This window comes from Mobula hypostoma, chromosome 4 (genome assembly GCF_963921235.1).
Source record: "Mobula hypostoma chromosome 4, sMobHyp1.1, whole genome shotgun sequence".
NCBI lineage: Eukaryota > Metazoa > Chordata > Chondrichthyes > Myliobatiformes > Myliobatidae > Mobula > Mobula hypostoma.
In genome coordinates this window covers 144,904,538-145,192,895 of record NC_086100.1, presented here as the reverse complement: position 1 = coordinate 145,192,895, position 288,358 = coordinate 144,904,538, and positions in this window count along the sequence as shown.

Genomic DNA, 288,358 nt, shown 5'->3' with positions numbered 1-288,358 from the left:
TCTTTTAAGGCAGGCTACAACTGTGAAGCTGAAAGAAGATGAATTTTCATTCGAATGAGCAACATGTATTCTGGAGGGGGAACGCTGTGGGTCAAGCGGCAGTTGCGGGAGGAAGGAACTTGTCAAAGGTTTGACTCGAAATACACGATTAGAGTGAACATGTATCTTAAATTTGCTTGTAGACAGTATGAGTATGATGGCCCAAATTACAACTTCTTCTGCTGTATCAGTATATGGCATTTGCTGCCTCTGTTCCTGTGCTTATTCTCCTTGCAGATGTTTTGCCAGGAGCAATTGAATAATGGACATTTGCGTCAGTGCAAGTGCAGCATTTTAAACCATGCTGCATCAGGTCTGCTGCCAGGGTTGGAGTCATAGCATTAGTGTTCTGTCTGCCTCAAAACAGCACATCTATGTATTCTGCCAGCACATTCACAATGATGCTCAGTTTTGCTTTGTCAACCCCACAAATTAAAACCGAGCACCATTTCACAGACAAATATAATTTGACTGTCATTACTTCTTAATTTAAGGGAGGATAGTTGCCATTTTACATCTGTAGTAGGTGTCTTGGATATCTCTAGAGAAGCGACCTTATTGTCAGCTCAGACAAATGGAAAGAAAGACTACCAGTTAACCAAGAATATCACTTAGGAGAAATTGACTTCATTTGTAATTGGTGTATAACTTGATAGAGTTTTATGTACTGAATTTAGACTCATCAGTGAAAAGACTACAACCACTGAAGTTGGTATGCATGGTACGACATGGTCAGCCTGTAGTAAGATTATAATTGTAGCTGCAATCCTCAATTCCCTGGGTAGTTTGGTTAGCTTTGTTTGCCAGAGCTAATAGCACATTCACAAGCTGAAGGAGAGGTTGTCTGAGGTCATGCCTCCCTGCATCCTGAATGAGCTGAAACTGCCTGCCCATCAATATTATTTTCTTCGACTACTGAACTGGGTAGGGTTAGAGGTCTTCATCATTTTAAAATAATCTGAGCTCCTGTATCTGCCCAGGGTAGCAGAGAAAACGTACCAGCTCCTGATAAACTCCTTTTAAATTAATCATGGGAGGCCACTACTTATAAACCTTTCCTACATATTTCAACAAATGTTTTTTAATTGAAAGTGAGCAGCAGGATTGAGCACATAAAACCATAAGACCAGAAGATATTGGATCGGAATTAGGCTGGTCAGCCCATTGAGTTTGCACAGCCACTTAATCATGGCTGATCCATTTCATTCTCAATGCCATTCTTCTGCTTTCTCCTAGCTAACCCCGACATATCCTAATCTATCAAACTCCTCTTTGAATACATTGAATGATCCAGCCTCCACAGCTGCCTGTGGCAACAAATTCCACAGTTTTACACCCTCTGGATAAAGGATTTCCTCCTCATATCCATTCTAAATGGACATCCCTCTATTGAGGTTGTGGCCTCTGGTCTTAGATATCCCACTATAGGAAACATCTTCCCCACATCCACCCTATCTAGGCCTTCCAACAGTCGATAGGTTAAAATGAGATCCCTCCTCATTCTTCTAAATTCCAGTGAGTACAGGCCAAGAACCATCCAATGTTACTCATATCATTAGCCTTTCAATTCTGGAATCATTTTCATGAGCCTCCTTTGAACCCCTTCCAATGTCAGCACATCCTTTCTAAGATAAGGTGCTCAAAACTGCACACAGTACTCAAAGTAAGGCCTCACCAGTGTCTTATAAATCCTCAGCATGACATCCTTGTTTTTTGATATTCTTGTGTTTTCAAAATGAATGCTAACATTGCATCAGTTTTCCTCATCACTGACTCAACCTGCAAGTTAACCTTTAGGGAATCCTGCATGAGGACTCCCAAGTCCCTTTGCACGTCTGATTTTTGAATGTTCTCCCTATTAGAAAATAGCCTACATCTTCTACCAAATTGCATGACCATCCACTTCCCAATACTGTATTCCATCCTGCCCCTATTTTGCTCATTCTCCTAATCTGTCTAAGCCCTTCTGCAGTTTCCCTGTTTCCTCAAAATTACATACCCCTCCACCTATCTTTGTATCATCAGCAAACCTGGCCACAAAGCAATCAGTTTTGTCATCCAAATCAGTGACATACAATATAAAAAGAAGCAATTGCAATTACAATGCCTATGGAACACCACCAATCACCAGCAGCCAAATGGAAAAGCCTCATTTTTCCCACCCTTTGCATTCTTTCAATTAGCCAATTGAATTAGCTCTATTCATGCTTGAATCTGTCCTGTAACACACTGGGCTCTTATTTTTCAAGGCAGCCTCATGTGTAGCACCTCGTCAAGGGCCTTTTGAAAATCCAAGTACACAAAATTCACCAATTTTCCTTTGTCTATCCTGCATGTTATTTTCTCAAAGAATTCCAACAGATATGTCAGGCAAGATTTTCCCTTAAGGAAACAATGCAGACTTTGGCACATTTTATCAGGTGCATCCAAGTACAGCAAAACCACACCCTTAGCAATCAATTTCAGCATCTTCTCAACTGTTGAGGTTCTTCTGCCTTCCTACCTACTTGAAGAGTGGAGTAACATTTGCAATTTTCCAGCTAGGCCATAAGACCATAAAACAATAAAACATAGGAACAGAATTAGGCAATTTGTCCCATTGTGTCTGCTCCGCCATTCAATCATAGTTGATCCTTTTTTTTCTTCTCCTCAGCCTCATACTTGGCATTCTCCCCATAACCTTTGCTGCCATGGCGAATAAAGAACATAGCAATCTTCACCTTAAATACAGCCAACAAAGTTCTTCTGAACCATGTCTGAATCTAGTAATTCTTGAAAGATCATTACTAGTGCCTCCAGAATCTCTTCAGCTACATGTTAGACAAAATGGTAGCCTGAGGGAAATGTGTACTTTATCATGATAAGCCTGTCATTCTAGAAATGCATAATAGCTTAAGTGAAGCATACAAGTGAGATTACATCCATTTCCCTCTTACTAGTAAAACAATCTAGTGATTATAATACCTTAAGTTTCCAGGTAATTATGGAGAAGAATAGGTCTCATTCTCAGGTTGTGATTCTAAATTGGAGAAAGGTTAATTTTGATGGGATCAGGAAGGATCTGGCAAGTGTGGATTGTGACACTTCCTACCCTGTCTCCTGTAAGATTGTTAGTCCCTTATCTCAGTTCCTTCCTGTCCACCACATCTGCTCCCAGGATAAGGCTTTCCTTTCCAGGACATCACAGATGTCCATTTTCTTCAAAAAATGTTTTCTCTTCCTCCATTATTGATGAGCACTTCCTCCATTTCCCAGACATTGGTGTCCACCCTAACTTCCTGTCGCCTTAACAGAGATAGAGTGCTTCTTGTCCTCACCTACCACCCCATGAGCATCCACATTCAATACATCATTCTGTGCAACTTCAGACAAACATTTATCATACATTAACCCTTTCATCTCCAGAATAATTCTTGTGAATCTCCTTTGGACCCTCTCCAATGCCAGCATATCTCTTCTTAGATAAGGGGATCAAAACTAATCATGCCAACTGCAGTATGACCAATGCCTTATAAAGTACCAGTTTAACATCCATGCTTTTACATTTATTCCTTACAAACTGAATACTAAAATTTCACTTGCTTTCCTTATCACCGACTCAAACTGCAAAGTAACCATTAGAGAGTACTACACAACGACTCCCAAATCCTTTTGCACCTCTGACTTTTAGAAACTAGTCTATGCCTTTATTCCTTCCACCAAACTGCATTAAAATACACTTCCCTACATTTATTCCATCTACCGGTTCTTCGCTTATTCCTCCAATCTGTATGTCTTTCTGCAGTCTACCTGTTTCCTCAACACCACATGCCCACTACCTATCTTCATATCATCTGAAAACTCGGCCACAAAGCCATCAGTTCTGTCATTCAAGTCATTGACATATAACATGAACAAAAATGGTCCCAACAACAAACCTTGCAGAATACCATTAGCCATAAGCAGCCATCCAGAAAAGGCCACCTTTATTCTCATTCATTACCTCCTGCCAATCAACAAATGCTCTATACTGTAATACCACGAGCATTTAACAGGCTCAGCATCCACATATGCAGCACCTTGTCAAAGGCTTTCTGAAAATCCAGGAAAGCAACATACTCTGAGTCTCCTTGATCTATCATGTTTGTTATTTCCTCAAAGATTTCCCCTTAAGGAAATCATTCTCACTTTGGCCTATTTTGGTCATGTGCTTCTGTACCCCAAAACTTCGTTCCTAATAATGGACTCCAACATTTTCCCAATCACTGAGATCAAGCTAACTGGCTAACTGGCCCATAATTTCCTTTCTTCTGCCTACCTTCCTTCTTAAAGAGTGAAGTGACATTTGCAATATTCAAGTCCTCTGGAACCATTTCAGAAACTAGTGATTTTTGAAAGATTATTACTAATACATCTAGAATCCCTTCAGCTATCTCTTTCGATCTCTGGGCTGTAGTCCATCTGGACCTATCTACCTTCTGACCTTTCAGCATCCCAAGTACTTTTCCTTATTAATAAAATCTACACTCACTTCTGCCCCCCGATACTCTCAAATTTCTAGTATACTAGTGTCTTCCACAGTGAAAACTGAAGCAAAATACTTAATAAGTTAGTCTACCATTTCTTTGTCCACCATTATTACATCTGCAGTGCATTTTCCAGTCATCCAATTTCCACTCTCGTCTATTTTTTACTCTTTATACTGTGTGTGAAAAAAAACCTTAGACTATCCTCTTTTATATTATTGGCTAGCTTACCTTCATATTTCAGTTTTTCTCTTCTAATGATTTTTTTTTTAAGTAATCTTGTGTTTTTTTTAAAAGCTTCCCAATCCTCTAACTTTCCACTAATTTTTTCTGTATTATATGCCCTCTCTTGCTTTTAGGCTGTCTTTAACTTTCCTCATCTGTCACAGCTGAATACTTCTTTATTTTTGGGAAGTATCTATCCCGCATTTCTTGAATTACTCCCTAGAAACTCCAGCCATTGCTGGTCTGCATAATCCCTGATAGTGGCTCTTTCCAATCAACTTTGGCCAGCTCCTCTCTCATCTTTTTGTGATTCCCTTTACTTCGTTGTAATAGTCATACATCTGACTTTAGTTTTCCCTCTCAAACTGCAGTGTGAATTCTATCATATTATGATCACTGTCTCCTAAGCTCCCTAATCAGATCTGCTTCATTATACAATACTGAATCCAGAATTGGCTTTTCCCTAGTGAGCTCAATCACAGGCTGCTCTAAAAAGAAATCTCAAAGCCATTCTACAAATTCCCTCTTTTGGGTTCCAGCAACAACCTAATTTTCCCAATCTACTTGCATGTTAAAATCCCCAGTTAAACAATGCCCTTTTTACGTGACTTTTGTATTTTGCAGTTTCTTAATTCTATCCACAAGGATTCTATATCCTCCAATCCTAAGTCACCTCTTTCTAAGGATTTGATTTCATTTTTTATCAATAGATCCACTCCAGCCCTTCTGTCTACCTGCCTGTCCTTTCAATACAATATGTATCCTTGGATGTTAAGCTCCCGACTATGATCTTTTTTTTTGTCATGACTTCGTAATGCCCATAACATCATACCTGCCAATCTCTAACTACACTACAAGATTGTTTATCTTATTTTGTATACAGCAGGCATTCAAATATTACTCAAACAGTTGTGTTTCATAACCCTTTTGATTTTGCCCCAATGTTGCACTGTCTGAAATTTTGCCCCATCACCTGCCTGTCCTTCCTTACAGTCTCACCACACACTGTACCTACCTGCATAGCAATTGCCTCATCCTCAGCTATATCATGCCAGTTCCCATCCCCCCTTCCAAATTAATTTAAGCCCTCCCCAACAGCTTTAGCAGACTGGTTCCCTTCATGTTGTTAATAATGAACAATTTTATTATAAAGTACAGGAGGAGTTTGATCTGTTAGGGAAGTGAGCCAAGGAATGGCATCTTAGACAGTCAAACTAGTGTAGAACGTATCTTGTAATGGTCTTCAGTTCACTATCCATAACGCCCTAACTTCAGCAGATTTTAAGCCCTGTCTCCTGAATGTAATTATAAGCACACTGCACATAATCCACCATGAAGAGGTCAACAAAGAAACAGGTTTACCTACATTTGTGTGACATATCCACATGTTTAGCCAAACATTTGTTGACTTATTTAAGATAAATTAACCATTTGTTAAATTAATAAATATTTGGCTGGACGTGTTTCACATAAATAACTTTTTAAAAATTGGTATTTTCTCAGGCTCCTCTTCACTTCTCATAAAAAAAAGTAACTATTTAGCTGTGTCTGCTGTCAATGACTATTCTTAGATAATTGGAAAGAGTTGATTCATATGGGGAAACATAAAAAGTTGACAAAGGACGATTGGTTTAGTCTAATGTCTATTATGTGTTCTTATAATATCACGCAGTTAACAAGCCCAAAATAACACCTGACAATACAAGGTAAAATTGAACATAACTTCATTGTGTTAAAGAAGCATGACACAGTGGATTACTTAACCATTTTGCCATCAGGTTATTTCATCATCATGCTCTAGTGATTCAAATGTTTTCTTCTTGCTGAAATATCCTGAATTCAATGCATTTTCTCAATAACAGGTAATACCTTGCAAGTAAAGAACACATGTTTCTGTCCATCAAATTTCAGCATTAACCCAGTGGCAATATTCTGGTGCCTTTTTTGAAATTGAAATATACTACAAAGCTGCAGAATGGCCCAACAATATCCAATGATTTGTCCAGAGTGCATGGCAACAATATAGTGCAATTCTGATGGAGTTCTGTGCATTTGGTAACATTGCTTTTTCTGTATGTTTGATACATAAAACTAAGGCCCTTGGGTAGATTTAAAACAGGGACACTCCCTTTTTCCTTATTAGAGAGAGAGAGAGCCTGTGGCATGTTGAATTACCAGGTAAATGAGTAGTCTTTGGGATACTGCTAGCCTGTGTCTTTATTGATGCTTTGCTGCATGCTTGAGTGCTCGGTGGAGGGTGCTGATGCATTTTTTGCTGGCAAGGGTGGGGAGGGGAGGGTCGTTGCCTTGTTACTGCTTGTGCATAGGAGGGAGGAGCTGGGGGGGCGCTTTGGGGTTCTAACATTTAACTGTCATTCATTCTTTAGGATATGCCAACTGGTGGCGTAGTGGTATCAGCACTGGACTTTGGGGTCGAAGGTTCCAAGTTCGAATCCAGCCGGCTCCCGTGCACGCTTTCCATCCGTGCTGGGTTGAGCATTGAGCTAGCAACTCAACCTTGTGAAAAAGAAATTGCCTGCTACAGAAACATCAACAGCAAAAAGTTGAAAGCCTATGCTCTCTTGTGAGTTTAAAGGCAATTTCTCTCTTCTTTCTCATTCTTTAGGGCGCTCATCTGTTTTCTTGGATGTTTGTGAAGAAAAACAATTTCAGGATGTATATTGTATACATTCTTCTGACATTAAATGTACCTATTGAAACTTACTGAAAACCTCTGAAAAATAGGATTTTTTCTGGTCAACATTCAAGACTACACTGAAAACACCAGAAGAGATTAACCCAATCATTTATTTACTAGCTGCTTATGGGATTGTATGTTTTTTTCTGCAAAATATCCAACATAACTATAACTACATTTCAAAAGTACAGTATTTCATTGTGTGGTGGCATGATCTGAGGTAGTGAATGGTATCAAGAAATATTATTTTCAATACCAAAATGGTATGACACATATTCCAGTCATTGACACTTTGCTAACTGCCATAATAGCTATTATGATAATTATGTTTGGTCTTATTAAAGACAAACTTGGCATGTGTTTACGCTAGAACATTTTATTACTGAACTCCTGCTCAACACTGACTGCATGTGACCTGCTATCAGAATCAGAATCAGGTTTAATATCACAGCATATGTCATGAAATTTGTTGTTTTTGTGGTAGCAACATAATGTAATACATGATAATAAGAAAGAAAATAAGTAAATCAATTATAGTAAATACAGTGGGATGCAACAGTTTGGGCACCCCGGTCAAAATTTCTGTTACTGTGAATAGCTAAGCGAGTAAAAGATGACCTGATTTCCAAAAGGCATAAAGTTAACAATGACACATTTCTTTAATATTTTAAGCAAGATTACTTTTTTATTTCCATCTTTTACAATTTCAAAATAACAAAAAATGAAAAGGGCCTGAAGCAAAAGTTTGGGCATCCTGCATGGTCAGCACTTAGTAACACCCCCTTTGGCAAGTATCACAGTTTGTAAATGCTTTTTGTAGTCATCTAAGAGTCTTTCAATACCTGTTTGGGGGACTTTTGTCCATTCTTCCTTGCAAAAGGCTTCTAGTTCTGTGAGATTCTTGGACCGTCTTGCATGCACTGCTCTTTTGAGGTCTATCCACAGATTTTCAATGATGTTTAGGTCGGGGGACTGTGAGGGCCATGGCAAAACCTTCAGCTTGCGCCTCTTGAGGTAGTCCATTGTGGATTTTGAGGTGTGTTTAGGATCATTATCCTGTTGTAGAAGCCATCCCCTTTTCATCTTCAGCTTCTTTACAGATGGTGTGATGTTTGCTTCCAGAATTTGCTGGTATTCAATTGAATTAATTCTTCCCTCTAAGAGTGAAATGTTCCCCATGTCACTCGCTGCAACAAAAGCCCAAAGCATGATCGATCCACCCCCGTGCTTAACAGTTGGAGAAATTCTGCACACTTTTTTCTTCAAACATACCTTTGGTCATTGTGGCCAAAATTCAGCATTAGAACCCTCTCCAAATGTTAGGTGTTCTTTTCATGAAATTCTGCACCCCTTTTTCTCCAAACATAACTTCGCTCATTGCAGCCAAAAAGTTCTATTTTAACTTCATCAGTCCACAGGGCCTTTTTCCAAAATGCATCAGGCTTCTTTAGATGTTTCTTTGCAAACATCTGACGCTGAATCACACACCCCAAGATCCACAATGGACTACCTCAAGAGGCGCAAGCTGAAGGTTTTGTTACAATAATATGACTGTTCCCATGACAATCAAACCCATCCACTCCAACTTTGAAGCACTGCCTATCTGGTACAGGGTGTGATGTAAGTAGTTCTGTTTGCTGCTTTCTTCTGTAGGTAAGACATATTTTACATGAAGCAGTGGCCGGCCTGATGTCTTGGTTCATTCCTGGCCACTGCATCACTTCATGAGCTCTATATTTACATTTTACCTCACCAAGATGCCCTTCATGTATTTTCTGGAACACCTCCTTGCATAGTGACACTTCCTTGTCGAATGAATTGTTTCCCTTTGAAGGCCATATCTTTCACTGCTGACAGTCCAGTTCTGCAAGCCCAGTAATCCTGAATCCACATTGGACAGTCATTCTTAGCTGCTGGCCATCCTTTCCATGTTGTATCTATGAGTTCTTCCATTTTTTCATGTGTCTTTGCTGCTGTCCTAATCTTCTCTGTTCTATTAGGAAACACTGGACTGCAGGTGACAATCATGTCAACATAGATTTGGAGATCTGCATTAATCTCTTGGTCACTCTTTTCTTTCTTGTTGACTGCTCAAGACAGCGTATCAGCAATAAACATATATATTCTGCTGTGTAGGTCATCTTTACATCATATTTCTGCAGCGTTATCAACATGCGCTGTATCCAGATGGGACAGTCATTCAGGGGTTTGGACATAAATGAGACCAGTGGTTTTTGGCCTGTCTCTACTTCAAAAGCTCCTCCATAGATGTACTGATGGAACCTTTCAAAAGCTTATGAGCTGACAAAAAGCTCTTTCTCTATCTGTGCATAGTTGGTTTCCACACTTGTTAAAGCCTTTGATCCATAGGCCAGCAGTTGCCATGTGTTATCATGCTGCTGCAGTAGTACTGCTCCAAGGCTGTGCTGGGATGCCACAGCCGCGATTCTAGTACACCTTTCCGGATCGTAAAACTTCAGCATGGACCTTTCAGTTATGATTCTTTTCAGCGTCTGAAAGCACTCTTCTTGCTCTTGAGACCATTCATTTTGCTGCTCAAGGAGTGACTTAATTGATGCCCACACAGTTGACAGTTAGGTGATGAACTTAGCCAGGTAAGTCACCATCCTCAAGAAACATCTCACTTCCTCTTGTTTTGGGGCCGCACCATGTTATCAACAGCTGACAATTTTCTTAGGCTTCTCTCCCTCTTCAGATATGTCATCTTCTCTGAAGGTCAGTGTCTTAACATAAAACTCACATTTCTCTATTTAATTTTAAATTAATATTCTGTGTCACGTCAAGCACTTGTCTGAGTTGTGTATCATCTTCATCCTTGACTCCCAGACCATTATAGCTTCATCACCTGGTATGCTTTCAAAGATCATAAGACTATAAGACCCTAAGATATAGAAGCAAAATTATGCCATTTGGCCTATTGAGTCTGTCCCATCATTTCATCCTGGTTGATCCAATTTTCCTCTCAGCAAGTCTCCTGCCTTCTCCCTGTATCCTTTCATGCCGTGACCAATCAAGAACCTATCAACCTCTGCCTTAAATATACATAAAGACTTTCCTCCACAAAGGCCTGTTGCAAAGAATTCCACAGATTCACCACTCTCTGGCTAAAGAAATTCCTCCTCCTTTCCATTCTACAAGGACAACCCTCTATTAAGAGGTTGTGTTCTCTGGCCCTAGACTCTCCCACCATAGGAAACACCTTCTACACATCCAGTCTGTCAAGGACTTTCACCATTCAATAGGTTTCATTGAGGTCCCACCTCATTCTTCTGAATGAGCCACCAAACACTTCTCATATGACAAGCCATTCAATCTTGGAATAATTTTCATGAACCTCCTTTGAACACTCTCCAGTTTCAGCATATCCTTTCCAAGGAGCCCAGAACTATTGACAATACTCACGTAGGTTTTAACATAGATTTTGGGTGCAGTCACTGTCCCATAAGACAGCCAAAGAAAGTATTATCTTTCCTGTAGTGTGTAAAAATACACGATCTTGAATTCACCTCATCAAGCTTCATCTGCCAAAATCCCGAGATGGCACTAAGCTTGCTAAACCATTTGACACCTGCAAAGCGGGACATGATCTCTTCTCATGTTGGCAATTTAAAATGCTCTCTGTTGATGACTTTATTCAGATCTCTTAAGTCTAGACATATCCACAATGTTTCATTTTCCTTTTGCACAATGACCTGTGAGCTCACCCAATCTGTTGGTTCTTCAACTTTCTGTTTGACATTTATCCATTCCATCCATGCTGGTTCTTGTTTGAGTTTGCCTCTAAGTGCAAACGGAGCTGTCCTGCTTGTCTGGTCAACAGGATATACTGCTTCATCTATATGAATTTTGTATACACCAGGTAAACATCCGAGCCCCTCAGACATCTACATGTGCTTTGTGGTCATCTTTGGTCTTTTCACATGCACTCAGACCTAATATTGTTTGTACTCTTTTTTCTACAATCAGTAGCTGTGCCTTTAGGTGCTGTCCCTTGTGCCCGAAGGTCTCTATACAGCGCCTTTTTACTGGAATGTTCTCTCAGTGTAGCCTGTCACATTTAACTTCACTGGGTAAATCTTGCTCTTTGCTGTGAGAGTCTTGTAATCATCCATGGATAACAGATTCACCTGGGCTCTGGTGTCAAGCTTGAATTAAATTACTGTCTCATTCACAGTTACTGAAATAATCCATTCGGTTTTACCAGCTCCAGCAGTCTGTAGAGAATCCACAAAGACTTCCTCATCAGCCGTGTGCACCTTTCTTTTGGTAGCCCTAGCTTTCAGTACTTTGAAAAATGATTCTTCTTCCCACAATTATTGCAGGACTTTCCATAAGGAGGACACCTGTTTGCAGGGCTGGGAAACTGCACAGGTACAGGAGGACTTAGCTTATCCATAACGGGAACTTTTGGCCTCCCACCTGAATTTCTTAGTGAATCCAGTGACTGCTGAACGTCTGCAACAACGTGCTCTTTCGCCTCACTGGCCAAATTCTCTCCGTCGTAATTAGTGTCACCTTCTCAGTCGTGAATTTTCATTTACTTTCCGTGTTTAGAACTCACACCAGGTTCTGACACCAGTTATGTTTGATCTTAATAAAGACAAATTTGGTGTCTGTTTATGTTAAAACATTTTATTACTAAGTTCCTGCTCAACACTGAATAAGTGCAACTCACTAACCATCGTAATTTCTGATTCTCGGTGAACTGGTTACATTGTCCACTGGGAATTGAAATTCTTTATTATGCACAACATTGTGATGACTCAGATATTTGCATAGCGCCCTTAAGATTTGTTAATTACCTCGGTAGGTCTACATGAACAGCCCATTCATTTCTTTGACAGAGGCTTCACATTTTAAATAGTTGCGGATAAAAAAGTTCCTATCTATTCCTAATTCTGTCAACTTGACAGTGTTTTTTGAATCAGAGTTTTCTACTTACCAGCCTTACTTTATGTATTTATTAATTTTAGAGGAGAGATTTTCATAGACATCTGGTGCAGTGAATATTAAGATACAATAGAGATATGCATTGCAACCCATGTCATATTCATTATGGATAGGCAATCCTGTGATCTATTATAGATCTAGAAAAAAATCTAGGTGTCAACAGTGCTTTACAAAAGTGAAGTTTTAGCACAACAGAGGTTACTAATTCATTCAAAGTACATTTATTATCAAAGGATGTATAAATTATACATCTTAAGATCTGTTTGCCTAAAGCAGCTTCAAAGCAGGAAACCAAGAGATCCCAATTCAGAATAAGGAAAGACCACAACCACTGAGCTGAAAAGGACTAAAAGAGAACACAGATCATGCAAATAATAGAAGCAAACAATAACATCCCAAACCAATTTGAGTACTCAGATCTGCTCCCTGGAGCAGCCAGTGTATTAGGCCCAAGTCTCAATCTCAGTTCCTCATATTAGCACAGAAAAAATGTCACAATATTTGCAGAGAAGACAGCTGTTGGAGAGAGGAATCAACATCACAGGAGAGCAAGCTAAATCAGCTTCACCCTTACCTCCCATCGCATACTTGGGTTTTCCAGACTATTTGGGCCAGCTAATGCCTTGTTCTAGGATCCAGGCATTGGCATGGTGTTACCACTTGGCCACATAGACCAAAGCCATTCTAGATCTTAACAAATCAGCTCGGTGCTTAGAAGGATCCAACCTCGCACCCTGGTTAGGAGAAGGGCATCAAAACTCTTCCATATTGACTCCTCTCCAAATCATTTTCTCCAACTCCATTTGTGACTCTGTCTTGAACACATTGCAGTCTGGCTTTGCAATACACCAGTATGACTGATGATTCAACAATGAGTGTTAAAATTTGTCTTTCCGCATAGAACTTAGTCAAGGACACTTAAGAGAAAGGATGCAATGTGTATATGCATCTCTTTGTCTATTTCTTCTCCAAATGTGTATCGCTTGATTGATGGCAGCATAAGTAAAGAGCTACATTAAGCAAAGCCAGCAAGAAACTCTAATTTTGCAGATGAAAAACAGAGCCCAGTGATGAGGATATCTAAAAGCTGAGGTATGAGCATGAATACAATTTTCTTTTTCATTGTCAACATAGTAAGGACAGTCTTAATGTTTTCCTGTTTCCTGGCCTGAGCTTCAAGGTAGGTACTTGACCCAATTATATGAAAGATTAACTTGTCACTTAAAAACATGTACCACGCTTCTGGCAGAAAAATAGTATGGTTCAATAATGTTTAGAGAGAGTTTTAAGACTCAGTGGAGGAGAACCCTAGTGATTTTAAGCCATTTTAAAAACTTGCTTTCACTGATGTCATTTTGGTGATCCTGTACTCTTATTTAGCTCATCAATTAGGCCAGGAAATCATTTGCTCCAAAGATCCTGGAAGAATGAAAGATCATCTGTTAGGGATGTTGAGTACACTAGGGACTAAAGAGCTGAAATATTTTTTTGTAGGTCCACATGTACCTGTCTTATTCTTCTCGGGGCCCATAACATTAATACTTTTGGTCTTTTCTTTCATAGTGACTTTCAGTGGTCCATATATGAAAGTCTAGTTTGCTTGTTTGGGCTTGCAGACCAGATAGCAACAAAGTCAGTCCTAGAAATGCATTTTCTGGGCATTTCTTCTTCAAAGTGTCAAGCAAATTGAAAGATCCATCAAAGGGTCTCAACTTCCACATTAAAAGTGGTATAAAATTGTGAGGTGATCAGATTGCCCATGTGAAGTTGGATTAGATTAGATTATGAAGACACACAGTCCTCTTTTATTGTCATTTAGTAATGTATGCATTAAGAAATGATACAATATTTCCTCCGGTGTGATATCACAAGACACAGGACAGACCAAGACTGAAAAAACTGACAAAACCACATAATTATAACATATAGTTACAATAGTGCAACAATACCATAACTTGATGAAGAAGTCCATGAGCACAGTAAAAAGGTCAAAGTCTCTCAAATGTCCCACACCTCAGGCAGACAGGAGAAGGAAGAAAAACTCTCCCTGCCATGCCCGACCACAATCAGTCTCTGAGACATCCGTAAACTTCGAGCCTCCGAATCAGCTCTCCGACACCGAGTACTGAGCACCATCTCTGTCCGAACGATTCAACCTCAATCTCGGTCGCCAACAGCAGGCAAAGCCGGGGATTTTGAGGCCTTCCCTCCGGAAGATTCCCGACCGCGCAGTACCAACAGCAACGGATGAGCATTCAGAAATTTCACGTCCGTCTCCATCAAATCAGAATTGTCCACGGTCCCTATTTAATGGATACGATATCATTTTTCACGGGAGGGCTGCGCACACGTTCAAGTTCAAGTTTAATTGTCATTCAGACAGACAAATGAAACAGCATTCCTCTGGGGCCAAGTTGCAAAACAGAGTACCAACCATTGCACAGAAGGCAGAAAGCTCCTTACACAGAGGGTACCTACATAAACAGTGTGACAACTGATCCAGTGGTTCACTTCTGCTCTGAGAGGGCACAGATAAAATCAATCCTCACATTTTAATGTAATGAGAATTAAATTCTTTGCATCTGAATAAAACTGAAATACATGCATCAGATGCTCAGCTCAAACCTTAAATGAACATTTAACTGGGCTGTGGAATAGAGGTACTAAAACATTGTTAGTGTGTCATTACTGATTATAATTGAGCATATGATTTAAAAATGCAGAATTATTAAAGCAGTCACGGGGTTTTCCCAGTGGTGGACTTATATTCTAACTCCTCTTAGTTTAGATTGAACACCATCTGTGCTAAGACATACCACTAGTATTGCAAGCTAAGCCTCCATGTAAATAATATGTCCTTATTATCTCTATGCAGTGCATTATTAATTGTCAGGCTGTACTTTTGAAGAGAGAATAGTCACTCTTTCAGCCTTTCATCATATGCAGGAAAACTAAAACTAAAATCATATTTGATGTCTAACATTTGCTAATTCTAATGAACCATCATCAACTTAAAACATTAACTGTGTTTTTCGCCTCACCACAGATGGTGCTAAACTTGCTGGTATTTCTAATTTTTACCCCAAAATTCCAAGATGTGCAGTTTTTTTTTATATATAGTATGTATGGAACACCAATAAGAAAGTGGCCAAAGCTACGTTTGTGATTAGATGATAGGCAGGAAGCATAAATTATTGTTACATAAATATGCCAATTAACTTAATATGGAAGAGCAGTTCCCTGCATGAGTGTCCCCTTGTGGCATCATAAAAAAGGCAATGAATTTAAAAAATAATGTACATACTTTTCTATATTAAATACACTTGGTATTATACTTAAAAATGCTTTTAAAATTGTGTTTAGATTCAACATCTTTCTCTTTCAATATTTTTATTAGTTTCTGCATAGAAGAATACAGAGTACAAGAAGATAAATATTATTAGTCAAAAAATAAAATAGTACCAAATATATGGTTTTAAAAATACAGTTACAATCACAAAACCCTGTATTCATAAAAAATAAATTCAATCATAATATTGAAATATAATAATTTGTTATACAGAAAATAAATCTAAACCCACTACCAAAGTCAGAGCTGTTAGGAAAAGCAAAAAAAAGGGAAAAGAAAGCCTTAAGATATGTTATTAGCCACCATCTGTACTTATACAACAAATCAAAGGTTTTGAAAATAACTCAGAAATGATCCCCACAATATATAAAAGTCTTGGCTAGATTCAAAAACTGAACCAACGGATCTTCTCTAAATTTAAGCATGACATAACATCACATAACCATTGAGCGTGAGTAGGCGGAACAACATCCTTGCATTTAAGCAAGAGCGCCCTCCTAGCTATAAGAAAGATAAAAGCCAAAATATGCAAATCAAATGTCTCCAAAATAAGGTCTTTTCCTCCAACAATACCAAATAATGCGGTCAAAGGGTTAGGCTTAAAATTTACCTTGAAAGGTACCGAGAAAGTCTGGAATACTTCCTTCCAGCATCTTTCAAGGCTCAGACATGTCCAAAACATGTGTAGTGGCTCGCCCACTCAGCAAGCGAACCGGCTCCAGCAGTCGCGGGCGAGTCAACAGCCAGCGGCAACCGAGGGGGCTCTGAGTGCGGGGCAGACCTCTGCCCAGAAGTCAACATCACTTCCACCCCGCAAAGAGCAGGGGACGCTGGGAGCGGGCACTTAAATGCGCGCGGATTTTAAACAGGAAACAGTTCAACCAGACCCTGCTCGACTCAGTGTGTTGCTTTCATTCGTTGTGTATCAGCGCGATTACATTGGTGACCCGGACGGTCCAACAGCATTTGGACCCAGCATAAACGACTAGGCTCTGCAAAATGAAGTTTCCCTTAAACTGCCAACCTTCTGGACCACTCAACCCCAGCTCTGGTTCAAGCAAGCAGAGGCCCAGTTCCAGGTCAGGCCAATTGTCTCAGACGTCACCAGGTATTACTACGTGGTGGGCGCCCTCGACCAGGAGACAGCAGGCCACGTTATCGACTTTCTGCATCAGCCCCTGGCAATAGACTGGTACGAGGCACTCAAGGCCCTGTTAATCCACACACTTGGCCTCTCTCGCCACGAACGAGCTGTGCGGTTACTGAATATGGACGGCCTGGGTGACTGCGCGCCATCAGCCCTGATGAGCGACATGCTAGCAATGGCAGACGGCCAAAAGCCTTGCCTGCTTTTTGAACAGATCTTCTTGGAGCAAATGCCAGAAACGCCTCCTGCTAGCAGATAAAGACTTCAGAGACCCGCGCAGGGTGGCTGCCCGTGCGGACGTGCTTTGACGTGCCAAACAAATTGGCGGAACCATCATCGAAATTAGTGCTGTGGCACAGCTGGAAGTCCAGCCCTCCCACACCCCAGCAGCGGAGCACGTAACACCCACACCAAGGGACGGCACCACTTCTGAGCCTTGGTGTTATTATCATGAAAGGTGGGGTTCCGGGGCCCGCCACTGCCGACTGCCATGCTCGTTCCAGGGAAATGCCAGGGCCAGCCGTCGCTGATGGCTACTGCGGTTGGTCACCATGATAACCTCCTCTACGTTTGGGACAAGCACTCCGGGCGTAGATTCCTGGTGGACACGGGGTCGGAAATCAGTGTTCTACCCCCCTCAAGCCACTAAACCCGAACTAGAAGAACAGGACCGGAACTTACGGCAGCCAACAGCAGCACCATCCGCACCTACAGCACAAGAACCATCCCCTTGCAGTTCGGTTCCAGCCGCTTTACTTGGACGTTTACGCTGGCCGCAGTATCACAGCCATTGCTGGGTGCGGACTTCCTCCGCGCACACTGCCTGCTCGTGGATTTGAAGGGACGACAATTGGTCGATGAGAAGACGTTTCAGACTTTCTCCCTCAGTGAGGCCAGGTTACCGGCCCCGCACCTGGACTCCGTCACTTATTCCAACAACAAGTTCGCTAGAGTGTTATCGGAGTTCCCATCTCTCATCACGCCGCAGTTTTCCTCAACAGACCCCAAGCACGGCGTGATGCACCACATCCCCACACAGGGACCTCCCCTTCGTGCCCAGGCCCCCAGGTTACCGCCTGACAAGCTGTGCCTCGTGAAAGAGGAATTCAAGAAGATGGAGGAGATGGGGATTGTGTGGCGTTCCGACAGCCTGAGGGTCTTCCCCACTCCATATGGTGCCCAAGTCCGCGGGAAGGTGGAGACCGTGCGGCGACTATAGGGAGGCTGAATGATGCCACCACGTCTGATCGCTATCCGGTACCACACATCCAGGACTTTATGGTCAACCTGCATGGAGCATGCATCTTTTCGAAGATTGACCTGGTCCAAGGGTATCATCAGATCCCAGTCCACCCAGACGATGTGCCCAAGATGGCCCTCATTACCCCCTTTGGCCTGTTTGAGTTCTTCAGGATGCCGTTCGGTCTCAAAAACGCGGCACAGACATTCCAGTGCCTGATGGATGCAGTAGGGTGAGATCTGGACTTTCTGTTCATCTACCTGGATGACATACTTATCGCCAGCCGCTCCCACCAGGAACATCTAGCACATTTACGCCTGCTCTGCCGCCAGCTAAGCAACTGTGGCCTGGCTACCAACCCTGGCAAGTGCCAGTTCGGCCTATCCACTATTGACTTCTTGGGACACCGGATTGACAGCCATGGAGCTGTGCCCCTACTGGCTGCAGGAATTTGTTGGGATGGTTAACTTTTATCACCGTTTCTTGCCCTCAGCGGCCCGGATCATGGGGCCACTTTCGGCTTGATGTCCGGCTAGGTCAAAGAGGTCACCTGGACAGAGGAGGCGACGGCGTCTTTTGAACAAACCAAGAACATGCTAGCAAACACCACGCTCCTGGTCCACCCCCGGGTCGATGCCCCCACTGCCCTCACTGTGGATGCCTCCAATGCGGCAATTGGCGGCGTGCTCGAGCAGCTCATCGAAGGCCAGTGGAAGCTGCTCGCTTTTCTCAGCTGGCACCTATGACCCCCGGAGCTTTCGACAGGGAGCTGCTGGACCTGTACCTTGCCATCTGGCACTTCAGGTATTTTCTGGAAGGGAGGGAGTTCACGGTCTTCTCAGACCATAAGCCCCTCACTTTCGTGTTTGCCAAAGTGTGGGACCCATGGTTGGGCCATCAGCAATGCCACCTGTTGTACGTCTCAGAGTTTACCACCATGATCAAGCACATCTCCGGGAAGGACAACGTGGTAGCCGACCCTCTGTCACGTACCTCCATCCAATCAGTGCACTCTCTGTCTCCGGGGTGGGTTATGCAGTGTTAGCTGAGGCGCAACGACTGGGCAATGAGATGCCGGCGTACCGAACCGCAGTTTCAGGACTCCGCCTCGAAGACATACCCATTGGGCCCGAAGGTAATGAGCTCCTTTGTGATGTGTCCGCCGAGCAACCTCGGCCCATTGTCCCGACTGTTTGGAGGCACCGTGTTTTTGATGACTTGCACGGTTTAGCCCACCCTTCCATCCGGGCGACCATTCGGCTGATCGCAGACAGGCTTGTGTGGCACGGCCTACACAAGCAAGTCGGGCCCTGGGCCAGGACATGCACGCACTGTCAAACCTCCAAAATCCAGAGACACGTGAGGGCCCTGTGGTAAACCATATTTATATGTGACTGGGTTACCTGCCTGGACATGCCCCTCTGCTGACTGCCCCTGTGGCTCCTCCCACAGACCCCTAAATAAAGGCGATTGGGCCTTGGCTCCTCTCTCAGTCCAGGGGCAGACACTCAGCATGCTGGAGGTCACATTTCACTGCGGATAAAAGCCTTTCAGTATTTACTCTACTTCCAGTCTTTTGGAGTTATTGATGGTGCATCAGGCCCCACTGCAACCCCTCCAGCCGACACATAGGAAGTTTGAACAAGTCCAAGTGGACATTGTTGGCCCACTGCCAGTTTCAAGAGAAGCGAGATACCTGTTCACCATGGTGGGCAGGTTCACGAGGTGGCCGGAAGCTATCCCACTTACTGACACTGCCTTGGAGACGTGCCAGAGCCCTGATTACCACCTGGGTGGCACGGTTCGGACCCCCAGCCCACGTCACTTCAGACAGGGGTGTGCAGTTCACATCAGCTTTGTGGTCTGCACTGGCACAACTCCTCGGAACCCAGCTCCACTGAACAACTGCTTACCACCCACAGTCCAACGGCCTGATGGAACGTTTCCACAGGCACTTGAAGTCAGCTCTGATGGCACGCCTCCGCGGGCTAGACTGGGTTGATGAACTCCCCTGGATGCTGCTTGGCATCCGCAGGGCACCCAAGGAGGACCTGGCCGCATCATCGGCCAAACTTGTTTACGATGCTCCACTCACAGTTCCCGGTGAGTTTGTGTCAGCACCCTGTAGCCAGGAGGACACACCTACGGCAGCCCTAACTGAATTCCGGGAACAGCTCGGAACACTTGCCCCAGTCCGGACGTCCCATCATGGAAAAACACCCTCTTTCATGCCCAAGGACCTACAACAGAGCAAGTATGTTTTTGTTCGCCGAGGAATGCACAGACCACCCCTGCAGCGACCATACGAAGGATCCTACAAGGTGGTGCGCCATAATGGGATGACCTGCGTTCTCGACATCAGCGGTTGTGAAGAGACTTTTACCATTGACCGTCTCAAACCGGCGCATCTAGACCTTGAACGCCAGGTTGTGGTGCCACCCCCACGACGACGAGGCCGGCCACCTAAAAGAACTGACAGGTTGCAGGCTGTGGACTCTGCACTTCCTGCACCTCCTAGCACCGGTTCTGGGGAGGGAGGGGGTCAAGTGGCGGCTCGCCGACGCGGCAAGCGAACCGGCTCCAGCAGTTGCGGGCGAGTCAGAAGCCAGCAGCAACCAAGAGGGCTCTGAGTGTGGGGCAGACCTCAGTCCAGAAGCCAACGTTACTTCTGCCCCGCAAAGAGCGGGGGACGCTGGGAGCGGAGGCTTAAGCACGAGCAGATTTTAAACAGGAAACAGTTCAACCAGACCCTGTTCGACTCAGTGTGTTGCTTTCACTTGTTGCGTATCAGCGTGACTACACATGCGAATTAATGTAGCTTCTCCATTATTACATCTATCACAGAAAGGAGACATATCCAAATAAAAACGAGATAGCTTATCCTTAGACATGTGAGCCCTATGAATGATTTTAAATTGTAAGAGGGAATGACGGGCACATAACAATGAAGTGTTAACCAATTAAAAATATTCATTCCTAGTTTCCTCAGAGATTGAAGTCTATAAATCTTGTTCCCAAAGATTTTTAATTTTGTCTATAGAACATTTCTCATTTCTAGCAACATACCAGAAATATTGGATATTGAACCATTATAAAAAGGTTTCAAATTAAAAATTACATCTAATAAGTCCTTATCGGAACTTATAGGAAATGTATATAGCTGAGAACGCAGAAAGTCTCTAATTTGTAAATAATGAGAAAAGTGAGTTTTGGGTAAACTATATTTAGCTGACATTTGCTCAAACGATAGAAGACTTCCTCCACAAACAAATCCTGGAAGCATTTAATACCCAATCTATCCCATTCTTTAAAAACTGAATCAGTCATCGAAGGTTTAAAAAAAATAGTTAGAACAAATAGGACTAGACAAAGAAAATCTCAAAAGACCAAAGAATTTCTTAAATTGTACCCAGATCCTCAGAGTATGTTTCACTACTGAATTTGGTAGATTCAACGTTTTTAATCACAACTTTCTTCCCAATATTACAAACCATCCCAAGATTTGAATCACTTTGTCTTTTGTACACCTTTTGAATAGCAGTAATCGTGAATTCAGTGGGGCGACTATTTAGAATGAATGTTCTTTGACTATAAGAGCATGTTTTCTTGCTTGTGCTGGCCTGTTCATTTGTTGTCTTCTCTGATATTTTTGTATTTGGTTATAACAATTTTAAAGCTCAGCTGATATGCAGGAAGCATTGCTTTTGTGTTTAATTTACAAAGCAAAAATTGAGATGAGCTTGCTGTAGCTTTATTTTGATTTTTTATATAAAAGAATATACTTAAATGTTTGGCTTCTTCAGCTGATAAAATCTTGGGCCAATCTGTTCTACCAAACAGGCTAAGCCAAATTACATTATCCACTACACTGTTGTCCTGATTGTGTGCACAACCATGTGTGTTGCTTCCACAGCTGCCTGTAAAGGTATCTTTCTTGTTTAAAGAGAGACGTTAGAGCATTCAAGTTGCAAAAAGAAATGTGCCTCATTTGACAAATTCACTCAAAATGAATTTGAATGCCACTTTTAATTTAGTGGCACTAACAAAATCGTTACAGGGTTACAGTAAGCAAATTATAAATAATTATTCTTGCAGCCTCACTGCATAATCCATAAGTAACAGAATTATGCATTAGTTATGAGGTTGGGTCATTATGGAAATCATCTGTATCCTATGATTTACTAGCACACAGAATTTCTTTGTTATACTATAACTTACGCTTGTTTGCATCATAATACATTAAGAAATATACCGTATGCTTTCACTTACTTTTGCAATCCACAATCTGTGCTTACTGGTGACATCCTCTGATCCATCAGTCACTCACTACAAGCTGTTGCACATTTCATATCAGTTAATAGAGAAAAGAGAAAAAAAATCACTCACTGATGTGGTGAATCCTGCTCTTGCTGGACAGATGGGTAATTAAGAACTAAGCTCTATTTTATCATCTCCATCACCATAAAAAGAAACTGTCAGAAATTATGACTTATTTCTCTGCCACATTACATTTGGTTGTCAATTATCTATTCAGTTCTGGAGCAACACTTGACAATGATAACATGCTATGGAACCCAACATTATATCCCATGTACTTCAATTTGTTTTATATTTACATGGATCTCCTCAAACTGTTTTTTTTTTAGAAGTAAAACTATGAAGAAGGACCAAATCCTGTTTACAGAAAGAAGCATTTAAACATTGCAACTTGAATAGTAAATTGCTTTGGACAAAGATGGAAAAAAATGGCAAAATGGAACATGAAAACGTCGAAGTCCAGTGTCTGCAGACTCGAGTCTGTGTCTGCCTGAAACCGTAGGTTAGAGCTGGTGCTGTGGTTAAAGTACTGTGTATGTATGCGGGTGAGAGGGAAGAATGGGACTTATTTTTGCCTTTGTTCTGCTGAGCATTCTGGGCATGTTATGTTGGCACTATAACACAAATGACACATTTCACTGTATGTTTCAATGTGCACATGATAAATAAACTTCATCTTGAATCTTCTGTGTCATTCATTATGCTTTAATTTTTCATTTGCAGTTTTGTACTGGTAATTTCAGCTATTTTTTCTCATTTTAAACAATCATTTTCTGGGTTTATTGCATAGCTCAGTACGATAAACATCTTTTTCTATCCCTATCTGCCCTTGACAAGATGGTGTTGAGCCATCTACTCAAACTGCTGTAATCCTTCTTGTGATGTTGCAGCTTGAAAATAATGGAAAATTCTAGGAGGTAGATGCAGTAACACAAAATGTTGGTGATACTATATATTTTAAAGTTAAAATGATGTGCGACTTAGCAGGCAAATTGCAGTTCATTGTGTTTCCATATAACTGCTGCCCTTGTTCCTGTTGGTTTAGGTCATACTGTAGGAGTGGCCTGGGCAAGTAACTTCAGTGCAGTTTTAGACAGTTGATGTTGCTTCTATGGTGGAAGGAATAAATGTTTAGAGTGGTATTGTGTGTGGTAATCGAATGGACTGTTTTATCCTGGAGGGTGCTGATCTTCTATAGAGTTGTTGGAGCTGTGAGTACACAGGGAAAGACAGAGTATTCCATCATGCTCCTGATTTATGACTCGTACATAGTGGACAGACTTTTGAAAGTCAGGATATAATTGGATGATGCTGTCGGAAATGGAAATGAAATTTTATACCAAAGGAATTTACACCTTCTTTAGATCTATCTTTTTTAAGTTCACTAAATACCTTTGTCCTTCCTCCTTCACCTTCTTTCACCTATTTCTAAAATCAGAATTGTTATTCAACCCTATATTCCATCTTATTAGAGAATTTCCCATTTGTCCTTTTCTTCTCACTGCACTTCCTTCTCCTCTTAAAACATTTTGTTTATAAGCTCATTGTGTTGAAATGTTGACTTTCCAGCATTCTCTTCTTCTTTAGGTTTCTGCCTTTGACGTAGTTTTCCTTTAGTTTTTTTTTGCACAGCATACAATCATTGGAATTCATTGCTGGTATTGTAAACAATACCAATCTTATTTCTCTTACAGGAGTTCCCTTCTCACTTAAGCACACCAGCATGAGTATTCAGTAGCTGTATATTCAAAGCTACGTGGATTGTCACCCTGTCGTGGTGGAGAAGCTTGTGTGGTCCTGTGATCCCGAGAGCAATGCCGTCTGGAGCTATGCTCCTGGTAGGGTCACCCATGGTGGTAAGGTCGAGGATGAGGTCCCTGACAAAGAACAATCCAACCAAGACCTCAACGGTGGAACAGGCAGACAAAGTTACTTCGAACTCAATGGCTGTGAAGACGGATGAAGGCTGCAACAAATCCATCAGCTCCAATTGTTGTGGTTTCCATGCCATTGGAATCAGTTGTTTGATTTGTGAAGTATCGTGTGCTTCTTGGAGTGCAACATCAAGTACGTGTTAAACAAATACACGCACAGGCGTCTTCGCTCTGTGGGCCACTTCTTCAGAACGAAGACCATCATCCTCAACCTCGAGGGATAGCCACAACGATGATTCAAAGCTGCATTTAGTATTAATGAACTGAAGATAATGATCAAGCTAACCTAACATCCAGTCAATATATTTTCTTTGTAGAAGTATCCCTACAGTTATTTGTAGAATTAATTTATTGCAGTTTTTCATGATTTTTTATCAAATTGGTTTCTTTAAATTAGGTTTACTTGCTGTATAAAACTTTTAGCTATCTTTTGTCTTGTTCTCAACACATTGGTTAGTGCACTTAACACTGAAATGTGTGAGGTCATGCAATTTAATATGAGAAATTAAAAGACTGACTCATCTTAAGCAAGAAAGCTTTCAGTGAGTGAAGCTCAGTGGGATAGCGAGTTGGGTAGCTGACTTCTGTTAAGTGCCACTGCAAAAATACAGATCTATTTTATTGAGCATTCCTGCCTTCAATGACACTTAACAGAAAACTTCTGTTCAGTGAGTAACCATGATCTCAAGCTTTCAGTCATCTATCACTTTAAGTCATCATTTCATTCTGATTCTTATCTCTCATTCCTTCCCCTTATAATCTGCCAATGAAAGCTCATGAAAATTACTTCATCTTGGCATATTGCTGCCTTCCAGTCTCAATTTTGAATCTAACAATCCTACGTAATGATACTGATATTTTCATGTATATTTCTTCTACGTATTTCACTTCCTTCCCTATCCTTTCAATCGTCCTGGTAACCTATATATTCCTCCCTCTAATGTTCCAAAGATCAAAGTTTAAAGTAACTTTATCAAAGTACCTATACACAATAACTATTCCTGAACCTGAGGGTCCCAAGGCTTCTGTATATCCTTCCTGCTGGAAGTTGATAGGTAGACTTTGCAAAGGCTGAAGAGGATGGAATTTGATAAAAACTTCGTCTGGATAGTGTGTGTCATTGATGATGGTTGCTGTTTTCCCTGTGACAGCACTCCATGTAGATGTGGAGAGGGCTTTATCCATGATAGACTGGGCTATATCCACTAAATTTTGTAGGTTTTTCCATTCAAGGGCATTTGTGTTTCCATACCAGGCCATGAAGCAATAAGTTAATATACTCTCCACTGCATATCAATACAAGTTTGTCAAAATTTCATATGACATGTCAAATCTTTGCAAACTTCTAAGTAGGAGTTCTGCTGTGCTTTCTTTATAATGGCAGTTCCCTCCTTACCTCTTTCCCTTTATTCCATTGCCCATTGTTCTCTCATAATTTTCCATCCTCATCAGCCTTTGTAAATTTTATCTACCAGCGTCTTACGTCATTCCCATTCCGTTCCTTACCTGCCTATCATTCCCCAGTTACCTGGATCTACATATTGCTTGCCAATCTTCCCCCACATGTTATACTGGCAATCTTCCCTCTTTCTTTCCAGTCCTGATGAAGAGTCTTGAACCAAAATGTTGACTGTCTATTTCCCTCCATATATGCTGCCTCACTGTTGACTTTCTCTGGCATTTAGTGTGTTGCTCCATATTTCTAGCATCTGCAGTCACTCTTGTTTCTTTACTTGTCCCTTTAGCACCTTCTTTCACATTGGATTGTCATCATGCTGCACCATCTCATCTCAGGTTACATCCACTTTTCAGATCCTCCTCTGCTTAACTGATCCTCCTTCCATTCATTTTTTTCTTCAACTTGCTGCTTTCTGTGCATTATTATATTTTTGGCTTTTTCTGGTTTGAATAATAGGTCATACCTGAGAAGCACACTTTGCTTCTCTGTTCTCTGATGCTTCTTGAATTGCAGAGTATTTCTAACAGTTGTTGGCTTTCCATTCTGTTAAGTGAGCTTAGTAAATGGAAAGGAAGGCTTTTGTGACCTCAAGTAAAACCCAAAATAGTTCTAAGGCAATTGGTCATCACTTTTGAGAGGATTCCTGTTCTGATTTGAAAAACATACATGGAAAACAGAACAAGACTAAAAAGCACTAACTAAGCTGCTGAATATACCAACAATTCTAAATTATTGATTTTAGCTTCTATTTTGTATACAAACACCATATTTTGAGGATTGCGTTTCAAACTATTTTTCATTTAATTGCTCATGAAGTTTTAAAAATATTGGCTTTTCAGAGCAAAATGGATTGTCCTAAAATGGCTGTGGAATATACTGTATTTCTGCTTGTTATGATTTAATATCCACAGAATTAAATTGTTAATACCAAGATTCAATTTTCAGTTGTTATTTTATTGCATGCTACTCTTCTGCTGCTGAGCAGAATCCTTTATTAAAAAAATTAAATCTTTGCCAATAATATTTTGAAGGTAAATTGTTGTAATTATGTCAACAGATGAATACATTTTGGGAGTACGATGCAAAAATCTGTTCATAGGATGAGACACTTACCAACTATTCAACACAGGGAACTTTTAAGTGTTTTAATTTTCAAAGGAGACTCTTTTTTTTTAATCCCACCATGCTGAGTGATTTAGCGACTTTAAGCTGGTTAAATGTTTTATACAGTACCACTTAAGCTTAACTGATTTTATGGATCTGCAATAAGTATTTTAATTTAAGGGAAATAGCAAACATTCAATTCAAATGTCTTGAACATATAAATGACTCACCACAGATCATTCATAAAATGAAAAGTTAAATCAACTGGCAGAGTGGAATGAATGTCTAATGCAGAACCTACCTGAGTTTCATTTTAAAAGTGTAGGGTCCTCCTTCATTAATTTCGCTCAAGGGAGATGCTGGTTTTGTAAAGTCTCATGGAAAATGTTTTTTATTTATTTAATTTTTGACCTTGTTTGCCCCTTAACTGAGTGGCTTGGCCATCAAGTGGTGCTAAGATAAATTGTTTGAGTTTAGATCTACAATTAGACCAGAACTGGTAAAGATGAGAGATTTTTAAATAAAACAATCCAGCAGTTTCAGTTTTCACAACCGATGTAGGGTTTCAACACAAAATATTGCCAAAATCTTTCCTCTCACAGATGTTTCTTGACTCAGTGATTTCTTCCAGAAAATTCTTTGTTGCATTTAATTTCAGAAAGTGTGCTATGTGTTTTGATCAATCACATAAAATAAAATTCAATTATATGACACATAAATCCTGCACTATACATCACAGATTAATCCATACTGCTTTATGCATCTGCTCATCATGGAATTAAATAGACCCAAATTTTGTTTTAAATATTAGATGTAAAATAAGTAGAAAGAAAGCATGGAGATGAAGGTTGACATCCCCCACACAATAAAAAGCATGTTCATGACTGCCTTTAGGATGCTGAATACAGAATTTTTAAGGAACGTTCATCAATCTGAAATATTAACCTTGTTCCTCTCCACATATTTGCTGACTGACGTATTGAGTTTTTCTAGCATTTCCTGTTTTTACTTCAGATTAACACTATCAGTGTTTTTTGCTTATTTTGACTTCAATTCAGTAAGAAGGTACAGAGCAGTGGAATATAGTTTCTAATAGCAATCACATTGGAAACTCCTCTTTGTACGGAGGAAGATGTTGAAGTGAAGTTGCCAGAATATAACACTATATTATGTATGATAAACTACATTCACAATACTGCTCATGGTCCATTAATGTAGATTCATCCGTCTCAATAAGATAATGGAGTGATTGTACTATCGTGCTGTCATTTTTTTAGTACTCATTACTGAAAGTGTCGCAGCTTGTGAAGCAGACGCTATTAACGGACAGTACAACAGAAATAGAATTTGGTCTAATATAGTGCAATGGAAGGATATTGGAATGCAATAGAACAAGATTGATATATTTTTCTTTTGGTACAAAGCTCAAATGATTGCTGCTATCAGATGACTCATTATATCTGTGAATCTATCTATTGAAACTGGTTCATGTTAGTGAGTGCATCCTGCTTATGCATTCGTTACAACATTCTTCGAAAATTCGCAGGAAAGAGGATTGAAATATTTTTGAAATTGAGTTTTTAAACTTATCCTGTCAAAACATACAGGAACTCCCCACGTGAAGCCTCCCACATTGAGTACAGAATGGAAATTATGGTTGCTCTCTGTGAAGATGGCAAAAATGGCTCAGAGATACTGAGTCAAATCCAACTTGAACAAATGTAACATTCTGACAAAGTCATGGGAACTCCTGGTTTAGAACTAGTTGAAAAGGAGAAGGAGCAGCCCTGATAGCATTAAGAACTTTGAGTATCTTTGTGGGGAAGAAGTGGAAGTTGAGCAAAGAAGATGGAAAGAGCATACCACTTCCCACGTTGTTCAGCCACTGGCCTCATCAAGTATCTCCTGCCTGTTTCTTTGCTGCAAGTTCCAAACTTACCTCATCAGCCATTTCAAAGTCCACAGAGCAGGTGGAATGATGTCATCCTCAACCCCAAAAGACTTGTGAAGAAAGTCAACTCTCCAATGGATATCTACTGTTCATTGACATTGAAGTACTAATGTAGACTGGAATTGCATTTGGTAATTCTGCACCAAGCTTTAAAAAATTCTGAAGTGTATTGAAATATGTTAGAATGTTCTAGTGACTGCTGATGTAGTAATCCAAATTCTATTTCTTTCTCTTGAAGCAGAGAGCTATCAGTAGAATGTCATAATGTAAGAATATCATCAAATGGGTTGTATAGGATTAAAAAGCAAGACCTTTAGAAATTAAAAAGTCCACATGCAATTATAACAGATAATGTCAGAAATGTCTCTGAAATATTGACCTCCCTTTTCTTATTTGTGTTGTGTTTAGAATGAAATTGCATCATCTTTTGTCTGTGTGCTTGGTAGCCAATGATACAAGATTCTGCAGGTGACATCCTAGTCAATGCACGCAGCAATTAAACCTTAAATTCTTCGTGCTGGATGTCATCAGAAAGGAAAAGCAAAGTACTATTTCTCAGATAAGACAACGTCCTGCTTACGTACATCTTATGAACAACATACAGAGGTGAAAGGAACCAAATTTTCTTACTGATATGGTCACATTACTATTATTGCTGACTTAAGCCATTTGTACTAATGGTATTGGCTGTGCTATCTATACAACAAAACAGCCTGTTATGGCTTCTTTCACTAATGGCATTTTGTTAATGTCAGTTATATTGGAAAATCTGTATAATTTTACAAGAACTTAATTTTTAAAACTTTAGTTGCCTTTCAATTACTGTTCATTTCAGCTCTTCAATTGGAATTCCTACACCAGGAAGAGTGACAAATACATTTATCTTCAACAGAAAAAAACTGTTACATTATAATTTATCTTTAGCTTGATCATGTTTATACTTGTGTATCATTTCAGCTGTTATTTGCATTTATAAAAAGATTGCTGAAATACAGAAGCAACAAACATTGCAAAAGTTGCCAAAGGTTTGTAATGGGCGAGAGAACCGAGATTGTTGTGGAGGTATTGGAGACTGCAGGAAATGATGTAAACAGCAGGACAGAGACCTCAGAACTACTTTGCAAGAATGCAAGCCAAGCAAAAGTGAGATAATTAATGAAAAACAGAGGAGGAAAACAAAGGCAAACTGAAGTTAAGATGGGAATTTGAACAAAATCATTTGAAATTGCTTATTACATCAATCACCAGTTATAAAGAGTAAGTATAAACTAATATGAATTTCCAATAGGCTTGGGCTTAAAATATGAATCTGCCTTTTTTATCCCCCCCTTTTGATCAGTGTTTGTAGCATTAGCAGTGCTTATTGGAGGCCTTCAGTATATAATTTTCAATTGAACTAGGGGCAGAAATCTTCCAGGAATCTCACCAGCATATAAAAAAACAATATGACGGAACAAAAAATAATCATTGTGCATTACCATGAATGGCAAAACATGTGATCTGGTGATACTTCAGGACTTGCACTTTCCTACTGCCTCATAGAATCTTGGAGGTAATTGCTTTAGTGTAAAGTATGTTCTTGTACTTTACACCAAAGCGGAATTCCCTTCCAAAGGGAGGGAGGATTCATGTACAGAAGATCTTCTACTTATTTTGAAGTAAAAATGCTGTAAGAGGTTTGATGAACAGGAATGTAGGAAAGCACATTGAGTCAATAACAGGAGGTTTTTTTTTAACTTGGCTCAATACAAATAGTTATTTCCAAAGTTTTGTAAATAGCATAGGACTTTTCATTTTCAGGCTCTTAATTTGATTCATATGCTGAACTGTCAATTCCTGCACAGAATATGTGATGTTTTCCAATGACAGTAATCAATCATTCTATTCATTAAATTCTTTGCCACATAATGTAGTTGTTGCTAGTCTTTCCAAAAGCCCAGGATAAAGGTGGTGCCAGTGAATACCAGAAGATGGTGCAAGCAAACAATGCTACCAAAGGTGATGTTCTCAGGATGGATCATAAAGCAAGTCCTTTCACTTCTTTTACAGCTTCTTTTTTATTTTAGATGCAGTTCTACTGCTGCTTGAGTCTGTAATCCATATTTTGGTGGCGTGATCTTGGGCCAGTTGTGTGATCTGGTGCTTTGCTGTCTTGACAGAGATCCATGAGGCTGCAACCAAAGCGTGTGGCTTATTGGCGTGGCACGGGTCCATTATTGACTCCATCTCTCATATATTTCACTGATTAAAGTGCAAACGGAGATTGAAATCTTCGAGGCGGGTGCATAAGGCAGGTGAGTGCTCAGGCTGTCTATCAGCCTCTCACTCGCTGCTGCTGGAGAATGTGTCTGTGTATGATGGTCTCTCACTTGCTGCTCCTAAGGCAACTTGTGTTCGAGTTATCGCTCTGTCTCCATCAGAGGTGGGGTTGGAGCAAGGTTTAATTGACATGGATTGTAGATCTCGACTCTAATTCAGTTTTTATGATGTGTTGTCATTCTGGTTGCTGTTTTCTTATTACTACTGTTTGAGCCGGGCAGCCTGCAGATAATGAACACTGAGCAGAACTGTACTGAAATATGCCTTTTGTAATTTATATTCTGTGTTTTCAATCATGTATTCTTTGTCACTGTTTGCCTGATTTTTTTTTTTGTTGGAGGAGGGGTTATGATGTTTGATGTCTTCCTTTGAAGAGGTTGGTCCCGTAGTTCTTTGATTTGTGACTATCTATGGGGAAGACAAATTTCAGGGTTGCACACTGTATGCATACTTCGAATCTTGGACTCTTTGAAATGTAGTAGTCCAATTCAGGGATTTAATAATTGACAATAGACAATAAGTACTCATTCTATAAGGTCACTTTTCTATTTGAGCATAAAAAAATGTGATAAACTTATTACAACTAATATTTTAATACACCCTTAATCCCTACCCTTTTACAGTCCCAACAAAGGCATAGGAGAGGACGGGACCAAAACTGATTGGAAGGGTTCACTAGCAGGGGTGACAGCAGAGCAGTGATGGCTGTAGTTTCTGGGAGCAATTCAGAAGGTGCAGGATTGATACAGCCCAAAGAAGAAGAAGGATGACAGAATTGTGGCTGAAAAGGGAAGTCAAAGCCAACATAAAAACAACAGAGGACATATAATAGAGCAAAAATTAGTATGAGATTAGATGATAGAGAAAATGTTAAAAGCCAATAGAATACAACTAAAAATGCCATAAGGAGTAAAAAGATGAAATATGGAAAGCTAGCCAATAATAACAAAGAGGATACTGAATTTTTTTCAGTTATATAAAGAGTGAAAAGAAGTGAGTTGATCTCAGACTGCTGAAAAATGATGCTGGAAAGGTAGTAATGGGGAAAGTCACCTGAACCCGATGGACTACACGCAAGGGTTTAGAAAGACGTGTCTGAGGAGATCGCAGAGGCGTTATTAATTACCTTTCAAGAATCAGTATGTTATAGTTCTGGAGGACTGGAAAATTGCAAATGTTACTCCACTTTTCAAGAAGGAAGAGTAACAGAAAAAAAAGAAATGATAGATCATTTAGCCCGATCTCAATGATTGGAAAAATGTTTGAGTCAATTGTTAAGTATGAGTTTTTGAGGTATTTGGAGGCACATGATAAAATAGGTCAAAATCAGCATAGTTTCTTTAAGGCAAGATCTTGCTTGAAAAATTTGTTTGAATTCTTTGAGGAAATAACAAACAGGATAGGCAAAGCAGAATGGGTGGATATTGTGTACTTGGATCTTCACAAAACTTTTGATAAGGAGTCACACATGAGGCTGTTTAGCAAGATAAGATCCCATGGTATTACAAGAAAGATATTAGCATGGATAGAGGATTGGATGATTGGCAGGAGGCAAAGAGTGGGAATAAAGTGAGCATGTTCTGATTGGCTGCTAGTGACTAGTGGTATTCTGCAGGGGACTGTGTTGGGGCCACTTCTTTTTACGTTGTATGCCAATGATTTGGATGATGGAATTGACAGTTGTGTGGCCATGTTTGCAGATGATATGAGGACAGGTGGTAGGGCAGATAGTGTTGAGGAAACAGGGTGGCTGCAGAAGGACATACACAGATTAGGAGAATAGGCAAAGTAATGGCAGATGGAATACGGTGCCATGAAGTGTATGGTCATGCACTTTGGTAGAAGGAATAAAAGTTAAGAGCAATGTTTTCAACTTTCCAGACCTCCAGAACCATGCCAGAATCTAGTGATTATTGAAATATCGTTATGAATTCCTCCTCTTCAGCTACCTCTTTCAGAATCCTGGGGTTTAGACTATCCAGTCCAGATGATTTATCTATCTTGAGACTTTTTAGATTTCCAAGCACCTTCTCCCTAGTAATAGCAACTGCACTCACTTCTGCTTCCTGACATTCTTAAACATTTGGCATTCTGCTGGTGTGTTCCACAGTGAAGGCTGATGCAAAATATCTATTCAGTTCATTTACTTTTTCCTTGTTCCCCATTACTAACTCTTCAGCATCATTTTCCAGTGGTCCAATATTATCTCTCACCTCTCTTTTACTCTTCATGTATTGGAAAAAACTTTTTGTATCATCTTTGATATTAGCATATTTCATCTTGTGGCTTCTTCGTTGCCTTTTGTTGCTTTTTAAAAGCTTTCCAGTCCTCTAACTTCCCACTAGTTGCCACTCTATTATATACCCTCACCTTTGTTTATATGCTGGCTTTGACTTCCCTTGTAAGCCACAGATGCATCATCCTGCCTTTAGAATACTTCTCCTTTGGGATGTAGCTATCCTGCGCCTTTTGAATTGCTCCCAGAAACTGCCTTTGCTGTTCTGCTATCATCTCTGCTAGTGTCCCTTTCCAATCAGTTTTGGATAGCTCTTCTTTCATGCCTCTCTAATTGCATTTACTCCACTGTAATACTGATACATCTGACTTTAGCTTCTCCCTCTCAAATTGCTCAGTAAATTCTATCATATTACGTTTACTGTCTCCTAATGGTTCCTTTACCTTAAGCTTGCTAATCAAGTCTGGTTCATTGCAGAACATCCAATCTAGGATAGATGATTCCCTGAAGGACTTAACCACAAGCTGCTCTAAAAAGCTATCTCATAGGCATTGTTCAAATTCTCTCTCTTGTGATCCAAGATCTGCACCAATCTGATTTTCCATATTGAATATCCCCATGACTATCATAACATTGCCTTTTTGACGTGCATTTTCTATCTCCTACTGTAATTTTCTCCTTTTCTAATCTCACTCACAGACCTAGGTGCCCTACCATCCACTCTCTTGCTCCTGATTCAACTGGGCCACCAGAAAAACATACATCCACTGCAATGAAGTGTTTTAAGAAGTTGGTCATGAAGGATATCAAATCCTGCCTGAGTAGTGACCTGGATCCACTCCAATTTGCCTACCCTCACATCAGGTCAACAGCAGCTGCCATTTTATTGATCCTTCAGTCAAATCTTGAACATCTGCACAATGAAGGTGCATACATCAGAATGCTCTACATTGACTGTAGCTATCATCCCATCAGAAGTAATCAAGAAGCTGCAAGGCTGTGGACTCAAAACCTCCCTGCCTGACCGAATCCTTGAACTGCTCACTTGCAGACCCCAGTCAATACAGATTGGCATACCACCTTCTCCACAATCACCATCATTACAGGTACACTGCAAGGCTGTGTGCCCAACCCCTTGCTCTACGTGTGTTGCTGTTATGACTGTGGTTAATTACAGCTCCAATGCAGTCTTTAAGCTTGCTGATGACAGCATTGTAGTAGGCTGAATTAAAGATGGTGACAAATTGGTATATGGCAGGAAAATTGAAATCTGGTTGAATGGTGCCCCAACAACAACCTCTTACTCAACGTGAGTAAAGCCAAACAAATGATTATTGATTACAGAAAGAAGAAGCCAGAAGCCCATGAACCACCCACACTGGGGGACTGAAGGTAGAAAGTAACTTTAAATTCCTTGGCAAAATGATACCAGAGAATCTGTCCTATTACCAGTACATAAGTGCCATCACAAAGAAGGCATGACAGTGTGTCTACTTTCTTACAAATGTGCTAAAAAAAATGGCAAATGGAATTCAATGGAGACAAGCATGAGATGGTGCACTTTGAGTGGACAAACCAGGGTGGAACATACAGAGTGAATGGCAGGGCATTGTGGAATGAGGAAGAACAAATGAGTCTTGGAATACAGATCCGTATTTCCTTGAAAGTAGTGTCACAAGTAGGATAATAAAAGAGAGCATTTAGCAGATTGACCTTCATAAACCGCATTACTGACTATAGGAATTGAAATGTTATATTGAAGTTGCTTATGACATTGTTGAGGCCTAATCTGGAGTACTATGTGTAGTTCCAAACACCGACAGTACCCATAGAATTGAATGAATGTTGCATTTACTTTATTTCTTAAATCCTTCATGTACATGAGTAAAAATCTTTACGTTACATCTCTATCTAAATGTCCAATGTGCAATCATAGTAATTTATAATAATTTATAATAAATAGAACAGTCAATGTAATATAGAGTACACTCATGTCAGCATGAGTTCATCAGTCTGACGGCCTGGTGGAAGAAGCTGTTCCAGAGCCTGTTGGTCCTGGCTTTTATGCTGCGGTACCGCTTCCCGGATGGTAGCAGCTGGAATAGATTGTGGTTGGGATGGCTTGGGTTCCCAATGATCCTACGGGCCCTTTTTACACACCTGTCCTTGTCAATGTCCTGAAACATGGGAAGTTCACAAATACAGATGTGCTGGGCTGTCCACACCTCTCTCTTCAGAATCCTGCGATTAAGGGAGGTACATTTTCCATACCAGGTGGTGATGCAGCCAATCAGCATGCTCTCAATTGTGCCCCTGTAGAAAGTTATTAGGATCTGGGGGCCCATACAAAACTTCCTCAATCGTCTGAGGTGAAAGAGGAGCTTGTTGTGCCTTTTTCACAACACAGCAGATATGTACAGACCACATAAGATCCTCGGTGATGTGGATGCCAAGGAACTTAAGGCTGTTTACCTTCTCAACTCCAGATCCATTGATGTCAATAGGGGTTAGCCCGTCTCCATTCCTCCTGTAATCCATAACCAGCTCCTTTGTTTTTGTGACATTGAGGAAGAGGTTGTTTTCTTGACACAACTGTGTCAGAGAGATGACGTCTTCGCTGTAGGCCACCTCATTATTGTATGAGATAAGGCCAATCAATGTAATGTTGTCGGCAAATTTCATTAGCAGATGAGCTGTTGGTAGTGAAACAGTCATGGGTATACAGGGAGTTAAGGAGAGGACTCAGTCCGCAGCTCCGAGGAGCTCCTGTATTGAGAGTCAGAGGGTTGGAGGTGAGGGAGCCCACTCTCACAAAGTGCTGGCAATCTGACAGGAAGTCCAGCATCCATTTGCACAAGGCATATCGATAAGTTTGAACAAATACAGAGAAAATTTACTAAGATGGTTTTTTCCAGTGGCCCATTTGAGTGAGGATCAAGACAGGAGGAGACTCATAGATCCATGAGTGAGATTTAAAAAGGAGCATTCACATCATTTCAGTATTCATCCAACAGTCTAATGGAATGGGGGGGAGAGGGGGGGGGAGGGGGGAGAGGGGGGAGAGGGGGAGAGGGGGAGAGGGGGGAGAGGGGGGAGAGGGGGAGAGAGGGGGAGAGAGGGGGGAGAGGGGGGAGAGGGGGGAGGGGGGAGAGGGGGGGAGAGGGGGGAGAGAGAGACAGACGCAGTTGCAGTGTTTGTGGGTGTTCGGTGTTTTCTAGCCGCCCAATCAAACAAAGATTCATTAGCAAGGGCAAATAAAAATAAGACAGGGCCAAGCAGAGCTGCCATGGTTGCAGCGGTCTTTGCCTGATTGTACATAGTTAGAGTGGTGAGAAGAGACTGTTTTGTGATCTTTGTGTGAGATGAGGGAATTCTGGGGAACCTCCAACCTCCCGGATAACCACACCTCCACCAGATGCACTGAGATATTTTTCAGATATATAAAGAGTAAAAGCGATGTGAATGTAGATATCAGGCTGCTGCAAAATGATACTGGAGAGGTAGTAGTAGGGGACAAAGAAATGGTGGATGATTTGAATAGGTATTTTGCATCAGTCTTCACTATAGAAGTCACATGCTGTCTGCCAGTACTTCAAGAGTATCAGGGGACAGGAGAGAGTGCAGTTGAAATTACTAGGGAGAAGGTGCTTGGAAACTAATAGGTCTGAAGATAGATAACTTGCTTGGACCAGATGGAATACATTCTTGGGTTCTGAAAGAGATAGCTGAAGAGGAGGATTTAGTAATGGTCTTTCGAGAATTACTGCATTCTGACAAGGTTCTGGAAGACTGGAAAATTGCAAATGTCACTCTATGCTTCAAGAAAGGATGGAGTCAGAAGGAGGAAATTATAGGTCAGTTAGTGTGATGTCAGTGGTCTCGAAGATGTTAGTTGTCAATTGTTCAGGGTGAGTTTTTTGGGTACTTGGAAGCACATGATAAAATAGGCTAAAGTCAGCATGGTATCCTTAAGGGAAACTCTTGCCTGACATATCCGTTGGAATTCTTTGAAGAAATAGCAAGCAGGATAGACAAAGGAGAGGCAGTGCACGTCATATACTTGGATTTTCAGAAGGCATTTGATATAATGCCACACATGAAGCTGCTTAACAAGATAAAATGCTATGGTGTTACAGGAAAGATACTGGCAAGGATAGAGGATGGCTGACAGGCAGGAGGCAGCAAGCGGGACTAAATGGGGTCTTTTCTGGTTGGCTGCCAATGACTCGTGGTGTTCCTCAGGGGTCAGTATTAGGATTGCTACTTTTCACATTATTTGTCAATGATTTAGATATAGAATTGATGGCTTTGTGGCAAAGCTTGCTGATGATACAAAAATAGGTGGAGGGGTAGGTAGTGCTGAGGAAGCAATGCGATTACAGTAACATTTAGACAAATTGGAAGAATGGACAAATAAGTGGCAGATGGAATACAGTTCTGGGAAATGTACGATACTGCATTTTGGTAAAAGGAACAATAGTGCAGATTATTATCTAAATGGGGAAAAAATTCAAATATCAGAGGTGCAAAGGGACTTAGAATTCCTTGTGTAAGACTCCAAGAAGATTAAATTACAGGTTAAATCTGTGGTAAAGAAGGCAAGTGTAATATTAGTATTTATTTGAAGGGGAATGGAGTATAGTAACAAGGAGATAATGCTGAGGCTTGATAAGACAGTAGTCAAGTCGCACTTAGAGTGTTGGCAACAGTTTTGGGCCCAATAGCTCAGAAAGGTTTTTATTGGAGAGAGTCCAGAGGAATTTCACAAGGCTGATTCTGGGAATGAAAGGGTTAATGTATGAGGAGCATTTGGCAGCTTTGGGTCTGTACTCACAGGAATTTAGAAGATTGCGGGGGCATCTCATTGAAACCTACCAAACGTTGAAAGGACTATATAGGGTGGATATGGAGAGGATGTTTCCTATGGTAGGGACATCCAGAACTAGAGGACAGGGCCTCAAAATTGAGGAGTGAGCAGAGGTAAGGAGGAATTTTTTTTTTTTTTTTTTGAGTGTAGTAAATCTGTGGAATGCTCTGCCACAAACTGCAGTGGAAGCCAAGTCCCTGTGTAAATTTAATGTGGAAGTTGATCGTTTCCTGATCAGTCAGAGCGTCAAAGGATATGGTGAGAAGGCAGGTGTATGGGGTTGAGTGGGATCTGGGATCAGCCATGATGGAGTGGCGGAGCAGACTCAATGAGCTGAAGGCCTAATTCTGCTCCTATGTCTTACGGTCTTATGGTCTCAAAGCACAGACAAAGGGGAATCAGTAGACGTTGTATACATGGATTTTCAAAAGGCCTTTGGCATGGTGCCTCACATGAGGCTGTTTAGTGACGTATGAGCTGATCGTATCACTTGGATGATACCTGCTTACATAGATTGGCTGATTGGCAGGAGGCAAAGTGTAGAAATACAGGTAGCTTTTTCTGGTTAGCTGCTGGTGACTAGTGGTATTCTGTAGGAGTTGGTGTTGGGTCTGCTTCTTTTATGTTGTATCTTGATGATCTGGATGATGGAATTGATGGCTTTGTGGCCAAGTTTGTGGACAATATGAAGATAGGTCAAAGGGCAGGTAGCATTGAGGAAGCAGGGAGGACTTAGAGAGATTTGAGGAATTGGCAAAGAAGTTGCAGATGTAATACAGTGTTGGAAAGTGTGCGGTCATGCATTTTGTCAGAATACATGCATAGACTATTTTCTAAACAGGGAGAAAATTCAGATTTCCGAGGTGTAAAGGGACTTGGGAGTAAATGCAGGGAATCTCATTGAAATGCCAGATGAAGTAAATACATAAAGGATGTTCCCTATAATGGGGGAACCTAAAACCAGATGGCACAACCTCAGAATAGAGGGCTGTCCATTTAGAATGGACATGAGGATGAATTTTTTTCTTCCAGGGGATGGTTAATCTGTCGAATCATTGCCACCAGTGACTGTGGAGATCAGGACATTGGGTGTATTTAAAGTGGAGATTGATAAGTTTATGATTAGTCAGGGCATGGAAGATCACAGGAAGAAGGCGAGAGAATGGGCTTGAGTGGGAAATAGATCAGCCATGATTAAATGCTTGTGCAGACTTGATGGGCCAAATGGTCTACCTCTGTTCTTATGTCTGATGGTCTTATGTGGTTGGGATGTGAGGTCCTGATTTATAGGGAAAAGTTAAATTAGTTAGGGCTTTATTTCCTGAAATGTAAGTGAATGAGGGAAGATTTGAAAGAGGTATCAAAATTATGAGGTGTATAGATCTGGTGACTAGAACTAGAGGTTTTGGGTTAAGTGTGAAAAGTATGAACGATGCAGTATGATGGGACGTGGCAGACAATAATTCACTATAAACTAGACAGGCTGAATGGCCTGTTTGGTGCTGCAGTACTCTTTGACTCTCTAAGTTTGCATGGATTTAGCATGTGATCTACACATAAATGTCATCACAAGGAAGGCACTACAACATCTTTACTTTCTAGAAGTTTTCGTAGGTCCAGCATGTCACCTAAACTTTGACATTTAAATTGGGGTTACATTTTATGTGTGCTACTATAAATTCCATACATGCCCCCTAGCAGTGTTCCTTTTGATTGTTTTATGTATTTATTTATTTATTTTGAAAGCTTGAATTCTTAATATGAATTGCCACATTTCAACATACCAGTCCTTGGCACAGAAATGTGCATTTGCCAAGAGGACTTTGTCAACGTTCATCACAAGTAGTTGCTTAGTATGGCATTTTGAGCTCTAGAGGATATTCCAATGGACATATTGTGTGACAACCGCAGCTGGAGGATTTTCAAGGCACATAGTGTAAATAACTGTCCACAACAGAGTGCTGACAGATGTGCTAAAGGTACAGCTGCTCTGCAAGACATGACCACATTTTAACACCATTCTGCCATTGAACATCTGCAGAATGTTGGCCCAGGGAATAACTGTAAAAGAAAATTGATGTGATGCCGGAGAATTGCCTTCCTCTAATGTAAATTAGAGAAAAGAAATGAAATGGCTTGTGAAGAAAATGCTGACATATGAATGCAGTGCATTATACATTTGCAAATGTTAAGAATGAAGTAAGGTTTCTGAGGTAATAAAGCTTAATTTGGATACTCTGCAAACAATGCTAGAAGACAACTTATTGAAAATCTGAAGTTTCTTGGCTATCTTGACTGCACAAAATTGTAAACGACACCAGTGACAGGACCAAGCTACTCTTGACTAAGGATAAGAAATGTACCTTTGACTGCAGTGGAAGCAAACAAAGAGGTGATTGCCAGCACTAGATGATATTCTTGTATACATACAGCCTCTCTGATTAATATTCTGTTTGGATAAGTTGCATTCTTATCCAATGGCAGCAAAGTCTGATTTCAGTATAATGTTGGCATCTAAAAAAGCTTGAACTAAGCCATCAATTGCTGCATTGGAAATTATTCCTTTTTCAAAAGTAGGTATATAACAAGAATTTAATGTCATGCAACCATTTAATGGGATGATAGCACTTACATTTGGCAGCAAACAGTATAAAGATATATACACTGAAACTCCAATGATCGGGTACCCAAAGGACTGTTATAGTGCTGGAACAATAGATTACTAAACACTACTAGTATTAATATACCAATGTACTTTCATTTCACTTTTTACATGTTACATTGTATTACAATAACATTTTCAGTGAGTTCAGTGAGGTTGGAAGGTTTGGGAATTAGAACATATTATATTTTAGCTAGTAGATTTCAACTTGTAACAGTTTGTCAAAACAAGCTGAAAGGTACAAACACTCTTTACTCCATCTTTGGTTCCAATTTGTATCCACATTCCTGATTTCAGCCCACAGACCAGACACCAACCACACAGATGACTGAAACCTCTACTGACACTCTGGAGTAATGAGTGAGCCAAGTACTGAAACAATTTATGACCAATTGGATATTGGATTATGTAAGTTTTTACTTCATCATTTTGTGATCAAGTTGTAACAGATAATAAAGAAAGGATTAAGCAAAAACAAGTGTTAAAAGTTGTTTTGTATATTTTGAGTACTGACTTCTACAGTGACTTTTTCACTACACTCATACAGTTATTTTGCTTCCAATTAACTAGATCTTGTAAGCACTGGTTATATGTTTGTAAAGAAGAAATGGTCATTAACTACAAAGTAAATTGCAAATTTCATGGCTCAAAGTACAGTTGTTTCCAATGGTTAGGTGATAGCACACACACACGGCTCTGAACTGGAACTTAGGGTATTCAAGTTCAACTCCAGACCTCAACATTAAAATGCTCTGGTGCAGATGCCATCTTCCAGATGTGATGTCAATTCTGCACTGCTATACATTAAAAAAAATCACACTACTTTGATGATCCTGGGCAATATTTATCTGAGTCAATGTTTCTGAAGAAGATGATCTAGTCATTCCCAGGTGCAGTGTCACTTCTGCATTGCCTATATAGTTTGCAGTTCTTGTATCTGTTTTGGGAAAAATTAAGACTATAAGTACATCTGATAATATTAATGATGGCTTGGAGTTCAATGTCTGAAGGTATGCAAACACAAAAACAGATATCATCTATATGAAGCTTGAATAAGCTTGGTTCTAGAGAGTAGTCATTGTAGGTTGAGTAACTTTCCATTGGGTCTGAGATTAGATCCACTCCATTGGGAATTTTGTTGATGGTGAGATGCATCAATATGATAATAAGGATGAGAAACATGATAGGGCAATGATGCAGTCTTGCTGACCTTAGTCGTCACTGAGATTGGCTCTGTTGTAGATCCACTAGTTAATATGCTTGCATGGCATTGTGGAGAAAGGTTAAGATTCAAGATTCAACATTCATGTATATTTATATATTACCAAAGAATATATAAATCATATATGGTGAGATTTGTTTGCTTACAGGAAGCCACAAAGCTGGAAACCTAAAGGACCCAATTAAAAAAAACCATAAGAGAAAAGAGCAAATACACACACACACAACATGCAAACAATAGAAGAAAACAACAGCATTTGGAAGCAGATTGAGTCCTTAGATCCACTCCCCAGAGCAGCTGGAGTAGGCCGAAGCCTCGAGCTCAGTTCACCATATTAGCAGGTCAAAACACTGCAAAACTTAGAGGTGACAGCTACCCAACAGAGGGATGAACATCGTGAGAGAGTCAGAGAAATAAGCCTAACCCTCTCCTCCAGTCCTGCACTTGTGCTTTCCAGTCTATCTGTGCTGGCATTTAAATTGTTCAAAGACTGGGTATTACCTTGCAATAGGACCCAGACTGCAGTGCAGCGACTCACCTGGACCACACAGCCTGAAGACATTCTCGATCTCATCAAATAGACTTGGTGCTTGGAGCGATCCAACTACTTACCTCGGTTAGGTGGACGGGCATCAAAACTCTTCCGCATCGACTCCCCTCCAAGTTGTTCCTCCAACAACAACAGCGATATGAACTCCGTCTGCAACCGCCTTGAACACGTTATGTTTTGGCATTGCGATACACCAACATGGCTCATCCCTTCAAATCAGCTTCATCTCCGCTTGCTTCTTCATTGTTAGCAGTGATAGTTACCACAATTTACTTCAGAAAAGCTGTTATTAGTAATGGTTTTAGATGTATTTCTTGCCATCTGAACTACCAGTAAACGGTTGCACAACTTCAGTAGCACCATCTCAAACCAAAAGGTTAAGATAGAAACAAATACTTGTGAGCCCCTGAATTCAAGAAGGGTGCTTTACAGATCCTTCCAATTGACGAAGACAAAAGATTGAAGTCAATTGTACATTGACTGATGCTGTATATTTTTTGCGGTTGATGTAAACTGATGATCATTTTTACTGTATTTCTGGCTGGAAAGAATTCTTATTGTGATTTCGAGAACTGTCCTTTCCCACTGGGATGAGATGGTTGTAAAGGACCCTTGCAACTACCATTTTTGTTGTAGATTGCAAGCAGACACCCTATATAGTTTCAACAGGTGGATATTTTTCCTTTCTCAAAGATGTTCATGATTATAACTTTGTGGTTACCTGGTACAACCTCCTGTTCTTTAAAATGGGAGATTAGACAATCGATTTGTGACTGAAGGTCTTCAGCATTGAGCTTCAGAATTTCCTCTCAAAATACTGATGCAGCATTAGGGATTGCATTGTGAAACTCAAGGTTATGCATTGGGGACACATAGTGATTCCGCATAAGGACTATTTCACAGGCCAGCGATCTACTGGCCCACCTCTCAAAGAGTTGGCTCACTTGCCATCTCAGAACTCACAAAAAACAGAATGGAAGCAAGTCATCCTCAGTCCCAAGGCATTACCTCAAAAAGAAGATAAATGCAAGTCTTACTTTCTCTGGTTAGTTCTGCCATGTCTATGATTTTTGATGTTTTATATTCACATTAGTTTTGATCATCTACTATTGATCTACGATTTTCTGGTCACTTAAGAAAACACTAATGTTCTCAGGATGTGGAAAATGCCATGAAACCACATGCATATTATCAAGTACCCAGATAAGTGTGAGGTGGTTCATTTTGGTAGGTCAAATATGATGGTATTAGTGGCAAGACTCTTGGCAGTGTGGAACATCAGAGGGATCTTGGGATCCATGTCCATAGAACACTCAAAGCTGCTGTGCAGGTTGTCTGTGTGGTTAAGAAAGCATACGGTGCATTGGCCTTCATCAACCATGGGATTGATTTCAAGAGCCCAGAGGTAATATTACAGCTCTATAGGACATTGGTCAGACCCCACTTGGAGTAGTGTGCTCAGTTCTGGTCACCTCACTGCAGGAAGTATGTGGAAACTATAGAAAGGGTGCAGAGGAGATTTACAAGGATGTTGCCTGGATTGGGGAGCATACCTTACGAGAATAGGTTGAGGAAACTTGGCCTTTTCTCCTTGGAGCGACGAAGGATGAGAGGTGACCTGATAGAGGTGTACAAGATGATGAGAGGCATTGATCATGTGGATAGTCAGAGGCTTTTTACCAGGGCTGAAATGACTAACATAAGAGGGCACAGTTTGAAGGTGCTTAGAAGTAGGTACAGAGGGGATGTTAGGGGTAAGTTTTTGTTACACAGAGAGTGGCGAGTGCGTGGAATGGGCTGCCGGCGACTGTGATGCAGGCGGATACAATAGGGTCTTTTAAGAGGCTCCTGGATAGACAATAGGGTCTTTTAAGAGGCTCATGGAGCTTTGTAAAATAAAGGCCTATGGGTAAATCTAGGAAATTTCTGAAGTAAGTACATGTTCAGCACAGCATTGTGGACCGAAAAGCTTTTATTGTGCTGTAGGTTGCTATGTTTCTAAGTATTACTGGAACCTCATAACCATGTTTCAGATCATTAAATAGCGGTAAAGGAACAATGATCTGATTATAAGCTTATAGGTGAATATTTCCACCATTTTTCACAGTCATATCTATCACAGGGATTAAAACCAGCACTGTGACTGCTGAATATTTGCAGCAATTTTTATTTTTATTGAAAATCAGGCTGTTTCATTCATGTTGTGTTTTCCCTTAGAAGCTCATATCAAAACACCTGTCACAATGGGGAGTTGATAGCGGGCCCAAATACAAGACACAGACACTGAAGTACTAGGAACAGGACAAGGATGCAGGACCTGGGCTAGGACATGGACAAGAAACAGGGAAACCGGACAAGGAACTATGAACCCGGGCTTGAACCCCAAGCCAGAGACTGGACCCAGAACCTTGGTCTTGTCTCGGGCTTGGGCCCCAGAACCAGGCAAGGACATGACATGACTGCTGGACTGGAGGCTGGGGTCTTGAGGCTTGGAGTCTTGAGGTTTGAGTCTAGGGTACTTTGAGGCTTGAGTATGGACTCTGAGCCAGAGACTGGGCAAGGACCCAGAACCTGGCACTTGACTCAGGCTTGGACTCCAGAACTAGGCGAGGACAAGACGAGGCTACAGGACTAGACATGGCTTGGGTGAGCAACTCCTGGGTAGGGCGAGGCACATGGACAGGACTCGGATAGGGCTGGACTAGCAACGGTCTGGACGAGGGCCTTCAGGAGCACGCAACCTTGGACTAGAAGAGATGGGAGCATGACGTCTTGGACTAGAAGAGGTGGGAGCACGGAACACAGAGGCAGGACCCCTCCTTGGGAACAGGACATAGGGCCAGGACTCATACACAGAACGCTGAACATAAAGAGACGGATCCCAACACATGGTGGCAGCAAATGGCCAGACCCATCTAGTGAAGGTGTGGACACAGAGACAGTTCCCAAAACTAGGTAGCGGCAAACGGCTGGACCTACCTAGCGAAGGCAAGGACACAGAGACAGTTCTCAACACTTGGTAGCGGAAAACGGCCGGACCTACCTAGTGAAGGCGTGGACACAGACAGACAATTGCACACAACAAAAGACAATTCCTAATCTTGACCTAACAAGGCTCCGGTTTTACTGCGGCAGTAAAACTTCAGTCAAACAGGCGGGGTATCCAGGCTAGGTGAGCAGGCAGAGGGTCAGGCGAGGTATCCAGGCAAAGGGTCAGGCGAGGGGAGAAAGACAAGGAGGAGAACAGAACAGTCCAGCAGGGAATCTCTGGTTTGCAAAGGTATTTATGTCTCAGCCCCAAAATGAGAATCATGTGCCTACAACAGAAACTAAGGAAAACTAGAAACCCTGGAAAAAGGAACTATGGACTGGATCATGAACTGGAATACGGACTTCACGGACCGGACCATGACAACACCTCTTTTATTTAAGATTGCCTTCTGTGTAGTTGAGTGTGCCTTTGCAATCCTTGTCTTCAGCAGTCTCTTAGGTTAAAGAGTTGCTTACTTCCACCAGTTTGTCCACTTCTGAGGCAGCTGATGAGGTCAATGTGTGAACCTTAGCTTCTCTCACAGGGAGGAGGGTCAATGCTTAGATGTACTTATTGATCGACATGGATGGGTTGGGCTACAAGTCCTGTTTCTATACTGCATTAATCTATGAATCTCTGAATATTGTGGATATTCAAACCCCTCACATTTTTGACAGCACCTCAAGTACAATGGCTCCTGCAGTACCAAGAAAGATACATAGATTGCACAGGAGATGATAACAAGGTTTGGACGGAGGCATGCATGATCTGATTCACTGAGCCCAGATTCACACCTTGCCATTTTAAAATTGCTATCTCAGGGCTGTTAGCATTTGCCGCAGATAGGAGTACCACTGAGAAAATTCAATTAGTTAATCTAATAGAGTCTCCAATTGTGTAAATACTGAAAGGTCACCTACTGCAGTTAGTATATTAAAACATTTAAGCAGCACTAATGAAATATATTATGCTTACTCAAGAAAAAAAAGTTAGCCTAACATTTACCAAATGTAGGCATTGTGCTACATTGCAGAGATAGCATTTAAACTGTACTTTGTCTTCTTTATTTAAGGCATTGCTGGCATTTTAGCCTGCTTGAGTTCCTTTGAGTCTTCAGCAACATTTTCAACAAATTCTTACTAAGAACGTAGGCAAAATAAAGCATTCAATCCATGTTAGTTGAATAGTTATTAGAAAGGAGATTGGTTGCCCAATGCAGACTGAAAACTCTGTTTGGGTAGCAGGAACTGAGTGAAATATAGAGTTTTAATTTATTATGATTTTCATAAGGAATAAAAAAGCTTCTTCAATGAAAAAAAAGAGACTGTTTGTAACCTTTAATGCAGTAATCACTCAGAAATTGCGGGGGTAGAGAGTTGTCTAATACAATTTACCTTCAAATATTTCTCTCGAACATTACAGTGGAAAGTTTCTATTCCATGCTCAGCCATTTATCTCAAGTGATATCTGCATTGTTCCCTGAATGCCAATCAGGAAAATGTTTCAGTGCAATTAACATCTTAGACCTCTTGGCAAGGAGCAGAGATAATGAATCTGAATTATGATGCCATGCTCATCTTTTAAGATGATTTATTCTTGCAGAAGACACCTTTAAGATAAACTAACAGGAATCAAGAAATCAATGTAACATAAAATAAAAGTAAGGAATGATTGTGTTCATGTTTATGGATATTCATTTCTTAGCTTTGTTGTTGCCCAAGAATGACTTGTATATGGAAAGTGTACCAAAAGCTAACGGTGCTGCTAATTTTGCTGAAATATGGCACTTTTCTGATTTTTTAGTGAAATACCACTTAATACAATATCATTATTAATCCTATGTTTCCTTAGCTGGTTAAGTAAGAATTCAGATTTTTGAATTGTGATTTCTGGTAAAAATAATCCATTCAAACTCAAATAGAACGAAGGAACATAAGAAGAAATTACTTGCATTTATACAGCATTGTTCACACTTTCAGAACAGACCATTTTATTCTACAGCCAAATAGCTAGTATTGAAATATAATTGATTATAGGTAGAGATCTTAATAGAAAACAAGGATAATACAATTTTCAAGAAAAAGCAATGATTTAAAACCAAATAATCTATTTGCTGATGTTGGAGGAGGGATACATAAGATTGCAGAGATTTTCCCTGCTTTTCTTTGAAAATCTGTTGTCAAATCTTTTCTGTTTCCAATAATGGATGATCTCAATTAAGCATCTCAGCTTATAGTGTGTTCAAAACTGCAGCACTCACACAAAATGAGAAAGATACCGATGTGTCAAGGTTGACGGCCTAGATTGACTTAATGATCCTAAATTAAGTAGGTTAATGTGATGTAACTGTGGACACTGAGTAATTCAGTTCTTGAAAATAAAACTGAAGTACTCTGTGAAGGTCTCTGTCATTTTAAAGAATCACTGCTTAATACCTGAACTATAGTAGATGATTATAGTGTTCTAGCAAGAAGAGGTGCCACTTCACAGCTTCAGCAACCCAGGTTCAATCATGCCTTCTGGAGGTGTTGACATGGAGGTTACATGCTTTCCCTCTGATAGATGTATAATCTCAGTTCAGTGCAGAGATGAGGAAACCTCATGGAGCAGCAAGCTGAATACTGACCCGACACCCCGACCTTTCCAATCTGGCTCTGTGCTTAAACTGGGGCAATCACTAGCTCGTTCCTTGCTCTCGAGCCCAGACCTTGCTGCTTCAATATGATCATGGCTGATCTATGTTGTTTTCAATTTTCTTTCTGTGCCAGTTTACTATGACAGGCAATTCGTCAGTCTTTTGGAGTTTATCCATCTCCATTCTAAACAAAATAATTTGCCCTCCACCACCCCTCAGGAAAGAAAATTCTAGAGATTCACTGGTCTTAGAGAAGATTTTTGTCAGACTTGTCTGAAGAAATTCCTATGCACCTCATTTTTAGCTATGTATCCTTCTTTGTGATTCTCACACTAGTGAAAACATCTCAATGTCTGCTCTGTCGATCCCCTTATGATCTTTCATATCTGAATAATGTCACCTTCTATTCTAAACTTACAGCAATACCGAACAAAACTGCCTAGTCTCTCTTCAAAGAGCAGCCTTTTCATCCCAGGAATAAGCTTGGTGAATGAATCACCTTTGGATTACCTCCAATGCTACGATATCCTTTGTTAGGGTAAAGGGACTAAAACTGTGAACATGTAGTCATCTTATTCTTAAACTCTAACTTTATTGCAATAAAGGTGAAAACACCAATAGCCAACTTAACTACTTGCTAAACCCTCCTGTTAATTTCTGTTGTTCATGCAGTAGTCTTTCTCCATTTGAATAATAATCACTCCTTGATTCCTCTTACTGAAATGCAAAGCCTCACACTTCCCCAAATTAAACTCTATTTGCAGGTTTTCATTCAATCCTTCAAATTAATGGGTATATCCCATTGCTGAATCACAATGTCCTCATCTGAACATTCCTTTGCCCCTGTTTTTATATCATTGGAAAATTTGGAAACCTTACATTTTGTTTCCTGTTAGTGGATCTTAGGTTGGAGATAGAAATGAGAAGTGCTGGGTTGGGGGAACTATCAGTTTAGAGACTGTGGAAGGCAGATCAACTGATGTAATGAGATCTATGACACTGAGGGAGATAGGCTGGTGTTTGTCAGTAGGGTCATTGTCAAGGGTTTTTAAGAGAAGGTGTGCAAGAGCTGTCATCTGTCTTTTGTGAGTTATAGGTCAGTCTGCCTGACCACAATGGCACCACTCTTGTCTGTGTGTTTGATGACCAGGTTGCAGCTGGAGAACAATGGAGGGCTGAGCATTTGGAAGGGGTGAGGTTGGAGCAAGTCAGTGGAGCGAAGAAGAGAAAGCAGTTGATGTCACAGCAGTAAATGGAGAAGAAAATTTCAAGGGGGGTAAAAGTCCTGAAGGGAATGTCCAAGAGGAAGGGGAGGGTTGGAGATATGTGAAGAGACCATTAGAAAGATGGAGAGGACTTCTTGCTAAGTAAATAGGTGTAATCAGGTGACCGTTGAATATCTATTTTTATTGTCAAAGTATATTCACCTTGGTAATGCCCAAATACAAAATTCTCTGCAGATGCTGGGGTCAAAGCAACACGCAAAACATGCTGGAGGAACTCAGCAGGTCGGGCAGCATCCATGGAAATGAACAGTCGATGTTTCAGGCCGAGACCCTTCATCAGAACCCTTCTGTCCTGACGAAGGGTCTCGGCCTGAAATGTCAACTGTACCTCTTCCTAGAGATGCTGCCTGGCCTGCTGCGTTCACCAGCAACTTTGATGTGTGTTGCTTTTATAAAACCATGATCACAATGTTTGATTGTATTTAACTTTACCAAATAGTTACTTATTTCTCTTTGACTTTTAACTCTACCATCTTCTAAGATGTTAAACTGGGTTATATTTCCCTCCCTAGGGTTTTCTCCTTTGTTTGAACAAGGGGATATTGTTTTCCATTTTCTGGAATTTATTATGTTTAAATTCCTGGAATTTTATAAGTTTTGAAAATTTTCAACCAATGAGTCCACTTCTTTGTTTCCCCCTCGAATTTGTAAGATGTACATGTCAGTAGATTAATTGGCTATAATAAATTGTCCCTGATGTGCAGGTGAGTGGTAGAATCTAGGCAGACAAGGCGAATCTGGGAAAAGTAAATTGGTATCTGTATAGACGGATGTTCAAAGCACTCTCAGCGAGTTGAAGTGCCAGATTTATGTGAGTCTATGAATCTATTCCACAAGAGATTCTGCATTTGCTGGAAATTCAGAACAATGAACAAAACAATGGAGGAACTCAACAGGTCAGGCAGCATCTATGGAGAGTGTTGATAAAGTATCTTGTCTTGAAACACCAGCTGTTTATTCCCCTCTGTAGATGTTGCCTGATCCACTGCGTTCCTCCAGTATTTCGTTTCTTGCTATGAATCTATTGATTTCATCCCTAAACACAGTGAATGAAACATTGTGTTGCCTACAGCAAGCTTGCTGACCTCCTGTACTTTATCCAGAAACTTCAGCTCACATTTGAAGAATACTTTTCCTGACACAAACCGGGACTAGTTTTCTTTAACAAAATTGTTGGTAGGACTTTTTTGTACTATATTAAGCAAGAATTGTGGCTCCAAGAGCTGAATGAATGGCATTTGTGTTAATTAAGTGTGGCAACTTAGCTGCTTTAGATTTGTGTAAAAGCACATTATCTTTTAGAACATATGTACAAGATTGGCAGAAACACCAGAGGATATCTCTACGAATGCATTTACAACATTGTTACATAAAATTACCAGAGGAATTCTTACCAAGCATTGTTAATGATTTTTCAGTAATTAGTCTACGTTATTCTGTATCTACAGATGAAAATGAGCTGAAGAATTACCTGGGGGTGGGACTCTCATACAACATAACAACAACAACATCAAAGAGGTTTTTAGGAACAAGTTTTGTGAAATGTTGTCTGGTATGTTTGAACATTCACCACACTCTTTTATCCTACCTGGAAGATGTCACAAACACACAAGACACCACAGATGTGCAGAACACTTCTGCTTCTTTATTCTATTCAAATCAGTGAGGTTTTAAATTGTAAAAGTGCGTATCCCTTTGTCCTTATAGTCATTAATAACTGTAGGACAGGAATCTTCCACTGGCTACAGAAATTGACCTTCAAATTATAGTTGGTTGTACTAATGTTCTACCTTTGGATTTTAATGTAAAATGGAAGACTAAAATTCCTTACATCAAGTTCAAAGTAAATTTATTTTCAAAGTACATGCTATATGTCACCATATACTACCCTGAAATTAATTTTCTTGCAGGCATTCACAGCAAATACAAAGAAGCACAATAGAATCAGCCTGTACACAACAGATGGCAATCAATGTGCAAAAGTAACAAACTATGCAAATACAAAAAGACAGATAAAAAACAACATAGTAATAACTAATTAGGTAATAAATACCAAGCTCATGAGTTGCAGGGTCCTTGAAAACATGTCCATAGGCTGTGGAATCAGTTCAGTGTTGGGTGAGAGAAATTGAGTAAAGTTATCCCCTCTGGTGATTGAGAGGAAATAACTGTGCCTGAACTTGTCAATGTGGGACCTGAAACTCCTGTACCTCCGTCCTGATGGCAGCAGTGAGAAGAGAGCATAGGTTGGATGGTGGGCATCCTTTACGATTGATGCTGCTTTCCTGCAACAGTGCTCCTTGTAGATATACTCATTTGTGGGGAGTGCTATACCCATGATAGCCTAGGCTATATCCACTACTTTTTGTAGGCTTTTTCATTCAAGTTCATTGGTGTGTCCATACTGTGATGTAAACTGTCATTATACTCTACACTGCACATCTATAGAAGTTTGTCAGAGTTTCAGATGACATGCTAAACCATCACAAAATTCTCAGAAAGGAGAAGTGTTGCCGTGCCTTCTTTATAGTGGCAGTTATGTGCTGGACCCAAAACAATCATCTGAAATTATAATGCTGAAGAGTTTAAAGTTGCTGACCCTCAACACCTCTAATCCCCTGCTGAGGGCTGGCTCATGGACATTTTTGTTACCCCTGTCCTATAGTCAATAATTAGCACTTTGATTTTGCTGACACGCGGCTGTGGCACCATTCAGCCAGATTCTCAATCTCCTTCCTATATGCTGTTTTGTCACCACCTTTGATTCATAAAACAGTCATTATATAGCATTGGAGCTGTACCTATCCTCACAGTCATAAGTAAAAAGTGAGTAGAGCAGGGGAATAAGCACACAGCCTTGTGGTGCACCTGTGCTGATGGTAAATATGGAGGAGATGGTGCCAATCCAAATTGATTGGTCTGCAATTGACGAAATCTGGTTGCACAAGGAGGTATCAAAACCTTATTAATTTTGAGGAGATGATAGTGCTGAATGTAACACTGTAGTTTATGAAAAGCATCCTGATGTTTGCATTCTTAATAAGCAGATATACTGGGGTTGAATGACGAGCCAATGAAATGGCACCTGCTATGGACCTGTTGTGACGGTAGGCAAGTTGGAGAAGATCCCAGTCACTTCTTGGGCGGTAGTTGTTATATTTTATCACCAACCTCTCAAAGCACTTCATCACCATGGATATACGCGCTGCTGGAGATAGTCATTGTGGGAGTTTACCACAGTCTTCTTGGGCACTGGTGTAATTGAAGCCTGCTTGAAACAGGTAGGTACTACAGATTGCCAAAGCAAGGGGTTAAGGATATTGAACAATCCAGTGAACTGATTAGCACAGGTCTTCAGTATTCAGCTAGGTACACCATCCGGGCCAAATGCTTTCTAATATGCAATAACACTTAAATGTAGATGCCAGCCTTTCTCCCCTCATGAAGAATCAAGTCTTGTTTGAAGTTGCCTTCCATGGACACTTTTATCATTAAGTATTTATTTTGAATAAATTATGAATTTAGACACACTATGTGCCCACCATTCATGTTATTCTGCTCTTGAATTTGTTAAGATGCCTCTTACAAGACCTTAAACCTTTAGTGCAGCTGATCTTTCCTCTCAGCGCCTCAAAATCCAGAACATAATGCCCATGACAACTTGATTACCATTCTATATCCTGTTTGTCCAATATAGGAATATTTACTGTCCCACATTAGCACAATAAAGATACAAAGAAGCTTTGATGGAAACAAGATTTTTTAAAATATATTTACCAACATTCTAAAAATATTAACAAACGTTTTTCCACTAATACTTACACCTGCAAAGGCTGACTGAGGACAAAGCTAGAAACACAATCATTTATTATTGAAACAATGGGTTATTACTTTGATGACATTGTCACATAGCACAATCCCAAACAAAAAGCTCGTCCTTTATTAAGGATTTTCTTTCAACATCCAATCTGTTTGTAAATCTTGGCTCTGGCACTGGGCCCCATGGCTCCTCAGAACAGTAATTTCAGTCAACCTGCTGGATCACCAAAAGCTTGGTTTCTGATTGCATACAATCGATTAAAATGCCATGATTAGAGCCTGTGTACTCATGACAGTGCTGGGATTCAGGCAAATGGTGCATGGCTTCTAGTGACTGATCACATCCCTCTTCATAGGAGGATTTAATTTTCAGGTGACTATTAACAATTGTAATTGCAGCAATGTTGTTATCTAGCACAAACATTTTGCACTCCATCTTCCCCTCCTGCTGAAAGGCCTGAACAGAATGGAGCGGAGAGAATGTTTCCATTAGTAGGGAAGTTTAGGATCCAAGGCCATAGACTGAGAATAAAGGGCAGTCACTTTAAAACTCTAGTGAGGAGAAATTCGGCTGGAAGATGATGGTTCTGAGGATTTTGTTGTTGTATATGGCTGTAAAAATCAAGGCATTAGGTGCTTTGCAGACAGGTTTTGATTATTAAGGTTATGGGATTGAGAAATTAAACAAAAAAAAACTTGATTGAATGGAGGAGCAGATGCAATAGATCAAATGGCCAAATTCTACTCAAAATATGGAACAGTTCAGCATAGGACAGGTCCTTCACCCCATAAAGTTGTGGTGAACTAACTAAATTAGTCATCAAATGCCCAACTAAATGAATGCATTCTGCCTACACATTATCTATATCCTTTCATTTCCTAAGATCCGCTTGAATGCCTCTATCATTTTAGTTTAAACACCACGTATCAGGCACTCACCACTCTGTTAAAAAAGTACTTAGCCTGCACATTTTCCTTCAATTTATCCCCTCTCGCTATGCTGTTCTCCATGTATGTGAAGTTGCAAACACAGAATTCAGTAGTAAGCCCAACTCCACTCAGCTGAACACAAGAGTCAAGATGCAGCATTCAAGCTCATGTGCATTATTTGGGCAGCATACACACACACAATTCAGCAAGAGTAAAACTGAGCACGGAATAGAAAAATACCAAAAAGTACTTAATGCAGAAATTTTATGCTGATTAAGTCACACATTCATCAGAAATTAGGAATACATGAAGCTAGATTTACATATAAAACATCCAAAATCTAAAACATCCACAACATTAGAAAGCAAGTTATTAAAGTATATGAGAAGATGAATATCACATAACCATTCCTTAAATTACTAAGGCTGATTGAACTCTGTGCTGATAATTGAGAATAAACTTCTACATAATATTAACACAAAATATTGCTCAGATAACACTTTCCTTTATGAACTAAACCAACACTTACAGATGATTGTGATGGCACAAACAAAAGAAAGGCCTCATAGGATTGTGCAAATGTGCTTCAGTCTGACTGAAAAAACTCCAGCAAAACAAAATGCCTGCTCTGCTTAATATCAATATTGCAATGGAACAAAGGGAATTGCAGAGGCATGAGAGAAGCGGTTGCCTAGCGGTTTGGAGAGGGAGACTGGTGGGGATGATGGCAGATCAGAGGTGGCTAAAGTTTCTGGGAATAGTTTACAAGGTACAAGATAGATACAGTGGCATGCAAAAGTTTGGGCACTCCGGTCAAAATTTCTGTTACTGTGAATAGTTAAGTGAGTAAAAGATGAACTGATCTCCAAAAGTCATAAAGGGTGAAACATTCTTTTCAGCATTTTAAGCAAGATTAGTGTATTATTTTTGTTTTGTACAATTTTAGAGTGGAAAAAAGGAAAGGAGCACCATGCAAAAGTATGGGCACCCCAAGAGATCTGAGCTCTCAGATAACTTTTAAGGTCTCAGACCTTAATTAGCTTGATAGGGCTATGGCTTGTTCACAGTCATCGTTAGGAAAGGCCAGGTGATGCAAATATCAAAGCTTTATAAATACCCTGACTCCTCAAATCTTGTCCCAACAATCAGCAGCCATGGGCTTCTCTAAGTAGCTGCCTAGCACTCTGAAAATTAAAATAAATGATGCCCACAAAACGGGAGAAGGCTATAAGAAGATAGCAAAGTGTTTTCAGGTAGCCATTTCGTCAGTTCGTAATGTAATTAAGAAATGGCAGTTAAAAGGAACGGTGGATGTCAAGTTGAGGTCTGAAAGACCAAGAAAACTTTCCGAGAGAACTGCTCATAGGATTGCTAGAGAGGCAAATCAAAACCCCCGTTTGACTGCAAAAGACCTTTAGGAAGATTTAGCAGACTCTGGAGTGTTGGTGCACTGTTCTACTGTGCAGTGACACCTGCACAAATATGACCTTCATGGAAGAGTCATCAGAAGAAAACCTTTCCTGTATCCTCACCACAAAATTCAGTGTCAGACGTTTGCAAAGGAACATCTAAACAAGCCTGATGCATTTTGGAAACAGGTCCTATGGACTGATGAAGTTAAAATAGAACTTTTTGGCTGCAATGAGCAAAGGTATGTTTGGAGAAAAAAGGGCGCAGAAGTTTATGAAAAGAACACCTCTCCAACTGTTAAGCATGGGGGTGGATCGATCATGATTTGGGCTTGTGTTGCAGCCAGTGGCATGGGGAACATTTCACTGGTAGAGGGAAGAATGAATTCAATTAAATACCAGCAAATTCTGGAAGCAAACATCACACCATCTGTAAAAAAGCTTAAGATGAAAAGAGGATAGCTTCAACAACAGGATAATGATCCAAAACAAACCTCAAAATCCACAATGGACTACCTCAAGAGGCGCAAGCTGAAGGTTTTGCCATGGCCCTCAGTCCCACAACCTAAACCTTATGGACAATCTGTGGATAGACCTGAAAAGAGCAGTGTATGCAAGACGGCCCAGGAATCTCACAGAACTAGAAGCCTTTTGCAAGGAAGAATGGGCGAAAATCCACCAAACGAGAATTGAAAGACCCTTAGCTGGCTACAGAAAGCGTTTACAAGTTGTGATACTTGTCAAAGGGGGCGTTACTAAGTACTGACCATGCAGGGTGCCCAAACTTCTGCTTCAGGCCCTTTTCCTTTTTTGTTATTTTGAAACCATAGAAGATGGAAATTGAACAAGTAATCTTGCTTAAAATATTAAAGAAATGTGTCATCTTTAACTTTATGCCTTTTGGAAAACAGATCATCTTTTACTCGCTTAGCTATTCACAGTAACAGAAATTTTGACCAGGGGTGCCCAAACTTTTGCATGCCACTGTATGTCCCACAGAGTAAAACATTCTCAAAGGGTAGGGAGCTGTGGCTGATGAAGTTAAGGACTGCATAAAAGCCAAGGAAAGGACATATAAGGTAGCAAAAGTGAGTTGGAAGTTGGATGATTAGCAAACTATTAAAATCCAACAAAAGACAACTGAAAGAGCTATAAGATAGGAAAAGATCAAGTATGAGGGCAAGCTAGTCAATAATATAAAGCACGATACCGAAAGCTTTTTTCAGTTATATAAAGAGTAAAAGGAAGGTGAAGGTTTGTATTGGACCATTGGAAAACTATGCTGGTGATGTAGTAATGGGGGGACAAAGAAATGGTAAATGAACTTAATGAGTGCTTTACATCTGTCTTCACTGTGAAGACACGAGCAGAGTGCCAGATGTCCATGAGTGCCAGGTAGCAGGAGTGAGTGTCCTTGCTATTACAGAGTGCTAGACAAACTCAACTTTGACCAGATGAATGTCACTCCACTTTTTAAGAAGGGAGGAGGCAAAAGAAAGAAAATTATAGGTCATTTAGCCTAACCTCAGTGGTAGGGAAAGTGCTCGAGTTGATTATTAAGGATAAGGTTTTGGGATACCTGGAGATGAATAAAATAAGATAAAGTCGGCATGATTTCCGTAAAGGGAAATCTAACCTGACAAATCTGTTCGAGTTCTTTGAGGAAGTAACAAGCAGGGTGGAGAAAGGAGAAGCAGTGGATGTCATTTACCTGCATTTTCAAAAGTCACTTAATGAAGTACCACACCTGAGGAAGCTTAACAACATCAAATCCTATGGTGTTTCAGGAAAGATACTGGCATGGACAGCAGAATGGCTGACAGGAAGGAGGCAGCAAGTGGGAACAAGAGGGGCCTTTTCTGGTTGGTCGCTGGTGACTAGTGGTATTCCTCAGGGGTCAGTATTGGGACTGCTACTTTTCACACTGTTTGCCAATGATTTGGATAATAGAATTGGTGGCTTTTTGGCAAAGTTTGCAGATGATATAAAGACAGGTGGAGGCATAGGTAATGCTGAGGATGCAACGTGGTTGTAGCAAGACTTAGACAACTTGGAAAAATGGGAAAAAAGGTGCCAGATGGAATACAGTATTGGGAAATGCATAATAATGTATTTTGGTAAAAGGAACAATAGTGCGAACTACTATCTAAATGAGGAGAAGGTTCAAACATCAGAGGTGAAGAGGGACTTGGGAATCCTTGTGCAAGACTCCAAGAAGGTTAATTTACATGTTGAGTCTGTGGTAAAGGAGGCAAATACAATAGAAAACAGAAAATATAGAAAACATGCAGCAAATACAGGCCCTTCAGCCCACAAAGCTGGCCCGAACATGTCCCTACCTTAGAACTACCTAGGCTTTACCCATAGCCCTCTATTTTTCTAAGCTCCATGTACCCATCTAGGAGTCTCTTAAAAGACCCTATCGTTTCCACCTTCACCACTTCCGCCGGCAGCCCGTCCCATGCACTCACCACTCCGCGTAAAAAACTTACCCCTGACATCTCCTCGGTACCTACATCCAATCACCTTAAAACTATACCCTCTCATGCTAGCCATTTCAGCCCTGGGGAAAAGCCTTTGACTATCTACACTATCAATGCATCTCATTATCTTGTACACCTCTATCAAGCCACCTGTCATCCTCCGTCGCTCCAAGGAGAAAAGGCTGAGTTCACTCAACCTGTTCTCTTTTCTTTCTTTATTAATCTTTTTATTGGTTTAAAAGGAGCATAAATGCAATCGAGAGAATTATCTCAAAAATAATTATATATATCAGTAACAATACGAACCAAGATTAAGATAGACATTGTCAAAATCATAGATATTGTTAAACTAGTATAAAATATATAATAAAAAACTGAAAATAGCAATTCTCCTCTTATCAGTTTATATAAAAAAGAAAAAACATTAAGTTTTAAATGAAGAGAAAAAAACATTATACTATATATAAAAAAAGCGAAAAATAAAAAAAAGGACTGGGCAGTCCATTTTGAGGATAGGACAAAAGAAAGAAAGACTTTCTGATCAAATCTAAAACTTCAAAACAAAAGATTGAAAGAGTAATAAATCAAATTAAATGAAAATATTGGATAAAAGGTCACCAGATTTGCTCAAATTTAAAAGATGTATCAAATGTCCGACTTCTTATTTTTTCCAAACTTAAACAGGACATAATGGAGGAGAGTCAACCTATTCTCATAAGGCATGCTCCCCAATCCAGGCAATGTCCTTGTAAATCTCCTCTGCACCCTTTCTATGGTTTCCACATCCTTCCTATAGTGAAGCAACCAGAAATGAGCACAGTACTCCAAGTGGTGTCTGACCAGGGTCCTATATTAGATTAGATTATGAGGATACTCCGTCTTCATTTTTTGTCATTTAGAAATGCATGCATTAAAAAAAAATGATAATGTTCCTCCAGAAAGATTTCACAGAAACACAGGACAAACCAAGACTAAAACTGAAAAAAACACATTTATAACATATAGTTACAACAGTGCAAAGCAATACCGTAATTTGATAAAGACCAGACCATGGGCATAGTAAAAAAAAAAAGTCTCAAGTCCCGATAGTCCCATCATCTCATGCAGACAGTAGAAGGGAGAAACTCTCCCTGCCTCCAAGCTCCATAAACTTGTTGATGTATTGGAAGTACCCGACCGCAGCCGACTGAGTCCGTCCGAAAACTTCGAGCCTCCGACCAGCCCTCCAGCACCAAGCACCATCTCTGCCGAGCACTTCAACCCCGTCCCAGCCGCCGAGCAACAAGCAGAGCCGAGGACTTGGGGCCTTCCTCTCCGGAGATTCTGGGTCACACAGTAGCAGCGACTGCGAAACAGGCATATCAGAAGTTTCACCAGATGTTCCTCCATGCTCTCACGTCTGTCTCCATCAAATCAGAATTGTGCACGGCACCCTACTTGACAGGCAACAGATATCGCTCACCAAAGTGGCCGCTGCAAGCTGCATTGTGCTGCCAACTTCTCCTCCTGCAACATTACCTCTCGGCTCTTAAACTCAATCCCATGATTAATGAAGGCCAATGCACCGTGTGCCTTCTTAACCACAGAGTCAACCTGCGTAGCAGCTTTGAGTGTCCTATGGATTAGGACCTCAAGATCCCTCTTATCCTCCACACTGCCAAGATTCTTACCATTAATGCTATATTCTGCCATCATATTTGATCTACCAAAATGAACCACCTCACAGTTATCCGAGTTGAACTCCATCTGCCACTTCTCAGCCCAGTTTTGCATCCTATCAATGTCCCGTTGTAACCTTTGACAGCCATCCACACTATCCACAACACCCCCAACCTCTGTGCCATCAGCAAATTTACTAACCCATCTCTCCACTTCCTCATCCAGATCATTTATAAAAATCACGAAGAGTAAGGGTCTCAGAACAGATCCCCGAGGCACATCACTGGTCACCAGTCTCCATGCAGAATATGACCCATCTACAACCACTCTTTGCCTTCTGTGGGCAAGTCAATTCTGCATCCAAAAAGCAATGTCCCCTTAGATCCCATGCCTCCTTACCTTCTCAATAAGCCTAGCATGGGGTACCTTATCAAATGCCTTACTAAAATCCATATACACTACATCTATGGCTCTACCTTCATCAATGTGCTTAGTCACATCCTGGGGTGTATGGGGTGTCAGGGAGGAGTAGCACCTCTGGTGGGGGAATGTGTTGTATCCTTTTCAAGGTAGTTAGTCTATTTTTGGTACCCACCTGGCACTCAGCTCTCACCTGTGGCTCCTCATAGCTGTTTGCATGCCACACCCCAGGCAACGGCTTTGACAAGCCGGCTAAACCAGGTGAGGGCAGCCGACGGGTCTCAAACCCACGTTGAGATAGGGAGATGTCTATCCCAGCATGTGAAGACAGACTCTGGTGGATTGAGCAGACGAGACCAATGGAAGATCCAATAGTCAAGAAGACGGTCACTGCAAGTGTCATGGAATGTGTAGAGCAGGACAAGACACATAAGACGTCCTGGTTATCCACTCTGCCTAGTCCCATCTCCAGCCATCTCGACTCTTGTCTTGCCACTGGATCCAGATGGGAACTGGGAAGAGAGAGTGAGGCTGACGCTGCACAACTCTCCCTCACTTAAATCCAAATCAAGCGCTAGTCTCAACACCATCATCATCATCACCCTCAATCTTTGAAGTCCTGTGGCGCTGGGCGAGTGACAAAGTAGGTGTGGATACACTGGGAGCTGTCGCCACGGACCTGCACACAGGTGGCTCGGGTCTAATGGTGGCTTTTTGCTGACCGAAGCAGTGAAACTTGGCGTCTAACTGGGCGACTGAGCAGCCCTCTTTAGGAATGCACTGCTCACCTCCGTAGTATGAGGAAGTGGCTAGAAAAGGTGCCCCAAACATTGCCTGCTTCATTACACCCTGGCCAGTTTACTGCGGCTGGCGGGGAACCTATCTTGGTGGACGAAAAAACACAACGAAACGCTAGGTGACACCACTCACCATTGGCACTTGGAACGTGCGCACGCTATTGGACAACCCTACAGCAAACAGACCAGAGAGAAGAACAGCCTTAGCTGCCAGAGAGCTTGCAAGATACAACATTGACATAGCAGCCCTGAATGAGACTCGTCTTGCCAACATAGGTCAGCTGACTGAAACTGGAGGCAGATACACTTTTTTCTGGAGTGGTCACGTCAGCGATGAGCGTCATGATGCTGGAGTTGGATTCGCCGTCGGGAGTCACCTAGTTTGGAAACTTGCCAGTCTCCCCAAGGGTGAGAACGAACAGCTCATGACACTATAGCTTCCGCTACAGAACAGAAGTCAAGCCACCCTGATCAGCGCCTACCCACAATGACCAACCCGGACGAGATGAAAGACAGGTTTTATGAAGAACTAGACACCCTACTATCAGCAGTGAGCAGCACCGACAAGCTGATCTTACGAGGTGACTTCAATGCAAGAGTAGGGTGCGACTCTGCAGCCTGGCAGGGAGTCACTGGGAGTCATGGAGTGGACAAATGTAACAGTAACGGCCTACTCTTACTGAAGACCTGTGCAGTACACGACCTGCTCATCACCAACACAACTTTCTGCCTGCCTACGCGTAACAAGACCTCCTGGATGCACCGCTGCTCTAAGCATTGGCATCTTATTGACTATGTCATTGTTGGGAGAAAAGACAGGCAGGATGTCAGAGTGACCAAGGCCATGTGTGGCACTGACTGCTGGACAGATCACAGGCTCATTATCTCCAAAATGAAGCTCTGCATCAGACCCAAGAGGCGACCACAAGGAAGCAAGGCTATGAAAAGAATCAATGTGGCCAGGCTGAAGAACCCCAGCATAGCTCCAGCACTGGTTGAAGATTTAGAATCCAAGCTTGCTGACCTACACCTTGCAGGCAGCGTTGTGGGTGACTGGGATTAGGGTTGCTGTCCATTCATCTGCACTGAAGATGTTAGGGCTCTCTACCCGCAAGCAGCATGACTGGTTCGATGAGAATGATGAAGAGATACAGGTTCTACTTGTTGAAAAGCACCACCTTCATCATGCCCATCAGAACGACCCATCATCAACTGCCAGGAAAAACACCTTTACCAGTGCTTGCAGGGTAGTTCAGAATAAACTGCGTAAAATGCATATTGCCTGGCTGAGCGCCAAGGCAGAAGAAATACAGGGATACTCTGACAGAAATGACTTGAAACGATTCCATGAAGCCCTCAACACTCTCTACAGACCTCAGTCTCTCAGGAGTTGCTCCCTCATGAGTATAGATGGTACAATTCTCATTACAGAGAAGGTTCAGATCCTGCAGAGATGGGCTGAACACTTTGAAGCTATCCTCAACCGACCGTTATCTATTAACGAAGAGGCGATAGACATGATTCCCCAGGTCGACATCAACAGTGACATGGATGACCCACCAGTAGTAGCCAAAGTCATGAAAGCTGTCAGCCAGCCAGGGGCAGACGCCATACCCACAGAGGTCTACAAAGCCAGTGGTCCTGTACTTATCGAGAAGCTCACTGAATTGTTCCAGTTTTCTTGGAAGTAAGGATCCATTCCTCAGGAACTTAAAGATGCATCCATCTTACACCTCTACAAGAGGAAGGGCAATCGACAGATATGTAACAACTACTGAAGAATCTTGCTGCTCTCCATCACAGGAAAAACCCTTGCAAGAGTCCTGCTAAATCGTCTGGTCATTCACCTGGAGCTGGGCCTGCTGCCAGAGTCACGGTGTGGTTTTTGCAAAGGCCATGGGACTATTGACATGATTTTTGCCGCGCGCCAACCTCAGGAGAAGTGTCAGGAGCAGAATCGCAAACTCTACATTTTTGTTGAAAGTCTCACGAAAGCCTTCGACACAGTCTGCCGACAGGGTCTGTGGAGGATCATGTCAAAGTTTGGCTGCCCCACCAAATTCATTCAGATGGTAGGCCAGTTCCATGATGGCATGATGGCCAGAGCGCTGGACGGAGGAGAATCCTCTGATGCATTTCCAGTCACCAATGGTGTCAAACAGGGCTGTGTGCTCGCACCCACACTGTTCAGCATGATATTTTCTGCCATACTGAATGATGTCTTCCAGGACAGTGATGCTAGAAACAGCCTCAAGTACAGAGTGAACGGGAAACTCATCAGCCTGAGGAGACTTCAAGCTATCACCAAAGTGAAGGAGACTGTTCTGAGAGACTTCCTCTTTGCCGATGACTGCGCCCTGTATGCTGGCTCGGAGCCAGAGATGCAAGTCAATATGGACAAATTCTCCATGGCTTGTAATAACTTTGGACTCACCATCAACATCAAAAAGACTGAACTCATGCGCCAGCTTGCCCCTCATGCACCATACACAGAACCCAACATCACAATCAAAAGACAGAAACTACAGGCAGTGGACCAGTTTACTTACCTTGGCAGCACCCTCTCCCGAGCAGTGACTATTGATACAGAAGTTAACTGCAGAATAGAAAAGGCAAGTTCTGCTTTCGGTAGACTGCACTCCACTGTACGGGAACACTGAGGAATCAATCCAGCAACAAAACTGAAGATCAACAGAGCTGTAGTACTCACTACCCACCTGTATGCCTGTGAAACGTGGACTGTGCATCGAAGGCATGCAAGACAGCTCAACCATTTCCTCGTGACTTGTCTTCACAGAATATGAGGTATCAGATGGCAAGATGAAGTACCAGACACTGAAGTTCTCTCTAGAGCAAGTCTGCCACCAGTCCACACACTGCTGATGAGAGCACAGACCCAGTGGGCAGGTCATGTCATCTGCATGCCGGGCGAGCACGTACCCAAGCAGCTCCTTTTTGGGGAACACTCTGCTGGAAGACGCTCACATGGAGGGAAGAAGAAATGTTACAAAGACACACTAAAGGCCTCCCTGAAGTCGCTTGATATAGACATGACCACCTGGGAAATGCCGGCACAAAACCGCTCTACCTGGCACGGCCTTATCCACAAGGGCTGTCAAGCTTATAAGGCAAGGCACATTGCTGAAGCACAACACAAGTGCGAGCTGCGCAAGTCCAGAGCCACCAGCGCAACAACTACAGTGCCTACACATGCAAACACGAGGAAATCTGCAGATGCTGGAATTTCAAGCAACGCACAGAAAAGTTGCTGATGAAAGCAGCAGGCCAGGCAGAATCACTAGGAAGAGGTACAGTTGATCTTTCGGGCTGAGACATCGACTATACCTCTTCCTAGAGATGCTGCCTGACCAGCTGCGTTCACCAGCAACTTTTAAGTGCCTACACATGTCTGTCCAACATGTGCCAGGAGATTTCATGCCCAAATTGGCCTGACCAGTCATTTTTGGACACACTGCATCCAGTCTCAAAGTGACTAATGGTGTCGAGGTCTTCATCGATAACGATGATGGACGAACAACAACAGTCACATCCTCAAAAAATTCAATCAGGCTTGTAAGGCATGACGTGCTTTTGACAAAGCCATGCTGACTATTCCTAATCATATTATGCTTCTCCAAATGTCCTGCCTCTCAGGATCATCTCCATCAACTTACCAACCACTGAAGTAAGACTCACTGGCCTATAATTTTCTGGGTTATCCCTACTCTGTTTCTTGAATAAGGGAACAACATCCACAACCCTCCAATCCTCTGGAAACTCTCCCTTCCTCATTGATGATGCAAAGATCATTGCCAGAGGCTCAGCAATCTCCTCCCTCTCTTCCCACAGTAGCCTGGGGTACATCCCATCTGGTCTCGCTGACTTATCCAACTTGATGCTTTCTAAAAGCTCCAGCACATCCTCTTTCTTAATATCTACATCCTCAAGCTTTTCAGTCAACTGCAAGTCATCCCTACAATCGCCAAGATCTTTTTCTATAGTGAATACTAAAGCAAAGTATTCATTAAGCACCTCCATTATTTCCTCTGGTTCCATACACACTTTTCCATTGTCACAATTGATTGGTCCTATTCTCTCACATCTCATCCTCTTGCTGTTCACATACTTGCAGAATGCCTTAGGGTTTTCCTTAATCCTGTCCACCAAGGCCTTCTCATGGCCCCTTCTGGCTCTCCTAATTTCATTCTTAAGATCCTTCCTGCTAGTTTTATAATCTGTTAGATTCATATCATTACCTAGTGTTTTTAAAAACCTTTCGTAAGCTCTTCTTTTCTTCTTGACTAGATTTACAACAGCATTTGTGCACCAAGGATCTTGTACCCTACCATCCTTTCCATGTCTAATTGGAACATATCTACTCAGAAGCCCATGCAAATATCTCCTAAACAATGTTGGCATTTATTTCAGTGGGAATAGAATATAAACACAAGGAGGTATGCTGAGCCTTTATAAGATATTAGTCAGGTCACACTTGAATATTGTCAACAGTTTTGGGCCCCATCCCTTCAAAAAGATGTGTTGTCATTCGAAAGAGTCCAGAGGAGGTTCACGAGGATGATTCCGGGAATGAAGGGGTTGACATATGAGCAGTGTTTGAAAGCTTTTATTCTGTACTCACTGGAATTTAGAAGAATATGGGGGGATCTCATTGAAACCTACCAAATATTGAAAGGTCTAGATAAGATGGATGTGGAGAAGATGTTTCCTGTGTTGGGGGTATCCAGAACTAGAGTGCAAAACCTCAGAATAGAGGGGTGACCTTTTAGAAGAGAGGTAAGGAGGATTTTTTTTAAAGCCAGACAGTGGTGAATCTGTGGAATGTTCTGCCACAGACTGAAGTGGAGACCAAGTCCGTGGGAATATTTAAGGCAGAAATTGATAGTTTCCTGATTGGTCAGGGCATCAAATGATATGGCAAGAGGAAGGTGTATGGGGTTGAGTGGAATCCAGGATCCGCCATGACAGAATGGTGGAGCAGACTCAATAATCTGAATGGCCTAATTCTGTCTGATGTCTTATGGTCCTCCTGTGATCCAACCGAATTTCAAATTTAAAGGCAGCAGCCCCATCAGAATTAAACTCAACAGGACAATTAGAATAAAAGTTGGCAGGACTATATTTCAAAATAAAGGCCTGAACACTCCCTGCCCAAAATCTATAAAGATGCCACAAATGGTTAATGGAAAAATTTTCAAAGTTCAATCCTCCTCTTTCAGAAGGAGGAGGAATCTCAGATACAGGTCTGAGAATTTCTTGTTAACCCTTACTTTGTCACCTTGAGCTCTACTTTGAAAGCCTTGCTGTGAACATGCATCATTGATCCTCCACTTGTTCATTGTAGAGGCATCTAAGCAATGTGCAGATGTGATGCTTGCCAAGCAAAATAATGGTATTCCCCTCTGAGCTGCTCAAATCTGCAAACTTTTAAACAAAAAGAGGAATTTTGGATGAAGATGTCCAGTTCATCTCGCTCTAAACTTTCCAAGGTGCCTGCAAAGTTTGCTCCTTGCACTCTTCAAGCAAATGACACTTCTTTTTTGAGATATCCTCTGTAAAACCATCATTCATAGTTGACATAAACTGTTGCTCCTCCACAGCTATAGCTGTGTGATCATCAATAATCAGTTTACACTTTTGGCATTGTCAAACCAGGTTTAACATCCTTTTTCTTCTTTATTTGATATGTCCTTCATTGCATTTTGTACGGCTGCTGGGACATTGGAAACCACACGCTCTATACAGTACATATGTTGACACTCCCTCCATTCACTGCCGTCTGATCATGCAGTTGTTCTTATACATCCTCTTTTAGATTAGATTAGATTCAACTTTATTGTCATTGTGCAGAGTGCAGATACAAAGCCAATGAAATGCAGTTAGCATCTGACCAGAATGCAAAGAATAGTGTTACTTACAAAATAACTGCTGGGCAGTTTTCACAACACGCTGGAGTGCTTTGCAGTCCGATATGGGACAATTGCCATATCACACTGAGATGCAGTTGGTGAGTATGCTCTCAATGGTACAGCGGTAAAAGTCTGTCAGTATCCTGGGACAGAGGTAAGCTTTCTTGATGCTTAATAGGAAAGAAAGATGCTGTTGCGCCTTTTTGATCAGGATGGAGGAGTTCAGGGAGCCCGTGAGATCCGCGGAAGTGTGGACACCAAGGAATTTGAAGCTTGATACACACTCCACTACAGCTCCATTGATGTAGATGGGGACGTGAGTGTGGCTCCCAGCATGCCTGAAGTCCACAATCATCTCCTTGGTCTTCTGGGTGTTAAGGGCCAGGTTGTTGTCGGCACACCACGTGGCCAAGTGCTGGGCCTCATCTCTGTTGGCCGCCTCTGATCAGGCCAACCACCGTGGTGTCGTCTGTGAACTTGATTATGGAGTTAGAACCATGTACAGGAACGCAGTCATAGGTGAAAAGGGAGTACAGAAGAAGGCTCAGCACACAGCCTTGAGGCACGCTGCTGTTCAGGGTGAGAGTGGAAGAGGAGCGGTTGCCTCTTGATGGCTGCCCAGAAGTATTTTCAGTTCTGGGACCATTTCCATTAGTCCTTGCAGATTCTTCACCATATCCTGGATTTGCCCTGCAGCTGGGCATTGGCTAGAGAAAATTATTTTAGCTAATTCTTTTCTCTGCTCAAGTCCAGAGTCTGCTACATTTATCTCAGTAGGAAGCTTATTCTGGTATTGTCTTTGCTACTGATCTTTGCGAGAGAACATGTTGAGACTGTGAACTAGAATTTAAGTTTCTTTAAGGTTAAGATGGCTTCTGAAAGGGCTGAATGGTGAAGGTCTCCCATTTTTGAGAATGTTTGTTGTAAATCTGTAACCATTAGGCCTGTGGACATTCACTAAACACTTATCACCAATGGAGACTCTTCCTAGTTTCAGCTTCTGTGCAAAGAGTGTTTAGTGCTCTCGTTCACATCTTTACTGTTATGCTGTAGGTATTTCATTTAGCAGCTCTGTAAGAGCTGTTTGTTCTGCTTTCAGCCCATTTGGGTTATTGTTGAAGATAAGGGATGATGTGGATGTGTGCCATCCAATTAACGGGAGGTTTTCCTCGGTGAGGGACAATAAGATTGGTCTTGGGCCTTTCGTTTGAGAGGAGATGAAGGAAGAAAGATGCTGGGTAGAACCGTCTGTAGCATACGATCTGGTGGGAGACCCATTTGTTTAAGATGGATTGTGAGCGACATTCAGAAGGTGGGGTTTGCCTTCACTTTGACCAAGGGCCCAGCGCGTGAGTGACAGAGAAGTTCAAGATGAGCTCCAAATTGTGCACATTTGAGTGTTTAATTAGAATGGGCCCTTTTCGTTATTCTTTACTAACCCTTCAGTTAAGATTCATAAATATGATTTCTTTAATCGTATGTCGTGTACTGTCTGTTATTTTGAAGCATTAATTTGCAACAGGGTAACAAATTACTCAGCACCCACACAACCAGGGAGTTTGTTGGAGGTGGGATGGCGGGGGCGGGGAAGAGAGGCTCTTGCCTCAATTTCACATGTTTCGTAGGGTCAGAGATTGTCTTCCCTTGTCTTACGCAGCCGAGGAACCAGAGTGTTTCAGGTGCATCACCACATCGTTGATATGCTTCCTGACCTTACATTCTGTGAAGATATCTCTCTCAAGCAGAAGTAGGATTTGGGCTTTATCATCTAGAGCTGGGGTATGTTCAGCAAGATACTGAGCAAACTCAGGAGTCAATATTTCTTTGCTATTGTCTGGCATGTCTTTACACTCTGTTAGTGCTGGAAGGGTAAGAGTAATGCCACCATTCTATACTTCAGTCTAATAACTGTTCTCTTCCAGCAGAATTCTCCATTATACCAGCACAGGTCTTCAAGATGTAGGAAATGAATCATCATGGATGCCAAACAGATCAAAGAACTCGAACCGGACTATTGATCTGTTGCTCTGGTCATCAAGCATAGCCTACATCTTGAAGGAATTCGCTAGTTGATCTTTAGGGTGCACTTTAGCTAAGCATATCTTAAAACAGGATTTAGTGCATAGACTGCTGTTATGAACCTTTATGCATAAAGAGTTCACAGATGATAAAGTTTCTTCCTCATTGTGTTCGGAAATTTTGGATGCACAAAGGAGAACCAGGATGTAAGGGCACAACATGACTGTTGTCATTGCACTCATCACACTTTAATGTGGCCTTGCTGTTACATATGAGATGTAATGGTGAAGAGCATCTGAAGCAAGTCCCCCTACTCTTTCATTCCTCAATGCTACTTAACCTAACACCAAGAGGAACTTTTGCAACCAGTAAGGTTTATTATAGATGGAGCAATTTTTTGCTAGGTTATCTTTAAGTATAGATGAGCTGTAGGCTAGGAAACATTGATCTTATGGACTGACACTGGAGTCCTAATGTGTGTGCATGCTTTAGAGGGGGCTTCTTGCTTCAAGATGAACTGTAGCTAAGAAGAATGAAGAGGGGTCATTTCTTGTTTTAGCTTGATTGCAGACAAAAATCAGTGAAGAAAGAAGCGGGGGGGGGGGGGTGAAATGTGACTCCATACTGCTCTTTAGACTTTGAACCTTGAGAAATCCATTTTGCTTATAAAGAATGTGGCAGCTTTTCAGCAATGGGACTAATGTTGGAGGCAGTGTCTAAATAAGATAAGCCAGAAAGATAACCATCTTACTTTGCTGAAAGCAGCTCCATTAACAGATTTGTCAAGTTCTCTTAATTTTATATTATCCTCTTTTGAAATCTTTGGAAAGCTGTCCAGCTTCTTGAAAATTGTACTTTATATTACCTCCATTTCACCATAACATTGGTCGAGCCATTCCCATGTCATTCTTAAAGCAGCAACTGGGTTGTCAATACGAACTGCTCTAAAGCACCTAACATAATGAGGATTTCTAACCAAACCACTTTGACAGCAAGTCCAATTCCTCCACAACACTAAGAGCCATGACTTTGATTGCATTGATAAAAGATGTCTTTATGCTGTATAACGTTCGGGATGGTCATTAATGTCACTGCGTTCAGATATGGCTCAAGGGTGGAGCGAGAGACACTGAAGTGGGGTCGCTAGTTCACAGGTTTTACTGCAAACAGAGTTGAGGGGAAAAAAAAACAATAAATGCTGGGCAAAACAGAGGCATTAACTAAAACTCTCAAATGGAAAATGAAGCCAACACTGTGGCCGAAAGGAAAAACTAAATGTAAAATGAATACTGCTAGCCTTCAGAGTCTGATGACTCGACAGTCCAATTTCTCAGGCAAGGCTGAATGCAAGCAGGCAGCGAAACATTGCTATGCTTTTCTCAAGTCTCAATGAGCGCTATAACGAAAGGAATGGAGTTAAATACCATCATAATGAAATAATAATTAGCTGACATATGCATATTCAGGAGTGCAGTAGCTGTAACTGCTGTGCTGCTAAATCTGTGGTTCTGACGATTAAAGTATGATAGGCCAGTGATCACGAGCTCTTTGTGAGTCAGATACTGTCGTGATGGAAGATCCTGTATGTCCTACCTGTGTACTGAGATGTGTACAACCATAGCTGTCAATATGAATCCTTACAATCAAATCTTGGTATTATCTCCACTGTTTAAATAGTAGAGGAATTCCCTATTTGGTGCTGGACAGGCAAGTAAGAATTGTGAAAGATATGTGAAGGATAAAGTGTTTCTGAGCTTTGCTGCAAGCAACTTACCAGAGAGTGACCATTGCCTACAGTGGGGTGATTGCTGTCTTTTTCCAAAGAGTTATGTGAAGTTTTGACAGATAAATTGAATGGAGTGGTGTGAATTTTGATCCTGGGTGTTGCAGCAGGCAAACACAGGCTGCTGGCTTAGGTATTTGGCTTGGTCCCTGACATGATCACTCAGACGTTCATGCGTGCCCTGTATTACCTCTGGGTGACTTTTTCTACTGCAAAACTCCTCATCCTCTTGCTCTGTTGCCTGCTCTATTATGGGTGCCTGGGTAACAGCAGCTCAGCCTCTTTGTGAAGATGTAGGGTTTCCAAATTAGTGTCTACCCGAGATTTGTCTGAATGGCATTCTGCCTTTCTGCAAATGAGATAGGAGCTTGCACAGCCTCTGCCTTCACTCCACATACTGTTGCTGCAGCACCAAATGACAATCTGCACAATCGCAATGAACTGTGATAAGAACTGTTGTCAGGTGCTTTATCTTTCCTGTGGTATTGTGTGTTTTGAGTACCTCTCATCTATAATGCTTCTTATTCCTTGCTATTGACTGTTCACGTGCTGTTTATGCTGTTGTTCACTGCCATTGACTGTTCATTTGCATCTTTTTACTGTACTGCTCTCCTAGCATGTGAAGTAGGAAGAAAACAAATCAGTAGTATGCCAGATTCAATTCAAATGAACATGGGAGTCAGGATACAGCATCAAAGCTCTGGGTGCCCAAATAAAGCAGTACACACAGTTACAATTGAGTAATAGTAAAACTGAAACAAAGCAGAAAAATACCATAAGTACTTAATGCAGCAAACATATGACAATTAAGTGACACATTCTTAAGAAACTAGGAGCATATGAACCTCTCGCTACTACAGTCTGTAGTCCCCACCTGCCTGAAGTCAGCCACAATAATACCCATACCAAAGAAAAGTACAGTGAACTGCCTTACTGACTATCGCCCAGTTGCTCTAACTCCTACCATCATGAAATGTTTTGAGAGACTCATACTGTCTTATATTAAGTCTGCCATACCCGCTGACCTTGATAAATACCAGTTTGCGTATCGTGCAAACAGATCAACAGAGGATGCGGTCATCACAGCTCTCCACACAGCCCTTACAAACCTGGATCAGGATAACACCTATGTAAGAATGCTGTTTGTGGACTACAGCTCAGCTTTTAATACAGTCATCCCCTACAAACTGGTGCAGAAATTGAGCAACCTGGGCCTTGGCAGCTCACTGTGCTCATGGATACTGGATTTTCTGAGTAACAGACCCCAAAGTGTCAGGATGGGAGAACACACATCATCTACTCTCATCCTGAACACCGGTACACCACAGGGGTGTGTTCTCAGCCCCATCCTCTATTCCCTTTTTACCCATGACTGCTCCACCATTCACTCCACCAACACCATTGTCAAATTTGCTGACGATACCACCCTAACAGGTATCATATCAGACTGTGATGAGACAGCCTATAGGGAGGAGGTACAGCATTTGACAGAATGGTGTTGTCATAATAACCTGGACTTGAACATCACAAAAACCAAGGAGCTGATAGTAGACTTCAGGAAATCAAAGCGTGTTGAGCACTCTGCTCTGCACATATACGGGAAAGAGGTGGAGAGAGTAGAGAGTTAAGTTCCTCGGCGTCCACATCTCAGCTGACCTTGATTTCTTGCACTTCCATTAATGCCACCCCCCTTCCCTTCTCTCACCTTATCTCCTTGCCTGCAATCGCCTCCCTCTAATTCTTTCTTCCATGGCCTGTCTTATCCTATTAGATTCCCCCTTCTTCAGCCCTGTATCTCTTTCACCAATCAACATACCAGCTCTTTACTTCATCCTTCCCCCTCCCAGTGTCACCTATTACGGTGTGTTTCTCTCTCCCTCCCCCATCTTTTAAATCTTTTTTCTCCAGTCCTGCCGAAGAATCTCAGCCTGAAACGTCAATGACACGTTTTTTTCCCCATAGGTGCTTCCTGACCTGCTGAGTTCCTCCAGCATTGTGTGTGTGTTGCTCATAATTCCTTCCCTTTTTTGTTTTACCGTCTTCTCCCACCAACCCAACAGTTTTATGTATTCTATAAAGGTGTCTTTGCTTATGCCCATTATACCACAAGTTTTGCCACAATCCCCCAATTTTTAACCCCAGCAATCCCTTAGCTTCTGATTAGCTAAGCGGAAGATCCACCTCCACAGTTGAACTGTTAACAACTTTTTTGACCAAACAATCAACCTGCTTATTCCCCTGAAAACCATAGGAAAAAGACAGGTAAACCAATACTTCAAACATGAAATAAAGTTTGAAAAGCTTCCAACAGTAAATTTGACCTCCTGCTAGAATGACCTGTTCAAGACTAGTCAAAACCAAAATATGAATATGAACACATTGCAATTCGCATCAATGAAAACAACAGGAATTCTGCAGATGCTGGAAATTCATGCAACACACATCAAAGTTGCTGGTGAACGCAGCAGGCCAAGCAGCATCTATAGGAAGAGGCGCAGTCGACGTTTCAGGCCGAGACCCTTTGTCAGGACTAACTGAAGGAAGAGTGAGTAAGGGATTTGAAAGCTGGAGGGGGAGGGGGAGATGCAAAATGATAGGAGAAGACAGGAGGGGGAGGGATAGAGCCGAGAGCTGGACAGGTGATAGGCAAAAGGGGATACGAGAGGATCATGGGACAGGAGGTCTGGGAAGAAAGACGGGGGGGGGGTGACCCAGAGGATGGGCAAGAGGTATATTCAGAGGGAGAAAAAGGAGAGTGAGAGAAAGAATGTGTGCATAAAAATGAGTAACAGATGGGGTATGAGGGGGAGGTGGGGCCTAGCGGAAGTTCGAGAAGTCAATGTTCATGCCATCAGGTTGGAAGCTACCCAGACGGAATATAAGGTGTTGTTCCTCCAACCTGAGTGTGGCTTCATCTTTACAGTAGAGGAGGCCCTGGATAGACATGTCAGAATGGGAATGGGATGTGGAATTAAAATGTGTGGCCACTGGGAGATCCTGCTTTCTCTGGTGGACAGAGCGTAGATGTTCAGCAAAGCGGTCTCCAAGTCTGCGTCGGGTCTCACCAATATATAAAAGGCCACATCGGGAGCACCGGACGCAGTATATCACCCCAGTCGACTCACAGGTGAAGTGATGCCTCACCTGGAAGGACTGTTTGGGGCCCTGAATGGTGGTAAGGGAGGAAGTGTAAGGGCATGTGTAGCACTTGTTCCGCTTACACGGATAAGTGCCAGGAGGGAGATCAGTGGGGAGGGATGGGGGGGACGAATGGACAAGGGAGTTGTGTAGGGAGCGATCCCTGCGGAATGCAGAGAGAGGGGGGGGAGGGAAAGATGTGCTTAGTGGTGGGATCCCGTTGGAGGTGGCGGAAGTTACGGAGAATAATATGTTGGACCCGGAGGCTGGTGGGGTGGTAGGTGAGGACCAGGGGAACCCTATTCCTAGTGGGGTGGTGGGAGGATGGAGTGAGAGCAGATGTACGTGAAATGGGGGAGATGCGTTTAAGAGCAGAGTTGATAGTGGAGGAAGGGAAGCCCCTTTCTTTAAAAAAATGAAGACATCTCCCTCGTCCTAGAATGAAAAGCCTCATCCTGAGAGCAGATGCGGCGGATGCATCAATGAATTTTGTCCACCCACTGTAACCCCAAAATGATGGCAATCAATTCTGCTGAATATACTGATAGATGGTTAGTAAGATATTTCTTTATTGTTACGTGTAATTTGGGTACAAAGACAGCCTCAACAACATTTGCAGTAAGATTATCTTTTGCTCCATCAGTAAAAATGGTTAACATATCACAATAATTTTCTTTAACATATTGATGAATCAACAGAATCTCAGGCGTACCAGGATCCTTGGACTTCATTAAATCATGTAACTGAAAGCAACTAAAGTCATTGAGTAAAACTAAGATGGAGTTAATGAGAAAGCTACAGTGGGAGATATTGCATTCTCCTGCAAACCCATATTCCTCTTGTGATAAGAACACAGCCATCCAAAACTAAAGACATTTTTCTTGTGATGTCCCCAACAGTCTTCCAATACATTTTTGACAGAGTGATAATTTCTCTGCCCCCCACAAATTAATCCAATACTTTAACATCGACTTCAACCTCTGCAACTGTAAGGCTAATTGTCCCATTTCAACCAGGTGATGACCTTACTGCACCACAATACAGTCTTAAAGCCTGTGCTTGCATCACATCCAGATATTTTAAATTTGAAGATGAAGCCAATCCATAAGCCACACAGTCTTAATCAAGTACAGATTTAAATAAATGTAAATTGTCAACAAAGATTTTCCTATAGCACTCCAAGAATACCCACATACACCTAAGGATATTTAATGCTCCCTCACATTTATCATCTATTTTACTGATATGGTGCTTGCATGTCAGCTTATTAACCAGCCACAGGCTAAGAGATCTTACCACCGACACTTCTTCAAGAGTTTGATCATGTAATTTCAAATCAAGTGCAAGTCTATTGATCCTCTTTGTAAAATCCCATCTATTTGCCCACTGGTCAACCTTATTAATCACTAATTGCATCCTTTATAGTTAAATTAACATCTCTACCTCTGATCCATAAAGTTCCATCATCTGCAAAAAGTGATTTACCCACCCTAGTACCCAAGAGGAAATAACAAATCATAATATTAAACAATAAAGGGCTACAACTACTGCCTTGCGGGGTCCCATTCTCTATCTCATGGAAGCCTGAGTGTACCTTACTTGTACAGATTGTTCAAATAAAAAACTCAAAGAAATTATATAGCCTTCCTCACTCCTAATTTCCATAATTTAATCAAAAGACCTTCCCTCCACAACATATCATGCTTTTCGATATCAAAAAAAATGCTATTACAACTTATTAATTTACCTGTGCTTTCCTAATATAATTTTCCAAACAGAAAACTGAATCCAATGCTATCCTACTGTTCCAAAATCTGCTCCAATAAAATGCCATATCACCTCTCTTTTCCAAAATACAATTCAACTGCTTGATCACCATATGTTCCATAAGTTTACACAAATGGGATGTTAGTGATATTGGTCTATAACTAGAAGGATCCAATATAGTTTTTCCAGATTTTAGAATAGGCACTATTACTGCCATTTTCCATGAGGAGGGAAGATGCCCTAAATTCCAAATATAATTAAAAGATTTTAATATTATCTCAATAGAGTTGTCAGCCATAAGTTTAAACATATAACAACATACATCATCCTTTTCTGGAGCCATCTGACTTGTACTAATAATTGCTTTGTTAAATTCACATAAAGAAAACTACATCACTAATGCTATCATTGGTATAGCTGGCTTCCAACTCATCAGGGTATTCACTTCGAACCTCATCCCTACATTGTTTAGCCTCTTCATTTAAATTATCTTGATTACGAATTGCAGTAATGACTGAGCCAGTAACTTAACCTTTTCTATTTCAAAAGCAATCACATTACCTTCTTTAATCACTACTGGAATGTTATTAGCCCTATGAATTCCCCTATCACCCCCCCCCCCATTTTCTTAATCATTCCCTAAATATGTCTAAGTTTAAATCCCTTCCAATACTATCACAATGTGACCTCCTGTAAACCTTCTTTGCAACATTCACCACTTTCCTCACCACAGCCTGTGCCCTTTTATACTTTAAAAGGTTATACTTCTTAATTTTCTTAAGCACCTTATTTCTCTCCCCAATTGCCTCTGCACACTCCTCAGTCCACCATGGTACAGTCTTTCTCCTATTAATGCCCTTTTTAATAGGAATCACTTCCACTGCTGTTTGATGATCATCCTCAACATTCAGCCCAGACAAATGTTCATCATATAAAGCATTAAATTTCTCCCAATTCTCTTCACCAAAATCCCACCTCTTGAAAGTTACCTTCTGTCCCTATATAAATCCAAACCCAAGCTTATAAATACAGGAAAATTATCACTCCCCAATGTTTCATCTTCCATGACATACCACTCACTCATTCCAGACAGAATATTCAAAGTTAAATTAAATCTAGAGCAGTTTCAGAACTATTATAAACATTAAGTCTCATACCTCACCTATCCTTAAGACACACAAGATGTGAAATATCTAAAAAAATCTTCTACAATCAAACTATTACCATCATTCTGCAAACAACTCCACAGTGAACTATGTGCATTAAAATCCCCACACCATACAACAGGTTGTGAACTAGAGCTACATATACTTTCCAACAAATCAACAGAAAAACTTTGCACAACAGTTGTAACAATTTACTATTTTAATATTCCTACCTGTTGAATCAAATATTTCTACTGCAAGTGCCTCATACACTTCATTCACATCCACAACTCTATATCCTATCCCTTTCCTTATAAAACTTGCAACACTACCCCCTCTACCAACTAACTTATGCCTAATTGCAATAGAAACCTGCAAAAAAAACTTAAATTTGGTAACAACCAGGTTTCCTGAATATGTATAACATCAGGAGGATTTGACAAGTCAGAAATAAACTTCTGAAAGACTTGACCAGTAGAAATCAGGTTCTCACATTACACCTCCAGTATTCTTAATCCCATTACTATATGTACATTCACAATAAGACTGAAATACAGATACCCCACCCATCAGAGCTTCATTTACAGCTTCCCACATACCAAGATACTTTTCAGCAGCTTTCACCATAATTTTAGTTTTCTCAGTATGACCAGCTGTCTGAGCTGTACAATTCACCACATCTGTTATAAACACTACAAACTTCATTTCATCAACTAGTGATGCCGATGTATAACCTCTGACTTCACAGTCTGCTCACTGACTGTTAATACTTTATCAAATTTCAGTTTAACTTTTTCCAGGCCTCTGTATAAGACACACTTAATTTTACTTTAAACTGTTGAACTTCAGCTGCCATGTTAAGTACTTCACATCCTCTATAAGCTGCACACAGATAAACTATCCATCCTTTCCCCAGTTCTGACAACTTGTAATCTCTTTACTTCCTTAAACTTGCCTCCCAATAAATGAAATTTGACCTCTTCTATCAATATCTCCACTGGAACAGTCATTATAACACCCCTAATACCTTTATTTTCATTAAGCAACATCGATGCTATCTTTTTGCCAAGTAATGTCTTCAAACATAATGCTTTCTCACACTGTTTCTTACCCCTAAAAATGATTAGCCTATTACTTCCTTTTAATATACAGGCACAATTTATATTTCCTATAGCCAATTTTAACTCTGTAGTTAATTTAATGGGATTGATAGAAGGCAGCTGTTCCAGGTCAGATTTACACAATACCTTGAATTCCTCTTTCCTTTTTCTCAAAATATCCCACCTTTCATCTCCATCACTTGAAATCATTTCAGTATTATGCTTCTTTTTCTGCTTTCCAGATCTAGATTCAACTTCATTCCAACCTCCTCCTGCCAACCCACACTCACCAGAATCCTCCATTTCTGGTTTCTTTTCCAGTCCTTACCTGAATTTAAACTATTTCCCAACTCCATTCCATTCACAGCCAGCATCACCAACTGCCACTACTCGTCAAGCCTCATTTCCACCTCACCAAAATCCTCTATCATTAAAGATGACACACCCACTAACATCATAGGTTCTGCAGTTTCAATTATCCAAGTATCACAAGCTGAGTCAGTTGACTTCAGCTGTCTGCAATTAATGTGACCGATAGTGACAGGTTTCCCAATAAAATAAAGTTCTCCCCACTCTGCCCTACCACTCCAGGGACATTTGTTTCCCCTCTCAGCTGAAACCTACACTGCAAAGAGAATGTTAATTTAATGTTAAGTTAATTCATTTAACTAATAAAGTTTAAGTATAATAAAATAAACTTCCCTCCTTACTCACTGAGCATTCAGAAAGTGCTGTGCTCAAGTCATGCTGAGATTCTTTCTCTCAAAAAAAAAGGCTAATATGTGACCTAAGAAAGGCTTTTAAACTTGTAGTAGTATTATAGAGACCTTATGAAAATGCGTCCATTTCTGGGGCTTGCAGATTGTGGCTTATAAGAAAACTAAATAAGCAATACAAGAGGAATTTCATAATTTCATAAAGGAGATCACAGCACCATTTTACAGGATAGATTAATACAAATCACTTTTTATTTTGCCCAGAAAATAGCAGGTGTACAGGTAGGTAGCTTTGCAAGGATTGTTGATTCCCTGCATACCCTACTGAATGCTTGCTTTTACAATCATGATGATAAAAGTATATGTTAGCATGATAGCAAGCTGAGCTGACATGACAGTAGCTTGAGTTCACAAAGCAAACAATGGGGATCCATGATGCAATGGAAATTGAGACATCAGCTTTCAGACAGATGAAACTGCTGGGCTGTCAGCTCTAACCACTCCCCTGAGCAAGGTTGGGGCTAATCTCCTTCATTTTTCTTCATATTGCATTCAGATTTTCTGGCAAGTATGACAATACAACAGCCATTTCATGGTTTGCAATTTCTGAAGACTACCACCCAACAAAGTCCTATCAATTAACCATCATAACTCATTACCATTCAGCATTCATACAACCATATGCTCCACTGCAACCTTATATAATTAACAGCGCTAGTCACTCACAGTCTTGTGCCTCCTGCTGATGTGATAACCCAACCAAATGCATATCTAGAGTGCTTGAAATCTGAAATCTTGATAATAAGTTGGCAGCCCAATCATATCGAATTGGCACAGGGTAATTACATATTCTGTTCCCCATGTCTAGTTTCTTCTTTAGTATTAATTGTTATATAGATGTATAGCATAAAAACAGGCCTTTTGTGCACCATGTCCATGTTGACTATTTTGTCTATCTGCTTCCTTCTGTACTTGCTTCTTTTCGGTGACTGTCTAAAAGCTTCTTAAAGATAATGATGATATCTGATTCTACTACCTCCACTGCTGCATGCCCCAAACATCAACTAATCTGTGCAAAAACATTCCCATTCAAATCTCCTTCCTTTTACCTTAAATCTATGCTCTTTAACATTTTACCATGGTAAAAAGATTTTGGCTATCCTCCTTATCTACGCCTCTCATAATTTTGTATATTGTACCTCTATCAGTCTCCCTTGCTCAGGGAAAACAAACCCAAGGTCTCTTCATAACTAAAATTGTCCAGTCCAGGCTACATCCTGGTGAATCTCCTTTGCCCCTTCTCCAGTGCAATCATTTCCTTACTTCACTAAAACTTTCTCCTAAATTAAGGATCATCATAGAAAAATAATAATTTATGTATTAATTTAAGGAATAATTAAGCCATGCACAAAATAATGCTTAATTATTGACAAAATGTTATAATAACATGAAAAAAATCAAAATAGCTTAAAATATGGAGACATAAAATAAATATGATAATTCTAAAAACTACTTGTTTAAGCCACAAAGGAAGTCAAGTGTATTGGATGGGGGAGTCATGTTGAAATAGAAGTACAGTAAAAATCGTGTTGAATGTGGTAGCGTACGGGACTGATTGGGCAATTCCTACTGCACTTCTGATTATTATGTCTTACACTCCATGCTCACAGGCTGTTTGCTATTTATAGTTTGTAATAAAGGAGAAAAAGTATGTAATAGAAATGAAAATTCCATTTCATTCTGAGAAGTAAAGAGATAATTTCCCAAGTTGGGACTAAATTATTATCTTCAAATATTAGTGGCCTGTCATTCTTCCACAAGATAGCTGATGGGAATGTGATTGTTGTATGAGGAGTATCGGAATCAGAATCAGGTTTATTATCACCTGCATGTGACGTGAAATTTGATAACTTAGCAGCAACAGTTCAATGAAATTCATAATCTAGCAGAGAGAAAAATAATAATAATAAATAACATTTTACAAAAATAATAATAAATAAGTAAATCAATTACATATATTGAATTTTTAATAAGTGCAAAAGCAGCAATATTGTATATTAAAAAAAGTGAGGTTGTGTCCAAAGGTTCAATGTCCATTTAGGAATCGGATGGCGGAGGGGAAGAAGCTGTTCCTGAATCACTGAGTGTGTGCCTCCAGGCTTCTGTACCTCCTACCTGATGGTAATAGAGAAAAAACAGCATGCCTTGGGAGCTGGGGGTCCTTAATAATGGATGCTGCCTTTCTGAGACACTGCTCCCTAAAGGTGTCTTGGGTACTTTGTAGGCTAGTACCCAAGATGGAGCTGACTAGAGTTACAACATTCTGCAGCTTCTTTCGGTCCTGTGCAGTAGCCCCTCCATACCAGACAGTGATGCAGCCTGTCGGAATGCTCTCCACGGTACAACTATTGAAGTTTTTGAGTGTATTTGTTGACATGTACAAATAATATCTTGCTCTCAAAAACGATGTCAGGTTTTTCTGTTCACTCATTTTAGTTAAATGCTGTTGTGTTTTTATTCCTCTTCATAATAGTTTTTGAAAGCTCTAGGAATGCTTGCAGTGCTGACACAGTAAACACATTGTCAGGTACGATGCTTCCCTCATAATGGATCAGGATTTCATCTCCGTGACTAAATTGTTTTACTCTTGGTGACAGTGTGATTTTGAAGCCATAGTTGCACGAGATTGTTTGTATCTCTGTTGGATGCTTTCTACCCCAGCTCCTAGACATGATGATAGTAATTAAATTGGCACTTATTGTCTGTTGTATTTATTGAGCATCACTTCCAATGACACTGTTTAATTGTTGCAATTTAGTCATGCCAAACACCTATCAAACACAGATGAATGCATAGGTCTTTAAGGTCAGCATCTCAAGATGCAAAACCAACTTATCACCAGCAAGTAACTGGCTTCTTTCCAAAATGCATTCAAGTGTTACACTTCCTTGCAGAGAACATCTGCTGGATAAATGACCAAAAGTACCAACTACCACGCATTTTAGTTCTTTGCAAACCTCAGAGAAAAAATTGGCAAAAAAATTGAATGAAGCGGCTATTATACAGATTCCCTTACTGACCAATTGTGTACAATCAAATTTACCATATGAAATGCATAGTTGTGACAAATATATAGTGTACAAAACATACTTAGATAAAATGATCACACAAGTTTGCTGCTGCACTGCAAAGTCTCTTCAAGGTGAGCATTTGTTGAAGACACTTTCCTCTCTGAGTTCCTCCAACAAATTGTGTGCTGCTTCAGATGAATTGATACTGCATTAATCAACAGCACATCAGAGAATCAGCTGCAAACAAAATGGAACTTTAAAATTTGACATGTCAATCACAAATAATAGCATAATGCTGAGGATACATAGGAAGTCAAGCTAAGGTGAAACAGAGAGAATATTCCAGGTCAACAAAATGTTTCAGAAGTGAGGTAGGACCATTGCAGAGTGTCATTCCTGTTTAACTTAATTGGAAATGACAGTGTGAAGCGGAGGACATATAACCCCCACACACCATTTATTAGTGGGGCAAGATGAATTTTTCCCAAAAAATATTTCAGGTGTGGATTTTTGATTGCATAGAATTATCCCCATCTGACTTGCCATAGAACACTTTGGCCTGGCAATTAGATTTCATCTACTTTGTTGAGCATCATCCTAATAGTAACAGGAGGAGAAGATGGCAGCGCACCGCGCATGCGCAGCTGTCCGGTGAAAAATGATGTCGTATCTGTTAAATAGAGGCCATAGACAATTTCTGATTTGATGGAGATAGATGTGAAAGCACAGAGGAACATCTGGAGAAATTTCTGAAATGCCCATCCGCTGCTGTCGTTACTGTGTGGTCGGGAATCTTTCGGAGGGTCGGCCTCAAAATCCCCGGCCTTGCCTGCTTTTGGCAACCGAGAAAGAGGTCGAATCGCTCGGACAGAGATGGCGCTCAGTACTCGGTGTTGGAGAGCTGATCAGAGCTTGAAGTTTTCAGATGACTCAGAGTCAGATTGTGGTCGGCGTGGCCGGGAGATTCTTTCTTCCCTCTCCCGTTTGCATGATATGTGGGACATTTGAGAAATTTTGAACTTTACTCTGCTCACGGACTTCTTCATCAAGTTATGGTATTGTGCACTGTTGTAACTATATGTATAATTATGTAGTTTTGTCAGTTTTTTTCAGTCTTGGTTTGTCCTGTGTTTTTGTGATATCACACCGGAGGAAATAATGTATCATTTCTTAATGCATGCATTATTAAATGACAATAAAAGAGGACTACGTGCCTTCATAATCTTAAAAGTTAAAGTCCTTCTGTGACGCCAAACAAAGCTATCGGACGATTGATGCTAATGAGAGAAATAGGAGAGAAAATGGAGAAATGTTCAAGATGCTAATAAGAGAGGAGAGAGGGATTAACGGAAAAGAAACATAATTCAGAATATTGACAGACCGGTTGCTTTGAACCTGAACTGTTTGAAGTTTGATGGACAGGCGATACCCCAGCAGGGGGATAAAAAGAACAGGTTTGCCAAGACACGGGACACCACGAGATCACAAGATAACGAGACCCTGGAAAGAGCGGTGTGCCCCCACAAATTGGTGTGAGTTTGGAGGTCAGGTTTGTGGGAACTGACCAGAGGCTCACAGGGTGTAAAGGTACGATCGGTGGGAACCTGGGGTGTGTGTCCGCCCTTGCCTGGGTGCCGGGTTCACCACGGAAGAACGATCATATCCAGAACGGAGGGGTCACAGTCGGTGACCATAGTGGATAGAAGACATCAAAGGATCTGCCCGAAACCAACTGTGAAGACATCAAAGGTCTGACTGAACCAAATTGCATCCCCCCCCCCCACAACGGCACAACAGCGATTACTACAAACTGTACTGAGCTGAACTGAACCCTGTGTCACTTAAGACTGATCATTTTACCCCTAGACTGCGATAGAGCTTGATTGATCCCTATTACCCTAGTTCTGTGTACATGTATATATTATCATTGCTAACCTGTTGCATTTATATCCTTACGATTAGAGTACTGTGTTACTTATTTCTTTAATAAAACTTTATTAGTTCCTAGTAATCTAGACTCCAACGAGTGTTCCATTTCTGCTGGTTTGGCAACCCAGTTACGGGGTACGTAACATAAGTGGGGATCTCGTCTGCGGTTTTGAACGCCAAATTTCGGACTGGGTAAATTGATTGGGTTAAAATTCCCGAAAGAAAGAAAGGGCAAACAGCAGAAATGGAGATTGAGGAATTTCTAAAGGCGCCAACCTTGGAGGCATTAGAGGATGCCAGGAAATCAGAATTGGCGACTGTTGCCAAACGGTTGAATCTTTTTAAGGGGAAGTCGACAGTGAGGAGAGCGGAGATGCACAGAGCTATCATTGAGCATTATGTATTTAAAGGTGTGTTTCCCCAGTCGGAGCTGGAGGTGGTATCTATGAGCAAACCTGGTGGAGAAGCAGTACAGCTGCAGATGGAAAAATTGAGACTCGAGCACGAGTTCTGGGTAAAGCAGCTGGAATGGGAAGAGAGAGACAGGCAGTTAGAACGGGAAGAGAGGGAGAAACAGAAGGGAAGGGAATTTGAGCTGGAGAAGTTAAGGATGATGCCAGCGTAGAGGCCCATGCCGAACCATGGTGGAGGGTTCAGGGTGACCCAGGAGGTTAGGCTGGTTCCCCCATTTGAGGAGGCCGATGTTGATCTGTACTTTCTACATTTTGAAAAAGTCGCTGCAAGTCAGGACTGGCTGAGGGATAAATGGGCTGTTCTGCTTCAGAGCATACTTAAAGGGAAGGCTCAGCAAGCTTACTCGGCATTGTCCGCAGAAGATGCCCAGAGGTATGATGTGGTGAAAGAGGTGATACTCAGGATTTATGAGTTGGTCCCGGAGGATACCGGCAGAGGTTCCGAAATGTGAGGAAACAGTTTTTAGAGTTATTTAGAGTTTGCACGTACTTAGAGTTTGCCCATGAGATGCAGATGTATTGTGAGCGTTGGTGCACCTCAAAAGGGGTCAGTGGGGATTATGACAGACTGCTACAGCTAATACTGATTGAATAATGTAAAGGTTGTCTCCCTGAAGGTATGAGGCCCTACCTAGATGAGAAAGAGGCAGAAACCTTAGCCGCAACTGCTAGGTTAGCAGATGAGTACACGTTAACACACAAAACGAAGTTTACCCCGAGTAAAAGCTACCAGAGGGGAAGTCGAGAGGGCGGAGAGAGTCCGCCGGAAAAGCCAGAAAGTAAGGCCGGGACTAGTGAGAAGGGTAAGGAAGACCGGGAGCAGTTTGGTAGGAAATCTCCTGGGGTTGTATGCTATAATTGTAGGAAAGCCGGTCTCTTTGCATCCAGGGTCTTTGCCCCAAAGAAGGAAACAGGGAAAGGAAAAACGACGACTCCGACTGGCTGTATTGAGCTGGCAAACAAACCGCCAGGGGAGAAGAGGTCTGATAGAGTTCAGGAAGGGCGCGAGAAGTTTATTTCAGCCGGATTAGTGTCGGTGAAGGAGGGGTCAAACCCAGTCCCAGTACAGATCTGGAGAGACACTGGGGCTTGTCAGTCATTGTTCTTAAGGAGTGTGTTAGACTTTAGTTCAGAGACTGAGACTGGGGAGGTCAGTGTGATAAAAGACATTGGGAAAGGGACTGAAGCAGTACCTTTGCACCAGATACACCTAAAAAGCGACTTGGTCTCCGGACCGGTCACCATAGGGGTGAGGCCCGAATTACCGATGGAAGACGTGGAGGTCTTACTCGGTAATGACCTTGCAGGCGGAGATGTGTGCTCAGCAGTAAAACTGACAAACAAGCCTACCAGGACTGAGGACCCGGCCATGGACTCACAGGTTTATCCCGTTTGCACAGTGACTCGGCGCATGTCCAGAAAGACTGCCGAAGCGAATGTAGATTTAGTTGAGATGCTTTTACCAGCCTTGTATCAGGAGGGGTTAGAAAGTGAGAAGAAGGAGCATAGTGAAGTGGAAGGAAGTGAGGGAGTTGAAGTAGACTTATCATTAGTGAGGAAGGAATTTATACAGGCACAGGAACGAGATGAGGAGCTGATGGTTTTGACGGAGACAGCTCTCTCCAAAGCAGAATTAAAAAGGGAGCCAATGGGCTATTATGTAAAGGAGGGAGTACTAATGAGGAAATAGAGACCAAGTACCGTGCCCGCAGATGAAGAATGGGGGGTGGTGCACCAGGTGGTAGTGCCGAAAATTTATGGGGATGAGATTTTGAACTTGGCCCACAAGATACCCCTCAGTGGACATTTTGGGGTGAAGAAGACAGTCAATAGAATTATGAAAGAGTTTTATTGGCCGAGCATGAGGGAGGATATTATTGAGTATTGTAGACGTGAGCCAACACAGTTACAGCCTATTAATATGTTAACAGCTTACCACGATAAGAAAACAGACCTATTCGGTGTTATCATGAAAATTAATGAGGCTGGGGTGCCAACTGATAAGGGGAAAACACATCTTGAAAAAATAAATATGGTGCCGACCAGATTGGAGAACTCTATTGTTTTGGCCAACTTTGCTGATAGGGTCTCTCACTTAACCCCCGAACAGAGCGAGCCACTGATAGAGCTAATTAACCGGCATGCAGACGTATGTCCGGATGTCCCAAGGTGATGCAAAGGGACGGTACATGATGTTGTTGTCACATCAGGTCAGCCTAGTAAGCAACACTCCTATAGGATGATTAATTCAGTGATAAAAGGGCTAAAGAACGCAGAAGTGTATATTGACGATTTAGTGGTCTGGAGTGACAGGTGGGAGGAGCACATTGTGGCAATAGAGGAACTGTTTAAACAGCTGTCTGCAGCCAACCTGACAGTGAACCTCGCAAAGAGTGAATTCGGCCACGCAAAGGTCACTTATCTGGGATTTGTGGTAGGGCAGGGGCAGCTGGCACCGATGCAGGCTAAGGTGCAGGGTATCTCTGAAGTCCCCACCCCGACAGACAAGAGAGCCCTGAGAATGTTCTTGGGGATGGTGTTGTACTATCGGAAGTTTTGGAAAAACTTTGCGGATATTACCCTCCCTCTTACTAAGCTCTTGCCAAAGAATGCGAAGTTTGTGTGGGACAGTTTTCGAGAGTCTGAAGGCGATTCTGTGTCACCACCCTGTACTGAATGGGCCTGACTTTTCAAAACACTTCTCTCTAGCAACAGATGCTGGCGATGAAGCAGCCGGGGCGGTGCTGTTGCAGACAGACAAAGAGGAGGTTGACCACCCAGTGGCTTATTTTTCTAAGAAATTTAATATCCATCAGAGAAATTATTCCACTGTGGAGAAGGAATTACTGGCAATCATACTAGCATTACAACACTTATATTTGTCCGGCACAGAAATCATTGATAATTTACACTGATCACAACCCATTAGTGTTTTTGGCCACTATGAAGGATAAAAACAAAAGGTTACTCAGTTGGAACCTGATCTTAGAGGAATTTGATATTAAAATAAAACATATAAAAGGAACGGACAATGTGATTGCTGACTGTCTGTCAAGGTGTTGAAACTTAAAGTTCTCTGTATTTGCCGAATAGCTGATGACCCTGTATATTAGTGTGTATCTAATAATGTACATTCATGCCCATGATTTTTACCCCGGTAAAAATCCTTTGAAGGGTAGGGGTGTGACGCCAAACAAAGCTTACGGACGATTGATGCTAATGAGAGAGATAAGAGAGACAATGGAGAAAAGTTCAAAATGCTAATAAGAGAGGAGAGAGGGATTAACGGAAAAGAAACACAATTCAGACTATTGACAGACCGGTTGCTTTGAACCTGAACTGTTTGAAGTTTGATGGATAGGCGATACCCCAGCAGGGGGATAAAAAGAACAGGTTCACTAAGGCATGGGACACCACGAGATAATGAGACCCTGGCAAAAGCGGTGTGCCCCCACAAGTTGGTGTGAGTTTGGAGGTCCGGTTCGCGGGAGCCGACCAGAGGCTCACGGGGTGTAAAGGTATGATCGGTGGGACCCTGGTGTGTGTGTCCGCCCTTGCCTGGGTGCCGGATTCACCGCGGAAGAACGATTGTATCCGGAACGGAGGGGTCACAGTCGGTGACCACAGCGGAATAGAAGACATCAAAAGGTCTGCCGAAACCAACTGTGAGAACATCAAAGGTCCGACTGAACCAAATTCCATCCCCTCTCTCTCTCTCTCTCTCTCTCCAATGGCACAACAGCGATTACTGCGAACTGTACTAAGCTGAACTGAACTCTGTGTCACTTAAGACTGATCATTTTACCCCTAGACTGCGATAGAGCTTGATTGATCCCTATTACCCTAGTTCTGTGTACATGTGTGTATTATCATTGCTAACCTGTTGCATTTATATCCTTACGATTAGAGTACTGTGTTACTTATTTCTTTAATAAAACATTATTAGTTCCCAGTAATCCAGACTCCAATGAGTGTTCCATTTCTGCTGGTTTGGCAACCCAGTTACGGGGTACATAACACTTCATAAAAAGGCAGAATGGCTCAGAGGTTGACAAATTGAGAGTGCTTTGAATTCCAGAAAGAAGCAGCAAAAAAGGAGTATGTCAGTCCCAGTGGGAACACAGTCAACTCAGTCCACCTCTGAAGCTCACTTCCCCATAATAAGCAGAAAGACAAGAATATTTTCTGGGGAAGAGAGAAGCACTAGGGAAAAGGAAGAGAAATACCAAACTTTCAGACAAGGCCATAGAAGTAGCTATGCATGAAATATTTCCTCTAATGGAGGAATTGTGTGCCAGAGAAGCCTGGAGATCTACCAGGTCAGCAAAAGAGTAGCCTGACAGGATATCATTCATTGTTCTTTCCTCTAGGAATGAGAAATTTGAGTCACTGGATTATGGAGTAATGAATCTGGATATTTGATAACTTCATACACATAAACACACCTCCCACACCCTGTACACATATACACATACAGACATGCACACATAGACACACAAATAAATAATAAATGCTTACCAAATATGCATGCATGCAGATGTACACAGAGAAACATGCACACACACACACACACACACACACACACACACACACACACACACACACAGTACACATATATAAGCAGTTTTTCCATTCAAACATCACAGATTCCGCCTCTTCCTGTGATATCTCATCATTTCAACCTGGGACTAAATTCAAAACTTTAAGTTCAAGATAATGCAATAGTCACTCAATACCTTTCATCTTCACCATTGAGACTACAACATGAAGGCATAAGAGGCCCTTCTTCACAGTGGAGGAGACGGTCCCCCTGCTTTTCCGTATAGAATCTGCCATGTGCATTGATTATCTACTGTATTTTTTGTGATTAGAATATTTATTTTGAACTGATCGTCAAATTACCATTGCAAGTGATTCTGGAAACACAAGGGACTGCAGACACTGGTATCTGGACTAGAACACAGTCCACAAAGGAACTCAATGGGTTGAAGAGCATCAGTGGGAGGATAGAAGTTGTCGAAGTTTTGGATCTATTGGAATGTCTTTCCTCCCACCAATGTTGTTTGACTCACAAAGTTTTCCAGCAAATTGTGTATTGCCTCTTCAAGGTCATTGAAGATATCTGTGTCAACTAAAAAAGAAAATGGAACAGTCTTCAGCAGTCATCTTGTAAGCTGCAGATAGAAATTGAGATTTAATAATTGAACATCAAACTCCTTACAAGACTGGGAAACAGGAAAGCAATAAATTGCACAAATTCCAGATAGACAAATCTCATATGTTTTCATTAAGGTATTATTTGATTTAATCTTCTTAGAAATTATTCTCAAGACATTAATAATGTTTAAATTTAATCTCCTTGAAGATACATGTAATGCCCAGGTTAAGTTGTCTACTGTTATGCTGTAGGTATTTCATTTTCAAAGTTGCTGGTGAATGCAGCAGGCCAGGCAGCATCTCTAGGAAGAGGTACAGTCGACGTTTCGGGCCGAGACCCCTCGTCTCGCCCGAAACGTCGACTGTACCTCTTCCTAGAGATGCTGCCTGGCCTGCTGCGTTCACCAGCAACTTTGATGTGTGTTGCTTGAATTTCCAGCATCTGCAGAATTCCTGTTGTTTGGTACTTCATTTTAGCAGTTTTCTGCAAAAGCAGTGTGTTCTGCTGGTAGAATGTTTTGGTTTTGGCTAAAGCCATGCTGTTCAACTTAGGAATGTTTTGTTAGCCAATCATGGTGGGAACTGGAGAAGGTTCTAGAGAGAGTAGCACTGAGAGAAATTTGTGATATACAATAACCTGATTTAGGGTCTTTTGGCAGGAGCTGTCGGGTGGGACAAGGGAAGATGCTGCAGAATGCTATTGGAAGGACAAACCCCATTGCAAGAAATACTTTGTGCAGATCAATGGCTCTAAGGAGGAACGGCCAATATTGTTGAGAGAGAGCCAGTTGTTTGAGTTCGACTTCGAGGGAAGTTCAGAATGTGGTGAATGCTTTCATGCAGTCACTGAGTCCAGCACATGAGCGAGAGATACGCCCCCAAATACTCCAGTATGAGTTCCAATGGTTATGTGCACATTGGATTAGTTTAACTGTATTGGGCCCTTTCCTATTTTTTTCTTTTTCCTATTAACTGTTTGATAAAGTTCAAATTGGTAAATATACTTCCTTTATAATTTTATGTGGTGAACAGTCTGTTATTTCTTGCCAACTGATATTGTGTATGGGCGATATTTAAACAGCAGTCCCTCAAATCGATGTTTCTTCAATCGGAACATCACAATGTTCTTGTCTAGTTAAATCACAATGCATACTGACCAAGATATATATTGTTCATGAAAGGTGGCCTTCTCGCACTGAGTCACATGGCATTTAGCAGCGTTAGCTAACAGGCCAAGTTTGTATACGGGTGCCAGTGAGGGGGTTACACACATAACATCCTTCATCGTGCAAAGGTAGGTCCTATTTGCTTTAGACTTTGCGATTGGATGCCTAGATGATTTCTAATGTCGTACATTCCATCGTGTGATGCTTAAGCTAATTAGTAACTGTCTATTTAAACATATTGGCTTACTATAATGAGAATCATGTTCGTGAAATAATTTGACTGATGCTATTATATGCCATGTTACTCAGAAAATTAATGAATATTTCTTCTAGTATTTAATATAGATTACCATGCAATCTTACTGTGTATTTTTTCTGTATGGCCTACTCTAGCAATGCTTATGTTAGTTATGTCTGAGGGAGTCTCCCACAAGAGCTCAAAGAATATAGGATAGGTTGTACAGTGAATTAAAATATCTGTTCAGTGTTATATGTTATTGGTGAATTCCACTACAGGAAGACTTCCATCATAGTCAATGTCCTCCCCACATTTAAATACATTTACATGAAACACTATAATTAAAGATCCCCACCATTCAGACCATGCCCTCTTCTCACTACTATATTTGAGTAGGAGGTACAGAAGCCTCAGGTTCCATATCATCAGGTTCAGGAATAGTTATTACCATATTGCCTTCAGACTTCTGAATCTGCATGGAGAGCTTCAAGTACCACTACTCTAAATTGATTCCATGACCAAAGACTAACTTTTAAGGATCCTTTACAACACGTGTCTCAATAATTTTTTTTTTACTTGCATAGTTTATATTCTTTTGCACATTGGTTGTTAAACAGTCTTTGTCTGTTTCTGTATAATTGTTCATAAAGTGTAATGTATTTTTTCCCTATAAATGACTGTGTTCAGGACAATAGGCATCCGTTAGTCTCGTGAGACCTTGGAAGGTTTCCAGGGCGCAGGCCTGGGCAAGGTTGTTTGGAAGACCGGCAGCCACCCATGCTGCAAGTCTCCCCTCTCCACGCCACTGATGTTGTCCAAGGGAAGGGCACTAGGGCTGATACAGCTTGGCACCAGTGTTGTCACAGAGCAATGTGTGATTAAGCGTCTTGCTCAAGGACACAACATGCTGCCTCAGCTGAGGCTCGAACTAGCAACCTTCAGATCACTAGACCGACGCCTTAACCACTTGGCCACGCACCAACAGGTGTTGAGGACGGGGACCAAATAAAATACATGAAGTCCAGGTAGGACATCCAGAAAACTATCTCACATCTGAAGTGTCAATTTTGGACCAAACTTGAATCACTAAAGAATGCTTGATGGCTGTGGCAAAGCTTGAATTCTATCACCTCCTATAAAGTGAAACATAGATGACAACAATATTTCTCTCCCAGATGAGCTCAATACCTTTATGCTTGTTTTGACCACAATGACATGTAGATACCTTCACAAAACTCCTACAGCCACCGATGACCCTGCAATTTCTGTCTCGGAGGTTGACCTGACAGCATCCTTCAGGAGGGTGAATCCACAGAAAGCATCCAGCCCAGAGGGGGTCCCTGGCCGAGTACTGAAAACATGTGCTGATCAACTGGCTGGAGTGCTCACTGTTGTTTTGTCATTCTGAAGTACCCACCTGCTTCAAGCAGACTTCAATTATACTGGTGCTTAAGAAGTGTGTGGTAACCTGTCTCAATGGCTAGTGTCCAACGGCACTTGCATCCACAATGGTTTGAGAGATTGACGATGATACCTATCAACTCCTGAAGTGAATTAGATGCCCTCGATTCTGCCTACCACCACAGCAGGTCAACAGCAGCTGCCATTTTATTGGATATTCACTCAACCCTGGAACATCAGTACAGTGAAGATGTATACATCTGGATGCTTTACATTGACTACAGTTCGGCCTTGAATACCATCCTCCCCTCAAAACTAATCAGTAAGCTCAAAGACCTAGGCCACAGTGCTTGAGGAATTCAACAGGCTTGGCAATACCTATGGAAAAGAGTATACAGTTGACATATCGGGACTCATGAAGTACTGATGAAGGGTCATGACCTGAAACGTGGACTGCTTACACTTTTCCATAGATGATGCTCAACTACTGAGTTCCTCCAGCATTTTGTGTGCATTGCTTTGACTTCCAGCATCTGCAGATTTTCTTTTGTTTATTCCTAAGCCTCAATACCCCCTTCTGCAATTGGATCCTTACTTTCTTCACTTGCATACACTAGTCAGATCAGATTGGCAAAAACATCTGCTCCACAATCACCACACAGGTACCACAAGGCTGTGTGCTTAGTCCCCTGCTCTACTCAATTTACGTTTGTGACCGTGAGGCTAAGCACAGCTTCAAAGCTATAATTAAGTTTGCTGATGATACCACTGTCATTGGCTGAGTCAAAGGTGGTGATGAATTATCATATAGGGGGAGATTGAAAATTTGGCTGAGTGGTGCCACAACATCAACCTCTCACTCAGTGTCAGCAAGTCCAAGGAGATGATTATTGACTACAGAAGGAGGAAACTGGAGGTCCATGAGCCAGTCATCATCAGGGGAATCAGAAGTGGAGAGAGTCAAAAACTTTAAATTCGTCCATGTTATCATCTCAAAGAATCTGTACTGGTTCCAGCACATATTTGCCATTACAATGAAAGTGTGGCAGTGCCCCTTACTTTCTGAGAAGTTTTCATTGATTTGGCAGGAGACCCATGACAAAGTCCATGGACATGTGTGCCCAAGGTCTTTTTGGAACAGGTAAGGGGTGGAGTAGCCCTTGAGGCTGGGTACGGGGCACCTTGTTCCAGGCACACTTCTTGCATGCCTGCACGTACTGCTGAACTTCTCTCATCATTCTGTGCCACCAATACCTCCTCCTGATAAATGAGAGGGTCCTGGCAATCACTGGATATGTGGCCTTTCTTGATGAATCTCTCCATTGTAGTACTTGGGGCTGAACAGAACTTGGGATGAACAGTCAACCTGGAGGACCATTCTTAGGAATCTCCCTTTGCACTTGGGCCTTAACAAGGGCATGAATTCCCCAACAAATTTGAGCTACCACCCAGTCTTGTGTCAAAATTGTGCTGGGCTGTTCCTTTCATTCTGGTTTGTCAAACTGGCGGAACAGGGCATCAGACTTCTGGTTCTTAGACCATGGTCGACAGGTCAGGATGAAGTTAAACTGGTTAAAAATCAAAGACCGTATGGCCTGCTTGGAATACAGCCTCCTGGCCTTCTGAATATAGGCCAGGTTCTTATGGTCAGACCAAACTATAAAAGGGTTCTTGTCCCCCTCTGGCCCGTGATGCCATTCCTCCAGAGCTAATTTAACCATAAGAATTCTCAATGTTATAGTTCCTCTCTGCCAGGATAGCTGCCTGGAGAAGTGTGTACTTGGGTGCAGCATACTGTCGAATCATTGGGACAAGACTGCACCCACTCCAATGTCTGTGGGGTTCACGTCCACAATGAAGGGAAAGTCTGGGCTAGGAGAAATCTAGATGGTAGCTGTTTAAGTGTCACAAAAGCAGCCTCGCTTCAATAGCCCAGACAAAAGACCTGTGGATTTCTTATTTAGCGTCATCAGCAGAGCTGCTGTTGAGCTGAACTGTAGAAGCTAATAAACTTCAGGAAATGTTGGACCTGTTTGATATTGGATGGTGGTGGCCAGTCTCTGTCTACCTGGGTCTTGGTAGAGTCCATCTCAAGATCACCATTAGAGGTGACGAAATCCAAAAATGAGACTGTCATCACGTGAAATTCTGACTTCTCCAACTTGACATGAAGTCCTTGATCTAGTCCCATCAATGTCCCTGACGTAAGTGACATGCTCCTCCATGGACTTTGAGAAAATTAGGATTTCATCTAAGTAGCCAAAGGCATACTTATGGAGAGTATCCCAGAGCATGGCATTTATAAAGACTTGCAAATTAACTGGAGTGTTCACACAGCTGAAGGGCATAACATGGTACTCATTGTGCCTGGTCAGTTTATTGAATGCCATCTTCCACTCATCATCCCCACTGGTACAGAGAAGATTTTAGGCACTCCAGAGGTCTAATTTTGTGAACACCCTTGACCTTGGGGAGCATCTCAAAAGCCATATTCATAAGAAGAAGGGGGTAGCAAGGTGGAAGGCCCAATGAAGCCCATGGTAAGGGCTTCCTTTATATACTCCTCCATAGTGCTTCTCTCTGGGCATCAGAGAATGTATAAAAGACTTCCCGGTGGATAAGTACTAGGTAGCAAGTCTATAGCAAAGTTTTAGGGTCAGTGTGGTGAAAGATTTGGAGTCTTTCACTTGCTAAAGTCTTCCTCTAAGTCTTTTTAAACAGAGAGCATTTCAGCCAGTTTGGGTGTTGTAATCTCCTCTGAACCTTTCTTCGAGGATACTCCTGAGACTTCTTTGGTAATGGGTGATTAAATGGGCTTCAGAATGCTCTCTCTGATCTCACAAAGTTCAAAGTGGAAGCAGTGGCTAAATCAGAGTCCAACTCCCCACGTGTATCCCCAGGCAAACAGCAGTATGGTGTTACAGAGGGTTCTTCTATCTCCAGGAATAGGCTTCAAGGATTGGCGTAAAGGAGTTTTTCCCTTCCTTAAGACATAGAGACTGGTTCCCTGCAGCTTAGTGACAAGTCTACCAGACTGTTTGGGCATCTCCTTATCTTTTCCTGACCGAAAAATTCACTCTCTCTTGCTCCTGTGGGATTTCAACTAGACTGTGTCAGGACTCATGCTGTCCTGTTGTCCAGAACCAGCTTGTCCACTCTTGAGGACTGGAGTAGGTCTCCAGAAGGTCTTAGGTTCCCTTGCACAGAAGCCTGCCCTCTTATAGATTGTTGGTCTTGCAACAGTCTGGGTGTCGGATCAGCATGCCATAAGCAAAGCCTCTTACAATGCCTGTACCAAGCCATGATTCTCCCCTCTCTCCAGTCCATGAATGGGTAATGCTGGGATAGTCAAAAGTACCCAAGGATCAGTGGTATGAGTGGAGAGTCAATAATGTAGAAACTAATGTCTTCCACATGATCCCCTCTCCTCATCTGCAATTCCACTACCTGGTGAGTGAAACTGCAATGCGTCAGGACCTGGCTCAGACCAGCTCTCTTCAAACCTCCTGAAGTGGTCCCTCATTCGCTCTGCCAGACAATTGTCAAGATGGATGGACTGGCTGATGAGAACCTCTAAGTTCTCTGCCAGCTCTACAAAAGCGTGGGCATACTTCAGTCATCTCAGAGTTCATGGAGGTATAGCGTGGCCAAAGCCTTCCCATTCCAACTACTCTCCTGGGCCAAGGTCCAAAATTCAATTGTATTATCAGCTGCTTACTGTACCCCTGTCGAATCTTCATCAGGCGGTCTGAGGCTCATCTGGCTCCGGCGGAGTAAAGAAACGTCCTGCTTGTGACAGCGATGTACTCCTCCATGTCTGCGCAGAACTCTGACCTACATTCTCAATGCATGGTGGTCCAGGCCAGGGTTCTTACATTCAGGAGAGAGATAATGAAGGCCACTTCTCTGTGCTGTGAAGGGAAGCAGGATGGATAAATACTAATGTGCATTGAATGAGGAAGCCGTGGCAAGAGCCCAGGTTACTATTAACTCTCTGTGGGGTTGGAAAATGCACTAGCTCCAGAGCAGTACTCCCTGATTCTCCCAAGTGACTGTGGCTTCTTCCTTGCAACATTGACCAATGACTACCTGGAGGTCATGAATCTCTAGGCTCAGTCTGGAAATATCTTTGCTGTTGTTGGTCACAGTGGACGATAGACTCTGATCCCCCACTGGCTCCATGTTGGCTCAATCGTACTGTGACAAGAGTCCTTGATGAGGATGGGTTGGGCACAAATGCTGGCATATCTGAGGCTGGAATCGAGAAATGGCCTCAGACTCGATCGAGAAACTGAGCACAAAACAAACGCTAGACAGAATCACAAATATGGCTTACAATTGCGCACTTAACCTATGTTGAGGTGTTCCTTAAAAACTCACATCTTGGCACCCAAAACATGATTATCAATTAACTGGAATGTCCTAAGCCTTTAAAGAGGCTGTGCCAGCTATCCAGACTCCAGAGAGCAGGAACATTTAAATCTCGGAAGCTGGTGTGGTTGGGAGTGTCTCGTGACGCACTCACCACAACACTGAACTGAACACACTTTCATGGACTCTTCATCTCATGTTCTCAATATTTATTGCTTAGTTATCATTAGTATTAATTTTTTTCTCTTTTTATATTTGCACAGTTTATTGTCTTTTGCACATTAGTTATTCATCTTGATATGTGTGATCTTTCATTGATTCTATTGTGTTTCTTTGTATTTACTGTCAATGCTCACAAGAAAATGAATCTCACTGTTGTATATAGGGACACATTGATAATAAGTTTACTTTGAACTTGAACTACTAAATGATCAAGCTCTCTACTTATGTTTACACCCACAGAATATTGTTGCTTTAAGAAAAGACAGCCTCTCTCACATTAGGAAATACAAGAATGTTATGTCAAAATATCTGAAAAATAGAATGAGTGAATTTTTTTTTGGTATTTTTCAATCAGTATATGTGGAAATGCACAGCAAATCAGAGAATTTTGCAGTACACATTGGTTTATCCAGCAGAGTTTTGGTGTTCTATGATGCTGATGATATTTAAAGTGTGAAAGTGATTACTTAATTTGCATAACAGGCTGTGATTTAGCAAGCTTTGTATGAATTCTCTCTCTCTAGAGGAAATCCCTCATTTACCATTTAGGCAATGCTCCATATATCTGGGGAATGAGGCTGTTGATGTTTATTTGAGAGATCATCCTGGAAACTTTCATCATTCTCTTTGCCCTCGGAATCTTGATATCTCAAGAACGTACTTCCAGAATTGAGTACTGTTTGTTGTGGCCAGGATTCTGCAACATGTCAGCGCCCAGCTGATGTGAGTTCAAACTGGTGTAATTTGCCATGGAAGGAAGAGAAAGCCAATGTTCCTTGGATCTATTTCTAGGTAAAATGGAAGATTGTCAGGCAGTTTTGATTATCTTAGGATAAGGGATTCATTAAAGCTGTAAGAAAACATGACGTTGACTATAAAAGAAAATTCTTCTCATAATAAACACGAGAACATCTGCAGACGCTGGAATTCCAAAGTAACACACATGAAAAGCTGGAGGAACCCAGCAGATCAGGCAGCATCTACGGAAATGAATGGATAGTCAATGTTTTGGGCCGAGACCATTCTTTAGGACTGAGAAGGAAGGGGGAAGATGCCAGAATAAAAAAAGGTTGGGGGAGGGTGGGAGGAGACTAGCTGGAAGGAGATAGGTGAAGCTATTTGGGTGGGAAAAATCGATGGCTGGAAAAAAAGAAATCTGATAAAAGAGGAGAGAGGACCATAGGAGAAAAGGAATCAGAATCGGAATCAGGTTTAATATCATTGGCATATGTTGTGAAATTTGTTAACTTTGTGACAGCTGTACATTGCAATACATGATAAATATATAAAAAAAACTGAATTACAGTGAATATAGATATGCCTATTAAATAGTTAAATTAAAATAAGAAGTGCAAAAATAGAAATTAAAAAATTTATTGAAGTAGTGTTCAGGAGTTTAATGTCCATTTATAAATCGGATGGCAGAAGGGAAGTAGCTGTTCCTGAATCATTGAGTGGGTGCCTGCAGGCTTCTGTACCTCCTTCCTGACAGTAACAATGAGAAAAGGATATGTCCTCGGTAGTGGGAGTCCTTAATGATGGATGCTGCATTCTTAAGATGTCTTGAAGATGTCTTGGGTACTATGGAGGATAGTATCCATGATGGAGCTGACTAATTATACAACTTCCTACAACTTACTTCGACCTTGTGCAGTAGCCCCTGCCACCATACCAGTCAGAATCCTGTCCGTAGTACATCTGTTGAAGTTTTTGACTGTTTTAGGTGACAAACCAAATCTCCTCAAACTCCTAATAAAATATAGATGCTGTCTTGCCTTCTTTATAGTGTTACATACCTCATGGATATCTTGTGACTGTCTTATGACCATGATGTAATGGTCTTTTGAAGGTCACCTGATGTAATTTTCCCACCGATGTGAGGTCACGTGATGACATGTTCACCACAAAGGAGACCCCTGGGGTGATGCAGTTAGTTCTCCAGATAGAACATCAGCCAGATACTCCGCTCCGCTGCGTATTTGCCTTATGACGCAGTTTTGATTTAAAATGGAGTTTTACGTTCTATTGTAAGGTACAAAAGTGTTGGGCCAGCAGTTTAACCAATCACTGCCAGGTTTGTTGATATATCTTTTCAGTAGTATTGAAGAGTGAAGACGGGAACCTGAAGGAGTAGTTCGGCGGTTTTGGATAGGATCGACCATTATTGAATTCATTCAAGAAAGAGTGATCTGCATGAGATAGCCTCTGCTAAAAGCAGCAGAAAAGGCTGTGCAGTATCTAGCATCCAGAGGGAAAGGTTAGTGCCTTTAAACTGTTTTATTTCCGTCGTCGTGAATCCTGTTGACAGGGCAGGTTCCGGCTGGGATCGGCAGTGACGTGTCTTCGAGGAATTCTTTACTTCAGGAAAGTCTCACCTAATTGACTGTATAAATCTCTTGGACATTTGAATTTACCATTCTAAGAAATTTATTTGAATTTACCACTTTAAGAACTGTTTTCACATTTATAGCTTTAAGAACTAGTACTGAGTGATGGTTTGTTAAATGGCTGCATAGCAGTTTACTTCCGGTTAAGATTTTTGTTTGTTTATTTTTTTTAATATTGAGCAGAGTTTAATAAATATTTGATTGTTTTTATATGTAAGGGTTTCTTCTTTTATGTTACTGCTAAGGTGAATAAAATGTCTTCTCTGTACTGTAAACTGCTGAGACAGTGGTTCTCTATAGCAGTATGTTTGGAATATAATTAGTGATAACAGGACTTGTATTCATTTGTTAACCAATTGGGATAGATGTTATTCTTTCTGTCTGTGTGAAAGCTGTTAGTTGTGCGGGCTTTGGGGAGAAGGCGCGAAGAGGATGAAGAGAGAAGAGGTGACTTGAAGAGATGGTTGCTGGACCTGCTGGGCCTGGGCTCGGGGTGGGAGCCCAGGGGTTGACGACCAGCGAAGGAGGATCAGCGACAGGAAATCCGTGAGCTCCAACGTTTGTGCACTGGACATGTTTATGAGATTATTGGCGCCTTTTATTTGTTTTCCTTTTTTTTTGTTCTCTACTAACCCAATTTTAATTAACCCAACTTCAATATAAAATCTTACTCATTTAACCGCACGTTGTGGACTGAATGTTATTTTGGGATACTGATGTTACACAGGGGACACAACACACAGCATCCACCCAAACTTGATTACCCAGTTTGGCAGGGCCGAAGGCTGCTCTTCCCAGATGGAAGTGAAGTGAGCGAGCTTGCGGCTTTCCAGGGGGCTACATTGTGGGGGCTATCGTCCGGGATGTGGATTTTTGTCGGGTGCTGTGTGATTGCCCTGTTTAAATCAGTGCTGCTGTATCTCTGTAGGATTGCTGTTAGTAATGTGTGTCTCTGTGGAATTGCGGTTAGTAATGAGTACCTAGGTGGGATTGTGGTTCGTAACGAGCTGAGTGGGGTGGATATTCGTACCTTGGATGAACTGTTAATTCGTTTTTTGAGTATGGTTAAAGCTGATGGCAAAGTTGAAACCACAGCGCAAAAGTTTAATAAAATGCAGGGCTCAGACCTTGCTTCAGCGTGGACTAGCACTGAAGTCACGAAGGTGGGATTTCCAGTGTCTATTGGTGCCCCAGATGAGGCGGGACCATGGGTTATCCATACTGTCAGAAGGGAGGGGGAAGAGTGGTTGGAATGTTCCAGCTATGACAGGCTCTGCCCGGTCATTGGACTAATGTCCACCTCTAAAGGGGCGGAGGCGTGGTCGGAGCGGATCTCTCAGTTGTTAGATGAGTGGCAGTGCTCAGTTGAGGGAGAGCGACAGGGATTGGTTGAAAGTTTGAGTAGGTGGGCTGTTGACGGTGTTAGAATTGTCAGGGTCAATTGCCCCGTAGTGACAGCGGCCAGTTATCTGAAAGTGGGCGGAAATGCATCTGGTTCCACCAGAAGTAAAATGCAGTGCCTGGGGGGGCTTTCCATACTTGTGGCAGGAGATTGGGGAAAAGCTTTCAGTGTATCTTCGCTGGCTAGGAGGGCAACTAAATTGCTTGCAGTGCCAGAGGGATTACTTCAGGGGATCAACCCCTCCCTCAGTTGTTCAGCTGATCAGAGAGGTGTCAGGAAACTTAGCAGAGGCCCATTGGGGGAATGCTTGGGGTCTCTGGGGGAGCACATTCCCAGCAATGTTCCAAGAAACTTCCGAGGGGAAGAGACCCTATTTATGAAGGCTTAGAGGGACCCCGTATCCGTGTGTCATTACGAATAGATGGAAACTATGCTAAGGCCATCCTCAACACTGGGGCGCAGGTCAAGTTGCTGTACAGTTTGTTATACAACCGGTGTTTGAAGCATTTACTCTCGACACCATTCGGGGCACTGGAAATTCAGAATATTGGTGCTGGAGATTACCCAGCAGACAATTATGGGTCAGTGAAACTGGAGTTATTGGAGGCCAATATGTGGGTGTCAGAGGGTCGTGAATCGTTAGTGCTGATGTGTCTGGACCCTGGTGCGACGGGCAGTGTTTCGATTCTGGAGGGGACCAACGCGCCGCTGGTGAGGAGGCGCATGGGGGCCTGCCAGGAGGAGGGGGGTGAGAGCTGTTTGGGGGCATTGTCTGTGCACCCCATGTTGCGAGCTGCTCGTGAGGACGTTTGTAGAAGCATTGGGCTGGTACTGAATTTAAACAAGAGCTGATGGTGGCACAGCTTGGGGGAAGTATCTGAGGGTGAGACCCTGTTAGTAGATGCTCCGAAATACCATGAGTGAGAGGAGTTGACCGCTGAAGACACCTCGGTGACAGAGAGGTCGCTGCGACTGGCCCCTGGATCCATGGAAGTTGTAGGCAGCGTGTGTGTGAATTATGGGACTCTGAACAGGCGCACTGTCATTGATCAGAATACGGCCCTGAGGGCCGAAGACGCTATGGTCTGTTTGTGTGGTGCAACATGGTTTAATGTGCTGGATCTGAGGAGTGGATGTTGCTAGATCCCAATGAGTGAGGCCGACAAGGAGAAGACGGCCACTATTGGTTCCCTAGGATTCTTCTGGTCCGAAAAGATGTCAAAGGGCATTTCCGGAGCCCCTGCAGCCTTCCTACGGGGCATGAGGAAGACCATGGAAGAAGTGAAGGTGTGTGGAGTTTTGGCGTATGTGGATGACTGCCTAAAGTTTGGATTCGCCTTGGGGGACTACGATGCGAGGCGCATGGCGAAGCCCAGGCGACAAAGACTAAAAGAATTAAAATTTTCTTTGGACGAGTGCCAGGTCTGGAGAAAGATGCAGTTCATGTGTGCTCTGTGTTCAGCTGTGGAATTCTCTGGTAATTCGTGGAGATTCGCCAGGGACTACAGCAAAGTGCAGCACCCCTTGAATCTGCTGCTGTGTGGCTATCCTCCCTTGGAGAAGAAAGGGAGGGGGGAAAGTGACAGAAGCGAAATGTAATATGTGGAGTAGTTTTTGGCCAGCGGAGTTTGGTGCAATCTGAGAGAAATGACTCAGCATACCAATTGAACTTCCTGGTGTTGGAACAGATGGTGGTGGGCCTGGGGATGGAAACCCAGGTTGTCAATCAGAATGAGACACTGGGGAGAGAGGAGATTTACACTGCTGAACTGAGTGCTCAGAAATGCAGGCTGGAGACTGAGTGCCACACTTTTGGAACAAACCTTGAGGACTTGGAGTTCACGGTCGTCAAAGTGGAGACGGAGAAACAGAATTTCAAGTGGAAACTGTGGCCACTTACTGATGAATTAATCCAAAAATGATTGGAAGACATACAAGTTGGGGAAGACAAAGGAAGCTGTCTGACTAAGGCCAACAGAAAACCAAGAGCCCAGAGAAGGGAGTTTGACAACACTGCCGAGGAGGTGAAGCAATAGCAGACAGATCTCGGAAAAGGGAAGCGGATGCCTGTAGGGAACCTAAAGATGACCATAGACAGTTTAAATGAAGTGGAAAAACTGAAAGTTGACCTGGAAGAAGTCATCAGGAAGAAAAAGCTGGAGATCAGTTTAGTGAACACTAAACTGGAGGCTGAACATCGTTTAACTGCTACTTTTCAGGTCAGGGTGGATGAAGCTGGTGGTGTAATTGCGTCCCAGATTGAGATGGCCAAGAAGCACAAGTCAGAACTGCTGAGACTGGGGTGAGAGTTGGAGGAGTCAGAGAAGAAGCTGATGTCTCGACTGCAGGAGGCTGAAGAGGCTATAGAGGCAGCCCAGGCTGTGCTTCAGTTTGGTGAAAATCAAACAGCAGCTACCGATCGAGGAAATGAGGAAGAATATGGATTTGAAGGATGATGTGCTGGATGTGTCGTAGGTGCTGCCTTTTGCTAACTTCCCCTTGATTGAGGAAGAGACTTCTGGCCCTTCTCCCACTGAGTCAGGTGTAGTGGAGAGGGCTATCTGTGGGCAGCCTGGGTTACAGCAGGACCTTGAAGGAAAAGAAGTGGGCCTCAGACACAGGACAAGGGGTCCGAGTTGTAGTGGTGGCATAAGTGACAGAGGAGTTGACAAGCAGACCCGAGGTATCCCCAGTAGTGTCCGAGCCTTAAGGGTTTAGGTGATGGGGTACGGAGGTCTCGAAGGATTAGGAAACTCCCAGGTAGTTCGGCCTATATAGTGCCTGTGGGACCAAGCGTAAGGTCCACTGTTTGGGGAGCAATGTCACTGTTTGTACCTGGATTAGGTTTTTGTATTTGCAGGAAGGGTTGCGAGTTATTTAGAATTCATGAGGACATGACTAAATTTGGTGGGGGAGAGTGTAAGGTTTTCTCCTCTTTTGTTACTGCTAAAGTGAATGAAAGGGCTTCTCTGTACTGTTAACTGCTGAGACAATAGTTCTCTATAGCAGTATGTTTGGAATATAATTAATTAGTGATAACGGGACTTGTATTCATTTGTTAACCAATTGGGATAGATGTTATTCTTTCTGTCTGTGTGAAAGCTGTTAGTTGCGCGGGCTTTGGGGAGAAGGCGCGAAGAGGATGAAGAGAAAAGAGGTAACTTGAGGAGACGGTTGCCGGACCTGCTGGGCCTGGGCTCGGGGTGGGAGCCCAGTGGTCGACGACCAGCGAAGGACGATCAGCAACCGGGAATCCGTGAGCTCCGACGTTTGTGCACTGGCCATGTTTATGAGATTGTTGGCGCCTTTTATTTGTTTTCCTTTTCTTTTGTTCTCTACTAACCCCATACTTAAATATAAAATCTTACTCGTTTAACCGCACATTGTGGACTAAATGTTATTTCAGGGTACTGATGTTACACAGGGGACACAACACGCAGCATCCACCCAAACTTGATTACCCAGTTTGGCAGGGCCGAAGGCTGCTCTCCCAAGACGGAAGCGAGCTGAGTGAGCCTGAGGCTTACCAGGGGGCTACATATAAAACCTGACTCGATTGATATATTCATTGTTGCCAATCACGTGACAATAGCTGCATCAATATGTTGTGACCAGGTTAGGGACTCAGAGATATTGACACCCAGGAACTTGAAATTACTAACTCGCTCCACTTCTGATCCCTTTATGAGATTTGAATTGCTTTCCATTGTCTTACCCTTTTTGAAGTCCACAATTAGCTCTTTGGTCTTGCTAACTTTGAGTGCAAGGCTGAGTGCTAGGACACCACTCAACCAGATGGTATACCTTGTTCCTGCAGCCCTTTCATCACCATCTGAGATTCTGCCAACAATGGTTGGAATGTACCCAAACGGAATATAATGTGTTGCTCCTCCACCTCGAGGGTGGCCTCGTCTTGGTACAAGAGGAGGCCATAGACTGCCATGGCAGAACATAAATGAGAATCAGAATTAAAATGCTTGGCCCTGGGAATTCTCACAGTTAGTCCAGAGGTGCTCAACGAAGCGGTTTCCCCATTTACGATAGATCTCACCAGTGTAGAGCAGACCACATCGGGAGCACCAGACACAATAGATGACCTCAGCAGATTCACAGGTGAAGTGTTGCCTCATCTGGAAGGACTGGCTGTGGCCCTGAATGGAGGTGAGGGAGGAGGCGTATGGGCAAGAATAGGCACTTTGGCCGCTTACATGGATAAGTGCCAGGAGGGAGATGAGTGGGGATGGATGAATGGACAAGGGAATCAGAGGGGGAGCGACCCATGCAGAAAATAAAGTGGGAGGGGGGAGGTGAAAATATGTTTAGTGGTAGGATCCCTTTGGAGATGACGAACATTGCGGAGGATAATATGTTTGATGCAGAGTCTGATGAGGTAGTAGGTAAAGACAAGTCATAATTCTCACAATTATTGACTGGCTATGCACTTAGGGTATGAAAATGTTCTCTTCTGATGAAAAGATCCTGTTAATTTAGTTGATTGCATATGGGAACAACTGTGGCTAAAGACAGCCTGAAGTCCTGGGAATCAACAAAGCTGGCAAATCTCAGTGACCTTCATGTTATCTCCTGATAAAATTAAGAAAAAAAAGATTTTCTTTTCTTCTATGAAATCATGGTTTGAGTGAATTTTCTAATACTGCCTGATTAATACAGAATCGTACAAAGAAAATTTACCAGAGTTTCAGACAGTGATTTCCAGAGCCCAACAATCATTTGGCTGCAAAGTATGTTACTTACGCTCCTCTATTCCTTTTGTTGATGCAATTAGAGACATATGGCACAACTCTGAAACTGCAGCTTTGAATGTTCCTATGACAAGGAAGTTATGATCACTATTGCCTTAACTTGGAGAGAACAGCCAATGAGATTGTGGGAAAAGTTATCCTCCATGATATCACATAGTTTTTTTCTGCTAATCTTAGAATACCTGAACCTGTCCTAGAAATGTGTAGGATGTGGTAGTTCTGATGACACTTTTGGAGCAGACTCTTTTTTAATACCTTTGCTCCTTGCCCCCATTCAAGTTGTTCAAAGGTTCATTTAATACCAGAGAATGTATACAGTATTCAACCTGAAATTCTTACTCTCCACAGACATCCATGAAAGAAGGACCGTAAAGAATGAATGATAGAAATATTGAAGCCCCAAAGCCCCACTCTCCTTCCTCCCTTTGCACTGGAGTTGTCTGTCACATTTAACAAAAAGTCTCTGATCCTGGCTTGTTATCACTGTACTACTGCAGCCATTGAAAGAACAACTAAATACTGGATGAAGCACGACATTTAATACATGCATAATCACAAAAACACATAGTTAATAAATGCACATCTGAACAGTCTGCCACCAGTTCTGTGGCTGTCCATTGTCAGTAGAGTGTCTCTTTATGAAGCAGGGGAAAAAGGATAGTGCGCATATGACTCCTATTTGTTGTGATACTGATTCACAACAGTCACTCTGCAGAACTCCGGGCTTTAAGTTACGTCGGTGCAAACTGAACTATCCGGAAAACGATCAGTGACTTCAGTAGGGCAATGAGTAATTCCAGGTAAGTGTCAGGCATGCTAACATGAATTGTGCATAAACAGGTTTAGGTTTAACACAAGCTATTCCAGTTAAAATCATCTTTGAATAATATAGTGCTTAAAAAACCTGTGCTATGTAAACTAATAACACATTTTTTTCCGGTTTTTAATCCTTTGTTGCAACTGAAGCACATCTAATTTTTTCTTGAATCCATCTACATGGGAGGCATCATGGGAGTCCCGAGGGCCCAAAGTATGATTAACCTTTGCATAATAAAAAGAGCTGAAAATACAAAAAGACAAATCAACTCTAAAGGGAAATTAAGACACATGAACAAATAACTTCTAATAGGAATTTGGAAATGTTGGCCCAGTTGTGCAAGAATGCTTGAAATTCTTTCAACAATCTCACTTACTTGCACACTATATCAGAAAGGCAAGAACAAAGAAGACACTTGTTTCATTCTGAGACAGATTAAGGAAAGATTCAGTGTGACCTCTTAAAATTAACTCTGTGCTTTGAGAATTCTATTGGCAGCATTTGATGAAGAAATGTTACCGTTCATTGAATCAGCTGGATAGAACTAAGAAGAACTTGGAAGAAGCTGCATTGCATTTACAAAATGTGCAGAGAAGATTCATTCTTTACTTTTTCTCATTACATTTTCAATTTATTTATTTGATTTTATGTTTAGCAAGTCACAACCACCAGTGATAGAGGGAAGACAAACTTTCAGAATTTTGCATTTAGTCCTTTTAAGCAGACGTTGATAGGTTCTTGATTAGTCAGGGTGTTAAAGGTTCTGAGGTGAAGGCAAGAAAATGGAGTTGAGAGGGATAGTAAATCAACGATGATATAACAGGGAGCACTCATTGGACTGAATAGCCTAATTTGCTCCTATTTCTTATGGTTTTATGATTGCTTAACTACCTTTTAAATATAAATCAGATTTAGCAAAATTCCTTTAAGAATAGCTGCTTGGCTGCCCAAATTCCATATCAGAGCTAATCATGTTGACCATACTGTAGCCAGTCCTTTTATTAAATAATGTGAACTTTGTGCTGTGCTCTGACTTCCTGAAGACGGTTAACTCAACTGGGCATATACAGCATCTCATATTTAAAGCAGCATTTACTTCTGAAGATAACTATCAGAACATGGGATCAAATTTAACCATGAAAAACAATGACAATCAACTTTGGTTATTTGCTAAACTGTGCAACTGTTCCTACTTTATAAAGGAACTCCGTGAAGGACTAGAAGTAGCAGAATCAGAACTGACCCCAGCTTGATCACATATTTTCCAAAGTTCACTGTGTAACTGGACGGAGAAGGAGCAGTAAATGTAAGGTTTAAAAAAAGATGGAAAATTATGCTGAGTCATGAAGTGTTAATAGGATCTAAGGGAAATCAATTTTCCCAATATAGGCCAGTGATATTGAACATGATTCTGCTTCAGATCTTGTTTGAATATTGGCAAAGTGGACTTGCTAATCCTGTATGATATGAGCAGGTCAGTGTTGCCACATAGCCTATTTATCCACAGTACACTATTGAACAACAACATCCAAATGGAGTGAAGAATAGTATTCTATTATCTAATTTTATCCTAAGTAATGATTTTCCACTTGCTGCTGCATTCTTACACAGAAGAATGACACATTTGGCACATATTACTCAATGCAATTTGGAAGCTTTTGTGGAAGGTATTATGGAGAAAAATGATGAATCCCTAATGAAAGAGACATACTTTTGTGCATATTATCTCCAATTTCCTTTTCAAAAAAAGATGCTGAAAGATGTTTGGGAGGAGATTGTGAATGGTGAGAATGGATCTGAACATAACAACTGAAAAGTGACGGCAGCTCTCCCTACCCCGTCAAGAATTGTTTGTCCTTACTTACTTGGGTGTTCCTGACCAGTTTAGCTGATAGCTGTCAAATTACTTTTGAAGATAAGAAACATGCTAAAAATAGCAAGAAGAATGAATGGTACATTTTAAATTGAGCCAAAGCTTTATGACAAATATAATACATGCAGTATTAGCTGTAAATGAATAACTGTCGCATTAAGTTTGTTACCTCTTGACATACAGAGTCGAATGATTGAATCCTGCCTGGGTTGCAATGTTTTCTGCAGAAACTTCCACAGTCAGTCTGGAGAAGCCAGTGTGACTGTCAAATTTATTAGCGCTCCTGGGTCATACTGGAGCCAAGCAGGTTCCTGATATTACACCAATAATTTATAATAGGCTCGCATCTGTTTGAGCTTGTGTAAAACTGGGAGAGAAAATAGCCTGAGTTAGGTCTGCCATTTAAACAAATCTCTGAATACACTTGAAGTCTGGCTTGCTGTGGTCAGACACAGGAAACATTTAACAGGGAGATATCACTGTAAGTTACAGTAAGAATAATATTTTTTAAAAAATGCAAAAAGAGAGTAAAATATTGAGCTAGTATTCATGGTCTATGGACTGTTCAGATATCTGATGACGGAAGGGAACAAGCTCTTCCTAAAATTTTGAGTCTGCCTCCTTAGGCTTCTCTACCTCCTCCTTGATGGTAGTAATGAGAAGAGGATATGTCCTGGATGGTGAGGGTCTTTAATGATGGAAACTGCCTTTTTGAGTTGCACAATGCAGTGCATCAAATCTTCTTTCTAAGCAAAATTTGGATAGAATACACAGCTCTATACCTATAGAGTATCAAGAATGAGATTAGCATCTGGTAAGAATGAAAACCAATACATTAATTGTGGCATCCGTCTCGCGAAACCATGGATCTGCACCTATACAGTGCTAACCTAAACCCGTCTTCGTACATAAACAGAGGAAGAACTAAAGGAATGGTGTAACAGCTAACAATAATATTTGTAGTTCAAAATTCTGACAATATTTCTTCCTTAACAGTTCAAGCATGACAGTCGATGATGATGAACCATATCCCCTACATCTGTCCAAAAGTTATGCCCAAAAACTGGCAAATGAAAAGTTTTTCAGCATCCCATAATCCTCATTATAGATCAAACAAACCAAAGCTACTGGCTAGTGATACTCATTAAGTCTTGACTGCATACATGAAATTATCATGCCTGAAAATATCATACATTAAATTGTTATGGTTCTCCTGGGCCAAAGATAACAGATAATCGATATATTGATTACTTCAATAATTTAAGAAGATCTCTTCAGAGTGTTTGGAAAGTGCTTAGACAAGGCTTCCATTGACGCAATGTGGAAATAAATTAAAGTGAGCCTGCTTTATGGAAGGGAGAAAGAGGAGTTTGTGGAAGGAATAGACTGCTACCTGTTAGAAAGAAGATGGAAGTGATACTGAATTCTTGTAGGTCAGAAAATATTGAAGAGCTCAGTTCATTTCTTGGCATTCTAGAATATTATGCCAATTGCCCACCAGACATTGCCATAATTTTATTATCTCTACTGGATCTGGTGAAGAATAAGCCCCAAGATTAAGATACTGAGCAATAGAGGACATAGTAAATGTGAGATGAGCATCAATAGTGAGACACTTTTGATTAACTTTGACACAAAATTTCATTTGATGCCATTGACTTTCGAGCTGTCATCACTCATTTATATAGACCATAAGCAGCTTATGGTAACACACACAAGAAATGCTGGTGAATGCAGCAGGCTAGGCAGCATCTATAGGAAGAGGTACAGTCGACGTTTCGGGCCGAGACCCTTCGTCAGGACTACGTCTAGTCTTCATCTCGGCCCGAAACATCTACTGTACCTCTTTCTATAGGTGCTGCCTGGGCTGCTGAGTTCACCAGCAGATTTTGTGTGTGTTGCTTGAATTTCCAGCATCTGCAGATTTCCCGTGTTAGCAGCTTATGGTGTATGTTTTTCACATGTTGTTGAAAACTGAGAATTATGCACAGATTGAAAAAGACAAATCTGCAATGTTCTCAAATTTTTACTATATTTACCCTTGAGATTTGTAACAGACTGCACACCTTTGATGGCCATATTTGTAACAGATTGCCTCCACAGATACCCTCTCGACTTTCCTGTATGAAGAGACCACCAGGATCAGAATCAAGTTTATCATCACTGATATATTCTGTGAAATTTGTTGTTTTGTAGCAGCAGTACAGTGTAAGATATTAAAAACAAATTAATGTATGTTACCATAAAAATAAACAGTGCCTAAAATGAATAACAAGTTCGTGTTCATGGTGTAATAATTTCCTTCAGAAAAAGTGGGATCTCCCAGAGACCACCCATTTTAATTCCACTTCCCATTCCTGTTCTGATACGTCTATTTATGTCCTCCTCCACTGTTGTGATGAGGCCACACTCAAGTTGGAGGAACAACACCTTATATTCTGTCTGGGTAGCCTCTAACCTAATGGCATGAACATCAGTTTTTCAAACTTTCGGTAATGGCCCCCCATCTCCTTCACCATTTCTCATCCCTAATTCTCTCTTGAGTTTCATCTCCTTGTCAGCCCAACACTCCCTCTGGTCCTCCTGCCTCCATTTCTTTTTTCCATGGCCTTTTGTCCTCTCCTAACAGACTCCTCCTTCTCCAGCCCTGTATCTCTTTCACCAATCAACTTCCCAGAGCTTTATTCACCCCTCCCACTTAGGGTTTCACCTATCACCTTGTGTTTCTCCATCCCCTACCCCCACCTTTTAACTCTACCCCTCATCTTTTTTTTCCCCACTCCTGCTGAAGGGTCTGAGCCCAAAACATCGACTGTACTCTTTTCCATAGGGTACTCTGTACTCTTTTCCTGACCTGCTGAGTTCCTCCAGCGTTTTGTGTGTGTTGCTTAGTGTTCATCGGTTTGTAGACCTTTCCAAAATCTGAACTGAAGGCAGAGGGGAAAAAGTTGCTTTTGAAACATTGAGTTTGGGTCTTCAGGCTCCTGTACCTCTTCCCCTATTGTTGTAATATGAAGAGGTCATGTCCGAGAATGTGAGGGTCATTAATGATGGTGGCAATTTCTTGAGGCACCACCTCTCAAAGATGTTCACAATGGCAGAGCAGGTTGTGGCCATGATGTAGCTGGCTAAGTCTACATTACTCTGCAGCGTCTCACAATCCTGTGCATTAGAAGCTTCATATCAGGCGGTGATGCAAACAGTGAGAATGCACTACACCGCACATCTGAGAAATTTACAAAAGTCTTTGGTGACAGACATATTCCTCTTAAACTCTTAATGAAGCAGAGCTGTTGGCAAACTTTCTTTTTCATTGTACCAATGTGTTGCATCGACAATAGATCTTCTGAGATGTTGATGCTGGAGACTTAAGCTGCTCACCCTTTCCTTTAGTGACCCCTCAATGAGGGCAGGTGTTTGTTCTCCTGACTTCCCCTTCCTGAAGCATACAGTCAGTTCCTTAACCATATAAACCATATAACCATATGACAATTACAGCACGGAAACAGGCCATCTCGGCCCTTCTAGTCCATGCCGAACTCTTACTCTCACCTAGTCCCACCGACCTGCACTCAGCCCATAACCCTCCATTCCTTTCCTGTCCATATAGCTGTCTAATCTAACTTTAAACGACAACATCAAACCTGCATCAACAACTTCTGCTGGAAGCTCGTTCCACACAGCTACCACTCTCTGAATAAAGAAGTTCCCCCTCATGTTACCCCTAAACTTTTACCCTTTAACTCTCAACTCATGTCCTCTTGTTTGAATCTCCCCCACTCTCAACGGAAAAAGCCTATCCATGTCAACTCTATCTATCCCCCTCATAATTTTAAATACCTCTACCAAGTCCCCCCTCAAACTTCTACATTCCAAGGAATAAAGTCCCAACTTGTTCAACCTTTCTCTGTAACTTAGGTGATGGAGGTAGCTTCCTTGATCTTGCTGATGTTAAGTGCAAGGTGGTTGGTATTGTGACATGACTCAAACAGCTGATCAACCTCACTCCAAGATCTCTGAGGTCCTAAACCGGTCCCAACATATTGATGTAGTTATAGTGAAGGCAAGACAGTGACTATACTTCATTAGGGGTTTGAAGAGATCTGATATGTCAACAAATATACTTAAAAACTTCTATAGATGTACCGTGGAGAGCATTCTGACAGGCTGTATCACTGTCTGGTATGGAGGGTGGGGGGTACTGCACAGGACCGAAAGAAACGGCAGAGGATTGTAAATTTAGTTGGCTCCATCTTGGGTACTAGCCTACAAAGTACCCAAGACATCTTCAAGGAATGGTGTCTCAGAAAGGCAGAATCCATTATGAAGGACCTCCAGCACCCAGGTCATGCCCTTTTCTCAAAGTTACTATCAGGTAGGAGATACAGAAGCCTAAAGGCACACACTCAGCGATTCAGGAACAGCTTCTTCTCCTCTGTCATCCGATTCCTAAACGGACATTGAAAAGTGAACACTTTTTCAGTATGGATTATTTCTGTTTCTTTTCGCATGATTTTTAATCTATTCAATATATGTATCATCAACATCAGGGGCCATGCCCAGTTTGAGCTTTGACTGCCATGGCCCACACACTCCTGTTTCGGGTCAAGTGGATCAATTCATTGGTATTCATTTCCAGTTCTCTGGCTGCTGTCTCCATCATCATTTGTCTTTCTCTTCCTCTTGCTTTCTTCCTTTCAATCTTTCCCATAATTACCGTGCATTCATAGTCATAGTCATACTTTATTGATCCCAGGGGAAATTGGTTTTCGTTACAGTTGCATCATAAATAATTAAATATTAATATGTAAATTATGCCAGGAAATAAGTCCAGGACTAGCCTATTGGCTCAGGGTGTCTGACCCCCCAAGGGAGGAGATGTAAAGTTTGACGGCCACAGGCAAGACTGACTTCCTATGACGCTTTGTGTTGCATCTCGGTGGAATGGGTCTCTGGCTGAATGTACTCCTGTGCCCACCCAGTACATTATGTAGTGGATGGGAGACATTGTCCAAGATGGCATGCAATTTGGACAGCATCCTCTTTTCAGACACCACCATCAGAGAGTCCAGTTCCATCCCCACAACATCACTGGCCTTACAAATGAGTTTGTTGATTCTGTTGGTGTCTGCTACCCTCAGCCTGCTGCCCCAGCACACAACAGTAAACATGATCGCACTGGCCACCACAGACCCGTAGAACATCCTCAGCATCATCCGACAGATGTTAAAGGACCTCAGTCTCCTCAGGAAATAGAGACGGCTCTGACCCTTCTTGTAGACAGCTTCAGTGTTCTTTGACCAGTCCAGTTTATTGTCAATTCGTATCCCCAGGTATTTGTAATCCTCCACCATGTCCACCCTGTCCCCCTGGATGGAAACAGGGGTCACCAGTGCCTTAGCTCTCCTCAGGTCTACCACCAGCTCCTTAGTTTTTTTCACATTAAGCTGCAGATAATTCTGCTCACACCATGTGACAAAATTTCCTACCGTAGCCCTGTACTCAGCCTCATCTCCCTTGCTGATGCATTCCACTATGGCAGAGTCATCAGAAAACTTCTGAAGATGACAAGACTCTGCGCAGTAGTTGAAGTCCAAAGTGTAAATGGTGAAGCGAAAGGGAGACAAGACAGTCCCCTGTGGAGCCCCAGTGCTGCTGATCACTCTGTCGGACACACAGTGTTGCATGCACACGTACTGTGGTCTGCCAGTCAGGTAATCAAGAATCCATGACACCAGGAAAGCATCCACCTGCATTGCTGTCAGCTTCTCTCCCCAGCAGAGCAGATTCTAACTCCTCTTTCCTAATCACATGTCCAATGAAGTTACTTTGCCTTTTCATGATCTCATACACTATTTCTCTTTTTGTGTTTGCTCTGTTCATGACAACCTTGTTAGATATTTGTATCATCCATAATAATCTTTGCATCCTCCTCAAAAACCACATCTCTGCTGCTACAATTCCTTTCCTCATGTTACTAGGTATTGTCCAACATTCTGAGCCATAAAACATAACTGGATAAACGTAACATCTCAGCACTCTAAGGTGGGTTGTCATGCCTAGTTTAGTATTGGTCAGTATACTCTTCATTCTCATAAAGGTGTCTTTTGCCATCCCTATTCTTCTTTTGATGTACAAGTCACACCTCCCATCTGATGTCACCTAGCTTCCTAAGTCGCAAAAGTTCTGTACTTGTTTTATGTCTTCCCTGTTTATTCTCAGCCTGCAGATAGGATTCTCCTTCTTTTTGGATATCACCATACATTCTTTCTTTTTGCAATTGATAGACGCATTTTTGAACTTTCTTCAACAATTATATCAAGTAAGTTTTGTCGTTCTTCCTCCGTACTTGCAATTAACACAGTGTCATCTGCATATCTGAAATTATTGATGTTTTCACCACCAACTTTGATTCCCAAGATGTCTCTTATTTTTTGTAATATTGTTTCACTGTGCACATTAAATAAATCAGGTGAGAAAACACACCCTTGTCTAACGCCTCTCTTGATTTTTGTAAACTGACTCACTTCTCCATCTATTCTTACAGCGGCAGTTTGTTCCCAGTACAGATTTCTGATTAGGCGGAGGTCTTTCAGATAGATAGATAGATGTACTTTTTTATCCCGAGGGAAATTGGGTTCCGTTACAGCCACACCAACCAAAAATAGAGCATAAATATAGCAATACAAAAACCACAAACAATCAAACAACAAAATGCAAACTATGCCAGATGGAAATAAGTCCAGCACCAGCCTATTGGCTCAGGGTGTCTGACCCTCCACGGGAGGAGCTGCAAAGTTCAACGGCCACAGGCAGGAACAACCTCCCGTGACACCCAATGATGTATCTCGGTGGAATATGGCCGGAGTCCAACAGCAAAAAGTTCAATATCCGGTCTACAAACACGTTCCTCGATCGTAATATGACCTGGATTTCACCATCCGTTGTTAACCAGAACAGTAAACACCCAACTCCTTTATGCTTACCACTCTCAGTGCACTTCTGGTCAGCCCGAACAATCTGGAAGCCGTCCATGGAAAAGATTTGATTGGGTATATCCTCGTGCAGCCCTGATTCCAGTAAAACACATAACACTGCACTCCCGAAATGTTCTCTGATGCCTGGCTAGCACCGTGAACTCGTCCATTTTATTACCCACCAAACTCCTCTTCTCCATAAGTCTCTGTTGTCTCGACCCGGTCCTCTTTCCTCGACTTTGTGATCCCCCTCTGCATCCTCTGTGTGATTTCCTCCAGATTTCAGCAAGTCCTCCGCTCTGCTCGCTCTAGATCAAATCTAGATCTCGAGTTTTCTGTAATATTTCAAATAACTTATTGTGCTTCACTTTATCCAATGCTTTTGTGTAGTGGATAAAACAAACAAACAAATATTTTTGCACTTGAATAGCTCGTTCTGATAGTATCATTAATATCAATATTGCATTTTTTGTACCTTTGTCTTTCACAAAACCACATTGTTCTTTGCCTATTTCAGCTTGTATCTTACTTCTAGCCCTTGTCATCAAAATTCTTAGAAGTATCTTAGTGATATGACTCATTAAATTTGTGGTCCGATGTAATTCACATTCTATTGCTCCAGGTTTCTTTGGAAGAGTGGTAAATACTGATTTTTTCATCTCTTCTGGTTTAATGATACCAGAAGAGATGAAAAAATCAGTATTTACCACTCTTTCAATGATTAAATCAGTAAGTTTTTCAATTCCATAATCTTCAAGGGTGATAATTTGTTCTATTACTAATTCATCAGGACCTGCTGCCTTTCCTTTCTTCATCTTATTTATTCCATTACGAACTTCAGATTTTAAAATACTTGGACATTCAATGTTTTCTTAATTTCTGGTTTTTCGCCTTGATCGTCTTCAAACAATTCCTGAATATGCTCAGTCCATCTGTTCATATTCTCATCTTTTTCCATAATAATGGTACCGTCCTTTGCTTTCAAACATCCACCTGAAGAACAGAGGAGCTTTTTACCAGTGATATTCTTGATTTGTTGATGTAACCATTTTGGATCAGTAATAGGGATTCTTTCTATTTGCTCACATTCCTGGTTTAACCATTCTTCTTTTTTTTAATATGTATACTGTAATTGATTTACCATTTATTTATTATTATTATTTCTTCTTCTTCTATAGCATGTATTGCATTGACCTGCTGCTGCTAAGTTCACAGATTTCACAACACAGGCCGATGATAATAAACCTGATTCTGATTCCGATTCTGTACACTTCATAGGAAAGTAGAAAATCTACAGTACAATACAGGCCCTTCGGCCCACAAAGTTGTGTCGAACATGTTCCTTCCTTAGAAATTACTAGGGTTACCCATAGTTTTTTTTTATTTTTCTATTTTTCTAAGCTCATGTACCTGTCAAAAAGTCTCTTAAAAGACCCTATCGTATCTGCATCCACCACCATTGCCGACAGCCCATTCCACGCACTCACTACTCTCTGCATAAAAAAACTTACCCCTGACATCTCCTCTGTACCTGCTCCCAAGCACCTTAAACTTGTGCCCTCTTGTGGCAGACATTTCAGTCCTGGAAAAAAGCCTCTGACTATCCACACGATCAATGCCTCTCATCATCTTATACATCTTATACTTCCTCATTGCCATCTAAGAATCTGCCAACAAAAGTAGTGTCATTGGCGAAATTATAGATGGCATTTGAGCTGTACCTGTACCTGCACACAGTCATGAGTTTAGAGAGAGTAGAGCAGTGGGCTAAGCACACACCCTTAAGGTGTGCCTCTGTTGATTGTGTGCCATGAATTTCAAAACTACATCTATTATGCTGCAAGTTGTTGTTGACTACTTCCCACCTTTCGTAGAGGACATTATAAGGGCAATCAAAAATGTGCTGCTCTAAGACAGATTTGTAATTATCCCCTTACTACATGGAACAAATATAATTTCAACATTTCTATCACAGAATTCATGAATTATCTATAAAAAGAGTTCGTATTAAGTACAGAGAAGCTAGATTTTTTTCTATCTCAGTAAATAAATCAGGAGGTCAATCTCAAATCATCAGAGACCTGAACAAAATATGACAGTATTTCCAATATTTTAAAGAAACATGCTTTCATCTTAATAAAACAAATAAGCTGATTGCTATTCTGAAAATACATCAAAGATAATTTTTAGAGTACTCCATGCTCATCATATTTGCATTGTGTATATCAAAGCAGTGGCTTCCAGAATAAACAGTTATGTTTGTTGAAATTCTTGACGATTTATGATTTTATTCTACAGTACACACTCTAATCACACAGAAAACATAGGTTCTCCAATAAGCAAAGACACGATCGGTCATTTGGGTCTATGCATAACTCATCAGATATTCTACATGTAAGGGTGAGGAAGGTAATGTTATCCTTTTAAAGTTTTGCTTATATAGGTATATTTTCAGTTTTTCTTATTATATTGCATTTGCTGGTTTTATATTCCCTTGCTAATTTTGATGAACAGTCTTGTCATAACTACAAATGAGAAAATCCTGTGTTGATGTAACTTGAATGAATCTCAATCCTGAAGGCAGCTTTCAGTGGAATGATTTGTTTCTTCAGCAAACAGAAATATGAGTTTATATATGTAATTTCATATATGTGGTATCACACAGGAACAGAGAGTACAGATGTCATGACATAATGCTACTTCCCGTTTATCATAAAAACGTATCTAAACTTGATATTGAAAGATTTCACAGCATTATTGTAAAATTCATAGTTCTACTTGCTTGCCACAAATGTTTTTATAGTCATGGGTGTGAACTGGATCAGATTTGCTAGGAAGAAATTGGTTTCTCTTATCTAGTAATGCTGTGCAAGTCCATCTTATTTACTTTTCATTAAATGTGATAATCACTATAAAATGGAACATTTATTGCCTATTCCTATTTGCCCATTATGAACTGGATAGGAAATACAATAGTTTTCTGAACTGATATTATTGAAATAGTGAAGTTACTGTTGCAGAAGGAGGGCAAGGATTTTAATTCAGCATTGATAAAGGAACACAGTTCAAGCATGAATGGTACGTGACTTGAAGAATATCTTCAAGATGTTTGTTCTCTCATGTCCTACCTGTCAGGGTATTTCTAGGTGGTAGAAGACAGGGTTCAGCTGTATTAAGTCGCTACATTTCAACTCTCATGTTGTATTCATTGCAGAAGCATGGAAAGTGAATCAAGCAGGCTCCTCTGCCCTGGATGCTTCCAAGGTACTTGCGATGGGATACGCATCCACGCACTGGATGAATTTTCCTGATGAGCTTGAAGGTGAAATCATGAGATAATTTATTTGGCACAGTACACCAGCCTCTCCCTTGCTCTTGCATAATGAACTTACAAGTCAGTTATAAGCCTAATATGTTGAGAGTGACACCAACAACGATATTACTGTTGCCTGGTAACAGAAACTGACTAGATCGAACACAGACACACAAGAAAACATATATGCAATAGACCACTTGGCCTTTCAAGCCTGTCCTGCCATTTAATAAGATCATAGCCCTATCCTTAACTTTATTTCTCTGCCAGTTCTCACTAATTTGTTGATTGTCAATATTTATCTATCTCTTCTTGAAATACCTCTAGTGGTCTAGACAGCATAGCCTTCCAGTAAAAAGGATTCCCAAGATCCATCACCTTCTACAAAATCAATATTTTTTATGCACCTCAGATTTAAACAACTACCTTAACTTGTCATGGAGTCATAGAAACATTGATTCTAGCACTTTGACCTAACTCGTCTGCATCAAATGTGCTGTCAGCAAGCTAGTTCCATCTGCTCATGTTTGGCTCATTGCCATCTAAATCTAGGTACTTATCTAGATGCCTTTTAGGCATCGCTCATGTCCCCACCTCAACAACTATTACTAGATACACATCATCTTTTGACTGAAGAGGCTGCCCCAATGTCTCTAATCTTAATCCTATACCCTGTAGTTTTTAGCACCTCCTCCCTCAAAAAAGATTACATGCTTTCACCCTTTATGATCTTATAAGCAGTACTTCTATCAATCATCCTTCAATCTGCTATGTTCCAAGGAAAAAAGTACCAATCTATCCATCCTTATTATCTATGTCCCCATATTCAATACCCTTCTAATACTAGAAATATCTCAACATCTGTTCCATATTACTGGTTGGCGTCCCTTATTTGAAAGAGGATGGTGCTCGGGAGGCTGTATTGGAGAGGCTGGTCGAAAGCTAGGCATTTTCGGATGGATGGACTCAGTGTTGGCTGTGGTCGGCTGCTTCCAAGGTATCAGCAAGTTGACGGTGCCTCGAGGTTTATGGCAGGGAGTTTCTCCCTTTGCCGCCTGCTATTGGGGACTCAGGAGTCAATCGACTCGGGACTTTGAGACTTTTTTTTTACTGTGCCCATGGTCTGTTCTTCATCAAATTATGGTATTGCTTTGCACTGCTGTAACTATATGTTATAATTATGTGGTTCTGTCAGTGTTAGTCTTTGGTCTGTCCTGTTTTCTGTGATATCACTCCGGAGAAACATGGTATCATTTCTTAATGCATGTATGCATTTGTAAATGACAATAAATGAGGACTGAGACATAATCTAAAAAAAATGCTTGGGGTAAGTGATGTTTTCGATTTTGGAATTATTTGAATTTCGGAATATTTGAATCTATCTTTGTCTAAACACAAAATCCATTTACATTACTTATACACCTTATGTATACCTGGTGTGAAGCTCACAGTGTGAACAGTTCACAGTTGGAGCACAGTTTGACGTGATGGAGCTTGGTCCTACACAGATTTTCAAATTTGAATAACTGCCCCCAAGAGCATTCCTTATCAGATTCCAGCACTGCAATTGGCTTCATATCCACCATCAATTTCAAACAGCTGTCCGTTCAGCTTCTTACCAGCATGTATGCATGCAAATGGTTTTATCAGTGTATCTATGGACAAGCTTTTGAAGTGGAGACAGACCATAAACCACTGGTCTCATTTATGTCCAAACCCCTGAATGACTGCCCATGAGCATGTTGATAAGGCTGCAGAAATATGACGTGAAGATGATCTACACACTGGGAAAATATATGTTTGTTGCTGATGCACTATCTTAAACAGTCAGCAAGAAAGAGAAGTGTGACCAAGAGATTAATGCAGATATACAGGCCTATGTTGACGTGATTGTCACCTCTTTTCCAGTATCTCCCAATAGAACAGAGAAGATTAGGACAGCAGCAGGGACAGATGAAACAATGAATGTACTCAAAGGGATACTACAGAAAGGGTGGTCAGCAACTAAGGTTGATTATCCAATGTATATTCAGGATTATTGGGCAGCAGAGCTGAACTGTCAGTAGTAGAAGATATGGTCTTCAAAGGGAATAGATTTGTGATTCCAGTGTCACTATGCAAGGAAATGCTCTTGAAGTGATGTAGTGGCCGAGAATGAACCAAGACATCATCCAGCTTTATGTGAAATATGCTTTACCTTCAGACCAAAGCAGCCAGCAGAACTGCTTACACACACCCTATACCAGACAGGCTGTATTTTGAAGTTGGAGTGGATATGTTTGATTGTAATGGGAAGAGTCATAATGTTGTAACAGACTATTTTCCCAATTACCGAGAAGGATGCAACGCTGCAATTAAGATCCAGTAATGTAGTCAGCACCTTCCTGAAAGCTGTGTCTGTGAGGTATGGAGTTCCATGTGAGGTAGTATCAGACGGTCCAAAATTTTGAGCTGTGAATTTGAGTCCTTTGCTAATGATTGAGGGTATCGACAGGTCACTTCAAGCCCACATCACCAAAAACCCTAATGACCTAGCACAGATTTTGGTCAAGGTACTGAAGGCTTCCACTAAAGGCTGATGATTTACTGAAGTGCACCAGTGCAGAATGACCTTTTATCAGCGCAAATGTTGATATGTCGTCGCATACACAGTAACCTTCCATTGCACAAAAACTTGTTGACATTTAAAGGAGCACATAAAGTCAAAATGGCTAAAGAGAAAGAGAAAGAGAAAAAAAAAACAGAAACAGTATCACAACAAGACTGCAAATGGCCTATCAGTTCTGAAGCCTGGTGATCAAGTGCGAATACAAGATCACGATTTTGGCACATGGTCCGTGCAAGGTTATGTGCAAGAGGAAGTTGCTCCACATTCCAATGCAGGGTGGGGTAGTTTTATATAATATTTTAAATCATATCATGTATGAAATAATTTTCAGTTCACCATTATAGATCTTTGCTTGTTCCATGATCAGCATACCATTAAGTGGCATATGTAGACTCTGAAGCTGATAAATTCACTCTTTCAATACACAGTTGAGATCTTAATTTTTCACTTTATGCAGTGTTTCTCTATTTCCCATTAATCTCTGTTCATTACATATGTGAGATCACTTCTCAGAACTGTTTGTGCATCACCTGGGAACCTGCCCAGCAACTTGTGGAATTTTCCATTTGTGACATCACGTCAGTGCTCAAAAATTTTTCAGATTTTGGAGGTTTTTGGAATTTTAGATAAAGTAAACTCAGCTGATACAATGAGATCATTCTTCGAAATGTTGGAAAATATAGGTCCAGCTTCTTCGGCCTCTTACGATAAAACAATTCTCTTATTCCAGAAATTATCTTAATTTATTTTCTTATTTAGAGATACCACACAGTAGGCCTTTGGAGACAATGTGCCCATGACCCCATGTGATCAGTTAACATACTAACCTGTACGTCTTTGGATTGTGGGAAGTAACCGGAGCAGCCGGCGGAAACAGAGGCAGTCACGTGGAAAAGGTACAAATCTTTACAGACATCAGTGGAAATGAAGCTGGGTTGCTGAAGCTGTAACAGCATTATGCTAACTGCATAACAAATCTCTTTAGACTGCATCCAACTCTATCATATCCATTCTTAAATAAGGGAACTAATCTGCATAACTGCACTCCAATTATGGCCTTACCTATAAAGTTATGAAAGTACATCACTAGTTCAAAACTCTAATCTTCCTAGTAAAAGACAATATGTTGTCAGCCTTCTTAACTTTTTGTACAACACTCCTGTCAACCTACTGTAATTGATGCACAAGAACATGTAAATCCCACACGAGTTTACTCTTTTGTAATTTCTTTCCATAAAAACAATAGTCTGTTTTTTAATTCATCTTACTGAAATTTATGACTTTACATGTTAAAATTCATTTGTTTTATTTGCATCCACTTAAAGAACCTATTGATAACTCACTGTAGAATCACAATACTCTGTTGCTGGAGGAAGTGAATTCCTGGCGCCCATTCACCACCAGTTAACAGCCTAAGCCTGGTCAGAATTCAAATGTCCCTGTATGTTGGTGCAGATTGCCATACAAACCAAAGAACATTGTAACAATCTGAATGCTATGCAATCATCTGTAACACACCTGACTCTGAACTTACAGTATAAGCAAGACCATTAATGAATACTTTACTGGTCTACTTCAATATTGCTGTTGAGACTAAGATACTGCCTTTAGGAATGCTTGATGAAATATCCTGGGCTGAAGTGATTGACCTCTAGCAACTACGTGAGTGATTCTAACGCTTGATCTCATTGTGCTCTATACAGCATCTGTTGAAATATTTGTTAAAATGGTAAGCTTAACCTTAAAACACTTTCCACTTCTTTTACCACCAGCAGAGAAATATCAATTCATGTGATTCACGTTGATTCATCACTACTGAGTAGTTTCAACCTTTTCCATTCTTAAAGCTTTTCACCGTTGGAAGAATAATAAATAATATAAATCTTCTCACTGTTGTTACTGCTTACAGTTACTTTAGACCCAATGAGATAACTTTAGTTCTCACAGTTTTAATGGAGTTAGTTCTATGACAATAACACTGAACTGTGTCAGGCAGTAGGATCATTTGACTTTAGACTGCCTGTCAGTGTTGTGGTCTTACCTCATTAGAGCAACAAAGTAAATTATAAATTATAACCTCTACTGCAATTGGTTAAGTGAAATTAACACACTATCCCTCACATGATCTGTCATGTCTGCTGCACAATATTAGGTGGAAGGCACAGATCACATACAGGCTACGTACAAACAACAGAAGAAGCAACAACATCTCCAGAAGAACACCCCCTTTCCCTGTCAAACACCACTTGCCCTACTTGTGATAGAGTCTGCAGATCTCCAATAGAGAACTCCAATCTGTTAAGAATCCACAGAACTGTAGTTTAGGTCATACTCAGCCTTAAGGAGATGCATAAGAAGAAGATTTAAGGAGTGGTCATTTGTGCCCTATGGATTTTAGCAATATTTTTGTTATTTATTATTTTCAGTTGCTGTATTCATAAGTTATGGCTGTAGCTTTCCCAGCTCTTCCCCTTGACCATGAATAATACAGGTCATCTAAAACCCAAGGGATATATTAAAGGAGCACTTGGTAGGTTGAAGAGCTCTGCATGGTAGTTAACTTACAGTTTGTTATGGAAAGTGAGCTATTTATAGAGACACAGTAGGAGAGGATCATTCAAATTGAATCTGGATTACAGAATAGTGAATAACACTATAAAATGATTGATCCACATTTCCTGTTGGCTGAAAATTTTCTGGAACCCCATGGCCAGCAATGGTTAAGGTTTTTTTCTCCTCTCTGGTTGGTAGAATACTGCATAGTACAACAGACAATAGATATTTTGTGACCTTTTCAGAGTTCCAGAGAGGAACATTCTGATCTGTCCAAAACAGTGAGATTTCTGCTTGAATGCACAAGTGATTTGTTTGACCAGAATTCACAGCAGGTGTGAGCTTTATTATGCCTGCACTCTGCTCCTATTTTGTCATTTTATCAAAGGGGCCATTAACTAGAAATCTACTTGGACCTTTGGAAAGATCAGCTACCCATCTGATATATCACTTCCTTTAAATAATTTCTGCACATTTAACTGTGTTATAGGGAATGCACCAAGAATTATCTCAGGATGTTGCTTAATTCAGTTTCTGTGCAATAAGACCAACTGCATGTTAATGGAAATGGTGCTTTTTGTCTTTGTGCAGGCCAAGGGCTTATGAGGTCTAAATGATCATTTGTGTGCTGCTACCAAAGGAAACATGGTACCACAGACAGATGGGCACCATTGGCATCCAGCCTGCTGCAATCTTACTTGTAAATCACCTTCCTTGTTTTCAGGTTGTTCCATCCCTGGCTCTAGGACATCTTCCATCTTCTCAATATCTCTGACCAACAGACATTTGCTCATCTTCAGTTTTCAACATTTTACTGGTTACGCCTTCAGTTTCCTAAGCCCAAAGTTCAGGGATTCCCGGGGCAACTTGTTCTGCCTTTTACCTTGCTTACTTTAATACATTCATGAAAATTCATCCTTATCCCCTTGGTTTTAATCTTGTAATGACATTTTATTACATTAACATATTGTATTAATGTTGCTAATATTATTTAATGATTTTATAGACTATACATTTGCAATTATTATTCTTTGCCCAGCACTTCTCTTTGAAGAATAACTAACTTTCCCACCTAATCCAATAGTCTTCCTATATGCTTTCTCTATGGCAGTCTATTTCTTGTCATCAGTGCCATGGATTGTCATAAGCATCTATATCTCTTCATAAAGGATCCTGAGATATCTCTACAGAATAGTCATATTCAAAAACTTAAGCAACTAGTGGTTTGATAACTTATCTTCCTGTCTTGAGCTGTTGAGTTTGTTAGCGGATTAGTAAGACGTGGAGAAAACCAAAAAAAAAAAAAAAAAATTGCATCATCCATGTTTTTCTTTTCCATCACTTGGCTTCTGGGCATCCCTTCAGGGAAACTACAGTTTGCTGAGGGAATCCATTGTTTGACTAACTTTGCAAGAACTGAAAAGCATGATCAAATCTCATTGATCCCTAGAATCACATTAAAAACCTAAACCTCTGACAATAGATCTCCAATCATCAAGAAAAGTGATTACAGAGTGGGATTGGAACCATGTACAACATCACAACAACACCACCTGCCATAACGCAGGATTCCCTGCAAATGGCCCTCAAGGATGATCGTGGGCATGAGAGTCGGGGATGATAACATCTTTCCTGACAAGGGAATGATATTACAGTGATTATAGTATTCCCTGTGTGGTGATGTGTTCCAAAAGGGGAAGGTGAAGGAATATGCGGAGGGCATCAAAACATGCGGACTAGAGTGTTAAAGAAAACAAATCCCGTTCCAAGTTCCTCTATTTGTGATGGTTGCAGGTGAAACACCAAGAGTAGAGCAGACCAGACATTAAGATATTCGGTTCATTCAACAACTGCAAAGTAAATCATATCATTTAAAGGGACACCAAAAATAGGGCCAAACTAAATTAACAATGGCTCTCCCTTAACAAAGACTGGAGTTGGTTGCTTGTTATTGAGCTTCTACAACTAAGTATCCCTTGGAGAATCAGCTTCATCATTTTGGATGTTTCCAACAAACTTGGACTTGCTGATGTTTAAATACAATATATGGATCTCATGTATATTGATACACTTACATCGGCTGCACCATGCAAAAGCATTATGAAAGAGACTAGCAATACTGAGATTGAATGCAGATTGAAAGTCAATCATGTTAGATAACTTTTCCCATTGGAATGTGCCTTTTACAATCTGTATGGAAGAACATTCAGTCCTAACAAATATCGCTTCTGTTTCAGACACATGTAGTTCTTCACAGAACATGTTGCTGCTTCTTCCTCACTAACAAAGTGGTCAGTTTTTCTGGTGTTTAACTCACAAATTCAAAACAGTAGACTTATTGATAAGCTAGTAAGAGATTATCTCCAATATCCAGATCCCATTCCCAATCTCCTTATAAACTCACAGGGACCACACTCCCAGCCTCCTTATAAACTTACCAGGACCTCATTCCTAGTCTCCTTATAACCTTACTGGGATCCCCATTTCCAGTCTCCACTGCACCTTTAGCAAAGCACAAAGACTTCACTTGCAAGATATATTGAATTATTATGTTCCTTTTCTTTAATTTCTGATGCTTTTCCCCAAACCAGGTCAGCAGACTCTTAGCTCCTGTGGCACAGAAGGAAGCATGATTGGCAAAATCATTGCTGGATTGTGAACAAAATGCTCCACAAGGTAAAAATCTGACTTTGGAGAAAAAGTTAGATCCAAATTCAAATAGAATATAGATCTTTAAATCCATACTCGATCCTTTTTGAAGCTTGAGATACCAGCATAAAATAAAGAACTTATTGCAGTTTCTCCTGCGCCTTCAGAAAATCTTGAAACTGCTATGGAGCCAATAAACCACTTTGCAGTATATTTTGAATGGTTTGTAAGCTTTTCTTTTCTTTTTAGCTAGATTTTGTACATCTTTCATACACCATGGATCTTTAACCCCACCATCCTTTTCCTACCTCAATGGAACATGACTATGCAGAATGCCATGCAAATGTTACCTGACTATTTGCCACATTTCTGCCATGCATTTCCCTGAGACATGTGCTCCCAATTTATCCTCCCAAGTTTCTGCCTTACAGCATCATATTTTCTATAATCCCAAATAAAAGTTTTCCCAAATTGTCTGCTCCTATCCCTCTCCAGCGCTATGGTAAAGGAGATTGAGTTGGGATCACTACCTCCAAAATGCTCTCTCACCAAGAGATCTGACACCTGACCAGGTTCATTTCCCAATACCAGATCAAGTGCAGCCTCCTCTCTAGTTGGCTTATCTACATATTGTATCAGGAAACCTTCCTGAACACACCTAACGAACTCCATCCCGTCCAAGCCCCTTGCTCTAAGGAGATGCCAGTCAATATTTACAAAGTGAAAATCACCCATAAAAACAACCAGAATCCAGAATCTGCCTCCCTATCTGCTCCTCGATATCTTTCTTACTATTGTGGGGTTTATAAAAACATGCAGAAGAGTTATTGCCCCCTTTCTGTTTCTGTCTTCCACCCACGCTGTCTCAGTAGACATTTCCTCCATGACTTCCTCCTTTTCTGCAGCCATAATACTATCCCTGATTAGCAATGCCACACCCTCACCTCTTTTATTCCCTTCCTGTACTCTTTGAAACATCTAAAGCCTTGCACACTCAGTGCCCTTGAGACATCCAAGTCTCTGTATTGGCCACAACGCCATAGTTCCACATATTGATCCACACTTTAAGTTCATCTGCCTTGTTTATGATACTCCTTGCATTAAAAAAGACACATCTCAAACCATCTGGCTGAGTTCAGCTTTACTCTATCATCTGCCTATCCTTCCTCACAAGCTGTCTCACAAACTCTCTACAAGCTGTCTCTACTTGTGCACCAACTACCACCTCCTCTGCCTCTTCACTTCTGTTCCCAACCCTCTGCAAATCTGGTTTAAACCCTCCCCAATAGCATTAGCAAACCTCCCTGGCAGGATATTAGTTTCCCCTCCAGTTCAGATGCAACCCATCCCACTTGTACAATGATCCAATAATCAAGAATTAAGATTTGGTTTTCCAAGTATATTAGATTATGAGGACACTCAGTCCTCGTTTATTGTCATTTAGAAATGCATGCATTAAAAAATGATACAACGTTCCTCCAGAATGATATCACAAGAAAACACAGGACAAACCAAGACTAAAACTGACAAAAACCATGTAATTATAACATATAGTCACAACAGTGAAAAACAATACCATAATTTGATAAAGAGCAGACCATGGGCACAGTAAAAAAAAGTCTCAAAGTCCCGATAGACTCATCATCTCACGCAGGCAGCAGAAGGGAGAAACTCTCCCTGCCATGAACCTTAAAGTGCCGCCAACGTGCCGATGCAGCACCATTGAAAGCACCCGACCGCAGCGGACTCTGAGTCCGTCTGAAAACTTCGAGCCTCCGACCAGCCCCTCCGACACAGCCTCTCCGAGCACCATCCACTACCGAGCACTTCGACCCCGCCCCGGCCGCCGAGGAACAAGCAAAGCTGAGGACTCAGGGCCTTCTCCTCCGGAGATTCTGGACCACACAGCAGCAGCAGCAGTGAAGCAGGCATTTCAGAAGTTTCACCAGATGTTCCTCCATGCTCTCACGTCCGTCTCCATCAAATCAGGATTGTGCACGGCATCCTACTTGATAAATAACAGAAATCACCACCAGAGTGGCCGCTGTGAGCTGCGTCACACCACCATCTTCTCCTCCAGCCTAAATTAAATGGATTAAAATTGGGATAAGAGTAGAAGTACTGAGGTAAAATCAAATTTAGATGCGTTTCTATGTTTCATTAACTTCTGTTCATTACATATGTGAGGTCACTTCTCAGAATTGTCTGTAGCGCTCAGAGACCTGCGCATTACCTGGGAACCTTCCCAGCACCTTGTGGAATTTTCCATTTTGTGACATTGTTTCAGTGGCCAAAAGAATTTTGGATTTTGGAAGATTTTGGATTTTGGAATTTCTGATAGAGGTACTCAGCTGTAATATTATTTAACTGGTCAAGATTACAATCCAGCTGGGTTTTTAGATGAAATTGGAAATACTGGCAAAACAAAGGGTAAATATGCAGATTGTTCATAGTGACCTAGTGCTAAAAATAACTAAATAAATGTGTACCACTGTCCTTTAAACTTCATAAGTACAGTGTTGATAATAGGACAAGCACTTCAGTGTATGTCTCAAGAATTATCAATTAGATAAATGTGTTTATATCGGCTGCTAGGAATAGGGTTCTTCTAAGTTGATAGGAGTAGGGTCAAACATCAAAGATCATTGAAGAATATAAAATAAGGCAGTGATTTATATGATTCAATGTCACCTGAAAAATTATACAGCAAAGGAAAGAGAAAAATGTAAACAATAACAGATGGCTTTGATCACATGATAGCAAAACAAATAGATGAGACAACAGTAATTGCGTTTGCCATGATTCTCCAAGATGTCATGATTTTTTGTTTTTCACAAATGATTTAAAATAGAACATTGGCTGTACTATTGATGTGACTCTGACACCGCTGTAGATTGAACAACGATGTTTATTCACCAGACTTCCATTTTACTTCTCTACGTCCTGACATCATACGCACTCTGACGCTACGAATACTCACACAATACATTACATCCCCCTTCTCAAGATATTTTTTACAACACTGTGAATTACCAGAACAATGCCTCTAGGTATGCCCTTCTTACAGTGCAACAACTATGACATAAACTAAAAAAATCTTACCTTCCTGTACTGTATTCTGCATTGTATTTTACAATACTAACAGCAGTGTATTTTCTTTTACTAACATAGACTAATAAACCTTTTATTTCACACCTTGGAACTTATAACATGTGTGACTTTGCCTCAAACTGTGTGAGACTGTATGTATGCCTAGTCTCTGAGTCCAGCTGGAAGTTTGACTTGTCTCCCAGACCGTGTGTGATACAACTGTGACTGTGCTTGTCCTTCATCAGTGTCAGTCTCTTGAGTGACCTCTGTGTCTCTGCGGTCTGCATCATCTTGGTGTCGTTTGTTTCCATGTCTGTATATGTGGAAATATCCTGTGCACCTGCACGTGGAAACTCCCTCTCGCCTGTCTTCAGCAGATGCTTCCTGTTCCTCCTGTAGACTCTTCCATCCGGCGTGTGATCTATGAAGGATCTTGGTTGCTGATGTCTGTTCACAACCACAGCTGGTTGTCAAGTATTCTGACATTTTCACCTGTATGCAGATCTGGCAACTGTCTTGTACATCTGTCATAGTAGCTCTTTTGCTTTATTTGCTTGTACTTTTGCTTGTCATGTACTTGAGCATTATCTTCAGGAGTCAGTAGAGTTGTGGATGTTAGCAGTTTGGATCTCAGACGACATCCCATTTACAGAGAGAACCCCACACCCTCAATCGGTGTGTTGCGGTATTCAAGCAGGTCAATGTAAGGGTCACCGTTGCTGCTTTGTGCCTTCTTGAGCATGTTCTTGACAGTTTGTACAGTTCTGTCTGCTTGTCCATTAGACTGAGCGTGCCTGGACTGGAAGTAACATGTTGAAATTCCCAGCTTTCTGAGAACCCTCTGAACCCACCATTGGCATATTGTGGACCATTGTCACTAACGACAATATCTGGAATACCATGTCTTGTGAATGTCGACTTCATTGTGGTAATGACACCTCGACTGGACGTGTCACTTAACTTAGTGATCTCCGGATATTTTGAATAGTAGTCCACACAAAGCAGATATTCTGCACCTTTGTAGTGAAAGAGATCGGTGCCCATCTTCATCCATGTTCTTCCTGGTAGTGGGTGGGGAAGTAGAGGCTCTCTTGGATTGCTGTTTTTGATTTCCTTACAGACATCACACTGAGACACAATGTCCTCTATCTGAGTTGACACGCCTGGCCAATGGAGAATGTCCCTTGCTCTTTCTTTACATTTCACTATCCCCAGGTGTGACTCATGAATTCTGTTGAGCATTTCCTGTCTCATTTGGTTTGGTACGATGAGTTTTGCCGTTTTGAACATTAGCCCTGATGCATAGCTGATTTCCTCTTTAACTGTCCAGTATTTCTGCATTTCCTTTGGAACATCTTTTATTTCTGTTGGCTATCCATTAATTGTAATGTCTCTTAGCGTTTGCATTTCAGGATCATCTACAGTCGCTTTCCTAAACATGTTCAACTGAGGTGTAACCCAGTTGACCTCCAGCTCTCTTCCTAGCAACTCTTCCTTTAGCTCTTTGAGGTAAGCACGGCTCAAAGCATCAGTGATGTGCAGTTCTTTTCCTGGCTTATAGGTGACTGTGAGAGCGTACCTCTGTAGCCTGAGAAGCATCCTTTGCAGCCTCATAGGAGTTTGGTGGAGTGGCTTTTTGAAGATGCTCTCAAGTGGTTTGTGATCACTCTCAGCCTGGATTTCTTTGCTATATACATATTCATGGAACTTCTCACACCCATAAACTATGGCGAGTAATTCCTTCTCGATTTGAGCATATCGGCGTTGGCAGTCCGTAAGTGCTCGTGATCCATACGCCACAGGCCTCCCATCCTGCAGTATAACAGCTCCTATTCCCTCCAAACTGGCATCCACAGACATTGTCACCGGTTTATTGACATCATAGAACTTGAGTGCTGGTGCATTGGTAACCAACTGCTTCAATGTGTTGAAACTTTTCTTTTGTTTGTCTTCCCAATGCCATTCAGTGTTGCTCTCTAGTAGCTTTCGGAGTGCAGCGCTGACCTCTGATAAGTTGGGAATGAATTTGGCAAGATACTGTATCATGCCCATGAACCTCAATAGTTCTTGCTTGTCTTTGGGTGGTGGTAGCTGTACCACAGCTCTGACCTTTTCATCATCTGGTTTTAGCCCATCAGCACTGAGCACATGACCTATGTATTTGATCTCTGTAGTTCTGATCTTACATTTACTTTTGTTCAGTTTTAGGTTGTACTCACGTGCGCTCTCCAGGAGCTTCCTCAGTCTCTGATCATGTTCTTCAATTGTGTCACCTCATATCAGCAAATCATCAGTGATGTTGACCACCCCGTCCAGGCCTTCAGTCTTTTGTGCCACAGATCTCTGGAATACCTCTGATGCAGAAGAAATCCCAAAGGGTGGACGCAGGAAACAATATCTCCCTATGGGCTTGTTGAAAGTGCATAATTTTGAACTTTCTTCATCCAGCTTGATCTGCCAGAAACCCTGATTTGCATCTAATACTGAAAAGTATTTCATATTAGCCATGCGGGAGACAACCTCTTTAACCGTGAGCAGCGAATAGTGCTCTCTTTTGATGGCTTGGTTGAGATCTTGTGGATCCATGCAAATCCTTGTCTTTTTTTCTGTGATCACTGTCACCATACTATTCACCCAGTCGGTCGGTTCTATTTGTCTTGTTATGACTCCCATCTGTTCCATTCTGTGTAGCTCCTCCACTACTTGATCCCTGAGAGCTACTGGAATCTTTCTCAGGGAATGCACGACTGATGCAATAGTTGGATCCATCCTGATATGGTGTTTCCCTGGTAAACATCCCAATCCAGAAAACAAGTCATCAAAGTCTTTGAGAATGTCATTTTCTTCTTCAACACCATAAATTCACTTCACCAGGCCTAGCTTTGTGCATGTTGCTTTGCCCAGTATTGCTGAAACATGTTGCTGTACTATTTCAAACTCGATCTTGTATTGTTGACCTTTGTACACACAATGTGAATGCTTTTTTGCCCAGTGGCACCATCTTGTGGCCAAAATATGCAACAAGCTTGCAGGCAGATTTTCTCAGTCTTCCTCTGATGTCCAGTGAGTTGAATGTTTCTGCTGACATTACATTGCACTTTGCCCCAGTGTCAAGCTTAAGTGTCACATTCCTCCTGTTTATTATCAGATCTTGATTCCAATCATCTTCATCCTCCATCTCTGCATTGTCAACATTCTTGACGCATACCTCCTGTTCCACTTCAACTGTACCAATGAATATGTCACTGTTGCCCTCACTCTGTTCCACAGCATGCATTTTCCTTGCGTGCTCCTTCGATTTGCACATCTTTGCAAAGTGATTTCTTTTCTGGCATAACTTGCATGTCTGACCAAAGGCTGGACATTTTCTGTATCCATGTTTATAACCACATCTGTTGCTTCCTTTTGATTATCCTGTGGAGCTGGCTTTGTCCTACTCTTGTCAGTTTTCACAATTTTTATTTTGTGCACTTCAATCTCTGCATTGAGCATTTTAACCTGACGACGTGATATCGCTGGCACGGCAAACGTCAATCGCCTTTTCTAATGTAAGATCCGCCTCTCTCAATAGCCTGCCTCTCACTTGATCATCCCGTATGCCGCATACAATCCTGTCACATGTTAAAGAGTCATGCAGTTGTCCAAATTCATAGTTTTTTGCCTTGTTCTTCAAATCTGTTACATAGGCATTTATGGTCTCTATTGGTCCTTGAGCCCTCGTGAAAAATCTGTGTCAGATGTACGGTAGGTTTTTTCTCGGTTCGCAGTAATCTTGAAACTTTATCTTCAACACTTCAATTTTATCTTCCTTATCATCTTGGAAGACAAACTTGTTGCAAACCTTTATTGCCTCTTCTCCCGCCACATGCAGAAATGAAGTACGTTGCACTTTCTCCGTCTTTTCAGCTACGCCATTAGAGGTGCAAAACAGCACAAACTTCTGGATCCCTATTTTCCAGTTCTCAGCAAGATTACCTTGTAACCTTAAACTTGACGGTGGCTGTAACTGTGACGTCTTTTACCTGTCTTCTCTTCCTTTTTTTTCTCAATTTCATCTGATACCCTGTACTATTGATGTGACTCGGACATCGCTGTAGATTGAACAACCACGTTTATTCACCAGACTTCCATTTTACTTCTCTTCATCCTGACGTCATACGCACTCTGACGCTATGAATACTCACACAATACATTACATTGGCAACATCTCTTATCATCTAAGAATGGAGGAGATAAACCAGGAAGTTATAAACCTATAGTTACATAATTACTAGAGGGAATATGTCAGTAATTATGGAAAGAGTGACCCGAATGAACTGATCATAAAAATATCAAAAATATAGTATTTTAAAACAATCAAACACCCTTGTTAATATATAAAATGAATAAGAAGAAATTATCTTCTACTTACCATTTTATCCACATCCCTTTCATCTTATTTAAACGAGTGTGCCTACAGAACTTATTGCGTTACCAATGCAGGCTCAGGAAGCAGATTTCTCAGACTAAGTGCTGGGAAATTTCTGAATGTTTGCACAGCTCAAGTTGCACTGCACAAAGAGCTCAGTGAAAGAGTACAAATGTCCTGGGATGTACCGAAATGAAGATCAGGATTTCTGACTTGGCTCTAGATTCCTCACTTTCTGCATGCAATTAAGCAGAATTTTGAACCCTTACTTGGAGGTTGTTCATGCAACTGTTTGTTAAACGTTAAAGAATCAATATTTATTTGAAAAGGACATTAATCAGTTAATGGAGAAACCTGTTGCAAGTATGGCTATATGAGGTCAACACTTTGAACGGAAGACAGCTCATTGGATGGATAAACAGATTGTAATTGTGGAGAAGCAGAGAGATTTAGGACATAAATAAAACTTATAGATGGCAACAAGGGATAATTTTTGAGGATTTTCTCGTGAGGACAGCAGTGAAAATGTATGTAAGTTATATTATAGCTTTACAAAGATCTGATTAGTTCATATTTGGATTGCACCATTCATTCTTTGACATCATACTTCAGGAAGGATATATTAGCCTGCAAATTCTCTGCCATAGATTCACTGGCACAGTGTCGGACTTATATATTGACGTCAGGTTGGGTGAGAATTGTATTCACATTTGGAAAGTATTTTGAAGGGTATTATGATGGAGAGTTTATGATGATTAAACACTTTGGGCGTACAGAGAGAAGATAATTCATTTGGTGGGTGGTTCACAAGTTTAAACAGTGTTGTTTTTTCATGGATTATTTTAGGAAGCACTCCTTCACAGAAAGAGACATGAAAAAATAAGAAATATATCCAGCAAACTGTTGAAAGTACGCTATTGAAATTTCAGAACTGAGACTGAAAATATTTTTTGTTACTTGAAAGTGTTAAGTGATATAAAGCCAAATAAAGTGAGTTAGATCAGCCATAATCAATCTGAGAGACAGAACTGCCTGGAGGGTCTGACTCCGTCAATACATTCTTATTTTAATAAGCAGACCATTCAGCAAATGATCTGAATTTTTTCTGAACTTTTTATTGCAATATGACGAGCATTTTGCTTGTGATACCAACAACTGACATATTAAAACTGTGACCACAATTGATCTAGGACTCTTTCCCAAACCTCAACGCAACTTTGCTAATTGATCATTTTGCAATATTTTCAGATCTGATTCACAAGGAGGTACTTTTTCCAGTAATCTATAGGTATCATCAGACGATTTGGATAATTTCCCTGAGTTTCACTAGTATTTGAGAACTTCCTATTTTCATGAATTTTTGTAAATTTCCATGTTGCTTGTGGCTCTTTCCTTCAATTAAGTTGCCAAGAAAAGTTTGCATCTGACCCTGTTTTGTCATAGGAAAAAAAAAGATGGTTTTAAATTTAATGCAACACACAAAGGAGCTGGAGTAATTCAACAAGTCAGGGAGTGTCTCTGGAGGAAAATGAACAATCAATATTTCAAGTCAAAACTCTTTATCAGGACTGCAAAGAAAGAACAATGATACCAAGTATGAAAAGTAGGGGGGAAGGATGGAGGTGATTCTGATGCAGGCTTTCAGACAGACAGCGAGATCACACTTGGAAAACGTTTCAAAACCTTGGCAACCACTTGTGCATTCTTTCAGGGCAACTGCATTTGCAACCAAGTACTAATGAATAATCAACTCATTAACCGCTTGAGCAGTGTGAATTGACAACAGGTCTGTCTCTGCTGCAGAAAATAATAACATTCAAAAATCCCACCTTTTTGACTGACATGATGATCACAAGGAATAAAGGGTAAAGCTTAGTACTTACTCACAAGAGAAAAAAAATATTTTTTTTCGAAGACTGCAAACAAAGCATTATGCCCTATCATGTGTTTATTGTTAAAAAGAACATCATGGATGAATATAAAAATTGAAATAAAATTATAGGCTGCAGGTTACACAGAAATGCTTTGTTCATTCAAGGTCTAAACTGCATTCAAAAATCACAATGATTTTGATAATTCTTTTTTTCCACTTAAAACTCACTAACAAATAAGTGGTTGTAAATTCCTAAACAAGAGAACAACACAAAATATAGAATAGTACAGCACAGTACAGGCCATTTCGCCCACAATGCTGTGTCGACCCTCAAACCCTGCCTCCCATATAACCCCCCACCTTAAATTCCTCCATGTACCTGTCTAGTAGTCTCTTAAATTTCACTAGTGTATCTGCCTCCACCACTGACTCAGGCAGTGCATTCCACGCACCAACCACTCTCTGAGTAAAAAACCTTCCTCTAACATCCCACTTGAACTTCCCACCCCTTACCTTAAAGCCATGTCCTCTTCTATTAAGCAGTGGTGCCCTGGGGACAAGGCACTGGCTGTCCACTCTATCTATTCCTCTTAATATCATGTACACCTCTATCATGTCTCCTCTCATCCTCCTTCTCTCCAAAAGGTAAAGCCCTAGCTCCCTTAATCTCTGATCATAATCCATACTCTCTAAACCAGGCAGCATCCTGGTAAATCTCCTCTGTACCCTTTCCAATGCTTCCACATCCTTCCTATAGTGAGGCGACCAGAACTGGACACAGTACTCCAAGTGTGGCCTAACCAGAGTTTTATAGAGCTGTATCATTACCTCATGACACTCAAAATCTATCCCTCGACTTATGAAAGCTAACACCCCATAAGCTTTCTTAACTACCCTATCTACCTGTGAGGCAACTTTCAGGGATCTGTGGACATGAACCCCCAGATCCCTCTGGTCCTCCACACTACCAAGTATCCTGCCATTTACTTTGTACTCTGCCTTGGAGTTTGTCCTTCCAAAGTGTACCACCTCACATTTCTCTAGGTTGAACTCCATCTGCCACTTCTCAGCCCACTTCTGCATCCTATCAATGTCTCTCTGCAATCTTTGACAATCCTCTACACTATCTACAACATGACCAACCTTTGTGTCATCTGAAAACTTGCCAACTCACCCTTCTACCCCCACATCCAGGTCGTTGATAAAAATCACGAAAAGTAGAGGTTCCAGAACCGACCTTTGTGGGACATCACTAGTCACAACCCTCCAATCCCAATGTACTTCCTTCACCATGACCCTCTGCCTTCTGCAGGCAAGCCAATTCTGAATCCACCTGGCCAATCATCCCTGGATCCCATGCCTTCTGACTTTGAGGATAAGCCTACAGTGTGGAACCTTGTGAAATGCCTTACTAAAATCCATGTAGATCACATCAACTGCACTACCCTCATCTATATGCCTGGCCACCTCTTCAAAGAACTCTATCAGGCTTGTTAGACATGATCTGCCCTTCACAAAGCCATGCTGACTGTCCCTGATCAGACCATGATTCTCTAAACGCCCATAGAACCTATCTCTAAGAATCTTTTCCAACAGCTTTCCTACCACAGATGTAAGGCTCACTGGTCTATAATTACCCGGACTATCCCTACTACCTTTTTTGAACAAGGGGACAACACTTGCCTTCCTCTAATCCTCCGGTACCATTCCCGTGGACAGCGAGGACATAAAGATCCTAGCCAGAGGCTCAGCAATCTCTTCCCTTACCTCGTGGAGCAGCCTGGGGAATATTCTGTCAGGCCCAGGGACTTATCCGTCCTAATGTATTTTAACCAACTCCAACACCTCCTCTTCCTTAATATCAACATACTCCAGAGCATCAACCTCACTCATATTGTCCTCACCATCATCAGGTTCCCTCTCATGGGTGAATGCCAAAGAGAAGTATTCATTCAGGACCTCACTCACTTCCACCGCCTCCAGGCACATCTTCCCACCCTTATCTCTAATCAATCCTACTTTCACTCCTGTCATCCTTTTGTTCTTCACATAATTGAAGAATGCCTTGGGGTTTTCCTTTACCCTACCCGCCAAGGCCTTCTCATGACCCCTTCTTGCTCTCCTTAGCCCCTTCTTAAACTCCTTTCTTGCTACCCTATATCCCTCAATAGACCCACCTGATCCTTGCTTCCTAAGCCTCATGTATGCTGCCTTCTTCCACCTGACTAGATTTTCCACTTCACTTGTCACCCATGGTTTCTTCACCCTACCATTCTCTATCTTCCTCACTGGGACAAATTTATCCCTAACATCCTGCAAGAGATCCCTAAACATTGACCACATGTCCATAGTACATTTCCCTGCAAAAACATCAACCCAATCTACACGTGAAAGTTCTATAGCCTCATAATAGTATAGTTCTGTAGTTCTATACCCTCATAATTTGCGCTTCCCCAATTAAACATTTTTCTGTCCTCTCTGATTTTATCCTTTTCCATGATAATGCTAAAGGCCAGGGAGTGGTGGTCACTGTCCCCCAAGAAGCTCACCCACTGAAAATCTGCAGATGCTGGAAATCCGAGCAACACGCACAAAATGCTGGAGGAACTCAGCAAGCCAGGCAGCATCTATGTAAATTCAACGTTTTGGGCTGAAACCCTTTGGCAGGACTGGCGAAAGGTTTCGGCTCAAAATATTAACTGCACTTATTTCCATAGATGTTGCCTGGTCTGCTGAGTTTCTCCAGCATTTTGTGTTGACTGTAAGTTCTTTGTTGAACTACCAACGTCAGGCAGCTTTGAGAAAACAATAATGTTCATGTTTTTAAAAGAATTTCCTGGACTTGTTTAGAAGTTGTCCTATGATGCAGTTTTACTAACATAAGCAGGAACTATTCTCAGATATATTCATATATTTTGGACATTTCCTTCATTTTGGCACGGGGCCTGTTTTGTGGAAAAAAATTCCTTTTGGAAATTATGAATCTTTTACAGTCTTCATCTGATTTCAGTCAAACTGTGCTGTCAGTTAACCTCCTGTCCCTTGATTTTCTCTGATCTGGGGTGTGGTGCTGAATTATGGCTACCTGTTTCCACTTCTAACACCTATTAAATAGTTGTAGGTACAGTGGTAGACTGCTCCAACCTTAAGGGGTTTGGAAGGCTATACTGTATAGGATGAAATATATATGACAGTATGAAAAGAAAATTGACTAAAAAGCAGGGCTTATCATATTTTATTTCCAAATATACTGTAGATATGATGTCTTTCTGGTCTAATGCAACAAAATCAACGTCACAGCTTTCTTGATTTGTTGGGTTGATCTCATTTGATAACATTGCATTCAAATTGTTTTCTGAATCTGAACGTGAATTTACTCCATCAGTTACCCATGGACTTTCTGTATTCTCTTTATAATGCTGTGATGGTAAAAAAAAACAATCACATTGTAATGCTGTGGAAATATATCTGTAATCCAGAAGTCTTTATGAATTTATAAATTTAGTAAACTGCAAAGTGACAAAATGGAATCTATGTGATCCCAGAGTGCTTTGCTGCTTTGTTGGTTTGTTTGGATGGGAGGTTTACAAGAAGTCTGTGTTTGTGTTTTATAGCAGGAGGCGTGCTTATGCCAGATAGTGTTTTTACAACAAAGAAGAACAGGACACCGCTGCCATGAAGGGCAAAACCTCAAAAGGAAAATGGATTTGTGTAAGATATACGCAGATAAGACAGAGTGCCATTATGAGATAAATCCACCTCAAAGACATAAAGTTGATGAATTACTGCTCTCTGTAAAAGTATAAAAATGTTTTTTTGAGCTGTAAGTTTGAAGTTACCTACCAACTTAAAATATGGATGTAGACTTTCCCTTGCAAGTAATAAATGTGCATATAATTTGTTGTAGTCTGTATATTAGAAAACCAAGCTGAATGGTACACAATAATACTCTTTTCTATATTGAAGTGCACTTCTTTTTCAACACTTAATCCTGGTGACCAGAACACCTGGAGTATTTAAACAACCTTGTCTATAGTTTACCTCCTCCTCATTTTGGCTTGTGCTTCCCATTATGTTCTTCCTCCTGTTGACTCTCCAGTATTTCTTCCCTGGTTTTGGATAACTGGAGATTTAAATGACTACATGCGTTTCTCTGGAGTTAGCTTCATCTTGTTTAGTGTTTTTTTCTATGAGCCTGTGCTCTGCAGTCAAAGAGATAATCCATTCACAGATGAGCCAGTCAGCCCTTCAAATATGCCTAAGTACAGTTATTAGCAAATTGATTCTCCATGCTCCCAGTTATGAATGAAGTGCCAGTAACAGACAATAGTTTTACTTCTATGTTGAATGTAAAATGTTTGCCTTGGATCTTGTACATTCTTCACTGTTTGATTTGAGGGCTTCATGGTTGAGTGCCAATGACATCTACTAGCATTTATACTTTCCTCTGATCTGGCTTATCCACTTGTAAATTATTCTATATAGAGTTCAAACATTTCCCTGGAAATCCAAAGGCTTAGTTGCTTCATTGTCTACTTTTTCAAATGAATCATTCAACACACTGTCTCTGGGCAGGATTCAGAGCATATCTGTGTAATACCACAATTGGGAAGCATCCTGCCCTGAATTTGGCTCTCTGATCAAGTGCAGCATCTAAATGTTAGATTCATTGACTAGCACTTCTGAAGCAATGTCTCAGAATACCTTACCCGACGATACTGGATAATAATCAATGATAAAGATTAAAAGGTCACCTTATTGAGCAAAAATAAAAAAAATAAAGGGACATCATCCATGCAGTAGCTTACTTCAACACAAATCAATTGTTCTGTTGGATATTTTAGTGAAACATTATTTTCAACATACAAGAAACAGTTGGTCATATACAATACTTCTCAAAATGTGAACATCATTACATAAGCCACACTCATTACATACAATACCTTATACTTTAGGTTCTGCCAAAGCATAATTAGCCGGATTTTGCAGTAAAAATTTAAACATGATTATGGAGTAATTAGGCACGAACTTTTGCCATCTTGTTGGGTAGTTAAGTAGGTAAAACCAGAGCTAAGGCTCAGATGAGTTTCTTCTCCACAAATTTGATTTTTTTCTTGGTGTGATATTCCTAAAAAGGTATCAGACAATTTCCCTAGTCGAAAAAGTGAAGTGCCTCACTCCTTCAGAGTTAAATTATTGTTATTTGTGCATAATTTTATGAATTCAGGTCATCTAAATATCTCCATTAGAGTTTGCATTTATCTGTTCCTAATTGCCCTTTGAATGATATAGTGCATTAGGCCATTTCAAACTGCAGTTAAAAGTCTGCATCACATTTTGGTTAGACATTGCAGAGACCAAATTTCCTTCCACTAGACACTAATGAACTTAGTAGATCTTCACAAGTCAGTAATTTCCATGTCACTACTACAATACTATTTTGACATATTTAAATACTTCTATATTCCTGATTTAGACCCTACTTACTTCAAGAACAATTCTGAAATCTTCTTAAATGAAGAGTCATACGGAACAGACCCTGTTTACACAAGATACAAATTTCTGCAATTGGACACAGTATTGAAAGTTATCTGTAAGTACTCTGAGTTGCTGTTGAATTTTTTTGATAGTTTTACAGATATCTGAAATTGTAATGAACCGTGAATGTTGTTTCACTGATGTTATTAATGCTTTAGTGTTTTAATTATGTCTGGATAAGGCTGATTTCTTTGTTAATATCAAAAGGTTATTTTAACAGCATTTTAGAATTTTAATTTTTTATAATATAAAGAAACCTGCGAATGTATACATAAAATATATCTACAATCAGTTAAATGAGAAATATATAACAATGAATATCATTGGGTTACTAATTCAGTAATTGCTTAAAATGTAAAGTTCTGTCATATTTGTATTTCATATAAAAAATCTTTTAATTACCTTACAATACAAGTTCATGCATAATAATCTCACTAGCTTTTGCCTGTTTACAAAGTCATTTAGCCCAGAAAAAAAATGTGGCATACTGAAATAATGAAAGGCAGATAATAAGATATTAATTACTAATGAACATGAATTTGTAATTAAATAGATTAGCTTTCATAACTGTGCTCTGTTATTTATTTGTTTTCTATGTATCTTGTTAAAGTAGTATTTCTGATTTTACAACTCAGAGGTTCCATTTACTGCTGTATAATTCAACACATAATCTTTCTGCATCTTCCTGGCATATGGCTGAACAACTCAAAGATGCAAGTATTGGATTCGTTGATGGACCAAAAGTAGAGAGATTCCTAGATGTTGAAGTAAGAGAAAAGATATAAATGACACTGGATAACAAAGTTTTGCTTCATGCATACTTTTGGCTGTATCTTATGGGCTTTGGACTGCTGATCATGAAAATAGTCATGGAGAAATACAGCACAGAAACAAGCTCTTTGGTCCATCCAGTAATGCTAAAACCATTTAAACTGCCCACACCCATTGACCTGCACCAGGACCATCATCATGAAATTTCTCTATCAGGCATTATTTTTTTTAAATAACCTGCATTTATTATTTCAATTCATAACTCAAGTCAATTAAAATGTTGTCCACTGTGTAAGCTGAAAAGGGATCTAATGCTTTCCTGGTGTACATAACAGATAAATTCTTCTCACACTTCTAGCCGGGTACAGGTATTGATTTTAATCGATGTTTCAATGACAAATTCTGTCATTTTCATCAGAGATGATGTCTAGTACAGTGCTATATATACCCCCAACATTCATATCTCCTGATTAGTTGGTCCTCATCCAATCAGTTTTCCGCTGTCCTACCTTGTTTACAATTAAATTCCAGTTCTTACTTAGAGTGAGGCCTTCGTCTTTGTTAAAAATCTTTTCCTCTAGTTTTATTTCAATGGCTTCTTTCACCAGATGGTCCCAAAACACATTAGTGCAGTGAAGGTGGACCACAGAATTACTGGATTCAAGACTGCAAGGATGGCATCTGCTGTCACTAGTCACAAGAAGTTCCATGAAAGGTTTCGATATTTGAGACAGATGTCAAAATTAAGAAGACATTTCTATTGATCCAAAAATCAAATAGATCATCAGCGACAGGCAATATGAAGAACTTCTAGTGGGACTGGAGAAAATTGCATGGAACGTATTCTTGGATGTTGTTGAAAATTTTCTTGGCAACTAGAGAGCAACAAATTACGTGCAGCTGATGACAACATTAGATTAGATTAGATTCAATGTTATTATCATTGTGCTGGGTACAGATACAAAGCTAGTGAAATACAGTTAGCATCTAACCAGAAATGTAAAGAATAGTGTTATCTACAAAATAACTGCGAATAAAGAGTAAGTGCTACAGCACACAAATATAAAAGTACTAAGACAATACAGTATGGGTGCAATACTGCTTGGCACCATGATGTGAGATTCAGCAGGGTCACAGCCTCAAGGAAGGAGCTCTTCCTGTGCCTGCTGGTGTGGGAGCCGAGGCTCCTGTAGCTGCCTACCAGATGGGGGTAGAGTAAAATGTCCATGGTTAGGGTGAGATGCATCCTTGATAATGATTTTCGACCTGCCCAGGCACCGTTTATGGTAAATGTTCTCAATGGTGGGCAATTGAGTGCCGATAATCCGCTGGGCAATTTTCACCACACACTGGAGTGCTTTGCGGTCCGATAAGGGACAATTGTCATACCACACTGAGATACAGTTGGTGAGTATGCTCTCAATGGTACAGCGGTAAAAGTCCATCAGTATCCTGGGACAGAGGTGAACTTCCTTGATGCTCCACAGGAAATAAAGGCGCTGTTGCGCCTCTTTGATCAGGATGGAGGAGCTCAGGGACCAGGTGAGATCCTTGGAAATGTGGACATCAAGGAATTTGAAGCTTGTTACATGCTCCACTACAGCTCTGTTGATGTAGATGGAGACGTGAGTGTGGCTCCTAGCATGCCTGAAGTCCACAATGATCTCCTTGGTGTTCTGGGTGTTAAGGGCCAGGTTGTTGTCAGCACACCATATGGTCAGGTGCTGAACCTCAGCCCTGTAGGCCATCTCATCATCCCCTCTGATCAGGCAAACCACCGTGGGGTCGTCTGCGAACTTGATTATGGAGTTAGAACCATGTACAGGAACACAGTCATAGGTGAAAAGGGAGTACAGAAGAGGGCTCAGCACACAGCCTTGAGGCACGCCAGTGTTCAGGGTGACAGTGGAGGAGGAGTGGTTAACTTAACTGATTCAAGCATGCTTCAACATGCTTCAAGCATACAAAACCATGAAGTTAAACATGTCACTGAAGATTAATTTTCTACATTCACATTTAGACTTCTTCCCTGTAGATCTTGGTGCTGTCAGTGACAAGCATAGTGAGAGATTTCACCAGGACATTGTGATCATGGAGAAACAGTATTAGGGCAATTCGAATCCAAAAAATGCTGGCTGATTATTGTTGGGCACTAAGCGAGCAGCCTTAGACACTGAATACAAATGAAAGTCATCAACAAAACATTTTCTAGTTTAGATAAGTTATTGCAAAGTATCAGCACCATTATGTAATTAAATACATTTTGTTTAATAAAAGTTAATTTCTTGTTTTTCTAAATTCCTATATGATACAAACAGTTTGAAATAATATTTGTGTTCAGCTTCAAGGGGTCCATCATAAACAAAAGAAAATTCAGAGGAAGCAACACCATCAAAAAAACTGCTGTCCAATGTGCTTATAGCTGAGAAACATTAGGGAAAGGGTCAGGTAAAGTTAGATATTGAACAGAGTTGAATACTGATGTCAGAATAGATCCAGTGCTAGAGTGGATTATAGGGAATTTATAGAAACTGATTAAATAATCAACATCAAATTTTTAACTGAATGACTCAGAACCTAGATAGTCATAAACATAGTTTTGCTAGTGGAACTTACAGGCCATCAAGCTTAAAATTCAAAGTATATATATTATCAAAGTATGTACACTATATGCAACCCTAATATTCATCTTCTTATGGACAGACGCGAAATAAAGAAAGACAATAAAATTCACAAAAAAAAACCGACACCACAAAGACAGTCATGTATACAATGTGCAAAATTGAAAAAAATAAACAAACCATGGAAACAATAAAAACAAAGCTAACAACCAATCCACAGTGTCACTGAAAGTAAGTCCACATCCATGTAGCCAGTTCAGCACTACAGCCAGTCCAACAGCCCAATAGCTGCAGGCCACAGCTGCGGAGCCAAGTTCAGTGCTGAGGCGAGTTCCGATAGCTGCAGAGTAACTTCACCAAGTAAAGCCTCCCGGAGTAGTGAGCTGAACACCGGTTTATCCTCACCACACACTCCTCCTCCCAACCCTTAGCCACAATGCCTTAAACGTTTTCTAAACCTGTTCGGTGTTTAAATTAGCCTAACATTGGTTAATTATTCACTCTTGAGCATGGGCTTCACGGCTTCAGTCCGGCCCCAAGACCAATTCCAAGTTTAAAAATGAAAATAGCCTGTTCCTGAAGTCCAAAGAGTGTTTCAATAAAGTGGTTAGAAAATACTTACATAGTCATGAATCAGGCTTATTATTGCAGTGGCTATTCCATGAAGTCTCAGTGGCAAGAAATGATCAGAATAAAATGAATCATTAGTGTACATGGTGTACAACATATAGATGTCATGAAAAGTTGAAAGACATGTATAGTACGTAGCTCAACTTGTAGAGTATGTGACTATAAGACATACTTACTTTAGCCCCATCACCCCAGCTGGGCATAGACCACTGAGAGTAGCTCACTAGATTCCTCTGTCCTGAGCCAGTCTTTTAGGTTGTCTCCAAGTATAGCCCATCTTCTTGATGTATCCTTTCTCTCCCAAGGATGAGGCCTTGAGAGCTTCTTTTGGCATTTTAGTAGCAGTGGATTTTCATAGGATGAAGTTTCCAGTCCCATGCCCAACCCTCCTCCTTTAGCAGCCAGACTTGGGACCATCCATAGTAGAGTTTTCCATTAGACATAGGAGCAGAATTAGGTCATTTGAACCATCAGATTTGCTCTGCCATTCCATCATGGCTGATTTATTATTTCTCTCAATCCCATCCTCCTGCCTTCTCCTCCAACCTAATCAAGAACCTGTCAACCTCCATTTTAAATATGCTGAATGACTTGGCCTCCACAGCAGTCCATGGCAATAAATTCCACAGATTCACCACACTCTGCCTAAAGAAATTCCTCTGTATTTCTGTTCCAAATGGATGTCCCTCTATTCTGAGGCAGTGCCCTCTGGTCCTAGACTCACCAACTATAAGAAACATCCTCTCCACATCCACTCTATCTATGCCTTTCAATATTCGATAGATGTCAATGATATTCCCCCTCCCCCATTCTTCTAAACCCCAGCGCCATCAAAAGCTCATCTTATGCTATCTCTTTTATTCATGTGAACCTCCTCTGGATCCTCTTCAATGGCAACACATCTTTCCCCAGAAAACTAGCCCAACACTGCTCACAATACTCCAATGCCTTATAAGCCTCAGCATTACATCCTGCTCTCGAAATGCATGCTAACATTGCATTTGTCTTCCTCAGCACCAACTTAACCTGCATATAAACCTCCAAACAATCCTGTACAAGGGCTCCTAAGACCCTTTGTACTTCTGATTGCCCCCTTACTTAAAAAATAATCTGCACCTTTATTCCTTCTACCAAAGAGCATGACCATGCACTTCCCTACATTATATTCCATGTGCTACTTCTTTGACCATTCCCTCAATCTCTCTAAATCCTTCTGCAGACTCCCTGCTTCCTCAACACTACCTGCCCCTCCACCAATCTTTGTATCACCTGCAATCTTGGCCTTCAAAGCCATCAATTCTGTCATCCAAATCATCAACATATAACATGAAAAGAAGTGGTCCCAATACTGTACCCTGTGGAATACAACTAGTTGCCGGCAGCCAACCAGAAAAGGCCCCCTTTATTCCCACTCTTTACCTCCTGCCAGTAAGTGAATCCTCTATGCATGCTGGTATCTTTCCTATAATACCATCTTGTTAAGCAGCCTCGTGTTGTGTATAGGAAAGAAAAGAAAATGAAATATGGAGCAATTGTGTAGGGCTGAGAGAAATTCAGAAGTACAAACATTCAGGATGACAACAGTTAGTAAACCAGAAAGGAGAGATCTAGTAGAGCTGGCAGGGCTAATGTACGGATCTAAATAGCAGAACAAAGAGGAGGGAGTTAGTTTTTAATGAGTAGTAAAATTATAGGTGGTGGGACAATATGTAGAAAAAGTTATATTTTTTCTATCACTTTGAAATTAAGGAATGATAGTTTTCATAAATCTATAAGCATAAACTAGGTATGTGGTTCTTCAACCCAAACTAGGTATGTGGTTCTTCAACCCAAACAAGGCATTGGTTTTATTTTTCTGCTGGCCTCTCGGTTCTCATTTGCAGTATTGATCACCTGATGCTTATTCACCAGAAACAGTTGTTGCTCCTGCTGATGTTCTCTTGGCAATCTTACCTTTTTTAGAATAAAAAAATATTGGAAAATAAATGGGTTCTTCTGCAATCTTAAGATATTCCAAGATTTCACAGTCAAAGAACTATGTTTTGAAGTATGGTTACTTTTCTAATTTTAATCCCCTCATCAACCAACTCATGGACATCAAGAACACACAGACTACACCACAATATAAAAACATGTGGTGGTTATTGTGTGTTTGTTATGCCACATCGGATCCAGAGTAATAATCATTTCATGATCCTTTACACTTGTGTACTGAAGATTGACAATAGACTATTTTGAATCTTGAATACTTTGGCCAAATAATTTTATCTCATGATTTTGAATTGTGGTGTAGTCTGTAAGTGTAATCAACACTGCAAATGAGAACTTAGAGGCCAGCAAAAAAATAAAACAAGGGGGAGATGCCTTGTTTGGGTTGAAGAACCACATACCTAGTTTATGCTTATAGATTTATGGAAAATATCATCCCCTAATTTCAAAATGATAGAAAAACTGCAATTTTTTCGACATACTGTGCCACCACCTATAATTTTACTAATCATTAAAAAACTAACTCTCTCCTCACTATTCTGCTATCAAACTTGTGCCAACCAAATGGCAGGGACTGCTCAAAGACATTTTCAGTCTCTTATTGTTACAGTCAGAACTTCCCAGCTACTTTGAAAGGGGAACAATTATAGTGGTGCCCAATAAGAGAAGGGTGAGCTACCTTAATGACTACCATCCAGTAGCACTCATACCTTCAGTGATGAAGTGCTTTGAGAGGTTGGTCATGGCTAGAATCAACTCCTGCCTCAGCAAGGACCTGGACTCACTGCAAATTGCCTACTGCCACAATAGGTCTATGGCCCATGTGATCTAATTGGCTCTTCATGCGACCTTAGATCACCTGGATAATACAAGTGTGTATGTCAGGGCGCTGTTTATTGACTACAGTTCAGTATTTAGCACAATGATTCCTACAATTATGATCAAAAAGCTTCAGAACTTAGGCCTCTGTACCTCCTTCTGCAACTGGATCTTCAACTTTTCAGCTGATAAATCATACTCCTTTACACCCTCTTGTCACCATCTGAAATTCTGCCAACAATAGTACTATTATCAGCAAATTTATGGATGGCACTTGAACTGTGCCTAGCTACACAATTATAAGTGTCGAGAGAGTAGAGCAGTGGCCTAAGCACACATCGTTGAGATGTGCCAACCTTGATTGTCCATGAGGTGGAGATGTTACTTCTGATCCCCATGGAGTGTTGTCTTAATATAAGTTCCCAAAAGAAGCATTGTCTTGATGATATTGAGTAAACATTTTGATAAAAAATATTGAACTAGGTTTGCTTTCTTGGAGAAAACTTGAAACTGTGTAGATCAAACAACAGGAATTCTGCAGATGCTGGAAATTCAAGCAACACACATCAAAGTTGCTGGTGTAGATCAATCTGTTTCTAGAGCTTAATTCCCTGCATTAATAGATAAGATTAACTTTAACATTACAGAAGAAACCAACCTGAAGAAAAATGGAAATATAGTTGAAACCAGTACAAACAAAGAAATGTCAGCAACTGAAATATTAGAAATTGAGTATATTACATGTTTGAAGAATTATGTAAACACAGTTGTCTAAATAGGGTCAACAGGCTCTGTAGTTTACTTCCCTTTAATCTACAAAGTTTATTCTGTGTTACTGAGGGAGCATCATTTTTGCACTATGAACTTAAAATGATCAACACAATAAATAGGAAAAAATACTGACCTCAGCCAAATCAAAATTCCAGGCAATGTTTCACATACAGGTTTCTTCTTACTGAATTTTAACAATGGTTTTTGAAATAGAGATACTACTGAAGTTTTACTGGCCACTGGAATAAAATTCTGGTATCTGTGAACCATAAATGCACCAGTTCTACTAGATTAAACTGATATATTGAAAATAATTTTTGAGAGCATGGAGTTCAAACTGGTTTCTGTACTCAGGGGACCAGTTGACATGCTGAGTTGTCTTTCACTTTGAAAACAGACTGTTCAGCATGAATAAGCATTGAGAAGTTACAAGAAAAGAAAAAAAACTTCATATTCAAATTAAATCACTGATGAGCAAGTAGACAGTTTGAGGTTTGAAATCCTCTTGATTAAATCGGAACAAATTGAGTATGAATATAATTCTGCAGCCAGCAATTAGAAACACAAGCTTGGACACAAATTACAGTGATGAGTTATGGTTGCTACAGGTGGAGTTGAACAAAAGACATGGTAAATTATTTTTTTAATTGGCAATCAATTATCTCCAAATGCAAAGGAGTACAGCACATTAAGAGAGTGAACGCAAAATTACAGGTACATTGATAAATTTAATTGAATACATTAATGAATTACAAATTCCTTTTCCTAAAATACAATGATCTATCATTTGTAAATATGGTTGATTCCGGTTAATTAGAACACATTGGGACCAGTACACTTTGGTCCAATTAAGCAACTTCCCCAATTAGCCAAATTTTCATGGAAGTAGTTAAAAAGTACAAGCTACTATTTAACTGAGTAACAAATTCTGTATTGAAATAAATTATACAACAAATTAGAACACTACCAAAATGACTGCAGTACTTTAACGCTGTGTATTAGTCCCTAATAGTTATCAACGGAGAAATTAATCCAGTGTACGCTGCCATGTTCATTTGATTAACTGTAAATGAACAAAATCAGCACAGATAATGGACTGCCTTCATTGCCTTCCTGCATAAAGTTAAAATAAAAAAACAAAATGATCAAAAATCACTGGATTTTGAGTCGGTGTCCAGTATATCAAGTAGATAACATAACACAAACCCATGCAACTGACACTATTTAAAAACTGTTCACTCCATAAAGTCTAACGGCTGTTTTTGGTATCTCCAAGCCTGAATGCTTGAAACCACAGTGAGCAAAACGGTTATGAATTGTCTTACTGCTTATTTCTTGCCAGGGACAAAGGTCTCTGCTTTTGCAGCACAAACAGGTGCTACTGACACTATTAAAAAAAACTGTTTGCCCTAAGCACAGTATAGTGTCTAACAACCACACAAGTACATGCTGCTTATGCAAGTTAACAACAGGCTGCTGTCCCAATTAAGTGGCATAGTGTCCCAAATAAACAAAGGGAATCCTAACTATTTTGTTGATTTTTTTTTTGTTCTTTATGAGTTGCCCCAAATAAAGTGGCAGCCCCAGTTAAAACATGGCCCAATTAACCAGAATCCACTGAACTCCATTAAAAAATATTTTCTACAGTATTTTAATTAAATGTTATACACTATCCTTGTGCTCCTTTCTGCACTGACAGTCCTGATCAACTGTTAGCATGAGCATATGACTAGACTGTTTAGTGGCTAGAAATGATGAGTAGCTCACACTGTAGTATTCCCTGGGTAATGATGAACCAACTCATGCCCTCCCACAAGCCATCAAGACAACCTGAGTAGGAATCTCTGTCTTAGACCACCTGTTGACATTTAATTGTGTAGCATTGATATGCTTTATTAGTTTAAAATGGGATATCGTTATCACGTTTTTGTGAAAGTAAGATTGTTAGAATGAATTAACATTTATATTAAATTCCTTTTACAATATCCAATCAACAAATTGTCTTTATTTTTGTGAAATACACTTTATCTCAATTAGAACAGACAATTGCACTCTGCAATACAATAAGGCAATTACCGGTTTCCTCAATAAATACTGCTTTTTTTAATGGATCATCCTCTTTACTCAATATTGCATCATCTAATACATATCAATTAATAAGAAGTGTATTTTACAAAACAAACTTAGAAATACGGTCTCACGTCATGACACTTATATTGCATATTGCTATTTATGGGGTGTAAAAATGATTGCTTGCTTCCTATATTGTTACAATGAACTTTTTCAAAAACGTATTGTTGTGAAGCACTTTTTGATTCCAAAGTTGAGACAGCTGCTGAAAACTACTAAAACTAATACAGGGAATTAGGTTCAATAGAAACTGTAAAGGATTTTTATCTTCCAAGAACAATATAGACAATAAAGACCCTCTCAAAAAGATAGAAGTTTACACTAATTATTAAATAAATCATTTCTGGGCATTATCAGTCTTGAATGACATATATAATTTGGTGACTGTCCATTGTGTCCGATGATGACAGGAAACCTCAGTGGGAGAGTTTTTAAAGTGGAAAAGCCACTGCACAGGGGTGGTTCCATGCTCTCGGCCTCAGAAAGCTGTGTCCAGTGGTACAAACAAGTGTCACAAACTGGATCACCCTTGGTTGCAGTAAATGACTGTGACGTCTTCTGTGCCTTGTTATGCCCTATTCTCTCCACAAAGTGTTGCCGTACCACCTTCCTGGCCACTGGATCTCGCTGTAGATCTTAATTGTCCAACAGAGCTGACTTCACATGCTCGAGCAGGAATATCCCTGTCTCACCAGGGTATGAGGCCAGCGGCAACCCTCACCTGAATTGGCATGCTCGAGCCTGTCTCACCAGGGTACGAGGCCAGCAGTTACCCTCTCCTGCTTTAGCCTGCTTGTTGAAGCAGCATACCAGGGTGTGGCTACTGTCACATGCAAACAGCCACTTGGAGCTGAGTGTCCAGTGAAGGTGAATGGTGAATGAGCTGCCCCAGGATCAACATGACAAGCCCCTTCACCAGAAGTGTTTCCCCTCCCGGCACACCCCATACATCCCACATATATAAAGCTTTTGGTTTAATTTGATTTCTGCGAAACAACCTCAGCAGCTTATTTTGATTCTGCAAAACTATGCATCATTGAAAGCATAATCATCATTCGCTGTTTAAAATCAACAGACTTTTAAAGTACTAAAGGAAATTTGATTTCCCTTACTTTTGTTTTACTTCAATAAACTCCTAGTGTGAGATTCCATTTTTAATGACAAAGGCATAACTTTATTATAGTATGAAGAGCTGTCCCCAGATTGTCTAAATAAGAGTTGAAAAAACATACACAGAAAGGGCCAGTGTTCATTCAACACTACAAACATAATATTGCAGTTGTGTTTGTGCACAGCTACATATCAATTAAATAAAAGCACGCATGCGGGAGAAGGCTTTAGCTGGTGTATTCACGTTGCAGCGAGAGAGAGAGAGATGCCAGCGTAGACAACAGTACGTATGCAGACAACAGATCAATATGTAGTGCTGAGGGTAAGGTGGGGCAGGTGTCATTCCTTTAAAAGAAATGACATTACATTAACTCCCCCTTTATATTAATGCAACATAAAACTGTATATATACAATTTCCTTTTCATAAACCCATATTCCAAATAAACCTGTTTTCACAATAACAGCCCATAACTAACTACACAGTTCTAAAGGTTCAATCTTTTGGGTGGTATGCTGCTTCTTTCAGGATAGCACCTCTGGACCTGTTGAGTGGCATCAGGTTTGGCAGGTATCTTAACTAAGACAACGTTTTCTGTTTGCCGCCTCATATTGCATTATCAGTGACAGGATCATCACTGAGAGGTAGGTCTGGTGACTGTAATGTGTCCGTCTTATTGGACGCAGTCGACTAAAGTTTGTTCTTCAGTTGAGCATTCAGTATCTGGCCCACATGATGTCTCCATGTCTGATCTCCAACATCCACTGTTTACATCAGTGGTCCAGTTCTTGTAGCTATCCTACCGATGTCCACTTATCTTCTCGGTAATCATGCAAAAGGACTTTCTTTCCAGGCTCAAAGCTCCTTGCTGCTTCACTGGGCAACTGGCTGAACTGTCTATTCTGTACTTCCCTTGGAGGTCAGATTTCAGGAGGTCCATGTGAGATCTTCGATTCCTGTTCATGAATAGCATTGCAGGTGTTTGATTTGTCATCACATGAACGGAGTTCTGATACACAGAATGTAAATTGTCCACATTGTGCTGTGGAGAAATCTCGTCCTTGTCCATTGCTTTAATGGACTTCATGAAGGTTTGGATAAACCTTTTTCAGCTAACACGTTTATTGCTGAGTGGTGATGAGCCAACCTGAAATGTCTGATGCCATTTCTCTTCTCGAACAGTTGGAATTCTTCTGATGTGTATTGTCCTCTATTGTCACTTGCAATTTGTTCTGATAAGACATTTCTGGCAAAGATGGTCCTCAGAGCATGGACAGTCTTTGCTGAGGTGGTTGACTTCATTGATATATCTCCAGCCACTTTGAATGAGCATCCACAGAAACAGAAACAAGGAGTCTATGAATGGATGAGCAAAGTCAATATGTACCCTATGCCATGGGGACAATGGCAGCATGGGTGTACTGGTGCCTACAGGGGTGCATTTTGAACTTTTTGGTATCCTAAACAGCTTCAGACCAGGTCTTCAATCTGTTTATTTATTCACAGCCACCACACGTAGCTCCAGGTGAGACTCTTCATCTTGACTGTACCCAGGTGTCCTTCATACAGATTTTCTAACACTCTGATGTGCAATTTTAGGGAACCACAATGTAAAATCCACACATCAATATTCTTTGACATACCAACAGTTGGTATATCTCACAGAGAACTCTGGAAACACAAGGTTACCATGAGCTGACCATCCTTGCATGGTGATTTCTTAGACTTATGACAATGTCGGGTCATTCCTTGTTTCCCTTAGTATCTCGGAATTTGCTATCAGCCACTGGTCCACCAATGCGGAGTGGAACACTTCTACTGGGCTAAGTATGAAGACTTTCCTTCTCAGTTGCCAATAGTGGAAGACGTAACAAACCATCTGTATTGCTGTGTTGTTTGGGAGCCTTGAACTCTATGTCATAAAAGTGGGCTCCTAGGAATAGTGCCAATGTTGTAACCAGATAGCTGTCTTCACTGGAATTCCCATTAAAAATGGCCACAAGGGACTGGTGAGCTGTTACTAGTGTAAGCATTTGTCCATAGAGCTAGTAGTGGAACTACTTTATTCCTCATACTAGACTAAGGGCCTCTCGGTTGATAGTTGCGTTCTGGGCTCATCAGTGATCTTGATGTAAATGCAATTTTGCTTTCAGATCCATCTTTCATAAATTGTGACAAAACGGTTTCAATGTCGTAAGGGGATGCATCGCATGTCAGTCTGAAGGGCAGGGATGGGTCTTAATGGGTGAGCAGTTCATTGGATGTTCAAGAGAGACTGTCTTGTCTCCCTTTCTCTTTACCATTTACACCTCAGACTTCAATTACTGCACAGAGTCTTGTCATCTTCAGAAGTTTTCTGATGACTCTGCCATAGTTGGATGCATCAGCAAGTGAGATGAGGCTGAGTACAAGGCTGTGGTAGGAAGCTTTGTCACATGGTGTGAGCAGAATTATCTGCAGCTTAATGTGAAAAAGACTAAGGAGCTGGTGGTAGACCTGAGGAGAGCTAAGGTACCGGTGACCCCTGTTTCCATCCGGGGGGTCAGCGTGGACATGGTGGAGGATTACAAATACCTGTGGATATGAATTGACAATAAACTAGATTGGTCAAAGAACACTGCGGCTGTCTACAAGAAGGGTCAGAGCTGTCTCTATTTCCTGAGGAGACTGAGGTCCTTTAACATCTGCCGGACAATGCTGAGGATGTTCTACGAGTCTGTGGTGGCCAGTGTGATCATGTTTGCTGTTGTGTGCTGGGGCAGCAGGCTGAGGGTAGCAGACACCAACAGAATCAACAAACTCATCTTCTTCAGCAAGGCCAGTGATGTTGTGGGGATGGAACTGGACTCTGTGATGGTGATGTCTGAAAAGAGGATGCTGTTCAAGTTGCATGCCATCTTGGACAATATCTCCCATCCACCACATAATGGACTGGTTGGGCACAGGAGTACATTCAGCCAGAGACTCATTCCATCGAGATGCAACACAAAGCGTCATAGGAGGTCATTCGTGCCTGTGGCCATCAAACTTTACAACTCCTCCCTTGGAGGGTCAGACACCCTGAGCCAATAGGCTGGTCCTGGACTTATTTCCTGGCATAGTTCACATATTACTATTTAACTATTTATGGTTTTATTACCATTTAATTATTTATGGTGCAACTGTAACGAAAACCAATTTCCCCTGGGATCAATGAAGTATGACTATGACTATGACTATACTATTAGTCTCTTTGTTTCCTTGAATGCTTTTTCACATCTTTCTGACTATTCGCACTTTGCTCCTGTCTATAACAGTGCATTCAATGGATGCAGCACTGTAGCAATGTTTGGGAAATACTGGTGGTAGTAGTTTACTAGGCAGAAGTATGATCGGAGTTCTGACAAACTTTCTGGTTTTGGTGCCTATGCTACTGCTTTAATCTTCTCTTGTACTTATGTAAGCTGTGCTTGTCAATGACACGTCCACAATATGAGATTTCATTCCTGAAAAACTCACTTTTCTCTCTCTTTGCATGCATATGATACTCACTCAGCCTGGTAAGCACTTTATCAAGATTCTGGTGGTGCTCTTCATCATTTTTGCCAGTCACGATGATGTCATCAAGGTGACATGATGTCACTGTTTTCATGGCATATCTTGGAACACCTGGTCCATTGCTCTTTGCCAAATTGCTGGAGCTGATGTGATGCCTAAGAGGGCAAAATTTTACCGGAACATACCTTTGTGAGGAACTTCCTACTTGACTCCTTTATCTCCTCATAGGGATCAGAAGTGGAGAGAGTGAGCAGTTTCAAGTCCTTAGGTGTCAAGATATCTGAGGATCTAAACTGGTCCCAACATATAACCATATAACAATTACAGCACGCAAACAGACCATCTCGGCCCTTCTAGTCCGTGCCGAACTCTTACTCTATCCTATTCCCACCGACCTGCACTCAGCCCATAACCCTCCATTCCTTTCCTGTCCATATATCTATCCAATTTAACTTTAAACGACAACATAGAACCTGCCTCAACCACTTCTGCTGGAAGCTCATTCCACACAACTACCACTCTCTGAGTAAAGAAGTTCCCCCTCATATTACCCCTAAACTTTTGTCCTCTAATTCTCAACCCATGACCTCTTGTTTGAACCTTCCCCACTCTCAATGGAAAAAGTCTAACCACATCAACTCTATCAATCCCCTTCATAATTTTCAACACCTCTACCAAGTCTCCCCTCAACCTTCTACATTCCAAAGAATGAAGACCTAACTTGTTCAACCTTTCTCTGTAACTTAGGAGTTGAAACACAGGCAACATTTTAGTAAACCTCCTCTGTAGTCTCTCAATTTTATTGACATCCTATCTATAATTCAGTGACCAGAACTGTACACAATACTCCAGATTTGGCCTTACCAGTGCCTTATACAAATTCAACATTACATCCTAACTCCTATACTCAATGCTCTGATTTATAAAGGCCAGCAAACCAAAAGCTTTCTTCACCACCCTATCCACATGAGATTCCATCTTCAGGGAACTATGCACCATTATTCCTAGATCCCTCTGTTCTAAAGCATTCTTTAATGCCCTACCATTTACCATGTATGTCCTATTTTGATTAGTTCTACCAAAACATAGCACCTCACATTTTTCAGCATTAAACTCCATCTGCCACCTTTCAGCCCACTCTTCTAACTGTCCTAAATCTCTCTGCAAGTTTTGAAAACCTACCTCATCATCCACAACACCACCTATCTTAGTATTATCTGCATACTTACTAATCCAATTTACCATCCCATCATCTAGATCATTAATATATATTACAAACAACATTGGACCCAGTACAGATCCTTGAGGCACACAGCTACACACTGTCCTCCAATCTGACACACAGTTATCCATCACTACTCTCTGGCGTCTCCCATCCAGCCACTGCTGAATCCATTTTACTACTTCCATATTAATGCCTAATGATTGAACCTTCCTAACTAACCTTCCATGTAGAACCTTGTCAAAGGCCTTACTGAAGTCCGTATAGACAACATCCACCGTTTCACCCTCGTCACCTTTCTTAGTAACCTCATCAAAAAATTCAATAAGATTTGTCAAACATGACCTTCCACGCACAAATCCATGTTGACTGTTCCTAATCAGACCCTGTCTATCCAGAAAATTATATATACCATCTCTAAGAATACTTTCCATCAGTTTACCCACCACTGACGTCAAACTCACAGGCCGATAATTGCCAGGTTTACTCTTAGAACCCTTTTTAAACAAAGGAACGACATGAGCAATACGCCAATCCTCCGGCACCACTCCCGTTTCTAATGACATTTGAAATATTTCCGTCAGAGCCCCTGTTATTTCTACACTAACTTCCCTCAAAGTCCTAGGGAATATCTTGTCTGGACCCGGAGACCTATCCACTTTTATATTCCTTAAAAGTGTCAGTACTTTCTCTTCTTTAATTGACATACTTTCCATAACTACCCTACTTGTTTCCTTTACCTTACACAATTCAATATCCTTCTCCTTAGTAAATACCGAAGAAAAGAAATTGTTCAAAATCTCCTTATGTTCCTCGAGTACCTCATTAACTCCAAGCTGCCTATATTTATTGAAGATCTTTCTCTTTTTCTGAACCAAGTTCCTAATATCTTTTGAAAATCATCGCTCTCTCAAGCTTTTAACCTTTCCTTTCAACCTAACAGGAACATAAAGATTCTGAACCCTCAAAATTTCACCTTTAAATGACCTCCATTTCTCTGTTACATCTTTCCCATAAAACAAATTTTCCCAATCCACTCCTTCTAAATCCTTCCGCATCTCCTCAAAGTTAGCCTTTCTCCAATCAAAAATCTGAATCCTAGGTCCAGTCCTATCCTTCTCCAAAATTACACTGAAACTAATTGTATTGTGTTCACTGGACCCGAAGTGCTCCCCAACAATTTCCTCTATCACCTGCCCTGTCTCATTCCCTAACAGGAGATCCAACACTGCTCCTTCTCTAGTTGGTACCTCTATGTATTGCTTCAAAAAACTATCCTGCACACATTTTACAAACTCCAAACCATCCAGCCCTTTTACCGAATGGGCTTCCCTGTCTATGTGTGGAGAATTAAAATCTCCCACAATCACAACCTTGTGCTTACTACAAATATCTGCTATCTCCTTACAAATTTGCTCCTCCAATTCTCAGTCCCCATTAGGTGGTCTATAATACACCCCTATAAGCATCACAACACCTTTCCTATTCCTCAATTCCACCCAAATAGCCTCCCTAGATGAGTCCACTAATCTATCCTGCCAGAGCACTGCTGTTATATAATCTCTGACAAGCAATGCAACACCTCCCCCTCTTGCCCCTCCTATTCTATCACACCTGAAGCAACAAAATCCTGGAATATTTAGTTGCCAATCACACCCCTCCTGCAACCACGTTTCACTAATAGCTACAACATCATATTTCCAGGCATCAATCCATCAATATAGATGCAGTTATAAAGAAGGCAAGACAGTGATTATACTTGATTGGAAGTTTGAAAAGATTTAGTATGTCAACAAATACATGTATAGATGTACCGTGGAGAGCATTCTGACAGGCTGCATCACTGTCTGGTATGGGGGGTGTGAGTGGGGGGCTACTGCACAGGACCGAAAGAAGTTGCAGAGGGTTATAAATTTAGTCTGCTCCATCTTGGGTACTAGCCTACAAAGTACCCAAGACACCTCTGCAACTTCTTTCGGTCCTGTGCAGTAGCCCCCCACTCACACCCCCCATACCAGACAGTGATGCAGCCTGTCAGAATGCTCTCCACGGTACATCTATAGATGTATTTGTTGACATATTATTAAGGACCTCCAGCACCCACAGCATATTCTTTTCTCACTGTTCGCATCAGGTAGGAGGTACAGAAGCCTGAAGGCACACACTCAGTGATTCAAGAACAGCTTCTTCCCCTCTGCCACCTGATTCCTAAATGGACATTGAACCCTTGAACACTACATCACTTTTTAAAAAACATATATTATTTCTGTTTTGCATGATTTTTAATCTATTCAATATACGTATACTGTATAAGGTATACTGAATAATATTTATTTATTTATTATTATTTTATTATTTTCTTCTATATTATGTATTGCATTGAAGTGCTGCTGCTAATTTAACAATTTTCACGCCACATGCCGGTGATAATAAACCTGATTCTGATTATGATCTCCATTTCCAGATAGGCTTGTGACAAGTCAATCATTGAAAATCTCTCCCCGCCTGCCAAAAATCCAAAAATATCTTCTATTTCTAGCAGGGGATACTGCACAGTATGCAGCACCGGGTTGATACTAACCTTGAAATCCCCACATGCAAATGTCTCTGGCCTTCCCGTTCTTGATCACCAGGACAACGGGCGTGGTCTATTCACTCCACTCAACCTTGGAGAGAATTCCAGATGCCTCCAAGTTCTGACGTTCAGCATCCACTTTAGGACATAGTGCATAAGGCACTAGACACGCTTTGTGGAATCTTGGTGACGCTGTTTCATCCAGTTCAGTTCTGGCCTTCATGACTTTGAGTTTACTCATCCCCTCCTCAAACACCTTCTCATTAACATTAGGTAGCTGTGCCAGTCTCTGGTTAGTGCTATCATTTGGGCTGCAGTTGCCTGTTGATGCCACACTGAGAGCTTTGATTGAATGCCACTCTAGTTGGATTTTTCACAACCATTCACGTCTGAAAAGTGCTGGCCTTCCATTTCTCAACAGATCAACTCTGCTTCAGTAATATTTTGCAGTTCTAGGCATAACCATTCACCTTTGTCTGAGTCTGTGTTGTCTGATTCTGTTTTACATTTGGCTACTTCATGAATTTGCTTAGTTTTTTGTATGGGTCTTTTCACTGGTTGTGCTTTTTGTGTGCCTTGCACATTCTCTCTGTGTGACTTTGTCTGTGACAAATTCTGAAGACTTTTTCTTTGAATAAACTGTCATTTGCATCATGAAGAGGATTTGCCACGTCGACAACTTCTTTGGGTTTTTGCATCATTTAGAGACATTCTGTGCATTTGACATTCTAACCTCCTTTTCTCTAGTTCTGCTGCAGTCTCTACTGATATTTTCAATTGTCAATGCCCAGTCTAAAGTTAGCTTTCTTTCAGACAGTAACCTCTTTTGAGTGCTTTGACTATGTATGCCACATACAAGGCTACCCCTTAGTGCATCAGAAAGGCAATCTCTATAAAGTCACAGTACTGGGAAAGTGTACAAGGTTCTGCAATGTATTCAGAAATGCTTTTATCTTTTGACCAGTTCCTTTTGTAAAATCTAAATCTTTCAACTATTACCAGCAGTTTAGGGTTCAAGTGCTTTTGTAAAATTGTAACAATTGTGTCTAATATCTTGTTTGTTGGCTTTTCAGGGATTACTAGGTTGTGTAAGAGACTGTATGTTATTGAGCCCATTAAACAAAAGAGTGTAGGGGCTTTCTTTTGCTTTTGTTTGCGTTACAATACAGTTCAGCCCTCTCAATATACAACTCCCAGCCTTCATCAGCACTGTGAAATTCATCAACTTTTCTGGCAGGAGCCATCGCCACATTATTTTAACGTTAAATTCAGCATGTCTTTCACTATTACTCATGCATCCTTTGGCTTTCTCATACTACTTAACTCGTACTGTCTTGTCCCGTAAGTGTCGGTGCAGTTCATGATATTCTCTGACAAATAAAAACACGCGCACGGAAGATGGCTTTAACTGGTGTTTTCACATTGCAGCGAGAGAGAGAGAGAGAACAATGTGCATGCGTAGACAGCAGTACATGTGCAGCCCATAGATGAATATGGGGTGCTGGGTGCGTGGGGGGGGGGGGGGGACATCATTGCTCTAAAAGAAATAGATCCATGCATTACAATTACTAGTTAATTAATCAAGCTGCCAACTCACCAGTCAAAGGGAAACATTGAGAGGAGTATGTGGAAGATCTATTGCTGGTGCAATAAATTGAGTTAACCAAGTTAGGAAAGATAGACCAATTACATATGTATTTAGGAAATAAATTAAGTTATTTCTTAACACAAAATGTGTAAAAAGAACACAGAGTAAAGGTAAGTGCACATGTTTGTTGCATTAAATATGCTGAACTTACTGTTTGATCTCACTGAAATAAAATATCTAAATAGCAATCATTTATTGCATAGATGTTTTGCAGGATTTTGCTATGTAGCAATTTGTTCTTCGCTTTATGAGAATAGTAAATGAGTTTCTCGGTTTTGTATGTATTTTACTGGCTCTAAAGAACTTTGTGATATTCTAAAGTAATGACAGATGCTATATAAATGCAATCTCATAATTTATTAATCTTATTATTGGAGGGGAGATGGGTTTTTAAAGGGGTAAAAGTCCACAGAGGTTATGTAGTTTCCATTCCAAGGAGACCAGAGGTAACTATTGATCCTTAAGAGAAGAAACTAAGGGCTCAGATCTTACGTTTACCAGCAAGCAGCTCAAGATCACAGGTCTCCTAGCTCTTGGAGCAAGCCGCTTCCCCCAGCTGGGCCCATGGCACAGACTTCATGTGGAAGGCATGTTCTGAGTAGATTAATGAAACACCCCACAGCACAGTGTCCCTCCGAGAACAAGTGTTCAGCTCTAACTCCACAATGGCAATGATCACCTCTGGGGCTCTGGCAGTAGGTTTGAGCACATTGAAATGCACTTGAGCAAGATTTAAGAAAAAATATAAAAAGACATAAAATGTAACTTTTTAAAATAAAGATAAACTTATAGAACAGGAACAGTCTTAAAAACTACTAAATGTATTTAACTTGTCTGGATTTTGTCAAACAGAAATGTTCACACTTCATCCCAATAACCAATTCCTCCCTTTCATTTCAAATGGACTCCTCCACTTATGTTCAATCTTGACCTTCCACTCAATTAAATGCATAAGAACTGACAGATGCAAGCAGATGTGTCGACTTTTCAGCAGAAGATTGGGGAAAATGTTATGTTCATTATGAGGCAAATTATATCTCTATGATTGGGACTTTCAGTTCCATTATAAACCTGAATATATATTAGAAGACATGTCAGTCAAAATACTTCGTCATTTCAAACATTTTGCTCAGCAATTTAACATTTGCCTATTTAAAAAATATCTGCTTTTCACTATCAGCAATCTAAACAATACCTTTCCCCATGCAGAGGGAAGCTTTTGAGTTTATTATCTTAGATGAATTTAATTTTCTCCAAGATTTACATCTCTGTGATGTATTGCCATAGGAACAGAAAGAATAGTTAGTTCTCTTGAGAAGGGCACAGTCTAGTGTAACAATTAAACTAATTCCTTGTGGCACACAGCAGAATGAATCTGTAATTTAGTAGAAAGGCAGTCAGAGACAGGGCATTGAGCAGAACTGAGTGTGGAGTCATCCAGCAGGCTGAGCAAAGCTCTGTCAAGCAGGATTTATTGCTCTTGGTGCAACAGACTGTACTTTTTTCCTACAGGATGTGAAAAAATAAATTATGTTTCACATGTTCCACCACTGCTGTCATGCTTCTTTTAAACATTATACAAAAAGAGAAAGTTAAATTTGTTACTTACACATCGGAAATATTATTATTTTGTAGACAATATATTGTTGGTTAATTGATGTCAACCCTTGGGATTGTGTCAGGTGATCCTCTGTGGGTCCCAGCAATAAAGGGAGGAAGTTCCAAGGGCAGTCTTTTTGTGAAGGATGACACAGTATGAACATTGAAGACTAAAGAGAGTGCAGATGCTGAAATCTGAAACACATTTTTTTTGAGATCTCAAAGCTATATTTCCAGAACACTTCCCTTATGAACCTACAACATTTGTCTAAAATGATGTGAAATTTGCATTAACTAACCAGTCGAGGAGGAACTCTCTGTCCTGAAAACAATATCTCATGATGGAATTTACTTGAATGCCAAATTCTAAAGACCAAATAAGTATTTTCTTATATTTATTGATGACTAAATCATGAAGGAAAGACAAAATAGAATGTTGAAGGAACTCAGCAGTCATGCATCACATTTACAGGCAAAGATTATGTCAATTTATACCTTGTATGATCTACAATATGAATGTTACTTGGCCGATTGACTCCCTCTTTTTAACCATGCTTTTGAGTGTGCCTGCTTTGTTCTTGGCGAGCCTAGTTCGTAGGTCCCGCACAGTAAGTTGCCCAGCATTTACGCTGGGCAACATGACTCATGGCCAACTGATCCTTTGTCGTTTTAGCTCCTTGCATGCATGATTACTATCAGTTTAAATTATCAACTGTTTTAAATATCTTGGATAAATAAACAGGAGATCCACAGAGATGATGTATGAGTAATGCTGATTGATAAGATAATGACATTTAGATATCTTTAAAACAGCTGTTAGCAACAAAGGCTAGCAACATTTAGGAGTTTAGTTCATGTATGGCAATCTGAGAGTGATGGAAAAATAAAGAATGAAAGAGATGGCCATTGTTTACATAAGATCTTTAGTGGCAGCATTGTAACATTTGGAGGTGTTGTTGTCAAATAAATGAATCAGTAAGATTGTGGGTAAAATTATAGAAAGTATAGGAATATTCAAGAAAATAGCCAACTTTTGTGATGAAGACTAATAAATCCCATGGTCTGTGCTGGCCCATCTCAATGACTGTGATCAAGTCATTTACTGAAAAGGATCATCTACAAGCTGTATAAATATACGCCTCTTAGTGGGATGTAGGAAATATTTTCCTCGTATAGATTGAGAAAAGTGGGACAAAGACAGCTGCATCTACCAACCCTGAAGGGTAAAAGGAAATTCGAATACATTGGCAGCAGTAAGTTACAAGTGAGCATTTTCAAACTAAAATGAGGTAGGTTTGTACAAGCAGTTTCAACACTTAACTCATTTAGGTTTTCAGCCACTGTACACATTCGGACATTTTTTTAAACAATGATGGCATTTTGGGATATTTTCAGTACTGTACACCCGAGGAAAGAACTGAGGTTTCACTTCAATATGTTACTGAATGGCATCACCTCTGGTTGAACAACAATTCCTCATGCTAACTTAGGAATTAACAGTGGGAGTAGATAATTGTTTTTATAATACCAGGCAGACAATTCAAAAATCCACATAGGTAGAACTGGACCTGTCCAGATAATCCAGTCCACCATATTTTCCTCATGACCCTGGTATGTATCTTTTATTCAACTACTTATTCAGTTTCCATTCAAAGTCTGCTGCAGCTTCTTCGTGAACTATTATTTCTGCTGATGGTTCTTTATCCAAACAATTTCTTGGACGTAACATAAAATTCCACTTTCCAACTCAGCATTCTTTCTGGCATAATCATAAATTCATGCCCTTCAGTTATCTATTTGCCAGCCAAGGGAATTCATTCATTGTCCTTACTTTATAAATCCTGTCATGATTTAAAATACCTCTGTTTGATCTGACTTAACTTTTTGTTTTGATGAGAAAAAAATCAGCACTAATCTTCTAATTGAAGCCTCCACTTATCTTCACACCCTGCGATATTTTAAAGTTAATATTTTAACTTTATTAAAATTCTTCTGCAGCTTTTCCTATGGCATTGGAATGCTTACTGAAGTTTGTCTTTAGAACTTCAAACAACATGGTGCCTGATTCTTCTGTTAAAGCAACAGCAAGGCCCATAGACATTTAAATATAAATTATAATGAGGCTTCTGTCATGGGCAGATAGACATTTAAATGGCACTGTAAGCATGGTGACTCTTGCGGATTTCCTCCAGCATATATTCGGACTGTGTTGTTTGTTGAAGCAAAACAACACATTTCACTGTACATTTCAATGTCTCAACACACATGTGATAAATAAAGCTAATCTTCAAAACCAGAAACCCTGGTGTTGTGGGTAGAGTTGTTGATTAGCCTTACTGCTTGAGGAAAGTTACTAATGTTGATTCTGGTGGTCCCGGTGGTGGAAACTACATAGTCTCCTCCCTGATGGGATTGGGGCAAACAGTCCATGAGTAGAGTGGTTGGGGGTCTTTTATAATATTGCTGGCCTTTTTTTTGGCACCTTTTTGGCTGGTAATGCGTTGGGCAGTTTTACTTATCTGTTGTACAGCCTTTCTGTCTGTGGCAGTACTGTTTCAGTACCATGAAGTGATGCAGCATGTTAGGATGCTCTGTATTGCACATCTGGAGAAGGATCCGAGTATTCATGTGCATAATCCAGCTCTCTTCAGCCTCCTCAGAAGGTAGAGGCAGTGGTAGAGCACTCTTGGCTCGGTAGGATGTGTCCTGAGACCATGAGCGGATGTGCAATGTGTGCCCGCTCAGAGATTTAAAATTGCTTGCAGTTTCCATTGCTGTGCTGCTGAAGTAAAGATGGGTGTGAGTGATGTGAGTTCTCTTGAAGTCGATAACCATCTCCTTTGTCTAGTTGACATTGAGGAAAAGATTATTTGCCTGGCACCAGGCCTCATGCTCTTCTACCTCCTCTTTGTAGGCTGTCTCATCATTCTTGGTGATCAGACCCACCAATGTTGTGTTATTGGCGAAATGGACATTGTGATTACTCAGGTTTTGGCCATGTGGTCATGTATGAGCAGTGTATACAGCAGTGGGCTCAGCACACAGACCTAGGCTGATGATAGGGAGGGAGGAGTGGATATGCATCCTGACTACTTGAGGTCTGCTGCTTAGGACATCCAGCACCTAGTTGCACAGTGGTGTACTTAGACCAAGGTCTGTGGGACAATAGTGTTGAACATTGAACTGAAATCCAGAAAAGTGAAGTGTTATGTTTTGTATCTGCAAATGATGTATGCAATTCATGTACTTTTACATATAACCTGTAATGAATTATTTAAATGAACAAGAATGTTGAAGCAAGCAATATATTTACAATACTCAAAAACTACTGTATTATTAAATACTCAACATTCCTCCCTGCTTCGGTATAAACTCCAATTCAATATAGAATGCACCTCAGATATATACACAGCATACTGTATAATACAAACACTATACAGACATCCACAGCAAAGTAAATTTTAAATTGTCCCATTCAGGCCTAAGTATTTAATTGCTGTGGAGGCTTTCTTACTCTTGGAGGATAATGTATTTCCTGCAAGGGAGATCACTCTGTTTGGCAGGTGAGACTTGTAGTGAAAATAATTTCAGGCCTCCTCTGTGGTGCTTGTAGGAGTTGGCTCTGAGGCTGCAGTAAGTGGTTCTGATTCATTTCTTCTCCTTCCTTTTTCTTCTTCTAGTTTATGCATCTTGGTCTTGGGAATGTCCATTTCATTCACTGGTGTATTCTCTTATTAATCCTTCTACTGCTCCCTTTACAACCTGATCTCTCTTCTCAGTTTCCTCATCTACAACATCATCTGATGAATCCTCTTTTTTCATATCTCCATTAACTCCTTTTCTTTTGGACTTCCATTCATTCAGCTGGCCTTTGATCTTGGCATCTACTTTTACAAACAACTTTTTGTGTCCCACTTGAAGTTCATGCAATAACCTTAATGCATACAGAGTAGATTCTAGTTCTTTATACTCACAAAGCTGAATGCTTACAACTGTACTGAAGCTTATTGAACTCTCTCCAGCTTAAAACCAAGTCACATTTCGCTAGTAACTGCCTGATGAATATACCAGAAGTTTTCTCAGGTATGTAGTCATACCACTGCTTTTATCATTTCCATGATTCCTCGAGCAACATGGTCCTTCATTGGTCCACTATGCTTTGTAACCAGAGGCACAGAGGTTGGCACCAACACCTGCTTGTCCTCTGTTGAGCAATGTTTCATGGTATACTGCATGGAGAGAGTTGTGGCATCATCCAGTATCTTTCTTTATTTGCTTTCAGGTGTCTTTATTGCAGTGTTTATTCCATTTGTTTTTGTCTGCCCAACATGCTCTTTTGTATGTGACCATTTTCTTCACCTCAGTTGCATCTCTATCTGTTTCCTTTGATATAGCTATTTCAACTGCTCTTTTAAATATAAATTGTGCTTCAGTTAGGAGCTGTTTTTGAAACTTTTCACGAAATAAATGATCTCTCAGTGTATCAGTACTGAACTGACAATGCTAAGACAACATCTTCAATTCAGCCATATCTATTGAAGTGGACTTTCCTTCATTTTAATTGAACTTACCAATCCTAAAGCATTTTACAATCAACAATGGTTTTGGTTCTAAATGTCCCTGCATTTGTCATCGTCGTTAGGTCGCATCTGGAATTTCCAGTTGGCGGACGATTTCCCTCCACACAGCTCTGTCCCAACACTTGTCCACAAGCATCCTTAGTCTTGTCCAGCTTGGTCCAATCCTTGATGTTATCCAGCCACGTTGTTTTTTGCCTTCCTCTTTCTTTCTTTCCCCCTACCTTTCCATTTAGCAAGTCCAACAAGATGTTATCTCTCTGCGTAATGTGTCCACAATAAGCAACTTTTAACTCAATAATCTTCTCCAACAACATCCGTGGTCTATGAACTTCGGACAAAACCCTCTCATTTGAAACTTTCTCTGCCCAGCTGATCTTCAACATTCGTCGATAGCACCACACTTCAAAGGCATTAATTTGTTTTATGTCATCCTTCTTCAGGGTCCATGTTTCTGATCCATACCTCAGCACTGACCATATGTAACACTCGAGGAAGCGGATTCTACTTTGGATGTCTACCTTTCGATTGTATAGTAGATCTTTTAGCTTCATGAACTGGGTCTTAGCCATACCTATTATCCTTCTGATCTCAACCTCACATCTCCCGTCATCTGTCAGACAACTGCCAAGATATTCAAACTTCGGCACCTGTTCAATGTCTTGTCCATTCACTTGTAACGATACCATCATGAATGAGTCTTTAGTGTTTGTTTTGCTTACCACCATCGATTTTGTTTTCTTAGGGTTGATTTTAAGTCCGTAGTCAAGGCTTTTCTCATTCACTTTATTCAGCATAATTTGCAATTCGCATTCGCTGTCAGCTAACAACGCAGTGTCATCCGTATACCTGATGTTATCCACCTTCCGACCTCCGATTGAAATACCTGTCTCCTGATGGTCGCACTCACGAAAAATCCATTCTCCGTAGAGGTTGAACATATCCAGCGAGCCAACACAGCCTTGCTTTACTCCTCGTTTAATACATGCCCATGGTGATAGCTCATTTTCTACCCTGACCGCCACTTTCTGTTTCCAATACAAGTTCATAATAATCTGCACATTCTCCCATCCCAGATCATACTTGTTCAGCACCTCTTTACTTTCTTGAGTCTTACTTTATCAAAAGCCTTTTCATAGTCAATAGAGCATAAGTAGATGGACTTCTGTGCCTCAGTGCATCTCTCCATGATGTTCATCATCGCAAATATTCCTTCCCTTGTTCCTGAGCCTTTACGAAAACCAAACTGCGTTTCTCTAATTTTGTCGCTGATTGTAGCTTTCATTTCTGCCGAAAACTATTTTCAACAGTAACTTGATGCAGAGAGACACTATGCTTATCATCCTGTGTTCGTTACATTTTATCGTCCTTGGCTTTTTTGGTAAGGCGATAAATACCAATTTCAGAAAGTCCTCCAGAAGATTTCCTGTCATTTAACTGTTGTTTAATATCGCTAAAAGGTTTGTTTTTCCCTTTGGACCATGAGATTTCAGAATTTTAGTGGAAATTTTATCTTCACCTGCCGCCTTTCTGACTTTTAGACACCAAATTGTACTTTCCATCTCTGACATAAATATTTTAGGTTGATTAGTCATTTGATTTACTTCTGGTAAATCCTCAATCTTGCTATCTTCAAATAGTTCCAAGATGTACTCAACCCATCTGTCCATGATCTCTTCTTTTTCAAAGCATGGATTATCACTCCCATCTTTGATACGCCCAGTTGATGGCACCGTGCTCTTTAATTTCATCGTATCCTTTACCTTTTGGTGAAGGCCTCTATAATCATAACTTTGTTCATACTGTTCAATTTCTTCGCACTGTTCAATTATCCAATTCTCTTTCGCTTCCTTGCATTTTCTTTGAATCAAGCGGTGTAGGGCTTTGTGTTGTTCATTATCCCAATGTTTTACCTTTCTTCTTTCTTCAGTTAACTTTCTCAACTCATCAGTGGACCAAGGGTTACGTCTTTTGCTCTTTTTCCGAAAACCCAAAGTCTTTTCTGCAACTTCTGTCACTGTTGTTTTAAACTCTTCCCAGATGTTCTCCACTGCCATGTTGCTACCCTTGTCATCTAAGACTGAAAATTTATTCTCTGTTTTGACCAAATATTCAATCTTTTTTTATATTTTTAATTTTTTGTATTTGTATCAAGTAAACCCGTGTAGCAGGGCCATAAGTTGGCCTAAGGGTGTCGTCGACCTTTCCTTTGCGAATCACCCCAGGTCCAGCTGACCCAGCTGGAGGCACCTGGTAAGGGTCCCTTGCTCGGGATTATGAGAGGTGGCCAACTGCGGACCCAAAAAGAGATTGGTGGGGAACGCGGAAGAGCTATGACCTTGGAAGACAATAGTGGCTTTGCAAGCAGATGATCACCAAGAAGAGAGGTGCTGATCTCTTTAAACTCAGCCCGCAGAAGGCAGAGGCAAACCACTGCTGTAACCTGCCAAGTACATGATTTCCCAATATGTCAGTCTCAATAAAGGATCAAAACAATGACGTTAACGGAGCCACGAATAACAGTAGTGGAGTCGCGTCTGGCAACGGTTGGAATGAAGCTAGCAGGGTCGTCATCAAGCGAAAACCTCATGTCAGGATAGCTACGTGGAATATATGAGGTAAACTAGAAAATGTGGTTATGAAAATGAAAAGACTGAAGATAAACATACTCAGACTATGTGAAACAAGATGGACAGAGGGGGGATGGCTGAGAAGGGATGACGGATACCAACGGATCTATTTAGGATGAAGTGAACATAAGCATGGAGTTGGAATTTTGTTAGACAAGGAAACAGTGAGAACTATCAAAGGCAGTGTATCCATTAATGAAAGAGTGTTGATGATTAAAATCTTGGCTAAACCATTTGACATTAACGTCATACAGGTCTATATGCCAACCACGGACTATGACGATGACAAAGTCAATATGGTCTACGGAGAAGTTGAAAAGCTAATGAAAAAGACTAAAAACAACAAAGTAACTGTGATTCTTGATGATTTTAAAGCCAAAGTTGGCAGCACAAGAGAAATTTTGACTGTAGGATTCTTCGGGCTTGGGGAAAGAAACGACTGCGGAGAAAGACTGGTTGAATTTGCAAAAACTAACAAACTAATGATTGCAAACACCTGGTACAGTCTGCCAAAACGGAGACTGTATATGTGGACCTGTCCTGATGGTTCAGTAAAAAACCAAATTGACTATATTTTAGTATCCAATCAGTTCAGAAATGGAGTGAAGCAGGTGAAAACGTACCCTGGTGCTTACTGTTATACAGATCACAGCCCTGTGGTATTGGACATGAGAGTGCATTTGAAGAAGATGAGAAAGCCCAAACAATCAAATAAGATAGAGTTTAATGTACTCATTACGGATGAAGCAAAAAAGATCGAATATTTGGTCCCTGCATTACTTCATAAAATCAGCAAAGCTTATTTCAGCTGATTTGGGTGAAGCAGTTATACTTTGAAGTTAACTTCATGCCATTAAACCCAATGCACTCATCAGATTTGGTATGCATTTCTCAATGGTTACTCCCTTTGCTTCGAAATACAGCTCACAATATCCAGTTAGCTTTTGTGCTTGTGCAATGGAACGTGTCAATTTCTCTGATGTAGTGAGCTATTTATGCTCTTTTTTATGATTATTATCACCCAGTACTCTTGTTTATGAATCCAGAAATTCTTTCATTTCCTGCCTTTTTACAAAAAAAACCTGAATCACGTCTTCCCTTCCGAAGAACACATGTTACGTGGCTTTTTCACTTTTATTAACTCAGATGTCTTGCTGCATTTCCACAGGTAGGGAGTATGCTCGGGTTAGTTTTAAAAATACTTGTCACTACTGTTACGTTTTGTAACTCCGAAATATAAAATCAATTGAAAGGAGAACAAACAGGTCCAAAATGAGAGTTAATCTTAGTTCTGTTTTAAGCGAGGCACACACTTATCAGATAGTAGCGTCATGACAAATGCAAGTCATGTATTTTTACATAGAACCCAAAATGAATTATTTAAACAAACAAGAGCGCTGAATCAAACAATAGATTTACAATATTACTCAAATGCTACTGAAATATTAAATATACAAGATGAACCATTCAAGAGACTTTTTCTCAACACTTTGCAATTCAATTTAACTATGAATTTATGATTCTTATTTTGACTTACTTGCTCAGAATCTCTCTTGAGAATTCTCATGTCTTCTACAATGTGTTAAGGAGGTGCACCATTTTTGCTCTTTTCCAAGACCTGAGATGCATTATAGATAGCACAGCACAGATGTTATGCTGTCATTTGAAGCAATACACGAGGGGTGATTGATAAGTTTGTTGCCTAAGGTAAATGGAGTCAATTTTAGAAAACCTAGCACATTTATTTTTCAACATAGTCCGCTCCTACATGTACACACTTAGTCCAGCAGTTGTGGAGCATACAGATATTGGACCTCCAGAAAATGTCCATAGCAGGGGTGATTGATAAGTTTGTGGCCTAAGGTAGAAGGAGATGAGTTATACAGCTCTCGATACATACACATGCATTTCAACTCTTTCAGTGATTATGCAGAAAGTTTGAAGTTAATAACTCATCAGGGGTGATTGATAAGTTTGTGGCCTAAGGCAGAAAGAGATGAGTTATTAACTTCAAATTTTCTGCATAATCACTTCAAAAAGTTGAGCTGCACGTGCATGTACGAGAGCTGTATATCTCATCTCCTTCTACCTTAGGCCACAAACTTATCAATCACCCATCTGTGGACACTTTCTGGAGGTCCAAGATCCGTATGCTCCACAGCCGCTGGACTAAGTGTGTAAATGTAAGAGGGGACTATGTTGAAAAATAAATGTGCTAGGTTTTCTAAAATTGACTCCTTCTACCTTAGGCCATGAACATATCAATCACCCCTCGTATTCTAGGTTTAAAAGGGGAAGACAAAGTCCATCTAAAGATAAGTGCCCTTGGTTGAAAAGCTGTGGGTTGCATTTTGATTTTGAAATTTTACATTGAGTCGTAACGTCACAAAGCACTAAAGCAGAGAAACCTCCCCTTTGGTCGATCTAGCCCATGCCAAACTGTTACTCTACCTCATCCAAACAATCTGCACCAGGACCATAGGCTGCTTTCATTTACCTTATCTATACACAATTTTGTATACCTCTATCAAATTTCCCCTCATTCACCTGCACTCCACAGTATAAAGTTCTAACCTATTTATCTATTCTCTGTAACTCATATCTCAGTGATGACAACCTTGGGAAACCTGAGCATGTAAATATCTTGTTCATCAGAGAGATCTATCTAGTATGGTTTGGATGGTAAAGGGTGAGAACGTTGCCAGGAAAATGTCAGATATGCTAACATGATTATTGCACAGAATTGCCATTTGACAGTCACATCTGGCAACATTTAAGTTGGTAATGTTCTCTACAGTTACTCTATGTAAAGTTAAGATTGGATTTGATACAATTTTCGCTCTGGTGTTTTCACAGTGTCAGCTGAGGATTATTTTCTATCCAAGGACTCAATATTTTCTTTTGTTACATCATTATCAACTTCTATCATCCAATTTAAAGATTTACAATGCTCAAGTCCGTCTGCTTCTCTACTATATTAAAATTTTTTATTATTTATTGCATACATCCAATGGGATTCCACTTCAGAAAGAATTAAAAAAATAATGCATTTAAACTTGAATCTGAAATTCAAGTGTACATTTTTAAATTGTTTATCAAAAGCTTGAATTTGAAATTCAAGTTTCTGATTAACTTAATTTTAAAAGGTATGGTTATGTCATGTAAATTGTGATGGAATGTAATATGATATAACATTTTATACTACTTTTTCTTTTGAGTAGTATTCCTTGGTATACTTAAGAATATTAAGTTGGTGCAATTTATTAAATGGAACTGAAATTGTATATAACAGTTGCCCAGAGTTGCCCAGCTCTGAATAGACTCTAAAAATATATTTCCTTCATCACTTAATAATTCATCCTTTCCATTCTTAATATATTACATATCATCTGACCTAAGCAAAAATTTTCCCCAATTGTTTCTATAATGAAGAAATTAAGCATATGAGGATTCCTTCCAAATTAACATAATTACTGAAATTAACTAATTTTGCAAACTAAATGTTCTGATTGCAACACTTGAAATGTTTGAAAGGAATCTTAAAAAGGGTTCAAAGATAATAGCAAGACACAAACAAAAACTTCTTCACTCAACTCATTTCTGTTAAAATATTCACTTTGCTGATAAAGCCAATTCTGCCAAGATTTATGCTGCAATAATTGGTAAGAAAAACTAAAGAATATCTTTCTGTCTGCACTCCTGCTTTCATGATGCATCATTTCACATTGCTCCAAGTCTAATTTGTTAACTACATTCCCTTGTTTTGTATTAGATCTTTGGAAATATTTGTCCCTTTACCTCTTTTAAATATACTAATTAATAATTGTAATTCAACATGAATTTAAACCTGATATTTCAACCTACCTTGTTAGACTGGTCCTTAGCAGTTTTTACATTTTGCAATGAAGGCACAAGTTTGAGCAAAATGCTAAAGAGAAAGAGTAATGCCTTAAGACAAACAAAATATTAAACAGGACTGGAGCATTTTTAGCAACCAAATCAGAATTTCTAGGCCATTTTTAAATTTGCTTGCACTTGATAGATAGTCTAGTATGCAGGTAGTTAATATTATATCATTATACCCTAATTAATAATCCTTCATTAGATTCCTTCTAAACCAGAATTTTGCTTTAATAATGCTAGAAGACAGCAGTTGTGAAATAGAAAAAAAGGTGATAGCATTGTAGTGCCAGATGGAGAGAGTTAAAACCCTAATTTATATCCAGTTAAGAACTTTTCAGTAAGCAGAGTTCTCTTCCATTCTGTTATCTTTTAAAACTATTAATTAATTAATACACTAGCATTATTGTTAATGGTTCAAATTCTCCAATTTTGTTTTAAGTGCATTATATGCATTCACTGTGTTATCCAGTCATGACAGAATATTGATAATAAAGTGCTTCTTTTTTATTACTTCTTTTTATTTTAATTACTTTACAAATTGTGCCTTGTTTCACAACACATTTTGCTTTTTTCACTTCGTCGCTGTAGTTTCCCTGATTTATTTTTTTTTTCACTTGTTGAACAGGTTTAAACTGTCCTCTTCTGCTACAATATTAGATTCTGCATTCCACAAAAAAATTCTGTGTCTATTCCTTCCTCTTGCCTCACCCCCAAACCCCCTCACATTACCATCCCATTACCAGCCTCTGCTCTCCCTGATCTGATCAATTGGTTAGCTGATGTAAATATCTGGCTTTTTTAACTATGTTCCATGAACAAGCTGCTAGATGACCTGAGTGTAAACACTCCATTCTACCAGTATGTCAAACAGTTTTTAACTCAAAATTAATCTGTGTATTCTATTTTGTTGCTTTACCATCCATATTGTGTTCATTTCATTGTAGTGTGAAAGTTTACATCTCATTAAGATCTCCTCAGCCAAGCCTTACTTTGCCTTACTTTTCTGTGAATGGCCAGTAGAGATCATGAGAGTAATCACACAGTTCTTTCCCCAAGAGTACAAATACTTCAATGCAAAACTGAAATGTAGATGCTGAAATTCTAAGTTAAAAATAAAAACTATTGAAAAGACATGGCAGATCACGCTACATCGGCAGAATGAGAAACAGAATTAATGTCTCAGGTCAACAATTTGTCAAAGTTCAAAAGTTCAAAGTAAATTCATTATCAGTGTCACATATATGTCACCATATGCTACTCTGTGATTAATTGCCTAGTGAGCATTCATAGTAAATAGAAAGAAACACAACAGAATCTATTTAAAATGCACTTGATAGAAACAGATAAGTAATCAAGGTGCACAAGCCAACAGACTGTGCAAATACAGAAGAAGAAAAATAAATAAATAAATAAGCAAAATACATCAAGAAAATAAGTTGTAGAGCCCTTAGAAGTGGTTATGGAATCAATTCAGTGTCGGGGTGACTGGTTAAATCCCTCTGGTTCAAGAGCCAGATAGTTGAGTGGTAATAAATGTCCCTGAACCTGGTGGTGTGGTATTTGAGGCTAATGTACCTACCTCTCGATGGCAGCAGTAAGAACAGGCATAGCCTAGATGGTGGGGGTCCTTGATGATGGATGCTGATTTCCTGTGACAGTGCTCCTTGTAAATGTGCTCAATGGTGGGAAAGCTTCACCTGTAATATTCACTGATTTTTGTAGATGATTTTTTTTTTCTGTTAAAGGGCATTGGTGTTCCCAAACCAGGCCCTAATGCAACTAGCCAGTGTACTCTTCACCGCACATAAAAGGAAGGTTGTCAAAATTTTAGATAACACGCTGAATCTACCCCAACTTCCAAGAAAGTAGATGCGCTGCTATGCCTTCTTTGTAATGGCACTTACATGCTGAAAGGATAATACTGAGGAACTTAAAGTTTCCGAGTCTGTCCATCACTGATTCCCAGATGAGGATTGGCTTATGGGCCTCTCGTTTCCTCTTTCAGTAATCAATAATCAGCTCTTTGATTTTGCTGCCATTGAGTAAAAGGTTGTTGTAATTGCACTATTCAGCCAGATTCTCAATCTCCCACCTATATGCTGATTCATCACCACATATGATTTGGTCAGCAACAGTGGAGTTGTCAGCAAGCTTAAGTATGGCATTGGACTGAGCTTAGCCTCAAGTCATAAGTATAGAGCCAGTAATGCAGGGGGCTAAGCACACTAATTTGTGGTGCCCCTATGCTGAAGGTGATTGTGGAGGAGATGTGGCTGCCAACCCAAAGTGACTGGGAGGAAATCAAGGATCCAAATGCATGAAGATCTTGGCCTTGAAGTCTATTGATTGCTTTTTGTGAATGAAAGGATTGAATACAGTTCTATCATCCAGACGTTCAGAGCTGAGTGGAGAGCCAATGAAACAGCATTTGATATTGACCTGCTGTAACGGTAGGCAAAATGGAGCAGATCCAAGCCGTTCTTCAGATCAGCAATCTATATGTAGCTGTATGGTAGAATGACTTTTGCACTCCTCTCATTACAAAATTCTATTGTAATTCCCATAAAAATAGTAAAGAAATTCAGTCTAATTAACATCCAAACCATAAGCACTTGTTTCCTTTGCACATAGAATTTGTTACCTTCTGGATTAGTTTCTTCAAAGTTCCAAGTACATTTATTATCGAAGTATATATACTGTACATTAGTGGTCACCAACCTTTCTAAGACCAAGATCCCCTACCTCAGCCTTAGTGAAAGGCAAGATCTACCTACTAAATCATTTAGAGAAAAGACAACTCAGATTGGACTTCCAACTTGAGGCCTTTTATTTGGGTTAATTGTATTTGAATTACATAAAATGCTTTTGTCAAACTTTTAAATTAATTCAACCAAGAAAACTAGCATATCAAACAGGCCATAGCTATCTTTCTCTAAGAATATTACAATACTTCATACCTTTTGTAATAACTTCTACTTTGAAAAAGAACCACTTGACAACTTCATGTCCAAAGGAACAAATTTATCTGGGACGGCAAAACCAATGCAGTGGAGGGGCTTATACACACATGTGCAGAAAAGACCGGAAGTAAAACCTCTCAATCCCGGAAACAACCTCTGGGGCAGCAGGGCGCTGGTCGCTGGCATAAAACACACCCACACACATGCGGACAGGTGAGCAGCCAAGCTCAGTGCAGCTGTAAGCTGTTGCAGGCGAGACACAAGAGAGGAACTGGCAGCTCAGTCATCTGGGTGGGAGACATGGGATGAAATAAAAGGTGGAAGGTCGGCGGTTGGAGACCACACAGTCCAGGGCCGACTCCATCCAGGAGATGGCAATTGCTACCCCACTACCAGGCTGGCGGCCCTTGCTCTGGTCGGCAGCTGTGTGTTCTGGAGGGGTAACTGTTTCTTCCCCCACCCCCTTCCTATCCCTCATCTGATTGCCCAACCCGTCTCGGGAAAAAAACTCTCTGGACACTGCCGATCCTTGCAGCTTGCAAGATGGATCATGTGATGCTTCAGTTAATGTTTACAATTGTAAGCTTAGTAAGGAAGCCTAGAGAAGAATCTTTGTGCTCTCAAATGCATCTTTCCCATTTCACACACATCTGCTCTCACCCCATCCTCCTGCCACCCCACTAGAAATAGGGTTCCCCTTGTCCTCACCTACCACCCCACCAGCCTCTGGGTCCAACATATAATTCTCCGTAACTTCCACCACCTCCAACAGGATCCCACCTCCAAGCACATCCTTCACTCCACCCCCACTTTCTGCTTTCCACAGGGATCGCTCCCTATGGAACTCCCTTGTCCATTCGTCCCCACATCCCTTCCCACCGATCTCTCTCCCGGCACTTATCCTTGTAAGTGGAACAAGTGCTACACATGCCCTTACACTTGCTCCCTCACCACCATTCAGGGCCCCAAACAGTCCTTCCAGGTGAGGCGACACTTCACCTGTGAGTCGGCTGGGGTGATATACTGCATCTGGTGCTCCCGGTACGGCCTTCTATATATTGGCGAGACCCGACGCAGACTGAGAGACCGCTTTGCTGAACATCTACGCTCTGTCCGCCAGAGAAAACAGGATCTCCCAGTGGTCACAGATTTTAATTCCATGTCCCATTCCTATTCTGATATGTCCATCCATGGCTTCCTCTACTGTCAAGATGAAGCCACACTCAGGTTGGAGGAACAACACCTTAAATTCCGTCTGGGTAGCCTCCAACCTGATGGCATGAACATTGACTTCTCTAATTTCCATTAATGCCCCTCCTCCCTTTCGTACCCCATCCCATATTTATTTATTTATTTATTAATATTTTTTCCTTTCTTTCTTTCTCTCTCTTTTTTTCTCGTCTGTCCCTCTCACTGTGTCTTCCTCTGATGCTCCCCTCCCCTTTTCTTTCTCCCTTGGCCTCCTGTCCCATGGAGACTTCTCACTTCTCCAGCCTTGTATCCCTTTTGCCAATCAACTTTCCAGCTCTTGGCTCCATCCCTCCCCCTCCTGTCTTCTCTATCATTTCGGATCTCCCCCTCCCCCTCCCACTTTCAAATCTCTTACTCTCTCTTCTTTCAGTTAGTCCTGATGAACGATCTCGGCCCGAAACGTCGAGTGTCCCTCTTCCTATATGCTGCCTGGCCTGCTGCGTTCCACCAGCATTTTGTCTGTGTTGTTTGAATTTCCAGCATCTGCAGATTTCCTCATGTTTTTGTTTCCGGGATTGTGGAGTTTTACTTCCAGTCTTTTCTGTGCATGTGTGTCTAAGCCCCTCCGCCACATTGGCTTTGTCGTCCCATATAAAGTTGTTCCTTTAGACATGGAGTTGTCGAGTGGTCTTATTTCAAAGTATAAGTTACTACATATGACTCAGACATGCACTCTAGGGATAAAATTTGCTTTTCCATCAAAAGGATTATCAGGCATAATGTATTTGTGTATTTACTTTTTTTTTTGGGATCTACTGAGAAAGTCTCAAAGATCGACCGGTCGATTGCAATCGACTGGTTGGCGACCACTACTGTACATCATACAACCTTGAGATTTGTCTCCTTGCAGGCAGCCACAAAACAAAGAAGTCCAAAAGAACCCATTTAAAAAAAAGACAATCAAACATCCAATGTACAAAGATAGGACAAAAAAAAACAGGAATCATACAAAGAATAAAAATAAGCAAATAGCATTCAAAGCAAAAGTGAGTCTATGGACATGAAGTCCAGAACAGTCAGAGCAGGCCAGAGCTGAGTAAACATCATGGAGCCCTCAAACATGGGGACTGGAGGAGCTGAAGCAAGCCACAGCCACAACCTCAGCTGCAGTTCAACATAGCTAGTAAACATCGTGGAGCCCTCAGACGTGGAGACTAGAGCAGGCCACAATCTCATCCTTAGCTCAGCGCAGAGCAGAGTAAATGTCACAGAGCAGTGAGAAGAACCAACCTGACCCTTACCTTTTCTCCCAACCCCCTGCCTTTTCAATCTAACTGGTCCACTGTTTAAACCATCCAAACATCAGGTCATTCCTCACACTACGACCCGGGCCCTGTCGCAGCAATATGCTCAGGGCCTGGACCCCATGGCCAGGTTTTGGCCTGTAAGCAACTTTTCCAAATGAGCCTGGTACTTATATCAATAAAACCTCGCTCTTGGCTTAGGTGGATGGATCTCAAATCTGCCTCTCCTCCACTCCGACCATCGGATTTCATTACTCATAAAGTGCTAAGAGAAATACGTAAAGTTCATCAGCATGTCACATGAGCGCTCTTATGACAAATGATGTTATCAATAAAAGAAATGGAAATTTTTAAGATTCTTCCTACTTCTATTTGTTCAAAATGAATGGTTACAAGAATTATGGGAAAACAGACTTTTACTTTTTCCTCAGTTTTACCTCTAAAGAAAAACTTAGCACCTGTAGTAGGAAGCAACGATATGAATTGTGCCTCAAGTCGGCTTATTTGAGAACTCTGAGACATGAGTATGACATCCATCGATCTGAAAATGAAAGACCAGTCTACAGTTTATTTCAGCCAAGTCAATGCCCATTTGTTTCCTGAGATGTGAGGGAAATAAGTGGTTAACATGCTTACTTAATAAAGATAAAAAAATAATAGCAGCTGCCTTTCCCATAATATTAATACATCAAAGTATGAGGGGCCGGATTTTGAGGAAAATAACATGCCACATTAGCATTCAGACAAGTGCATTTATCCTGAAGAGATTTGTGGCTTGATATTCATATTTTGCAATAAGCAATTTGAAGTTTAAAGTTGTGATTAGACAAATGATAAATCGTTTTGTCTAAAGAGTCTTAGCTATCAAGCTCTGTTTATAAGAATGATAGCGCAATTTCTTTGAGAAACAAGTATTTCACCTTTCTCTTTCAGAAATGTAATTACATAGTGATGGGGGAGAGCTGGTGACAAATGGATTTTTTTTCATTTTTTAATAGAAAATCATTTGTGGAAAGTGTATTATGATCAAAAATAAGGGGCCTTTTGAACAAGATCATGAGTTTAAATGGTTTTAAAATATATGAGCTCAGGGAATGAAGAAAATTACATAAGCTAGTTTAAAACTATTAGAATTTAGCAAAATTGCATAGAGAAAATTATTTCATTCATTTAAAAAAAAACATTAATCTTTACATTTTTTCCACTCGCTGAAATGAAAGGATTTTAAGGTCGAGAATAAAGGAAAAGCTAATAAATAAAACTGAACAGCAAATAACTTGGAATTCTTCCTGTGAAACAGCAGTCTTATTTTTCAGAAATGCGTATTCCTTTCTGTACATTAAACTTGTATAGTAAATGGTCACACCCTGGGGAGTATTGTAGAACAGAGGAACCTAGGAATACTAGTAAATAGCTCACTGAAAGTTGTCTCACAGATAGGTGAGGTGGGGGTGGGGTTGTGAAGCAACAATTTTTACACTGGCTATCACCAATCAGGTCATTGGATATAGGTATTGGAATGTAATGTTACAGTTGCACAAGATCTTGGTGGGACTATATTGTGTACACTTTTGGTTGTCTTGTAATTTACGAGGAGCGATGTACAGCATATGAAGGGCTTGAAACATTGTTGAGGATCCCTACCATCCATCCTGCAATGTCTTTGACCCATTACTGTCAGGAAGGAGGTTCAGAAGCATCAGGAAAAGGACTGCCAGACTGGGTAACAGCTTCTTAACCCAGGCCCTGAGACTAATCGATACCATGTTAACACTGAGGCCTCATTACTAGGACAGCGAGCTTTTTACTTTTTTCTATACTGTTTACTATTTACCTGTGGTCACACTTCTTATGTATTTGGAGCTATATTTATTAAATGATTTGTGGTAATATATAGTTTTATGTGTTGTGTGTGATATATGCATTGTGGGTGCACCATGGTCCGCAGGAACACTATTTTATTTGGCTTATATATGTACAGTTGGATGATGATAACCTTGAACTTGAATAGAAAAAACATCATTGAACTGGAAAAGTCCAGAGAAGAATTACAAGGATGCTGCCATGTCTAAAGGGCTTGAGCTATAAGGAGAGGTAGTACTGCCTTGGTCTTTATTCCCTGGAATGGAAGAGATTGTGGGGTAGCCTTATAGAGGTGTACAAAATCGTGAGACGTATGGATAGAGAGAGTGTACATAATCTCAAAGTAGGGCATTGGCCTAAGGTGAAGTGTGGAAGAGTTCAAAGGGACCTGAAGGGTAACTTCTTCATGCAGATGGTGGTGCATGCATGAAATAAGGTGCAGAGAAAGTGGCTGAGGCGGATGAATAACAACATTTAAAATACATTTGGTGAAGTACATGTTTAGGAGAGGTGTAGGCCAAATGTAGACAAATGAGACGAGCATGGTGGGTACTATAGTTGGCAAGAATGGGTTAGGCATGTTTCCATCCTGTATTACTCTGTGATTCCATTTCAAATAAAAGTCATTCCAGAAAGCTGCTTTAACTGAAAAATATCCTCTGTTACCAGTGATAATATTCCAAGTCAGAAGATTGGTGTTTCATGTTCTTTTCAATAAATAATCCGGAGTTTTATAGTTGTGAGGTTACCCTGAAGGAGGTGCTGTCTGTCAAAAGAGATGTAGTGAAATTTAATGTTTACCTTTCAGGACTCTTGGTATGATAGTCCATCTATATTTTGTAACCAGCAGATTATCTGTTGTTTCTGCCTCACAACTGCTTGAAACATTGGTGCGTGTAGTTGACTGGCCATTACAAGTGGGCAATGAAACCCCTTGGGTTTTATGAGGTCATGTAAGATGCTATATAAGAAAAAAAATATTTCCTTAGGCATGATAATGCTGGCGGTATATGCTGGTTGAATTAGTAGATCGTCATTCCTTCCCATTCTATCTTGGACAACATGTTCTGGGTGAGTTGACTGAATAAAAGTTGCATGCCATCTTGGACATAATGTACTGGTTGGGCACAGGAGTACATTCAGCCAGAGACTCATTCCACCAAGATGCAACACAGAGCGTCATAGGAAGTCATTCCTGCCTGTAGCCATCAAACTTTACAACTCCTCCCTTGGAGGGTCAGACACCCTGAGCCAATAGGCTGGTCCTGGACTTACACATTATTATTTAATTATTTATGGTTTTATATTGCTATATTTATACTCTAGTCTTGGTTGGTGCAACTGTAACGAAACCCAATTTCCCTCAGAATCAATAAAGTATGACTATGACTAAAAGAAGGCATGGTTTACTATGTTTCCAGAGAATGCACAGATTAATTCATATAAACTGAAGGAACTTCATTTAAAAACACACACAAAACACCAGAGGAACTCCAGAGATCATGCAGCATCTAGGGAAGGAGATGAAACGTTGAGGTTTCAGGCTGAGAGCCTTCATTAGGGCTCAGCGTCTTGGCAAGAATGTAAACCCATTCATTAACCTCCATAGATGCCACCTGATCTGCTGGGTTCTCTGGAGTTTTTTGTATGTTTCTCCAGATTTTCAGCATCTAGAAATCTTTGTTCTGTCTCCATGGTACCTATAACACTGCAAATGTTCTGAAAATTTTTGGTCAATTACATATAGGCATATAGATGAGGGTAGTGCAGTGGATGTGATCTATATGGATTTTAGTAAGGCATTTGACAAGGTTCCACACGGTAGGCTTATTCAGGAAGTCAGAAGGCATGGGATCCAGGGATATTTGGCCAGGTGGATTCAAGATCGGTTTTCCTGCAGAAAGCAGAGGGTTATGGTGGAGGGAGTACATTCGGATTGGAGGGTTGTGGCTAGTGGTGTCCCACAAGGATCTGTTCTGGGACCTCTGCTTTTCATGATTTTTATTAATGAAAAGGATGTGGGGGTAGAGGGGTGGGTTGGCAAGTCTGCAGATGACACAAAGGTTGATGGTGTTGTAGATAGTGTAGAGGATTGTCAAAGATTGCAGAGAGACATTGATAGGATGCAGAAGTGGGCTGAGAAGTGGCAGATGGAGTTCAACCCGGAGAAGTGTGAAGTGGTACACTTTGGAAGGACAAACTCCAAGGCAGAGTACAAAGTAAATGGCAGGATACTTGGCAGTGTGGAGGAGCAGAGGGATCTGGGGGTACCTGTCCACAGATCCCTGAAAGTTGCCTCACAGGTAGATAGGGTAGTTAAGAAAGCTTATGGGGTGTTAGCTTTCATAAGTCGAGGGATAGAGTTTAAGAGTCGTGATGTAATGATGCAGCTTTATAAAACTCTGGTTAGGCCACACTTGGAGGACTGTGTCCAGTTCTGGTCACCTCACTATAGGAAGGATGTGGAAGCATTGGAAAGGGTACAGAGGAGATTTACCAGGATGCTGCCTGGTTTAGAGAGTATGGATTTTGATCAGAGATTAAGAGAGCTAGGGCTTTACTCTTTCGAGAGAAGGAGGATGAGAGGAGACATGATAGAGGTGTACAAGATAATAAGGGGAATAGATAGAGTGGATAGCCAGCCCCTCTTCCCCAGGGCACCAGTGTTCAATACAAGAGGACATGGCTTTAAGGTAAGGGGTGGGAAATTCAAGGGGGATATTAGAGGAAGGTTTTTTACTCAGAGAGTGGTTGGTGCGTGGAACACACTGCCTGAGTCAGTGGTGGAGGCAGATACAGTAGTGAAGTTTAAGAGATTACTGGACAGGTATATGGAGGAATTTACGGTGGGAGCTTATATGGGAGGCAGGGTTTGAGGGTCGGCACAACATTGTGGGCTGAAGGGCCTATACTGTGCTGTACTATTCTATGTTCTACATACAATGCTCATTAAGGATGTGATTCCTTTGTTTACACATTTTTTTTAGTAGAAATGAAATAAATAAATAAATATTTGACCATAAAACTTTTATTTATCCTCATTGTATCCTTATGCTGTGAAATATTGCTGGTGATATTTGTTTTTGAGTAGTTGTGAGACAATTCCCAATTCCCACAAAGTGTCCAAGTGATCAATACCTCCACCCTTATTTAATTTATATGTGTGTGTATATATATATAATACAGTGCCTATGTAAAGTATTCACCCCCCCCGAAGTTTTTTTTGTTTTACAATATTAAATCACAGTGGATTTAATTTGGCTTTTTTGATACTGATTAACAGAAAAAGAGCCTTTCATGTCTAAGTGAAAACAAAACTCTACAAAGTGATCTAAATTAATTACAAATATAAAACAAGGGAGTGAATTCTTATGCAATCAATTATTTTGTGTTTTATATTTGTAATTAATTTAGATCACCTTGTAAAGGTTTGTTTTCACTTTGTGTCTCTCTCTGTTGATCAGTGTCAAAACAAGCCAAATTAGATACATTGTTATTCAATACTGTATAACAATAAAACATGAAAACTTGCAAGGGGATGAATATTTGTATATGCACTGTATATAAATGGTATTTAAATCATATATAAATTATATAAATATTTTGCCAAGCTTGTCGGTCAACCGAACTTCCAAATAGCCAACCCGAGCTATTAATATTCTGCAATATTTCACATATAAATTAAATACAGTATGTAGTGAAAAAAATAGAGCAAAAGTAGAAAAATAATAGTGTGGTAGTATACTTGGGTTCATTGTCCATTCAGAAATCTATGGAGGAGAAGAAGCTGTTCCTAAATGGTCGAGATTGTCTTCAGGCTCCTGTACCATCTCCTTGATGGTAGCAATAATGAGAAGAGGGCTTGTCCTGTGGAGTGGAGGTCCTTAAAAATGGATGCCACTTTTTTGGGACATTGCTGTTTGAAGAAGACCTCAATGGTGGAGAGGCTAGTATCCATGAAAGTTTGCAACTTTCCGCAGCACTTTCCGATCCATACCAGATAGCAATGCAACTATTTAGAATGTTTTCTACTCAGCATCTGTAGAAATTTGTGAAACCTTTGGAATTGTACCAAGTTTCTTCAAACTCCTAATGAAGTATAGCCGCTGTTGTGCCTTCTTTGTAATTCCATCTGTATGTCACTCCCAGGATAAGTCTTCAGAGCTGTTGACACCAAGGAACTTGAAACTGCTCACCCTTTCCACTACAGATCCTTCAACGAGGACTAGCGTGTGTTCCCTCCACGTCCCCTGCCTGAGGTCCACCATCAGTTTCTTGGTCTTCTCTGGTGCTGTTGGGAGGGAGGTAAATAGATGGGGAGTGCAATTGCTAATCAGGGATAGCATCACAGTTGCAGAAAGGGAAGACCTTGAAGGGGGATTATATGTGGGTGAAAGTCAGAAAGATGAAAGGGGCAATCACTCTTTCCGGGGTATTCTATAGATCCTCCACCCAAATCCCAATAGCACCAGAGACTCTGAGAAGCAGACAGCAAGGCAGATTTTAGACAAAAATAACCAGATTGTTGTCATGGGTGACTTCAGTATTCCTAATATTGATTGGCAATATCCTTAGTGCAAAAGATTTGAATGGAGCTGAATCTGTTAGGTGTGTTCAGGAAGGATTCATGAACTCAATGTATTGATAGGTAGACTAGAGAAGAGGCCATACCAGATCTAGTACTAGGCAATGTACCTTGTCAGGTAACTGATTTCTTAGTCAATGAGCATTTCAGAGACAATCAGCACAACTCCCTGACATTTATCTTAGCTTTAGATAAGGATAGGAGCAGATTGTATTGGGAAGTATTTAATTGGGCGAAGGTGAATTATGATGCAATTGGGCAGAAACTTGGGAGAGTAAATTAGAAATAAATGCTCTTAGGAAAATATGAAAATTGCTTTGGGAGCACTTGCATGGGGTTCTGAGTAGGTTTGTCCCATTGTGGCAGGGAAAGGATGGTAAGGTGAAGGAATTGTGGTTTACACAAGAGGTGGAACATCTAGTCAAGAGAGTGAAGAAACTATACTTAATGTTTAGGAAGTAAGGATTAGACAGGGCTCTTGGGAGTTACAACTTAGTCAGGAAGGAACTAAAGAAATAACATAGAGAACTACAAGGGGACACGAGAAGGCTTTGGTGAGTAGGATGAAAGAAAACCTTAAGGTTTTCTACTTATACATGAAGAACTAGATGACTATAGATGACTAGAGTGAGGGTAGGACTGATAAAAGAAGAAACATGTGACTGGAATCGGAGGAAGTAGAGAAAGGCCTCAATGAATATTTTGCTTCAGTATTCACCAGTGAAAGGGTCCTTCATATTTATGAGGTCAACAGAAAACAGGCTGACATGTTTGAAAATGTTGACATGAAGAAATATGATATTCTGGAACTTTTGAGAAAAATATATTAGGATAGATAGGTCCTCGGGCTGGAGAGGATTTAAGACCATAATACATAGGAGCAGAATTAGGCTATTCAGCCCATCGACTCTGCTCCACCATTCCATCATGGCTGGTCCAGATGCGACTGAATCCCATACAGCTGCCTTCTCACCATATCCTTTGATGCCCTGACCAATCAGGAGGTGATCATCTTTCACCTTAAGTATACCCACAGTCTTGGCCTCCACCGCAGTATGTGGTGGAGCATTCCACAGAGTCACTACTCTATGGCTAAAAAAAATTCTTACTTTTGTTCTAAAAGGTTACCCTTCAATTATGAAGCTGTGCCCTCTAGTTCTGTGTACCCCCACCATAGGAAAAATCCTCTCCTTATCCACAATATCTAGTCCTTTCAACATTTGATAGGTTTCAATGAGATCCCTCCCGCATTCTTCTAAATTGCAGAGAGTACAGGCCCAAAGCTGTCAAATGCTCCTCATATGTTAACCCCTTCATTCCCTGAATTATCCTCGTGAATCTCCTCTGGACTCTTTCCCAGTGGCAAATTATCCTTTGTGGATAAAATTGAGGCCTGACTAGTATCTTATAAAAGCTCAGCATTATCTCCTTGCCTTTATATTCTATTCTCCTTGAAATAAATGCCAACATTGCATTTATCGTCATTATCACAGACTCAATCTGTAAATTAACCTTCTGGGAGTCTTGCACAAGGACTCATAAGTCCCTCTGCACCTCTGATGTTTCAGCCTTCTCCCCATTTAGATAATAGTCCACACTATTGTTCCTTTTACCAAAATGCATTATCATACATTTCCCAATGTGTACTTTATACATTACTGTCGCCAAACAGTTGGTACTAGAACGTACAATCATCACAGCGATATTTGATTCTGTGCTTCACACTCCCTGGATTACAAATATTAAATATTAAAGACATTAAAAATAATTTAAATTAGTAAATATTAAAATTTTAAATTATAAATTATAAATAGAAAATAGAAAAATGGGAAGTAAGGTAGTGCAAAAAAACAAGAGGCAGGTCCGGTTATTTGGAAGGTACGGCCCAGATCTGGGTCAGGATCCGTTCAGCAGTCTTATCACAGTTGGAAAGAAGCTGTTCCCAAATCTGGCCGTATGAGTCTTCAAGCTCCTGAACCTTCTCCCGGAAGGAAGAGGGACGAAAAGTATGTTGGCTGGGTGGGTTGTGTCCTTGATTATCCTGGCAGCACTGCTCCGACAGTGTGCGGTGTAAAGTGAGTCCACAGACGGAAGATTGGTTTGTGTGATGTGCTGCGCCATGTTCACGATCTTCTGCAGCTTCTTTCAGTCTTGGACAGGACAACTTCCATACCAGATTGTGATGCACCCTAGAAGAAGGCTTTCTACGGTGCATCTATAAAAATTAGTCAGGGTTTTAGGGGACAGGCCAAATATCTGCCCCTCTTTTCACAATGTTTCCAATTTTTCTAAGTTGTTCTGCAATCACATTGCTTCTTCAGCACTACCTACCCCTCCACCTATCTTCGTATCGTCCGCAAACTTTGGCACAAAACCATCCATTTCATTATCCAAATCACTGACAAACAATGTGAAAAATTGTGGCCCAATACTGACCCCTGAGGAACACCACTAGTTAATGGCAACCAACCAGAAAAAGTTGAAGTGGGTGGCCACTGGGAGATCCTGTCTGTTGTGGCGGACGGAGTGGAGGTGCTTGACGAAGTGGTCCCCCAATCTGCGTCGGGTTTCACTGATGTAGAGGAGGCTGCACCGGGAGCACCGGATGCAATAGATGACCCCAACAGACTCACAAGTGAAGTGTTGCCTCACTTGAAAAGACTGTTTTGGGCCCTGAATGGTGGCAAGAGAGGAGGTGTGGAGACAGGTGTAGCACTTGCACTTACAGGGATAAGTGCCGGGTGGGAGATCTCCCAGTAGCCACCCACTTCAACTCTGCTTCCTACTCCCATTCAGATATGTCCATACATGTCCTCCTTTACTGCTATGATGAGGTTAAACTCAGGTTGAAGGAGCAACACCTCTTATACCGTCTAGGTAGTCTCCAGCCCTTTGGTATGAACATAGAATTCTCCAACTTCCGGTAATTCCTTCCCCCTCCCTTCCCCTATCCCTATTTTACTCTGCCTCCTCCCTCAGCTGCCTATCACCTCCCTCATGGTTCCGCCTCCTTCTACTACCCATTGTGTTTTCCCCATTCCTTCCTCACCTTTCCTGCCTATCACCTCCCTGATTCCCCTCCCCCACCCCTTAATCTTTCCTCTTACTGTTTTTTCACCTGGAACCTGCCAGCCTTCTCCTTCCCACCCTCCCCCCACCTTCTTTATAGGGCCTCTGCTCCTTCCCTCTTCAGTCTGACGAAGGGTTCCAGCCCGAAACATCGACCGATCTTTTCCACGGATGCTGCCCAACCTGCTGAGTTCCTCCAGCGTGTTGTAAGTAAATGACATCCATGTTTCACCTTTGTCCACCCTGCTTGTTAATTCTTTGAAGAACTTTAACAGATTTGTCAGGCAAGATTTCCCGTCACAGAAACTGTGCTGACTCTGACTTGTTTTATCGTTAGTGTTGTGGGGTGGATGAAATCACCGAGAGACAGAGTTACTGGTAGATACAAAGCAGCTTCTTTATTCGACACAACAAGGTACAGCAGGCATCATACTGAAGGAGACCCTTTGGTGGAAAGGTCTGCTTATATGCTTATCACAAAAAGCAATCGCTACTTACAAAGTTATAGACAATGATAGATAGATATACTTTATTGATCCTGAGGGAAATTGGGTTTTGTTACAGCTGCACCAACCATGAATAGAGCATAAATATAGCAATACAAAACCCACAAACAATCAAACAACAATATGCAAACTATGCCAGATGAAAATAAGTCCAGGACCAGCCTATTGGCTCAGGGTGTCTGACCCTCCACGGGAGGAGATGCAAAGTTCGATAGCCACAGGCAGGAACAACCTCCCATGATGCCTGGTGTTGTATCTCGGTGGAATATGGCCGGAGTCCAACAGCAAAAAGTTCAATCTCCAATCTACAAACGCGTTCCTCGATCATGATATGACCAGGATTGCACCATCCGTTGTTAACCAGAGTAGCAAGCCCCCAACTCCTTTATGCTTACCGCTCTCGGTGCTTTTCCGGTCAACCCGAACGGTCTGGAAGCCCTCCATGGAAAAGTTTTGGTCGGGTATATCCTCGTGCAGCCCCGTTTCAGTAGAACACATAACACTGCACTCCCGAAATGTTCTCTGACTCCTGGCTAGCGGCGTCAACTCGTCCATTTTATTACCCACCGAACTCCTCTTCTCCATAAGTCTCTGTTGTCTCTCTTTCCTCGCCTTTGTGATCCCCCTCTGCATCCTCTGTGTGTTTTCCTCCAGATTTCAGCAGGGGTGTCCGCTGCTCTGTTCACTAAACCGGCCGGCATAAACGCAATCAGCTGGTCCCTGGAATGTACAATACGAACATACTGCTGCCCCGCTAATGAAACGCGTCTGAATGTAACTATTTCCAGCGCTGAAAACCCAAATAAAACTCTCTCCAATAAGTTAAAAAAGTAAGAAGAAAAAAGTAAGAAAACTAGTTGGACTGGCTGTAACAGGCTGCATGCACGACCAGCGCATGCACACTATCATGCTTCCTTTTGAAGCTGCATACAAAACATCACACCTTCTGACTTCATCCTTTCCTCCTGACGCCAACATTTCTAGGTTGGTACTCTCAGCCTTTAGGAATGCAAGTTAAATCCACAATACATTTATTTGGTATTTTATGTGCTGACATAGAGGACAATTAATATTTATAAAATATAGATAATACTGTCTTCGAAACTACAGCATCTGGTCAAACTACGGTGTCAGCAGCGTCTGGTATTCACAGCTTTTAGGAAATGCATTGTTGTGAACTCAATCCATAGTATTTTGTCAAATAGAAGACTGGTGGCCAGAGTCATTTAAGTGTAAATGAATCAGCTACCCAAAAACTCACTCTAACAGTCTCTCCTCTTGGCCCTCCTGGACAAAAATTAAATTTGTACCAGGAAAGGCCAGCCTAGGAGGATCTGCTCAAATAGGGCAGCAAAAACGCCCTGTCTTGAAAATCCCCCCCAGTTGTGTGTACCTCGATATCTATCCTAGCATTCCCAAAACACTACCTACCAAATGTTCAGCAGAGAGGCTGTTCCAAGTCTTTAGAAATGCCATTCCTTTCGTGTGCCTGTCGGCTCTTTCCCTGCGGTCATGTTAATCAGAGAGGCTGTTCTAAGTCTTTAGAAATATGGTTCCTTTCGTGTGCCTGTTGGCTTTTTCCCTGCAGGCTGACTGCAGCTTAGTCACATTCTTTTATCTTCAGCTCTTTATCCTCTGGTCGCTGAAACTTCCTTCCAGGAGCACCCACAGGCTCTCTCATTTGGGAATGCAGTCCTGATAAAGGGTCTCAACCCAAAGCATTGACTGCTTATTCCCCTCCATAGATGTTGTTTGACTTGCATAGTGTGGGTGTTGCTCAAGATCTCCAGCATCTGCAGAATCTCTTGTGTGTACAGTTTGTTGAACTTCATTACTCAGAGGATTAAGTTCAAGAGTCATGAGGTGATGTTGCCGATTTAGAAAACTCTGGTTAGACCAACCTTGGAGTACTGTCTTCAGTTCTGATCACCTCATTATAGGAAGGGTATGAAAGCTTTAGTGAGGGTGCAGAAGAGATTTACCAGGGTGCTGCCTGGATTAGAGAATATGTCTTTTGAGAAATGTTTGAGTGAGATAGGGATTTTTTTTTGGAGCAGAGGAGGATGAAAGGAGACTTGGTAGAGCTGAATAAGAGCTGATATGAGGCATTGATAGAATGAACAGCCAGCACCTCTTTCCAAAGATGATAATGACTACTATAAGAGGCTATAAATTTAAGGTGATTGGAAGAAATTATAGAGTCATATAAAGTACAGTACATAAACTGGCCATTTGGCCCATCTTGTCCATACTGAACCATTTGAACTGCCTAGTCCCAACAAGCTGCACTTGGACCATAGCCATCCGTACCCCTACTATCCCTATATCTATCTAAACTTCTTTCAAACATTGAAATCAAGCTCACATACACCACTTGTGCTGGCAGTCCATTCCACATTTTCATGACCCTCTGAGTGAAGAACTTTCTCCTTGTGTTCCCTTAAATGTTTCACCTATAACCATTAAACAATGGCCTCTAGTTGTATTCCCACCCAATCTCAGTGGAAAATGGCTACTTGCATTTGTAGTGGAATGAAAGAAGTAGATTTTTTAAAATATATCGAGAGTGGTAAGTGTGTGGATTGCACTGCCAGGAGTGGTGGTAGAGGCAGATACATTAGGGTTATTTAATAGACTTTTAAGTAGGCACATAGATGAAAAAAACTAGATGGCTAGTGGGAAGGAAGTGTTAGACAGGTCTCGGAAAAGGTTAAAAGTTTGGTACAGCGTTGTGGGGGCCAATGGCCGATGGTCTTGTACCATTCTGTACTCTTCTGCATTCTGTGCTCTGAAACAATAGCAATGCAGAATAAACTGTAAAAGCTACAGAAAACGTGCAGTGCAGGCAAACAATAAAATGCAAGATCATAATGAGGTATATTGTCTGGTCAAGAGTCCATCTTAAGTACAAGAGGTCCATACAATAGACTGATAACAGTGGGATGGACACTGTCCTATAATTAGGCACATTATTACTTGTGAATTCCAACAACACATGAGATAATTTCCAGTTAAGAATCTGTATCCATTCCACTTGGTCTAATACGTGCTTTTATTAACACATTGCTATATTTTGTGATGCACAAATCTTTAATATAATGGATTTATTCCTCATAATGCACTCGGCTACTTTGTGAAACTCAGAACATCTGCATCCCCTAATCAGCAACTACTAAAGTCACTAAAATCAATTCTTGCATGGTGAAATGTGCAATAAGCACATAACTTTGTATTCATTATTATCATAATATTGCTGTAGTATTCTTCTTATGAGATATAATTGCAAGGTAATGGATTCAATATACCTTAAAATCACTTAAGATTAGCTGTGCATTACAGAGTAAAGGTAATGCAAGCTGTTCCAAGTTTAAAGACCGACAAAGATTATTAAACAATCAGATTCATCATATTCTCCAGTTTAATAATAATAGTTTCACCACAATAAACTTTTGCAATTTAGTGAATTTATTTTACACTGCAAACGATTGTGCTAGAGTACTCCCCAAGTGGTATGCTATAAAAGAACTCAGTGACATTTCAACTGAATGATTTTTAACTATTTATTTTCTAAGCTGTGATTTTTAAATGCATCTTTAATTTTTATTGAGAATAGATGCAAACATATTCAGTATGACTTCAGTTAAAATATTTTGCATTACATAGAACATAGAATAGTACAGCACAATACAGGCCCTTCGGCCCACATTGTTGTGCCGACCCTCAATCCCTGCCTCCCATATAACCCTCCACCTTAAATTCCTCCATATACCTGTCTAGTAGTCTCTTAAATTTCACTAGTGTATCTGCCTCCACCACTTACTCAGGCAGTGTATTCCACGCACCAACCACTCTCTGAGTAAAAAACTCTCCTCTGATATCCCCCTTGAACTTCCCACCCCTTACCTTACAGCCATGTCCCCTTGTATTGAGCAGTGATGCCCTGGGGAAGAGGTGCTGGCTATCCACTCTATCTATTACTCTTAATATCTTGTATACCTCTATCATGTCTCCTCTCATCCTCCTTCTCTCCAAAGAGTAAAGCCCTAGCTCTCTTAATCTCTAATCATAATCCATACTCTCTAAACCAGGCAGCATCCTGGTAAATCTCCTCTGTACCCTTTCCAATGCTTCCACATCCTTCCTATAGTGAGGCAACCAGAAATGGATATACTACTCCAAGTGTGGCCTAACCAGAGATTTATAGAGCTGCATCATTACCTCGTGACTCTTAAACTCTATCTCTCGACTTATGAAAGCTAACACCCCATAAGCTTTCTTAACTACCCTATCTACCTGTGAGGCAACTTTCAGGGATCTGTGGACATGTACCCCGAGATCCCTCTGCTCCTCCACACTACCAAGTATCCTGCCATTTACTTTGTACTGTGTTATTTTCTGTACATGCATTTTTAGTGAATTTGATGTTGCTGATAAGACTATCATTTATTATAGATACTTAAACAACCTCGAGTTACTTTCTTGTATGCATCAATTCAGGTGGTAGGGAATTCCCACAGTACCATTATGTAAGGAGACGCAGGATTTTGATCTAGTAACAATGAAAGAGTACTGATGTGTTTTCAATGAATGTGTATACAACTTGACGAAGATTTAGAGATGGTGTTGACCCTACATATTATCTGTTTTTTTTCAAATATAAAGGTTCACTACATAGTTAATGGCAAGATCCTTAACAATCCTGAAGTGCAGAGTTTCAAAGATCAAAGTACAAATATGTCACCATTACCTGTGATTCATTTCCTTGCAGGCATTCAAAGTAACTGCAAAGAAATAGAATATAATCTATGAAAAACCATACACCACAAAGACAAACGTAACAACCAAAGTGCAAAGACAACAAACTGTGCAGATACAAATAGAGTAAAAAAATAACAATAATAATAATAATAATATTAATAAATAACCAATAAATATCAAGATTCTGAGTTGTTGAGTCTGTGAAAGAGAGTCTATAGGTTGTGGAGTCAGTTCAGTGTTGGGGTGACTGAAGTTGTGAAGATATCCCCTCTGGTTCAAGGGCTCGATGATTGAAAGAGAATAACTGTTCCTGAACCTGGCGGGGTGGGATCTGAGGCTCCTGTACTTCCTTCCTGATGGCAGCAGTGAGAAGAGAACATGGCCTAGATGGTGGGGGTAATTGATGATGGATGCTTCTTTTATGCAACAGCTCTTGTAGATGGGCTTAATGGTGGGGAAGGCTTTATATGTGATAGACTGGGCAGTATCCTGTATTTTTGTAGGCTTTCCATTCAAGGGCACTGGTATTTCCACATTAGGCTGTGATACAACCAGTCAATATACTCTCTTCCTTGAATCTTGGGGTTGAAGTCCATGATTCCATGAAAATGGCTGGGTGCTAAAGTAGCCATTTCATATACTTTTATTAGCTGACGCACTGAGTTCAAATGTCAGGAAGTTATATTCCACCTTTATAAACCTCGAGTTAGGCTGCACCTGGAGCACTGTATTCATTTTATTCACCCCATTATAGGAACGATGTGTAAGCTTTGGATGCTGCCTGAATTAAGGATAATCTGCTATAAGGCAGGGATGGACAGACTTGGGTTGTTTTCCCTGGAGTCATGGAGGGTGAGAGAAGACCTGATAGAAATTTATATGATTATGAGAAGAATGAATAGAAAAAGAGAGCTGGTATCATTTTCCCAGAATCGAAACATGTAATAGTGGAGGGTGTAGATTTAAATTGAGTTCAGAGATGTACTGGTCAAATTTTTACACAGTGATTTATGACACCTGGAATGTGTTCCAAGGACTATAGTGAGGCAAATAAGAGAGACTTATATCAAGGCATTTAGATAGCCACATAAATGTGCAGAAAATGGAGGGATATGGACATAGTGCAAGCAGAAGGGATTATTTTAGTTAGGCATTTAATTATCAGCTTAATTGGCTCAGCCTAATATTATGCGCCAAAAGACCTGATCTTTTACACACAGTTCTACAGTAAGTTCTGTGCTCTATTGACTTGAGAACTAGTGTTCTAAATGAATAGTATTATGAAGAAGTAAATGGTTCACATATTGCACAGAACAATATTCAGTAACGCAACTGAAAACTTTTCAGACTGCTGACTAATGCCGTGTAGATGATGGTAAGGTCATGGGGAGTCATCAGCTGAATTTTCCACAACAGAATGCCTATTTTCTGGTGTAATTTACAAAAGTCAATGGAGACATGTAAAGGCACAGAGCTGTACAAAGGCAGAATGGAAAGACTGAAGGGTCAACAATAGTACTGCACACATGTTGACAAATGAGAGAAAGGGAAGATGTGGGAAGGTACTGACAACAAAGTCTTGCTGTTGCATGGACTGTGAGTGCCTCGAAGGGAAATGTTCCGCGTATACAGAAATATGTTTATGGTGTGGATGTGGAAATAATTTCAGCAAAGAATACATGAAGCTCTGTAACTTTGTATGTGAAGATTCTTGCTTCCCATGAAATAGTACAGGGACAGATGGTCACTTCAGCGTACAAGTTGAATACAAATACCTCATGCCAAACCAGTTTCAGTGAAAACAAAAATGTCTCATGGATCTACATAAGCTTAGGTGTTGCTGCGCAAGCAGCCTGTGCCATTTCAAGGTGACCATGAAACAAAGTCTAATGACCCAGTAGACTCAACTAGGCTCTGAAAAACAGTGTGTTTTGAAACCTTTAGTAAACAGTGAATCAGACTCAATACAAGCAATATTAATGGAGTTCTGATAATTTTAAGAGATGATTTGGCCAATTTGAATAGAGTAATAATTTTCTATATACTGCATGCAAAGCAAATTCTTGATGTGGGGAAACCATGTTTCAAAGGTACATTTAATGTCAGAGAAATGTATGCAATATACATTGTGAAATACTTTTTTTTCACAACCATCCATGAAAACAGAGGAGTGCCCCAAAGAATGAATGACAGTAAAATGTTAGAACCCCAAAGTCTCCCCCAGCTTCCTCCCTCCATCCCGTAAGTGGCAACAAGCAAAAATCCCCTCCTCTCCCACCAGCAAAAAAAAGTGTTGGTACCCTCCACCAAGCACTCAAGCATGCCGCGAAGCAGTAATAAACACACAGACTTGCAGTACCCCAAAGTCCACTCATTCACCCGTTAATTCAACATATCACAGGCTCTCTCTTTTCCTAATAAGGGAAAAAGAGGTGTCCCCGTTTCAACCTGTTTCAACATATCATTTAGCAGAGACCTTTGGAGAAGAATACTTTTGTCTTGGAATTAATGCAGCAGGAGAAGGAATTTAACAAAGATTGGAATCTGCTATTAAATACCTCAGAGATCAGAAAACATAACAGCTGACTTTTGGGTCTGTGGGAAAGAATAGCAATGGAAAAGATAAAGTTAGGCTGCAAGTGAAAGCTTAGAATCCTGATGCACTGATGCAAAGGGGAAGTAACTGCAGTTAACTGAGCAGAATTGTAATTTAAATTGATGGAAATCTCCTTCATGGGTACTTGATCATAAAGAGATGGCCTAAAGCTGGATTCAGCAAAAGCCAAGGCAATAAAGGAGATGCCAAGCACAACTAATGATACAGTGCAACACGTTCTGGGGTTCTTCAACCATCAGAAGTGTTTGAATGTGCGAGCTAATCAGAAAGGATATGAACACATCAACGCTGACGATCAACACTGGCACACCTCAAGGGTGTGTGCTTAGCCCACTGCTGTACTCTCTGAATACACATGACTGTGTGGCTAGACATAGCTCAAATACCATCTACAAATTTGCTGACTATACAACCCTTGCACACTTTCCATCTGTGCTGGGTTGAGATTCGAGATAGCAACCCGGCCTCATAAAAATAAGGATCACGGCCCAAAACATTGAATGTTTACTCTTTTCCATAGATGCTGCCTAACCCACTGAGTTCCTCCAGCATTTTGTGTGTGTTGTTATGAAAGGATGTTGCCTGGACAGACATGAACAAACAGTTAAATAGATTAAAAAGGCAGTCATAGCAGATCCCCTGCTGTGAAACTTTGATGATAATAAGGGGCTGACATTGCAGTGATCTGGATAAAATGTTCCTACAGCCATGTCTGATACAATGATGGAACTCTGACGGAAGCAGAGATGCATTAATTAAACAATGCTTGAGAAGGACCTAATTGCTATCACTTATGGGTTGGAGAAATTGAATGCAAGAATTACATAAACACACAGTGATTACAAGCCCTTCAAGATCATTGCAATGGTGCTTCTCTACTGGTCATCGGGCACCTGCAGAGAATGTTTATGAGCTTATAAGAATATAATGTAAAGATTCAGCAAATGCTTATAGTCAATAACCCAAACCAAGCTAACTTCAGCATGGAAGAAATGCTGACCCTGAGGTTGAGGCAATCAACATGGAACAAAATCTATCAATTTCTTGGGCATTGATACAGGAGAGTGAGGAGGCTTCTGGACAAGACAATATTATGCATTACCTGAAATGATTGTAAAGATAATGTGAAAGAACAGGGATGAACTTGTAAAATTGGAATCACATGGGATAACACATGAGGGAAACTCATACCTAGTAGCAAAATTGTTGTCCGGGACATAACCATATTTGAGAAATATGCTAGAATTCTTTGAGGATATGGCAAGGAAAGCTAATAGATGCTGACCTGTAGGTGTACTGTTTATAGATTTCTAAAAGTTAAGTGACAAAATTCAAAGTAATTATGTTAGCAAAATACACATACTGTATGTCACTATATACAACCCAGAGATTCATTTTCTTGCAGACATTCACATTGAATGCAAATAAACACTATAGAATCAATGAAAAACTGTACGCAACAAGATGGACAAACAACCAAATTTAAATTTAAATTTAAATTCAGGTTTATTGTCATTTGAGTGTGCATAGATGCAATCAATGGAATAATGTTCCTCTGGATCACAATGCACCCACAGTACATATCTCACATACAGCACATAAAGCAAACTATTATCATAATAAGTTAATAAAATATAGTTCAAAACGATGTAGTGTGCAGCACAGGTAAAGAGTTAATAGCTTGCTGTCCTGGTGATAAGACCTTGGTGGTGGCAAGGTGTACATTTGTCTCACAGCCTGAGGGAAGAAGCTGTTACCAGTCTGGCAGTTCTAATCCTGATGCTTCAGTATTTCTTTCCTTATGGTAGTGGGTCAAAGAGATTGTGGGATGGATGGTAGGCATCCTCAACAATGCACTTGGCCGAACATCTGCAAAGCACCAGGTAAATGTCACAATTAAGAGGAGGGAAGCCCTGATGATCTTCTCAGTGGCTTTTACTGTCCTCTGTAGGGTCTTGCAGTCCAATGGCTTGCAGATCAATGGTTTGCAGGTTCTGTACCACACAATGATGCACCCAGAGAGGACACTCTCAATAATGCTACTGTAGAAAGTTGTGAGAATTGGGAAGAGGGACCCTTGCTCAACTCAGTTTCCTCAGGAAGTGTTGACACTGCTGTGCATTCTTGACTAGTGAGGAGATGTTGTGGGACCAGGTAAGATATTCCATATAGCGCACACCAAGGAAGTTTGTGCACTTCACTCTCTCCATGGCAGAGCCATTGATGTACAATGGACAGTGGTTGACCTGTGATTTCCTGAACTCCACAATCATCCCTTTTATCTTGTCCATGTTGAAACTCAGGTTTTTGTTCTTGCATCCTTTGACAAGCCTCTCTACCTCCTCTCTGTCTGCCAACTCATCATTGTTGCTGATTGAGGCTAACCACTGTAGTATCATTAGTAAACTTGATGACGTAGTTTTAAAGGTTTCAAAGGTGCATTTAATGTCAGAGAAATGTATACCATGTACATCCTGAAATGTTTTTCCTTCGCAATCATCCAGGAAAACAGAGGAGTGTCCCGAAGAATGAATGACAGTCAAATGTTAGAATCCCAAATCCCCCCTCCAGCTTCCCTCCCTCCCATATGTAAGCAGCAGAAAACAACGATCCCCTCCTCCCCCCACCAGCAAAATTAAAGCATCAGCACCCGCCATCGATCACTCAAGTGTGCAGCAAAAGCAAAAGCAAAGACATCGACTTGCAGTACTCCAAAGACTATGGTTCACCTGGTATTCGACAAACCACAGGTTCTCTCTCTCCTAATAAGGGAGAAAGAGGTATCTCTGTTTCACAGCGAGAGGGGAGACATAACAAACAACCCACCGGTTTACGATGTTAAAAGTCCATTGCATCGCTTTTTCCGAGCTCTGTGCCCAAAGATCTCAGTTCTCTGGGCACACAGCCAAAGATCTTCCAACTCCCGGGACACCGACCTTCGATCCGCCCGTGTCCAGGGCTCCGAGATTGTTGACCTCCAAAGGTGAGCTAAACTCTTAGGCCGTGCCCTTGGCATGTCAGATAACGGACAGTCATGACACTCAGAGAGCGGGTCCCATTCCCACAAAGAACCGAAGTCAACGTGTAACTCCAGGTCAGGGTCTTCAAAAGAACTCTGAAAGGGAAAAATAGAGATATTAAAGATGGAAATAGCAAAGACGAGGAATTCTGCAGATGCTGGAAATTCAAGCAACACACATCAAAGTTGCTGGTGAACGCAGCAGGCCAGGCAGCATCTCTAGGAAGAGGTACAGTCGACGTTTCGGGCCGAGACCCATCGTCAGGACTAACTGAAGGAAGGGCTATTAAGAGATTTGAAGGTGGGAGGGGGAGGGGGAGATCCAAAATGATAGGAGAAGACAGGAGGGGGAGGGATGGAGCCAAGAGCTGGACAGGTGATTGGCTAAAGGGATACGAGAAATAGAACTGTTTCCAAAGATGCAAGCAAAGGGGTCACCGTTTAGCACTATCTTGACTAAGCTCCACCCTCAGAAGAGTTTGAGCTGAATCAGGCAGTGCAGTCATAGTCAACAGCGTGAACAGCAGTGGGCTGAGCACACTGTCCTGGGGGCACGAGTGCTCTGCATGATGGAACTTAAGATGTTGCTGCCGACTTGAACTGACTGGGGTCTTTCCATTAATAAGTCCATGATCCATTTACAGAGAAGAGGTGTTGAGTCCCAAGGAAGACTGTTTACCCACCAGGTTCTGAGGGATGATTGTTTCAAATTCTGAGCAACATCCTGGCGTATGAGGCATCATTTTCTAGGTGGGACAGGGCAGAGTTGAGGGCCAAGGCTATGGCATCATCAGTGGACCATTTTGAGTGTTAGACAAACTGGAAAGGGTTCAACATAGCTGGAAGTTGGGATTCTATATATCTATCACTAGTGGCTCAAAGCACTTCATGATTGTTGAAGCAAGTGCTACTGGGCAGTAAACATTTGGGCCAGTTACCATTGCACTCTGGGGCACAGGAATAATGGTGGCTGCCTTCAAGCCTACAGCAACAGTGGACTATTTCAGAGAGGTATTAAAAATGTCTACTCAGACCTCTGTTAACTGGGCTGCACAGTCCCTCAGCACCTGACCAGGTATATCGTCAGTCCCATAATTTTGCATGGGTTTACCCTGACCAGGCTCCTCCTTGCCTTGGCTGCAGTCAGACAGGGTGCCTGTCCCCTGAAGCAGAGGGGGGTTTCCTCGATGCCATATGATTCAATACATCAATATAGCATGGAATGGAGGCATCATTGTCAATGATGCTCAGGCTTGACTTGTAATCGATATGCTTTCTATACCTTCTGACATGCGACACGTGTCTCTGTCATCACAAAGGTATCTGTAGATTTTTTGTGCATGCACATGCTTTGCCCTCCCGATGGAATGGGAGAGCACAGATCACACTGACCTTAGAATTGTTCTGTTCCTTGATATGAAGCAATTCAAAAACATCTGCAGTCAGCCATGATTTCTGGTTTTCGCTGCCAGTGTAGTGCTTAATCACTGTAATATCCTCAATGCACTTTCCTATGTAGCCAGTCACTGATCCCCCATATTCATCAATATTGACCTGATGATCATAGGTAGCTGCCTCCCTGAATAAGCTCCTGTCCATGCTTTCAAGGCAATTCTGCAGCACACAGGTTGTACCTTCTGGTTTGACTTGTTGAACCAGTGGGCTGTATGCAGGGATTAGCAAAGTGGATATGTAGTCTGAGCATCTGAGGTGGAGGCAGGAGAGAGCTTTGTGGACTCCATGAACGTTGGTTTAAACCAGGTTTAATATATTCTCTCCTCTGATTGCAAAGTTGACATGCTGGTAGAATTTCAGAATGTTTGTTTTTTTTAAGTTGGCATGATTGAAGTCACCAGCACCAATTAAGGCTCCATCGGGGTGAGTGTCTTCGAGGTTACAGGTGGCGCCATAGAGCTCCTGCAGCGCTTCACCAGCACGGAGGAGGGGGTGGTAGTGGGGGAAGGAAGGGCAGATGTAAACAACAATAATCCCAGTGGCTACGAACTTTCTCAGTAAGTAGAAGGCCCTGCACTTCACCATTAAAAAATCTATATGTCGTGAGCAGAGGACTGTTACTACCAAGGTGTTTCAAAGATCACAGCATGTCTGTTTGTCTGATGGAGGTTAGGCCTTCTAGCTGAATGTTTGAGTCTGGAATGGTGTTCTGGAGCCACATTTTTGTCAGGACAAGTATGCAGCAGTTCCTCATCTCCCACAGCTTCATACACAAATGGGTAATCCAGTTTATTGTCTAGTCATCGAACATTAGCAAGTAGAATCATCTGGAGCATGGGACTGCAGGGATCTGCTTTAAATCTTGCTTGAACCCTGACATGTTTATTGTGCTTCTGCATTTGAACACATCGCTTCTGAGGGCTGCCTCCCCAAATAGTTGTGTAGACCACAGTGTAGTCAATGGCCCACTTCCAGCATTTTTCTGTAACTGCACAACAGATTTGTTATTCCAACTTTAGTGTTCTTTATGATCAGCAGTGTTTTCTGATCACAGAAAAGATTAGAGCCAGAGTGGCCCCTGCATCCGTGCATGCTGCCATCTTGCAACCAATGTATGAAAGGCAACAAACCACAAATACGTAAATAAATAAATAAGCAATATCAAGAACATGAGTTGGAGAGTACTTGAACGTGAGTCCATAGGTTGAGGGAACATTTCAGTGATAGGGCAAGTGAAGTTTGGTGAAGTTATCCCCTTTGGTTCAAGAACTTGATGACTGAGGGTTGTTAACTGTTCCTAAACCTGGTGGTGTGGCTCCTGTACCTCCTTCATGATGGCAGCAGTGAGAACAGAACATGGTCTAGATGGTGGGGGGCCTTGATGGATGCTGCTTTCCTGTGATACCTCTTCCCAAGGAATTTAAAGTTGCTGACCCTCTCGTCCTCTGATCCCCCTTGACAACGTGCCACTTAAGAAGCTGATGTTTAAATTACGAGGCCAAGGTATTTACATTCATGACCGGGAGGAGGGAGCAAACCGTAATGTTCATGTCTGCTAATGATATGAAAATAGATAGAAGAGCAAGTTGTAATGAAGACACTGCAATTTGGCTGTGGGATATAGAAACATTGAGAGATTGGCACAAAACCTGGAGTTTAATGTGGGCCAATGTGAGGTTATGTATTTCAGTGAAGAGGAAACAAAATGCAGCTAGTTACCTAAATGGAGAGAGTTGAAAAAACTACAAATGAATGAAAGTATAAATGAACTACAGAGGAATCTATGTAAGTGTTGTAGTGCATGAATCACAAGGGAAGCAAGGTGGTTCAGCAAGTAGATAAGAAGACAAATTACATTTTAACCTTTATTAAAAAGGAGGATAGGGTTTAAGTATAGGGAGACCTTGATACAATTGTCCTTGGCATTGATGAGACCATATATCGAATACAATGAAATACACACAAAATGCTGGAGGAACTCAGCAGGCCAGGCAGCATCTATGGAAAAGAGTAAACAGTCGACGATTTGGGCCGAGACCCTTCCACTGTTTACTTTGTTCCATAGATGCTGCCTGGCCTGCTGAGTTCTTCCAGTATTTTGTGTGTATTCCTTTAATTTCCAGCATCTGCAGATTTTTTCTTGTTTGGTATCCTTATATAAAAAAAAGATATAGTAGCTTTGGTTTCAGTCCAATGGAGATTTGTCAGGCAAATTCCTGAGATGTGACAGTTCTCCTTTAAAGAAAAGCTAGACAATTGTGGTCTAGTCTTCTCCCAAAAGGAAGTGAATCTCTGGAGTTCATTGCCCAGACGGAAGTGGAGATCTGTGAGCATAGAACATTGAACAGTACAGCAAAGGAACAGGCCCTCCACTCTACAATGTGTGCTGAACTCATTACATTAGTAATAAAATATATAACTACACTAATCCTTTCAGCCTATCCTTCCATTTCCTACACGCTCATGTACCTATCTCAAATATCTCTATCATATTTGCTTCCACCACCATTCCTGACAACACTTTTCAGGCACAAGGCACTTTTTGTGTATGAGACTTTGCCCACATACCTCCCTTCAACCTACCCCTCTCATGCTCTCTGACATTAGACATTTCAGCCTTGAGATAAAGATACTGGCTGTCCACTCAAACTGTGCCTCACGTAATCTTCCTTCACCCTCTGCTGCTCCAAAAAAAACAACCCAAGTTTGTTCAATTTCTCTTTCTACCACATGCTATCTAATCCAGACACCACTCTGGTAAGCCTCTTCTGCACTGTTTCCTAATGGTGGCATTGGAAGATTGAAGACTTGTGGGTTATGTGGAACTGGCACAGAAGAGGAGCTGAAGGCAGCATATATCAGCCATGATCATTTCTACAATATAGTGGGGCAGGCTTGACAGGCATGGTGGTCTATTCCTATTCCAATTTTCCAATTTTCAAATTGAATGGAAGGAGACATTGTCATTTCCACCTGAGAAGCTAAATAAGCACTTTAGAGGCAAATGAGTAATTGTTCCCAAGATGAAAAAAAAATGACATAATAAAACACATTCTCATCTAAGAGGCTATTGAGGCAAAGGATACAGCAATAACCATATATAGAGAAAATGTTCCAGCAGATTCTGGAAGATCTGTAACCAATTAACACCAGACCACTCACCCAAGTCTCAGGGTCAATGTAATTTTTATATTATTTAGAGATACTGTACAGGCCCTTTTGGCCCTATGAGCTGCACCACCCAGCAACCCCCAACAATCCCGATTTAACTCTGACCTAATCGTGGGACGATTTGCAAATGACCAATTAACCTACCCAATATGTGTTTGGACCATGGGAAGAAAACAGAGAATCCAGAGAAAACCCATGTATTCTACAGGGAGGACATAGAAATTTCTTACAGAAGACCACAAGATTGAACAACAAACTCTGACACCCCGGGCTGTAATATTGCTGCGCCAACTGCCATGCTACTCTATCATCCAGATGTTCTATGTTGTATTGATACAAAGACTCAGTCTGGTTGCATTTTGATGCAAATTAATTACTTATCAGTTTTGCACAATAATGAGCAAACATTGCCACTTCTTAGGGCCAAGTTCATTGGTCTCCACCAACCACAATCTTTATGCCAGGCATGTTTCCAGCCAGTGTAGTGTTTTACCCAAATCCCACTGGCTTTAGTTTATGTGTGTTCAATCATGTCACACTTGGTCACATGATTCCTCCATGTCAGAGGCTGTCACTCTCATTTCACCTTATCAATTCAACTCCTTCGTTGATGTTTAAGCCAAAATTCTAAGGCAGACGGAGCTATGTGGTCTTTGCAAAACCAAGCTAATTAGTGAGTAATGTTTGTGTGGTACCATATCATTAGATTGCATCTTCCATAATTGAATTGACAACTGATGGGTTCGTTAAAAAAGTAGGATTTATCCTACAAACAATCCACTTCTTTGGGTAACTTCCAATATTGTAGATATAATTGAAACATTTGACTACAAGTGCTACTAGTTCGTGAACACAGGACATATTTTAACTTTCTTTTTAGACATAATTGTGGACTCTAACCTCATTATTCTTTGCTTCCACATGAGTTACATGCTTATTAACCACTGTTTGATCAAAAATGCTGAAATCATGGCAAATACCTAACATTATTAATGGCTGTGATGCTTCAGCCCCAGGTGAGCTCAGCACCCTTTATGCATGTTTTGAAAAAACAGTAAAACTACACCTGTGCAAATCCCTGCAATACCTGGTGACCCTGTGATCTCTGTCTCAGAGGCTAATGTTAGAACATCTTTCAAGAGGGCAAAACCTCGCAAGGTGTCAGGCCCTGATGGTGTACCAGGTGTGGCTCTGAAAATCTGTGCCAACTAATTGGCAGGAATGCTCAAAGACATCTTCAATCTTTCACTGCCATAGTCAAAGGTTCCGACCTGCTTCAAAAGGGCAATAATCATACCTGTGCCCAAGAGGAGCAGGATCAATGACTATCACTCGGTTGCACTCACATCTACTGTGATGAAGTGCTTTGAGAGGTTGGTCATGCCTTCAATCAACTCCTGCCTCAACAAAATCCTGGGACTGCCACAATTTGCTTCTCATCACAATATGTCTCTCCTCTACAATCACTCTGAGCACTGGTGCCCCACAAGGCTGTGTACTCAGCTCCCTGCTGTACTCACTGTACACCCAGGATTTTGTAGCCAAGTTTCCATCAAACTCCATATATAAGTTTGCTGATGACACAACAATTGTAGGCCGTATCTTGGGTAATGATGAGTTTGAGTACAGAGAGGAAATTAAGAACCTGGTGGCATGGTGCGAAGACAATAACTTATCCCTCAATGTCAGCAAGACGAAGGAATTGGTTGTTGACTTCAGAAGGAGTAGCGGACTGCACAATCCAATTTATATCAGTGGTGCGCAAATGGAACAGATCAAAAGCTTTAAGTTCCTCAGGGTCAATATCACAAGTGACCTGACTTGGTCCAACCAAGCAAAGTCCACTGCCAAGAAGGCCCACCAGCGCCTTTACTTCCTGAGAAAACTAATGAAATTTGGCCTGTCCCCTAAAGCCCTCATTAATTTTTATAGATGCACCGTAGAAAGCATTCATTTTGGGTGCATCACAACCTGGTATGGAAGTTGTCCTGTCCAAGACCGAAAGAAGCTGCAGAAGGTCGTGAACACAGCCCAGCACATCACACAAACCAATCTTCCGTCCTTGGACTCATTTTACACCGCACGCTGTCGAAGCAGTGCTGCCAGAATAATCAAGGACACAACCCACCCAGCCAACAGACTTTTCATCCCTCTTCCCTCTGGGAGAAGGCTCAGGAGCTTGAAGACTCGTACAGCCAGATTTGGGAACAGCTTCTTTCCAACTGTGATAAGACTGATGAATGGATCCGGACCCGGATCTGGGCCGTACCCTCCGAGTATCCGGACCTGCCTCTCTGTTTTTTTTGCACTACCTTACTTTCCATTTTTCTATTTTCTATTTATGATTTATAATTTTCATTTTTAATATTTACTATCGATTTGTAATCCAGGGAGCGGGAAGCGCAAAATCAAATATCGCTGTGATGATTGTACGTTCTAGTATCAATTGTTTGGCGACAATAAAGTATAAAGTATGTCTACAGGGGATGCCATTTCATTGGCTCTCCAATCAGCCTTGGATCTCCTGGACAATAGTAATACCGACAAACGTTTGTACATCAGGCTGCTGTTCAACATAATCTTACCCTTAGTTCGAATCAACAAGCTCCAGAACCTAGGCCTCTGTACCTCATTCTGCACCCGATCCTTGACACCACAGGAAGTGTGGATCAGAAATAACATCTCCTCCCCGCTGACATTCAACACTGGTACACCTGAAGGATGCGTACTTAGTTCACTGCTCTATGCTCTCTGCACCCAAGATGGTATGTCTAGGCACAGCTCAAATGCCATCTATAAATTTGCTGATGACATAACTGTTGTTGGTAGAATATCAGATTGTGATGGGCTACAAGAGCCAGATAGATCAGTTGGTTCAATGGCGTTGCAACAATAACCTTGCACTCATTGTCATTAAGTCCAGGAAATTGATCATGGAGTTCAGGATGCAGAAGTTGAGTAAACATACACCAGTCCTAATCAAAGGATCAGAATTGAAAAAGTGAGCAGCTTCAAATTCCTGGATGGCAACATCTCTGAAGATCATATTCTGGGCCCAAAATATTGATGTAATTATAAAGAAGGCTGGACAGCGGCTATATTAGGAGTTTGAGGAGAATTGCTATGTCACCAAAGGCACTCACAAATTTCTACAGGTATACCATGAAAAGCATTCTAACTTGTTGCATCACCATCTAGTACGGAGGGGCTTCTGCACAGGATTGGAAAAAGCTGCAGAAAGTTGTAAACTCTGCCGCTCCGTCATGGGCACCAGCCTCCCCAGCATCCCGGACACCTTCAAAAGGCGATGTCTCAAAAAGGTGCATCAACTGTTAAGGATCTCCATCACCCAGGACATAACCTCTTCTCATTACTACCATCAAGGAGGAGGTACAGGAGCCTGAAGACACACTGTCTGTTTCAGGAACAGCTTCTTTCCCTCTGCCATCAGATTTCTGAATGTACAATGAACCCATGAACACTACCTCGGTATATTTTTCCTCTCTTTTTGAACTACTGATTTAATTTAATTTTCTCATTTTACATATGCTTCTTATTGCAATTTATAGTCTTTAATTATTACATATTCCAATGCACTGCTGCCACAAAACAACAGATTTCACAACATATGCCAGAGAAATTAAATCTAATTCTGATTCTGATCCAAAGGTTACAGGATCTCTGTCAATAAGATGCTTCTTTTCTATTTTTCATTCTTGGTCTGGATCATGATTTATCCAGATGACACTTAGTTTTAGAGTACCTTGTGCTGCTACTACATTGAATCTATTCTTATATGCCATCTTTTGTTTGCTGTGCTACGTTCTCTAAGTAGTGTAGTCAACACCAGTCAGTAAAGCAGAATAGGAACTGCATTGAATTTCTCTCTCTTTAGCTTTATTGTGGATTTCTTTTTAACTCATTGGAAGGTATAATATTTGAAGCTCTTAAATAAGTCATTTTCATACTATAAATATCAATTTCAATGTGAGAAAAGCAAAAGCAAACTCTTAATGTGGAAGTCAGTAACATTGACAGATCACCAATAAAATTTTAGAGTTAGGATGAGCAGTAAAGGGTATTTATATTTGCCCAGTTTGGTATCATTAAAATTAACAGCATGGAAAATTCTAATCACTTCAAACCATGAAAGAAGTCCACTTAAAATAATCTACTGCTGACATTTTAACAAAGCCTTGAAACATTGCCAAATATATAAGCAAAATATTGCAGATGATGGAAGTCTGAGATAAAAATAAAGCAGAAAATGCTAGAGATAGTCAGAGAGATAGGCAGCAACTGTGGAGAGAGAAATGGAGTTAATGTGCCTTGCATCAAACCTTTAAATTTCTGAAGGAAGATCTTTAGATTTAAATACTTTTTTCCACTGGCATTACTAGATATTCTGTTAGAATTTTATTTGACATCTCTGTACAGCAGATTAATGCCTATTTTGAAATGATTAAAATTCCTGGTCAAATAAAAGGGATGTTTCACTGTAATATTTCATCCAGGTTATGGATTTCACTATGGACATCAAACATGTGTAAATAAACAGCTTATTTGTCAGATGTACCAGGATCAATAACTGCTTATAGATAAATTACCAAATAAAGAATTAGAATGTTGAAGATACCAGGTATATGTCTGCTGTTTATACAAAGCACACATTTGGATTGATTTACAGATATCAGAAGAACTTAAAAACATTATTGTGAGCTGAGGGCAATAGATAACTGAAAGAGCAATGTGCATGTCATAAAAATATTGAATACCAGAAGGTCTTTCTTGATTCCTTGCCAAATTTTATTATTTTGAAACTGACTTTGGTATCATCTTGTCTTGCCAAAACTATTCTAAACATATGTATCTACAGCACTCTAACTTGGAAAACATTATTTATTTCTTAACTGATGGTTTGAATACTTTATTGAAAGTTAAATTCTATCCAATATATATTATGTAAAAATAATGGATTATTTTTCCTCTGAGGCAATTTTCCCTGCATCAGATCCTTCTTTTATTACTTATTGAAATACTTAAAACTTTGTTCTTGTAGTATTTTATAACCACTGGCATCACAGAGCTTGTAGAATTCCATTACAACTACACAACAGCTGGCTGTCTGGGTGTTACCATTTCTGAGCTAGTGGCTGTGAAACCAATTCTACACCCGAATGCTTTCCAGCTGACTTCAAATGATTGCACAAACAATATACTTGATGGATTAAAAGAGTTCTTCTTAAATCCAATTCAGAAAAGTGTGCTTACTTCAGACAAAATACATTAGAAACAACAGATTGTTTTGATAATGAAGCATTATTTTAAAGGTAATTTATATCCACAAAAACTGATGTGGAATATTATCAATGTGATAATAAATAAATCTCTCATCATCCATTTATTTTCAGAATTTAAGTGAAAATCTAAACAGATAGGCTTCAAAAAAATAAATTTAGGTATTTATTACCCTATTTATGCATATTGTAATTTCTGACTATTGGGATTTTTGAAGCATTTTAAGCTATTAAAAAGAATTATGGGAAATGCCAAACAAGTATAGCATAGTCGCTATTGCTTTGTTAACAGCTGTGTTCTATGCAAATTAAATTGTTTCTACCTCATTTGATAAAAACATAATAAATCAGAAATGCAAAGGGTGGCAGCGCTTGTTAACTGCAACTCTTGGAGCTTGCTTCGCCGCCAAACAGACCGATTATTCCAGGCAGGTCAATTGTTCTGCCTGACATAGAGTCTAAAATTAAAAGATGAAAAAGCGAAATAGCTTTATTGTGAGAGTAATTGAAAGCCTCAAGGAAGTCTTTAACTGCATTGTGGATGATGAATACCTTCTTCCTTCTTTTATTACTTGAGAGGGAATATGCCGTATTATAGATGGAAGCCTCATAAGCATGAGAACATCAGAAAGTGCTATGATTGTTGTGTTTAACTCAGCTAATACACTATATATTTGAAAACAGTTTGTGACAGTGAAATATATCATTTATTTTTTTCCCATGGTAAAGTTACCTGAAAAATTGGATAAAATGAAAACCAAATGCACTCTGCATTCAGAAACATTTTTTATTATTTCTTGGAAGGGAAAGATTATGCTCATTGTGGGTTCTGGGGTTATGACACCATATTCTGAACCATAATGGAAATCAAGATACGGAACAAGCACTTTCATTTGCATTTGCACCATTTATTTTTTCCCTGCTAATTCACTGAATTCATTGTTGAAGGCTTCATTATTCAGTTCCAATCAAAATCCATGATATATTAAATGGGAGATGTGTAGCACAGCAATGACATTTTTGTCAAAGCAAGATTCATTTACGCTTAAAGCATGGTGGTGAAGTAGGCAGGAGGAGAAAGGTAAAGTTCAGGGTAGGGTAGTGGGGAAAGTGGAACATAGTTGGGTGTGGTCATGGAAGGACCTGATGTTAATGAAGGTAGAATCAAGACCTCAAGTTTAGTTAGATCATCCATCCAGTAGGTTTGCATTTGAATGTTGATTCGGAGGTATAGATTTATGATGATGGGCAGAGGGTTTGGGCATTTTGAAAAAATCTGTTTCAGTAGTCTATTTTAGGTTAGAGTGGACCTACTTAAATCCAGTACTTTACACCAGATTTCATGGGTGGAGAAGGCACAAGAAACCCTTTAGGCAGGTCCTTATAATACACTGTGGCATTCCTCTCATATGTTGCAAAGATTTACATCTGGATAGATAGCCCATTTCACCAAGCACCAAGCACCGATCACTGAAAGCCATTAAAGTGAGATTCAGGTATAGAATAGAATAGAATAGAACAGAATAGTACAGCACAGTACAGGCCATTCAGCCCACAATGTTGTGCTGACCCTCAAACCCTGCCTCCCATATGCCCCCACCTTAAATTCCTCCATATACCTGTCTAGTAGTCTCTAAAATTTCACTAGTGTATCTGCCTCCACCACTGACTCAGGCAGTGCGTTCCATGCACCAGCCACTCTCTGAGTAAAAAAACCTTCCTCTAATATCCCCCATGAACTTTTCACCCCTTACCTTAAAGCCATGTCCTCTTGTATTGAGCAGTGGTGCCCTGGGGAAGAGGTGCTGGCTATCCACTCTATCTATTCCTCTTAATATTTTGTATACCTTTATCATGTCTCCTCTCATCCTCCTTCTCTCCAAAGAGTAAAGCCCTAGCTCCCTTAATCTCTGATGATAATCTATACTCTCTAAACCAGGCAGCATCCTGGTAAATCTCCTCTGTACCCTTTCCAATGCTTCCACATCCTCCAATCCGAATGTACTCCCTCCACCACAACCTTCTGCCTTCTGCAAGCAAGCCAATTCTGAATCCACCTGGCCAAACTTCCCTGGATCCCATGCCTTCTGACTTTCTGAATAAGCCCACCATGTGGAACCTTGTCAAATGCCTCACTAAAATCCATGTAGATCACATCCACTACACTACCCTCATCTATATTCCTGGTCACCTCCTCAAAGAATTCTATCAGGCTTGTTAGTCACGATCTGCCCTTCACAAAGCCATGCTGACTGTTCCTGATCAGACCATGATTCTCTAAATGCCCATAGAACCTATCTCTAAGAATCTTTTCCAACAGCTTTCCCACCACAGACGTAAGGCTCACTGGTCTATAATTACCCGGACTATCCCTACTACCTTTTTTGAACAAGGACAACATTCGCCTCCCTCCAATCCTCTGGTACCAATCCGGTGGACAGCGAGGACATAAAGATCCTAGCCAGAGGCTCAGCAATCTCTTCCCTTGCCTAGCGGAGCAGCCTGGGGAATATTCCATCAGGCCCCAGGGACTTATCCGTCCGAACGTATTTTAACAACTCCAACACCTCCTCTCCCTTAATATCAACATGCTCCAGAACATCAACCTTACTCATATTGTCCTCACCGTCATCAAGTTCCCTCTCATTGGTGAATACCGAAGAGAAGTATTCATTGAGGACCTCGCTCACTTCCACAGCCTCCAGGCACATCTTCCCACCCTTATCTCTAATCAGTCCTACCTTCACTCCTGTCATACTTTTGTTCTTCACATAATTGAAGAATGCCTTGGGGTTTTCCTTTACCGTACTCGCCAAGGCCTTCTCATGCCCCCTTCTTGCTCTCCTCAGCCCCTTCTTAAGCTCCTTTCTTGCTTCCCTATATTCCTCAATAGACCCATCTAATCCTTGCTTCCTAAACCTCATGTATGCTGGCTTCTTCCAGCAGACTAGATTTTCCACTTCACTTATCACCCATGGTTCCTTCACCCGACCATTCTTACAGTGTAGACTGCATGCATGGTTTTTAACACCACAGCACATGACCACCAACCTTTGCTTATTGCCATAACAAATTAAACAAGATCTAGAATGAAAATAATTCTCACAAATCTTACCACGTCACAGTTTCATGTAACAAAATATTTTTCATCAAAGTTCTACCTTGGAGCACACAGGAATGGTAAACTCATATTTTTAGGTCAGAGATTTTTTTACATGATCACTGATATTAGATCAAACTCCTCTCAACATCACATTAATTCTCTTTCATCTATGTGCATGCTTCTAACGTCCCTCATCTCATTCCTTCAGGTTTTGCAAACATAATCCATCTTTTTCCCCACTATGTTACAAGTTTTCAGAAGCTGAAAAGGACTTTTTTCCCAAGGGAATTTCATCTTCCCTTCATCAGAATCATTGGCTTTTGTGTATCAGGTCTCTTTATCATTGAAATAATCTGTTGTTCAATGATTGCAAAAACCCTTGCATCAGAATCAGAATCAGGTTTATTATCACTGATATGATAACGTGATGTGAAATTTATTGCTTTTTTGCAATATTTATTTATGCTGGAGAACTTTCTACGTCTCAACTCAGGAAGATGGAATGCCAACCTTCAAAGACTCTCTTCAAACAAGTTCTGAAGATCGTCAGTTCTTACACTTCCTCCTTTGCCAGTCACTTGATATTATCTAGCACCAACCTTCACATCTACTTTACCAGTAGCTGAGTTACATTTTTTTCAGTCTGTTATCTAAAACTACTACTAATGGAAACCATAAACTTAATATACCCCAACACCACCGTTTCACCAAGAGCTGCACATAATCCCCCCTACTAACATCATCAATTATCAAGCTAGGTTTGAAAGCTCTACACTACTTCCCAAATCCCCTGCAGTAGCTACTTTTGAATAGAACTTTTTTTTAGAATATACGGAACAAATAGACCATTTTGCCCCCTTGATTATTGTCATTGTTTGCATTACAAACATCTGCTGTCTCTTTGTCATCTGTTATCATCATAGTTGTCTATGCATTCTTCTCTCATATTCATTTAGCTTCTACTTAACAGACTGAGGCAATTGATTTCCGTATTCTAACCACCAAAGTTCAACATACATTTCTTATTAAATTTATTTATAATTTATATAACTTTATGACTTTTAAGACGTTAAGACCACCATAAGACATAAGAGAAGTAGGCCATTCAGCCCATCGAATCTTCTCTGCCATTCCATCGTGGATGGTCCTGAATTCCACTGAGCCCTATAAACTTGCCTTCTCGCTATAACATTTGATGCCCTGACAGATCAGGAAACTATCAGTTTTCAGCTTAAGTATAGCTATAGCCTTGGCCTCCTCAGCTGTCTGGCAGAACATTCCACAGATTCACTACTCTCTGGCTAAAAAAAAAAATCTTCCATACTTCTGTTCTAAAGGGTCACCCCTCAATTCTAGTTCTGGACACCCCCACCATAGGAAACATCCTCTCCACATCTACCTTATCTAGTCCTTTCAGCATTTGGTAGGGGTCAATGAGATCCTCACGCATTCTTCTAAATTCCAGTAAATGCAGGGCTAAAGCTGCCAAACGCTCCGATTTGTGAAACCCTTCATTCCCGAAATCATCCTTTTGAACCTCCTCTGGATGGTCTCCATTAACAACACATTCTTTTTGAGCTAAGGGGCTCAAAACTGTTGACAATACTGCAAGTGCGGCCTGACTAGTATCTTATAAAGCCTTAGAATTATCTTCTTGTTTTTATATTCTATACTCCTAAAATAATGCCAACGTTGCATTTGCTTTCTTTACCACAGACTCAGCCTGTAAATTAATCTTCTGGGAGCCTTGTATGAGGACTTCTAAGTCCCTCTGCACCTTTGATGTTTGAATTTTTTTCCCCATTTAGATAATAGTTTGCACTTTTGTTCCTTTTACCAAAATATATTATCAAAGGTTCAAAGGTACAATTTAATGTCAGAGAAATGTATACAATATACATCCTGAAATGCTTTTTCTTCACAAACATCCACAAAAACAGAGAAGTACCCCAACGAATGAACAACATAAGAACCCCAAAGTCCGTCCCGTGTGTAAGCGGCAGTGAGCAACAATTCCCCCCTCCCCCCACTGGCAAAAGAAAGCAAACATCGGTACCACCGAGTACTCAGCATGAGCAAAGCAATAGCAAAGACACAGACTTGCAATAACCCCAAAGACTTTCCGATTCATCCAGCATACAACATACCACAGATTCTCTCTCTCCCTAATAAGGGGGTAAAAGGTGTCTCCATTTTTCACCAGCGAGTGGGGAGACATAACAAACAACTGGTTGGTTTACGATGTTAAAAGCCGTTACGTCGCTTTTTCGGAACTCTGTGCCTGAAGATTGCAAAGATCTCAGATCTTCGGGCCCACAGCAGATAGCCTGACTTCCCTGATGACACACGGGTCTCCTGCCATGACACTGACAGTCGATCCGCCTGTCTCCGGAGCCCTGAGATCTTAGACTTACAAATTCAAGCCAGACTCAGGCTGAACCCTTGGCGTGCCGAACAACGGCCAGTTATGGAACCCCAAGAGTGGGTCCCATTCCCGCAAAGAACTGAAGTCAGCATGTAACTCCAGGTCAGGGTCTTCAAAAGAACCCTGAAAGGGAAAATCAAGACATTAAAGATAGAAATACAGCTGTTTTGGAAGATGCAAGTAAAGGAATTGCCGTTTAGCGCTATCTTAACTTTGCCCTGCCTCCAGACTAAACGTCACACATTTCCCAACACTGTATTCCATCTGCCGCTTTTTTGTCCATTCTTCCAATTTGTTTAAGTCCTTCTGTACTGTCATTGCTTCATCAGCGCTACCTACTCCTCCACCCATCTTCATATCATCTGCAAATTTGGCCACAAAACCATCAACTCCATTATCTAAGTCATTGACAAATAATGTGAAAAGTAGTGGTCCCAATTCCGACACCTGAGGAACACCACTAGTCACTGGCAGCCAACCAGAAAATGCTCCGTTTATTCCCACTCGCCTTCTCCTACCTGTCAGCCATTCCTCTATCCATGCCAGTATCATTCCTGTAATGTCATGGAATTTAATCTTGTTAAGCAGCCTCATGTGTGGCACCTTATCAAAGGCCTTCTGAAACTCCGAGTAAATGATATCCACTCTCTCTCCCTTTTCCGCACTGCTTGTTACTTCCTCGAAGAACTCGTAACCGATTTGACAGGCAAGATTTCTTTTTATGGAATCCTTGCTGACTTTGACTGATTTTATCATTAGTCTTCGAGAAATGTGCTGTAAAAAGTCCAGCAATATCATGAGGGATCCCACCTAGCGTGCTTATGGACTAATTGTCTCACTCCCATCAGGGAAGCCACTGCAAAGCATCCATGGCAAGTCCACCAGACTTAGAACATTACTCCACCCATGCCGTGAGGCTGATGAACACCTCCATCCATTAACCCACCTACCACTACATACACATCAGGCACTCCTCTCCACAGACCCTCAATACCCTTCATCATCTATGAAGTCTCACTTTATGCTTACATTCCACACCTCATACCTACACTAACAGCTTCTCTCCTACAATGTTTTGATATGTCATGCCGTTACCTAGTGTAGTTCCTTTTACCAAGAGTGGCTATGCTACTTTATCATTTCCTGTCAGTCACCTTATTTACAGATTCTTCTACACTTGGTGTTATTTTATGTACATAGAATCAGTGTATATCTGTATAAGCTAATCTCATGTATATATGCAGCGCTCAAACAGTTACTTCTATATTGTTTTTACATTTATATTGATTGTGTTTTTTTATTGTGTTCTTTATGCTTATTGTGATTTCCGACACTGCATCAGATCTGGAGTCACAATCATTTCATTCTCCCATACCCTCTTGTACTAATAAATGACAATGAAGAATCTTGAACCTTGAATCTTGGATAGGAAAGAACTAAAGGGATATGAGCCTAACGCAGTCGAATGAAATGAGTGTTGATGGCTATCCTGGTCAACATGGTCAGGTTGGGCTGAAGGGCCTGTTCCTGTGTTATACAACACTATGACTGAATTAAGCACTCAGTATAATACAAGAGGAAACAGTGTAAATGCTGCGTAATAGGAATGTCAAACAGAAGATTCTTGGAAACGCAGAACGAGTAGGAAAGCATTGGTGGAGTAGAAGGATAGAATTTACACTTCAGATAATTGATTTTCTTCAGACCAGGAAGATGATGTAGGTGAGCAGTGGGTCTCAGTTGCACCTTTTATTTGTTCCCATTCCCTCATTATTGCTTCCTATTGTTACACTGTGATAACTTCTGTCATTTGAATATTTCCTATCATCTACTTCCTCACAGCCACTTCGCACTTCCCTTTCTACCATTTCAAAGTGTTCCATCTCCTTGAACTCTTTTTCCTTATAAGTTGTTCATCCATGGCTCCCAGTCTGACAAAAGATCATTAACCTGAAACAAATGAAAATTCTTGTTACTGATTATTGAAATCATGTAAATTGCTGCAGTAATCCCACATGAGTATCATTGGACAAGGACGTACTAATTGTGGAGCGATGTTTTTTTATACCACTATGGTGAACACGAAGTGAATGCTCAACAACTTTTGTGAACATGAATCAAAATGGTTTTCAAATTTATTTGGATTATATTGTTGTTTCACACCCTTTATCTACACCTCAGGGGAAAGAAAAAATGTAAGTCACAATGTTCTTTCCTGTACAGCTCAAGCCTCTTATTTGGAATAACTTAATGGAAATTAAATTACCTCCAGCATCAATGTTAATTTAAATTCAGTTAATCACTGATCTGTCTTACGTAAATAAATATTTTATCTTAACAGTGTCAGCAACACTAACAGGATATGTCTGTTGAATTAGTATTAAATTTGTAAGGACTCACCTTCTGCTATTAATGCATAAATCATTACCTTAGTCTTCCATTTCCAGCCACTTGGATCATAATATCACAAAACAGCTTATAAAAATGTTGTGATCCTTTTAATAAAGTTTATTTTGAATGATTGTATTCAACTAATTCTATAAAGATTTTCTGGTTTATTAAAAACACAGTATTTCACATTAGCTAGACTATGTTTAGAAGCAATCAGAAAATTTGACATTTTTCACAAAATATTTGTAATGCTGAAGTGATTGAAACTAATATTAGAAATAAGGTATTAGTTCCAGTACAAAGCTAATATTGTTAATTAATTTGCAGAAATAGAAATGGTGTTAACCTTCACATCTGATATCTCCTCTAATGTAAATATAACTGCTGTATTCAGTGTGATATTTCCCCTCTTCATTTTCATTAGCACATATTGCAGCGTGGTTTTGTCTACCTGTATGCGAAAATGCATTGTGTGGTGAGATTAGACTGGTGCCAGCTTGTTGATGCCAATGTCAGCAACTGTCTACTGCATCTGGACATGGAAATCAGTAAGTTGTACATTGTATAATGATCGAGACAAAATGGCAAAAGCCTAGAATTTTCTGAGTGCTGAGTGGAAAGTACAATCTTAACGTCATGGACTTTCTGGCATTAATTCACTGACTGAACTTAATCTGATCCTCATTAGAGTGACTTTGCCTGATTATAGGACCTTATGTCTATAAATGCTGTCTCCTCTAGGGTAGGGGAGGACAGAACATGTGCACTGACAAAGATGCAGTACAAAACATTTAGAACATTTAAAAAAACAGATAAATCTAATGCATGCAATTAAAACTCGTAAATAAAATGATTAAAATATCATAAGATAAGCAAGTACTTGAACACAAAATAATTAAGAATGTTTTGATGCAGTTAATATGTCACTAAACTCAATTAGTACATAAAATGTAAGTAGCATTTTACTTTTGTCCTTGGCAAACACTTCACTCACATGAATGGAAATGTCATTTTTGTGTATGGTCCAAGCAGGTTCAGCAGGCAAGTTTCCCAGCATTAGGAATAACAAATTGTAAATGGCTGCCAGCGTACAGGCAGCAAGATGGGGAATATACATGGGAATGTTAAACGGTGGCACTTTCACAAAAGCATGCCAGATTCCACACAAATATACCAGAAATTCTTCACAAATCCTCAGACATGCAAGATATTTTTGCTATATATTTACAAACAGAAAATAATTGTTCCTTAAAACCAACAGATCTTTATTTCATGGAACAAAGAGGATACATTCAATCTGCTGTCATATGGTATTAAAAGCCCTGCCTTTAATACCATCATTCCAAATAAACTGATTCCTAAGCTCTGGAACCTGGGCCTTAGAACTCAGATCTGCAGCTGAATCTTCAACTTCCTCACAGACAGGACCCAGGCTGTAAAAATAGGGGACAAGCTCTCCTCTACAATCACTCTGAGCATCGGTGCCCCACAAGGCTGTGTACTCAGCCCCCTGCTGTACTCACTGTACACCAAGATTGTGTAGCCAAGTTTCCATCGAACTCAATATATAAGTTTGCTGATGACACAACAATTGTTGGCCATATCTCGGGTAATGACGAGTTTGAGTACAGTGAGGAAATTAAGAACCTGGTGGCATGGTGCAAAGACAATAACCTATCCCTCAACGTCAGCAAGACGAGGGAATTGGTTGTTGACTTCAGCAGGAGTAGCAGACCGCACGACCCCATTTACATTGGTGGTGCGCAAGTGGAACAGGTCAAAAGCTTTAAGTTCTTCAGGGTCAATATCACAAATGACCTGACTTGGTCCAACCAAGTAGAGTCCACTGCCAAGAAGGCCCACCAGCACCTTTACTTCCTGAGAAAACTAAAGAAATTTGGCCTGTCCCCTAAAACCCTCACTAATTTTTATAGATGCACCGTAGAAAGCATTCTTCTAGGTATGGAAGTTGTCCTTTTCAAGACCGGAAGAAGCTGCAGAAGATTGTGAACACAGCCCAGCACATCACACAAACCAATCTTCTGTCCATGGACTCACTTTACACCGCACGCCATCGGAGCAGTGCTGCCAGGATAATCAAGGACATGACCCACCCAGCCAACACAATTTTTGTCCCTCTTCCCTCTGGGAGAAGGCTCAGGAGCTTGAAGACTCGTATGGCCAGATTTGGGAACAGCTTTTTTCCAACTGTGATAAGACTGCTGAACGGATCCTGACCTGGATCTGGGCTGTACCCACCAAATATCCGGACCTGCCTCTTGGTTTTTTGCACTACCTTGCTTTCCATTTTCTATTTTCTATTTATGATTTATAATTTATATTTTTAAAATTTACTATTGATTTGTGCTCCAAGGAGCACGACGCGCAGAATCAAATATCACTGTGATGATTGTATGCTCTAGTGTCAATTGTTTGACGACAATGAAGTATGAAGTATATGAATATAATTATGTCAGCCCTTCACAGGCAGGCTGCTCCCAGTCTTCATCCAGCTAACAGGAGTCACCTGCCATTTGTTTCCAACTCATCACCTGCAGCCTGTTTAAACCCAGCTCTCATCCACAAACCCTGCTCACTCTTCAAACCAGCCACCCTCAACCAGTTGCTTCTAGTCTTCATTTATCTGGTTGCCTTGTCATGTCAAGTGTCCATTTTGCCTTGTTTTGTGCCCACTTGTGACTTGTTATTTTGTAGTTTATTATTAAAGTAATTGCCCACTGCTGAATTATCTCTACTGTTCTGCATTTTGATCAAGCTTCCTCTACATTTCCTGTCAATTTACACATTATTTTAATTCAAGTCTGCTTTACATGGATGTTACATCAGCCACAATTAGCAATGGTTTATCACACTGATTTGAAGATATGGCATGCAAACAAAGCTTTTCACTCTATCTCAATACATGAGACAATAATGAACTAGTTACCAATTGTCTTAATCTTCTAGACAATATTGCTATGTGGGACCTTGTCAACTGATTTTCTGAAGTCTAGATAACGTGTTATTCAGTCTTCTTGGTTACCTTCTCAAAAAACTTAATCAAATTAGTGAGATGGGATTTGAATCTCACCAAGCTATGCTAACTAACCCTGATCAGTCCCTGCCTTTCCAAATGTAAAATAATTTTTCTCCCTAAGGATCTTATCCAATAGCTTTCTTGCCATGATATAAGGTTTACCAATCTGCAGTTACCTGATTTATGCCTTGCTTAAATAAAGGAACAACTTTAGCTATCCTTCTGCTTCTAGTTGCTTACCTGTGACTGACAATGATGCAGCATTTTTCATCAGGACATCAGCACTCTTCTTTGTTTCTCACAGCATTTGAAAAAAGATCTCATCTGTCCATGGAGATTTATTTAGCCTTAAGTATACAAGGACATCTAATATCTCCACCTTAATAGCTACATCTGCTTCCATTTATCTCTACATGAACTCACTATGTCCGTCTCAAAAATATTGGGACAGAGCGGTGTGGAGGGAAATCGTCCGCCAACTGGAAATTCCAGATGCGACCTAACGATGACGAACTCGCTATCATGGTCAATTCCAATGAGAAGCATTCATGTAGGGCCTTTCCTCACAAATACCTTTAAGTACCATTTTAGAATCCTTATAATGTCCAAAGCTTAGCTACTACTTATCACAACCTATGTGCTGGGTGATTTAATTAATCTAAGGCTTCTCATGACATATTCCAAATCACAAGGCTTCTACAGTATATACTGCTTTAAATGAAAATCTCACTTACACAATTATTTTGAATATCTTAGCTTTTATAATTTTCTGTAAACAGTTATTTTTCTTTTGCAATATGGCTTCAATGTAATCCATTTAATATTTTGCTTTTTTTTCAATTAGTGGTCCCTCATGTGGGGATTTGCTGACTTTTGGTAGCCCTCTAGAATCTTTAGCTCTGAATTTACTGCCTGGGTTAATAGCCTATGAGTCTGCCAACTTTTAACAATAGGTTAGATATATGGTTGAAGGAGGATAAAAGGATATGGGAATAGGGAGAGGCACAAGGGATTTGGATTACTGCTTGTACCAAGGACAAATATCAACGTAGATTAGTGCTATTAAAAGACCTCTTTCTACACTTTAATATTTATGTAATCCTATGTAATCTGGTGCATTTTTCTGAAATTCTCCCCTACTATTTTAGTGATGCTTTTAGCAGGTTAAGTAAGTAGCTTTTAATTTCACTCATATTTTAATACACTTTAATAAATCCTTTCTGATGCAGATTAATAATAACAGGATTGAGGCACTGGTATCCTCCCTTTAATCACATAAGCCTTTGATCATTCCTATTACAAATAGAACATCTAATGCTGATCTTATTTCTCACAGATATACTGTATGTTATTATAAAGCACTGATTTTTTTTGGATCAATTTTGAAGAATAAATTTAAAGATAAACACTTGTTTTCACCTCAAAGTGCTGCTTATTTACCATTGAGGGATGCACAGTAATCTGCTGTAGGGTTCTGCAGAATGAGAGAAAAAAATCTTTGAGTTTGTTTTGGCAATTGCATCTTAAATAGGGCTGTATCCAATGTGATGTCACACTTTAATTGAGAAATAATATATGAAGATGTGTAAAAATAGGTGCATAATAATTAAAATAATAATTCTACATTTCCTCTTCTGTTTAGTATGGGTGGAAAGACACGTTTCACCACTTTTAGGGTCAGGACTGTTGAAGATATTTCTTGGGAATTGCTGAGGTTGCAATCTGATATTATCAAACTGAATAAGAAGCTTAAAATAGCAGAGCTGAGCAGAGAATAGCTGGAATACTATCAGCAATTGGATATATGTTTGTACTTTGTAAGTGTACATAAAGAGGACTATGCATAACTACATATAAGGAATGCCGTAATACATATGTGTAATACATTAATAAACAACAAATAAAAAAAAATCAGAACAAATACGTGCTAGCCTGAATGGACCAAGGTAAGAATTGGTGTAATAAGATGATCAGACTGCTTAGCATTATAGTCTTGAAAGGCAAGTAGGCAATCTTAAAATATGGAAATGTCATAAGACTGGAGGTTTCTGGAGACTGAGGGCCTTTGGAAGAGAATGCGGGGCAGTGAAAAGAATAAAGGTACAGCAGATGCAAGATTAAAATATATGAGCATGAGGCAGCTTGAGTGGAAACAAGACTTCAGTTTCTTAAACTGGAAACACATTTTAATGGGAGCTGCATTATGTGGTCCTCAGATTACAAGACACTGAATCTACTGATCTGCATTTTTAATATACAATAAAGGATGAATCTTTTTCCACTAGAGCTGGGAAGTAGGAAAGTGATGACTGGAAGCATAACTTCAACTTAAAGCAGAGAAAGATGTGGATGAACAGAGAAAGCAATTGTTCAAGGACATTACTCCCTGAAAGTGTAAGCATTATAAATAATGGATACAGTAGTTTAACAATTATATTATTGAATCAGCTGCTAGATTTTTCTACCATTGAACCAGGTCTGAATTCCACAATAGAATTTAAATTGAAGTAATTAAAATTTGTGGTATTACAGGTAGTTTCAGTAATGGCGATTAGGATATTATGGAATTGTTGTAGGAACTCAAGTGGTTTGTAAAACCTATTCAGGGAAAAAAAACCTGCTGACCTATCTATGACCCCATATCATGCAAAATAACTGTCTTTAATCGCCTTAGTTCGGAGCAATTAGGAATGGTCATGAACAATCTATGAGCAAATAAAAAAAACACAATTTCTAGCTTTGTAAGTAATGGTGGGTGTGCAAAATAGAAAACATGATCATTAATAATTGGAAGCAAAAAGGGCAGCTGGAACATTGGGAGTGTCACTGCCATTAATTTTCCCTCAAAATTACAAAACAGCCAGTCTTGGATATACACTGCCATTTACCAGATCCATAACAAGGTATGAGCACATTTACTGCAGGTCTACTGTGGCTCAGGAAGGACACCTTCTCAGTCATGCTCATGTCCCAAGGAGGATATTTTAAAGCAATGTAAAACATCTCACAAACAGTAAGAACATTGTTTGCAGCTCTAGATCATCAATTATGTAAAGATCATTAAAGTCATATGGAGTGTCACTGTAGAACACAGTTATCAGGAGTTTACGAAGATAAGGACTAAACATGAAACATCCTCAGGTTATGACATTATTTCCACTAGAATGAAGTTGACTAAGAGGAAATGTAATGAAGATATTTTAAGTCTTTCGTGTTAATGAATGGAATTAGTAAGATGACTACCTGATGATCAGCGTAAGTGAAACAGTCTGAAGGACTTGATTTTATATTGTATGATTCATTAAACTTTTCTCATATCCTCTGTTCTGTCCTTCTCTCCAAATTGAAGGACATATGTTTGATCATTTGTGACCCAAGTAACTTATTGTTATATTATAGAGCTTTTTGTTAACAAAATCTTGTTTTTATTTTCAGTTGGCTAATTGGCCAGAGACCACTTGACAATCATGTGAGGCAGTGATAGAGACATGAGGACTTTACTTTGTATGGGGTTAAGGATGTCATCATCTTCGACAGAATTAGAGCTGAGGAGTTTTTGGATGTGTTTCTCCCAGCAGACACTCATTCTCTGTCCTTGAAAGGTTCATGCCTATTATTGACTTTCAGTAAGTTTTGTCCTTGGGAATTTGGTCCGTTGATGGGTGGAGTTGGAGAAACTCAACGGGTCAGGAGAGAAATGTACAGTCCATGTTTTGGGTTGAGATCCTTTTTCTGGAATGAAAGGAAGAAGAGAGTGTTAAAAGGTGGAGGGGAGAGGTCATGCCAGAACAGAGAGGTGAGAAGTGGACCCAGATGAGAGGGGTGATAGGGAGATGAGGAAGGAGGAAGGGAGAATGGCATCAGAAGCTGGGAGGTGAGAAATGCAAGTGATATAAAGCTGAGGATGTTGGAATCAGATAAGAGAGAAAGGCAGAGCATGTGATACAGGGAGGGAGATGGGCAAGGGAATTAGTAGAAGAATGTGTGGGTGAAGGGCAGATAAAGTAAATGGGAACAGGTGAAAGAGTTCAGGTGATATGAGCCCCGTGGATTAGGAGGAGACAAAACTGGAAAAGGGAGAATGCAGGAGTGGTTCCAGGAATTTGGAGAATCCAGTGTTCATGCTGTCAGGTTGGAGATTACCCAGATGGAATATGAGGTGCTGTCCCTCTAACCAGTAGTAATGTAATAGGTAGCAGTAGGCCTGCACAGAGACAATAGGCTGAAGGCTACATGACCCCATGACTCTACGACTTAGAATGGAAAATCGGAAGACCAGTACATATGTGCTCTCCAGGGCATTATGTACTTCAGTGCAGCAGTTTACTGAATTCAGAAATATAATTAACAGCTGGGAAGCACTTGTGCTTGAAAGCTAGGCCACCCTGTGAGACCAAGTACTATATCATGCTGACAATGAAAGGGTTTGATAGCTCCGGGCCTGTATTCGATGGTGTTTAGCAGAATGAGGGGTGATGTCATTGAAACCTATTGAATATTGAAATGCCGAAACAGAATGGATGTGGAGAGGATATTTCCTATGATGGGCGAATCTTGAACCAGAGGGAACAGCCTCAGAATAGAGAGTTGTCCAATTAATACAGAGATAAGGAGGAACTTCTTTAGCTACAGGGTAGTGAACCTATGCAATTCATTGCCACCGATGGCTGTTCAGTCCAAGTTATTGCGCATATTTATAGTGGAGGTTGATAGGTCTTTGATTAGTCATGGTGTCAAAAGTTACATGGAGTAGGCAGGAGAATGGCAGATCAGCCCTGATGGAATGGCAGAATAGGTTTAATGGACTGAATAGACTAATTCTGCTCCTATATCTTCGGTCTGATATACATCATATGTAGTGCTCTTTCAATCATGGTGTTTACAAGATTTTAATCATCATTTAAAAAATTCACAGCATTGCTAAGATGCTGACCATTCTAAGACCATGAGATCATAAGACATAGGAGTGAATTAGGCCATTTGGCCCATTGAGTCTGCTCCACCATTCAATCCTGGCTGATTGTTTTTTCCCTTTCTCAGCCCCACTACCCGGCCATCTCCCCATAACCTTTGATGCCATGTCCAATCAAAAACCTATCAAGATCTGCCTTAAATATACCCAATGACCTGGCCTCTACAGCTACCAGTGGTAATAAAGTCCACAAATTCACCACTGTCTAGCTAAAGAAATTTCTCCTCATTTCTGTTTTAAATGGATGCTCTCTATCCTGAGGCTGTGCCCGCTTGGCCCTAGGCTCCCCACGATGGGAAATATCCTTTCCACATCTACTCTGTCCAGGTCTTACCAAGTTCGAAAGGATTCAATGAGATTCCCCCTCGTCCTACTAAATTCCAGTGATTACAGAACCAGAGCCATCAAACGTTCCTTGTATGATAACCCTTTCATTCCCAGAATCATCCTTGTGGAACTCATCTGAACCCTCTCCAGTGCCAGCACATCTTTTCTTAGCTGAGGAGACGAAAAGTATTCACAATACTCAAGGTATGGCCTCAACAGTGCCTTATAAACCCTCAGCATCACGTCCTTGCTCTTTGTATTCTAAACCTTTTGAAATGAATGCTAAGATTGCACTTGTCTCCTCACCACCGACTCTACCTTCAAGTTACCTTTAGGGTGTTCTGCGCAAGGACACCCAAGTCCCTTTGCATCTCAGATTTTTGGATTTTCTCCTCATTTAGAAAATAGTCTGCACATTTATTTCTACTACCAAAGTGCATGACCATGCATTTTCCAACATGGTATTTCATTTGCCACTCTCTTGCCCATTCTCCTAAGTCCTTCTGCATCCTACTTGTTTCCTCAACACTACCTGTCCCTCCACCAATCTTTGTATCATCTGCCAACTTGTCAACAAATCCGCCTATTCCATCATCTAAATCATTGATGTTCAGCATAAAAAGAAGTGGTCCCAACACCAAGCCCTGCGGAAAACCATGAGTCAGTGGCAGCCAACCAGAAAAGGATCCTTTTATTTCCACTCACTGCTTCCTACTAATCAGCAAATGCTCTAACCATGCCAGTAACTTTCCTGTAATACCATGGGCTCTTAACTTGGTCAGCAGCCTCATGTGTGGCACGTTGTCAAAGGCCTTCTGAAAGTCCAAATATACAACATCAACTGCACCCTCTTTATCTATCCTGCATGTAATCTCCTCAAAGAATTCCAACTGGTTCATCAGGAAAGATTTTCCCTTAAGGAAACCTTGCTGACTTGGTCCTATCTTGCCCTGTGTCACCAAGTACTCCATAACCTCATCTTTAACAATTGACACTAACATCTTCCCAACCACTGAGGTCAGGCTAACTGGTCTATAATTTCCTTTCTGTTGTCTTTCCCCTTTCTTAAAGAGTGGAGTGACATTTTCAATTTTCCAGTCCTCTGGCACCATGTCAGAGTCCAATAATTTTTGAAAGATCATTACTAATGCTTCCACAATCTCTACCACTACCTCTTTCAGAAGCCTACGGTGTAGTTCATCTGGCCCAGGTGACTAATGTAACCTTGCACCTTTCAGCACCTTCTCCTTTGTGATATTTACTGCACTCACTTTTCTTCTCTCACACCCTCCAAAATCTGGCACACTGCTCATGTCTTCCACAGTGAAGACCGATGCAAAATGCTCATTTAGTTCATCTGCCATCTTCTTGTCCCCCGTTATTATTTCGCCGGCCTCATTTTCTAGCGGTCCTATATCCACTGTCAGAGGCAGCAAAAGTCTAATCATATTTTATTCTATGTTTTATCTTTTGTTATTGATGCACTGATTCAGCTGCTAGCTGGAAATCCTCCATTAGCAATTCATGCTCTGGGCTTTTATAAGCATATATCAATTATGTGTCAGTCACACAATCAGATGCGTATTCATTAATACAGTCTTTATTGTCAAGTTCACAAATAGAGTGAAATTTTACAAGATTAACCTGACACACAGACTAACAATTTATTGGAACAGAATATCTTGTGTGCTCCAGAAATCTGATTTTTATTGTCACCCCTCAGGCCAAGAGTCTTTTTTTCCCCAGTGAATTCTAGACTAACACTCACTTTGACTGCACATAGAGACTCACTCTTGCATATCAGGCCAGAACAACACAATGTCTCACATTCAATTTTATGCTGGGAAACTACTATTTAGCAACATCAATCCTTATAATGATCAACAACATAAAAATGAACATCTGCATCTTATGGACCTGGGAACAAAGGTGCCGCAGATCCAGAACTATACTGTCTCCCCTGTTTATGACTGGTGCTATGAAAATAATGTTGCAATGTTACTGCTTTAATACAAGGTTTTGCACTGCAGGATGAAGAATGCTTTTGCACATTAAGGCTACCAGATGGGCCTACATTCCTGCACTGTTAAATTAATTGATGTGCTTCACATTATCATGAAGGAATACCATTGAAACAGTTACTGTAGCTCGAGTTGTGACAGCATAATGAAAGGATATCAAAGAACAAAGCTAATTAACTACATTCCACAAAAAGATTGCTAAAAATTTTATAAAACATTGGACTTTTCTGATGGATTAGCAGGCACAAACCATCACCAAATATACAGTCACTTGGGAGAGGAATCATAAGGTTGTGGCTTCCTTAAATAGTAAGAGATGTGATTTGCAATTAAGTGCTTCTAAATGGAACACTATTTACTCCTACGCTGCTAGTAACTCTTCTTGACTACTGATGTTATAGCAGCACATAAAAACCTTGTAGCTTTCTTTTGCATCTTATTTTTAAACCTGGCCTGATTTTAGTTTCTTAAAGAGCATTTCTTGATATTTCAGTGCTTCAGATGAATTTAATAGTCCTGCATTACTACATGGAATAAAACGACCAAAACAACATCATCTGAAGCCACATTTATCACATTGTTTGTAATCTAGCACATGTAGAAATGCACATTTTTGTTTTCTTCTCAGTTCTTTATTTTTACTAGTGCACATGCAAAAATGCAGCTTTGCAAAATGTAGACATATGGCATTCCCGGTTCCATATTCTTACCAATCATCTGGAGAATTATTAACTGCATTATGCTGCATTTTATTCAGTTTTGTGGTGATTATATGAGGTTAATGGATACTCCAGAAACACTGAGGAAACTCACTCCTGCATGAGTGGTCCACACTGTTCACAGGGCAAGTCATGTATTATTCAGACATGCGACAATGCTGTCAATCATTTTATATGTGTCACATCAGCTGTGTCCAAATTATATATAGTTCGCAGACATGTGAGAAATCAGGCAAAAGTAAAATGGAAACAAAATACTGGAAGCATTCAGAAGGTCAGGCAGAACAAATGGTCTTGTATGAAAGGCCTCTGACCTGAAATGTTAGCTGTTTCTCTTTCATAGATGCTGCCTGACTTGGTTCGCCTTTCTATCATCTTTATTTTATTTATTTATTATTGGACTGAATGAGTGGGCACTGCCTAATTACACCCATTTGACTAGTTAACCTACTAACCCATCTTTAGAATGGTGCCCATTCATGCTGAACCCAGTGCTCTCAGCTCTAATGCACTTCCTTTAACCTGAACCTTTGACACGTGTCCTCAAATTCCAGAGAATCTGTGACTGCCACCTCTATTAATATCAAGTTAAAAGTAATTATATTAGCAACGTACTTATATCCCACTTGTACTATCTTGCAGGCATTAACAGGAAAGGCAAGAAACACAACAGAATCAATGAAAGGCCGCACCTGACAGGAATAATCAGGTATCATTAAACACACAAAGAATGACAAACAGGCAATGTGTAAAAGACAAACTGTGTTTTATATATATAGAAACTGAGATATATTTCAACATAACTAAGACCAATGACCTGATATTTGCATCATCAGCAGTAATTCTAGAAATGCTGGGCTACAAAATGAAATACAGTGGTGAGTACTGTCATAACGCATCCCCTCCACCCCCAACACTCCCCAGAGACAATGTTTGGAAACCACGATGAAAACCGCAAGCGCGGAGGTCAGCAGACTAACTGAGTTGTAGAAAGGTGTGAAGATCAAAGGCTCATCTACTAAGGAAGTTCAGAGGTATGCTCATAGCCAAAGCCCTGGAACCTGCCAAGTGATGGTTAACAGCTCTGTCTACCAGACTACAGAGCTACACTAATTACGCAGTGGCCAAGCAAATAAATGCATTCTTCTCCAAAGAGCCAGGAATAGTATTCATACAGTTCCAGAACAACAACATGCCAGTACCTGAACCAAACAAAGCAGCAAATGAAGAGCACGGGAAGAGTATATGGGAGAAAGGAGCATCACATAACACCAGTGCCCAATGGCTGAAAGACCGACAAGCAAGCCTCCGCAGTCTCCCAGTGGAAGAACCAGTCACCATCACAGCAGTCAATAGATATCCAGCAACGGGTAGCAATTATGAAGAACTCTACATCACCAGGGCCTGACATGATTCACATCTATTGGCTGAAGAAACTAACAGCATTGCACACACAGCTGGCAGCTCAAATGAAACAACCGCTTGAAGTAGGCTCCCACTCTGACTGGCTCACTCAAGGAAGGACAGTGCGCATCATGAAGAATTGTGACAAAGGAGCAACACCATCAAACTACCAGCCTGCTACTTGCCTGTCAGCACCATAGAAGCTCCTATCAGGCATCATAGCCACCAAAAAGAAGAAACATGTGTGTAAATTCCTGAGCCCTGCTCAGAGTGGGATTGGTAATGGAACCAGATGCTCCAAGCACCAACTACTGGTCGACAAAGCAGTTATACAAGACTCCAAGACCAGGGAAACCAACCCAAGTACAGCCTGGATCAGCTACTAGCTTGAATATGACTCAATCCCCCTGGAATGCCCGTCTCTGTACAAGTTCAACAAGACAATAAGGATCTTCATCAAGAACTCAATGGGCCATTGGATGACAATTCTAGAAGTTAACTCAAAGCCAGTAGCACAAGTGATCATCAGATGTGGAATATACCAGGGTGATGCACTATCTTCACTGCTGCTCTGCAGAGGCTTCAACCTCCCCACCCCCAGCCAGATCATCTCAAAGAGTGACCGTCAGTCGCCTCCTGTACATGGATGACATCAAGCTGTATGCCAGAAATGAAAGAGACATTGACTCACGAATCCACCTGATGAAGGTGTACAGCAGAGACAGAGGATGTCATTTGGAGTGGAAAAGTGCAGGTGGATGATAGTGAAAAGAGGCAAATTCATCAAGACTGAAAACATTGATTTACCTGAAGACAACATCCCAGATGTACAGGACAGCTCCTGCAGGTGCGTGGAAGCCACGAGGAGGACACAACAAAGGCTGCAACTGTCACAATGGCGGGGGCATTGGGAGCAAGGGTGGACCCAAATGCAAGACACATCTTGTGAGGTTACTTAGATTTAGTTTATTGTTCAATACCAGGAGAGCAAGACAGGAGCAGGAAATAGCGAACTGGACAAGAACTCAGGACTACTACTAGGCTGGGACCAGGGGTCTGGGCTTGGACTCAGAATCGGCTCCCAGAACTAGAGGAGACATGGAGAGGCTAGGGTATGGACTCTGAGCCCAAGACTGGGCAAGGACCCAGTACCTGGATCTTGCCTCGGGCTTGGACCCCAGAACCAGGCAAGGACATTTCATGGGCTAGGGAAAGGAGGAACATGGAAACACAGAGCCTCAGTCTCGGGAGAGCAGGTGCATTGAACCATGGACACATACACAGAACACAGAGTCGGGACCCCTCCTTGGGTAAAGGACATAGGGCCGGGACTCACACACAGAACAGAGAGCCGGGACCCCTCCTTGGGTACAGGACATAGGGCTGGGACTCATGACCCTCTGTGGGGCAACGGCATGACAGCCTGACTTATCCCACGGAGGTGAGGACCAGACAAGACAAAACATGACCCCTCACGTAGCAACGGCAAGATGGCCTGACTTACTCCACAGAGGCGAGGACAAGACAAGACAAGACCAACACTAATGAACACCAGATAGTACCTATCTAGCTCCGGCGATGGAACTAGACTGAAGTGCAGGCGGGGGCTGCAGACGAGGGGTAGAGGCGAGAGGGGCAGAGAAGGGATTCGGACAAGGGGGTAGGACAGGAATCACAGACCACCAGGGCCAGGACTTGACTTGGTGCTAGAATGCCACAAGGGCCAGGACTTGAATTGGAGCCCCCGGGTAGTGGCGAGCTCTCGACTCGGCCCGGGAACAGTAGACAGTGGTTCTTGATTCCCTCCAGCGAGTTAACTGACAGATCCACCTCGGTAAGGAAACTTTGCAGGCTCGCTTTGGCGAGGTAACTTGGCCAGGTTGCTCCAGTGAGGAGAGGCGAATTACTGGCACTTGCTTCGGGCGGAGACTAGGCTTCCTCCGGCCAGATGACATTGGCACGCTTTACCTTGGTGACTGTGCAAATGCTCCCGCGCTGAACGGCTGAAAGCCGGAGGCTAGAAACTACTGGTTCAGCTGAGCATTAATTGCCTCTAATCACCAAAGTCGAGGGACACAGGAAAACAAGGAATCAACAATCCGGATCATAACATAAACAAGGTAAATTTAAAGGGACCCCGATCCGGACCATGACAGCAACATTCAAGTACCTCAAAAGAGTGAGACAGGAAGAGGTAGCTGAATAGGAAGACGGAAGTTCAGAGCCATTAACACATTCGCCCTACCAGTCATCAGATACTGTGTTGGCCAAGGAACGTAATAGAAGCCACTGACATCAAGACCCGGAAACTACTGACAATGCATGGAGGACTCCATTCAAAGTCCAAATTCGTACAACTGTACACCCGCTGGAATAAAGGAGGACTGGGATTTGGAAATGTCAAGGCTGCAGTTCCAAAAGAAATGTGAAATATCCATGAGAATGTCAGGATAATGAACCCCAAGGATGATCTGCCAGGAGAATACCTCAGACAGCAGGCAGGGGACATGGAAATCGAGGTGGATGAAGCAGATCCAGAGGACCAGAGGCCATGGCAGAACAAGCCACTCACAGGGTGTACCATTGCCAGATATCAAAGGTGACTGACATTAGGAAGTCCTACCAATGGCTGGAAATGACAGGGCTGAGAGGTAGCACAGAGTCACTGCTTATGGCTGCACAAGAACAGGCGTTGAGCACAAGAGGAACAAAAGCAGGTGTCTATCACAGCAGACAAAACCCAAAATGCAAACTGTGCAAGAAATCTGCTGAAACCATCCAGCACATGGTAACAAAGGGCAAGATGCAGGCATGGACAGCATACACTGACCGGCAAAACCAAGCTGCAGGAATTGTGTACCGGAACATCTGCACTGAGTGTGGATTGGACACTCCCAAATCCAAATGGAAAACATCCGAGAAGGAAGTGGAGAATAACAGGTCTAAGATCCTGTGGGATTTCCAAATACAGACTGATAAGCAGGTACTGGCCATTTAACCAGACATAGTAATACTGGACAAGGAACAGAAGAAAGCAATAGTAATCGATTTGGCAACCCCAAATGACAGTAACATCAGGAAAAAAGAATGAGATGCTGGAGAAAAATTAGGGCTTGAAGGAGCAGAGAGAAAGTATGTGGAAAGATAAAGCCAGAGTAATCCTGATGGTGATAGGAGCACTTGGAGTTATGACACTTGCACTGGGAGAGTGACGCCAACAAATGCCTGAAACAACATCTGAGATCTTGGTCCAGAAGAGCATACTGTTAGGAACAGAAAAGGTACTGTGCCGAAACCTCAGGCTCCCAGATCTCTGGTTGAGGAACCGAGATGGAGCAAAAAACGAACATACACACCACCCATAAGCAATGAGAAAAATTTTAAAGAGTCGATATATAAAATACTTAGAACATGAGTTGTAGAGTCTATAAAAACGTAAGAGCAGAATTAGGCCATTCTGCCCATTGAGTTTGCTTCATTATTCCATCATAACTGATTTATTATCCCCCTTAACCCCATTCTCCTTCCTTCTCTCTGTAACCTTTGATGCCCTAACTAGTCAAGAACCTAGCAACCTTGCTCTAAATATGCTTAATCACATGGCCTCCACAGCCATCTGCGGCAATGAATCCCAGAGACTCCCCACCCTCTGCTAAAAACCTTCTTCCTCATCTCTGTTCTAAATGGATGTCCCTCTATTCTAGGGTTGTGCTCTCTGGGCCTAGATTTCGCACAGAAGGAAACATCCTCTCAACATCCATTTTCTCTATGCCTTTTAATATTCAATAGGTTTCAATTAGCTCCCCCTCATTCTCCTAAATTCTAGTGAGTACAGACCTAGGATGCTTGAATATTTCTCTTATGTTAATTTTTTAATTCACGTGAACTTCCTCTGAACTCTCTCCAGAGCCCACACTTTTTCCTAGGACTCACAATACTCCAATTGCAGTCTAACCAACGCCTTTTAAAGCCTCAGTATTGCATCTTGCTTTTATTTTCTAATGCTCTCGAAATGAATGCTGACATAAATTTGCCTTCCTTACCACTGACTCAACCTCCAAGTTCACCTTTAGGGATCCTGCATGAGGATTCCCAAGTCCCTTTGCACCTCTGATTTCTGATTATTCTCCCTGCTTAGAAAATAGTCTACACCTCAATTCCTTCTACCAATGTGCATGAACATCAACTCCCAACACTCTGAATTTATTAACCATTCCATTAATCTGTCTAAGTCCTTCTGCAGACTCCCTACTTCATAAAAGCTACCTGCCCCTCCACTTATCTTTGTTTTGTCCACAAACTTGGCCACAAAGCCATCGATTCCATCATTCAAATCTTTGACTCGCCTCCCACAGTAGCCTGGGGTACATCTCGTCCGGGCCCGGAGACGTATCCAATTTGATGCTTTCCAAAAGTTCCAGCACATCCTCTTTCTTAATGTCTATATGCTCAAGCTTTTCAATCTGCTGTAAGTCATCCCTACAATCACCAAGATCCTTTTCCATAGTGAATACTGAAGCAAAGTATTCATTAAGTACCCCTGCCATCTCCTCTGGTTCCATACACACTTTTCCACTGTCACACTTGATTGGTCCTATTCTGTCACATCTTATCCTCTTGCTCTTCACATACTTGTAGAATGTCTTGGAATTTTCTATAATCTTGCTCACCAAGGCCTTCTCATGGCCCTTCTTGCTCTCCTAATTTCGTTCTTTAGCTCCTTCCTGCTAGCCTTATAATCTTCTAGATCCCTATCATTACGTAGTTTTTTGAACCTTTCATAAACTTTTCTTTTCTTCTTGACTAGATTTTCAACAGCCTTTATACACCATGGTTCCTGAACCCTACTATCCTTCCCCTGTCTTATTGGAACATACCTATGCAGAATGCCATGCAAATATTCCCTGAACTTTTGCCACATTTCTGCCGTATATTTCCCTGAGAACATCTGTTTCCAGTTTATGCTGCCAAGTTCCTGCCTGATAGCTTCATATTTCCCCTTACTCCAATTAAACACTTGCCTAACTTGTCTGTTCCTATCCCTCTCCAATGCTATGGTAAAGGAGTTAGAACTGTAATCACTATCTCCAAAATGCTCTCCCACTGAGAGACCTGGCACCTGACCAGGTTCATTCCCCAATACCAGATCAAGTACAGCCTCTCCTCTAATAGGATTATCTATATATTATGTCATGAAACCTTCCTGAACACACCTAACAAACTCCACCCCATCTAAACCCCTTGATGTCAATCAATATTTGGGAAATTAAAATCTCCCACTAAGACAACCCTGTTATTATGACACCTTTCCAGAATCTGTCTCCCTATCCGTTCCTTGATGCCCCTGTTACTACTGGATGGTATATAAAAAACACCCAGTAGAATTACTGACCCATTCCTGTTTCTAACTACTACACACAGGGACTCAGTAGACAATCCCTCCTTGACTTCCTCCTTCTCTGCAGCCGTGACAATATCTATGATCAGCAGTGCCACACACCCACCTCTCTTGCCTCCTTTCCTGTCCTTTCTGATACATGTAAAGCCTGGCACTCTAAGTAACTGTTCCTGCTCCTGAGCCATCCAAGTCTCTGTAGTGGCCACATAGCTCCAAGTACTGATCCATGCTTTAAGCTCATCTGCTTTGGTCATGATGCTTCTTGCATTAAAATAGATACAGCTCAAACCATTGGTCTGAGCGTATCCATTCTCTATCACCTGCCTATCCTTCCTCTCATACTGTCTCCAAGCTTTCTCCCCAATAGCCTTAGCAAATCTCCCTGCCAGGATATCGGTCCCCTTCGGATTCAAGTGCAACCTGTCCTTTTTGTATAGGTCATGCCTGTCCAAAAAGAGGTCCCAATGATCCAGAAGTCCGAATCCCTGCCACTGTTCCAATTCCTCAGCCACGCATTTATCCTTCACCTCACTCTTTTCCTATACTCACTGTCGTGTGACACAGGAAATAATCCCAAGATTACTACCTTTGAGGTCCTGCTTCTCAACTTCCTTCCTAACTCCCTATAGTCTGTTTTCCGACTCCTCCCTTTTCCTACCTAGGTCGTTGGTACCAATATATATCATGACCTCTGGCTGTTCACCTTCCTACTTCAGGATATCATGGACGCGATCAGATACATCCCGGACCTTGGCACCTGGGAGGCAAACTATCATCCATGTTTCTTTCCTGCATCCACAGAATCATCTGTCTGACCGCCTAATTATAGAGAGTCCACTATCACTGCTGCCTTCTTCCTTTCCCTACGCTTCTGAGCCACAGGGTCAGACTCTGTGCCAGAGGCACGGTCACTGTTGCTTCCCCCGGGTAGGCCGTCCCCCCCCCCCAACAGTTCTCAGACAGAAGTACTTATTGTCAAGAGTGACAGCCACAGGGGTACTCTCTGGTATCTGACTCTCGCCCTTCCCTCTCCTGACTGTTACCCACTTATCTGTCTCCCCAGGCCCCAGTGTGACTACTTGCCAATAGCTCCTCTCTATCACCTCCTCACTTTCCCTGACCAGACGAAGGTCATCGCACTGTATCTGCAGTTCCCTAACGCAGTCCCTAAGGAGCTGCAGCTCAATCCACCTGGTGGAGATGTGGCCATCTGGGAAGCTGGGAGTCTCCCGGACATCCCACATCTGGTACCCAGTGCAGAACACCAGCCTCATAGACATACTTCCTGTTTCAATTCCTCACAGGCAACTTACCTCTTCTCGACCTATTACTTCTGAAGCCAAAATGAGCCAAAGCCCTACCACTCTGCCTCAGATCACTCCGTTGATGACCGCTCCGCTAGGCGATGAATCCCCTTTTTGCCTGAACCTTCCCTGCCATCTAACTCACTATTGGTGCTCCGGTTATAGCCACTGATAGGCCACGTACAATGGACAAACGCTCTCGAAGCTCCCTTTTTAAATAACCGCTGCCGACCTGCAAGAAATCCCTCTCGGTAAAGCACTGTTGACACCGCTGATAGGCCACGTACAATTAGAAATTTAACGGAATGATAGAATTTTTAAAAAGACATTTTCAATCAGACCCAAAGCCAAATTTCAGAAATTCAATGTTCCAAACTATGAGAATACACAAGCTCCAAAATGTCTGTGCAAAATCATCATTCATGTTGAGGAATGGGTATTGAGAGTTACAGAAGCAAAGACGATAGATGAAGTTAAGGAACAGATCATCTATGACCTAAGTGAATGGTGAAGCGACCTGCAAAGGGTTAACTTGTCCACTCGTCCACCCCTGTGTTGTTATGGCTCCACCGCAAATTAAAAATTACAATTGAGTCCAGTGACTTCATACACTGAACTAAACTCTGATAAAATCTAGTTTTGGGAATTGCCAGGAGAGATTTCACAATAGATTCTATTTTATTGGAAAATTTCCTCAGCGTGCTGGGCCTTAACATTTAAGTACAAAAATCAGATTATAGTCTTATATCAGAATATAGCTCTTTGGTTTTTGATGCTGTTAGTAGATTTCCCTAACACGCTGGCATTTAGCATTAAACACTACAGCCAGATTAAATTTTACCTTTTGAGTGCAGTTGTCTGTGCTGCTTAGGCACAGTGAAACATTTCCCATTAGCAGTTGAATCTGATTATCTGGCTCAATATGTTCCAAGCAACAAAACTCTGCGGGATAGCACCAACTCCATATGCACAGTTAACACAGACTACAACGCTCATCATTTCTTCTTACAAAATAATCTTGCAGATGTCCGTGCTATTTTTTCCGTTACTTAGGGATTGCATGCGCTGGTTTAATGTTACACCCTGTATAGCAAAACAACAAGCAATCTGGCATCAAACGTCAGTTTATTTAGTCAGCGTTACTGAACCAGATAGAAAATGCAACACTCTATGGCGCTGTTTGTTTTATCTGTATTACTCATCATTAATTCATAGTGTGATTCAACATTTTCTTTTAAGTTTTTGTATCCATAATTCAAAGAGCTACAGAGGTGCAGAATAATGTTGTTCAGATAAACAGGCCCCTTGTACTTCTATGCTGTGCTTGAGTGAAGTATTTGTTTCAGTTGAAAATATATTTTACTCAAGCAGGGCATTAGTCACAGTGATTACTTTACAAAGAGACAAAGTGGAATAATTCAAGTGTGCCTTGAAGAGGTAGTGTATGCAAGTGCAGACTATCATAAAGGTCACACTGCACTTGACTGGGTCAAATAATTAACTAGAGTTTAGTGGGCATGGTGGAACATTTGATTGTAGAACATTTTCTATTAATAAATAATTGTACTTGAGGTTAAAGAGATTAGCCCTGTACCTTACAGTTAAAAAGAAACCAGAAACAAGGGACGCTGATTTCTTTGTTAGGGCAGTGCATTCTGAAAGAAGTAAAATAAGTAGCAAATATATTTTAGAACAAGAAAAGTGCTGACAAACTTACTGGGGTGGGGTATAGAGGTGGCATGGTTAATGTAGCTGAGCTGATTTCATGTTATCCGAAACACCACCTAAAATTTTGTATAAATAGCTTCCCTTGAATTAATTCCACATAAGATGGATGCTGTCAAACAAAAAAGAAACACCAAAAAATGATGGACATAAGTAACCTTTCTTTGTCCTTTATCCTAAATTGGTTTTGAATGTAAAGGGTAAGCATGACTATCGAACTGTTCATCATACTGCAAGTATTCTTTCAGTAGATCTTTTCCGTTATGACTTTAAACTTGTTTTTCTTACTGTACTCATAAAATGTATGTGCAATATTCTTCATTACTGACAGACCCTTCCCACTTGCCCCAGGCAGTCGTGGTTTCAATCTTACATCCTTTGCATCCATCACCATTACCTAGCAGGAGCCAGTGTTCAACTTTCTCCCAATTCTCCCCTTCCCAGACATGTATGGCTGCTGTAATAAGCCTGAAACATTAAAAAGATAGTGGCTTGAGGTATGGCAGCACCACATGTTCATCAGAGTAGGGTCACCACCTCTAAGTACCATTCTTTATCAAGAACTTCACAGTTCCAGTGGAAAGACACAGTGGAATTATGTTATAAAATACATTGGACTAACTACTATCTAACCTACTGCTGTGACCAGAAACAGAGCAGAAGGTGGGTTAGAGAAAATTAACAAGTAGTTTCATGCTAGTCTACAGCAAGTAAAACAATCCTCAGGTCTAAAAACTACCCTGTAGTTAATCTCATGATTTTCCATAACAATGTTTGCCTGGACCTTATACTGTATGCCACACACTGAGATCATGAGACTAATTCTTTATTGCATTTGCATGAGCTTTATTTTTCTCATTAACTGGATTGAATGTCAAGTGGATTAATAGCTTAATTTTGTGCTCTTGCTTGTGTGGCCTGGTCAAGGAAAGAGTGTTCTTGGGAAATGATTTGGAATGTCATACGATTGATTCATTTTTCTCCCAGTTGAGCAAAACATGAAATGCAAAAAAATGTAAAATAACATAAACATATCTAAAACGATGGCTATGGGTAGTATGGTCACTTTTTGAATTTTATGCTGTCTTTTTCAGATCCCAATCCAGTAACTTGGACATACAATTTACTTTGGCAGTCCAGTGTGATATTGAGGACACGTTGACCTGTCAAAGGTACTGATGTCATTAGGTTAGTGTCCAAAATGTCTTATAGGGTGATGATAATACCTTCGGTGTTATTTTCTTGAAAAAGAGTAAAACATTCTTCTTGGCGTTTTGGCAAATATTTTCGACTTAATTCACATCAATAAAAATAGTAGATTATCTGGTCATTATCTCATTCAATTTTGTGGAAACTAATTGCGAGCTTCTCGTTTGATCCACTTTATCCAGTACATTATTACTTGAAATATTTCTGTAGTTTAAAAGAACTTCAGACAATCCTAGAGTGACAAAAAAAAACACAAGTTATTTTTAGAGAAAGAAATGTTTGGGTCAGAAATTTGTTGGATCCTATCCAATTCCCTAATTTTGCCTCTCCTCTCCTAACTGTTTCAGCCAGGATTTGCAGTCATCTTTGCCAGAAATGGAAAATTAAGAGACTCTGTGTAAAGTTGAACTGAGCAATATAAGAAAAGACTAGCAAAAGATATTGTATAACCCATGAATCAAATATATTAAAAGTCAGCTCAAAGATGTGGGCTGTCCCATAACTCAATTAAGAGATTGCAACACATAATTAGCCAGTGCTACATCATTGCTTGATTCTGTAATAAATGATAAATACCATAAATGGTTTCAGTTTCCAAGGTATCAACTACCCTGGTATCGGCAAGTTGACGGTGCCTGGAGGTTTATGGCAAGGAGTTTCTCCCTATTGCCGCCTGCTATTGGGGACTCGGGAGTCGATCAACTCAGGACTTTGAGACTTTTTTTTACTGTGCCCATGGTCTGCTCTTTATCAAATTATGGTATTGCTTTGCACGGCTGTAACTATATGTTATAATTATGTGGTTCTGTCAGTGTTAGTCTTTGGTCTGTCCTGTTTTCTGTGATATCACTCCGGAGAAATATTGTATATTTCTTAATGCATGTATGCATTTCCAAATGACAATAGAAGAGGACTGAGTGTTCTCATAATCTCAAAAAAGTTTTTTTTAACAGAAGTCATACAGTGTTGTAATACTTTGAGGGATAATTAAACATGCAAGGTAGATAAGTTTTTGGGTAAATCACCAGAGATCCTGATACAAGATATGGGGAGGAGAAACACTCTTCTTCAGAAGGAGCCAGAGCATCCTCCAAACATGATCTCACTAGGCGGTAATATTAGATGTGAATTCCAGGACTGTTGCCATTGGAACCAGGAAGCAGTGCAAAAAAAGGTTGAATCATCAATCATTAATAATCCAGTTGAGTGAGGCACTCTTCAAATGTCTTCTCCTTTGAAATGCCACCACTCTCACCCATTATTCAATTCAGTTTCCACACTAAAAATTCTTACCAATCAGTAAGAAGTCAATTCATCTGCTTTGGCTCTCCCTCACACTCACGCCAGTACTGTTGACCACATACCAACAATGGACAACTCACACACTAGCCACTATCCAATCAAATCAACAATTTCACTCAAACGCACTGCAGGGCATACACTAGGGAGCTTCATTCTTTCCAATAGGGGTAAGAGTCACAAGGGCCATTAATACACAAGTCAACAATGCAGTGCCTTTATTACTTCAGTAATACTTGAATAATACTATAAGTATAATGTTAGATTAAGCATTCTTTGTTTACAGAATTCATTATGGGATAAATGTAAGAAGTACTTGAATGGCATACATCATAAAGCCACCATGTCATATGTGAGCTCCTCAGTCAAGTGAAACGAAGAGTTCACAAGTTATCTTGTGCTCCTGTATCAAACATAATAGTGGCAATGAGGAAGTTTTAAAACAAATGCAAGCTGACTACCTACCTTTTGAAGCACAGCAAGACATTCAAGCATACATAAAAACTGAATCTGATTCTGATTCTGAAATGCAGCATGTTTTCTTCACAAGGGGAGAGACGTTCAAGTTTAAAACAGGGCAGAAAATAGATAGAATTCAAGGGTTCATAAACAATAAGTACCTGGTGATACTATTAATATTAATAATAAAAAAACAGAAAAGGTTGGCTACTTCAGAAAGATAGATGCTTTTGATTGCACAACAGATAACTGGATGATGTATACTAAACAAACTGAGCAGTATTCTGAAGCAAATGAACTAGCCGATGAAAAGTGAGTGCCCATGTTACTGAGTGCAACAGGTGGAAAAGCAAGCAGTTTACTTGAAAGTTTATCTGTTCCAACCAAACCAAAATGAGCTTTGATGATATTGTGAATGTAATGCAGCAACATTTAAAACAGAATCCATTGTTGACTACAAAATGCTTTAGGTCTCATAAGTGGAATCTAAAGGAAGGGGATTCCATTTCAGCTTACATGGTTGAATTGAAGACATTGTCCAAGCATTATCAGTTCAGTGATGGTCTTAATGATGCACTGAGAGATCATTTAGTTTATGTAATCTTACAAGAAATCATCTAAAAAATTCTCTTAACTGAAGCACAACTCACATTAAAAAGAGCAATTGAAATCACTATATCAATGGAAACAGCAGCCAGAGACATAATTGTGTGGCAGTCAGGAATGAACGTTAGTGTGAATAAAATTGCAGCATCTAAACAGAAACCTGCCTGGCTGAACAAATTGTGTTACCATTGTGGCAGGAGCTCACTTGCAGACTCAAAGGCAAATGTTGCAGAAAATGCAACAAAGTAGGACAAGTACAAAGAGTTTATCAGACAGACAAAAATAAATGGACTACACAGGGAAGAAAAAAAAGAAAAAAATCAAGTTCCATTTTCAAAAAGAGCATTAATTTGCCCACAATTGATGAAAAATCTGATAATGATGAGAATCACACAGGACTGAGTAGCCTTGAGAGATATAATGTGAAAACTGACAAGAGACAAATCATATGGCTTATCCTAGAAATGAACAGCAGATTAATTAAAGCTGAATTGGACACAGGCTCAGCTGTTACAGTCATTACACAAAATGGTATTTCAAAGATAGTGAACTGAAATCTGCAGATATCCAACTAGGAACTTATACTGGAGAAAAGATAACTCATGTGGGAATGACATTTATAACAGTGAAATACAACAACAAACAAACCACATAAGGTTTGTATGCGGTAAAAACAGCAGGGCCAACATTATAGGGCTGTGATTGCCTGAGACAATTACCTCTTGATTAATGATCCATTGCAATTTTCCTGCAACATCCCCTGAAATAGAGTCAATTGAAAAAGAAATAAGAAAGGTACTGGATAATGCTACAGCAATGTTCAAGGATGACGGTGGAACACTCAATAATGTCAAGGGTAAAGTCATAGAGACATAGAAGAATAGAAAAGTACAGCACAGAAATAGCCCCTTCAGCCCATCTAGTATATGCTGAACCATTTAAACTGCCTACTCCCATCGACCTGTACTGGGACCATAGCCCTTCGTTCTCCTGCCTTCCATGTATCTACCCAAACTTCTCTTAAATTTGAAATTGAGCTCACATGAAACACTTGCACTGGCAGTTCATTCCACACTTTCATAACCCTTTGAGTGAAGGCATCTTCTCTCATGTTCCAATTAAGCTTTTCACCATTCACCCTTAACCCATGACCTCTGCTGTAGTCCCACTCAACCTTTTGCATTCACCCTATCTATACCCCTCATAATTCTGTATACCTCTATCAATTCTCAATCTTCTATGTTCCAAGGAATAAAGCCCTAACCTATTCAATCTGTTCATATAACTCATGCCCTCCAGACCCGGAAACATCCTTGTAAATTTTCACTGTACTCTTTCAACCTTGTTTGCACCTTTGCTGCAGGTAGGTGACCAAAGCTGCACACAATACTCCAAATTAAGCCTTACCAATGTATTATACATCTTCACCATATCACCCCATCTCCTGTACTCAATACTTATGAAGGCCAATGTGCCAAAAGCCTTTTCTACGAACCTATCAACCTGTGACATCACTTTCAAAGAATTATAGACCTGTATTCCCAGATCCCTTTGTTCTACTGCACTCATTCACTGTCCTACGATTCACAGTGTATACCTACCCTGATTAGTCCAGCTAAAGTTCAACATCTCAAACCTGTCTGCATTAAATTCTATCTGCCATTTTTCAGCCATGATAGTCTTCCTCGCTGTCCATTACACCTTTAAACTTGCTGTCATCCACAAATTTGATGATTCAGTTAACCATACTATAATACAGATTGTTGATATGACAAACAACAATGGACCCAACACCGATCCCTGCAGCACTCCACTACTCATAAGCATGCATTCATAGGAGCATCCATCTGCTAAGACTCTCCAGCTTCTCCCACAAAGCCAATGTCTAATCCAATATATTACTTCATCTTGAATGCCAAGCCACTGAACCTTCTTGACCAACTTCACATATGGGCCCTTGTCAAATGACTTGCTAAAGTCCATATAGACAACATATATTGCCTTGCCTTCATCAACTTTCCTGATAACTTCCTTAAAAAATTCTTTAAGATTGGTTAGACACAACTTACCACAAACAAAGTCATGCTGACTATCCTTAATCAGTCCATATCTATCCAAATACGCATATATCTGGTCCCTGAAAATACCTTCCAATAAATTTCTCACTACTGGTGTCAGGCTCACCAGCCTATAGTTTCCCGTTTTATTTTTGGAGTGATATTTAAACAGCGGAAATCTTAAGACTATCCTCCAATACTCTGGTACCTCACCTGTCACTAAGGATGATTTAAATATCACCGTTAGGAACCCGACAGTTTCTGCACTTGCTTTCCTCAGGATCCAAAAGAATACCTTGTCAGTCCTTGGGGATTTAGCCACCATAATTTGCTTCAAGGCAGCAAACTCTTCCTGCTCTGTAATCTGTATGGGATCCATAAAGTTAATGTTGCTTCACCTCACTTCTAAAGACTCTGTGTCTGTTTCTTGAGTGAATACAGATGCAAAGAATTTATTTAAGGTCTTCCCTAGTGCTTTTGGCTCCATGCATGGACTGTCATTCAGGTCTTCCAGAGGACCATTTTTGTCTCTTGCAATCCTTTTGTTCTTGGCCTATCTGTAGAATTCCTTAGGATTTTCCTTCACCTTGTCTGCTAGTGCAAACTTATACTTTATTTTAGTCCTCCTGATTTCTTTCTGAAGTGTTCTCTTCAATTGCTTATACCCCATAAGAACCTCATTTGTTCCTATCTGCTACGCACTTCATTTTTTGTCTTAACTAGGTTCTAAATATCTCTTGAAAACCAAGGTTTCCCACATCTGTTATCTTAATCTTTTAATCTGACACACACAAATGTGCTTTGTATTCTTAAATTTTCATTTGAAGGTTTCTCATTTGCTAAGTCCAGCTTTCCCAGAGCACTCTTGTCAGATCCTTTCTGATACCATCAAAATTGGCCTTTCTCCAAATTAGAATCTCAACCCATGGACCAGACCTATCTTTCTGCATTTTTACTTTGAAGCTCATGGTATTATGGTCACTAGATGCAAAGTGTTCACCTATACAAACTTCTGTCACCTGCCCTGCCTCATTCCCTAATCATAAATCAAGTATCACACACTCTCTCGTTGGGTGTTCTATGTACTGATTAAGGATACTTTCCTGAACACATTTGACAAACTCTATCCCAACTAGTCCTCTTACTGCATGGGAGTCCCAGTCAATATGTGGAAAGTTAAAATCACCTGCTGTAACAACCTTATGTTACTTGAAAATGTCTGTGATCTCTCTACAAATTTGTTCGTCTAAGTCCTACGGACTGTTCGGTAGCCTATAATATAGCCCCATTAAAGTGGTTATTCCTTTCATATTCATCAGTTCCACCCATAATGCCTCACTAGACGAGGTCTCCAGTCTGTCTTTACTGAGCATTGTGATGACAAGCAGCACCACACCTCCTCTTTTAATCCATCCTGCTCTGTCGCATCTAAAACAACAGACCCCTAAAATACTGAGCTGCCAGTCCTGCCCCTCCTGCAGCCAAAACTCTTAATGGCTACAATATCATAATTCCAGGTGTGGATCCATGTCTGAGCTCATATTACAATACTTCTTGTTTTGAAATCTATGCAGCTCAATACATTAGTTGCCCTCACAAAAAACTCTATCACATACTATGCCTACTTTTGGAGTAGCATCTGCACCTGCATGCTTGCAGAGAGCTATGGACCAGGTGATGTAATAATGCCCAGCACCCAGTGCTTCCTGGATAACATTATTGCTACCGATGAGGATAGAACATAGAACATAGAACACAGAAAAGTACAGCACAGTACAGGCCCTTCGGCCCACAATGTTGTGCCGACCCTTAAACGCTGCCTCCCATATAACCCCCCACCTTAAATTCCTCCATATACCTGTCTAGTAGTCTCTTAAATTTCACTAGTGTATCTGCCTCCACCACTGACTCAGGCAGTGCATTCCACGCACCAACCACTCTGAGTTAAAAAACCTTCCTCTAATATCCTCCTTGAACATCCCACCCCTTACCTTAAAGCCATGTCCTCTTGTATTGAGCAGTGGTGCACCGGGAAAGAGGCACTGGCTGTCCACTCTATCTACTCCTCTTGATACCTTGTATACCTCTATCATGTCTCCTCTTATCTTCCTTCTCTCCAGAGAGTAAAACCCTAGTTCCCTTAATCTCTGATCATAATTCATACTCTCTAAACCAGCCAGCATTCTGGTAAATCTCCTCTGTACCCTTTCCAATGCTTCCACAGGATGACTAGGAACATCTCCAAAACCTCAAGACTGTATTGGAAAGATGAGAAGATTATGGACTCAAAGCATGATGCAACAAATGTGATTTCTTTAAACCAAGCATTACTTACTGTGATCACACCATTGACATGTCACAGTTGTGGTCCTTTTTAGGATTTGTCAATTATTATAATACATTCCCGTCAAACCTGGCTTCTGCCTCGACCCTTGGAACTCAATACCACATATTGGAAAAAACCTACATCGTCCAGAGAAGCTTGCCTGTGATTCCTCACCTTATTGTATAGGTGCAGTCATGTCACATTTTATGAGTGATGGAAGTGAATGCCCCAAAGCATTTGCATCAAGTTCTCTTACAGCTGTACAGAAAAATTATGCACCGATTGACAGAGAGGGCTTGGGGCTGGTTTGGGATATGAAAGGTTTTGACCAATACTTGTATGGGAGACAATTTACCCTCACTACTGATAATCAGTCACTGGTGTCCATTTTTAATTCACAGAAGTGTCAAGGCCACAGTCCTGGAAGCAATGCAAAATATCCATGAGTATATCAGGAAGATGGCCCCTAAGGATGATCTGCCAGAAGAAAACCTCAGACAGCAGGCAGGGGACATGGAAATCGAAGTGGATGAAGTAGATCCAGAGGACCAGAGGCCATGGCAGAACAAGCCACTCACAGGGTGTACCATCAGCAGATATCAGAGGTGGCTGACATTAGGAAGTCCTACCAATGGCTGGAAATGACAGGGCTGAGAGGCAACACAGAGTCACTGCTTATGGCTGTGCAAGAACAGGCGTTGAGCACAAGAGGAATAAAAGCAGGTGTCTATCACAGCAGACAAAACCCAAGATGCAGACTGAGCAGGAAATCTGCTGAAACCATCCAGCACATAGTAGCAAGGGGCAAGATGCAGGCAGGGATACACTGACCGGCAAAACCAAGCTGCAGGAATCGTGCACAGGAACATCTGCACTGAGTGAGGATTGGACACTCCCAAATCCAAATGGGAAACATCTGAGAAGGAAGTGGAGAATGACAGGTCTAAGATTCTGTGGGATTTCCAAATACAGACTGATAAGCAGGTACTGGCCATCTAACCAGACATAGTAATACTGGACAAGGAACAGAAGAAGGCAATAGTAATAGATTTGGCAACCCCAAATGACAGTAACATCAGGAAAAAAGAATGAGATGCTGGAGAAAATCAGGGCTTGAAGGAACACAGAGAAAGTATGTGGAAGGATAAAGCCAGAGTAATCCTGGTGGTAATAGGAGCACTTGGAGTTGTGACACCCGGACTGGGAGAGTGGCTCCAACAGATGGCTGGAACAACATCTGAGATCTTGGTCCAGAAGAGTGCACTAATAGGAACAGAAAGGATACTGAGGGAAAAATACACATATGAGCCATGGGAGATAGAAGATTGCAAGCAGCAAGCTGGCTGTGCCCACAGACCTGACTGCTTTGGGCATAAGGCTTGGAAAAAGCAATGCAACAGACTTTTAACATCATAACTCAGCAAATTGTTCAGTTATGTCTCGTGTCTCGCTGTGAAACAGGGACACCTCTTTTTCTCTTATTAGAGAGAGAGAGAATTTGTGATATGTCAAATTACTGGGCGAATGAGTAGTCTTTGGGGTGGTGCAAGTCTATGCCTTTATTGATGCTTTGCCGCACACTTGAGTGCTTGGTGAAGGGCGCTAATGTTCTTTTGCTCCTGATTATGTTTGAGAGAGGGGAGCTGGGGTGTCTTTGGGGTTCTAACACTTAACTGTCATTCATTCTTTGGGACACTCCTCTGTTTTCGTGAATGTTTGTGAAGAAGAAGAATTTCAGGATGTGTATTGTATACGTTTCTCTGACTTTAAATGTATTGATTGAACCTATTGAAACTTACCTCGACATCATTATGATGGTGTCGAGACTAGTGCGCGATTTGGATTTAAGTGAGGGAGATTTGCACAACGTCAGCCTCATTCTCTCTTCCCAATTCCCATCTGGATCCAGTGGCAAGACAGAGTCGAGACAGCTGGAGATGGGACTAAGTGCAGTGGATGACCAGGAAGTCTTCTGTGCCTTGTCCTGCTCTACACGTTCCACGACGCTAGCAGAGACCGCATTCTTTACCGTTGGAACTTCCATTGGTCCTGTCCACTCAATCCACTGGAGTCTCTCTTTACATGCTGGGATAGACAACTCTCTATCTCACCATGGGGTTGAGACCCATCAGCTACCCTCACCTGTTTTAGCCGGCTTGTTGAACCTGTTGTCGAGTGTAAACAGCTACGGGGAGTCACAGGTGAGATCTGAGTGCCAGGTGCGGACCAAAGGTGGAATAACCACCTTGAAAAAGGCGCCACATGTTCCCCCACCAGAGGTGCTACTCCTCCCTGACACCCCATACACCCCATTGTACTACTGCCTCAAAGGAACAAATTTCATGACATACAATACACCAGCGATATTAACCTGATTCTGATTCGAATTGATTCTGAATATGTAATAAATTCAGAACTGGAACTGAGGGTGAATTTCAATATATGCTTGGTTGAACATATATTATAAAATTAATATGAAACTACTCCAAAACAAACCACGCATCTCTGAAGGTTGGTTAAGATTTAACTAAGGACAGAGAGTTCCTGAAAATATGTCTAATTGCAACAGAAACTAGAAGAAGTTGCTGGTAAGTGTATTGAGATCTCTGGACCTCTTTAAATAAGAACTAACTTTATGCTCTGCTTTGCCACATTACAATAGGGTAATGGCTGGAGTGTGCAGTCAGAAGTAGGCAGCAATGTTGGAAACCTGTGTCCGACTAGTCCCATAACGTAATCAATCTTAAAATGCAAATACTTCTACTAAAAGGGTGCCAGTGCACTGTCTTTGGAAGACAGTGTGCTGTGGAAGATTGTAACGTGCCTAAGAAATAGGGTAAATTGTTCAACTTAACTTTGATGGAAGTTTTAAAAAAAGGGAGTAAAACTAGACATCGGTAGCTTGGGTTTAATTTAGTAGCAACTACCTGTGTTGCACCATTTCCAAAACTCATATGATCATAAAAGGAGGCCATTTACCCCATCGAGGCTATGCCAGCACCCGCAGTAATTCTACGATTCCTTCTCCTGCTCTTACTTCTCTGCATCTTATTCCATCTACAACCAGATTCTTTCATGACCCAGATTCACTGGAGTGCAAATTAATGGAATCCAGCCAAACAACTCAGATTCACTGAAGGCCACATTTTGCATCATAGTCAAATGCATGATGTCCTGCCTGGATATGAATGAAAGAGGCCTTCATGTAAAAGAATATAATTCCCAATTATACTAATGGAGTGCATATGGAGATCTATTAAATTATTGTGGTTGTATTGTTTTAGTCTTTAACACATCTGAAAGCACCTATTTTCAGGATATTTATTTTTAGTAATCATTCTTCAACATTTATTTTTACCACATTTCCTGCTGAATGCATTTAAACAATCAGAAACTAAGAAGCTTGAATCGTTGTAACATATAATATAAATACAAAAAAAAACTATCAGCAAACTTAAGATATAGTGGGGAAACAAAATTGTAAATTTAATCTGAATTCCCCAAAATTAAACATAGTATATTAGAAGGCATTTTATGAAAGAAGTCAAGGTCAGGAAAACTACTTCTTAAAACCTTGGATTTCAAACAATTTTTTTTTTCACTGCATTATGCCTAATGCTGCTCAGTGCCATTTTCTTTTGATAATGCTATAGTGAGGTACAGTATTTTGAGATGCTTTACTACATTAAAGGCTCTCTGCAAATTTAAGTCAACAAATCATTGCTTTCAAATTCAGACCTAAAATTTGGATTATTAATCTCAATATGTCGGTCTAAACTACAATTGGTCCAAACCTACTGTCACAACTGACAGTAATATCTGTCTGCATTCAACTGCCAGTTGGTTGCTCCTTCCCTCACTCTGCTTCTCCATCATTCCCCCGCTTAGTCCTCCCTACCATTCCCATATTCTTCATGCCACAGTCTCCCCACTCTACATCACCACTATTTTTTCACTCTACTTCCCTACAGCAGAAGTTGGCACTGCTGGTCAAAGCTGGTAACAGTAGTTATTATATTTGAATATATGTTGAAATTTAACCAGGCAGAGGTCCTGCCAAGATATTTTAAATGTGATCAGCTGTTTGTGACTGTATTTTACTTGTTACATTGTTCAAGAGCTATGAGTGCAAATAATATGGACAAGAAAATGAATAATGACTGTTGCCTCAACTTTTAGCGAAATTCAAAGAAATATGTTGGGATTCACAGATCAAAATGAAAGATTTATTCTGCAGACCTTACTCCATATGCAATTTGTCAAGAATTGTGTTGAGGTGGCATGCTTTGCATGGTGTTCCTCATTAGTGAAATCTGTGACAGAAATCAAGTAATAGTATCTCTTCAGTGCTACAGTGAGGAACTATTTATGACAAAATAAAAACATCAGAGATAATTCAGACTTATTGAGGAATCAAGACCTGACTTGTTTTTTTAAATTTACATAAGATTCAGCTAGAGTGAGAATCTGAAGACTACATAAAATACCAGATTGACAAATTTTATACCACACACCCAGTATTTTAATACAAATTTAGTATTGTAGTTCAAGTACTCTAGAACATTCTTTAAGTGATCACTTCGGCTGGTATGATTTTTTTCATACTCCTTCCCTTCTGCTACCTCTTCCTTCACCTCAGTTCCAACTTCCTTATTTCCAACTCACCACCAATCAAAAGATTTTTAATCTCTTATAAATATTTCAATGCGTATTTCAAGCACTTCATACTCTAATACCATTCAGATCTCATGTATCATAAATTATACAATCACTGTGTATTTGCAACTATTTTCTATCTTATTTTCAGCTTACATGAACTCTTTTCAATTAACAAGATTTCATTCTCCTTCCATCACATAACTACAGAACATGTTCTACATTCCCAGCACCATCCAAGAATCCTATTACCAATTCTTGTCCTCTTTTTCAGGGGGATACTTTCACTCTGTCTAATGCTGGCTCTCAATTCTTGAATATACTTCCGTTGGAGACAATCTAAAACACATTTATTAAGCTAATTCCTGGGCTTGACAAATTGCCCTATTGCAAGCTGCTAAACAAAGATTTAATTCATCAGAGTTTAGAAGAATGAAAAGGATCTTATTGAAACATGCAACATCCATAGAAAGCATGACAGGGTTTCTATTAGTGGGTGAATCTCAAATGAGGAGACAGTTATAATGTTTGGGGCTGGTCACTCAAAACCTAGGTCTGTGGAACAGATGGTGGTAAATTTCTGTAATACTTTAATCCAAGGATTAAACATTTCAAAATTTTAATTCCAGAACTATATAACCATATAACAATTACAGCACGGAAACAGGACATCTCGGCCCTTCTAGTCCATGCCAAATTCTTACTCTCACCTAGTCCCATCGACCTGCACTCAGCCCAAAACCCTTCATTCCTTTCCTGTCCATATAGCTGTCCAATTTAACTTTAAACAACAACATTGAACCTGCCTCAACCACTTCTGCTGGAAGCTCGTTCCACACAGCTACCACTCTCTGAGTAAAGAAGTTCCCCTTCATGTTACTCCTAAACTTTTGTCCTTTAACTCTGCACTCATGTCCTCTTGTTTGAATCTCCCCCACTCTCAATGAAAAGAGTGTATCCACGTCAACTCTATCTATCCCCCTCATAATTTTAAATACCTCTATCAAGTCCCCCTTCAATCTTCTACGTTCCAAAAAATGAAGACCCAACTTGTTCAACCTTTCTCTGTAACTTAGGTGATGAAACCCAGGTAACATTCTAGTAAACTTTCTCTGTACTCTCTCTATTTTGTTGACATCTTTCCTATAATTTGGTGACCAAAACTGTACACAATACTCCAAATTTGACCTCACCAATGCCTTGTACAATTTCAACATTACATCTCAACTCCTATACTCAATGCTCTGATTTATAAAGGCCAGCACACCAAAAGCTTTCTTCACCACCCGATCCACATGAGATTCCACCTTCAGGGAACTATGCACCATTATTCCTAGATCCCTCTGTTCTACTGCATTCTTCAATGCCCTACCATTTATCATATATGTCCTATTTTGATTAGACTGACCAAAATGTAGCACCTCACACTTATCAGCATTAAACTCCATCTGCCATCTTTCAGCCCACTCTTCTAACTGCCCTAAATCTCTCTGCAAGCTTTGAAAACCTACTTCATTATCCACAACGCCACCTATCTTAGTAACATCGGCATACTTACTAATCCAATTTACCACCCCATCATCCAGATCATTAATGTATATGACAAACAACATTGGACCCAGTACAGATCCCTGAGGCACACCACTAGTCACCAGCCTCCAATCTGACAAACGGTTATCCACCACTACTCTCTGGCATCTCCCATCCAGCCACTGCTAAATTCATTTTACTACTTCAATATTAATACCTAATGATTGAATCTTCCTAACTAACCTTCTGTGTGGAACCTTGTCAAAGGCCTTACTGAAGCCCAAATAGACAACATCCACCACTTTACCCTCATCAACATTCCTAGTAACCTCTTCAAAAAATTCAATAAGGTTTGTCAAACATGACATTCCATGCACAAATCTATGTTCTAATCTGTCTATCCAGATAATTATATATACCATCTCTAAGAATACTTTCCATCAATTTACCCACCATTGACGTCAAACTCACAGGCCTATAATTGTGAGGTTTACTCTTAGAACACTTTTTAAACAAAGGAACAACATGAGCAATACATCAATCCTCTGGCACCATCCCCATTTCTAGTGAAATTTGAAATATTTCTGTCAGAGCCCCTGCTATTTCCATACTAACTTCCCTCAAGGTCCTAGGGAATATCCTGTCAGGACCCGGAGACTTATCCACTTTAATATTCCTTAAAAGTGCCAGTACTTCCTCTTCTTAAATCATCATAGTTTCCATAACTTCCCTACCTGTTTCCCTTATCTTACACAATTCAATACCTTCTCCTTAGTGAATACCGAAGAAAAGAAATTGTTCAGAATCTCTCCACACATATCTGTCCACTCTGATTCTCTAAGGGATCAATTTTATCCCTCACTCTCCTTTTGCTATTAATATAACTGTAGAAACCCTTGAGATTTATTTTCACCTTACTTGCCAAAGCAACCTCATATCTTCTTTTAGCTTTACTAATTTCTTTCTTAAGATTCTTTTTACATTCTTTATATTCCTCAAGCACCTCATTTACTCCATGCTTCCTATATTTATTGTAGATATCTCTCTTTTTCCGAACCAAGTTTCCAATATCCCTTGAAAACTGTTAACATACCAGGTAAAATTCAGATATGGACTGCTTCTGTAGTACCATGGCCAATCACTTTCGTTTATTGGATGTCATTGCTCCCAGTTGAGGGCTATCGACTGTAGATCTTCAGACATCCTTGGACCATATTGGATTGAAACAACAGACACGCAAAGCATCAGACTGAATCCAAAGGTGTTTCTGTGGCACCTAGTCAGCAGCTATACATATCAATTACACATTATAGAATCGTCTTTCCTTCCGCAGACATTAAAACCTCACAATGCTAGTTCAGAATGCTACAGTATTTAATATAGTCAGGTACTGCCAGGTAGAGCAATGGTTAAACCGCTGGCTTACCCTCAGTAGTCTGAACCATGACGATAAGCCAGCTCACTCATGGAAGTTCATTACCCACCATGATAGCTGAAGAATTTAAACTCAAGTAATTGAGTCAATCTGAAGCTGTTAATTTTGTGAAACTACCAAACTGTTAAAAAAGCTGAGCTGGTTTACTAATATTTTGCAGAGGAAGTAATCTGCTAACTTCATCTGATCGGTCCCAAGTGCAATTTCAGATCCAATAATGTGGTTGACAATTAACTATTTCCTCAGTTCAGAGACTATTAATGAATGGACTATAAATCCCAAGGTTTCTACTGGATTCCGTGAACAGATGAAAAAAAAACTGGTTGATCACTACCCTCAAACTTGTGTGTGATCAAGACCAGGTCAAGGAACCAGAACTGAAGTTGGAGTTGGTTGTATTTAGGATCATTTGGGATTCTAAGGATATCATAGACAAGCATTTTAGTAAGATGATCATGCCTCAGCTGCAGGCATGATTATAGATGGACGGCCACAGGAAAAATAATAGAAGTAAACAGACAGGCCGGGATTTTCCTGTGGCTTTAACCTCATTCTCAAGTATATCCCATGGATAGCGTTGAGGGAGGTGGCCTTTCAGAGGCCAGCAGGAGTAGCTGGGTCAGTGGCACCATGCCCAACTCTGAGGCAATGAAAAGGATGTGTGAAGCCAGACAGAGTGATAATGAGAGGGGACTCAATAGTACAGGGCACAGATAAGCATTGCAGTGACCTTAATCAAAACTCTAGGATAGTGTATTTCCTCTCTGGTGCCAGGGTCAAGGATATCGCAAAGAGAATACCAAATATTCTGAGGGCGAAGGGTAAGGAGCCAGGGGTTGTGTCCATATTGGTACTAATAACATAGGTAGGAGCAGAGGAGAGGTCCTGCAAAGTGATTTTAGGGAAATAGGTAGAAAACTTAAAAAACAGGCTTCCAGGATTGTAATCTCAGGATTACTAGTCATACCATGTGCTAGTGAGTTGAGAAACAGATACACAGTGCAGTTCAATACATGGCTAAAGAGCTGGTATAGGAGGGAATGTTTCAGATTTATGAATCATCGGGCTCTCTTCCTGGGCAGGGAACATGTATAAACAAAATAGTTTACATCTGGACAGGAATCGAACCAACATCCTCTGCACAAGTTTGCTAGTGTACTCAGAGTGGCTGGGGAATATGAACCATAGCAGCAGAGCAATTGGTGGTAGCATTGCAGGTAAGACATATGGCATGACAAGACTGAAAGGATGGACAGGCAAATAACCATGGTGGAAATGATGGGCTGAAATGTGCTTGGAGTACTATGAAGAACATGAGCTGTACATGGGATTAAAATGTTGCTATGAGCTGTGAGGGTCAGGCCTGGCACTGGCACTCAATATCCCAGGGTCACATTGCTTTAGGTGTGATAGAGAAGGGGATAAAAATGGTGGAAAGGTTGCTTCTTGGAAGAATGGCACAGTCGTATTCTTAGAGAACATACTGGAGCACCTGTCCACAGAGAAAATTTGGGTGAAGCTTAGAAATATATTTAGGTTCAATTACACTGACTGGTTTATAACATAGGCTCTCCAACAGCTACTGAGGGGTGGAGGAACAGATATGTAGATAGATAATGGACAGGTGCAGAATCAACGGAGTTGTCATGATGAGGGACTTTAATTGCTCCAATTAAATCTCATTTCAGTTGTAGGAAAGCTATTGGAGAGTATACTAAGAGATATGACTGATGCAGATTTGGAAAGCAGGGCCTGTGCTGGGACAGTCAGCATTCCTTAGTGAGGACAAGTAATGTCTTACAATTAAGATTTTTGAGGAGACAACAGAGGTGTTTGATGAGGATAAGGCTATGGATGTTATCTACATGGACTTTAATTGAACATTTAATGAATTCCTTCATGGTAGGTTGATTCAGAAAACAAAGATGCATGGGATCCAGGGAGAGGACGAAGATGACATGAGAGGCAAAGTTTTCTTAGCAGAGAGTGGTAGGTGCTTGGAATGGATTAATAGTGATAATAGTAGCAACTTAGTGAAGCCTAAGAGGCTTTTAGATAGACACATAAATATGAAGGGAATGGAGCAATATGGATAGATAGATAGATATACGTTATTGATCCCAAGGGAAATTGGGTTTCGTTACAGCTGCACCAACCAAGAATAGAGCATAAGTATAGCAATACAAAAACCACAAACAATCAAACAATAAAATGCAAACTATGCCAGATGGAAAAAAGTCCAGGACCAGTCTATTGGCTCAGGGGGTCTGACCCTCCACGGAAGGAGCTGGAAGTTCGATGGCCACAGGCAGGAGCGACCTCCCTTGCCGCCCAGTGTTGAATCTCAGTGGAATGTGGCCGAAGTCCAACAGTAAAAAGTTCAATATCCGGTCTACAAACACGTTCCTCGATTGTAATATAACCCGGATTGCACCATCTGTTGTTAATCAGAACAGCAAGCCCCCAACTTCTTTATGCTTACCGATCTCAGTGCACTTCCGGTCAGCCGGAACGGTCTAGAAGCCGTCCATGGAGAAGTTTTGATCAGGTATGTCCTCGTGCAGCCCCGTTCCAGTGAAACACCTAACACTGCACTCCCGAAATGTTCTCTGACTCCTGGCTAGCGCTGTCAACTTGACCATTTTATTACCCACCGAACTCCTCTTCTCCAGAAATCTCTGTTGTCTCGACCCGGTCCTCTTTCATCAACTTTGTGATCCCCCTCTGCATCCTCTGTGTGTTTTCCTCCAGATTTCAGCAGGGGTGTCTGCCGCTCTGCTCGCTAAACCGGCCGGCATTAGCGCAAGCAGCTGGTCCCTGGAGTGAACAATGCGACCATACTGCTGCCCCGTGTGTCAGGATTTAACTATTTCCAGTGCTTAAAAACCCAAATAAAACTCTCTCTACCAGTACGTTAGAGAGGGTGCAGCTTCGGCGTGTTACCGTGAAAAAAAATACAAAAAATAATGTAAGTTAAAAAGTAAGAAGAAAAAAGTAAGAATCCCATCGAAACGGCTGTAACAGGCTGCATGCACGACCGGCGCATGCGCGCTAAGGATGATACACAGGAGTATATTTAATAGAACTTGGCATCAAGATCGACACAATATTGTGGGCGAAGTGGCCTGTCCAATTCCATACTGTTCTATGTTCCATGTGTTATAAAAGCAGGATGAACTTAACTCAAAGATCTGCTCTTCAGGATGAGTTTCAGATCACTATGTGTCAATGCTGACATTTACTGAACAGTATTCAGTGAAGAGATGTAAAGCAATACTTTTCAGTTTAATAAATCTGTCCCTATTTTTAGATGGAACTGAGGACATTTTACTGCGACTGCTAAAAACTCTTAGTGAAATAGTGTGCTGCATGTTTTTGATTGTAATGGCATCACTCCATCTTGCAGTGTGTAGAGCACTCTGTTGTACATCTATCATTTCCAGGGTTTCAATAACTCTCCACTACAAAAAGCAGAGGCAAATGCTTCCTGTCCCTTTGGGTGAGATCATCTAATTTTGATGGCAGTGGTGCAGTCTAGTACTCTGAAATGCCCATTAATTTTGATGGAATTGGCAGAAGCATTATTAGTTATATTCATATTGTCACAGTTAGTACATGCAGACCTCTATTATACCTTCCAAGCAGTAACCTTCTTGGCAATCAGATGGGGTATTTTGTTCTGTCAAGAATAAGTCATAATAATTGAGACAATGCAGAAATCATTAAACTAAATTTTAAATATGCTTTTTTTATGACAGGTCTCTTATTCATAGAAACAGTGAGCAAACCTGCTCATAAGATTTAAACTTGCCCAATATCAGGTATCCAATGCATCCTCAAAAATTAACTTTTTAAAGTCAATAGATCCAAATTCCAGAGAGGGAATTTGTACCTTTCAATTATTTTTAGGGCCTTTCTTGCTACCTCAGCAGTAGTTTGGTTTGAAGACTATTCACCATGAAAGTTCTGACCATGAATTACAGTCAGGGACTGACGTATACAATAAGATCCAAATCTATAGTGAAGAGCATTCTGACAGGTAGCATCGCTCCCTGGTATGGAGTGCCCAAAGCGCAGGAACGCTAGAAGCTGCAGAGGATTATAAACCCATCCAGCTCAATCATGAGCACAAACTTCCCCACCAGGACATATTCCACAGCTGATGTCTTAAGAAGGCAACATCCATAATTAAGGATTCTCTCCATCTGGGACATGCCTATTTGCCACCATCATCAAGGAGGTGGTACATGAGCTTGAAGATCCACACTCAACAAGTGAAGAACAGCTTCTTCCCTTCCACCATCAGAGTTCTGTATAGTCCAAGAACCCATGAACGCAATCTCATCATTCCTTTTTTGAACTATTTATTTATGTTTGTAAGTTACGGGTTTTTATGCTTTCACACTGTAATGCTGCCGCAAAGCAACAAAAATTATATCATGTGTAAGTGATAGAAACATAGAAACATAGAAACATAGAAAATAGGTGCAGGAGTAGGCCATTCGGCCCTTCGAGCCTGCACCGCCATTTATTATGATCATGGCTGATCATCCAACTCAGAACCCAGCCTTCCCTCCATACCCCCTGACCCCTGTAGCCACAAGGGCCATATCTAACTTCCTTTTAAACATAGCTAATGAACTGGCCTCAACAGTTTGCTGTGGCAGAGAATTCCACAGATTCACCACTCTCTGTGTGAAGAAGTTTTTCCTAACCTCGGTCCTAAAAGGCTTCCCCTCTATCCTCAAACTGTGACCCCTCGTTCTAGACCTCCCCAACATCGGGAACAATCTTCCTGCATCTAGCCTGTCCAATCCCTTTAGGATCTTATACGTTTCAATCAGATCCCCCCTCAATCTTCTAAATTCCAACGAGTACAAGCCCAGTTCATCCAGTCTTTCTTCATATGAAAGACCTGCCATCCCAGGAATCAATCTGGTGAACCTTCTTTGTACTCCCTCTATGGCAAAGATGTCTTTCCTCAGATTAGGGGACCAAAACTGCACACAATACTCCAGGTGTGGTCTCACCAAGGCCTTGTACAACTGCAGTAGTACCTCCCTGCTCCTGTACTCGAATCCTCTCGCTATAAATGCCAGCATACCGTTCGCCTTTTTCACCGCCTGCTGTACCTGCATGCCCACTTTCAATGACTGGTGTATAATGACACCCAGGTCTCGTTGCACCTCCCCTTTTCCTAATCGGCCACCATTCAGATAATAATCTGTTTTCCTATTTTTGCCACCAAAGTGGATAACTTCACATTTATCCACATTAAATTGCATCTGCCATGAGTTTGCCCACTCACCCAACCTATCCAAGTCACCCTGCATCCTCTTAGCATCCTCCTCACTGCTAACACTGCCACCCAGCTTCGTGTCATCCGCAAACTTGGAGATGCTGCATTTAATTCCCTCATCCAAGTCATTAATATATATTGTAAACAACTGGGGTCCCAGCACTGAGCCTTGCGGTACCCCACTAGTCACCGCCTGCCATTCTGAAAAGGTCCCGTTTATTCCCACTCTTTGCTTCCTGTCTGCTAACCAATTCTCCACCCACACCAATACCTTACCCCCAATACCGTGTGCTTTAAGTTTGCACACTAATCTCCTATGTGGGACCTTGTCAAAAGCCTTTTGAAAATCCAAATATACCACATCCACTGGTTCTCCCCTATCCACTCTACTAGTTACATCCTCAAAAAATTCTATGAGATTCGTCAGACATGATTTTCCTTTCACAAATCCATGCTGACTTTGTCCGATCATTTCACCGCTTTCCAAATGTGCTGTTATCACATCCTTGATAACTGACTCCAGCAGTTTCCCCACCACCGACGTTAGGCTAACCGGCCTATAATTCCCCGGTTTCTCTCTCCCTCCTTTTTTAAAAAGTGGGGTTACATTAGCCACCCTCCAATCCTCAGGAACTAGTCCAGAATCTAACGAGTTTTGAAAAATTATCACTAATGCATCCACTATTTCTTGGGCCACTTCCTTAAGCACTCTGGGATGCAGACCATCTGGCCCTGGGGATTTATCTGCCTTCAATCCCTTCAATTTACCTAACACCACTTCCCTACTAACATGTATTTCGCTCAGTTCCTCCATCTCACTGGACCCTCTGTCCCTTACTATTTCTGGAAGATTATTTATGTCCTCCTTAGTGAAGACAGAACCAAAGTAATTATTCAATTGGTCTGCCATGTCCTTGCTCCCCATAATCAATTCACCTGTTTCTGTTTGCAGGGGACCTACATTTGTCTTTATCAGTCTTTTCCTTTTTACATATCTATAAAAGCTTTTACAGTCCGTTTTTATGTTCTCTGCCAGTTTTCTCTCATAATCTTTTTTCCCCTTCCTAATTAAGCTCCTCTGCTGAACTCTGAATTTCTCCCAGTCCTCAGGTGAGCCACTTTCTCTGGCTAATTTGTATGCTACTTCTTTGGAATTGATACTATCCCTAATTTCTCTTGTCAGCCACGGGTGCACTACCTTCCTTGATTTATTCTTTTGCCAAACTGGGATGAACAATTGTTGTAGTTCATCCATGCAACCTTTAAATGCCTGCCATTGCATATCCACCGTCAATCCTTGAAGTGTCATTTGCCAGTCTATCTTAGCTAATTCATGTCTCATACCTTCAAAGTTACCCCTCTTTAAGTTCAGAACCTTTGTTTCTGAATTAACTACGTCACTCTCCATGTTAATGAAGAATTCCACCATATTATGGTCACTCTTACCCAAGGGGCCTCTCACGACAAGATCGCTAATTAACCCTTCCTCATTGCTCAAAACCCAGTCCAGAATAGCCTGCTCTCTAGTCGGTTCCTCGACATGTTGGTTCAAAAAACCATCTCGCATACATTCCAAGAAATCCTCTTCCTCAGCACCTTTACCAATTTGGTTCACCCAGTCTACATGTAGATTGAAGTCACCCATTATAACGGCTGTTCCTTTATTGCACACATTTCTAATTTCCTGTTTAATACCATCTCCGACCTCACTACTACTGTTAGGTGGCCTGTACACAACTCCCACCAGCGTCTTCTGCCCCTTAGTGTTACGCAGCTCTACCCATATCGATTCCACATCTTCCTGGCTTATGTCCTTCCTTTCTATTGCGTTAATCTCTAACGCAAAATCTCTATATTTATATTATAATAAATATAATTCTGATTCTGGCTTGTCATTTGGTACAGATAGGAAATGATAGGTGCTTCTGAAATTAGCAACCGCTACAGGGTCAACATGAACAGAATCACTAATTTAGTAACAATACATAAATATTGATTTTTGCAAGTTAATATTGACATACATATATGTCTCTCAGAGCAGGGGTCCCCAACCTTTTTTGCACTGTGGACCAGTTTATTACTGACAATATTCTTGTGGACCCGCCGACCCAGTGGGGGGGTGGGGGTAGGGTTGCCAACGGACAAGAGTAGCAGTCAAATACATTGTGTTTACCCCGAGAAAGACTACAATGACCATGAAACCTTGCGCGGGCACCAGTGCACATGCGTGACTTGCGCATGCGTGTACGTGCCGATTTTTTTCTACAAATTGTTTTTGGCAATTCTGTTTGGTGGGGGGGGGGGGGTGTGTTAATCATGACCGGAATATAGGTGATGTGGCTAATACACTCAATTTTGTTTCTAAAAGGGTTTATCTAACAAATTTAATATTAAACACAGCGCATATTTTCCTCGCATGAATACAGTGATAAGTCAATTATCAGGGGAGGACAGGGGAGCTTGAAGTAAGTATTGAACGAACTTCCAGTAGAAGTGGTAGAGGCAGGTTCGATATTACCATTTAAGGAAAAATTGGATAGGTATATGGACAGGAAAGGAATGGAGGGTTATAGGCTGATTGCAGGTTGGTGGGACTAGGTGAGAGTAGCGTTCGGCATGGACTAGAAGGGCAGAGATGGCCTGTTTCAGTGCTGTAATTGTTATATGGTTATATAAGTCACTTATAAGTCAATAGCATCATAACATTTTAAGTAACGTTTGGATATTAAACACACAGCACATATTTTCCCCATATGAACATATAAAATCATTGCAAGACACCAATATCGCTGTATCTGTGGGAGCCCTGGGCTGAATACTTGTTCCCTGCAACAAGAGGATCCCATCGAGGGGTGACGGGAGACAGCGATACTCCAACGATGTTCCTTGTGTCCAGTCTATTCTGAAATCTAGTTTTTATTGCATTCATTGCAGAGATATGTTGGAAATGGAAGCAACATTTTCAGTGGTTTCGTGGCTATCTCAGGATATTTAGCCTTGACTTTGATTCAGAATGCCAGCAGAGATGTTATGTCAAACATACTTTTCAGCCCGCCATCATTTGCAAGCTCGAGGAGTTGATCTCCTTCCTGCACTGACATGGATGACGCGCAGGTAATGACCTCGCATGCGTTCAAGCTCAACAGTGGCCGTGACAGGGAATGAGGAAAGGTGCAGCCGACTCATATCGTTTCCTCGCGGCCTGGTAGCACATGCTTTGCGGCCCAGTACCGGTCTGCAGCCCGGTGGTTGGGGACCACTGTCTTAGAGTATTTAAATATGGTTTATGATTTATTTTTCAATCATATATGAAGACCATTCAACACTTCAAAGAAGAATCAGGCCAAGCTGCTCACAATAATGCAAGAGGAACTAGACTTGGATTGGTAGGAGCAGCTATTTTGGGTGTAGCAACACCATCTCCAAAATCATCCACAGCACAGGTGCACTACAAGGCTATAAGCTTAGCCCACTGCTCTACTCACTTTATACTTATGACTGCGGGACTAAGTACAGCTGGCTGAATTAAAACTGTTGATGAATTAGAATATATTAAGGAGATTGAAAATGTGGTTGAATGGTGCCGCAGCAACAAGCTCTTACTCAATGTCAGCAAAACCAAAGAGATTATCATTGACTGCAGGAGGAATAAGCAAGAGGTCAATGAGCCAGTCCCCATGGGGGGTGGGGGGCGGGGGGTGGTGATTGGAGATGAAGTGGATCAATAACATTAAACTCTTTGGCATTTATTGGCAGATATTAAAGGATCTGTTCTTGGACCAGCAAGTAAGTGTTTCACAAATAAGGCATGACAGCATCTCTACTTTCTTAGATATTTGTGCAGATTCAGCATGTCATCTAAAACTTTGACAAGGTTCGATAGATACACAGTGGACAGTATCTTGACTGTTTGCATAGGGGCTTGGTATAGAAACACCAATACCCCCAAATGGAAAAGCCTGAAAAAGGTTGTGGATACAGACCCATCCAAAACAGGTAAAACCTACCCCCCACTGAGCACATTGATGAGGAGCACTGCCACAAGAAAACAGCATCCATCATTAAGAACACCCACTATCCAGGCCATACTGTCATTTTGTTGCTGCCATTGGAAAGGGGGTACAGGAACCCTAGGTCCCACAACACCATGTTCAGGAACAGTTTTTACTCTTCAACCATTAGGCTCCTGAATCAGTGTGAATAACTTCTCTCGCCTCAACACTGAACTGATTTCACAAACTTTGGCTCACTTTCAAGGACTCTACAACTCATGTCACAGTATTGTTTGTTTGTTTATTTACTTATTTATTATTTTGTATTTGCACAGTTTGTCTTATTTTGCACATTGGTTACTTGTGACTCTTTGTGTGTAGTTTTCATTGATTCTATGTAATTATTTGTTGTACTGTGAATGCCTGCATGCAAATGAATCTCAAGGTTGTATATGATAACATGTATGTACTTTGATAATAAATTTACTTTGAACTTTAATTGCTACTGCAGTCTTTCATAATTACCTGCTCCCAATCTTAATTTAGCACAAGCCTCTCAGAACCATCTGGTCCTTCCACTTTCCATATTTTCCATGAAATGCAGTGGTCTAAATATCCTAGACCCTGTTCCTCTTGCATTTTGTTGTTTTTGTGTGTTTCCCAGGTGCATAATGATCTTTCACATTAATGTCATCACCTACTTTATCCATAAATTATACTTACATTGGTATGATATTGGCCAAGTTATATTAAGAGTAATCTGAAATTGAATCAGCTAATAAACTCGATGCTTGCAAATTATAATGCTGAGCCCCCAGTATATACTGATGGAATGATGTCAAAGTCTGAGATTGTAAACTTTGTTTACATTTCTTAATCCTTCCAAGTTTGTTGCTCCTACAATCCAAACCTTGAAGCTAAGGAAAAGTGTGATGCCGATAATTACATCAAAATTAATTCATTATCAAAGAAATTAAGTAGTAACAGAAAATATTATTGCAATCACCATTTATAATTATGTCTTTTGGTTAAACTTGTTCTTAATCAGAGGCTTTCTACGTGAGTGTCCTTTGCAGATACTGAGCTGTATGAGAAATATAGAAGCTGAAAGCAAGACCTAGGCTGCCAATTAAAAGACTGCATTTATTATACGCTTGATTGCTTTTCTTGTCGAAATTGATGTGAGCTGCAAGCAATATATTCAAATCATACTTTATTAGTATGGATGTGACAAGGCAATGTGCATTTGTTTTCTTCCAATTGTATTCTTTATCTTATTAGAAAGCAAGAAGACTTTGATATCATACCTATCCATCTGTGTGATACTTTAACGGTAATGAAACACTAATAACTTGCATTTAAAAAAGTTTTCAAGTTTACTCAGTAGGACGTATTTTTCTGATGTGCATTTTGCATGAGATTAACTGTATTTGGAAATCAAAATGCTATTGATTTACCAAATCAAGAAGAGCTCAGTAATCTCTGGTTGTTGCAACATTGCTTAATGGCTACAGATATCTGCAAGTTTGAATGCCAAAGCTGACACTGGCAATCTCAGAAGCTATAATATACTGAAACAGTCCAAAATCTGAAAGAATGTTGAAATTAATTGAATGAAACTCAGATCCAAGTATGGAATGTGACTTTTCTGATTTTCATGCTGACATTATTTCCCATTCTTGTTCTTTCTGAAATAAAACTACTGTCCGAGAAATATTGTGTGACAATTCACCTATAGTTGATAGAGTAAGATTTACTTCATGTTGAAAAACAAATTGTCCGGGTGATAAAATATGGATATCAAGTAAGCTTGTTCGGATAGAGCCAGGGGGTGGATTGCTTAATATTAACAAAAATGATATGGCACAAAATGATGATTTTCCTAAGTTCTTAATAGACTATTATTGGAAAATAGCCATTTCTTTTTCTTACTTTTAATTGATATGACGTTAATTGCCTAATTACTAGGCTGGATGAGGCAATCCTGGTCAGCATTGGGTGGACTGATTTTTGAAGTAAATCTTTTAAAGAAGGTAGCAGTATTTCAGGATGCTGGATGTAATTTTGGGCAACAGAATAATTTTTGCAAACAAAAGGTAATTATTAGAGGTGATGGTTCTGTGCTGGAACGGAGTACCATAAAGTTTAAAAGGAAGTGGAACAACCACCAGTGCGCTTCACCAGTGACCTGCAGGAAAATGCCTACAATTTGCAAATAAATTTGTGGACATATGGACCTTAAATATAAAAATAATAGATTGAACATGGATCCTGAAAAGATGATGGAAAGGACAGCTCCAGACATACAGTGTTTAATCTACAATGGGTTACAATCTAAAGGTTGGTAAGTGGAAGGAGCACCTGATGGTTAGAGTGCATGAATAATTGTAGCTTTTTGACCAAACTATTGAAAAAGCAACTGGATGGTGGAATATTGTTGTTGGGTGATTAAAAGAATTAATTGAGATTAATCATGTAATTGTAAATTTAATCATGGTTTTAATTGCAGGACTAAACAATCAAGAGAACCTGTAATTTTAAATGAGTTATTTCATTAAGTGTGTACCTGATTTTGAATGTTAATTTATTTTTCAATGTGTAATAATTTTACATGTTTTAATAGTTCCATTAACATTAAGCAGTTCCTGAATTTTTTAATTGTTTCTGAACACGGTATATTCAAAAACATAGAATTTTGAAGGGACTTTCAGCCAGCCAAGCCAGGGCTATGAATGAATTCCCTATTAATTTTAATTTTCTAGTGCACTATGGGTAGAGCTTTTACTCTACCTTGCACTTGCAGGCACCATTTCCAAGACTGAAATTCTATTCAGATCAGAGATCAACTCGAAAGCACATCATGTTCAATTAGAGGAAGGTTAAATGCAGAAAACACCTCAAAAAAGGAGGTAGGAGGATGGACTGCCTAAAATTCTGTCCGGCATTCTAACTCATTTTGTTCGTCTTTGTGATCAGAAAGGGCATTTTGGCAATTTTCCCATATAACCATATAAAAATTACAGCACGTAAACAGGCCATCTCAGCCCTTCTAGTCCGTGCCGAACTCTTACACTCATCTAGTCCCACCGACCTGCACTCAGCCCATAACCCTCCATTCCTTTCCTGTCCGTATAGCTGTCCAATTTAACTTTAAACAACAACATCAAACCTGCCTCAACCAGTTCTGCTGGAAGCTCGTTCCACACAGCTACAACTCTCTGAGTAAAAAAGTTCCCCCTCATATTACCCCTAAACTTTTGCCCTTTAACGCTCAACTCATGTCCTCTTGTTTGAATCTGCCCTACTCTCAATGAGAAAAGCCTATCCACGTAAACTCTGTCTATGCCCCTCATATTTCTAAATACCCCTATCAAGTCCCCCCTCAACCTTTTTCGTTCGAAAGAATAAAGACCCAACTTGTTTAACCTTTCTCTGTAACTTAGGTGATAAAATCCAGGTAACATTCTAGTAAATCTTTTCTGTACTCTCTGTAAATTGTTGACATCTTTCCTATATTTTGGTGACCAAAACTGTACACAATACTCCAAATTTGGCCTCATTAATGCCTTGTACAATTTCAACATTACATCCCAACTCCTATACTCAATGCTCTGATTTATAGAGGCCAGCATACCAAAAGCTTTCTTCACCACCATATCCACATGAGATTCCACCTTCAGGGAACTATGCACCATTATTCCTAAATCACCTCTGTTCTACTGCATTCTTCAATGCCCTACCATTTACCATTTATGTCCTATTTTGATTAGTCCTACCAAAATGTAGCACCTCGTACTTATCAGCATTAAACTCCATCTTCCACATTTCAGCCCACTCTTCTAACTGCCCTAAATCTCTCTGCAAGCTTTGAAAACCTACTTCATTATCCACAACTCCACCTATCTTAGTATCATCTGCAGACTTACTCATCCAATTTACCACCCCATCATCCAGATCATTAATGATAAGACAAATAACACTGGACCCAGTACAGATCCCTGAGGTATACCACTAGTTAACGGCCTCCAATCTGACGAACAGTTATCCACCACGACTCCCTGGCATCTCCCATCCAGCCACTTCTGAATCCATTTTAATACTTCAATATTAATACCTAACAATTGAACCTTCCTAACCAACCTTCTGTGTGGAACCTTGTCAAAGGCCTTACTGAAGTACATATAGACAAGATCCACTACTTTACCCTCATCAACATTTCTTGTAACCTTTTCAAAAAATTCATTAAGGTTTGTCAAACATGACCTTCCATGCACAAACCCATGTTGACTGTTCCTAATCACACCCTGTCTAACCAGATAATTATATATACCATCTCTAAGAATACTTTCCATCAGTTTACCCACCACTGATGTCAAATTCACAGGCCGATAATTGCTAGGTTTACTCTTAGAAACCTTTTTAAACAAAGGAATAACATGAGCAATATGCCAGTCCTCCAGCACCATCCCTGTTTCGAATGACATTTGAGATATTTCCGTCAGAGCCCCTGCTATTTCCATACTAACTTCCCTCAAGGTCCTAGGGAATATCCTGCCAGGACCCGGAAACTTATCCACTTTTATATTCCTTAAAAGCGCCAGTACTTCCTCTTCTTTAATCATCATAGTTTCCATAACTTCCCTACCTGTTTCCCCTATCCTACACAATTCAATAGCCTTCTCCTTAGTAAATACCGAATAAAAGATATTGTTCAGAATCTCCCCCATCTCTTTCGGCTCCACACATATCTGTCCACTCTAATTCTCTAAGGGACCAATTTTATCCCTCACTATCCTTTTGTTATTCATATAACTGTAGCAACCCTTGAGATTTATTTTCACCTTACTTGCCAAAGCAACCTTATATTTTCTTTTAGCTTTTCTAATTTCTTTCTTAAGATTCTTTTTACATACTTTATATTCCTTGAGTACCTCATTTACTCAATGCTGCCTATATTTATTGTAGATATCTCTCTTTTTCTGAACCAAGTTTCCAATATCCCTTGAAAACCATGGCTCTCTCAAACTTTTACCCTTTCTTTTCAACCTAACAGGAACATAAAGATTCTGTACTCTCAAAATTTCACCTTTAAATGACCTCCATACCTCTATTACATTCTTCCCATAAATCAAATTGTCCCAATCCACTCCTTCTAAATCCTTCTGCATCTCCTCAAAGTTAGCCTTTCTCTAATCAAAAATCTCAACCCTGGGTCCAGACATATTCTTCTCCATAATTATGTTGAAACTAATAGCATTGTGATCACTGGACCCGAAGTGCTCCCCAACACAAACCTCCATCATCTGACCTTTCATTTCTGCACTTTAAAAACCAGCCTATTAAAAAGTCATGTCTAAGTCTTTCCAAAAACACATGAGTGGCCATTAGCAAGCATGATACAGTGACAAGGAGCATAGAAGAGAAGGATATAGATATAAATTATAAATAACGAAAATTCTGTAATGAAAGAATAGCATTTGTAGAAATATTGTGTGTTTCTGCTTTGATATATTTTAACTGACAGCTTCTTTTTCTCTTCAATATCAATGAACTGATCACACTGATATCTTCTGCTTCAAAGAATATTGTAGGATCACTTCAAGATAAAACTAAGATTAGAACCAAGGAAGTGCTTAAGTGTTAGAAGTGTCATCTTTTAGACTAAACTGTGAAACCAATTGAGATGAGGTGTACATTTAAAATTTCATAACAATTTTAAACAGAGTCTGGAATTTTCCTGACCAGCGTTATTTCATCAATAACACTACAAGTTATCCATCTTATTACTGTGTATAATAATATTTTCCTGCATTTGAAACATGAATAAATTTCAGCAATATGAACACCATGACAATTTACATATCATTGCAAATATATCATTCTTTTTGTATGGTTTTTATCTGCAGACTGCCTCTAACCTGACCTGTGTTGTACCCAGAACTGCATGGTATTCAAAATCAAGAAATAATGGAAAGAAAAACCATTAATGATTCAAGTTTGAGGCTCTTCAACTAGACTAGGAAACACTTTCCAAGTTCTGATGAAAGGTCCCAAACCTAAAAATGTATCTCTATCTGCTGATGTTTCTCTAATGAGTGTTTCCAGCATTCTTATAATCTTATGAATTTCAATCAGTATCATGTGCTGTGTACAAACATTAAAATATCTGCATGGATTCTGGAGAGTGTTAGAAGGAAGATGGGAAAATGCAATCCTTGTAGATTAGTAATTATTTCCATCACTCTGAATTTGCAGATTTGATATTTATAATGGGATCATAATAAATACCAGAAGTTTACCTGAAGTTGTTCTTCTATCTTAAGTCTTCCTTACAATAACATCCATCTATTTTTTTTCATTAATGCATCCTGTCCTATATTCTATAAGATTGGCTAGACATGACCTACCATGTATAAATCTATGCTGACTATCCTTAATCAGTCCATGTCTATCAAAATATGTATATATCTTGTCTCTTTGAATACCTTCCAATAATTTGCACACAACTGATGTCAGACTCACCTGCCTTTAACTTCCTGGTTTCTATTTATATTCTTTTTTAAACTATGGAACTACCTTGGCTATTGTTCAATCCTCTGGTACCTCTCTTGTTGCTAAGGATGTTTTAAATACCTGTGCTAGGCACTGGCAGTTTCTGCACTTGCCTCCCGTAAGGTCCGAGGAAATACCTTGTCAGGCCCTGGGAATTTATCTACACTGATTTGCCTCAGGACAGCAAACATATTCTCCTCTGCAATCTGTACATGGTCCATGAAACTGATGCCACTTTGCTTTCCTTCTATAGAATGTGTCCATCTCTTGTGTAAATACAGATGCAAAAAAGAATATTTAAGATCTCCCTATCTGTTTTGGGTCCACACAAGGATTACCATTCTGATCTTCCAGGGAACCAATTTTGCCTGTTGTAATCCTTTTAATCTTAACATATCTGTAGAATCCTTTAAGATTATCCTTCAGCTTGTCTGCCAGAACAACTTCATGTCCTTCTTATTTATTTCTTAAGTATTTTCTTGTATGCCTATACACCTCCTTCTTTCTCTTAACGGGGGCCTCAATAACTCTTGAAAACCAAGGTTCCCTGTGCTTGTTATCTTTATCTTTTATTCTGACAGGCACCTATAAGCTTTGAACTCATAAAAGTTTGCTTTTGAAGGCCTCCTACTAGGAGAATGGCAATCCTGGAATAGGGGTTGTACAATGAACCAACTTTGATGAGGAAGCTTAAGGTAAAGGAACCCTTAAGAATCAGAGATCATAATATGTTAGAATTCATCCCACAGTTTGAGAAGGAGAAGATGAAATTGAATGTATCAGTACTAAAATAGAGTAAATGGAATTACAGAGGCATGAGAGAGGAGCTGCCCAAAGTAGTTTAGAAGGGAACACTAGCAGGGATGACAGCAGAAAAGCAATGGCTGGAATTGATGTGGAAAATCCAAAAGGTACAAGATAGTTACATTCTACAGACAAAGAAGCATTCTAAAGGGAGGATGAGACAACTGTGGCTGACAAAGGCAGTCAAAGGTAGCATAAAAGCAAAAGAGAGGGAATGTAAAATAACAAAAATTAGTTGGAAGGTGGAGGATTGGGAAGCTTTTAAAAACAACAGAAAGCGAAAGAGAGAAAAGGCGAAATATGAGTGTATGCTAGCCAATATTATAAAAGAGGATTCAAAAAGTTTTTTTCAGATATATAAAGAGTAAAAGAGAGACAAGAGTGGATATCAAACTGATAGAAAATGATGCTAAAGAGGTAGTAACGGGTGACAAAGAAATGGCAGAGGAGCTTAATAAGTGTTTTGCATCAGTCTTCACCGTGGCCAACACTAGCAGAATGCCAGAAATGCAAGCGTGTCGGGGACAGAAATGAGTGTTGTTGCTATAACTAAGAGAAGCTGATTGGGAAGTTGAAAAGGCTGAAAGTAGATATGTCACCTAGACCCTGAACACCCCAGGGTTCTGAAAGAGAAAGCTGAAGAGATTGTGGAGGCATTAGGAATGATCCTTCAGTAATCTCTAGATTCTGGAATGGTTCTTGGGGACTATAAAATAGCAAATGTTACTCCTCTCTTTAAGAAGGGAAGCACAGAAGAATGGGAATTACAGGCAATTTAGCTTGACTTCAGTGATTTGAAAGATGTTGGTCTCTATTGTTAAGGATTTAGTTCCAGTTATTTGGAGGCATGTGATGAAATAGGCCAAAATCAGAATGGTTTTCTAACAGGGAAATCTTGCCTGACAAATCTTTTGCAATTCTTTGAGGAAACAGGCAGGATAGACAAAGAAGAGTCAATGGATATTGCTTACTTTGATTTTCAAAAGGCCCTTGACAAAGTACCACACGTGTGGCAGCTTAACAAGGATGTCTCTTTAGAACAAAAATGAGGAGGAATTTCTTTAGCAAAAGGAGGTGAATCTGTGGAATTCATTGCCAAGGAATAGCTGTGGAGGCCAAGTCATTGAATATATTTAAAGCAGAGGTTGATAGGATTCTGATTAGTAAGGGTGTTAAAGGTTATGGGCAAAGACTGGAGAATATGATTGAGAGGAAATGTCATGGTCCGGATCGGGGTCCCTTTAAATTTACCTTGTTTGTTAAGATCCGGACTGTTAATTCCCTGTTTTCCCATGTCCCTTGACTTTGGTGATTAGAGGCAATAAACACTCGGCTGAACCGGTAGTTTTTAGTCTCCAGCTTTCAGCCGTTCGACGCAGGAGCGTCTGCAAAGTCATCCAAGGTACGGTGTGCCGATGTCATCTGGCCAGAGCAAGCCTAGTCTCTGCCGAATTGAGTGTCAGTAATTCGCCTCTCCTCACCGGAGCAACCCCGTCCAGTTACCCTGCCAAAGTGAGCCTGCAAAATTTCCTCACTGAGGTGGGTCGTCAGTTAACCTGCCGGAGGGAATCAAGAACCACTGTCTACTGTTCCCAGGCCGAGTTGAGAGCTCGCCACTAACCGGAGGCTCCAAGTCAAGTCCTGGCTCCGGCGGCATTCTAGCACCAAGTCAAGTCCTGGCCCTGGCGGCATTCAAGCTCCAAGTGAAGTCCTGGCCCTGGCGGCATTCAAGCTCCAAGTGAAGTCCTGGCCCTGGCAGCATTCAAGCTCCAAGTTAAGTCCTGGCTCCAGGGGCATTCAAGTACCAAGTCAAGTCCTGGTCCTGGTGGCTTCCCAGTTCTGAGTCAAGTCCTGGCCCTGGCAGTCTGTGATTCCTGTCTTACCCCCTTGTCTGAATCCCTTCTGTGCCCCTCTGGTCTCTAGCCCTCGTATGCAGCCCCCGCCTGCACTTCGGTCTAGTTCCATCGCCAGAGCTAGATAGGTACTGTCTGGTGTTTATTTGTGTTGGTCTTGTCTTGTCTTGTCCTCGCCTCCGTAGGGTAGGTCAGGACATCTTGTCGTTGCCCCGCGGAATGTCATGAGTCCCGGCCCTATGTCCTGTACCCAAGGAGGGGTCCCGGCTCTCTGTTTTGTGTGTGAGTCCCGGCCCTATGTCCTGTACCCAAGGAGGGGTCCTGACTCTGTGTGTGTATGTGTCCATGGCTCCATGTACCTGCTCTCCCGAGACCGAGGTTCTGTGTTCCCATGTTCCTCCTCTCCCTAGCCCATGTCATGTCCATGCCTGGTTCTGGGGTCTGAGCCCGAGGCAAGACCCAGGTACTGGGTCCTTGCCCAGTCTCGGGCTCGGAGTCCATACCCTAACCTTTTCATGTCTCCTCTAGTTCTGGGAGCCGATTCCGAGTCCTAGCCCAGACCCTTGGTCCCAGCCTAGTTGTAGCCCTCAGTCCTTGTCCAGTTTGCTACTCCTGCTCCTGCCTAGCTCTCCTGATATGGAACAATAAACTAAATTTAAATAAGCTCACAAGATGTGTCTTGCACTTGGGTCCACCCTTGCTCCCTATGCCCCCGCCATTGTGACAGGAAAATGAATCAATCATGATGGAATGTGAAGCAGATTCAATGAGCCAATGACTGAATTTTGCTACTATGTCTTGTGGCCTTACTATTTATGGAATAGACAGAAAGTGATGATGGAAATAAATATTGTATCATCTGGAAGAAAGGTGCTCTATCGCCATCCACATTTTTTGTCGATGAAAATGCATCTTTGATCTTCATAATTCTTTATCTTCTGTTGTGTCTTTGACTCTCTGCCTCTGCTATTTGTTTTTGCTCAGTATCTTAATCTCCTGGGTAAGGGGAAAATAATGCACATAGAGTACTGTAATTTGAAAATTAAATCCTGTAAGAACACATGCAGGAGCTTATTAAAGCAGAATTAGGTGCGATAAGTTGGTGATAATGTACTAGGATGCAATGCCGATAGGCTAACAGATAAGCATTCGTGAGTAAAAATAAATAAGTGATTTTTATTTTGGCTGACTGTTCCTAGTAGTGCAACATATGGATCAGTGTTTCGCTCTCAGTTATTTAGTAATTCACACTAATGACATAACTGAGGGGACTAAGTGTAACGCTTTAACTTGGATGGGAAAGTGAAAAGGACTTACAAATTCTACAAAGGACGTGGACATGTTAAACAGTTGCACAAGAAAATCTGAAAACAACCATTTTGGCAAGAAAGATATAATACTCCAAAAGATGAAGAGTGGGAAATAGTAACCAGCAGAACTGTTGTGAGATGTGCTTGTTACAGGTTAGCTGACAAAGTAAGTTATTAGAAAGCCAATGTGCTCTAATTGTGCTTTAGGGAATTAGTTTATTAGACTTGCCCCAAATGCTCTAATTATAAGACGCAAACTGAGATGAAAGCTGGACTATGTTGTCCAGTTCGTTTACCTTCATTTAAGAAAGGAAGACACATAGATTTAGGTAATTGCTGAATGAAGCCGTGAATGCACTGGATGGAGAGGGGTGCTGTGGAGACTGTGCTATGATCAGCAACTAAGTGAAACCCTTCTAGGCTTAACAACAAAAAAAATCCTAAATTATAACCAACCACTTCATTTGAACAGATTTTGACATATTGTTAGCTAATTTTCTTTAAAAATCCCTAATTAAACAAAAAAAAAATCATGGAGTAACATAACTTTTTTGATGACCACTTCAAATTTCACAAATAACGGATATATCGGTGTTCACCTATTCCACTTCTAACTCAGTGTATTTATCTCTGCATCAGACAAAAGACAAGTTAATATTTGCCCAGAAATTATGTCCTCATACATAAACCAAGGTGATAAAATTTTAGTGTGAGAGAAGAATCATTTTATTTGCTTAAGATACATGTTTAATGCAGGATAGATAGATGCAGTTGGCACTCATACTGAAACATCTGGCTTGCAATCCCGATGGTCTCCTGTAACTGTCAATAGTATAATCATTTGTATGCCGAGCATTTAATCAACTTTGTGCAGATTGTCATCAACTAATGTAGCATCTTCTGCAACCTTCAGTCATGTAAACTTTTTTATAATAAACATGCAATCAGCTTTAGGTTGTTGTGACAGTACATGATAGCAGCAAGGAATGTGCGGGGAGTGTTATGATATTTTTAAGCAGAGGGATATAGATTTATACTCCAATTGTTGTAAGAAAAAACTTATTAACGGTAAAGAAAAAAAGAACAAAAATTGTATTTTATATATATAGTGGATTCCAGTTAATTAGGCAATCAGTTAATCGGGGCAGATTCTTATTTGGGACAACTCTTAAAGAACAAAAACCAACGGGGAAAATACCTGAGATTCCCTTTGTATATTTGGAGCACCATGCCACTTAATTTAGCAGGAGGCAGTTGCCAGACAGTTTCTAACTAGAGTCAGATGTGTGAACTTGTGTGGCTGTTAGTTACAGTACTACACCATGCTTAGAGTGAACAGTTACGAAATAGCGTCAGTTGCCTGTACTTGTGTTCACAAAGCAGCAATTTTTTGTCACTGATAGTTGGTGAGAAATAAGCAATAAGATAGTTCAGAACTGTTTTGTTCACTGTAGTTTCAACCATTCAGGCTTGGAGATGCCAGAAATGGCTGGGAGAGAGAGGGAAAAAAAAACAATTTCACTACTTCAACAAGTTAGAAACTACAAAGATTTTGAAGGTATTGGCATTTGTCTTGAACGTTACAATGAAAATGAAGATCTGAGGATGCAATTATCAAAAATTGTATGAAGGCAGTCCATTATCTACACTAGGTTTTGTTTGTTCACAGTCAATCAAAAGATCAGGGCAGCATAATTCCTCTGTCAGTAACTAATACCCATTTATTTAGTATTTATAGTGTTCTAATTGGTTCTGTATTTCATTTACATACATAATTTGTTATTGAATTAAGTGGTATCTTGTCTTTTTATACCTTTTTAACTATTACCATGAAACTTTGGCAAATTGGGGCAACCACTTAATTGAGCCAAATTGAACTGGTCCCAATGTGCCCCAATTAACTGGGATCAACCGGAATCCACATGTATATAATTTAAAGTATTTTGTTCCAGGTCTCTGAATATTCACAGAGGCTTTTGACCATTGACGCAGTTACTTGAAAACAAACCAAAATTGTGATAAGACTGAGTGTGGGAGTTGATACTGTGTGACACACTTCCTAATAACTGAGTATCAAACTAAAGTAAGGTACGTTCCATCTTTTATTATGAACCCAGCAGAGACAAATGCTCTTTGAAACATAGAAAATAGGTGCAGGAGTAGGCCATTCGGCCCTTCCAGCCTGCACTGCCATTCAGTATAATCATGGCTGATCATCCAACTCTTAGAGTGATATTAAAAATTAGCATAACTGAAATAAGTGAAATAAAAAATGAGTGGAATAAAAGTAATTAGTGGTCAACAAAAAATATCATCCATGTCCCTGGCTACCTCTAACTAAATAAACTAACTAGGACAAAGTATGAATATCTAACATACTCCAACCCACGTCACAAATTACCGTAGCTCCTAAAATACATAAGATATATACATGGCTCCTACAAACATGTCCAGAGATATTAATATGCAGGAAATGCTTACTTTCAATTTTTTACAAGATTGCATTTCATAAACAAGATGCATAACGAGCAACATTTAGTACATTCACATTCAGTGTTTTTAAAGGAGATCCAAACTTACCTGAACCACTTTCATATTCCAAAAAGCTCCTCCCTGAAACATTCTTTCTTCAGTGATTATTCCCTTTGTCCCTCCTGCTGTCCATTTGTCACACCTTTCTCATTTCTTTCCTTCAGCTTCCTCCAGTCCTTTCTTGATTATTCAAGCTGTCCCATGATCATCTCCTCTAATGAATCATATTCTCGAAAAACCTCTGTTCCAATCAGTTCACTGACCAGCTGTCCCAGCATCTTTCCAATGGATTGCCCTTCCTCCTGTCCTTGCTATCGTGACTCACTCCCTTGTCCTCTCCCCTTGTTGATCACTCCTGAATCCAAAAACTTGCAATTTCTACAATTTCTATTCCTTACAACATTTTTGGGAAAAAAAAGACATTGTGAAAATGACATAAACGGCCTAAAGTAACAAGTGGCATTGATAATTCATGCATGATAGAATACTACTGCTAGAGATCATAGCACAAAAATTTCAATGCCATTTTAACACATATTTTCAGACCCATTTCAATCTTTGGGCCATGATTACTTCTTTCACTTTGATAGATGACAATGGCTACAATGGTGCACATATTCCCCACGTGGGATTGTTTGATAAGTTGATACGTTATTAAATTATAACATACTATTGCAACAGTAGTTAACTGGCCATTCTTTCCTACATCTAATGCTATTCTCCACTATATAAATCTTCCAGTTTATTGTTGAAGCATATGAAACCACTGAGTTCCCTCGCAATTTGTTTTCTCTCCTTTTTGGTTCACTAAAGATCATTGCCAGCAATATTAACACATAGTCAGATCCTTTGCAAAGGGCCAAAAAACATGATTAAAAATGTGGCATGCTGCTTGCACTTTATGAAGTGACAGTGGTTCAACACAGGAGTTCAACTTAATGCAGTTGGAAAATTTTACTTTCCAACAAGGGCATCATCCCTTTAAGGAAAACTTGGTGAGAGAAAGAGATGGATAGAGATAAGCACTGAAGACCTAGCAGACAAGATATACACTGTGGCAGGAATCTTGAGGCGAGCAATGTGTATGTCAGGAAGCAAGCCTTAATCATTTGGGGGTTGGGGAGGGGGGAATCAAGAGCTTGCAGGTTGGGTATGAGATGAAACCAGGCTGTTGTTCTAAAATGCTGCAGGTGACAGTTAAGTATTTTTCTCCAGGAATGAAGATCTGCTGGGGAGTGTGCAAAAAAGATTCATCAACTGTTGCTTGGATAACAAAATATTAGTTACAAGGAGTGGTTGGATAAACTTGCATTGTTTTCTCCAAAGCTCAGGAGTTAAGAAGGAACATGATAGAAATATATGAAATTATAGGAGGCAAAGATCAGGCAGATAGTCAGATACATTCTCAAGATGGAAATTTTACATACCACACTGAACAGATTTAATGAGAGAAGAGGAAACTTTAGTAGAGATTTGTGTGGGAAACATTACACAGCGAACGACTGATTACTGAAATGTGCTACCAGAGTAGGTGGTGGAAGGAGGTATGATAGTAACATTTAAGCGGAACACGTGTAGGCAGGTGGAATTAATTAAAATTCCATGAACAGCACAGTCAATTTGGGCCAAAAGGACTGTTTCTGTGCTGTACACTTCTATGCCTATGTTGGAAATTTTCGGTAATCTTATTTACTTCAGATTTTCAGCAACTGCTATGATCAGATAGTTCCAGCAGATGTTTTTTTTTTCTGGCTTTCTAGCCCACCTTTATTCATTGATAATCCAGGCAGCACTGAAAGCAATTTTCCACCTGGACAAAATTGGGCTCAAACCTATCATAGATATTCTCTTTGTTCTTAACACTCCTTTCCCATTCTACAAATTGAAAGGCGTCCGTTAGTCTTGCGAGACCATGGATCTGCGCCTGGAAAGTCTTTACTCTCCAGGGCTCAGGCCTGGTCAGGGTTGTATGGAAGACCAGCAGATGCCCATGCTGCAAGTCTCCCCTCTCCATGACACCAATGTTGTCCAAGGGAAGGACATTAGGACCCATACAGCTTGGCACCGGTGTCATCGCAGAGCAATGTGCAGTTAAGTGCCTTGCTCAAGGACACAACATGTTGCCTTGGCTGGAGCTCGAACTCACAACCTTCAGGTCACTAGTCCAATGTCTTAACCACTTTGCCATGTGCCCACACATTTTACAAATTACAACACTTTTTTTTATCCTTTTGCCTGTTCTGAAGTTCCTGTGTTGTCTCTATATCAAAAATGTATTCATATACAACAGGAGTTCTAACCTTCGTTATGCCATGGACCCCTGCCATTAACTGAGTGATCTGCAGTCTGCAGGTTTGGAGCCCTTCGTATACAGAAACTTCAATGTAATCAGCAGAAAGCTTTCTTTATGTTAATCAAGCCATCAAGAAAATACATTATCTTACAATGCATCAAAGTGACTCATGTTTCCTATTTAAACAGTACAATCATGAAGTGTTTGAGAGATTTGGTATGACATCAAAACCCTTGACCAACTTCTATACTTGTGCAGTGAAAAGTGTGCTGACTGGTTGCATTATGGCCTGGTATGGAAACATCAATCACTTGATGTAGTGGATTTGGCCCAGTACATCACAGGTAAAGCACTGCCAACCATTGTACACACCTACTTGAAATGTTCCCCTAGGAAAGCAGCATCCATCATCAAATATCCTCACCACCCAGGCCATGCTCCTTTATCACTGCTGGCATCATGTAGAAGGTACAAGTACTTCAGCACTCGCACCACCAGGTTCAAGAACAGTTACTACCTCTCAACCCTCAGGTTCTTGAACAAAATCTATTGAACTCATCTATCGAGATGATCTCACTTTAAGGACTTTTTATCTTCTTGTTTCATACTCTCGTTACTTATCACAATTTATTTTTGCATTTGCACAGTTTGTCTTCTATGCTCTTGCTCTTTCATTGATCCTGTTCACATTTCCTTTTCTATAGGTTCGTTGAGTATCAGCAGGAAAAAAGAATCTCAGAGTTGTATGTGGTGATATATATGATAATAAATTTTATTTTGAACTTTAAACTTTGATATACAGCCCCTTAGTGTCCACTTAAAATGTTAACTCTCTGTCCTGCAGACCTTCCAATGTTAATATGACCTTTCCAAGGAGCTGTTCCAGTACAATCCCAATGCATTCAATCTACCAATAGTACTTCAGATGTCATCTGACCATGACCTTGCATTATCAAACCTTCCTCTTGTAAATATGAGAAAGATATATATAGGTAACATTGCACTAGTTTTAACTCTTACTCTACAGTTTAGTGACCAATTTAAGTGGTGGTCTGGGGCTCCCTGAAGCACCATTTCACTAGCTTCCCACCATTTAAAGAAATCCTTCAAACTATCCTTTTGTTCTGCAATTTCAAATGGATGACACCATATTGATTATAGTGATATACTCTGCTACACCTCTGTCCACTTACTTAATCCAGGGGTCCCCAAACTTTTTTGCTCCGTGGACCAGTTTAATATTGACAATATTCTTGTGGACCAGCTGATCAGGGCGGGGGGGGGGGGGTTGTGAGGGGTGGGTGGTGTTAATCACAACCGGAATATATGTGATAAATCAACTATAAGTCACTTATCAGTGGCGAATACACTCAATTTTGTTTTTAAAAGGGTTTAGCTAACAAATTTAATGTTAAACACACAGCGCATATTTTTCTTGCATGAATATAGTGATAAGTCAATTATAAGGGGGTTCCTTTATGCCCAGTCTAATCCGCAATTTAGTTTTCATTGCATTCATTGCAGAAAACTCCACTTCGCAGAGATATGATGTTGGAAATGGAAGCAACGGTTTTAGTGCTTTCGTGGCTCTCTCAGGATATTCAGCCTTGACTTTGATCTAGAATGCAGGCAGAGATATTATGTCAAACATACTTTTCAGCCCACTGTCATTTGCAAGCTCGAGGAGTTGATCTTCTTCCCGTGCTGACATGGATGATTCACCAGGGATATTCACAAATGGGTCACGGACCCATTCCTTTTCATGTCTTGGGTCATTTGCGGTTGGGAAGTAACACTCGAATTCTGTTGACAGTGAAGATAGGTGATCGCACACCAGCTGTGAGCCTCAGTCTCTCCCAAATTCCCAGCTAATGTTGGGAACATGTTAAATATGCGTCTGTCCACTCGCCGTCCCCACAGTTCCAGTTTGGCTGTGAAAGCAGACACTTTATCTGCCAACTTGAAGACAGTTGTCATTCTCCCCTGAAGTGGCAAATTGAGTTCATTGAGCAGGTTGAAGATGTCACACAGATAAGGGAGTTTTGCTATCCACTCCTCATCACTGAAGTGTGTTGCCAGTAGTGACTTTTTTCCTGAAAGAAATCTCTGTAGCTGCTCTCTTAACTCAAAAACCCTGGCCAGGGCTCTCCCCCTTGATAGACACCTGATTTCAGTGTGTAACAGAAGGCATTTGTGCTCTGCATCCATTTCCTCGCAAAGCTGCTCAAACAGACGTGAATTAAGGGCTTTTGCTTTGATGTGATTGATAACTTCAACAACGTCACTCAATACGCTGTTAAGATCAGGTGACATTTTTCGGCTAGCCAGCATTTCCCTGTGTATGACACAATGTGTAGACTGGCATTCAGGAGCAACCTCTTTGACTCAGGTAGTGAAACCAGACTCGTTGAGCCGTTCCAGCAGCTGTGTTTCGATGTCCTCCGCTATGTCATCGATTCTCCTTGAAACTGTGGTAGCTGAAAGAGAAACCTGTGCCATCTTGTAAGCTGCAGCTTCTCCCAACAGTTCACGGCACATGTCCTTGGCAGCAGGCAGAATCAATTCGTCACCAACAGTGAAAAGCTTCTTAGCCTTAGCAATATGGCTAGTCACTAAGTACGATGCTCTCAGAGCAGCAGCATTTGTGGAGGTGGTGGCTCTCAGCATTTGCTTCTGTCCCACTTGCTCATGTTTTTTCCGCTCAAGGTGCCGAAGCAGTTTTGAGGGCTTCATTGCCTCATTAGACAGCTTGTCTCCACATATCACACACAGGGGGCTTGGAGCATACGGGTCACCGGTTGCAATAAAGCCATATTTTATGTACAATTAGGGTGGCTAATGTAACCCCACTTTTTAAAAAAGGAGGGAGAGAGAAACCGGGGAATTATAGACCGGTTAGCCTAACGTCGGTGGTGGGGAAACTGCTGGAGTCAGTTATCAAGGATGTGATAACAGCACATTTGGAAAGCGGTGAAATCATCGGACAAAGTCAGCATGGATTTGTGAAAGGAAAATCATGTCTGACGAATCTCATAGAATTTTTGAGGATGTAACTAGTAGAGTGGATAGGGGAGAACCAGTGGATGTGGTATATTTGGATTTTCAAAAGGCTTTTGACAAGGTCCCACACAGGAGATTAGTGTGCAAACTTAAAGCACACGGTATTGGGGGTAAGGTGTTGGTGTGGGTGGAGAATTGGTTAGCAGACAGGAAGCAAAGAGTGGGAATAAATGGGACCTTTGCAGAATGGCAGGCGGTGACTAGTGGGGTACCGCAAGGCTCAGTGCTGGGACCCCAGTTGTTTACAATATATATTAATGACTTGGATGAGAGAATTAAATGCAGCATCTCCAAGTTTGCGGATGACACGAAGCTGGGTGGCAGTGTTAGCAGTGAGGAGGATGCTAAGAGGATGCAGGGTGACTTGGATAGGTTGGGTGAGTGGGCAAACTCATGGCAGATGCAATTTAATGTGGATAAATGTGAAGTTATCCACTTTGGTGGCAAAAATAGGAAAACAGATTATTATCTGAATGGTGGCCGATTAGGAAAAGGGGAGGTGCAAGGAGACCTGGGTGTCATTATACACCAGTCATTGAAAGTGGGCATGCAGGTACAGCAGGCGGTGAAAAAGGCGAATGGTATGCTGGCATTTATAGCGAGAGGATTCGAGTACAGGAGCAGGGAGGTACTACTGCAGTTGTACAAGGCCTTGGTGAGACCACACCTGGAGTATTGTGTGCAGTTTTGGTCCCCTAATCTGAGGAAAGACATCTTTGCCATAGAGGGAGTACAAAGAAGGTTCACCAGATTGATTCCTGGGATGGCAGGTCTTTCATATGAAGAAAGACTGGATGAACTGGGTTTGTACTCGTTGGAATTTAGAAGATTGAGGGGGGATCTGATTGAAACGTATAAGATCCTAAAGGGATTGGACAGGCTAGATGCAGGAAGATTGTTCCCGATGTTGGGGAAGTCCAGAACGAGGGGTCACAGTTTGAGGATAGAGGGGATGCCTTTTAGGACCGAGATTAGGAAAAACTTCTTCACACAGAGAGTGGTGAATCTGTGGAATTCTCTGCCACAGGAAACTGTTGAGGCCAGTTCATTGGCTATGTTTAAGAGGGAGTTAGATATGGCCCTTGTGGCTATAGGGGTCAGGGGGTATGGAGGGAAGGCTGGGGCAGGGTTCTGAGTTGGATGATCAGCCGTGATCATAATAAATGGCGGTGCAGGCTCGAAGGGCCTAATGGCCTACTCCTGCACCTATTTTCTATGTTTCTAATTACACACAGGGGGCTTGGATCGTGTGAGTCACCGGTCGCAATAAAGCCATATTTTATGTACGGCTCATCGTATTTTCTGTTGAAAGAAGCTTTCTTTTTTTTGCAATCTCAGCCTCAGCTGTCTCTGTGTTATCATCATCGTTGGACCTTTTACGTCCCCTACCATGTCTTCCAAAGAAACTATCAAATGACGTTTGCTTTTTACTCATCGAGTAGTTGTGGGTTAATGACCGACTGATGTCCTCGCGTGGGTAATGACCTTGCGTGTGTTCATGTTCAACAGTGGGCGTGACAGGGGATGAGGAAAGGTACAGTTGACTGCTATGGTTTCCTCACGGCCCGGTAGCACATGCTTTGCTGCCCGGTACCGGTCTGGAGCCCGGTGGTTGGGGATCACTGACTTAATCCATCAGTACTCATTGTAATTTAATGCTCCTGTCTATGCTAATCATACCAACAAATTGCGTCAGCAGCAAAACTGAATAGATAGCTCTCTATTCTGTTTACTAAGTAATTTATTAATGTAATGAATGACTGAATTTCCAGCATAATTCCTAACACCCGTAACCCCAATTTCTATGTCCAACACCAATCTCTGATTTTGACAGTTAAACCAATTGATTGATCATGTCAATCCTTTAATTTAGTTATTTACAGGATTTTGGCATTCAATATTGTATGCAGTTGAGTGGTTTGTTGAGTCATTTCAAATGGTTGTGAAGAATATTTGATCATACATAGTTTCTAACATGCATCAATTCATTTTCAGGATCACTATTACCATTGCCAGCTTTTTAATTTAAGGTCCATTCTGTTACTTAAGTACATATTCCCCCATTACCATATTGAGGTTCAAACTCGCACCTCAATAGTTCAGTTCTCTGGATGTAAACTGTTAAGCTATTTGCACCAACCTTTCATACTATGCATTTCAATTTTAACTAGTATCTCTTACATACACTTATATATATATATATGTATATATATATATATATATATATACACACATAGAATGCCTTATGGGAATCCAAATGAATTATAGCTAGAGACATTTACCTAATCCCCACTTTAGTTATATCTCCAAATAATTTATTCCATTCGGTTGATGATTTCTTCATAACAAATTCATGTTTTTTACTCTTTAATCAGCTCAGATTTCTCCAAGTGTTTAATTATATTGTCTTTAATTAAATGTTGCTGTAACTTCTCCATCACAGATGTAAGATTGACAAGTCTATAATATCCTGTTTTTTCTCACTCTTTTGTTACGTTTTCAATTTTCCAGTCCAAAGAGCAATTCTTACATCATGAGAGTTTGGAAGATTATAGATAGAGTATTCACATGTTTTGTAAATGTTGCTTTATTACTGATTACATTGATTAGTAACTAAAGATTAGTCACAGATTTTTCTTGTAATAATTGCTTACAAATCTGAATTCCAGAAATTGATTTGTTCTTTCAGTGATTTGGAGATATTTTGAGCTGTCTTGTATTAGTGTGATATGTTAGGATAAGGAATAAATGGTTTAGAAGGGATCTCAGGAAGATTTTTTTTCACCTGAAAGTTGATTGGAATCTAGAATACTCTGCCGAAGAGTATAATGGAGACCGAGGATCACACAATATTTCAAAAATTATCCAGTCAAGTGTTTGAATCAACAAAGCATTCTTTTAATTAATGAGTGAGAGAGCAGCATTGTTGTAGGGTGGGAGCCATTTGAAAGGAACAAGTCATGTCAGGAGTGAATCATTCTTTGAATTAGTGAGTGAGAGAGTGGCATTATTGCAGGACGGGGGCTATTTCGAAAGAAAAAGTTCTGTCAGGTGTAGGTTTTATTTGCACCAATAAAAATAAGGGAGATTTAGAGGGAGCAGCCACAGGGGGAACGGCTATTGTTGGAGTGGGTCAGTGTTGGATTGGACAGGCTTTGGTTCAAGAGGCTTTAGCAAGAACATACGGAGGCTAAAGGTGCTGAATCATTTGTTATCATTTGTCTTGATTCGGGAACTTGGGCTTGAACAGTCGAAGCCAAAGATATAACAAGGCTGAGTAAGTGACCTAGGTGAACTCAAAGGTTTCAGAGAGAAGACAGAAAGTGGAGGGATGCAGAGGAAGGTAATTGCCTCTGCCAGTAAAGACAGGCAGGAACAAAGTATTAGATATGATAGGATGGATAGTTTTTAGTGTGTTCATTTTAACGTGAGGAGTATTATGGTAAAGGTGAAGAACTAGAGCATGGATCAGTACATGGAACTAAAATGTTGTGACCATTACAGATACTTGGTTGAGAGAGGGACAGGAATATTGGCATGGGGGTTTACTATCCTATGGTTTCTTTTTTTTTTGGTGTGTGCCTGCGTGCATGCGAGTCTGTGTGTGTGTGTCTGCGGGTGCATGCGCGCGTGTCTGTGTGTTCGTCCGTAGTGATGCCTTTTTCATGGCTTTTACAAGACGCGGAGCGAGAGAGAGACTGTGTGGTGAGACACTCCTCACACAGACATCTTCGCAGTATTTTCCCTTTATTTTATGAGGTCGAGTTGCAGTCTCGACACTCAACCCAGCACAGATGGAAAGTGTACTCAGGAGTGGACCAGACTGGTTTCTGATCCTATGGTTTCAATGTTTTAGAACAGGTAGAGAGGGAGGTAAAACAGGTGGGGGAATTAAACTACTAATCAGGGACAATATCACAGCTGCACGCAAAGGGGCATAACAGAGCGTTCATTCACTGACTCTGTATGGGTAGAACCCAAAAATATGAATGATGCAATCACTCTGATGGGATTGTACTACAAACCTCCCAATAGTCACTGGGACATTGAGGAACAAATATGCAGATAGGTGAAAGAAAGGTGTAAAAACAATAGAGCTGTTTTCATAGAGAAACTTCAACTTCATTAATATAAACTGGTACCTTCTTAAAGCAAGTGGATTAGATGAGGAAGTATTTATTATATGCAACCAGGACAGTTTCTTAAATCAGAATGTAGGTAGTCCACAAGAGGAGGTGCTGTACTGGATCTGATGTTGAGTAATAATCCTGACCAACATTTCCATCGGTGAGCAATTCGGGAAGAGTGACCATAACTCCTTAAGTTATAAGATATTATCATTATAAATAAGGATGTATAGACCTTGCGAAAAGGTATTAAACTGGAGCCGAGCAAATTACGAGAACATTAGAGAGGAACTAGAGTTAATTGGAAACAGCTGTTCTTGGGCAAGTCCACATCTGACAAGTGGAGGATATTTAAAGATCAACTGCACAAAGTGCAAGGCAGGTGGTTCCAGTCAAAAGGAAGGACAAAATAATCAATGTAAGAGAACCTTGGATGTCAAGAGAGATGATTAATTTAGTCAAGAAGAAACAGAAAAAGGTATAGAAAGCTTAAGAAGCTAGAATCTAATAAAGCCCTGGAGCATTATAGAGAAGCCAGAAAAGAACTCAGGAAGGGAATTAGGAAAAGTCAGATGGGGCCATGGAAAGTCCTTTGCAAGTAGGATTAAAGAGAATCCTAAGGCATTCTATACTGCATCAGGAACAAGAAGATAACTAGGGAAATTAGGGACCACTCAACAATAAAGAAGGGGGAAATATTCGCTTGAATGTGAAGGATGTGGGTAGGTCCTTTCTGTGTTCTTTACTTCAGTATTTACCAAGGAGCAGGATGTGGAGTATAGGGAGATCAGTTCTGAGAGTATTAACATGCTGGACCATTTTAAAGTAAAGGAGAAAGCAATGTTGTGTCTTTTACAAAGCATTAAGATGGATGAGTCCCTCGGGCCTGCTGGGATATACTCTGGTTATTGAGAGAGACAAGTGAAGCAGTTGCTGGGGCCTTGACCAATATTTTTTGTGTCCTCTCCAGCCCAGGTGAGGTTGTGGAGGACTGGTGAGTAGCAAATATTCCATTATTCAAGAGGAGAACCAGGGATAATCCTGCAAACTGTAGACCAGTGAGTCTGACATCTGTCTAACAGAAGTTACTCGAGAGCATTCTTATCGAGAAAACTTAGGAGCATTTTGAAATGCAATGGCCTAATTGGAGAGAGTCAGAATATCTCCGTGCAGGTTCAGATTATGTCTTGCGAACTTGATGGAGTTTTTAGATGTGATGATGAGGATGATTGATGAAGGTAGAGCTGTGGATGTTGTCTACATAGATTTTAGTAAGGTCTTTGACAAGATCTCCCATGGGAGGCTCATCAGAAGATTAAGATACATGGCATCAATAGTGAATTACTTGTTTGGATTCATAATTGGTTTGCCCATAGAAGATAGAGAGTGGTGGTCAAAGGGATTTATTCTAGCTGGATGGGTGGTGTTCTTCAGGCAGCTGTAGTGGAACCTTTGGGGTTTGTGATGTACATAAATGACCTGGATGAAAATGTTAATGTTTGGGTTAGAAAGGTTGCTGATGATATGAGGATTAGTGGTGTTGTGGATAGCTTAGATGACTGGCACAGAATACAGTAGGATATAGATCAGCTGCAGAATCTGAATCAGAATCAGGTTTAATATCACCAGCATATGCCATGAAATTGGTTGACTTTACAGCAGCAGTACAATGCAATACATAATATAGAGAAAAGAAAACATGAATTACAGTAATTATATATCTTAAATAATTAAACTTAATAAGTGATGCAAAAATATAAACTGAACCCTTACATACTGTTCCAGTCAAATTTGACCTGTTTTGACATTTAACGGCAGTAAAAACACCCTAACTGCCATTTTGTTAGCCGAAATTTGATGACTTTTCCTAAAGTGACCCAAAATGCACAAAAATGAAAATATTTTAAAATTCTATACTTTTGTACAGGTGCTACAAATTTCTGTACATTGAGGCTGTTCTGGGTCCAATTTGACCTGTATCTATTGAAATGGATTTTAGATCTCTGAAACATTAATTAATGATTAATCACCCATTCATTAATGTCAGATTGGCTATTTATACATTCTAAATAGATCTGTGGTTCAAAATTTGGTATAGACACTTGTTATGAGGGGATTTTTGGGCCAGGTCAAAATTGACCTGGACCATACCGTGAAGGTATAGAATATGAACGGGTTGCCTGGGTTAAAAAAGTAGTGAATTAGTGAATATAGGTTCAAAGTCCATTCAGAAATCAGATGGCGGAGTTGAAGAAGTTGTTCCTGATTTGCTTAGTGTGTGCCTTCATGCTTCTGTACCTCATTCTTGGGGGTAACAATGAGAACAAGGCATGAACTGGGTGATGGGGTCTTTAATGACTGATGCTGCCTTTTTGAGGCATTCACAAGGAATTCTGCAGATGCTGGAAATTCAAGCAACACACATCAAAGTTACTGGTGAACGCAGCAGGCCAGGCAGCATCTCTAGGAAGAGGTACAGTCGACGTTTCGGGGCGAAATCCTTCATCAGGACTAACTGAAAGAAGAGCTAGTAAGAGATTTGAAAGTGGGAGGGGGAGGGGGAGATCCAAAATGATAGGAGAAGACAGGAGGGGGAGGGAGGGAGCCAAGAGCTGGACAGGTGATTGGCAAAAGGGATATAGAAACATAGAAACATAGAAAATAGGTGC